Source organism: Chelonia mydas, chromosome 2 (assembly GCF_015237465.2).
Source record: "Chelonia mydas isolate rCheMyd1 chromosome 2, rCheMyd1.pri.v2, whole genome shotgun sequence".
Taxonomy (NCBI): Eukaryota; Metazoa; Chordata; order Testudines; family Cheloniidae; genus Chelonia; species Chelonia mydas.
The window spans coordinates 44,436,991-44,722,490 of record NC_057850.1 but is presented as its reverse complement, the minus strand read 5'-3'; the positions used below and the strand labels follow the sequence as shown (position 1 = coordinate 44,722,490).

The 285,500-nt window shown below is 42.9% G+C and overlaps 3 protein-coding genes across 9 annotated transcripts; all 3 read left to right on the top strand.

The window, feature by feature from the left end:
- Window positions 1-27,747: 27,747 nt before the first annotated feature.
- Window positions 27,748-50,690, top strand: OTUD6B (OTU deubiquitinase 6B). 4 transcript variants are annotated; one of them, XM_037892315.2, is made up of 7 exons: window positions 27,748-27,992; window positions 30,106-30,260; window positions 35,901-35,996; window positions 38,435-38,747; window positions 42,346-42,407; window positions 43,257-43,363; window positions 44,524-47,345. In XM_037892315.2, the coding sequence occupies exons 1-7, from the start codon at window positions 27,920-27,922 to the stop codon at window positions 44,606-44,608; spliced, it is 891 nt and encodes a 296-aa protein (XP_037748243.1). In that variant the 5' UTR covers window positions 27,748-27,919; the 3' UTR covers window positions 44,609-47,345. The 4 variants fall into 4 exon arrangements, with proteins under 4 accessions (XP_037748243.1, XP_037748244.1, XP_037748246.1 ...); XM_037892316.2 differs by lacking the exons at window positions 43,257-43,363; window positions 44,524-47,345 and adding exons at window positions 47,944-48,133; window positions 50,632-50,690 and having other exon boundaries at window positions 27,749-27,992; XM_037892318.2 differs by lacking the exon at window positions 44,524-47,345 and adding an exon at window positions 47,944-48,098 and having other exon boundaries at window positions 27,749-27,992.
- A 5,421-nt stretch (window positions 50,691-56,111) lies between these two features.
- Window positions 56,112-110,351, top strand: LRRC69 (leucine rich repeat containing 69). Of its 3 annotated transcripts, XM_007052949.4 has the most exons (8): window positions 56,112-56,326; window positions 60,283-60,409; window positions 68,120-68,192; window positions 73,292-73,487; window positions 75,890-75,961; window positions 82,274-82,375; window positions 91,052-91,231; window positions 109,982-110,351. In XM_007052949.4, exons 1-8 carry the CDS (start codon window positions 56,144-56,146, stop codon window positions 110,090-110,092), a joined length of 1,044 nt encoding a protein of 347 aa, XP_007053011.3. In that variant the 5' UTR covers window positions 56,112-56,143; the 3' UTR covers window positions 110,093-110,351. The 3 variants fall into 3 exon arrangements, with proteins under 3 accessions (XP_007053011.3, XP_043395297.1, XP_043395298.1); XM_043539362.1 differs by lacking the exon at window positions 75,890-75,961; XM_043539363.1 differs by lacking the exon at window positions 91,052-91,231.
- Window positions 110,352-113,722: 3,371 nt separating this feature from the next.
- Window positions 113,723-255,635, top strand: SLC26A7 (solute carrier family 26 member 7). Of its 2 annotated transcripts, XM_043539357.1 has the most exons (20): window positions 113,723-113,849; window positions 117,272-117,397; window positions 131,760-132,055; window positions 154,312-154,422; window positions 157,657-157,829; window positions 170,489-170,653; window positions 184,007-184,159; window positions 191,350-191,432; window positions 193,239-193,386; window positions 195,864-195,977; window positions 205,160-205,237; window positions 206,737-206,832; window positions 221,785-221,891; window positions 224,672-224,738; window positions 238,293-238,430; window positions 243,071-243,119; window positions 250,865-250,968; window positions 252,029-252,083; window positions 252,171-252,274; window positions 254,851-255,635. In XM_043539357.1, exons 3-20 carry the CDS (start codon window positions 131,863-131,865, stop codon window positions 254,884-254,886), a joined length of 1,974 nt encoding a protein of 657 aa, XP_043395292.1. In that variant the 5' UTR covers window positions 113,723-113,849; window positions 117,272-117,397; window positions 131,760-131,862; the 3' UTR covers window positions 254,887-255,635. The 2 variants fall into 2 exon arrangements, with proteins under 2 accessions (XP_043395292.1, XP_027674046.1); XM_027818245.3 differs by lacking the exons at window positions 113,723-113,849; window positions 117,272-117,397 and having other exon boundaries at window positions 131,446-132,055.
- The last annotated feature ends 29,865 nt before the right edge of the window (window positions 255,636-285,500 follow it).

Sequence of the window (285,500 nt, the reverse complement as noted above, 5' to 3'; positions counted from 1 at the left end):
TAATATGATACGATAGCCAATTATAAATTTAAATGAAACAATTCAAACATAACAAAACATTTCAACCTTATTGAAACATTTTGACATTTCTGAAATGAAGTATTTCAGGATTGTCCTTTCACGAGAAATTTCAACTAATCGTTTTGATTCAGGATGAAAAATAATTTTGAAATGTTGACATTTCCTGAAGAATGGAAATTCTGATTTTTGACCAGCTCTAAATTTGCCATGTGAAGAATAATACCTGACAGGGAACCTGGTGGTTAGGTGCATATTGGCAAGGAACCAGGCTGAAGGCCAAGTACTTCCCTCACCCAGAAAGTGCCCTCTTGTCGTCTCCAACCACTGTGCTCTCTGGAGTGTTCTGTTCCCCTCTGAAAATGCTATAACTGACTTTTCAAGAGGCAAACTTTAAGGCTACATAGTTCTGAACCATGTGATTTTGTTTTTGTCCTTTCATTAAATTAGACTGATCCTGAGAGGTGCTGAGCAACCCAAATTCCCATAGATTTAAATAAGAGCTGATGGTTCTCAGCACTGCTCAGGATCAGGGTAGACCTTAGAGCCTTTTCCTGCAAGGGCCCTTTAAATTCCCATTGGTTAGATGCCTAAATACCTTTGAGCATCTGGGCTAACATGCTGCTTAACCCCAACTCTCGTTGGGGTTCTAAGATGGTGTTAGGCTAATATCAGAATCTCAGTAATAGGTCTTCAGTATTTATAGTTGAAATGTACCTCCAGCCCAGCTTCCTACTGTGGCCCTGCTATCAAGTACCCAGTTTTCAATAAATATATGGATTTCTAATAAAGGAACTGACATTTCCAGCCACACACCTTTACCATTTCTGCTGTACTCTGAAAGATACAATAGCTAGAAAGGATAAATAAAAAGAGGTAGAAGATAGGCAGGTTCACCAATACCCACTGCACTGCAGTTACAGGAAATTGATTGTGTGAGACCCATCCACTGCATTTTTCCATGCCTCAGAGGAAGGCTTAAAAACCCTAATATCACTGCCAATTGCCTAAATGGAAAACTACATTACAATTCAGATCTGTTAATTAGTTGAACTCTGGGCATATGGGCAACAATTATTGTAGCTAAGCATCTCATTATACTGACCTATAGCTGGAGAATGGTTGGTGTCTAAATAATTGCCTATTAAGTAAGTATAAAAGTAACACACAGTCCCAAATCTGAAATTATTCTCATTGGAAACTGTAATCTTGATTGGCAGGAAAACTGCTTACATGATGTACATTTTTTTCTAGTCTAGCTTTGTATTAGTCAGTGTATTACAAACACTGTATTTGATCCCTGATTTCTAGTTACATCTTCGGGGGTCGGGTGGGGGGTGTTCAACACTACATAGTTATTTTGAGCACAGTGAACCCTTCCCTGTTCCCCTGGAAAGTACTAGTTCCTTTCAAAAACATAATTTAATTGCTTCATCTCCACCTAATCACATTACAGGTTCTCAAGATTCCTCTTTTTCTTTGTATCTGAGTTCACCACTCAATAAATATGTATGTATATCCTCTCCTGCTGTAAAAACATTCAATTCATTTAGTAACTTCAATCAAACGTTACTATACTAGCTGTTTCTGAGCAATTTTCTGCTTTCTTCTTTTCTGTTACATCTGTCTAGCTAGATGAATTTCATTTGATCCTTTAGATGTATGTTCTATTTTTTGGCATCATAGATTTTTTTATTTAATCTCTGATTTCTAGTTACAACTCCGGGTTGTTTTTTTTCAACATTACACAGTTATTTTGAGCACAGCAGTTTGGATTTAAGTTACCTGTTTATCATTTAAGCCCTCTTGGTCTTTGATCTAAAAAATGAAATAATGTTAGTTCTTAGATGAGAGATGTTCAAGAAAAACCCAGGGTGATCCAAGGTTGGTTTTGGCACTTCGCTAGGTGGCACTCTTCTCTCTGAGTTGGCTACGCTTGCAGATGTCGAGCGCTTTGAGTTAAACCAGCCTTCTTAGAGCGCAGTAGGGAAAGGGCTGCAGTCTGTCCACACTGACAGCTTCAAGCGTACTGGCATGGCCACATTTGCGGCACTTGCAGCGGCATTGGTCGTGGTGCATTATGGGCAGCTATCCCAGCATGCAAGTGACTGCAACATGCTTTTCAAATGGGGGTGGGTGGACTGGAGTATGACAGGGAGTGTGTTGTGTGTATGTGCGGGGAGAGAGAGTGGGTTTCTGGGGGGCTGAGAACATGTCAGCATGCTGTCTTGTAAGTTCAGGTAGCAGCAGACCCCTCTCCCCCCCAGCCTCTCTCTGTCTCACACACAGCATTTCACACTAATGGTTGCTTTGTCTCGGAGCAGATAAGCATGCCAGCTGTCAGAAACAGAGCTTTCAAAGGTCATATCCGCATTCCTACAGTGATTCAAAAACAATGACAAGAGTGGTCACTTAAGGGGATTATGGGATGTTTCCGAAGTCTGATCAGAGCACAGTAATGCAAAACCTCGTCCACACTGGCGCCGCGGCGCTCCAGCGGGGGCGCAGCGAAGGTTATTCCACTCACTGAGGTGGAGTACCAGCAGCGCTGTAGCTGCGGAGTCAGAGCGCTCTACGTGCCTTGCCAGTGTGGACAGGTAGTGAGCTAGTGCGCCCAGGGCTCCTTTATTGCGCTGTAACTCGCAAGTGTAGCCAAGTCCTAAGGAATGAGCCAATGCACCAGAATGGTGCTATGAGGGGACTGTGAAAAGGAGTGAGTTGACATCATTTTAATGAGAATTAAAACAGAGGTCCTGACAGCTTTTGATCATTAAAGATCCCATGGCACTTATCACAAGCATAGCAGCATCTTGGCCAAATTCCAGTTTGGATAATTATTCTGCCTACTTAAATTTCCTTTGTCATTTCAATTTGAATGACCATCCTTCTTCACTTTCTGTCTGAAACTGCTGTTTAGTGCAATGTGTTCATTAAACAGTTGCCACATTTCACCGGTGGATGAAACAATTCATGTACAGGTACAAATGTTTGTAAAGTTCTCTGGATTCCTGCTGTGTGAAATGCATTACATAAATATAACATTATACTGTTATTTCAACATGCTGCCTTTGCAATTTAATGCAAACACTTTATCCGCTGCATGGGAATTTAGAGGTATTATTGAGCTAAATGATCTAGGAAAACTTAGTAAAAATAAGATCTTCAGAGTTCAAACAAAGCATCCAGTCCTGCAACTGGGGTTCTGCAGGCTGACCCTTGTTCCCACACAAAGCCCCATCGAAGTAAGTGACTCCACAGATCCCATTGCAGGATCAGGCCCTATGGGATACTAATATCCACAGGGATTAGTGTTGTAAAATTAAATGGAAATCAGACAATTTACTGTGGGCTTTGATTCCACACTAAAAAATGTAATGATAGAAACAAATTCCCTGCAATTTAGCTATACATTTCTCTAGAGAGAGACTAATAAAATGATGTTTTATCTTTGATATTGGTTTGATTAAATCTAGCCAACAGCATAAAAAATAACAGGGCCTGTTATTGCATCTCTTTGTGTGCATAACTTCCACAGAAGATCTTGTGCAATTCTCCAGATTCTCTATCCAGTACTGTCCTTTGTAGATATTTCAGTATAGATAGTAGAGGTGCAGTTCTCTTTGGCTTGAATTACTAACAAGAGTCTCAAGGAATGGTGTCACTAGCCTCTGTTTGTCAGAGGGTGGAGATGGATGACAGGAGAGAGATCACTTGATCGTTACCTTTTAGGTTCACTCCCTCTGGGGCACCTGGCATTGGCCACTGTCAGACGACAGGATACTGGGTTGGATGGACCTTTGGTCTGACCCAGTATGGCCATTCTTATATGTCAAATACAAATTGCCAAACATTCATTTAGGTGGCAATCTAGAAAATGCATAATTTTAATATTTGGGGTCTGTAACAGGGCCTCCTTAGTCCTGCTTCTGTCTCGGTCAACAAACTACGCAGAGACCTTTGTGCTGGTCCAACACCTTGTGCAGTTTATTTATAAATGAGTCCCACCCCTTCACAACATACATAGCACCTTTAACAAGCGGGGGAGAGCAAGCAATCTCTCTTTCCCTGTCACTGTCTGCTTTCCACCTTTTTACTTTCTTCCTATGCCTATTTGTGGGCTCTGGCTAATGGCTTAATTAGCCTTATCATAGAATAACAGAGTTGGAAGGGACCTCTGGAGGCCATCTAGTCCAACCCCCTGCCCAGAGCAGGACCAATCCCAACTAAATCATCCCAGCCAGGGCTTTGTCAAGCCTGACCTTAAAAACTTCTAAGGAAGGGGATTCCACCACCTCCCTAGGTAACACATTCCAGTGTTTCACCACCCTCCCAGTGAAAAAGTTTTTCCTAACATCCAACCTAAACCTCCCCCACTGCAACTTGAGACCATTACTCCTTGTCCTGTCATCTGCTATCACTGAGAATAGTCTAGATCCATCCTCTTTGGATCCACCTTTCAGGTAGTTAAAAGCAGCTATCAAATCCCCCCTCATTCTTCTTTTCCATAGACTAAACAATCCCAGTTCCCTCAGCCTCTCCTCATAACTCATGTGTTCCAGTCCCCTAATCATTTCTGTTGCCCTTCGCCTTTCTACCCTGCCCCACCCACAAATTAGGCACAGCTCTTCTTAGCTCCAACCTGCGTTGCCTGATTGGAGCTGCTGTGAACAGAGTTCTGACTCATACTTAGCACTCTGTCACAGGGTCAGATTGTGGGAGGGGGAAGGTGGTGATACTCTCCTACTATGGTTTTGGCTACCATGTATAAAACTCACTTCTGAAGGCCTGGGCCTCTATATCTATTTAGACTCCTAACTTCTAGTGAAATCCATGGGAGTTAGGAGCTTAAATGCCTTTGAGGACCTGGACCCATATGATTAAAAACCAGGCCTCAGATATAAATGCAGCCTATGGTTTAAATAGGAATGGATATGAGACAGGCATTCCCGTGAGAGCAGACCAAGGAGTGAGTGGTCCATCAGCTGGGAGTGTTTTGGAAGAAGAGCTAGACAGAAAGATGAGGAAAATTTAGCCTTTGGGGCAAATAGCCTAGTGGTTTAAGAGTTCCAGGGTTGACAAACATAGTGGATTGGGAGGAGGTCCCCCTATACTGCCACCCTGTGAAAGGGTGCAGCAACACCTGCATACTAGAGGAAGAATAACTGATTAGAGTCAGACTGACAACTGAGCCCAGGAGAAAGGTGGAAGAGGTTAGTCATTCAGAGGAAGGGGCTGTGGTTACTGGAAGAGTCTAGGGTGGAAGACTTAGCTGTGGGTTTATGATGGACTTTGAATTAAATCCTGGAAGAGGTGGACTATTGGCATACTAGGGAGTAAAAAGGTAGTGGTGCTCATCTGTCTTGTTTCTGCCACAATGTATAAAACTCAAATATATAATGACTGTTTTATCTTTGGGTCTCACCCTTGGATTCTTTCATCTGGAGGGAGTTTCTTGTGGTGATCTCACATGGTGAGTTGGCCCTCTAAGGGGATTAACTGGAGGGCTAAGTCACTGAAGTGACCTAACAGCTCTGAAGAATGAATGGGAAACTGAGGCAGAGTCAGAGTCTGATGCTGGGTTTGGAGAGACCTGGCTACAGGTGACCAATGCACAATGCATCATGTGTTTTGCTTTTTTAGTTTAGAATGATATTCAGCTGTATGTGTGTGTACACCTACTTATGCTCCTATCCAATCTTGCCTCATACCTGATTAAGCTGCTGCTTGAAATGAGTGGTAAAATTTCCACTCACTTCAATAGGATCAGTATTGGGCCCTTAAAGCTAAGCCATATTTTAAAGGGCTGGAACTTGTAGCTGAGGTCAGATTTTTTTTTTCCTTTTTTTTTTTTGGTTTGGGGGAAGCTACTGGGTTTGCTTTTGTTTTCACTAATATTACTGCATTTTTAATATATAGCAAGATATCTAGAGCTTTGGGTAGGTGCTTTTTAATGCACTGTATAAATCTAAATAGAGGACCTCGTAAAGCATGTTGGGAGGTACACTGAAAGACATATGGTGCCATATAGTCCATGATTCAGTTTTAAATCCTTTTGAACTGAGGATTTACATTTTCAACTCCACACTTGTAATTTACAGCTTGTTTTGGTTCCTTCAACCTCATATCTGATCTTTTTGTTTGCAGTTTCTGCTGCTCTCCTTGAGGTCTCTTACACATTTTTTAAAGAAAAAAATTGTGCTTATTGTGTAGTAATTTATTGTCTTACCCCATCTCATCACTTACAATCCTCTCTACAATTCTGTTGTAATAATTCCATTTACATGATTTTTAGGGCTGTCAAGCAATTAAAAAATTGTGATTAATTGCACAATTAATTGCACTGTTAAACAATAATAAGATACCATTTATTTAAATATTTTTGGATGTTTTCCACATTTTCAAATATATTGATTTCAAGTACAACATAGAATACAAAGTGTACAGAGCTCACTTTATATTTATTTTTATTACAAATATTTGCACTGAAAAACCAAAAAAAATAGTATTTTTCAATTCACCTAATACATTTACTGTAGTGCAATCTCTTTATCATGAAAGTTGAAATTACAAATGTAGAATTATGTACAGAAAAACCCTGCATTCAAAAATAAAACAATGTAAAACATTACAGCCTACAAGTCCAATCAGTTCTATTTGGATGTCTTCTACATTTTCAAATATATCTATTTCAATTACAACACAGAATACAAAGTGTACAGTGCTCACTTTATATTATTTTTGATTACAAATATTTGCACTGTAAAAATGATAAAAGAAATAGCATTTTTGCATTACACTACTTGTATGAGGTGAATTGAATCTCTTCATCATGAGTGAAACTTACAAATGTAGTTTTTTTGTTACATAAGTGCACTCAAAAACAAAACAATGTAATACTTTAGAGCAGGGGTGGGCAAACTTTTTGGCCCAAGGGCCACATCTGGGTATGGAAATTGTATGGCAGGCCGTGAATGTTCATGAAATTGGGCGTTGGGATGCTGGAGGGGGTGAGGGCTCTGGAGTGGGGCCAGAAATTGAGAGTTCAGGGTGTGGGAAAGGGCTCTGGACTGGGGCAGGGAGTTGGGGTGTGGCGAGGGGGTGAGGGCTCCAGCTGGGGATGCGGGCTCTGGGGTGGGTCTGAGGATGAGGGGTTTGGGGTGCAGGAGGGTGATCTGGGCTGGGACCAAGGGGCTGAGAGGGCAGGACGGGGATCAGGGCTAGGGCAGGGGGTTGGGACTCAGGAGAGGGTCAGGAGTGCAGGCTCCAGGAGGTGCTTACCTCAAGCAGCTCCCGGAAGCAGCGGCATGTCCTCCCTCTGGCTCCTACACGTAGGGGCAGCCAGGGGGCTCCGCATGCTGCCCTGACTGCAGGCTACTAAATTGATTCTCCTTAAGATATCTGACTGGCTGCACCCACTTGATGACAATTTACTGCATAGATAGATGAAATCATCCAGTACTTCCACAATTTTTCTGGCAGCACAGATGTTTTCTATCACAACTTTTGTGCCACACTTGATTTTTGTCCAAGAAATCCTTAGCCCAAGGCAGCAGTCACGTGCTCAAGTTTCTCTAATGTGTCTTTATCCATATAATCATCCATATTATCCATATAATCCAGGTCAGTAAAAGAAGTCGAACCAACAGTTACACCAATATTTGCAGAGACATGTTCAAGGAGCCAATGCTGTGTGTGGCAAAACAGGGCTGGGGCCAGGATACATCCCTTCTTCACGCTGATTCTAGTGAAAAACATGGTGGACCTATGAGTTCCTGTAGTGAGGCAGAGTGGCCTCTCTCTGGACCCGAGAGTGAGGGCTCTTTACCTTCCCCTTGGTGGGTGGAGCTAAGTCCTCCCTGCCCCCTCTCAGGAAGTACAGGAATTATAAAGGGAATTTTGAAGCTCAGTTGGTGCTGGACCAGGGAAGGAAGCAGATGTTGCTGCTAGGAAGCTGAGCCCTCTGTTTGATCTTGGACCAGTAACTGAGCAGACCAGTCCCTAATGACCAAGGCAGCAGAAGGCCCCAGGAGTGACCGGAGGGGACGCTGCCCAACTGTGAAGCGGGAAGATGGAGCCCAGTGCTGAAGGACCAATGCCAGCAGAGTGGGGTAGGAAGTAGCCCAGGGAAACCAGACATTGCTCCAGTTGTGCTGTAGGGACACAAGGCAGCGAGTTTGTGTTTCACCATTTACCCAGTGGTGGGACTGCCCACGACTATTTGGGCCCAGGGCTGAGACCCAGTGGAGTAAAGCAGGCCAGCATCCCCCTGCTGCCGCCCCACAGCTGGAGCTGGCTGCTTACTAAGCCCGAAGGCCTGTGCCAGAATGTTACCACTGGTCCAGCCAGGAGGCTGATAGCTACAGACTGCTTTACTTGCTCTGCCCCGCCCCAAGGCCCAGGACCCAACTCTGCTAACTGCAGTGTAGTGCGGCGGCATGGCTTCCCTCTTGGGTTGCCAACTTTCTAACCCCTGAAAACCGAACACCCCTGCCCAGCCCCGGCCCGACCTGTCCCCTCCTCTGTTGCTAGCTCTCCACCCCCACACTTGTCACTTGCTTCCTCAACCTCCGGGACTCACCTGACACCTGCAGAGCCAGGCTTGGAGCACAGTGGGGTACAGCAGGAGTGGAGTGGGAGCGCTGGAACAAGGGGCCGGGATACAGCGGGGTTGATCCCTGGAGTGAGGGGCTGCAGTGGAGTAATCAGAACACAGTGAGGTGGGGGGTGCAGACAGGTTACCCCTCACCCCCTCCGGATGGTACTGGTACCTACTTTGGAGCCCAGTCCAGGAGACAGCCAGTTCTCTCCATCAGGCTGGGGGGCCAGAAGAACAGCAGCTGCTAAACAGAGCTGCTCCTCTGGGCTACAGCAGCTGCTGCTCTTCCCACCCCCTGCTGGCAGAAGCCAGCTACTGCAGATAACCTGACTTCCAGCGTCCGGGAAGTTGTGCTGACCGGATGCTGCCAGTTTCCCATTTCAATCAGATGTTCTAGTTGAAAAACAGACACCTGGCATCCCTACTCCCTCTGAACCTGAGAGGGAGCCCCTTTACAGTTCTCCATTGCACCCATGCCACTGAGTCATTACGTAGATCTTGGATTAACCTCAGAAAGATGTTATGACCACCAGTGCCTCATAGGGCCTTCCACAGGCAGGGCCGGCTCTAGGATTTTTGCTGCCCCAAACAAAAAAATTTTTGGCCATCCCTACTTTTTTTTGTGCCCCCCCCCACTCCGCCCCTTCCCCAAATCCCTGGCCCCGCCTCCTCCCCCGGGTGTGCCACATTTCCCCCCCCCCATTGTTTCCTGCGGCTCCCCCCAGCAACTCCATGCCCTTGCTCACCTCCGCTCCGCCTGCTCCCCTGAACACGCCGCCGCTCTGCTTCTCCCCCCTCCCTCTCAGGCAAGGGAGAGGCAGCGCGTTCAGGGGAAGCAGGTGGAGCGGAGGTGAGCGAGGGTGGGCGGGGAATGCAGGAAGTAATGGGGGGGGGGGGTAGAGGAACCACTCTCCGCTCCACCACCGCCGCCGAGCACGCTGCCGCTCAGCTTCTCCCTCCCTCCCTCCCAGGCTTGCCACGCGAAACAGCTGTTTGGCACACGGCAAGCCTGGGAGGGAGGGAGGAAGCGGGGAGAAGCGGAGGGGCAGTGGCGCGCTCAGGGGAGCAGGCGGAGGTGGAGCGGAAGCAAGCTGGGGCAGCAGGGGCACATTTCTAGGGGTGGCATGGCCGGTGCCGGAATGCCGCCCCTAGAAATGTGCCGCCCCAAGCACCTGCTTGTTTTGCTGGTATCTAGAGCCAGCCCTGTCCACAGGGCAGCTCTATTGACAGAATCAAAGGCTTCCTTCAAGTCTACGTATGCTGCTGTCAAAGGGCAATTGAATTATCTGATAGATCTCAGGTAAAAAAATGAAGTATAGCATCCATGGCAGATCACCCAGCAGTGAAGCCTGATTTTTCTGGATGGTTTTTCACAAGGAGATGCTGGAGCTGGGCAAGTAGGTCATGTTTAAAAACTCTTCCAAAAACAGAAAACAGAATTATTGCCCTTTAGCTGCTGCTCTCAGTGCATGGAACTTTCCCTTTATAAAGCGGGATGATGATCCCTTCCTTCCACTCTGCTGGTGCCTTCCCAGTAGTCCAAGCCAGACAAAAAGTTGGTGTAATGTTTGCATTATGATCTCTATGGAGCACCTGAGAAGTTCAGGTTTTATATAGTTGGGTCCAGCAGCATGCCCACTTCAGTTTCTTTATGGCAGAGCAGATCTTTTCCATATCTACGCAGGTTACAGGGTCACGGATTGCATCTACTGCAAACATGGGCACGGGTCGCTTCAGGTTGGCTAAGTGCAGTCTGATAATATTTTTTTCCCTCTTTGCAATGTTTTTTCTTGGGTAGAGCATGTTTTACCACACTGTACACTTTACTAAAAATCTCATCTGGATCCTTACCTTCTCCTCTCTGGCCTTCCTAACACACGTGCCCCATTCATATCCATTCAAACACGACTGCTAAGATCACATTGTTGGCCCTTGGTTTGACCATATCACTCATTTTTGAGTCTCTCTACTGTCTCCTCTTCCTCCACCACATCAAACACAAACTTCTGGTCCTTCCATCTAAGGCCCTCCACAACCTACTCCCTCCAAACTTATCTGCTCTTGTATTTTACTATGTCATGTCTCTTCGCCTTCCCCCCTACCCCCGCCAGTGATGTTAGCCTCCATAACGAGCTTGTTCATTCCTTCCACAAGTACTTTAGTATCTTCATCATTGCTGACCCTTATGCATGGAACCCACAAAGAATATTTACCCCCTTCAGGTAATCCTGGCAATTACAGGTCAGTAAGCCTAACTTCAGTACCTGGCAAACTGGTCAAAACTATAGTAAAGACCAGAATTATCAGACATACAGATGAACAGGATTTGTTGGGGAAGAGTCAACATGGTTTTTGTAAAGGGAAATCACGCCTCACCAATCTACTAGAATTCCTTGAGAGGGTCAACAAGCATGTGGACAAGGGTGATCCAGTGGATATAGTGTACTTTGATTTTCAGAGAACCTCTGACAAGGTCCCTCACCAAAGGCTCTTAAGCAAAGTAAGCTGTCATGGGATAAGAGGTCAAGGTCCTCTTACGGATTGGTAACTGGTTAAAAGATAGGAAACAAAGACTAGGAATAAATGGTAAGTTTTCAGAATGGAGAAAGGTAAATAGTGGTGTCCCCCAGGAGCTGTACTGGGACCAGTCCTTTCCAACTTATTCATAAATGATCTGGAAAAAGGGGTAAACAGTGAGGTGGCAAAATTTGCAGATGATACAAAACTACTCAAGATAGCTAAGTCCTAATCAGACTGCGAAGAGTTACAAAGGGATCTCACAGAACTGGATGACTGGGCAACAAAATGGCAGATGAAATTCAATGTTGATAAATGCAAAGCAATGCACATTGGAAAACATAATCCCAACTGTACATATAAAATGATGTGGTCTAAATTAGCCATTACCACTCAAGAAAGAGATCTTGGAGTCATTGTGGATATTTCTCTGAAAACATCCACTCAATGTGCAGCGGCAGTCAAAAAAGTGAACAGAATGTTGGGAATCATTAAGAAAGGAACAGATAATAAGACAGAAAATATCATATTAACTCTATATAAATCTATGATACGCCCACATCTTGAATACTACATGCAGATGTGGTTGCCCCATCTCAAAAAAGATATGTTGGAATTGGAAAAGGTACAGAAAAGAGCAACAAAAATGATTAGGCATATGGAACAGCTTCTATCTGAGGAGAGATTAATAAAACTGGCTTTTCAGTTTGGAAAAGAGACAACTAAGGGTGCATATGATAGAGGCCTATAAAATCATGACTGGAGTGGAGAAAGTAAATAAGGAAGTATTATTTATGCCTTCTCATAACACAAGAACTAGGGGTCACCAATTGAAATTAATATGCAGCAGGTTTAAAACAAACAAAAGGAAGTACTTGTTCACACAAAACATAGTCAACCTGTGGAACTTTTTCCAGAGGATGTTGTGAAGGCCAAGACTACAACAGGGTTCAAAAATGAACTAATAAATTCATGGAGGATAGCTATTGGTGGACCTGTTAGTTAGGATGTGTAGGGATGGTGTCCCTAGCCTCTGTTTGTCAAAAGCTGGGAATGGGCGACAGTGGATGGATCACTTGATGATTACCTGTTCTGTTCATTGTGTGGCATCAAATTGACATCAATATGGTTCATCATGAGCCTTTAGATACCCTGCACAGATCTCTACCTCTAGAGCTAAAGGAGTAACTGATAGTAATAGTAGGTTGTGATCCTCTATGTGGACTAGCATTAGAGGGGGATGAAACACACACTTCGCAGTGGATTTTTCACAGATATTTGGGACTTAGGAATCTTTGGTTCCATTCCAGGTTCTGTAAGGAAATGTGCTCTGGTGGTCACAGACACTTTTGCCTGATACACCAAAGATTGACCCTTTCTCCCCATCCCTCCAAGCTGTCCCAGTCTTGTCTCTCCCTCACCCCTGGCTCCTCGTACCTATCCCATCCTTCCTGCCTACCCAGTCCTAGTCTCTACTCTCCAGGCTTCTCATTTTAGTCCTAATCACCTTGCCCAGCGAGTCCTAGTCTCTCCCGCTCCAGACTCCCCACCTAAGGCCCAGTGTCTCTCCCCACTCCCACTTTCTTAGTGCAGCTAGTCCCAGTTGCCCCCTCCGTTGACCCCTTGTCCCCAGTATCCTTGCCCAGCCAGTCCCAGTTTCCACCTCCCAGCTCTTCATCCAGTTTCTCTGTATGCCCCCAACCCATCATCTCCATTTTCCTGTAATTCCCCCAACCTCCTTGGCTCCTTGCTCTACTCTCCCTTCTCTCCAGCTTCTTGTTCCAGTCTCTTTGCTGAGCTAGCCTCAGTTCTCTCCTTATACCCCAACTCCTTGTGAGATTTGTCTCTCCTCCCACTGCTCCCAGATTCAGTTTTTCCTTTTTCCCCAGTTCCTCATCTGATCTCAACGTTCCCTTCCTCCTGCCAACTGTCTTTCAGTCACTTGCATTTTCCTCACCAGCTCCCAGTATTCTTGACAAATCATTTCAAGCCTCCTCTGCTCAACCCCCCTGACTTCCAATCTCCATCTCCTTGCCCAATCATTCACAGCCTCCTCTTCCGCACTTTGGCTCCCAGTCCTGTTCTCCATGTCCAACCAGTCCCAGTCCAAACAGGTTCCTTGTCCCAATCTTCTCCTGTCTCATTCCCTGGTCTGGTTCTTGTCCCCTCTGCATTTGAGGCAGATGGTTTCTTTCTCCATGCTTCCTTGGTGCCAGCTGGGGTGTTAATGAGAGCACAGGAGAGTCAGGCTCTCTACACTCAGTTCCAGTGCCTGGTGCCACCCTGGTCCAGAGCAGCCAGAGACTGCCATTTCTAGGAAATTCCCACTTGGCTTCTCAACCCAAGGCTGCAACATGCTCAGTCACTCTGAGGATGGTGCATGTGCATTCTGCTCTGTGCTAGGAGCTGTGAGGGGCTGGAGCATAGTCAGTCGCTCTGTACGAAGGGTGCATGCACAGTCCAGTCAGGGGCACTGGAATGGGGGCAGGGGGCCATGGCTCCATCAATTTTTACCCGCCATAAGAGTGAGCAACTGGGTGGGGAGGGGCAAAGAGGAGCGAGTGGGAGGCAAGGTCTTGGGGGAGGGGGGAAGAGGTGGCGCAGGAGTGGGTCCTCGGGGAAGAGGCGGTGCAGTGGCCGGGCCTTGGAGAACGGGGTGGCACAAGGGTAGGGTCTTAGGGAGAATGGGTGGCGTGAGGGCAGGGCCATGGAGGAATGGGTGGCGCGAGGGCAGGGCTCAGGGAGAAGGGGTGGCATGGGGGCAGGGCCTCAGGGGGAAGGGGCGCTGCGGGGGGGAGGGCACCAGTGGCCCCCCACTTTTAGGGAACTCCTGCCGCTCTTGAGAGTCCAGTTACATGCAGGAGCTTTGAGAGGATGGAGCATGCTCAGTCACTCCAAGGATGATGCATGCACAGTCTGGTTAGCACTAGGAGCTATGGTACTACAGCTTGCTTAATGAGGATGAAATCTTCAGGAATTTTAGCACTACATTCGAAGAAGTCTCTACAGATTTTTCCTTGGCTTATAACTTGGCCACATTTTGGTCAATTTTCTCAGGGACTGCACAAGGTACATCCCAGATGCAAAGGCCACCCCTTACTTCCAGCCCCTCACCAAACCTCAAGTCCCTGCTCCCACAGGCGCCGGCTTTCTCCTTGCGCCAGGGGTGCTCAACCTCCGCTCCGTCCGAGGCCTCACCCCCACCCCCCACTTCCTTGCCCTGCCTCTTCCCACCCCTCCTCCTCCCCATCCCTGTTTTTTTTCTGTGGGTGCTCTAGCCCTGGAGTACCCACGGAGTTGGCGCCTATGCCTTCTCCAATGCATAGGGGTGCTAGGGCTGTTCAAAGGAAAGGTTGACAGAATTTTTTTTAACATGGCAAAATGTATTTTTCTCTATCCTCGTTGTAAATGGCTCAACTATTTTGGTGGAAACTTTCCTCAAAAATTTAGCTTGAGGAGACACCTGGCATGGAAAATTTCAGTCCAAATAGTTCAGGTATGGAAAAGTAATAAGCAACTGAAAAAGGTGCTTATAATGGGAAGTATAGGTCAACATTAATAATAGGCAATGCTACCAGCCCTCTCCCCCGCATAATAATGTTTGTGAAATCCTAGCTTGACAAGGATGTATTTTATTATAGAGTGGCGGTGTTCTCCCTCTTTCAAGAGCACTAGATGGACAAAAAATAAATATAATGGGCCATATCCTGGCACTTAGCCCCATCCTCTTTGCATTGCTCCTCCTTACCAGTGGTGGATTAGTCACTGGGCCAACAGGGCCCATGCCCAGGAGCCCAGCCAATCGGGGCACCCTCATGCCCTGACCCACTCCGGTGCTCCTGCCGGGGAGTGGGGTTGAGGTGCAGGGGCTTTCTCCACTCCACTCTTGCTCCAGCCCCTGCACCCTGACCCCATTTCTCTAGCAGGAGCGCTGGGGTGGAGGAGGAAGTACAGGTGGAAGGGGTGAGGAGGGGCCCCCACTTGCTCTGGCCCAGGGCCCCACAAACCCCTAATTCGCCTCTGCTCCTTACCTATACTTCAACTGCCTACAGCCTTAAAGCTGCTGCTCTTTCTTCCCCTTACCACATCCAACACATGGATAAGGTTTCTTTTTTTGTCACTAAGCTGGTACAGTACAAATGACAAACACTTCATATATTGATTGAATTCCTTTTTGTATGGGGAAGCTCCATCAGGAATCTTTTTTATTAAACAAATAATTTTCTGAAAATATGAAAAGATTCCAGTCCTTCCACTATCAAACCTAATATTTTCAACCTCCCACTAACATCTATAGATTTTATTCCTAATATTTTTATTTCCAGAACAACTGGACACATCTACTAGTAAGTGACTTCACAGATTCCTTTCATCTGTGAGTCTTCAAACAGACTAGAGCTTTAGGCTAATAAGAATCTCAGCAACTCAGTATACCTTTGACTCCCCAGTATTTCCTCACCTGACTCTCTTTATCTCAGGGATTCTACTGAGGTGAAAATAACCTTTCTCCATTTTACTGACTTTTTGGAGAAACACCTTCTGATTGTCCTTGAGTAAATCCAGGATAATAGGATTGTAATCATCATTCTGTCCATATCAGAGACTCTCACCTTGAAGCTGTGGATCTAATCCAGCAGTCTCCATTTTATTATGTTACTGATGGTGACACATAGTAAAGAATTAACTTACTTTGAATGAGTTCATACTCTTCAGCTCTCTTCCTGAGCATGGGTACAGAGGTCATTCACAGAATCGGGGCCTTAACAGCTGCACAGTTACTGCTTATCAGGCTTTTTTCCCTGCTATGTGCTGGAAACAACGACAGTCTCATAGGACATTCTACCCTTTTAAATGGAGAGGTCTGCACTCGTGTGTCTGAGGGTACTTGAGCAGCCTTGGGAGATCTGTACTTCTTTGCATATGGTGCTGGCTCTCCCAATCAATAAGCCCGGTTGTAAAGGTTAGCTTACATGCTGTTTTTGTACTCCTAGCTTTTTAAATGTATTGATTTAATTACTAGCATTTCCCCCCCAATGCTAATGGATTTTTAAAGGGAAAATTTCAGCCTCCCCCAAAATGGAAAGAGAATTATCCCCTCTGTTGTGACCTAGAATATGAAATATAACCATCCTTTTACATGTGTCTGATATAAGCTATGTTAAAGTTCCCAATGTTAACATGTTTAGTTATATGTAGGTTTTATGTTAGTGATGGGATCCTTAACTATTGTATATCTGAGTAAAATACAGCTCTCGCAGCTCCAAGTGCTTATCTGTCAGGAGTAATTGCAGAGTGATAATTATTTCTGGACTGGGGACTGCAGTCACTAGCTAATGCTCAAATGGGTTAATTGCAGCATATTTCAGTGGCAGTTTATTGAGTATTTAGGGTTTGCTCCCATTCTCTAACATGCAATCAGAAAAGATTATTAAGTAATGGGAATAGGCGTCTGTCTGCACCAACCTGCTTCTTTATAGCAGAAGAGCTTGCCACTCCCCTAACTCAGGGGGGCAAGCAGAGGAAAATTTAGCCTAGTGAAAGTTATTGCAGCCTCATGGGTCTGGGAGGGGATGGACTGTGGGCCAAATATCTTGCTCAGGGCTGCAACTACAAAATTAAAGGTGACAAATTTTTTACAATATTGCTAATCCCAAAATACAAAAAACATGCTCCAAAAAAGCACAAGACTAGCTTAAAAATCATAGGATTTAGAAAAAAATAATATTTTTTTGTTTGACTTCTGGTTTCTGAGCCTTAAACATAATTTTAAAAATGTAAACAGATGTGCACTGGTCATTAAGGTAGAAAGCTTGTCACTGCTTTCAGGGGTGGCAGGTTTATATAATTTTTAGTAGTGCCCAGAATGGGTCCAAGTCCTCCCCCCAGTCTCTGGGAGGGAGTTTGGGTGTGGGAGGGGTCAGGCTCTGGGACGCAGTTTGGGTGCAGGGTCTAGGCTGGGGGTTGGGGTGTGGGAGGAGGTGCCAGGGTCGGGCTCTGGGAGGGAGTTAGGGTGTTGAGTCTGAGCTGGGCAGGAGGTTGGGGTGTGGGAAAGGGTGAGGGGTGCGGTGCTTACCTTGGGTGGCTCCCAGAAGTGACCTGCACCCCCCTCTGGCAGCAGCTCCTAGGTGGGGAGCCGGAGGGTCTCCACATGCCGCTGCCTGCAGGTACCATCCCCGCAGCTCCCATTGGCCACAGCTCAGGATGGAGGCAGCGTGTGGAGACACCCCCCCCCCAGGGACATGCCGGCTGCTTCCAGAAATGGAGCGGGTGGGCAGGAAGCTGCCTTAGCCCCGTTGCACTGCCGGTGGTAGCGGCGGCCCTCCCGGGCCCTTTTAAATTGTCTAGGGGTGGCAGGCAGGGCTGGGGGGGAACTTTCTGGGGGAGGCGCGTGGGGGTGGCAGGCGGGGCCGGAGGAGAGACCCAGCCCCTAATTTTGGTGGAGCTGGGTCCCCGTGCTCTCATATTGGTGAAGCACGGGCACCACGGGCCCACGCAACTCGCCACCCAGACTGCTTTTTCCTAAAGGGGTTCCTGCTTTTTCCACATGTTCACAGCTTCCTTAGAGCCACCCACAACTGGGCTTTGGGTGCTCTAGAAAAACCATAGGCATTGATTTCAGAAGACTGAGATGAGCTTAGTGTTGCCAGCTTTCACAAATTTACTGTGAGTCTTGCAATAATTGGGGTTCTTAAAGCTCCAGTTTCTGGAGTCAAGTGGTTATGTGAGAATTTTTTTAAGTTTCTGGCCTTTACAATTGAGAAACGTCACCCAAACATGACAAAATGTGACTCAAATGACCCATCAAGGCTCCGAAACCAGAAGGCAAAGAAAAAAAAATCAAACAAAAAATTATTTTTTCCTAAATCGTTGATTTTGTCCAGGAACAATGTCAGTCTAACTGATTCCCTGTTACCCAAGTTATCTCGTTTATCCTTTTAAAATATTGAAACAATATTAGCTTTCTTTCCAGTCCTTACTCAGTATTCCACATTTGTTAAATATCAAGATCAAAGGGCCCAATATTTCTCAAGTTGGGCACTGAAACATTGAGGCACTCAGAATAAATGCAAAAAGAAAAGGAGGACTTGTGGCACCTTAGAGACGAACAAGTTTATTTGAGCATAAGCTACAGATGAAGTGAGCTGTAGCTCACTTCAGCTTATGCTCAAATAAATTTGTTCGTCTCTAAGGTGCCACAAGTCCTCCTTTTCTTTTTGCGGATACAGACTAACACGGCTGCTACTCTGAAACCTCTCAGAATAAATGGTTACTTTTGAAAATATTGGCCTAACAGCTCAATTATAGGTCCTAGACTAATAGCTGTGTTGGAGAAAGAAGCAGTTACCAAATGCTCAACCTTTTTAATGGTATGTTCTCATAACTACAGACTTCTTACATGGACCTACATAGTCACATTGTGCTCTCCTAAGTCATGGGTCATTTAGCCTATCTCATAGTCAATTACCAAGTGGTACAGTCCATAACATCATAATTTTGTACTTTAATATTTGTAGACACTGGGCTACCTTTGCAGCTGTTATAGATTGGCATAGCTCCATTGAAGTTAATGTATCTAGCAGGGCCAGATTTACACCTTACGTGCCCCTGGGCACAGCTAGCTGTTTGCTGCAGACCGGTCAGCTCAGCTCAGGCTGTTCTGGCACCGCAGCGGCCTCTGGTGGGCAAAAGGCGGAACTGTAGCAAATTTTTTGCAGGAAAAAAAATCTGCTTCCCTCCCTCAAGAATTCTGCGCATGCTGCAAACGTCACTTAAGAAGAGGGGGGACAACGTGAGACTAGTTTCAGAGTAGCAGCCGTGTTAGTCTGTATCCGCAAAAAGAAAAGGAGTACTTGTGGCACCTTAGAGACTAATAAATGTATTTGAGCATAAGCTTTTGTGAGCTACAGCTCACTTCATCAGATGAGACTAGAGGCTCGTGAGGCGTCTAGGCAGGGGGCGGGACAGATCAGGAGGCTCTCTTCCTCTGGAGAACTAATCACTGCTGCCATCAGCAGCAAAATAGCCCCAAATACTGTAACAGACAACTGCTAATACCCCCGGCAGCTGGCAGCTAAAAATAGCCCAGTTGGGCTAGAAAATTGCATGCTTAGCAACTTGTTCTCTTAGAACACCAGCAACCCTATGTGCCTACTGTGTCTAATTGGAAATGTGCTGCTGGTACATAGGCATATTTTGCCATGTGAGGATCGGAAGATCTGGACTAATGTTTTTTAAAGGTTTCTGTCATTTTTGTTTGCATTATACATTTTAGCTCACCAGTAAGAAATTTGTTGGTTATAGTACTGCCATGACAGTTAAGTATGAAATAAACTTCTCTACTGTATAACCTTTGCCAAATTTGAAAACATTTTAAAAACAACTGAAACTATCAAAATTCACTGATTGTATTCTGCCCATCTATGGTGATATTCCAAAGAAGAATTTTAGTGATAGCACCAAGGAATTTGTTGGCAAAGTGCACTTATATTCAAATGAATGTCTATAAATGGGTTTCCATTCTCTTCAGGACAGAGACTGAGCAACTAGCATGATAGGGCCTTTATCCTAAGTACTTTGATCACACAATCACATAACTGCTCTGGAGTGACACACAGTGCCATATCCCACCACCTGAGGACTCAAGATACTTGGGTCTTGTCTTCACTAGGAAAAAGGTGTATTCTTAAACTGAGTTAGCAAACTTGAGTTAACTAACTTGAAATAAAATCCTAGAAAAGACAAGGCAGTTTGTAGTTTTCACATGTTTTATCAGGATGAGTTCAGTGCTTGCTTATGATACGTGTGAAAACTACAGGCTACCCTATCTTCACTAGGCTTTTACCTCCAGTCAGTTAAGTCAAGTTAAAGACACATTTTTTTCCCTAGTGAAAATAAACCCATGGACATGAGTGGACTGAGCAAGAAGGTTAACAAATGATGCTGTTGATTTATTCTAGAATAGGGGTTCTTCTTCGAGTGCTGTCCCTGTAGGCGCTCCACTCTAGGGGTATGTCTACACTACGAAATTAGGTCGAATTTATAGAAGTCGGGTTTTTAGAAATCGGTTTTATATATTCGAGTGTGTGTGTGTCCCCACAGAAAATGCTCTAAGTGCATTAACTCGGCAGAGTGCTTCCACAGTACCGAGGCTCGAGTCGACTTCCGGAGCGTTGCACTGTGGGTAGCTATCCCACAGTTCCCGCAGTCTCCGCTGCCCATTGGAATTCTGGGTTGAGATCCCAACGCCTGATGGAGCTAAAACTTTGTCGCGGGTGGTTCTGGGTACATATCGTCAGGCCCCCATTCCCTCCCTCCCTCCGTGAAAGCAAGGGCAGACAATCGTTTTGCGCCTTTTTTCCTGAGTTACCTGTGCAGACGCCATACCACGGCAAGCATGGAGCCCGCTCAGCTCACTGTCACCGTATGTCTCCTGGGTGCTGGCAGACGCGGTACTGCATTGCTACACAGCAGCATCAACCCATTGCCTTGTGGCAGCAGACGGTGCAATAGGACTGGTAGCTGTCATCGTCATGTCCGAGGTGCTCCTGGTCGCCTGTGTGAGGTCGATCAGGAGCGCCTGGGCAGACATGGGCGCAGGGACTAAATTTGGAGTGACTTGATCAAGTCATTCTCTTTAGTCCTGCAGTCAGTCCTATTGAACCATCTTATGGTGAGCAGGCAGGCGATACGGATTGCTAGCAGTCCTATTGCATCATCTTCTGCCGGGCAGGCAAGAGATGAGGATGGCTAGCAGTCCTACTGTCCATCTTCTGCCGAGCAGCCATGAGATGTGGATGGCATGCAGTCCTTCTGCACCGTCTGCTGCCAGCCAAAGATGTAAAAGATAGATGGAGTGTATCAAAACAAGAAATAGACCAGATTTGTTTTGTACTCATTTGCAAACCCCCTCCCTCGCCCCCCGTCTAGGGGTCTCATTCCTCTAGGTCACACTGCAGTCACTCACAGAGAAGGTGCAGCGAGGTAAATCTAGCCATGTATCAATCAGAGGCCAGACTAACCTCCTTGTTCCAATAAGAACAATAACTTAGGTGCACCATTTCTTATTGGAACCCTCCGTGAAGTCCTGCCTGAAATACTCCTTGATGTAAAGCCACCCCCTTTATTGATTTTAGCTCCCTGTAAGCCAACCCTGTAAGCCGTGTCGTCAGTCGCCCCTCCCTGCGTCAGAGCAACGGCAAACAATCGTGCATCTGAGTTGAGAGTGCTATCCAGAGCAGTCACAATGGAGCACTCTGGGATAGCTCCTGGAGGCCAATACCGTCGAATTGTGTCCACAGTACCCCAAATTCGACCCGGCAAAGCCGATTTAAGCGCTAATCCACTTGTCAGGGGTGGAGTAAGGAAATCGATTTTAAGAGCCCTTTAAGTCGAAATAAAGGGCTTCATCGTGTGGACAGGTGCAGGTTTACATCGATTTAAAGCTGCTAAATTCGACCTAAAGTCCTAGTGTAGACCAGGGCTAGGTGATGGTGCATCCCGGCGCCGTTGATTGGAGATCTTCGGTAACAGTGCCTGGTCGGGACGCACGCGCTTAGTTGGTATCTCCCGTCTTCTTGGAATCTTCCTGAGTGCGTGCGTCCTGCACCCTCCTCAGTTCCTTCACAATTGTCCTCGGCTGAAGACGGGACTTGGGGCAGTGCTGATCCTCTTCCCTGGTTTCTGAAGGGAACAATTAGGAAGAACATTGAAATAGTTAGTAACATCCCAGTTGTTTCCTTTCCTTTAGAATAGTTACTTAGTTTAAAAAAAAACCAAACTTTTTTCTTCAAGTTTGTCTCCCTCTGAGACACTCTCCCCTGGCATTACTAGTGGAATAATGCCAGGGGCTTCAGGATTCAAGAAATGTGCTTCCAGTCAGAATTTTATGCCAAGGTCCAATGGACACATGTTGTGTGAAGTGCCTCAGCGAGACACACGTCCTTGCCAAGTGTGTCCACTGCACGAGCCTCAAAACCAGGGCTCGTCGTGACAGGGACTTGTGGCTGAAAATGCTTCTCATGCAGAAATCCCTGCAGCCGCCTCTGGAGACGGGCAATGGCAAACCCTCTCTCTCATGCTCCCCGGCCAGGTCTGAACTGACCGGGAGCCCGGCTTCACCCTCTCTGGAGCAGAGGCAAGAAGCTCTGCAGCTGCCTACGGAGCAGGGCAATAAACCCTCTCCCTCAGGCTCCCCTGCCAGGTCAGAACCCACCGGGAGCCCGGCTTCATTCTCTCAGGTGAAGAGGCAAGAAGCCCTAATGTCTCCTCTCAGAGACACTCAAGAGGGTAAAGGATCTCCCGCAGGGTCTTTACCCTTGGGGCTGTCAGCGCTGAGAGCAGGCAACTCTGACCGCCCCTGCACTTCACAAGCAACTCACACGGGGCTCAAAAGCAGGGACCCGACTTCCCGCAGCGGGAAGCTCTCCTCGGCACCGGTTCTCTCCGCACTGACCAGCGCCGACAAGCATGTCGGCAGCGAGCCTGCCTGCCACCCCCGGAGCAGATTCAGACCCCCTGCGGGGCTCTCACAAACCGCTCTCCGCTCCTGCAAAAGTGAAACTAAAATCACTCCAGGCTCCAGCTCACATTTCATGCTCTGCAGCACACCAGCCTAGGGAACAGCAACAATTCCTGCATCAGCAGGATATCTCTGTGGCCCCTAAGCCTGACTCTCCGCTCCTAGACATGGAGCACTCACTGTTTGAACAGCAGCTCTCACCACCTTACTTGGATACTTTCACTGATAGTGAGAACGGCACACGGCAGCAGGCAGAGTTCTCCCTGCCTGAGTCTTCCCCTCCACTGGAGCCATACATACCCCAAGACATGGGGCATCATAAGAATCAGCCTCAGTTTCCCTACTTTGTGCCCCGTGGCCGGGACCCAACTTTTTCCTACCCGGTGCCCTGGCCTCAGTGATACCCATGGTTGGCTCCTGCCACCACTCCTCCTTGCGCCCCTTCTACCAGACCGCAAGCTCGTACTACGCCTATATCCCCAGCTCTATCAACATCTAGAGCTCCTAAACCCCCTCCTGAAGACATGGGAGATGAACCCTTCCCGGTTTTACCGGCTCCTGCCTCACCATCAGCCGCAGAAGTCGCCCTCATGCCTCCACCTCCACAAAACGTGGACGACTTTAAGCAATTCCAGGAACTTTTTAAGAGAATAGCACTCAGCCAGGACATCCCTTTGAAGGAAGTCCAGGAGACAGAACACAGGCTTCTCAAAATCCTCCAACCCTCTGCACCTTCGAAGATAGCAATACCCATAAAGGAAGCTCTCCTAGAACCAGCTGGTTCTCTCTGGCAGAACCCTGCCTCCATTCCACCAACATGCAAGAAAGCTGAACATAAATACGACATGACCGCAAGGGACGTCAATTTCTTATTTTCCCACCCACAACTCAATTCTATTGTGGTGGATGCAGCGACGCAGAGAACAAAGCAGCCACACTACCAGCCCACTCTGCAGGACAAGGACTCAAACGCCTTGACCTCCTGGACTGCAAGGTTTATACCTCTTCTACTCTACAATTTAGAATTACAAATTATTCCGCCCTCCTTGCAAGCTATGACCATGACAACTACAACAAGCTCTTTGATTTGCCTCCCATATACCGGACAGGAGAGCGGACTTCAAGTTAGTCCTCGTCGAAGGTCAATTGGTGTCTAGGACGGCACTACATGCGTCCATGGACATGGCTGATGCAGCAGCCCGCACCACTGCCGTGGTGATGTGCCGCTCTTCCTGGCTCTCGGCATCCGGTATCCCCAAAGATTTGCAGTCCAAAGTGGAGGATCTCCCCTTTGACAAAGATAAACTCTTTTCAAAAAACAAACAAACAAACAAAATGATGAAGTCCTTCACACTATGAAAGACTCTAGAGCCACTTTGCGCACATTGGGCATATACCTATTCATCCCCAGGAGACCACGATATCAACCTTATCAGAGTCCCAGCGCACAACAATATCACCGACCCCAGTCCAGACTGTATGACACTGGGAAAAACCGCAACAGACCTCCTAGGCACAGGCAAAACCAGGCGAAACCAATTACTTCCCACCATCGGGTAACAAATAATTTTGAAGTGCTGGTCGGGGGTCTGTGCGACCACCCCTTGACTCCGCCGCCTATTTGCCCATTTTGCTACCGCCTCCAAGCTTTCCACCATGTCTGGCAACTGATCACACAGGACTGCTGGGTCCTGGAAATAGCACAATTAGGTTACTCCATCCCTTTCCTATCTTCCCTGCCCACCCTTTCCTCTTCCCCTTCGGGATCCCTCTCATGAGCACCTTCTCTATGTGGAGGTGGCTCATCTTCTCCACCTAAGTACAGTCAAACATGTACCGCTGCAACATCGGGGAAAAGGATTCTACTCCCACTACTTTCTAACCCAAAAGAAAGGCGGGGGGTGGAGATCTATATTGGACCTATGCAGACTGAACAAGTTTGTCCATGTACAAAAATTTAAGATGGTCACATTGGATACAATAATACCCATGCTGGAACAAGGGCACTGGTTCACAGACCTCGTCCTACAAGACGCCTATTTTCATATATCCATTCATCCAACCCAGCAGACATAGTTTCTGCATAACACTGACTCCGCCACCGAACGTATTGGCCTCCCTACATTGGTGGACAAAACCAGAGAACCTATGCATGGGTGTTCCCCGCCATCCACACTCCCCAGTACTCATGCTTAACATGGACGCTTCCCAGATAGATTGCGGCGTGCACTTAGGCGACCACAAGGCTTGGGGCTCCTGGTCCCTATCAGAGACGCGTCTGCACATCAATCTCCTAGAACTCAGAGCTGTCAGGCAGGGAGGCACAATGTCACTCCCTATGCACAGCAGCCATTAAACTATGGAATTGGTGCATACAACATCACATAGAAGTCACCGCTTCCTACCTGCCCGCATGTCACAACACTACAACCGACACACTCAGCAGACACTTCTCGGAGGAACACGAAAGGGAATTACATCCCACGATACTCTGACAGCTCTCCTCCCACTGGGGCACTCTGTTGATAGACCTGTTTGCCACTCCTCAAAACTGCAAGTGCCATCTATTTTACTCCAGAATGGGACTCAGAAATGCATCTCTAGGGGATGCATTCCTCATTCCTTGAAACAACTCCCTCATGTACGCTTTTTCACTGATTCCACTCATACACAGGGTTCTACGCAACATCACAGAGGACAAGGCCCAGGTCATACTTATTGCCCCAGCTTGGCCCAAGCAGACATGATATCCTTACCTGCTACGCATGTCCATCCGTCCTCCCCGGACTCTCCCCAACAGACCAGATCTCTTCTCCCAGAACTCCGGTCAGCTTCTTCATCTGCAGCTCTGGAAACTCCATCTGACGGCGTCGTTCCTTCGTGGTTTCAATCCCACGAATTAGCCTGCTCGGAACAGGTCCAGCACTTTCTCCTGCACAGTGGAAGGGACTCCACTCCTAAGACTTACCCGCAAAAGTGAAAACGCTTCTCCATCTGGTGCTTCCACAGAAGCCTAATATCCCAGACTGCAACCCTCCCTGACATCTTAGACTATCTTTTTGAACTAAACAGGACGGGCTTTCGTTCAGTTCTATCAGAGTACATCTCACAGCCCTTACCACCTTCCATGACATTCTGGACGGCTATTCACTTTCACCCACCCCACCATGAAACGCTTCCTCACAGGCCTGCAGAATCTCTACCCTGAGATTCATTCACCAGTAGCCTCCTGGAATCTCAACCTAGTTCTCTGCGCTATTATGAAACCCCCTTTCAAGCCCTTGGCCACCTCATCCCTGCTCCACATGTCCATGAAAGTGGCTTTCTTGGTTGTCATAACATGAACGAGAAGGGTTGGTGAAATAAGTGCCCTGATGGCCTACCCTCCCTACACCATTTTCTCTAAACACAAGCTTACTATACGAACCCGCTCCAAATTCCTCCCCAAGGTGGCATCTACCTTCCACCATAACCAGTCAATACATTTACCTGTATTCCATCCCAAGCCTCACACAACTCCACAGGAAGCTGCATTACATACCTTCAACGTCCGACAGGCTCTTGCATTCTATCTTGACAGAACTAAACCATTTTGTGAATCCCCTAGGCTATTTGTTTCTACAACTGAGAGATCAAAGGGTGATGCTATCTCTAAGCAAAGACTCTCCAAGTGGATCTCAGTCTGCATCAGATCCTGCTATCAGACTCAGAATGTTCAACCACCAGAGGGTGTTAGGACTCATTTTACTAGAGCAATGTCAACATCCATTGCCTTCCTCCACAACGTACCTGTTACAGACATATGCAAGGTGGTCACGTGGACAACTACACATTTGCCACACATTTGCCAAACGTGCTATCACACGGGATACCACGGCAGACACCATAGTCGGTCATACGGTACTGTCTACTGTTGTCCCTCATACAACTCCAAAATCCCCCCAACCATAGTGGGTACTGCTTCACATTCACCTACAGTGGAGCACCCACAGGGACAGCACTCGAAGAAGAAGAGAAAGTTACTCACCTTGCAATAACTGAGGTTCTTAGAGATGTGTCCCCCTGTGGGTGCTCCACTCCCCGCCCTCCACCCCTCTACTTTGGAGTACTAGTATGATTTCTCCACTGTAGAGAAGGAACTGAGGAGGGTGCAGGACACACGCGCTCAGGAAGATTCCAACGAGATGGGAGATACCAACTCAGTGCATGTGTCCAGACCAGGCACTGCTACGGAAGATCTCCGATCAATGGCGCCAGGATGCACCGTCACCTAGAGTGGAGCACCCACAGGGACACACATCTCAAAGAACCTCAGTTACTGCAAGGTGAGTAACTTTCTCTTCTTAACTGTTTCCTTTTGCAGTCCCCATGCCCCCCAACATGCTATAAAAACTTCAGGGCCCACCTGTGCCACAACAACTTCTGTATAGCCAGTAGATTAAAAGCCAGGGCAGGGGTAGCAAGCAGCGAAATTGCCTGGGGCCTTGTTGCTCCGGCTTCGGTTTCAGGCCCCGGCCATGAGCCTTGGGCTTTCTGGCTGGGGCCCCAACGAGTCTAATGGTGGCCCTAATCTCTGGTTCATTTTGGCGGACCCCCTGAAACGTGATCGCGGTCCCCCCAGAGCCCTGGCTGGGAACCACTGTTCTAGAACTGGCTGAACTGTTACAAACAAAATGAAGGGTCCCCCCCGAGAAAAACGGCCCTTGCTGGCAAACAGAAATTTGGAGGCGGGGGGATCGTGGCTCTGACACTTCCCAGCACTTGCTAGGGGCGTTGATTATAATGCGTTTCTCCCCCGCACCCCCGATATCAGCGGCCAGGGGGCGGAGGGGGGGACGGGACAGACCCAACAAACCCCGAACGAGTCTCACTGGCCTGTCAAACAGAGGCGAGTCGGGTCTCTCCAGCTCTGAGCGACCGACCCCAGGCTCCGCGCCCGGGCAGACCAAGCGGCACGGCCTGGCGCCCGGCGCGGCGGGAGCCCGATCGAGCCGCCCCCAGGCGCAAAGGAACCCCCGCTGCACTGAGCCCCGGCATTCGGCGGCGCTAGGACCGCCTGGGAACGATCCCTGCCCATTGCTCTCCCGGGCGCGCGTCCCACGGGCAGCCTCCGAACGCCTGAGAGGCGCGCCCGGGGAGGAGCGGGCTGCGTGCGCGCTCCCGGCTGGGCGCGAGCGGGGCGGTCTCCCTCTCACGTCGGGTGCGGTGCTGGCGACTGGGGGTGCGGTGTGGCGCTGTGCGGGGCCGCTGCCCGGCTCGAGCTCGGGGTCATGGAGGAGCCGGCGGCGGGCGACTTCGAGGTGCTCGTGAGGAATCAGCGCAGGGAGAAGCGGGAGCTGCAAGGTGAGGAGCGGCCGTGGGGTCCGGGCGGGCGCGGGGCTTGAGGAGAGGGAGGGCCCAAGGGCAGGGGCGCCTGTGCGGGGTGTGGGGGCGCAGCGGGGCAGGGGTGTCTGTGCGGGGCGGGGGACAGGGAGGGCCCAGGGGTCGGGTGGGATGGAGGGGTAAATGCAGGGCGTGGGGTTGCGGGAGTCGTGGAGGGGTGTGTGCGGGGTGTTGGGGCAGGGGCGGTAGAAGGGGTGGAGGGGCAGAGGGGGTGTGTGCCGGACATGGAGTCCGAGAGGGCAGATGAGAGCTCATGGTCTGGCCTGGGAAGGGTGGCGGGCAATGTTCCCTGTAATTTTTGACAGGCCGTGTGTACAAAAAATTTCTTCTGTGCAAATTTTTGACAGGCCATGTGCGCAAAAAATTTCTTCTGTGCAGATTGTTATGGTTCTGTGCAAATTTTTGTGCTCATGGTGTTTTGCTGTGTTTGTGCTCGGCTTAGAGGGCACACGTGCACGGCTTAGAGGGAACAGTGGTGGGGGGCACCACGTCTGTGCTGGGACCCTAGGCTGTGCTGCTGCCAGAGCTAGCTTTCTCTGCAGGTAGCAGTGCAGCATGTATGTCGCACTTCAAAGCAGTTCATGAGTGTTAACTAAACTTTCAGAACCTTCTGGGAGGTAGGAAATAATTCTTTTTACAGACGAAGAAAGGGAAGCAGAGTGGTGAAGTGATTTCCCCACTTGGTGAATCATTTTGAGAGACAGGGTTAGGGCCTAGGAATTTGTCTCCCACTCCATATCTCTGTGTAGCTTTTTTACTGCATTATGGACAACACTTAACTTGAATAAAAAGTACCACTGGTGCAGTTATGAACAATGAAACCCACAAGTATCAGGACCCAGGCAATTTCCCTGCTTGCTACCCCTGCCCTGCACTTCATTTATGTTTTTAATTTTAAAAAAAGAGAAACTGAGGATGTCTGGTCTTCTACGCTATTCTAGGGTAAAGGGAGTTACAAAAAAAAGTTCTAATGTCCACTTGCAAACATGCCAATCTTAAAATCTTATTCCCGCAAAGCTAATCAATTTAAAAAGAGTTATAGGGTACTACATCTGCCAGTGATTTTTACAGTCATATCATATTGTGTGAAAGACCACCCAAACCAAAGAGGAAACTAGCTAGCTGACCGTACACAAAGTACTGTCAAAGGACCAAAGTCAATACTTAAATAAACCCCCAAACAAACCAAAACTGTTCATTTATAGTAATTTATTGTTATAATAGGTAGATTAAAACAAATCACAGATGTGTGATTTTTCTAAGTTGATTTCCATTTAAATATTAATAACAGAGTGGCTCAGATAGTAGGATTCACATCTAGATTTCAAAACTCCAAGTTTTGTTCAAAACCTCAGCCCCGCTCATTATAGTGCTCTGAATCTATCTGCATAATTTTAATTTTGCGCATCCTTGAAGTATGGGGGTAATGGAATGCAGGGTTTTGATTTGAGCCCATCTGTAGACCCCCAATCCTGCAAACATGCACATATTTTAAGTTCTGATTGGATTCAATGGGGCTTCTCATATGTGTGATGTTGAATGATCTGTATTTTCAGAATCAGACCCATAGTTCATTATCTTAAAAATACTGAACTAACTTTCATAAGTCTTGAATATTTATCTTCTTCAATAGAGATTGTAAAACAATCCAAATTCAGAGTTTTTGGTTCCAGACATTTGAGTTATGCAAACAAATTTCAACAGACTTTTCACTAGCTTTTCAAAATAAACAGTTTGCTGAGGCAAAGTATGGAAAATTTTAGCCCCATATAATTTTGAGAAGGCTATGGCTGAATTCCATACAGGTAGCAAATACTTTAATAATGATGTGGCTGGAATATTTTCTTGCTTTCCCTGGGGTTGATAATTGTATCTTTCAGAATGTATAGCTATTTTAAAATGTAGTAATCATGCTAGGCAGTCTCATAACCTAACTGTTATGACATACTAGTATGTCAAAATCTTGATTACCTTATTTATATAGCCCAATTTTAATCACATTTGTACCAATAAATTTAGCATATTTCATTTATTAGAGGTAAACCATTGATCATTCTACTGGGTGTTCCTATAGCGAAAATTCAAGGTATGAAAAATGCTGTTCCTAAGAATGACAAAAAGAGAAGAAAACAGTTGATTGATGATGTTGCCAAACTGGAGGCAGAAATGGAACAGAAGCACAAGGAAGAACTGAAGCAGCTAAAGGAAACTTTACCTGAGCAGAATAAGGTACTAGTCATGTTTAGACTTATTTGTAAGGTTTTGGGAGCAAATATGAACTTCAATCAGCTTTCATTGAAATTGTGTAACAGTATATATATGTAACTGAGGATAGAACTATTAAAGGGTTTAATCATAGATTAATAGATTTCAGGTCTGAACCCAGTCATCGTTGTCGCACCCCCCACTGCCGCTCTATCAGGATTATGGTGATAATAAAGCTTGTGTGGTGTTCAGATACTGGGGGTAATGAGTGCTATAGAAAAAACCATATCAACAAATTATTTTTGAGAGAGTTTTAAGAGCAAAATCATATGTCCAATTAAGAGTGTTAGCAGCTCATTCTTGTCTGTCTTTGCTTTTAAAAAAAAATTAACTTTTAGCTCCCATAGTATGTCTTCATGCTAAATACCTAATCTAGTTGTGTGTCAGTTTATTGATGCTGCTTTTGTGAGAGGTTCAGTGATGTGGTTCTTATATTGTGATTCTTGTCAAGAATTTGTGCCTGAACTCTGAGTACTTCCTATATCGGGGTGGGCAAACTACGGCCTGGGGGCTGCATCCAGCCCTTCAGACATTTTAATCTGTCCCTTGAGATCCCGCCAGGGAGCAGGGTCCAGGGCTTGCCCCACTCTGACTCTCCAGCCAGAGAGCAGGGTTGAGGGCTTACCCCACTTCATGCATGCTGTGGCTCTGCGCGGCTCCTGGAAGCAGCGGCATGTCCTCCCTCCGGCTCCTGCACGTAGCGGCAGCCAGGGGGCTCCGCATGCTGCCCCTGCCCCAAGCGCCACGCCCACAGCTCCAATTGGCCGGGAGCCACGGCCAGTGGGAACTGCAGGGGTAACGCCTGTGGATGGGGCAGCGCACAGAGCCACGGGGCAGCACACACAGCCACCTGGCTGTGCCGCCGCATAAGAGCCAGGTGGGGGACATGCCCTTGCTTCCAGGAGCTGCTTGGGGTAAGCGCCGCCAGGAGCTGCACCCCTCCCGCCCTCCAAACTCCTCGGTCCCAACCAGGAGTACCCTCCTGCACCCCCAACCCCTCATCCCCAGAGCCCACACCCCCAGCCGGAGCTCTCACTCCCCCTCCCCCCAACCCCAACCCGGAGCCCCCTCTCGCACCCTGAACTCCTTGTTTCTGGCCCCATTCCACAGCCCGCACCCCCCAGCCAGAGCCCACACCCCAAACCCCAATTTCATGAGCATTTATGGACCACCATACAATTTCCATACCCAGCTGTGGCCCTTGGGCCAAAAAGTTTGCCCACCCCTGTCCTATATGTTCTGTACCAAAAACATGAAAATTTTGCACGCAATATTTTAAAGTTCTGCAAAATTCTTCATATTTTATCTGTCAAAATAACACAATAATCATGTCTGTTTCAATTATTTTGGTAATTTATTTCAAAATATCTGTCTGCAGGTACATCTGTAACAAAACAAATAACAACAAATAAGATTCAGGAAATGTTTTTAGACCAATAGATTTCTTACTAGGCATATTAGTACTGAACTTTGAGTAATAATTCATTTAAACTGCAATACAGACATGTATTTCTTACACCCCTGAGAAGCAGTGCAAAGGCTCAGGGAGTCAGAGGTAGTGGAGGAGCTGAGGGAGAGGGAAGTAATTCCTGGGAAGGAGGAGTGAACTGGAGGGTTGTTGGGAATGGGTGGGATAAATTTGGGGTGTGTGTGAGGGATTGTTAGGGATTTGGGGGAGCCTCCCCCTCACTGACCCCTAGCCCCTCTCATTCATTCAGATCGACAGACACATCTGCCCCTGCACCCTCATGCGTCCCTGCGCATCCTCATCTGTCCCATCACCCCCTTCCCCACTCCCATTTAGCCCCCGACTCAGTCTGTCCTTACCCACTTGGCCCTATGAAACCCAATCTGTGATCTCCCAGCAGCCCCATGTGCCCCACTCTGTCCATCGCTCCAATATCCCAAGCCTCCTGACCTGGCCCCACGGGCAGGGTGCTGTGAGGAACACAGCTTCTTCTCTGCCCTATCTGTACCAGGCTGCTCCCACGCAGGAGCAGCTGCCCTCTGTTTTGACACTAAAGCAGTCCCTGGTGGGCGAAAGATGTAACTGTAGGACCTCTCTGTGGAGAAAAAAAAATCTGTGTGGGACTTGAATTCTGCGCATGCGCAGTGGTGCAGAATGCCCCCAGGAGTAATCCTATCAATTTTTCCATTTTATGACCTTTATTTGTATCTATTTAAAGACTTCCTTTCTGCTATTAAAACAGTTACATTTGCAGTCACATAATCTTTACAACCTGGTGGTATACTTCTGCTCTTTTCAAAGTAATTATATATTTTTTTGAAAAATGTGGACCTGTAGGGCAATCTTTCTACAATTACAATCCTTTGTGCTCTGTAAATAATTACATAAGTGTGTGACACTTTATAATCAAGTAGAAAAACAAAGTCCCTGCACTGAGGAGCTTACAGTCTCTATGGGTGCTGTGATGCTGGTAATTCAAGTGCCAGCTCTGGCCAAGGCTGTGTGTCATTAGCTAAGAACTGACAAGCTCATAGCTGGAAACCAAAGCAGTATTAGTACAAGTATTAGTCTTATAAGAGTGTATTTAGCGTTTAGACTCAATGAAATGCTAAGTTACTGCGTGCATTAATCTCACTTGTAATGACTGTATTCCATGCTATAAGGAAATATGTAAGTTTTGCTTTATGACTTTGAAAATGTTTGCTCTGAATGTTTCAGAGTAACAGTCGTGTTAGTCTGTATTCGCAAAAAGAAAAGGAGTACTTGTGGCACCTTAGAGACTAACCAATTTATTTGAGCATAAGCTTTCGTGAGCTACACCTCACTTCATCGGATGCATACTGTAGAAAACACAGAAGATGTTTTTATACACACAGACCATGAAAAAAATGGGTGTTTATCACTACAAAAGGTTTTCTCTCCCCCCACCCCACTCTCCTGCTGGTAATAGCTTATCTAAAGTGATCACTCTCCTTACAATATGTATGATAATCAAGGTGGGCCATTTCCAGCACAAATTCAGGTCCCCCTCCCCCCCCCCTCCCCCCCAAAACCCACTCTCCTGTTGGTAATAGCTTCTTTTCCATGGGTCCAGATGATGAAGATGTCATCAATATAGTGCAAGTAGAGTAGGGGCGTTAGGGGACGGAGCTGAGGAAGCGTTGTTCTAAGTCAGCCATAAAAATGCTGGCATACTGTGAGGCCATGCAGGTACCCATAGCAGTGCCGCTGATCTGAAGTGTGAACCCAGGCATGGGAATCATCACCCCCAACCAGAAGGACTATCAAAAATTAAGTGGGCCATTGTAAGATAAAAGTCTTGTTAATTGCCCCATCCACTCATGGATAAGAACCTGCAGAAGGCCTTATCCCATTTTTTGAATGCCAGAAGAGGGAAATAAAAGTAGTGGATGTGAAGGCCTTGTCTACACGACAAAGTTTTATCGTCAAAAGCTGCCTTTTGCTGACAAAACAGGGGTAAAAAGAAAAGGAGTACTTGTGGCACCTTAGAGACTAACCAATTTATTTGAGCATAAGCTTTTGTGAGCTACAGCTCACTTCATCGGATGCATACTGTGGAAAGTGTAGAAGATCTTTTTATACACACAAAGCATGAAAAAATACCCCCCCACCCCACTCTCCTGCTGGTAATAGCTTATCTAAAGTGACCACTCTCCTTACAATGTATAGGTTAGTCTCTAAGGTGCCACAAGTACTCCTTTTCTTTTTGCGAATACAGACTAACACGGCTGTTACTCTGAAAACAGGGGTAGTGTATGCTCTATAAAGCTATTTTTGGCGGCAAAACTATGCTGTTTTGCTGACAAACCAAAACCACCTTAATGAGAGGCATAAAGCTTTTGTGGCAAAATTAAAGCGAAAAAACATCAGTGTAGACACTGCTGTTGGTTTTGTCAACATAACTGGCTTCCACCAGTATCCCACAATGCCTGCCATGACCTCTGGACTCACTGTTTTGATCTCTGCTGCCCTGCAGGCATGCACACCTCCCTTCCTTTCAAAGCTCCTGGAAGTATCTGACAGATGAGCATGCTCCTTTTGGGGAACAAAGAGCAAATCATTAACGTGGAATGCTCCTGTTCTGCCCTTCACTAGGAACACAGGGGCAGGCAGACTGCTGCTGTAGGGAGCGTGTGTGTGTGTGTGTGTGTGTGTGAGAGAGAGAGAGACTGCTGTGCTACTTTGACATTCCTCAGCACTGAGCGCTCACAGAGCTGCTCAGGATGCTGCTCCCAGTAAGTGAGGAGGCTGTGGGAGAATTTGGAGGGAATCGCAGAACCATAGGCAGCCAGAGTGGGCTGCTTCAGGAGAGACTGCTGTGCTGAGCAGAGCGGGATGCACAGTTGCCAGCTTTCACATGGTAAATAAGCCCCCCAACTTTCACAATAAGCAAAAATCAAGCTAAGTCCATTTCAAAACAAGGCCAAAGCAAGCCAATCCCTAAGAACCCCAATTCTCTATGTGACTAGATTCCCCCGCATGCAGTCTGGGACTGTGGTGGGCCCACTGTGCACCCCTGACTCTCTCCCCCCCGCTTGTGCCCCTTGCCCCTGCTTGCCAGGAGCCGATCAAAAAAAAAAAAGGAAAAAAGCAACAAGCTACAAGCCAAAAACTAGCCAACAAGCAACTCGCAAGCCAATTAGCCAAAAACAAGCCCAATTTTTGCGTTTTTTTTGAGAGTTTGTCATGTCTGAGCTGGAGGCTGATGTGGGGCGGGGGGTGTCCTCCTCTCGCACTACCTAAGGATAGGTCAGTCAGCCTGCTGTCTCCCCTGTCGGTTATTGGTCCAATAATACCTCACTCACCTTGTCTCTCTAATATCCTGGGACCAGCATGGCTACCACAACACTGCGTACAATACTGAAAAATTTAGCAATTGTGCAGTAAATGAGGTAGGGCTGTAGAGAGAAGGTAAAGCCTGCACCTTTTAATATATACAGGGAATTAGCTCAGTTCAGAGGACCTTGCAAAGTGTGGCAAAAACATTACAGTTCCATCTGGCCTAATATGTCCTAATGATGAGATTTTATTTAAAAGAGTCTTAAGAGACTATTGGATCGCATGGTTAATTCAGGAAATTTGGATGCATAACTTGTAACCCTATCTTTTTGTGACATTTGGCAGATTTAATTATGTTGACTAACTGTCTCAAATTCTAAAGTTTTATGATATTGGATTTTAAGGTTTGCAGTTCAGGTGATCAGGTAAAGGCTCCATTTATGCCTTAAGACTGAGTCTACTGTTGGAGGTTGTCTTTAGTGTAATTTTCACTACACATTATGCTATATGTTCTCAATCAAAGTGTTCTTAAGTGGATTGGCTTAACATTCCTGATAGTAAAGAATAAAAGGTTGGGGGGGAGGGTGTCTAGGTCAAGGAGTAAATATGGTAAGTTAATAGATAATAGAATAAAGTATTGGCTGCCTTCCTACAAAGGAAAGTAAGCTAAAATGGTTTCTCTTAAAATATTTTAAACGTTGATAATACTGTTCAGTATTTAAAAGTGTAACCTGATATTGATTGAAACGTATTTAAGAGACATTTCCAAGGATCTGTTGTAATTCTCCATTCTCACTCATATTAACTAAAATGTTTAAAATTTTGTTTCCGTCTAGCCAGATTCTGTGGCTGATAGTATTGCAAGTTTTCAGCTTGAGGAAAGAGAGCAACAGATACAGCAACCTCGAATATCAAAAGCACAGAAGAGGCGGGTATGACACTAGTTTCAATGTTTTCTGCAAAGAAGTTCTGGCGTTTTCACACCAGAGTATACATTTACTAACTCGTGTCTAGGCTCAACATCTGCTAGTTCCATTAAGTTTACTTAAATCTCTAAAGAAATGTAGGCATCTTCCCAGTGGGCTCTACCAAGTCTAACACAGCTTTGGTGGTAGAGCTGATTGAAACTTTTGTCAGAAAATTCCCATCAGAAAATGCTAATTCAGGAAACCCATCTTGGATTTGGCAAACTTTAATTGAACCCCAAGTTGGTTTCCTGGCAGGCTGCTGGGGGACCTCAGTATTCTAGGGTTTGTGATTTAAGGGCATCTCTGTCAGGGACCACAGCACATCCAGGGGCAGTGGTTCCAGGGCAGCTATGCCATGCCAGAGCTTCCAGGGTCCCTAGGTTGGAGCCAGGAGTCTGGAAACCCTGAGGACCATCAGGGCTCCCAGTCTTACTACCATGGAGCTAGAAGCCTGGAAGCCCTGGCTCTAGCCAATCTGTACTCTGGTCTGTTGCAGAGAACAAGGAAGCCCTGAGAGCTTCTGCTTGAGCCAGGACTCTCTGGGCTTCTCAGCTTCTGGTTCTGCAGTAGGGAGCCTGGAAGTCCTGGGAAATCCAGCTGATGACTCCTCAGTAGGGTCATGGGAGCCAGTTGGCAGCTGCTGACTGAAATGAACAATTCTTGTCAATTTCAACCTGCCAGAGTCCCAGTGAACAGACTCTATTTCAGAAACACCACATTTTGATGTTTCTGAAATGAAATTTTTCAGAATTTCTGATTTGTGGGAAACTTCAAAAAATTTTGTTTCATTCTGATTTGGAATGAAACTAAATATCAAAATTTCCCACAAACCAGAATTCCTGAGTTTTAGCCAACTCTAATTGGTAGGTTACCTGCATGGTTCTCAAAGCTCAGTAGTTCTGGGAAAAGGAAGTACCCCACAAGAATGAATATGCAGAGGCAACACTTGGGTAGCCAGTATATTATCTCAGCTGGAATTGGCCAGGACACTGAAGTTTATCCATCTTTCTTTTCACACAAAAAATATTTTAAGATTTTTAAGGACTACAGGTATTCAGAGCTCCCATTTTATAACTCCTCCAAAAGATGAGTGACTTAGGAGAGTGCTATCTACTGAATTGCCAGTGCTTCTTTCTGCACTTCTTCTGAAGGTCTTCCATCAAAGTACTAACTTCTGAGCCCACTTAACTTGAGATCAGATGGTAAAATAAAAATCTTGGAAATACAACACACAAAAATAAGTCCTCTAATGAAACAGGCAACGTGTCTCACGGTATTTGCTCTACAAAATTCTTATGTTCCTGCAATTTGGCTTCATGAACTGATCAAAGAATATCAGGGTTGGAAGGGACCTCAGGAGGTCATCTAGTCCAACCCCTTGCTCAAAGCACGACCAATCCCCAACTAAATCATCTCAGCCAGGGCTTTGTGAAGCCTGACCTTAAAAACTTCAAAGGAAGGAGATTCCGCCACCTCCCTAGGTAACGCACTCCAGTGTTTCACCACCCTCCGAGCGAAAAGGTTTTTCCTAATATCCAACCTAAACCTCCCCCACTGCAACTTGAGACCATTACTCCTCGTTCTGTCATCTGCTACCCCTGAGAACAGTCTAGATCCATCCTCTTTGGAACCCCCTTTCAGGTCGTTGAAAGCAGCTATCAAATCCCCCCTCATTCTTCTCTTCCGCAGACTAAACAATCCCAGTTCCCTCAGCCTCTCCTCATAAGTCATATGTTCCAGGCCCCTAATCATTTTTGTTGCCCTCCGCTGGACGTTTTCCAATTTTTCCACATCCTTCTTGTAGTGTGGGGCCCAAAACTGGACACAGTACTCCAGATGAGGCCTCACCAATGTCAAAGAGAGGGGAATGATCACGTCCCTCGATCTGCTGGCAATGCCCCTACGTATACATCCCAAAATGCCATTGGCCTTCTTGGCAACAATGGCACGCTGTTGACTCATATCCATATGATGCTTCAGTATAGCATGGCTTCAAGATAAACTCATAGGCCATAATTTTCAAATGTATGCCTAAAGTTAGGCAGCTATATAAACAAGAGATTAGCTGTTTTTGGATTTAGACACTTAACTTTAGGCACCATCTTGGAAAATGTTAGTCTAATTTGCTAATATACTATACAAAGGTTATTATTTCCTAAAGGGTGAATTTCAGTATATTTATTAACTGGAAAGATACTGACCTTCCTTCGGTGGCACAGTGGTAATGAACGCACAGACCTAAATCTGAGCAACAAAATTCTGAATTTCATAGATCTGAGCAGCAAACCAACAATTGCACAGACACTTGGGACCTCTTGTAAGCTTGAACATTATTTTTCATATAACTTTCATTTGAAATGAGCATCCTCTTGTAGCATTCTTTATTGTGCTTTCCATCCAAGGAAAAGAAAGCTGCATTGGAGAAGGAAAGAGAAGAAAGGATAGCTGAAGCTGAGATAGAAAATTTAACAGGAGCCAGACATCTTGAAAGTCAAAGGCTTGCCCAGATATTGGCAACAAGGCAGTTGGAGATGAAACAGATTCCATCAGATGGCCACTGCATGTACCGAGCTATTGAAGACCAGCTCAAGAATCAGCAAAACTGCTGGACTGTTGCAACCCTGAGAAGTCAAACTGCAGAGTATATGCAAAGTCATGTTGATGATTTCCTGCCGTTTCTAACAAATCCCAGCACGGGAGACATGTATAGCCGAGGTAAAAATTATAGTTTAATAAATGGTTCTTAAAAAGTGTCTTTTTACAAATGTTACCAGTAGTTCTGGAGCTTATCAGTATTAGTTATAGCTGACTTGTGACCAGTTACAGCATGGGTGTCCCCTGATCTGTATGTCATACTTCTGTTTGGTAGTGTAGACAGGATCGTAATGTCCTCTGTAACTAAGCAAATGTCTTGAAGACGTTTGTCTACATGTAGGAAAAGTAACTTCAGCCTGGTTATGTAACACAGTTAATCTCATCTATGATATAAAATGGAACTCTGTTACACCTTGACCAGGTAACAATGGTGCGGTAATCATGTTCCATGAGTGAGCTGAAATTGTAATGTAGATAGGACCTCTAACATAAGGATAATCTTGTTTACGGTTGAAATCCTGCAGGGATCAATGTTACTGTTCTCTCCGTTGAATCTTGTTTTGGAAAAAAATATGCCTTTGATTAAGCTGTCTGGGAGACCTACATTGTAAATTGACTTTGGCATGAAATAATGAAGAAGATTTAGTTGGACAATGGCTTTCAAGTCATCTATGCCTCAAAAGCAAAATAGCTCTTTCTTTAAAGATGCTCAGTGGTACTGTTCATATCCTGTATCTAGAATAGGCATTTAGCAGAAGGGAGCCTTTAAGCATGTTTCAATAGCCCAAAAAATCACTCTTCAAAAAATTTTTCAATTAAAGCTTAAGCTTCCGTGGAACCATGATATAGGAAAGTGTGGTATGTTTTGCTGTTCCTGTTAACGTGGCAGTTAGTGAGTCCAGAGTCAAGTGTAGTTCACATAGTTACCACATGTACCGTAGAGCTGAGTATTAGAACAGCATTGTGAAAGTTAGCTAGTCTTCATGTTCGCCTCTTGTGATGCTAGCATCATCATATTCCCTGCCTCTTCATATTAGCTCCCTGAGAGAGAGACAATGTTACAGGTACTGCTGCAGTGTTATTAGCAGCACGGTAGCACTTCTGGCTGGCTCTATCTTGTCTTGTCTTAGGCTAAACTTCCTTTCTTAAATTTGAATTACCTTTCTATTTTGAGGTCAATGGTAATTGGGACAAAATACAACATGGTTTTACAAAAGGTAGATCATGTCAAACCAACCTGATCTCCTTCTTTGAGAAGGTAACAGATTTTTTAGACAAAGGAAACACAATGGATCTAATTTACCTCTATTTCAGTAAGGCATTTAATACGGTTCCACATGGGGAATTATTAGCTAAATTGGAAAAGATGGGGATCAATATGAAAATTGAAAGGTGGAAAAGAAGCTGGTTAAAGGGGAGACTACAACGGGTCACATTGAAAGGTGAACTGTCAGGCTGGAAGGAGGTTACTAATGGAGTTCCTCAGGGATTGGTTTTGGGACCAATCTTATTTAATCTTTTTATTACTGACCTTGGCACAAAAAGCGGGAATGTGCCAATAAAGTTCGTGGATGACACAAAGCTGGGAGGTATTGCCAATACAGAGAAGGACTGGGATATCATACAGGAAGATCTGGATGACCTTCTAAACTGGAGTAATAGTAATACGATGAAATTTAATAGTGAAAAGTGCAAGGTCATGCATTTAGGGATTAATAACAAGAATTTTTGTTATAAACTGGGGACGAATCATTTGGAAGTAACAGAGGAGGAGAAGGACCTCGGAGTATTGGTTGATCACGGGATGACTGAGCCACCAATGTGATATGGCCGTGAAAAAAGCTAATGCGGTCTTGGGATGCATCAGGCGAGGTATTTCCAGTAGAGATAAGGAGGCATTAGTACCATTATACAAGGCACTGGTGAGACCTCATGTGGAATATTGTGTGCAGTTCTGGTCTCCCATGTTTAAGAAAGATGAATTCAAACTGGAACAGGGTACAGAGAAAGGCTACTAGGATGGTCCGAGGAATGGAAAACCTGTCTTATGAAAGGAGACTCAAAGAGCTTGGCTTGTTTAGTGTAACCAAAAGAAGGCTGAGGGGAGATATGATTGCTCTCTATAAATATATCAGAGGGACAAATACCATGGAGGAAGAAGAATTATTTAAGCTCAGTACCAGTGTGGACAGAAGAACAAATGGATATAAACTGGCCATCAGGAAGTTTAAACTTGAAATTAGACGAAGGTTTCTAACCATCAGAGGAGTGACGTTCTGGAACAGCCTTCCAAGGGAAGCAGTAGGGGCAAAAGACATATCTGGCTTCAAGACTAAGCTTGATAAGTTTATGGAAGGGATGATATGATGGGATAGCCTAATTTGGCAATTAATTCATCTTCAGCTATTAGTGGTAGATATGCCCAATGGCCTGTGATGGATGGGATGTTAGATGGGGTGGGATCTGAGTTACTACAGAGAATTCTTTCCTGGGTGTCTGGCTGGTGAGTCTTGCCTACATGCTCAGGGTTTAGCTGATCACCATATTTGGGGTTGGGAAAGAATTTTCCTCCAGGGCAGATTGGCAGAGGCCCTGGGAGGTTTTTCGCCTTCCTCTGCAGCGTGGGGCATAGGTCACTTGCTGGAGGATTCTCTGCATCTCGAAGTCTTTAAACCGCGATTTGAGGACTTCAATAGCTCAGACATAGGTTAGAGGTTTGTTACAGGAGAGGATGGGTGAGATTCTGTGGCTTGCGTTGTACAGGAGGTCAGACTAGACGATCACAATGGTCCCTTCTGACCTTAAAGTCTATGATTCTGTGATTTTATTGGTAGGTTTATTTCCTGGGTATCAAAATAGATAAACCTTCAGTTTGCCTCATTAAATCTTTAACCATGATAGCCTTCTTGAAATTCAAACTGATTTTCTTTCATTGTTGAGACGGGTGGTTTCTCCAAGAAATGCTTTTTGTCTTGCAGTGTATAATTTTGTTCAGTTTATTCTTCACCCAGAACATATTTATTAGTGTTTTTTATGAAGAGGTCAGCTAATTTTATTCTTTTAATTTATAAGAGCACAGATCTTACTTGCAAGTAAGATTGGGGATTGCCTTAAAACTGTCTTCTGGAGACATGCATAGAAGGGAATGTTCTCTGGATTCTAAATATTTCAGTTTACTGAGAAATAACAGTCAGTCTGGAGAAAAACATAGTAGAACTGCAGCTAGTTACAGGACCTGAAAAATTTATCTGACATCTATATTGCACAAGAGCCAAGCCTACTAATTAGATAGAAAGATACTTCCACTGCATGCTGTGTCCCAAAACTATAACTCCTGCAGTTTAAAGCTATTATGTACCACTTATTGGGTACAGTATTTAATTAGATTATATTGTCCATAAAATGTATTCAAGAAGTACTTAAAATATAACTTGCTGTTTCCTGTATTTTTATTACACTATCTTTCCTGTCTTTGCTCTCCTTTTCCCTCTTTTCTTGTCAACAAGAGAACATACTATACTTCTTCCTTTGTCGTAGGTGTCTGTTGGCTATTTGTTTTCTCTTTCCCTGCACTTACATATTCTTATTCTCCTACATTGTGTTCTACTTTTCCAGGCCAAAATTTATTTTTAATTTATCCCATCAATATCTTCCTCACCCACCCACATCCAGGAAAGAGATTTACTGAGAGGTTTACTCATTTATTTTTTTCCTGCAGGGGAGTTTGAAAAGTATTGTGATGATATAGTCAACACAGCTGCATGGGGTGGTCAGCTGGAAGTAAGTATGGTACTGTTTATTTTTGTTGATGAAACTCTGAAGTGATTGAAAACTAATGGATTTTTAGATGCAAATTCTTAGAAATGCCCTTTCTCCACTTCAAAGAAGGGGATTTTCTGTAATAGAGAAATTTCTGGAGGCCTAATCAAGCATGGTTGTAAAGAAATATAACAATACCTACTCTTATATAGTGTGTTTTATCAGTATATCTCAAAGCACTTTACAAAGAAAGTAAGTAAGTATTATTCCCCTTTTTAACCTCTTGACAAACTTTACATTGTGGACATATATTTTCTCAGAGCATTACCAGTTTTGTCTGTGTCTGTATTGCTTGCAGCAGCTTAAGTCTTTAAAACTTGTAGAACAGGTGTTTCTAATATGATGGTTGACAACATGGAGGGAAAGAATAAAAAATAGAGACAGAAAGTTGGTTTTTATTTTCTTTGTTTAAACAGGGTCAACATACTTCACAGCACAGCAAGCTATTGTACAGCAAAGTGTAGTTAGAGAGTGAGATTTATAATTAATACTCAAATAAAAAGCTTTTTAGCACTTCTGCTCTTTTTGCATTTCATTCCTCTTTAGCATTGAAAATGGACTAGTTGCTCTCTCAAGTTCTTGAGAACTAGCACTGTGCTGCATTGCTTTTATCAACAAAGCAGGAGATGGTTCATAGAAACTTTTCATAGGAATTTAAAAACTAACCACAGGAAGATTTTGTAAAATCTCACTTCTAAAAATACCCCTAAATTTCAGGCTTAAACTGACCTAATGGTATGTGTGTTAGAACTAAGTGTTTTTCATGGTATTTAATTATACTTCTCAGTATATTGTTTTCCTGTCTTAAAGCTAAGGGCTCTATCACACATTTTGCAAAAACCAATTGAAGTAGTGCAAATGGATTCTCCTCCCATTATTGTTGGTGAAGAATATTCAAGCAAACCATTAATACTAGTGTAAGTAGATATTTTTATTCCTATTTTTTAATCATGTTTTTCCCACAGGAGAGTATTTAAGGACTGATAGTAAGTGATTGCAATACTTCATCTAGCTTGTCTGACTAGAGAATGTTACAGAATGAGTTGACTTGAAAATGCAAAATAGCCATCAATAAATCAGGTTAGGAAACTAAAGAAGCTTATTGTCAGTGTTCCCTCTAATTTTTTACATCCATGTGCAGAATGACTGTTATGTGCACCAATATGTAGGTGATGTGTGACACATCACCTTCATATTGGTGCACATAACAAAATTCATGTGATGGGGGTGGGGCTGAGGAGTTCGAGGTGTGGGAGGGGGCTCAGGGCTGGGGTGCGGGGGGGAGGGCTCTGGAGTGGGGCTGGAGAGGAGAGGGTTGGGGTGTGGGAGGGGGCTCAGGGCTGGGGCAGAGGGTTGGGGTGCGGGAGGTGTGGGTTCTGGGGTAGGGCCGGGGATGACAGGTTTGGGGTGCAGGCTGCCTCGGGGTGCAGGCTCCCCCCAGCCCTCTCTCGCCACAGCAGCGAGGCCGAGGGGCCTCCTCTCCCCTGGCTGCAGCAAGTCCAGGGCAGGTCCATGCCGGGGCTGGCGGAGAGGGACACCTCTCCCCCGGCCATGGCAAGTCCATACTGGGGCCGGCGGGGAAGGGTGCCTCTCCCCGCTACTGCAAGTCCATGTTTGGGCTGGTGGGGAGGGGTGCCTCTCCCCACTGCAGCCCTGAGCCTCTGTGCAGGGCTTAATAGGCAGCTGTGTGGCTACGCAGCTTAGAGGGAACTTAGATGTCCGTCACTTTTCTGTCAGTTGACTGATTCATTAGCAGCCTTCAGTTATTCAAGAAAAGCTATTTTAGTCACAATTATAAATGGATTTAACGTATTTTATATAAAAGCTCCATTAATGATGTGTAGGTTTTATCATTATTAGCAAAACTAAAGAAACACTCCTTCCTCATGAAAACATGCAGTCAAACTTCCATGGTTTCCAGGATAATACATTTTTCCATGCTGTCTTTAACTTTAATTGAATGTCTTTAAACTATCTGAGAGTAGAAAGTAGGTATGTGTATACATGTGTATTATGTATGTTTTAATTTTAGTTAAATATTAATTTTTTTTAAATGGCTTTTTTGTTTTGTTTTTAGGTATATGAGACATGCATATGGATTAGGAGAGCATTATAATTCTGTAAAACTGCTAACAGACACTGCTACAGAAAATGGTAGCTAGTATACAAGTCATAAGTCCACATGGATAATGGGTGCCGCTTGACACTTTGGGCTCTTCATCTGTGAACGGTTCCCAAGCAGACTGGAAAACAAAAGTAACGGGAAGGAACTTTTAAGAGAGACAAAAGATTTGGCTACATATTAGAAATAGCAGTTTAAAACAGTACCTAGACTTCGCTGATTTAGATCATGTTTTAGAAAATATTCTATAAAATGTTGGCTGTGTAAGCCAGAGTAACTTGCATAGTTTGAGTATTTTGGTTTACACAGCATACTCTGCCACAGTGAAAAGATCAATAGTATATGTTTCAGGTAGCTTGTGGGGTTTTTTTTTTTTTTTTTATTTCCTGCTTCTGTGCATTTCTACTGAAGAATTGACATGATTTGCAGGCTCTTATAGGTCATTTCAAGTAGATTGTGGTGATCATGGAGATTTTATTAAAGCATTTAAATGACTGTTGAATAATATTCTAGACTGGAATGACCGTAAAGATACTGCTTTAATAGTCCCAACAAGGCATAGCTAAAACATAGTTAAACAATAGTAAGGACCCTCCTAATACTTTAGTTACATAAGAGCCAGAGGCAAAGTCAGTGATGCTGAATATCTTATCCTTATCTGACTCAAAACTTCGCAAACCTAACTTCTGCTTTTATGGATTCTCCTCTTAATTTTTTAATCAGGTTTCGAAAACTGCCTTGTCTTCTGCCACTGGCATTTCTGCTTATGGCAATAGATGACAGAACAGGGGGTGAGAATTGATAATGGGACTGCTGGTCCACTTAGTCCCACCTGTAGAACAGAGGACATTCAACTTTTCGTTCCTTTGTAATTTATTTTTCTTTACAATCGTTGTCATTTCAGATGAAGACTTAGTGAACTAATGCAAACATACTGTTTATAGTACTGCCATTCCATCAGATCTGCAGTTTGGAATGCCGTTAACAATACTCAGGTGTGGTCTGTACTTAAATTTAGGTCAATGTACTTATGGTGCTCAGCAGTGTGAAAAATCCACACTCCTGAGCACCGTAGCCATCCCGACCAGATCCCTGGTGTAGATGTAGCTAGATCGCTGGAAGAATGCTTCCATCAACCTACTTATATTGTTCGGGGAGATGGTGTTCCTACAGCAATGGAAAAAACCCTTCTGTCGTAGGTTACATCTATGTTATGGGGTTATACTGGCAAAACTATGGCGCTGTAGTTACACCACTATAGTCCCTGTAGTGTAGACGCTGCCTTATGTAGCCATTTGCAAACAGTTGTAAAAATTGTGATCATTTAATTCTTGTAAGTAACTTTAAAGATGACCTGCAAAGAAATTTGGGTTTGCATTGTCTGCTTTGCTTCTTTATGACACACAGAGAAGACTGAAATATATAAGGAAAGCCTGCTAATACCAGGAAATTATTTTTTTATATAGACTGTTTAAAACTTTTTTACACTGATTTTTTTTAACTGCCTGCATAAACAGTTTGGGAAAAATGCAGTTGTTAAAGATATAACAGTGCTGCCCCTCAGCTGAGGGCTGAGAGAGTTTATAGTCCACATCCAAGACATCTGAGTTGTACAGTAAAACCAGAAAACAAATTTACATTCCTGGTATTTCTTCATACCTTCTTTATATATCTCAAAAAAGTAAGACACAAACCCAACTATTTTTTCTTCTGTGGGTCATTTAATGAAAGCACTTTGTGGTCTTGTGAAAGAGATGCAAATGAGGACTTTACAAATGCCATATTTATTTATTTTATAGTCAGTCTTCCCACATAAAGAATGTTTGATTATGAATTTCACAGCGTGGAGCCTGCCAGGCAAAACAAGTGTTAACCAGATATAACATCATTTGGCAATCTTTATTCGTTTGGTATTTATTGTAATAACTGGATGAACCCAACTGATGTCTTGATTGTAGGAGTCAGACTTTTTTTGCAATGCCTGTTACTAGAAATGGATGCATTAGTGAGAGAGAGTTAATATAGAAATCATCTTTAATGCCATAAAGATTTTCACCATAATACAATAATATACTGTTTTTAGTGTTACCTAAAATTGATGTATTAGGCAGTGCACTTGCTGATTTATGTAGCTGAATAATGGTCAGTTAATTGAGGCTTCATCAGAATTTATTCTGGGTCACTAATTGAAAGGGGAAAAAGATGATATTGGAATTCTGGAATATGTCTGCATCCAACAATTTGTCCAATTTAAGATGTTTTCAACTTGTATAAAGCAAAAGAATATTTAATTATAGTGAGCAAAGGACCTTTGCTTATGCTGTATGGGCCTTGAATTAAGAAGTTAGAAACTTATTTGTATTTATTGAATTGGATAAGATTTCCACTTATCAGTTTGTCCTGAAATAGATTATCTGTCACAGAATTTCTCTGCAGTACTTCCTGTTCCCTCTGAAACTAGTGAACTTAATGATTTTCACGTTTGTCATGATCCTACAACATCGTCATGTCTTAGTCAACCGCAAGTTCCATTCAAGAAGACAACTCTCTGTTAAAGAAATAGAGATCCAAAAGCTCATTTTTCTCCTGTTTTTAAACCAATGTTCTCTTAGTGTCACCAGTTGTACTTGCCATGGCCTTTTTCAGTAGCATCCACTCCAGCGTATTATAGAATTTTCCCATCTTAAGTGAAATGTGGCCAGCTAGATACTACAAAAGCTCCCTGTTTCACTTTGCGTTTTAACTTTTTGCTGCATATTAAAGCATGGCTTACATAATTTCCATTGACGCTTCTAAAATTATAGACTTCAACGCAGATCTTTCTTGCTATTCAGTTCACATATTTAATGTCTCAATTTTATCCCATTATTATAGTTATGTCCTTTGTGCCACAAAATATTCCTCCACTTGCTGATTGGTGTTTCACCCTTCAAATACTCATAGAAAGTTATATTTAGAACCCTATGCGGATACGCAATTTATAGCCGCATCTGAGCCGCAATTCCCAAAAATGGTCTGCGAATATCCATGGATTTGAAGGGCTCTAATCATGTCCCCTTTTTGCCATGTTTAGCCAAGCTGTAAACATTCGCATAAATCAGTGCTTTTAGCTTATTCCTGTTTTTTCCAGGCAAACATTTTTTTTCTTTTGATAAAGTTACAGAATTAGTGGCTGAAGAGGTTGCCATACATCTGAACTTTAGTGAAGCATTTCAATGAAACATCGTATCAAACTTTCCCAGAATTAATTCAGGCTGACTTGGTTCAGGCTGTGCATTCATATGTGTTGAAAACTGGCTACAGGATTATAAAACTGCAGTGGGGAGAGATGGTCAGTCGGATACTAAACATGGGACATTAATCTCTTTATTACAGGTATTATCACTGAAAAACAGAGTGAACAGAACGTTAATGAAATTCACAGTCAGCTCATCAAACAAGGCATTTCAATGCTATCTGGCTCCAAACCTCCTCATGCTACATTGTTGGCATGTTACCAATGACCTGTGCTTCCTATTACTGTTCATCTTTGTTACTTGATGCAAATAGGGTGACTTGACTATCGGTATGTAAAATGCTCTGGTCATTACAGCCATGTTCTCTCTTTACATCGTATACTTTAAGGGGGCAGATCAAATATAAACTTTGGGTTTGTAATGTTCTTAACCAAGGTGTAGGCCTTGGGTTATGTTTGAGAGCGCTCTGCCGAGATTAGGGTCCCATTGTCTTAGACACTGCACAACCAGGATCTGCCTGAGGAGTTTGTAGTCTGTATAGTGGAGTCACAATGGGTGGGACGGGGAATGTGGGCCTGAGTGGCGGAATGTCTGTGCCTTTTAGCCTTGTGACACGAGCCTGATTCAGTTTACCTGGACTCTTAAACTTGCTGCTGTGGTTTTTTTTCCCCCCATTGTAGACATGCTCTGAGACAGACTGATGCACATGTGTGGCTGTTGATGCCCAAGATTTTAGGTGGTGATAGTTGCCCTCTACTTTGGTTCTGCCAATGGGAGTGTGGGAGAGGCGGGGTCAGCCAAAGGCTCAGCAGCTAATGGCAGGATGGGGGTAGATAGCACAGAGTCTTGCTAGCATGAGATGGAGGCAGGGGGTGTGAGTGGGTGGTGACCTTGACATACCAGCCATGCCCCATTTTCCACAGGCTATGGCTGCAGCAGGGAGCAAGGAACAGCCCCTTTTACCCCAGGACTCTGCAGCAGGGAGGGTTAGTGGAGCAGGCAGTGGGTTCATGCTCCATTCTCCCCCAACCTATGGGTGCAGTGGGAGAGTATTGCAGGGGGGATAATGTGCCCGCTCCTCTCCTCAGACTTGGCCATAAGGGAGATGGTGGGCCTGCATGGTTCTGTTCTGCAAACCACCTGCTGAGAGCAAATGTCTTGTCTCTGCTTCCCCAGGTGGTGTTGCAGCCCTATTTCCACAAATGCAAGCTTATCATAGCCCTGCTGGGTGGGGCCTAACCTCTGCTCTCCTTGCTAAGTGTTCTGTGGAGTACATGGTGTGGAGGGTGGGCAGGGAGACTGAACTGGGTATTAGTGGGGGAAAGGGATGGCAGAAGACATGTTAAACCTGCAAAAAAAAAAAAAAAAAAAAAAAAAAAACCCGCAGAAATTGGGCTTGTTTTTGGCTTAATTGGCTTGTAAAGTGCTTGTTGGCTGGTTTTTGGCTTGTAGCTTGTTTGGCTTGTTGCTTCTTTTTTTGATCGGCTCGTGGCAAGCAGGGACAAGAGGCGGGGGAAGAGAATCAGGGGAGCACAGAGGGCCCACCACAGTCCCAGACTGCACGCCGGGGGGATCTAGTCACATAGAGTGTTGGGGTTCTTAGGGATTTGCTTGTTTTGGCCTTGTTTTGAAATGGAATTAGCTTGATTTTTGGTTTATTGTGAAAGTCGGGGTGCTTATTTACCATGTGAAAGTTAACAACTGTGGATGGCAGTGGAGGTATTGGAGGGCAGTGGGGATGTTATGGGACTGGAGGGGGTGAGGTTTGCATTTGGGAATATTGGGAAAATTACAGTAATTTGAAAACATTGGTCAGTATGGCTTTAAATGTCCAGGGTGGCATGTGCACTTCACTTACTGGCTCAGCAAGTCTCTTCTGCTTAACTTGTCATTAAGGTAACTCCATACAGCACCAGACCACCCTGTCACAGCCACACATCCCTCACCTGCCCCTTAACACTGCAACTCCTTACACTATCTTCAGTAGTAGCCAGCGTGGCTAGTACTGCACATTGTTATGCTGTTCCAGTGTTTGGTTTGCTTAGATGTGGTAGAGGGCACTGACTACTAGGCTCTGCTGCTCCCCCAGATGCACCCTTTTCCTTTGGGAGGTGGGGGCTCCTCCTGAGCCCCCCACTAGTGCTTCCCTGGCCACATCCATAGCATTGCACTGTGGTTGTTCCCATGGTCATGTGAGGGGTCTCCAAGGTCTGGGATGGGGCTGGGTCCTGCCACTGTCTGCACGGTGAGGGGATCCCTGCCCAGCGTAGTTACAAACTGCTATTGGCACAGTTTGCTAGTGGTAGCAGTTACTGACATCTAGGTGTTCTCTTTTACTGGCCTGTCACAACTTGCAGCCTCTCCCTTTCCCATTATCTAGTCCAGGGATAGTAAGTGGTGATGGGTGGGGATCCATCTGTCACAATTTACTATCTCTTATCTTTCCCAATCCTCTGATGCAGGGGTAACAAATTGTGGTGAGATGGCTCCCCATCTGTCACAATTTGCTACCATTGTGAAATATCTCTCTCAGATTTGGACACACAAAACGGTATTTTGGTAATCTAGAAAAACTTTCTACAGAGTTAAACCTCAGGCCTATTGTATGTAAAGCCCTGAATGAAAGTGTTGTTTCTTTTAGTCTCTTTCCATTGTATATTAGGCCATACAGTTTCTATAATAAACATTTAATGCACTCAAGTGAAAATAATGTAAAACTTTAGAGCCTAAAAGTCCACTCAATCTTACTTCTAGTTCAGTCAGTCACACAGACAAACAAGTTTAATTACCTTTTCAGGAGATAATGCTGTCTGCTTCTTGTTTTCAGTGTCCTCTGGAACGGTGGCCAAAGCATGAAGGGGCATATGGATGTTTAGGAGACCTGGCACGTAAATACCTAACAATGCCAGCTACAACAATGCCATGCGAATACCTGTTCTCATTTTCAGGTGACATTGTAAATAAGAAGCGGGCAGTATTATTTCCCGTAAATGTAAACAAACTTGTTTGTTTTAGTGATTGTCTGAACAAGAAGTAGGACTGAGTGGATTTCTTGAGTCTGAAGTTTTACATCATTTTGTTTTTGAATGCAGTTATGTAACAAAATCTACATTTTAAATTGCACTTTCACGATAGAGATTGCACTACAGTACTTGTATGAGGTGAATTGAAAAATACTATTTCTTTTATCATTTTTACAGTGCAAATATTTGTAATAAAAAAATAAAGTGAGCACTATACACTTTGTATTCTGTTGTAAATTAAAATCAAATATTTGAGAATGCAGAAAAACAACCCAAATATTTAATACACTTCAATTGGTATTCTATTGTTTAACAGTGCGATTAAAACTGTGTTTAATCACAATTTTTTTGTGTTAATCACGAGTTAACTGCAATTAATCGACAGCCCTATTTTCAACACTAAATCTGTACTTTGGTGCGCGCGCACACACGTTCATTGCTCTCTGATTTTATTTCAGAAACGTTGTCTCAGATCTTTTCCTGAGTGCTGAAATGCAAGAGTTTCAGCCTCACTGTATTTTTTACCTCAGAATAGTTCTTGCACCTTAGTTATCCCACGGTTTTAAAAAAAAATCACCATTTTAAGCTGTGAGGAAAAGCCCTAAAGGATAGATTCATAAAGAGACTTGGGCATTGTGATACTGAGCATCACAATGCCTTTTAGCTGCCTAGAAAGTCATAGGAACATCACTGTGATCCACAAAGCCTGAATTAGGTGCCTAGGCTCCCTTTACAATGAATATAGAGAGAAAAGTGCTTTAGAATGTGATCCACAAAAGCCTACATCCTCAGTGGGGAATTGCCTCAACTAATTAATGGGAGATGCCAACTAGAGCGGTGTCTTCAAAGTCCTGTCCCTCTTCAGAGTTCAGTGCCTAAATACCCACTGCAGGTAGGTGCCTAGCTCTGCCTAGTGATCCATGAATGGGAACCCCTCCTGGAGTCAAATGGCATAGGTACGTAAGCTGTTTCCTGTGAGAAGGAGCTAGGCAGATGCCTGACTCCAAACAAAACAGCTGGATGAGATGTCCACTTTATAACTTCTAGCCCAGTATTAAAGCATTCACCTGGGATGTGGGAGATCCCTGTTCAAATCCCTTCTTTCTCTCTGCTTGTAGGGAGAATTGAATCTTAGTCTCCAACATGCCAGGCATCTGCTCTAATACTGGTTTGTAAAGTGGTATTTATAAGGTGGATGGTAACACTATCCTCCTCTGGCCAGATTATGAATGGAACCCAATCCAGTCGGTGGCTTCTGAGCATGCCTACCAGATCAGGCCCCGTTTCAAGGTAGGCATTTGTCTGCATATTTTTCCTGGTTCGTGATCACTCTGGGGCTTAGGTGGGAAACAGGCATTCAGGTGGTTAGAGTAAGGCAGCAATACACATGCTCTGAGGCAGAAACTTAAGATGCCTAGGGAGCTTTTACCCTGAAAGCATAGGTGCTGAGTTTAGGTGTCTAAAGTGTTTGGTGGGAGATTTGGAAATCACAGTGGAGACTATATCAGGGATTTAGGCACCTAAACCCAGACTTAGTTGCCTAAGTACCTTTGTGAATTTAGCCCTGAGTCTCTCTAATGTGGCCATAATATGTAGTGTATGTGCCTGGCTTTGTTAGATCTTCATAAGAATGTCAGTGTTCTCCTTTTCAAAACACTTCTATGTATTCTCAGCAAAACCATCCCTCACAGGAGACACATGCCATGCTCTTGCATTGATCGGCCACTGATGTAATATATCTGTCTTAAGCAGATATATGTATAACGTTTTTCCCCTTGAGCTCTGATTGGTTCAGCTACCACACGATGAAATAGGGAACGACCTGCCAGGTCCCTGGCTTATAAGGAAAACCCCCTGTACAGCTTCAGAAACAAATACATAGCATGTGTAGTAAATGCCACATCCTATTCCTGGATGTTTTTGGGCCGGGTGACCAACTTTGCATGTGTGCTGAGACACAACATTACAATGTTTTAAGTCAACTGAAAATGTTTTTGTTGCAACTTATCACACTGTATCCTTGCAGCTTTGTGGACATCAGAGTCATGGACTCAATGATAATGCAAGAAAGAGGTAAGAGACAATGTTGTGTTTGTAAGTTAAATTTTCCTGGAGCATAGTTAGAAAAGACGAGGTTTATATCACTTGTGGTTAGTGACCAGATAGAGGCTGAGTTCAAAGAGGGATCTTTACAGTTAAAGCATCAAAAATGTGGATCAGTTGGTTAATTATAATGGGAGAAGAGTTCCACTATTTTACCTACATTGCTTATCAAGAGGATTGCTATACAGCGAGGCCACCATCCTCTATCTATCTGCACAGCTGGATCTACCATGACAGTCAGATCTTCATTCTCCTGCACACACAGTGTGCATCGGCAGTCAAAAAAAGCAAACGGGATGTTAGGAATCATTAAAACAGTGATAGAGAATAAGATGGAGAAAATCTTATTGCCCTTATATAAATCCATGGTATGCCCACATCTTGAATATTGCATACAGATGTGGTCCCCTCAGCTCAAAAAAGATATACTGGCATTAGAAAAGGTTCGGAAAAGGGCAACTAAAATGATTAGGGGTTTGGAACGGGTCCCATATGAGGAGAGATTAAAGAGGCTTGGACTTTTCAACGTGGAAAAGAGGAGACTAAGGGTAGATATGATAGAGGTATATAAAATCATGAGTGGTGTGGAGAAAGTGAATAAGGAAAAGTTATTTACTTGTTCCCACAATATAAGAACTTGGGGCCACCAAATGAAATTGATGGGTAGCAGGTTTAAAACAAATAAAAGGAAGTTCTTCACTCAGCGCACAGTCAACCTGTGGAACTCCTTGCCTGAGGAGGTTGTAAAGGCTAGGACTATAACAGGATTTAGAAGAGAAAGGGATAAATTCATGGAGGTTAAGCCCATTAATGGCTATTAGCCAGGATGGGTAAGGAATGGTGTCCGTAGCCTGTTTGTCAGAGGGTGGAGATGGATGGCAGGAAAGAGATCACTTGATCATTATCTGTTAGATTCACTCCCTCTGGGGCACCTGGTATTGGCCACTGTTGGTAGACTGGATACTGGGCTGGCTGGACCTTTGGTCTGACCCAGTATGGCTATTCTTATGATCATGAAATATGTCCTGAGTAGTGCAGGGCAGAGAGAGAGAGAGAGCGAGCAAGATCACCTTAAATTTTAGGTCACTAGTGGGATTTTCAAAGCATCTAGCTGCTTTCAACCTTAAAAATCTGGCCTTTAGTTGATATTTGGGAACCAAGTTGTACACACATGTGGTGGTGTGAAAAAACACCAAGGACCTGGATAGAGGCAAAATAAAAGTTCACAAAGGCAATCCCCATTGGTGGATCAAAGGAAGCTGGAGAAGTTTTGGCCTACGTAAAAGAATAAATGGACACAAATCAGATGTCAAGAATTATAACATTCATAAACCAGTCGGAGAACACTTCAATCTCTCTGGTCACGCAATCAGAGACATGAAGGTCGCTATCTTACAACAAAAAAACTTCAAATCCAGAGTCCAGCGAGAAACTGCTGAATTGGAATTCATTTGCAAATTGGATACTATTAATTTAGGCTTAAATAGAGACTGGGAGTGGCTAAGTCATTATGCAAGGTAGCCTATTTCCCCTTGTTTCCCCCCCCCCCCCCCCCCAAGACGTTCTGGTTAAACTTGGATTTATGCTGGAAATGGCCCACCTTGATTATCATGCACATTGTAGGGAGAGTGGTCACTTCGGATGAGCTATTACCAACAGGAGAGTGAGTTTGTGTGTGTATGGGGGTGGGGGAGTGAGAAAACCTGGATTTGTGCTGGAAATGGCCCACTTTGATTTTCATGCAGGTTGTAAGGAGAGTGGTCACTTTGGATAGGCTATTACCAGCAGGAGAGTGAGTTTGTGTGTGTGGTTTTTGGAGGGGGGTGAGGGGGTGAGAGAACCTGGATTTCTGCAGGAAATGGCCCACCTTGATTATCATACACATTGTGAAGACAGTAGTCACTTTGGATGGGCTATTACCAGCAAGAGAGTGAGTTTGTCTGTGGGGGGGCGGAGGGTGAGAAAACCTGGATTTGTGCTGGAAATGGCCCAACTTGATGATCACTTTAGATAAGCTATTACCAGCAGGAGAGTGGGGTGGGAGGAGGTATTGTTTCATGGTGTCTGTGTATATAATGTCTTCTGCAATTTCCACAGTATGCATCCGATGAAGTGAGCTGTAGCTCACGAAAGCTCATGCTTAAATAAATTGGTTAGTCTCTAAGGTGCCACAAGTCCTCCTTTTCTTTTTGCGAATACAGACTAACACGGCTGTTACTCTGAATCCAGGAAATCAGTTAGTCTTGAAGTCCTGTAATTCCAAAAAATAAATTTATACACGAGAAAGGAACAAAAAATTTAGAATTAAAAACTAACAGCCCTATAAACAGGAAGTGTTGGATTAGAAACATTGAGATGTGATTGCTGAAGCTACTCGCAACTATTATTTGCAATGATTGTTATTAAAATGTAACTAGCTCAATGAAAGCCATCTGTACCCTGGTAATGGAGGTTAATGATGGAGTGCTAAGACTCTTGAAAATAACATTTAAAAAAGTGAATAATTTAAAGGCATGAAATTTGGATTACAAGAAAAGGTGTCCCATTCAGGCACTCAGAACAGCAGTCCGTTTGCAAGTTTATGAACTGCTGCGATGCTTCATGCAGACAAATAAATGGAGAAGGGTTTGTTTTTAACACTAAAAAGGTGTCTGAGAATTATAATTTTTGGAGTGGGGGGAAGGGAGGTAGAAATATTTCAGGGACTCAAGTCTCTTGTGGCAGCTCAGTATATCTCATCAGCCAGGGACGCGCTGCCTTGTACTGGGGATGCGGGTCGGGTCGTGCACGATGCCTTCAAGAACACAGCCCGGGGAAGCGGGTGCTGAGAGATGCTGCCCTGCCAGGCGGGAGGACTCACGACTCTGCCCCCCCCCCACCCGCCCGCAATTTGTGCAGCCACTGCAGCCTCGGTCTCACCCTGTTTGGGGTCACTGGCCGCCACTGCCGGGCTGTGTCTCAACCCTGTTCTTAGCCCCGGCTCCTGCTCCCAGCCCGTGACTTCGCCCCTCTCCCTCCGCTGCCGCCAGCGCGCGATCCACCCGCGCACGCGCAGTTTGGCCCCTGCGTGTCCCTCGCCTTCAGCCTGGAGAGCGGGGCCCGGCACGCGGCTTGCGCGCCCGCCAGAGGGCAGCGGCTCGCTGTCCCGGAGCATGCGCGGCAGCGCGCTAGGTAACGGTCAAGCCGCGGTCGCTGCCGCGTAAAGTTGGGGCAATGGTGGAGCGGCTGCTGCTGCGGGCGCGGCGGGGCGGTCCTGGGACCCGCTCGGTGTCGCTCCGCGGGCTCCGGCTGCAGCGCGTACCCCGGGGCCTGGCGAGCTTCCCGGGGCTGCGCGCCCTGAGCCTGCGCGACAACGAGCTGCGCTGTCTGCCCGCGGAGCTGGGCGGCCTGAGCCGGGTGAGGCCCCGCAGGCGGCTGCCACCTGCCCGCCCTGGGCCCCAGCGGACAGCGCTCGTCGGAGTCGCGGCCAGCTCGCTGGATTTACGGAGCGCTCCCGGCAAGGGCGCGCTGAGCCTCCTGCCGCCCTAGCCCAGTGTCTCGGGTGCGGAGGCTCCGCACAGCTCGCTCGGCGTCGCTCCTCACCCACACAGAGACTGCCCCGCTGCCATCCCGGAGGGCTGCAGTCACCCCCACGAGCCCCAGGCGCGGCCTCTCAGCAGCTCCCCTCGCTACTGGCCTGCCCCGTAGTGCCTGTGCGGCTGCCCTTTCTCCCCTCTCCGCCCCACACCTGCCCCTTCTTCGGTGCCGCGTCTCCCCATCGCATTGCTGACGCTGTGGTCCCTTGGCTGCTCCTTACATTGGTGGCTCACGGGTAGAATTTTTGCCATGTGGGAGACCTGGGTTTGATTCTCTGCTCATAGAAAGCTTAGTTTTGAGGGCCATACTAGTTGATGATGTGGGGCCCCGTCCGGTTTTATAATCCATGCCCCTTTTTTTGATCACTAAAAATGTCAAAAGCAGGGATGGGAGTTGTGGCAACTCCAGATGTGGAAAGAAGAGCTTATCTCAGACGTCAGGTGGTGCAGAGATCCTTTGACTGTAGCTGCTTGCTGACATCAAGGCCCCCCTCCATATGTAACTTATAAGAAAGTGCAGGACCTCTGGGGGTCAGTCTTACTGCCATTTGCATCTCATTTTAATAAACTTTTTTCCTAACTTTAGCTGAAATACGTGGTCAGTCCTGACAATATAACAGTAAGGTGCATACAGTTAGAAAAACGCATTGTCTCAAAACCCTAGTTTTTAGTTGGTCATATGTTGTTTTAGGTCCTCCTTGGTCTCTTTTTCCCTGATATTTCATTCAGAATTTTGAGCACCCTGGTTAATGGCAAATATCTATCATTAGTGACTGAATTGCCCAGTAATACCTGTCTAAACTATCCAAAATTAATTGAGATGACATGAGGAGATGACCTGTATCTTTTTGCGGATACAGACTAACACGGCTGCTACTCTGAAACGTGGGAGCTGTATTTGTAATACAAATGATTTGGTTCTTGAGGTTTGATCAGATTAAATAAGGACTAAATTAACCACCTATTGAATCAAGTGGAAGGTGGTAGTGGGAAATAGTCTCATACTGTTCATTACCGTATATGTAGTTAGGGTGTGCCAGCTTTTCCATTCTAAGATTGTGTTTTTAATGGATCATAAACTTGATAGTAAAAAGAACGAGGAGTACTTGTGGCATTTTAGAGACTAACAAATTTATTTGAGCATAAGCTTTCGTGGGCTAAAACCCACTGACTGATGAAGTGGGTTTTAGCCCACGAAAGCTAATGCTAAAATAAATTTGTTAGTCTCTAAAGTGCCACAAGTACTCCTCGTTCTTTTTGCTCATACAGACTAACATGGCTACCACTCTGAAACTTGATAGTGGAAGTTTGAATACAGGCTGAAATTTGGCTTTATCATGGTTCAGTGTGGGATTAATATACATTTCTTTAAACCAATATTTTTTTAACATTCTGGTAAAATTCAAACTACTTTACTTTAAAAATACTCAAAACCTGTAACTGTGGCAAGAAAACAAATGCATATATTTTTCCATTATTTTAAAAAGGATTTTTACTCTATGCTGAGGGGACACAGGAAGTGCTGATCATCCCCCAATGTGATCTGGAGATGTCCTGAGGCAGAGCCTTTGCTATTCAATGTGTGTGATTCTGGAAAAGTCTCTTCATTGTTGCATCCTAGGGTTTATCTATGTCAGCCTCTGGATTTTAGATTTATTTTAGGGCTGTCAGTTAATCACAGTTAACTCACGTGATTAACTCAAAAAAATTAACTGTGATTAAAAAAATTAATCACAATCGCACTGTTAATAGAATACCAATTGAAATGTATTAAATATTTTTGATGTTTTTCTACATTTTCAAATATATTGATTTTTTTATTACAACACAGAATACAAAGTGTACAGTGCTCATTTTATATTATTATTTTGATTACAAATATTTGCACTGTAAAAATGAACAAAAGCAATACTGCTCACCTCATACAAGTACTGTAGTGCAATCTCTATCGTGAAAGTGCAGTTTACAAATGTAGATTTTATTACATAACTGCACTCAAAAACAAAACAATGTAAAACTTTAGAGCCTACAAGTCCACTCAATCCTACTTCTTGTTCAGCCAATTGCTAAGACAGACAAGTTTGTTTAGATTTATGGGAGATACTGCTGACTGCTTCTTATTTACAATGTCACCTGAAAGTGAGAAAAGGTATTTGCATGGCACTTTTGTAGTCGGCATTGCAAGGTATTTACGTGTCAGATATGCTAAACATTCATATGTCCCTTCGTGCTTTGGCAACCATTCCAGAGGACATGCTTCTATGCTGATGATGCTTGTTAAAAAAAAAATTTGTGACTGAACTTTTTGGGGAGAATTATATGTCCCCTGCTCTGTTTTATCCATATTCTGCCATATATTTCATGTTATAGCAGTCTCGAATGATCACCCAGCACACGTTGTTCATTTTAAGAACTCTTTCACTGCAGATTTCACAAAACGCAAAGAAGGTACCAATGTAAGATTTCTAAAGATAGCTATGGCACTCGACCCAAGGTTTAAGAGTCTTCCAAAATCTGAGAGGGATGAGGTGTGGAGCATGCTTTCAGAAGTCTTAAAAGAGAAACACTCCAATGCGGAAACTACAGAACCCGAACCACTGAAAAAGAAAATCAGCCTTCTGATGGTGGCATCTGACTCCTGATGAAAATGAACATGCATCGGTCCACTCCGCTTTGGATCATTATCAAGCAGAACCAGTCATCAGCATGGATGCATGTCTTCTGGAATGATGGTTGAAGCACGAAGGGACATGTGAATATTTAGCGCATCTGGCACGTAAATATCTTGCGATGCCAGCTACAACAGTGCCATGCGAAAACCTGTTCTCACTTTCAGGTGACATTGTAAACAAGCCGTGGGCAGTATTATCTCCTGCAAATTGTAACCAAACTTGTTTGTCTGAGGGATTGGCTGAAGTAGGACTGAGTGAATTTGTAGGTTCTAAAGTTTTACATTGTTTTATTTTTTAATGCATTTTTTTGTACATAATTCTACATATGTAAATTCAACTTTCATTATAAAGAGATTGCACTACAGTACTTATATTAGGTTGTAATAAAAAAGAAATATGAGCACTGTACACTTTGTATGCTGTATTCTAATTGAAATAAATATATTTGAAAATGTAGAAAACATCCAAAATATTTAAATAAATGGTATTCTATTATTGTTTAACAATGCGATTAATCACGATTAATTTTTTTAATCGCTTGACAGCCCTAATTTATTTGTGTAATCTGTGTAAGATGTGTGAATTTTTCTGGGGTGTTAAGATTAGTTTTGAGTGTGCAAATATGTGTGTACTAAATAAACTACACTAATTCCTAGATGTGATTGAGCATTCCTTTACCCTCATCCCTCCAGAAATTATTGAAATTCCAACGTAAAATTGTTTTTAGTTACACCAGTAACTATTGATTTCAACAGAGTTATTCTGCATTTATATTTGTGTTACAGGATCCACCCCTTTTCTTAGTATTGTTGGTTTGTTATATATTTTGCTGGCAGTTTAATTAGTTATTTTATGTTAACTAATTAGAAGAGTTAAATGGAATTTTCCTAAAACTAATCTTATGCTACATGAAATTTGTTTTATTATATGTACTTTGAATATATGCATTAATTTTCTGTAATATAGGGAGAATAGAAGGGAAATTTAATAAAGGTCTTAATTTCCTGGGCACTTGTGTTTAAAATGTGATCAGCTTATGTTTTTCAGTCTTTCTTTGCTAAGGAGGATACAATGTGAAAGAACATTTATAAATATCTCTTTATAGTTGAGGGAACTAAATTTGGGAAACAATATCTTTGAGGAAGTTCCAGAACAGCTGAAATATCTCAGTTCACTGCAAAAGCTTCACTTGTTTGGAAATAAGATTACTACAATATCGCCCACAATATTTGGTAAATCAAAGTCAAATCAAAACAGACAATTAAGTAATTAGTGTTTTTAGACTTAAACTATAATAATACTTTAGCTATTTTATATATTCAGACTGAACAGGATTGTTTGGTAAAGAGTGCAGTTTTTTTCATACCTGTTTTATAAACTTTTTATTGCTCTGTATGGAAAATTGTTATGTTTGGAAGAAAAAGTTACATGTTAATGCAGTATGCAATTTTCTTTATATGCCTTATTAAATTAGTTATGTGACCAGTGGCAAGGGCGTCAGAGGTTTCCCAAAAGTGCGGGGGCTGGGCCCCTGCCCAAGCTGGAAGTCGGAGGGGGGCTAGGAAGCCCCTCCCGGCCACGGTGGGGGTGGGGCCAAACCACTGTCTGTGTCCCGTGCTCCCCACAGCTGCCCATGTGGCTCTCCCTGACCCGACTCTGGCCTGGGAGTGCCTTGGAGCTGCAGCCTGGCCATGATAAGAGCCGCGCGGGCAGCTGTGGGGAGCAACGACAGACCCTCCACCTGCCTGTGGTATGGAGAGTCCATTCTGCGGATCCCCACAGCTGCCAACGCGACCCTTACCACAGCTGGGCTGCGGCTTTGAGGCAGGGTATTCCCTACCCCCACCCCAGCTCCCAGCCCCACTGGAGCTAGGTTGGTGAGAGCCACGCGGGCAGCTGTGGGGAGCTGGTGCAGAGTTGTGGACCCTCCACCTCGATCTTCCGTGAGCCAGGCAGGGAGCCTGGAGAGCGGGAACATGGCCCGGTGGCTGCTTTCAGCCCTGCTGCACCATGGGCAGGTGGAGAGTCTGCGCAGCTCCCACAGCTTGGCCGGGCTGGGCTCCACCGGCTGCTGGCCTGGCCGGGGGTGTGGGGTCTCGGGGGGGAGAGGAGGAGAAGGGGGCAGGGTTTGCCCCAGTGAGTGGGAGGGCCATGGCCCTCTGGGTCCCGCTATTCCTGTGCCACTGAAGTGGTAACAGTAAGCATTAGCAACAATCTGACTAAATTCTCTTTAACAACATTCTCTGTAATACCTACGCACCTAAGCTTTTCCATCTCGGACAGAACTAGTGATGTTATGCCTTCAGTAGTTGCCTATGGTAGATATTTCACAAGGAAGCAGAAATTTCCTAAAATGCAGCTAGCTGGTTGTGCAGTATTGTACAACATGTGGGGGATTACCTCCTGCTTCTGCTTGAGATATTATTTTGGCATTTATAACTAAAAATACAAATGTGTTTATTAATAAATGTTTCCAGCTTCTTTTATTTTAAAAATCTGCCTGGTATTTGACTCCTTAACCAGACGTCTACCAAAAAAAACACATTTTATTTATTTATTATCATATTTATTGCACTAGCGCTCAGAGGCCCTTATCAGGATTGCAACCTTGTTGTGTTGGCTGATACAGAAACATTAACCATAGGAACAATTTACCAAGGACTGTGGTGGATTTCTCCAATATTGGAAATTATTAAATCAAGATTGGCTATCTTTCTAAAATATATACTCTAGTTAAAATGAATTAATGCGGTGAAGTCCTCTGGTCTGTGTTATGCAAGAGGTTAGAGTAGATGATCACAGTGGTCCCTTCTTGGCTTATAACCTATGAAGGCAGAGCTGAACAAGTCAGAATGAAACCACCTATCGTCATGGCAAGATTAAATAACTTCACGGCTCAGAAGTAAAGAAAATGTTCTCAAAAATCTGTGCAAAGCCAAAGTTTTCACACAGATCTACATTATAGCTGAATGAATGAATGACAGCTATTATTAACAACCATTTGCAAAAAAAGCAAGAAAGAAACTAAGTCATAAAAAGAGGTACTTGCCATAAGTATGCTGTCTTTCTATGATGGAATAATTGCACCCCAAAGTCAGTATACTACATCAGTACCAGCATAAGTTATGAATGAGCAATGATTCATTATTCTTATGTGCCTTTCTTCAGAAAGAATATATATAAAAGAGTTAAATATTTATTTGTATCCAGTGTTGTTGTAGCCAAGTTTGTCCCAGGATATGAGAGAGACAAGGGAGGCAAGGTAGTATCTTTTATTGGACCAGCTTCTGTTGGAGAAAGAGACAAGTGTTCGTGCTACACAGAGCTCCTTTTCAGGTCTGTGAAAAGTATGCAGAGTGTCACAGCTAACAACAAGATGGAACAAATAGTTTAGTACACCTCTACCCTGACGTAACACGGTCCTCAGGAGACAAAAAATCTCACCGTGTTATAGGTGAGACTGCATTATATCGAACTTGCTTTCCCCCTCCCAGCCCCCCCTTCCTTGTTCCCTGACTGCCTCCTCCAGAGACCCCCCATCCCTAATCACCCCCAGGACCCCACCCCCTGCTCCCTCTCCCCTGACTGCTCCGACCCCTATCCACACCCCCCGCCCCCTGACAGGCACTCACCGGCAGCGGCAGGAAGCGGAGCAACGTGGCCCCAGCTCACTCCACTCTGCCGCCTCCCAGCTGCGGCGCTCCGCTTCCTGCTGCCGGTGAGTGTGGGGAGGTTGGGGAAAGAACGCCCCCTGCACTCACCTGCGTCGGGAAACGGAGTGCCATGGCTGGGAGCAGGTGGAGTGGAGTGGGCTGGGGCCGGGCTGCTCTGCTTCCACCGCTGCCGGTGAGTGCAGGGGGGATCCCTTCCCCCAAGCCCCGTCCCTCTAGCGACACTGCTGGGGCTGGGATGAGGGAAGCAGAGTGGGCTGCTCCTGGCCCCCAGCTAATCCCCTGTGCCACTCTGGGACTGTGGGGCCCCCAAAAGTGCCCCCCGCAGCTTCTGCCTCCCAGACCTTTGCGGGGGGGAGCCCCTGACCACCCCTGAGATCCTCTGCCCCTTTTCCAACCCCTCATCCCCGGCCCGGCACCCTTAACATGCTGCTCAGAGCTTTGTATGCGTTGTATGCGAACCCGCGTTATATCGGGCTGTGTTATATTGGGGTAGAGGTGTATAAGTAGTTAGTATATATTCTAAGGGACCATTCAGGGTGAAGTGGCCCATTAACAGCTCTGTAGTCATAAAAGGGGGACTGCTGAGTTATGGATTGTTGCAATAGGCCATAAATCCAGTGTCTTTATTAATATCATGGTTTTTCAGGTGTCTAGCAAAGTTATGAATTTAAGCTCCCAGGCTTATTTTTTGAAAGTGTTGTGCAAGTTTCCTTTAAGGATGAGGACTGATAGGTCAGACAAAGTTATCACTTTGTGAGAAGTGTTCGCCCAGACATTGTATGGTGTTTTTGCCTTTAATCATTTTCCGGCGTGAGTTCATTTGAGAGCATAGTGACTGTCCGGTTTCGCCCACGTACTTGTTATTGGAGCATTTAGTACACTGGAAGAGGAACACCACATGTTGTTGTGATAGGTATGTGTAGGACACAGGGATCTTGATAGGTGCATTGTGTGGGGTGTCATAACCATACAGCTAAGGGTAGCCTAGAATTCCTCCTTACCTGTAAGGGGTTAAGAAGCTCAGATAACCTGGTTGGCACCTGACCAAAAGGACCAATGGGGAAAGAAGATACTTTCAAACTTTGGGGTGTGGGGGGAAGGCTTCGTATTGGTGTGTTCTGTTGGGAAGCAGAGAAGCATCAGGTCAGAAAACTCCTTTTCCTATAAACCATCCTCTGCTACCATGTCAGGGTTCCCTCCCCACTCTGAACTCTAGGGTACAGATGGGGGGACCTGCATGAAAAAACCCCTAAGTTTATTTCTACCAGCTTAGGTTAAAACTTCCCCAAGGCACAAATTCTTTGCCCTGGGACGGTATGCTGCCACCACCAAGTGATTTAACAAAGAATCAGGAAAAGGACCACTTGGAGTTCCTATTCCCCCAAAATATCCCCCCAAACCCTTACACCCCCTTTCCTGGGGAGGCTTGAGAATAATATCCTAACCAATTGCACTACTACTGTCGGAGACGTTGGCATGGGGTCCGGTTCCACCACCTCAGTCTGGTCTCTGATAACACAGACTGGGCCCTTGTTGAAGGCTCAGGAACAGAGCTAGGTGTGACAACTCGCTTAGCCTGGCTGCGGGTGACCATTCCCACCCTCTTGGCTAGCTTCACATGGTTGGCCAAGTCTTCCCCCAGCAGCATGGGAATGGGATAATTATCATAGACTGCAAAAGTCCACATTCCTGACCAGCCCTTGTACTGGACAGGCAATTCAGCTGTAGGAACGTTTAAAGATTTTGACATGAAGGGTTGAATCGTCACTTGGGCCTCTGGGTTGATGAATTTGGGGTCCACTAAGGATTGGTGGATAGCTGACACCTATGCTCCAGTGTCCCTTCACGCGATAACCTTCTTCCCGCCCACGCTCACAGTTTCCCTTTGCTCTGGGGGTACCTGGGAGGCATCTGAGTCTGAGGACCTTTGGTGTGACTCTGGTGTAATGAACTGCAGTCTGTTGGGTTTCTTGGGGCAGCTGGCCTTCACATGCCCCAGCTCATTACATTTAAAACATCGCCCAGCTGACTGGTCACTGGGGTGAGGTGGGTTGCTGGAGACTGGTGTGGGGTGACAGGGTGTTTGGGTTTTTCCTTGGGATGTAGGTGGGGCCTTGGGCTGCCCCCAGTGATAGGGTGTGGTCTCGGGTTGCCCCTTCTGATAGCCGCTCCAACTGCTGCTAGTTTTTTTCTTTTCCGCCACCTCAACACATTTGGTTCCAATCTCCCCCGTCCCGATTACTGTTTTGGGCTTCCCATCTAGGATGTACCTTTCTATTTCTTCAGGAACACCCTCTAAGAACTGCTCCATTTGCATTAGGAAAGACAGATCTTCCAGAGATTTAACGCTTGCTCCTGATATCCAGGCATCCCAATTTTTCACAATGTGGTAGGCGTGTCAGGAAAATGCCACGTCCGGTTTCCACTTTAGGGCTTTGAACCGCTGACGGGCATGCTCAGGTGGTAGCCCCATTCTGATTCTGGCCTGTTTTTAAAAAAGTTCATAACTGTTCATGTGTTCCTTAGGCATTTTAGCCGCCACCTCTGTTAAGGGTCCACTGAGCTGCAGCCTCAGCTCCACCATGTACTGGTCTGTAGAGATGCTGTACCCAAGGCAGGCCCTTTCGAAATTTTCTAAGAAGGCCTCTGTATCATCGCCTACCTTGTAGGTGGGGAATTTTCTGGGATGGGAAGTGGTACCTGGAGAAGGATTGCTAGGTTTGTCTGGTATATTCTGCTTAGCCCTTTCCATCTCTAAGCGTTTTGTCTCTAACTCCAGTTCATGCTTCCTCTCTCTTTCCCTCTCCTCCTGAGCATGCTGCTGGGCCTCCATAGCTCTCTCATGGGCAGCTTTTTCTGCCTCCATCCGTCTATCATGTTCTTTTTGTCTCTCATCAGCTTCGAATCTGGCTAATTCTAATTTCTCGTCACCGTCAGTCATCCTAGCCTTTCTGTGTTTAATCTAGCCTACCCGGGAGCTAGAAAGAAAAAAAAACATGTGTGAATTTCCCTGCAGGAGGTTAACTACCCTGTCCTCAGGCAGAGAAAAAAAACTCCAGCTGCTCACAGCTTAAAAATAAAAAAATCCTAAAAAAAAAACCCCTCCCTGCTTTCCAAGCAGCCAAAAGGAAAAAAAAATTGTCCTTTTAAAATCCTACTGTGCTTTTGGTTCAAAATGATCCTACTGCGCTGCCACCACCAAGTGATTTAACAAAGAATCAGGGAAAGGACCACTTGGAGTTCCTATTCCCCCAAAATATCCCCCCAAGCCCTTACACCCCATTTCTTGGGGAGTCTTGAGAATAATATCCTAACCAATTGGTTACAAAGTGACCACAGACCCAAACCCCTGGGTCTTAGGACAATAGAGAAATCAGTCAGGTTCTTTAAAAGAAGGATTTTATTTAAAAAAGTAAAAATCACCTCTATAAAGTCAGGATGGAAAATAACTTTACAGGGTAACAAAAGATTCAAAAACACAACAGAACTTCCTCTAGGCTTAGTTTCAAAGTTACAAAAAACAGGAATAAACCTTCCTCCAGCAAAGGAAAAATTCGTAAGCAAAACAAAAGATAATCTAACACGCCTTGCCTGGCTTTTACTTACAATTTTTGTAATATGAGAGACTTTTAGGGTGGTTTTATAGGAGAAGGAGTTTCCTGAGCTGATGCTTCTCTGCTGCCCAAGAGAACACACCAAAACAAAGCCCTCTCCCCACCCCCAAGATTTGAAAGTATCTTCTTTCCCCATTGGTCCTTTTGGTCAGGTGCCAACCAGGTTATTTGAGCTTCTTAATCCCTTACAGGTAAGGAGGAATTGTAGGCTACCTTTAGCTGTATGGTTATGACAGGGGTTGTTGATCATTATAGCAGTGGAAATATGTTTGCAGGTTTTGCATCTGTTCTCGCAGAGTCTGATGCTGCTTTGAGTTGGTGTGTCCTGGTCAGTGGGGAGCTTGTTTCTGATGATGATCTTGGAGAGATTGAGGCGTTGTTTGAAGGCCAGAAGATGGGGTTCAGGAAAGATTTCAGGATGGGGTCCCCATCGAGTATGGGTTGTAGATGTTTGTTGATACTCAGGATGGCTTCCATTGTGGGGTGGTAGGTGACAGCTAGGGATGTGTGATCAGCAGGGGTTTCATTTCTGTATTGAAAATGTTCTCTTGGGGTATTTGGGTGACCTGTTCCATGAAACTTCTCTGGTGGAGTGTCCTTGTTTGGTGAAGGCAGTTTTGTGTGTGTTAAGATGTATATTCTGGGCTTTCTTCTTAGAGCATATTTTGTGGTATCTGAGTGTCTGGTTGTAGGTAAGGATTTCTTGGGTGTGTTTGGGGTGGTTACTGGATCTATGAAGGTGTGTGAGGTGATCAGTGGCTTTCTTGTACATAGTTGTCTTCAGGGTTCTATTTCTGAAGCTGATTGTAGTATCCAGGTAGTTGATGCTAATGTGAAAGTGTTCCAGAGAGAGTTTAATGGATGGCTGGTGGTTGTTGAAGTTGTGGTGGAAATCTATGAGGGAGTTTAAATCTTTTGTTGAGAGGATGAAAATATTATCAGTGTGTCTCAGGTATATCATTGGTTTCATGGTGCATTTGTCCAAAAATTTTTCTTCAAGGTGGCCCATGAGTGACCACCTTCAATGTGACCTATGGATCACCACTCCTACCTTCGTAGGTCCAGCAGTAACCACAAACACACCAAGAAAACTATTATTTACAGCCAAGCACTCAGATATCACAGAGTATGCTCAAAGGATCTTGTATTTAGCTGTGATACTGTGCATAGCTTTCCCAGACAGACCTGAAGAAGAGCTCTGTGTAGCTCGAAAGCTTGTCTCTCTCACTAATGGAAGTTGGTCCAATAAAAGATATTACCTCACCCACCCTTGTCTTTATAATATTTTTTGTCATTCACACACCATAACAAAATCCTAATAATTGTACAATCCTTCCACATGCAAAGCTCCCATTGACTTCAATATAAATTGTGCCTACTTGAAGTCTGCAGCATCTGTATGTTAATTTAGGGAAGTTAAACTTTACCTGTCAGATGATCTAGTAATTTTACAGGATATTCACCTGTTATAAATGCCTGCCTTTTAAGCACTCTACAAGGCACAGAGGGGAAAGTAAAGTGAGTAGATTGTCAACCTGCCAGAGGGGGGTCATTACGTGTGTGTCTAAGGAGAAAACCAAGAGAGAGTGAGTGTAAAGATGAATAAAAATTGTACATTTTATATGCATTTGGGTAAGAATGTATTTCTTAACAGATGGATTAGAAAAATTGGTACTTCTCAATCTGAACAACAACAAGCTTAAATATCTTCCTCCAGAAATACACAGGTAATTTTGGTTATTATGTGGCTTACTCTGTGTTGGCTATATATTGTACATGTTATACTCATGTACAGTTTTTGTGGACATTAGATGCAGTATTTTTCTATGGTTATCATTTTGACAAACGACTAATTTCAACTGTTGGGAAAGCTTCTGCTACGTTTTCATTTACAGTTGAGCACCAAGAAATGAAAACTGTAGGTGTTTTTTGTTTTTAAAGTGCTCATTTCCCTTGTATACTCACTCTTATACAGTCAAGTTACCTTTTTGATACTTTTCTTGAAAGGGATGCAATATGAACTCCTCCTCATTCTCAGGAATGGAATATAATTGTCTCAAAATACTTTTTTGTAAATCTTTTGAGAGTTGTGGTTCTGACTTGGTTCCTACACACAGGCCTTCCAGCTAGCAATTCTACTAAAGCCAATCTTTTAAATATTCTCTCTGAATAGTTTGGCTTTTGTGTGTTATCTTTTAAAATATGCTGAACTACAAAATTGAAGCTGTGTACTGTTTCTTATTACCATATACATCTCATTTCTTGTGCTTTAGCGAATGAAACTAGGTATAGCTATACTATTTCTTTCTAATTTTTATCCCAGTCTTCTTTTATAGCAAGAACTTTTCAAGAAAGCCTTAACATGTAAAGTTGTTAACATTATTGCAAAAATGTAGCTTGTGAGATTAAAAAGCATAACCTGGGTTATGCTATTATTGCGATTGGGCCACTTAGGCTAGGTACTGCATAGGAGGACATCATGGTTTCTTCCCTGGAGAGTTTGCAGTCTTCACAAAAACAAAAGCCCCCAAACCCAGACTAAGGGTGGAAGTTCAGGAGGGCTGAACTCAAGATGAAGAGTGGCCACAGGAGAAGAGTTGTGCAGGGTCTTAGTGGTAAGGAGGAGAAGCTTGAATTTGATGTGATGTGGAAGGACAAATCAGTGCTTTCGGAAAGCAAAGATATGCTTTAGGAATTATTTTGGGGAAGTTATGTGGCCTGTGATATACAAGGGGTCAAGACCAGACGAACACAGTGGTCCTGTCTGGCCTTAGAATCTATGAATCTTTGAGGTCGAGGGATTCAAGGACAGGGGATGACTTAGATGGGGCAAAGATGATGATCTAACTACTGTGTTTTTTTTATGGGCTTGAAGGATATTATGGATGTCAGAGAAGCTAGAGAGGATGAAGGAGGTCTTTTGTAGACAAAAGGTTAATCTCATAAATACTGTGGAGATGAAGCCCCCTCTGGCCACTAATTAGTCAAGTTTTTCTGACCAAGAAGTTCATCCTGTCTGTTCTGTAATTGGGTGAATATGTTGTGATCTTCCCAGTGTGTGGTATATATTTTCTTCAGTGCATTTTGAACAGAAGTTATTTTACCAAGTGAGCACATCAAAAGTGTCTTAACTGCATAGAAGAAAATGTTCAGTATGTTCAAGCAGAATAACATTAAGTTGGAATGAAAAGTACAAAATCTTTACTAACATTTCAGTTACCCAAGTAATCTTATCCTTTAAAAATATACCCTGTTTCAGACACACAGGACCATGTTTATCCCTGGTTGTAATGCCATTGATTTCAATGTTGAATTTGGCTCAAGATGTTTTCACACTGGAAAATGTTAAGAACCATTTTAGCAGAAAAGCAGCAAATGATTTTAAAATAATCATGATTACATTCTGACATTTTTGTCTGATTTTCCTGTCCTCAGTTTCTTGGTTTGCTTTTTCTGACCCATACATGTAGTTTGTAATGAATGATTTTTGTACCTTCAAATGCAAAATGCTCCATGTTTTGTACTCAGAGTGGGAAGAATCTAGTGATAGAATCTTTTTTTTTTTTTTAAAATAACTGGAAAGAGGAGTAAGAGGAAGAAAATATAAGTTTGGGTTATATAAAGCTCTATGCATCGATAAGATCGTACGGAGTCAGACCAAAGGTCCATCTAGCCCAGTATCCGGTCTTCTGACAGTGCCCAATTCCAGGTGCCCCAGAGGGAATGAACAGAACAGGTAATCATCAAGTGATCCATCCCCTGTCGCCCATTCCTAGCTTCTGGCAAACAGAGGCTATGGACACTATACCTGCCTATTCTGGCTAATAGCCATTGATGGACCTATCCGCCATGAATTTATCTAGTTCCCTTTTGAATTCTGTTATAGGCTTGGCCTTCACAACATCCTCTGGCAAGGAGTTCCACAGGTCGACTGTGCATTGTGTGAAAAAATACTTCCTTTTGTTTGTATGAAACCTGCTGCATATTAATTTCATTTTGTGGCCCCTAGTTCTTGTGTTATGAGAAGGAGTAAATAACACTGCCTTATTTACTTTCTCCACACCAGTCATGATTTTATAGACCTCTATCATATCCCCCCTTAGGCATCTCTTTTGCAAGCCGAAAAGTCCCGGGCTTATTAATCTCTCCTCATACGGCAGCCGTTCCATAAATAAAATAGTAAACGGATGGTTAAACGGTAAGCATTAGTCTCACTGGTTAACTACCCTAGCTGTTAACCCTAGCTGTGCTGGCCAGCTGGCAGGTTGCCGGCCAGCCAGCCAGAGTGACCTCAGTCATGCTGGTAGGCTGGCTGGAGCAACCCCACCCGGCCAGCTGGAGCAGCTCCAGTCCCAGATGTTAGCTGCTGGCTGGCGGGAGCAACCCCAGCTGCCGGCCAGCCGGCGGGAGTCGCTCCGGCTGCGCCGGCCCCCCCAGAGCAACCCCGGCAGGCGGGTGGGTAGGAGCTGCCCCAGCTGCACCGGGCCGGCCGGCGGGAGCTGCCCCAGCCCCAGCTGCACCGGGCTGGCCGGTTGGCGGAAGCAGCCCCAGTCGTGGCCGGCTAGAGTGACCCCAGCCCTAGACGGCAGCCGGTCAGAGCAACCCCAGCTTTAGCTGCTGGCTAGCCAGCGGGAGGAGCCCCAGCCCCAGCAGTTAACCGGTTAAATAATATAATTTTAATAGTTTAAACAGTTAACTTTTTAAAATAATATTTACATCCCAAACTAGATATCTTACTGTGAGTACTTGTACATGAATAGGTCATTGATTACTTCTTAATATAATTTTCTTTTTTTAATTCTTTCATTGTTTGCAGTTGCTTGTAAATGACATTTTCTGTTGCACTTGTGTACTTTTCCATTGAGCATATGTTTTGTGCTACCTTTCAAATAGTGCTGAAGTCAACACGACAATTGACTGTGTGTTTCAGCATCCCATTTAATGTAGATCTGAGAAAATGTTTTTTCCTTTTTAAAAAAATGTTAATTTTGAGAGCGATGCCAGATGGACAGAACCAGAAAATTGAAACCCTTTACTTATGGAATAGATATACACCACAAGCAGCAGCAGTACAAGCTTTCTCTTACTGATTCTGCTGCAAAGTGTGTAAAAGCGTGTTTTAGGAGGATCACAGTTGAGAAAGGTACTTGACCTTCCTGTTGTGGCTGCTGATAAAGGTGCCATTTCACATGGTGCCCACCAAGACCATTAACTCATTTTTCATAGGTCACCAGTTGTTGTTAGGACAATTCCTTGTCAGTACCTCAACAGCCATACCCCATTGCAACCCCAGCTTGCCTCCAACGACTTGTTCATTGACTGCTGCAGGATGAGCATGTGTGTTTCGTGAACACACTAAGCCCTGGTCTACACAACAAATTTATGTTGGTGTAACTACGTCGCTCAGGGTGTGGATACTGACATAACTCCTAGTGTAGACAGCGCTATGTTAACAGGAGGGCTTCGTCCTTCGACATAGCTGCCGCCTCTTGGGGAGTTGGAGTACCTAAGCAGACGGGAGAAGCTCTCCCCTCAGCATAGGTAGTGTCTTCACTAAATGCTACAGCAGTACAGCTGCAGCACTGTAAGTGTAGAAGAGCCCAAAGTAGTTTATTTAATATGTATTAGTAGTAGAAGAGTGGATTTAAAAAATAATAAATGTTTGGAATTCAGACTGCAATTTCTTCTATGCTTTTAACGTCTCTGGCCAATTCCTTTGTTTTTGGAGCCTTTAATAAAAGCAAACAATTTGTGGTTATCACTATATACATATGGATACTTTAAAAACATACTTAAAACATTTTGGGAAAGATGTGTACAAATGGGAGAAAGTCCAGAGAAGAGCAACAAAAATGATGAAAAGTCTAGAAAACATGACCTATGAGGAAAGATTGAAAAAATTGGGTTTGTTTAGTCTGGAGAAGAGAAGACTGTGTGGAGACATAACAGTTTTCAAATACATAAAAGGTTGTTACAAGGAGGAAGGGGGTAAATTGTTCTCCTTAACTTCTGAGGATTAGAAAAGAAACATTGGTCTTAATTTGCAGCAAGGGTGGTTTAGGTTGAACATCAGGAAAAATGTCCTGTCAGGGTAGTTAAGCATTGGAATAAGTCGCCTAGGGAGGTTGTGGAATCTCTGTGTTGGAGATTTTAAAGAGCAGGTTAGACAAACACCTGTCAGGGATGGTCTAGATCAGTGGTTCTCAAAGCCGGTCTGCCGCTTGTTCAGGGAAAGCCCCTGGCGGGCCGGGCTGGTTTGTTTACCTGCCGTGTCTGCAGGTTCGGCCGATCGCAGCTCCCACTGGCCGCGGTTCACCGCTCCAGGCCAATGGGGGCTGCAGGAAGGGCGGCCAGCATGTCCCTCGGCCCCCACCGCTTCCTGCAGCCCCCATTGGCCTGGAGTGGTAGACTGCGGCCAGTGGGAGCCGCGATCAGCCGAACCTGCGAACACGGCAGGTAAACAAACCAGCCCGGCCAGCCAGGGGCTTTTCCTGAACAAGCAGTGGACCAGCTTTGAGAACCACTGGTCTAGATAGTACTTAGTCCTGCCGTAAGTGCAGGACTAGATGACCTCTCGGGGTCTCTTCCAGTCCTATGATTCTGTGATTGTATGAAAACCCTTAACAATTACCCACTAGGGTTAGCTCTTAACAGTTGGCCAGCATAGAGTTCAGTTTATATAAATATGTTACTCAATATAAAAGTATATATAATAAAAAATAGAAGTAATCCATGTACAGCAAATTCTGCAGTAAAAGTTTAAATAAATTGATACATATTGTAGACTACCATGGCTGTACATTGAAATCCTTTATTAATTTTACAGGTTAGAAAATCTTGAAAACATGAATTTAAACAATAACCAGCTGGAAAGTGTTCCCAAAGAGCTATGTTCCTTGCAAAAGCTCTCTGAACTCCATCTATCTCACAATTGTCTCATCACAATACCTGAAGAGATTGGATACATGACGAATCTCAGAATGCTGTGCCTGTCAAGAAACCAAATAGGAGTGCTCCCTGACGTGAGTAATGTTGTGCTTTCAAAGGTAGTATTTTCTCTTTCAGTGAATGTGGATATCTTAAGAAAGCATTTGAATAACACATTTTTAAGGGTGGAATTTTCCAAAGTGGCTTTGTGATTTGGGTGCATATGTCAGACTTTTATGACTAAGGCACATTTGATAATCCCACCCTTAGAGATATGTTGTTAAAATACTGTTTTCTTTAGGAATATGGAGATCTCAAATTTCATAAGGATTAATAGATTGGTTTCGTTATTTCTCAAAATAGGACCAAAACCTCATTAGTTAAATTAGAAAAGTAGGGGTCAAATTTTCAAAGGGCCCCAACTCAGCTTCTCTATCTTTGTGCACCTAGTTTTGGCCTTGCGACTTCTATGAAACTCAAGAACTGAAATATTCATGCCCAGAGCAGGGGAATTAGATGCTTGGCTACTTTATTTAATCACACATGCCATGTGCATGTACCAATTTAGGTTTCATAAGCATGCAGAGTTAGACCATTTTTGAAAATTAGCCTGTTAATTCTAGAAAATCTACAAAGAGGGCTATACTTTGAAACGTACTAACTAGTTGCCTGCTGAACAATGTGTGGTTCCTCCACTAATCTCATTTGAGAATCAAGAAGAGATACAGGTGTTTAGTGCCCTTGAAATCTCAGGGCACATTTCTCTATAGTGGTCCTGGCTGAATTGATAGAAAGGTTTTGAAAGTAATTGTAAAAAAGAGTGAAATAACATCCCTGACTGCAAGGAATCTCATTACATAAAGTCTGAAGCAATAAAGAACCAGAAGCAACTTATAATGCAAATTCATTGTATTCATTGTTTTGAGATATCCTAGGCAAAGACTTAAATAGACAATGTCAGCTAGCTTCATGATTCCTCAAAGTGACGCCTTTAAGAGAATATGTGGTAGCTCTGTCAGAGCTGGAAAGGATTCTACATACACAGGTGGAGTATAAACACCTTCATAGTGTGTGTATTATAAAACAGAAACATAAATGTAAATACTGTTCTGCCTCTTTATGGGTCAAATACATATAACAGCATTTCTCTCAGTCAGAGTTGGAAGGCTGGGTTTGCTTTAGTCAAATCTAAATAAAGGTCTAAAATGCATTAGATATTAAATGTTAAAAGTCTAAACTCTGGCTCATTCTAGTCAGCTTCCACAGAAGAAAAGTAACCTCACATACTGGTTTTCCTCTTAACTCAAGCCCCCCTTTGCAGATGCACAAAGCCCCATTGCCTTTTGAAAATTTGGTCCTAAATGCATATCCATTGAGAAATTTCATTTTGCACTTATTGTACTTGTGCTTAGCTTTCATTTGTCATCCTGTCAAGTTAGAAGAAAAGATAAAGGACATCTGTCAGTTTAAAATAATCAAAATAAATATGTATTTTTTGCCTAGCATTTTAGTTACAAATTGCTATATTATTTATGTTAGTAAGTGAGTGGTCTTCATCTTACGTTCTCAGGAATATTGCATATACTAATCCTGCCTGTGTCTAGTAGATTGTTTCTGATTGGAATTGTAATACTTTTTCTATTACCCCTTGCTCAGCACCAGTGGACAATCAACAGTATGTGCATCAAGGATGAGGAAATAAAATGTGGAACATTTAAAGCTTGTATGTGATGGAATTTGCTTTGTCTTGTTACAAAGAATACTGGAGTATTGGATGTACATTGCACGTTTGTCTTTGATTTCTGTATTCACTTTGTCGTCTGTAAAAGCCAATCAATAAAATGAATTGAAGGTGGCTGCCACAAAAGAAAATGTTAAAAACATTTGTTAATACCATTGTATCTTGGCAGCTGCTTTCAGCTACTGCTTAAGTTGACATTGAAAACACTTAAAAATACCAGCAGAAACTAAAATCCTGTGTATTCACACAGATGCAAGCAATTATCTTAAGAAATGAAAATTGAGTTAGATATTGAGGGCTGGAAACCAATAGTAATTCTGAAAGTGAAGGAGCTCTATTTAAAAGGTTTTTTTTAATTGGAGATAGTCTGAGAAATGTGGATTCACATGCTGCTCAGTGTGGTAAACAGGAAAAGCCTTGATGTAGAGAAGAAGATACCGGCATTATAAATAATTCAGAATGAGGTGCGAGGGAGGATGTGTGGGAGGGGGATAAGAGATACATGGGAATTTTGAATGATAAACGCAGGTGTTATTTTTATAATACCAAAAGAATGGATACCGTCTTCCCTTTTGTAATTCATTTTCAGTTTTCCTCCTGTTTTCTCTTTTATCTGCTAACTCAGTTTCTCTTCGTCAGTACTGTTGCTTCCTGATGCCTGAGACTGCTCTCTCGTCTCATGGGGATTTTAACTTCACGTTCACTGTTGTTGATATTTTTTAATTTTTATTACGTTGTTTCCCCCCTTCGATCTAGGGCCTTTGCAAACTGAGAAAACTAAGAATTCTAGATGTAGCAGGGAACAAAATTCAGATTTTCCCAATAGCAGTAAGTATTATTTTCTATATGTTATTCTCTAATATGAAATTTCTGCTGCAGATCTATTAAATGAATTATATGGGCAGCCTATGTAACTTGTAGCGATTGATAGCATGAGTTTCACAACACATTGAGTGAAAAGAAAAAAATATGTAGAGTAGTTGCATATAAACCAAACAAAATCTAATTGGATCTAGCAAAGTTATGTAAACCACAGTAGCTGTGTCTTAAACAGTCCATATAATAATAGCATTAATATAATTTTAATATTGCTAAATCAAGGAGCCAAAAGTTTCAAATTTAAAAATGTGCTTGGGAATTTCCAGTTGCTAAAGAATTTTTGTTTATGTCAAAATACAATCACACATTTCACCACAATTTGTAATAGTCTGCACAGTATTATGTTAGAAGTTTTACAAAAGGTCATGACTACAGTGTTTTGATTTTAATGTTGAGTGTATTTAGTGTCATATCTGGACCAACTGATCACTTGGAAAGGGGAATAAAGATAAATCTGTAACTAAAAAGATGTAGGAGAGTCCAAACAAAAATCCCACTCCTGTGGTGGGGTTTGTAGGCCACAATTTGTATGTTTTTTTGTGTCCTTTGTCCTCTGAGAATTATATAATTTGATATACCACTAACCAGTACATAAGCTCTTTCTGCTGCATTGCAATCTTTGTTTTTGGCATAGGAATCTTTTGCGTATGTGCGTTCTTTCGTGGCTGTTTTGAGTCATGCTCTTCTTTAATAGTTTGGCTTCCGATTCTTCTGGCACGTATGAGATAGTGGGGGAATGAAATCCTTTGATTTCAACTACTCTAACTTTTCTAGGTTTCTTTACATTTTGTTATTGCTGTGTCTATAAGATACATTATTTGTGAGTGATGACCTTTTTTCCAGAGGGCGTTGGAGAACATCTCCTTCCCGCTAGTAGTCAAATTCTGTGCGTTGTCTACTGAAAGTTACTATGTTATATTGAAATTACTGTAAATAAAGAAATTTTGCAAAAAAACAATACATTTGGTAGAGCTTTATTTTTTCGATTAATGTGTGTAGGTTTGAATGTACACATGCATTAACAGCAATAATCACATAACGGCATGACTAAATTACTTTATTCTGCTCAGGCAACAAAGTAATTTAGGTGTGCCCTCAGGTGATTATTATCAGAGGACTCATTTACAGCCTGGCACAGTTTCGAAACAGCAGGAAAGGTTATAACAAGAAACTGTATGTTTTATACAGGACAAAACAAGATGGTTTGAGTTTATAAATTTGGGGCCTGATCCTGCAAACCCTCACGTGAGTTATTCTGTACTCATGCAGGAAGGCCTACTCATATATTGAATAAGCACTACTTGTTTTGCAGCCAAGGCCAAAAATCATTTCAAAATTTTCCAAAAAAGCAATGCAAAGATGAGGGAGAAAAAGAATGGGGCACTGTAATAAATATGGGCCCTACTGTGGTTGTAGAATACTCCTGTTTCTAAGAGTGTAGCAGATTTAAATAGTAGTGTGCATTCTGTAACTAGGTGGTGCTTTATGTAACTATGTACATGTTCACTCTGGATGCTTACCTCAGGCTGTACATAACTGTAGCTTAAATCTGCATCACTATAGTCTATTTTTACACATTTAATGCATATTTAGTGTTCAGTTGTGCCTCATAGTCACTGGCCCACTTTTTAGGCTAGGGTAGCGCCTACTCCAGAGGAAGTTCCAGGAGGGTGTGTACTTCAAGAAGGCAAAATCAGAGTTTCCTGGCAAACAAGAGGGAGTGCGCCTAGTGCTATGCCCCTTTCAGGGATGCAGCCTATTCCACTCTACATTATCTGCCTAGGTTTCATTGGCCAGTGGTGTCAGGGTAGTTCAATAATCCCAGTTCCTCCTTACCCTTTGGTGTAGCTTGTGCTAGGACGGAACATTCCCTTTGTTTTAGTCAGTTCATGGATTGCAGTTGTGCCTAACTGCTGCACAAGCGGGCAAGGAGGCTTCTCATACCTTTTCCCATATTTTGCTAACCTGCAGAGCAGCTGGGAACAATCTGGCCCTTTATCGCACCTCTTTGGATTGATTTTAATAGCAACTCTTTGGTAATCTGAATTTGTGAACATTTAGCAATCTAGCCTATGATCATGGATTTAGTTCTAGTTTTTGCTCTCTAGCTGATTTCTCTGCTGCAAGAATCGTTTAGATACTTCAGTATATTTTTCCACAACTCTCAGGTAATCTTCAGGGCTGCTGCACATTTTGCAGTTTCTGGAGTCTTGGTTGATCCATCAAAGTTGAAGCTTGGCTAAGGATCTTTGAAAAAACAGGGATGGAGCAAAGAGGGGGAGAATGGAGTAAAAGGTTCAGGGTGGGGTTCTGTATTGTTAATTCAAAATGTAAATGTGATCCTCTTCCGTGAAAAAATATTATTTTAAGGGAAATTATTTACTGACTATTTAAATTTAATTTTAAGAGTCTGAACAGTTTTAGTTTGGGTGACTAGATGCAACCATTTTTTTTATAGGACAGCACTAGGTGCAGGAGGCTCATTTCAGTTAGCATTTTCAGTACAGTATTCACAGACTAAATTACTTCTGCAACAAGGATAGCCCTCCTAGCAACAACAGGTAGCGCTCTTCCTCTATTACACGGATACAATTTATGTAACTGAACAAGGAATTCTGATAAAGCTGTAGCGTAAACATTAGCAGCAAAATTAATCCGGAATATTTCAAGGCCTTTTTGTTTTCTTTTAAACAAAGTAAGTATATATAGGAAGAAATCTTTAGTGTATAAACATTCCTTTTGTGTGGTAATATCCATTTCAAAACTTTATGACAAGGTCTTAGGACTCTTTAGCAAAGTTCTTCAGCCACTGTGGGTATACTTTCATAAAGAAATTGAGAAGAGATGTGTCAGAGGAAACAATAAGCCCATACTAGGAACCCTTAAAAAGAGGAGATGCTCTATAATCAGAGGTTCTCAACCTTTTTCTTTCTGAGCCCCCCCCCCCCCATGCTATAAAAACTGCACGGCCCACCTGTGCCACAGTAACTGGTTTTCTGCATATAAAAGCCAGGGCCGTTGTTAAGGGGTAGCAAGCAGGGCAATTTCCTGGGGCCCCGTGCCACAGGGGCCCCTACAAAGCTACATTGCTCAGGCTTCAGCTTCAACCCCGAGTGATTGGGCTCAGGGTCCTGGACTTCAGCCCCATGTGGTGGGGCTTAGGCTTTCTGCCTTGGGCCCCAGTGAATCTAATGCTGGGTCTGCTTGGAGGCCCCCCTGAAACCTGCTCGAGGCCCCCTTAGGGGCCCTGGACCTCTGGTTGAGAAGTACTACTCTATATAATCTGAATCATGATGGTTTGCTAGGCTCTATGGGACCACACGTGATCAGAGTATGCAGTTTATTTTAACAGATACACAGACGAGCTGTTCTCGTTTTCTCATGCCAAATTGAAATTTGAATGGCTCTACAATCTCCAAGAAAGATAGAGCTGTTTCAGCTGTGCTTGTCAGAGTTCTATCCCTGAATTCAAGAGGGATTCCCATTACGTCACGTGATATGAGATCAGACTTGGTGACATCTGTGTTCTGGTAGTATAATTCTAATGCAGCAAAATAAGATAGAAAAGCTTTATTTATTAATGGAGCAAGTGGGAAAAAGGTAAAATAATAAGTGTCTAATGATTGAAATGTTGATGAATTCCAGCAGTTTTGAGGGAAGTCTTCCCCTTTTCTCATTATCCATGTTCAGTCTATCTCTGTATCTATTTCAAAATGCAACACAAGAGATAGGTCTGTTTTCTGTATAGCAGAACAGAAACCTGACAGCCTTTTGTTTTCTGTGTAAGAAAACAAAGACAAAACTCTAGAAAGTGCCTTTTCCCCCACTGAGAGAAATGTTGAATCTTTTCTCTTCTGTACGTTTATTTGGCTACAAAAACCCATTAAAAGAGTTTTTGCCCAGAAATAGTTTTGGCCAAGAGGGAGATTGTTTAGCTTTCCTCTAGGTTTACTTGGTGAGCCATAATTCTCATGTCAGTGTATACAGTGTTTATTAATGTAGGACATTTGCAACTTTCAGTACTTCAACTTTTCTAATTATCTTTTATATAGCAAGATAGTTCCCAAAGGGTTTATTATCCAAAATCTAAGTATTTTCATAATTTTGTTCATGTTTTCATAATTGTCCGTCTCTGGATTTTTGTTCAGTGGTCACTGGAGTAGAACTCAATTTTTCAGCTTTGTAGGACGTTTCTTCTAAAGTTTCTCTGACAATGATTATTGATTTTAATGAAATACCTAAACCAGCGGTTCTCAAACTTTAGCAACCCGAGGACCCCCATTTTGATTTACATTTTTTCGAGGACCCCCCAAGCCCCACACTCCACCTCAGGCCCTGCCTCCACTCCACCCCTTCTCCCAAGGTCCCACCCCACGTCTTCCTGCTCCTGCTCCATTCCTGCCCCTCCTCTTCCCCACCTCTTTCTGTCTCCTCCCCTGAGCACGCCCCATCCCCACTCCTCCCTGGCCCTCCCAGTGCCTCCTGCACGCCGCTGAACAACTGTTCCGTGGCGTGCAGGAGGCACTGGGAGGGAGGGGAAGGAGTTGAGGGAGGGAGGAGTTGATCAACGGAGCCCGCGGACTCCAGTTTGAAAAATCCTGACCTAAACCATTTCAGCACCGTTTTCGGTGGCTGCGTTTTTAGTAAGCTTCCTTTGTCCTGGGATATCTACAAATTGTCCCAAATTAAGACCCCTTGCAGACAACTTGTTCTTAAATGCCTGTACTTTATATGTAGGCTTGGCAGAATTTGTTTTTTTTTTCTTTAAAAAATTAATGGATAATATTGATTTTTATCAATTTAAATTTTCACAGTTGCAGAAAAATAGGGGGTTCAGACATTTATTTACTGACAATAGACATTGAGATTAAAAAAGTTAAAAGCTTTATAAATTGTTAAAACACAAATTATCAACACCACGTGTCAAAATATACAAAGTAAATATCCTTAAATCAGCAAATCATATCTGTTTTGACTATTCATTTGCTAGATCATTTGTAACAAGTCTTGTTCAAAATAAGGCTTGCCCTGAAATAAGACTTTATATTTTTCTTAAAATAAAGTCATTACTCTTAGAAAAGGAAACAAGAATGAGTACCACTGATCTTATAATAGACTTTCAGATACTCTATTAAATTGTCCTTGAAGCTATTAACTGAGGGAACAGATTGTTATGTGCATTATTCCAGTGTGCCTATTATATGTTCCAACTATGATTCAAGAGAAGTATTTGTGTACCCGCTGTTCTATTTTACTGGACAAAATGAATTAGATAAGAGCAGTACAATTTTTTTAAAAAAATATAAGATTAGCAGATTGTTCCATTTTTGTTGGTGAGGGAGCCAGAAACAGAATCTTTAGTTTTACGTGTTTTCTTTATACACAGTGAGTTAAATTATGTCGTGCTTTTATTGACCTCCATGCATTTTTCCACAGCACTGTATACTTCAGAAATAAGAATTTGTTAGGCATACCGTAAAACAAGTGAACAGTGAACTTAAGTTTCCGTGTTTGATTAAGCCTATTTCACTTAGGCTTTCTTAGAATCCTGGACCACTTCTGAATAGTATATATGGGAATGATTTGTCCAGTCTCATTTCATTTTTTAAATATTTATTTAGAATTTTTTAAAAAAATGAATAAATTCTTGCTATATAAATAAATAGCAGAGACCCAACAATAATCATTACAATAGCAAACTTTTGCTTAGAGAAACTTTATACAGATCTCTCTATTTAATAGGGAGTTACTTTATTATACAATGATCATCTTTACACTATACGTGACCTCAGTCACACTCCAAGCCTTTCACTTCCCTCTTTACCTTGAGAGGGTATTCCACTGGGATTGTAGAGTTGAATACGGGAGCGTCAGAATTAAATGCATGTGGAGAAAATCATTCCTGTTTAACAATAGAGGACAGGTTTTTTAATCATTATTTTAATAGTTTCCACTGTGTTAAATGCAGAGATTTTGATAATCTGTAACTATCATGTGATTTTAAATAATACTCCAGGCACAAGATCTCTCTTGTAGAACAACCAGTCTTGTCTGATTTACATTTTTATATTATTTATTAGCAAGAATAATGGAATATGTATTTCACTTAAATCTTGTATGTTTTTTCCAGCAGATGAGTATATCTCATGCTTTCTTTACATTCATATTTGTTAATTTGTTTTCCTTATTTAAATAAAAATAGCATTTGAGATTTTTGTTATCTTTTCTGACATAATTACACTATTTATTTTATTCAAATAGATGGAGGACCTTATGCTGATGGAACTTTACTGTGAAAATAATCCATTGCTCCAGAAACAGCCTGTTTCTGCCATACAAGAGGAAGAAGTTTGGTCTCTTAAGGTGAGCAATGAGATAATTCAACTAATACCTTCATAATTTTAAAAATTCAACATTTAAAATAAAAATAAAGATTGAATAGTATTCTTGTCAATCTAACAATTCTAAACAGTTTCTGAATCTCTGTTCAGGTTATTCCTTCATGAACTACATGGTTTGGTCAAATTTTCTTTTGTCTATAAGATTGTTTGATCATAGCTGATTATAACCATTGTGCTGAAGAATGTAGGAGAGGTAGAGGTGAAAAGATTGAAGGGAGAACAGATGAGGGCATTGGCATTTACTTAGCAACCTTTCATTTATGTTTTCATATTGCTATAAAACAAAATTCTGCCCTGACCAAGGGTTTTATGACGGCAGCCTGGGAATAGCAGTTTAGGCAGTAACAGTAGATGATCGTAATGGTCACTTCTGGCCTTAAAAATCTGCTTCCAGTTTGCTGTTATATGATCCTTAGTTATTTGACTCAAATGCAGGCAAGATACTGAGCTTTAATCCATAGCAGGTACAACTCACTGTGTGACAGCATCATTCATCTCTTTTTGTCAGCTTATTTTTTTCTTTGGAATTGTAAGGCTGCTGAAGGATGTTAAATGATGATATTGAAGCTGCTAATTCCAGCCATTACCCAGATTCTGTTCACTCCTCTCAGAAGAAAACTTGGCTGTAGTGGTTCATGTGTTAATCATCTCAGATAAAAATTTTTATAAGCAACTTAGGCATCATTCATTTTCATTGAAAATGGGAATTAAGTTCCACTTAGGCACTTATGAACATTTTACCGATCCAGGCGAAAGTACTGTAATTCTTTCTCAGCATGGACATGAGAGTGACAAAAGTTGCGGGTAGTACACAATTTGGTGGCTCTTCTCTGAAGTTTTATGTTACTAGCATTCTTCAGGAAATCATTCTCCATTTTACTACCACTGTTGCAGTTTCACCACTAGTAACTGGTATAAACCATCTGCAGGCATTTTTGTCACTCATTTCTACCTGCTCTGAGGTACACTGGAAGTAGTGCAATGGAATGAGATCTCTTGAAAAATGCTGGTGTAGATGCAGCCAGAGGTCCTATGCTAGTGCTCCATAACCTGTCCTGGCACTCTGTGCACTACTGGGTCTAATTCATTGTTCTAATGTATAAAATCCTCAGTAGGCTACACCCAGGTTAACTCAGACTGCTTCTTGGTCAGGAACCCTACACTATAGCTATCCCTCACCAGTTATCAGAACGTTGATACAGATTTGAGAAAGTAGAAGGCAAAGCCTTCTTAACCTCAGGTCCAGGACTGTAGGACACCCACTTAAAGGAGATCAGAGAATGCCAGCTCCAGGTTACACTGCAAGGCACATCTCTTTGCAATATAACCCCTCTAAAACCAGAACAATAGAAAAGTTTGTGATGTACTCAAAACTAGCAGCTCAAGATCAAGCAGAACAGAGAGATGACATCATGCTCATGGGAGGAGATTTGAGAACATCTAGTTTAAGTTGGAGTACTTATTGCCCAAGGCAGCTCTTAACTGCATTTTTAATACTTTTATGCTGCTTAGATAAGGCAGTGCTAAGCAGCTTATGAATGCTGGTAAATAACCGTGAGCCAGCTTCAGTGTGATGGTACTAAATCTAAGTCAAAGAGATGTTTGCTGTGACAAGTATCTTCTTGTTATAAATGCTATTTGTAAAATCTGTTTAAAATACAAGAACATATTAAAATTTTAATGAATTGTCAGTCTTTTTTGTTCTCAAGGATGGGGGAGGTTCTTACTTGGCATGCACTCCAGCAAACTCCTATTGATATCAGTGAGAGTTTTGCTTTAGTAAAAACTGAATGAAAACAGAGCCAAGACCTTGGGATTTGGCCCCAGTGGTACCTGTTACACAGCCAGGAGTTTGTTTTGGATGAAAGCACAATATGCTCAAGGCTAACACATGTACATGATTTACATCCATACTCTTGTTGTAGGTAAGATCAGATTAATTAGTTTTTACCTCCAACAAGAGCAGGTTCTTTTCAGTGGAACCGGGTAATAGAACTGTAGAGTTCTTTGGCTGTGTCACTGAGCAGTCAATCCTACATATTTGTCGATTTCTTAATTTAATTTCTATCTAATTACAGTATGTAAAAGTTAATAATTTACTGTTTTCTCATGCAGTCAATCCTACATATTTGTCGATTTCTTAATTTAATTTCTATCTAATTACAGTATGTAAAAGTTAATAATTTACTGTTTTCTCATGCAAACTGTGGTGGGCCTGAGGTTTTTATGTAGTAATTAGGGCTGTCGATTAATCGCAGTTAACTCACACGATTAACTCAAAAAAATTAATTGTGATTAATCGCAGTTTTAATCACACTGTTAAACAATAGAATACCAATTCAAATTTATTAACTATTTTGGATGTTTTTGTACATTTTCATATATATTGTATTCTATGTTGTAACTGAAATCAAAGTGTATATTTGTGATTATAAATATTTGCACTGTAAAAATTATAATAGTATTTTTCAGTTTCTCTCATATAAGTAGTGCAGTGCAATCTCTGTCATGAAAATGCAGCTTACAAATGTAGATTATTTTTGTTACATGACTGCACTCAAAAACAAAACAATGTAAAACTTCGGAGCCTACAAGTCCACTCAGTCCTACTTGTTTTTCAGCCAATCACTAAGAGACAAACAAGTTTGTTTACATTTACAGGAGGTAGTGCTGCCCTCTTCTTATTTACAGTGTCACCAGAAAGTGAGAACAGGCATTTGCTTGGCACTTTTGTAGCCAGCATTGCAAGGTATTTATGTGCCAGATATCCTAAATAGAAGTCTTAAAAGAGCAACACTCTGATGCAGAAACTACTGACCCTGAACCACCAAAAAAGAAAAACAACCTTCTGCTGGTGGCATCTGACTCAGATAATGAAAATGAACAAGCATCGATCCGTACTGCTTTGGATTGTTATCAAGAAGAACCCGTCATCAGCATGGACCCATGTCCTCTGGAATGGTGGTTGAAGCATGAAGGGACATATGAATCTTTAGTGCATCTTGTGATGCCTGCTACAACAGTGCCATGCGAACACCTGTTCTCACTTTCAGGTGACATTGTAAACAAGAAGCGGGCAGCACTCTCTCCTGCAAACGTAAACAAACTTGTTTGTCTGAGCGATTGGCTGAACAAGAAGTTGGACTGAGTGGACTTGCAGCCTCTAAAATTTTACATTGTTTTGTTTCTGAGTGCAGTTTTTTTGGTACATAATTCTATATTTGTAAGTTCAAATTTCATGATAAATCAATTGCACTACAGTACTTGTAGTAGGTGAACTGAAAAATACTTTTTCTTTTGTTTTTTTACAATGCAAAAACTTGTAATCAAAAATAAATATAAAGTGAGCACTGTACACTTTGTATTCTGTGTTGTAATTGAAATCAATATATTTGAAAATGTAGAAGACACCCCAAAATATTTAAGTAAATCGTATTCTATTAATGGTTAACAGTGTGATTAATCAAATGATTAATCGTGATTAATTTTTTTAATCGCTTGACAGCCCTAGTAATAATTGTATGATGTACATACAGTAACTGTATGTGAAGTACTTAGTGAGTGAGTCACTATGTAGCTATATTGCGTTATTGAGTTTTCCCATATGAATATATTGGTTTAGTTTAATAGAGGCTGTTGGAAAAATGAGCAGGAAGCACTAGAGAAGTAGCCTCAACAAACACTTGTGGGCTATTACAAGACAATGGTTGAGCTATTAGGACTAAAGATGCTACTTTCTGTCAAAGTCACATGGCTGTTTTGCCAGTGCTGGAGCCTAGAGATCAAAGGAATATTACACATTTAAAAAACCTGGAAAAAGGGAGGGAGTTGTCAGTGAGCGACTCCTGCTGGGAACAGACTGACACAGACAGGTCCTTGCGGGCATGTCTGAAGGCTTGGGGCCTTCCCAAGCTTCCACGGAATGGTAAGCCTTAGGGAGACGCCATGTGTCTAGACTGTTTATTGTTTTAAGATCTTTTTCTCTGAAATGCTTTCGTTATAAATAAACAATACGTTGTTATAAGAAGGCTGTCTGGTCCCTGGGTGCCACTGATCATAGCTCCCAAGGAATAGAACCACAGACGAGCAAGTCAGGCTTCCAGAGGTGGTAATGGTTTCACCACGCAGGGAAGAGAAATGAAGCTTCAGTCATTAGTCTTTTAAGATCCTTTCCTCCGGGCATGTGTTATTGTCCACAAAACAGTATCAACTGAGAAACAATGTGCAGTAATTCCCATAGGCTTTTTCTGCTTTAACCAGCCAGGAGGGGAGAGGACACAACCTTCCAAGTTCCTCTTTGACCCAGTTTCTCCTTCCTTTTATACTCTCCTCCCCACTCCCTGCAGCCATATGCCAGCAGGAAGACCAATAATACCATTGTCATGATGGCCTTTGCTCAATATGATATATTTGCATATTCTTTTTTTTGTACATGAGGTCTCCCTTGGTCTTAATAAGGAAATTTAGGAATATATTTAGTAATACAAATATTAATTGTTATATAAAGAAAGCATTGCAGTGCACCAGCCAAAAAGAGTAATTGTTTATCTCTTGGAAACTTACTAAGATTACTTATGTGAAAATGTTAACTTTAAAAAAAAGTCTAGTGGAGGATATATCAAGAATAAGCTGGGCTTCTGAGGTGCAGCAGATTACTGTTTTTTGTAGCTTTTATAAAATTGCTATTGTAAGCAGGGTCTGAATGAGCTCTCTTCTGACACCTAGTGATGAGCTTGGGGAAAATACTTCAAGAACAGACTGTATTTGCATAAACACAACTACTCTGCCTAGGTGTGCAACAGAGGGAACTGCTCTGCCAAAATGATCAATTGTGGCTGGTGTTGGGTTACAAATCACTTTTAGTACTGAGTGTAGGGGTAATGGAATGTTGTTATCCTGATTGTTTGAGTAAAGGGCAGCAGAACTGTACTTAGCCTGCTCTGATTGAGGGGGTCACTCTCAACTAAACCTCACTAGCTAAGAAGGGGATAGGGATGCCAAATCCCAGTGAAAGGCAGGGAAGTGAGGACAGGTGTTTGTACCTGGTGGTGTGGGCTCTGCCTAAAGAGTTGTAGGCATCATTTGACTGTCCCCCCCCCCTTCACTGTTTAAAGGTGTAGGCCTGTCTTGTCATAAGTAACTTGCCTCATTTCTTAGTAGGCTTGATAGTGAAGGTGAATGGAAGGTTAAGTTGTAAATAGGGGCGAGACAAGCAGTATGCTGGAGTCAAAATGTCTGTTCTAGCTAAGATAAGCAGTAACAACCTGATAGGCATAATGGACAAGATAAACGTGGAATATAAAGAGCAGGAACAGCATATGGACAAAACATGCTATACAGGGATTGGTTCCTGCAAAGTAAGCAATCCAATCCAAAACGATGTGATGTAATGTATAGCAAATGCAATATCGTGTGTAAATGTATATAAAGGAAGAGGTTTTCTGTTTAATTTTGGATGTGTGGTATGGCCTATACCCACCCCTTTATGCTTGAGTCTGATCAACTCAGTGTAGCCTTGCTGTATGCCAAATAAAGGAACCTGAGTAACGAAATCTTGAGTTGAACTGAGAATTTTGGATCCCAGAAACTGGATAAAGTGTTCTCCCAGAACTGGACAATGTGTTCTGGCTAAACCAAGTGGAAAAGGTCTTGGAGGGAATCCCAACAAAAGGTAGAATTGATTAGACTCAATTGAGAGTTTTTGTTTTGTTAAGTGATTAGTAGACCTGAAATCACTGATAATCAGGTCTAGCTGCTGAACCTTAGAGCTGGTGAGGGACAGTGTTGCGGTGAAAGAGACAACCCATCCTGCAGTGAGGTTCACCACTGCCTGCTGAAATCACTGACAGCTGGGTTAACTGGTGGAACCAGTAAAGAGTGGCAGCAGCAGTGACAGAGTGAATGGCGGCAACTGTGAGTCAGTTGCAGAGGCGGCAGCAGCAGCTCAGTCATTGCTTGACACTGGTCCCCTGGGAGGGAGGTGAACTCACTCTCTGAACTCTGGGCCTTTGCTGACCAAAGATAGCAACTGAGAGCGGGGTGCCATGGAGGGAGAGCGCAATGGCAGATTAAAGGAACATTTGTTGGACTTTTACACCACAAGATGAGAAACTGAGGCAAAGGACACTGCCCAATATACTTTGGGGTGGGTGTTTGTTCATGGTCACGTGCTTTTGAATTGTGGTTGTGGTGTTTTCCCAAATTAATGCCAGGTTCCTTTTCCCTTTTTATTAAAAGTTTTCTTTTGTTATACCCAGACTCCGTGTTTGCGAGAGGGGAAGTATTGCCTCTTAGAGGCATCCAGGATGGTGGTAAATTTTCCCAGATTACAGGGTGGGGTCTGGAGCCAGTTCTGTTTTGTATTGTTAAGAGGAACTGCTAGATATTGAACCCAGACCTTGGGACTGCCAACTCCACCTGGCAGAAGAGTTACACTACAAATATATTAGCTTACCCTTTCAGTTTAGTAGCAAAATAATCTTCATCGTCAAGGATTTCAAAGACTAACAGAACATTAACAAAGGCCTATAAATTAAAGTAATTAAGCTGTGATGATTAACTTCAGTAAAAGTTTCAAGGACTTGAACAATCTAGACTATTGAGTAGTGTGCCACCCTTGCCCTGCAACCTTGGCTGCCTTATGATGCTTTGATGAAGGAATTCCCACGTGGGCTGCTCACAAACAGCCTTCCAGCATGCAAGCCACTCCCTAAGTGTTTGCGAGTAACTGCAGCTTGCCAGCCACATTTAAATTACTCTCTGGCTCTCACCAGCCTTCGTTATACTGCAGTTGTCCCCAAACTTTTGAGGGTTGTGCCTCTCCTTACTCCTGTTGGTGCCAGCCAGGGCTGGGGGCAGGGCCGCAGCTCAGGGGGCAAAGAGGCTGAGGCTGGGGCCACAACTGGGGCTGGGAGTGGGGCTGGGGACAGATCCAAGGGTGGGGATGGGAACGGACCCACGCCGAGACTGGGGCGGGCCAGGAGCCGGGGACGTGGCTGAGAGCAAAACCGGAGCAGAGCTGGGGGGGAGAGGGGTTGGGTGGCACTTCCTTCCACCACCCGTGGAGGCTAGCCCAGGCCCCGCTGCGTACCCCCGAAGGTTCCTCTGTGCCCACTAGGGGACCTGTGGTCTAAGGAAGTCTTAAGATAGTTTTAGTCCATTCATAAAATAACCATAATTTTCCAAAATCTAGCTTTCTCAAATACTAAATCTGAAACAGAGGGAGGGAGGCCATGTATTCTCAGAATACATTATCTCTTGATAATGCTCATTTTGCTTGTCGATTATCAGGATTCTAATACATTGAATTGTACTTCCTCTTCATAATGATGGATTGAAATGCTCTTGTGTCCCTAAAACTCATGATTTTATGAGATGGTGCTGAAAAGTCATATATGCCGTCCATTCAGTGGCACTAAGAATATTAATGATGCATGAATAGTTGGGAAATTACAAGTTACATTAAAATCAAGTTGTATAAGAATTTTATAGAAGTCTATTTCTTGGAAAAGAAACAAGTGTACTTTGTCTTAAAGGCACAGCTATAAAGAGAATGATCTTATGAGGACTGGCCAGTTAGACTTTCAGGTCCACATTAATATCTGCACAGGACAAATATGCTGTAGTTTTGGTCAGATTTCTTCTTTGATACACTTGTATATGAGTATCTGGAAAGTCCTTTTAGGCTGAGCATTATATGAACAAAGTAATGATTTAAAGCTTGCTCTAGTACACTTTGCTCCACCAGAATCCCCACTGAAATTCAGTGAGAGTTCTGCCTATGTCCGGATTGCTGCATTAGTCTAAGAATGCAATACTTGAACAAAATTTAGGAAGTATTTTAAGCATATAACATATCCATTACATTTAAGTTGAATATTAGGTGATGAATGTAGACAATAAAAAATATAGTAAGTTAAGTGGTGACTTATACAGTGCCATAGATGTGCATGACCATGTGTGGAACAATAAGACAGTCCTTGTCCAGAAAAATGTGCAATCTAAATTTTAAAATAATCATGATGACAAAGGGATTTGGGGGAAGGGAGGAAGCTAGGAAAACAGAGGACAAGAGCAATGTAAATAAGATGAAACAGTTGCTTGATGGCTCTAGTAGGGGCGTTTTTTGTAGATTTTCTTTGCTGTTTATAAACAATTTTTTAAAATAATCATAGTAATTTTTTAAAAAATTCCTTAATTCCTTTTTGTGCAAAAGTGACTGACTGTGCTAATGGAGGTGGAAGGGTCATGCATGTGAGAACACAGCAGGATGTAAGAGGGATTTGCGGTGTGGGAAAGAAGAAAAAGATGAAAAGGGGAGAGGGAGAAAGTGAGAAATGTGAAGAAAAGTTCAGGTGGCAGCAAATTGACTGAGCAGCACAGAGTTAATGAACTGAATAGCAATGGCAAAGTTGCAGTGGCAATGACATTATGGACAGTGCAATTAATGGCAGCAGCAGTACACGTAGTTCACCATTGTTCTAACTGCTAATTGGTATTTAGGTGCATAACGTGATTTCCAGTGTTGGGATTAGTCATCATTCAGTTTTAGGTGGCAAAATAGTATTTATTTTGACCTAATACCACATATTGTGAAAATATTTCAAGAGTTGTATTCTGTATCTGTTAAATTATCCAGGAAATAGCGGCAAGATTTATTTTCAGTCAGTTAACCAAAGAGGACTCCATTCTACATACTGCAGTAAAGCAGAACCTGGAAGCATGCAATATACTTTCCAAAAAACAAGAGTGTGCTCAGTGTGGGCAAGGATTCCTGAATATGTGGCTGGAATGTGTACGTTTTGTGAATGTAAGACAGGTAAATCACCCTTTTATGAATTTCTCCTAAAATTATAGTTCTTGCTCCTGCCTGAAGATACGTAGTAGCATAAAATAAACTCAGTTGTTTCCTCTTCACTTGAAGATCTCTGAGGTGAAAAATCATGTAAGAATGGGTTCACAAGCACAGGAAATGATTTCTTTACAAAGTTGGTGTAGAGCTGCATATTTGTAGGCAGCACTGAATCCATAGTCTGTCTAACACATGGTTGCAGGAATACATTGCTCCCAAGTGATTTGGTCATTTGAAGATAAGAATCTTTGTGGATACTGTCATAAATATAAAAGGGAAGGGTAACAACCTTTATGTATGCAGTAACGTAAAATCCCTTCTGGCCAGAGGTACAGACTTTTTTTTTTTTTTTTACCTGTAAGGGATTAAGAAAATCAAATAACCTGGTTGGCACCTGATCAAAAGGACCAATAAGGAAAGAAGATACTTTCAAATCTGGGGATGGGGAGAGGTTTTGTTTGTGCTCTCTTTGTTTTGTTCCCTCTCGGGACAAAGAGAGAGACCAAGCAGGTAAACCAGCTCCTAAAAAGATACCTGAAATGGTACATCTAAAATTACAGAAATTGTAAGTAAAGGCAAGGAAATGCATTAGAGTATCTTTTGTTTTAGCTTGTAAATTTTCCCTATGCTAAGAGGTAGTTTTATTCCTATTTTTTGGAACTGTGAAGATGTGTCCAGAGGGCAGTCCTCTGTGTTTTAAATCTTTTATTACCCTGTAAAGTTACCTTCCATCCTGATTTTGCAGGTGTGATTCTTTTACTTTTTTCATTATAATAAAGTTCTTCTTTTAAGAATCTGATTGGTTTTAGTGTCCTAAAGATAAAGGGTCTGGTCTGTACTTTTATTAAAGGCAATTGGTTGGTATATTATTCTCAAGCCTCCTCAGGAAAGGGGGTGAATGGGTTGGGGGCCGTATTTTGGGGAAATAGGGACTCCAAGTGGTCTTTTTCCTGAATCTTTGTCTAAATCACTTGGTGGTGGCAGCAGTCCAAGGACAATGAAGGGATTAGTTCCTTAGAGAAGTTTTTAACCTAAGCTGGTACTTATAAGTTTAGGGGGTCTTTCATGCGGGTCCCCACATCTGTACCCCAGAGTTCAGAGTGGGGAGGAAACCCTGATGTGGTGGCAGCGCGGTGGGATCATTTTGAACCAGAAGCACAGACCTCAGGATTTTAAAAAGGACACATTTTTTTCCTTTTAGCTACTTGAAAACCAGGGAGGTTTTTTTTTTAAAGGACACTTTTTTTTAAAGCTGAGAGCAGCTGGAGGTTTTTTTTTTCTTTGCCTAATGGCAGAGGAGTTAAGGTATAGCAAGAGAATTCACAGGCTGTTTTTTTTTTCTTTTCTAGCTCTCGGGCTAGGCTGCAGTAAGGTCAGGAAGGTTAGCAAACATGACAGAAAGCGAGGTCCAGAAAAAACTGGAATTAGCCAGATTGGAAGCTGAGGAAAGAAAGAAGGAACACGAAAGACAACTGGAATTCAAACAGATGGAAATTGTTGCACAAGTGGCCAGAGAGAAAGTTGCTAAGGAAGAGAGGGAAAAAGAGAGGCAGCATGAACTGGAGGAGAAGGAAAGAGAGAGGCAGCATGCTCAGAAGGAGAGGGAAAGAGAGAGGAAGCATGAACTGGAGGTGATGGAGTGGAAACGACGGAACCCGTCAGCAGCTGGCTCCATTTCCCCAAAAATCCACAAATGGGAGTGACTATGTCCACAGTATAAGGAATCCAGTGATATTGCTGAATATTTCATCATCTTTGAGAGACTGTGCACGCTCCATGCAATTCCTGAAGATCCAGAAATGACCACATTGACTGGGTACAGCAAAATTGATTGGAAGAGCTCTGGACATATTCAACAAGATGCCTATTGAGGATGCTTCTGACTATGGTAAATTTAAGGATTTGGTTTTAAAACAATTTCAAATTACACCTGAAACTTACAGAGTAAAATTTAGAGCCCTTAAGAGAGGGACTTAGTAATGTGGCTTATGTAAACCAGATGAAAGATCTGTTAGATAAATGGGTCAAAGGAAGGGGCGTAACTAGCTTTGAAGGAATATGTGATTTGGTTGTACAGGAGCAGTTCCTGACTATGACCAATGATGATATAAAACAGTGTTTATGAGATAAGAAAATGGACTCAGCAGAAAGTCTTGTGTCTTATGCTGATCAATACGAGCAGTCCCAGACCACCAGAGAGGCGGGGCAAATCGGAACAAAACGGGTGGAGGTAGCAGAGAGGAACAACCCTGGTCGCAGTTTGGGCGGATACCAGAAAGGACACCCCGAGACCATACCATACCGCCAGGGGCAGCCCAAGGCCCCACCTACACCCCAAAGAAAATCCCAGACATCTTATCGTCCCACCACACCATTCTTCAGCAACCCACCTCACCCCAGTGACCAGTCAGCTAGGTGATGTTTTAGATGTAACGAGCTGGGGCATGTAAAGGCCAGCTGCCCCATGAACCCCAGCAAATTGCAGTTCATTGCACCGGGGTCACACCAAAGGTCCTCAGGCTCAGAAGCCTCCCAGGTACCCTCAGAGCGAAGGGAAACTATGAGTGTGGGCGGGAAGAAGGTTATCGCGTGAAGGGATACTGGACCACAGGTGTCAGCTATCTACCAATCCTTAGTGGACCCCAAATTCATCAACCCAGAGGCCCAAGTGACGATTCAATCCTTCAAGTCAAACTCTTTTGACTTGCCTACAGCCAAGTTGCCTGTCCAGTACAAGGGCTGGTCAGGAATGTGGACTTTTGCAGTCTATGATGATTATCCCATTCCTATGCTGGGGGAAGACTTGGCCAGCCATGTGAAACTAGCCAAGAGGGTGGGAATGGTCACCCACAGCCAGGCTAAGCAAGTCTTCACACCTAGCTCTGTTCCTGAGCCTTCTACAAGGGCCCCGTCTGTGTTACCAGAGACCCAGACTGAGGTGGAGGAACTGGACCCCATGCCAATGTCTGTGACAGATGTAGTGGATCCAGTCGCAGAGACTCACCCAGAGCCTGTCCCAAAACCGGAACTGACAGAGCACCAGCACCAGAACCATTGCCAGCACTGAATCCAGCGCTTGCAATCCCAACACCAGAGGACACCACCGAGCCTGCACTGGCAGCAGCAGCTAAACCTGTGCAAGAGGCTCAGCTGGAGCCTAAATTACAACCTAGTGCACCAGCGGAAAGCGGTTTACAGAGAACGGAAACAGCCCCATCCCCTGCATCGCTTCCAGAGGAGCCAAGCCCAGGTCCACAATCCAGTGAGGAACTGATGTCTCCAGCATCAAGGGAACAGTTCCAGGCAGAGCAGGAAGCAGATGAAAGCCTCCAGAGAGCTTGGACGGTGGGCTGGAGCAACCCACCACCTCTCAGCTCTTCTAATCGATCCCGGTTGTTGTAGAAAGAGGACTTTTATACAAGGAAACTCTTTCTGGTGGGCACCAGGAGGACTGGCATCCTCGAAGACAGTTGGTAGTTCCAACTAAGTACCGGGTAAAGCTCTTGAGCTTAGCCCATGATCATCTTAGTGGCCATGCTGGGGTGAGCAGGACCAAAGACTGTTTGGGGAGGTCATTCCACTGGGAGGGAATGGGCAAGGATGTTTCTTCCTATGTCCGCTCTTGTGAGGTGTACCAAAGAGTGGGAAAACCCCAAGACCAGGTCAAAGCCCCTCTCCAGCCACTCCCCATAATGGAGGTTCCATTTCACCGAGTAGCTGTGGATATTCTGGGTCCTTTCCTGAAAAAGACACCCAGAGGAAAGCAGTACTTACTGACTTTCATAGATTTTGCCATGCGATGGCCGAAGCAGTAGCTCTAAGCAACACAGGGCTAAAAGTGCGTGCGAGGCATTAACAGACATTTTTGCTCGGGTAGTTTGGCCCTCCGACATCCTTATGCCAATTTCATGGCAGGGATCATGAAAAGCGTTTGGGAAGCTCATGCGGTGAATCACTTGGTTGCCACCCCTTACTACCATCAAACAAATGACCAGGTGGAAAAGTTTAATGGAACTTTGGGGGCCATGTTACATAAATTCATAAATGAGGACTCCAACGATTGGGACCTAGTGTTTCAGCAGTTGCTCTTTGCCTACAGGGCTGTATCACCATTTGAACTTGTGTATGGCCGCGAGGTTAAGGGCCCATTACAGTTGGTGAAGCAGCAATGGGAGGGGTTTATGCCTTCTCCAGGAACTAACATTCTGGACTTTGTAAACAACCTGCAAAACACCCTCCAAGACTCTTTAGCCCTTGCTAGAGAAAACCTAAAAGATGCTCAGGAAGAACAAAAGGCCTGGTATGTTAAACATGCCAAAGGGCGTTCCTTCAAAGTAGGGGACCAGGTCATGGTCTTGAAGGTGCTCCAGGCCCATAAGATGGAAGCTTCGTGGGAAGGGCCATTCACGGTCCAAGAGCGCCTGGGAGCTGTTCACTATCTCATAGCATCTTCCACCTCAAACCTAAAGCCTAACGTGTACCATGTTAATTCTCTAAAGCCCTTCTATTCCAGAAAGTTAAAGGTTCTTCAGTTTGCAGCCCAGGGAGGAGATGACGCTGAGTGGCCTGAAGGTGTCTACTATGAAGGAAAAAGTGATGGTGACGTGGAAGAGGTGAATCTCTCCATGACCCTCGAACGTATGCAGCGACAGCAGATCAAGGAGCTGTGCACTAGCTTCACACTGATGTTCTCAGCCACCCCAGGACGGACTGAACGGGTATACCACTCCATTGACACAGGTAATGCTCGCACAATTAGAGTCTAACCTTACCGGGTGGCTCCTCAAGCCAAAACTGCTATAGAATGGGAGATCCAGAACATGCTACAGATAGGTGTAATCCACCCCTCTGAAAGTGCATGGGTATCTCCAGTGGTTCTAGTTCCCAAACCAGATGGGAAAATACGCTTTTGTGTGGACTATCGTAAGCTAAATGCTGTAACTCGCCCAGACAACTATCCAATGCCATGCACAGATGAGCTATGACAGGTACCATTTCAACTTGTACATTATGAGTATCATCCTTCAGTGTGCTAAGCGCTGCCAGAAGAAGAAGGGGCTCAGAACCTTGCAGTGTCGGCCCTCTGTGAAATCTCTTTCACTGTAAACTTTTCTGCATTTCCCAATGCCGTAATGAACTCCCCCAACAACTACAGATCATCACAAACCTTGCTACTTTCCACTCCAAATGCAAGCAGCATTTCTTTGACCATGCGCCTTCTGTAATATAAACACAGAACAACTGGTATATTTATATTTAAAAAAAACCAAAAACCCAAACTAAAAAATAAAACCCGACCTACCAAACTAAGAGAATCCACTGCATATGTATCTCCCTCTGGGGAGAGGACGACAGAACAAACAACATGTGACAGATGTGTAATGCGCTATTGGAAGGCACTTGGATCCTACAGTATTAGCATGGTATAAGAACCTGTATAGAATAGAAAATAGATACCAGGAGGAGACACACTTAAGGGAAGACTGTGGTTAAATGAAAAAACCTGTAGATGTTTTAGGACACAACGATAGTATTCTAAGGGATTTGAGATAATGTCTTCATTTTAATTAAAGAAAATCCAGAATTCCAGATTCTCTCATTTGTTCTGATCTGGCAGTTCAAAGTGACCACAAAGCCACCAAATCTGTTGGAGGATTCCCCCAGCTGAAGTAGAATTGCTGTAGCTGGCTGCCATCCTCCCTTCTATTGCAAGTCCTGGTGAAGTGCAGGAGTATGTTCAGGGTTGTTCTCTTATCCTTCAGTCCCTGGCTTCTGGATGGCCTTTGAGTTCCACAGTGACCCAGCAAATATTATAGCAGCCCCAGGGATATTCCCTTTCGTACTATATTCAGTAATACTTAATCAACTCTGTGTTGATTCACTTTGAATGTTTGAAAAGGCTTATGTGTTCTATGCTTAACCTCTCTAATTCATTTCTTAGCCAAGATATAATATTTAGCTCTTTGAATCTTTGCACATAAATCATTCTACTGCAAAACATCTCCACTAGTCTACAGCAGTTAGTTGTCTCGTGTCTGCACTGGACCCAGGGCCTGCTGAAGTTGTTGCATAAGAACCCATCTGGTTGGCTCCAACCCTTTCTTGTGTCATACCTGCCCAGATGTTCTCCTTTGACAGCAATATTACATAGCAGTAGTAATCACTTCCTTCCTAAGGAGCTAATTTTTACCACAACTGGGCAAATGGCAAGCTCTTCCTCCCCCCGCCATCCCTTTTGGCTTTTTCACTTGAATTTCATTTTATTTTTGTTTTTATTTTCTGTCTCTCTGTATTATTTCTCTCTCTTCAGCAGCATTGCACCTCTAGTAGCAATTGCAAATTTCATTAACATGTTATTTTCTTCCTCTTCTAGACTAGTGGGGAGGAGATTAAATAAGACTGGACCTTGTAACACTGACCTTTGCCACATACTGCTAGGCACCTCACTTAGCCAATACGCTGTTTTTTTTAACTCTTTATTTCAACCAGTTTTCAATCTTCATGACAGAACTACCATCCCAACAAATTCGGATTATGTTCTCATGACACATTTTTTAATACAGTATCAAATACTTTACTGAAATGCTTTACCACCCACTTGTAGCTAAACTACAGCCACCAACTCTATTACAGATAAATCCCTGTGGTAGTGTGCCTCAAACCTTCTCTGAAAAGAACTCTGAAATGCATTCTCTGTCCATTCAGTCCTCAGTCTCTGCTTAGACTGCCTGCAAGAGTTCCAACCATATGATTTTTTTAAAAAAATAGACCTTTTCCATTAGGAACAGGACTTGGACCAACAAACAGATTTCACATAGGCCAACACCTTTGGTTGTAGTAACAGCTTTCAGTTATTACTGACTTTGGCTGTCATGAAGCCCCAGTGACTGAGAAGTAAAAGGCTCTGAATTCCATTAGCAATTCCCTGAGCCAGCTAGCCCTCAGGATATGTATATGTTCATATATATATATATGAACATTTCATTTCTTTTTGTTGTTTATCTTAACTTTTCCCTATATCCTCTTAAAGTCATGGAGTTTAGAGAATAAACTACTTTTGTGTTGGATAATGAACTTTCAACCCTGCATTAAATGATGTAATATAATTAAAAACTGCTCTCAAAACCTATCAAAATAAATATGCCTTCCTCCAAATGAGTGTGACTTGGATGATCAGTATTATGGAAGAATAAATGAAATTTTGTAACGCTTTGTAACATTTTGTAAATGTAATTCAGTAACACAGCTGAGCAGCAGGAAAGCATACATCACCTTAATTTATATTGTTAATTCTACTAATGATTTACAGCATAAAAGACTTGCTTAAGAGCTAAAATTACCTGTTTGAGTTATACATAATACAGTCAGCAGTTGAAGTTGACAACTAAATAGACCAAGTCACAAAACTGTTGTAATGTATTTGTATATGTTACAGCTTTGTATTTGTTTATTGCAATATATAATTAAGCACAAAAGGAGGACAAATTATACAGAATTCCTAATTAACCATGATTGTTCTAGTCATGAACATGTGCGTACTGAGAAGTATGACTAAAGTTCACTAATAGTAAATATACAGTATTTTATTTCATCTGCATAGCTGCATTACGACTTGCTCTCTTTTGTTCAAAAACATTGACAACTAAGGGTATGTTTACACTACGAAATTCGGTTGATTTTATAGAAGTTGATTTTTAGAAAGCAATTTTATACAGTCAATTGTGTATGTCCCCACTAAGCACATTAAGTCGGCGGAGTGCGTCCTCAATACCATGATGAGCATCGACTCATGGAGCAGTGCACTGTGGGTAGCTATCCCGTAGTCTCCGCTGCGCATTGGCATTCTGGGTTAAGCTCCCAATGCCTGATAGGGCAAAAACATTGTCACGGGTGGTTTTGGGTACATATCGTCAGTCTCCCCTCCCTCCCTTCCTCCCACCCTTCGTGAAAGTGATGGCAGACAATCGTCTTGCACCTCTTTTCTTGGGTTACACGTGCAAATGCCATAGCACAGCAAGCATGGAGCCACTCAGCTCACTGCTGCTGTTGTGAACATTGTAAACACCTTGTGCATTATCCTGCAGTATGTGCAGAACCTGGCTAGGAGCTGCCAGCATGAGGACGATTGTGAGGAGGATATGGACACAGATGTTCCTGAAAGCACGGGATGTGGCAATTGGCACATCATGGCGGCAGTGGGGCAGGTTGATACAGTGGAAAGCCGATTCTGGGCCCGGAAAACAAGCACAGACTGGTGGGACCGCACAGTGTTGCAGGTATGGGATGATTCACAGTGGCTGCAAAACTTTCGCATACGTAAGGCCACTTTCCTTGAACTTTGTGAGTTGCTTTCCCCTGCCTTTAAACACAGGAATACCAAGATGAGAGCTGCCCTGACAGTTGAGAAGTGAGTGGCGATAGCCCAGTGAAAGCTTGCAACGCCAGACTGCTACCGGTCAGTCAGGAATCAATTTGGAGTGGGCAAATGTACTATGGGGGCTGCTGTGATCCCAGTAGCCAATGCAATCACTGACCTTCTACTAGCAAGGATAGTGACTCGGGGAAATGTGCAGCTCATACTGGATGGCTTTGCTGCAATGGGTTTCCCTAACTGTGGTGGGGCGATAGATGGAACGCATATCCCTATCTTGGCACCGGACCATCTTGCCAACAGTATAGAAACTGCAAGGGATACTTCTCAATGGTGCTTCAAGCACTGGTGGATCACAAGGGACATTTCACCGACATCAGAATGGGATGGCCGGGAAAGGTGCATGACACTCGCATCTTTAGGAACTCAGTGCTGTTCGAGCAGCTGCAAGAAGGGACATACTTCCCAGTCCAGAAAATTACCCTTGGGATGAAGAAATGCCCATAGTTATCCTTGGGGACCCGGCCTACCCCATGCTCCCATGGCTCATGAAGCCGTACACAGGCAGCTTGGACAGTAGTAAGGAGCAGTTTAACTATAGGCTGAGGAAGTGCAGAATGGTGGTAGAATGTGCCTTTGGACGTTTAAAAGCTTGCTGATGCTGTTTACTGACTAGGTTAAACCTCAGCGCAACCAACATTCTCATTGTTATTGCTGCTTGCTGTGTGGTCCATAATATCTGTTAGAGTAAGGAGGAGAAGTTTATGGTGGGGTGGGATGTTGAGGCAAATCGCTTCGTGGCCGATTTTGAGCAGCCAGACGCCAGGGCGATTAGAAGAGCACAGCTAGGCGCGCTGTGCATCAGAAAGGCTTTGAAAACCAGTTTCATGACTGGCCAGGCTTCGGTGTGACAGTTGTATGTGTTTCTCCTTGTTGCAAACCCACCCCCTTTGTTGATTTTAATTCCCTGTAAGCCAGCCACCCTCCCCCCTTCGATCACAGCTGGCAAAGGAAATAAAGTAACTATTGTTTTGAAACCATGCATTCTTTCTTTATTAATTAAAAAAAAAGTGAGATAACTGACAAGGTAGCCCAGTCGGGTGGGGGAGGAGGGAAGGACAAGGCCACATTTTTGATTTGCAGCCACACTAAAAATCAAAACTGTTCGAACGAAAGCCTTCTGTTGCTTGGGCCATCCGCTGGAGTGGCTCGGTGCCCGGAGCTTCCCTCCCCGCCCCCCCGCCATATTGAAGGGCAAATTTATTAGTGCTTTTTTGAGTGTCCCAGATATGGGATTTGGACATCTCATTAGAGCATCCAGATTTGAACAATGGAAAGATGTTTGAAATCAACAAGCACAATCTTCATGCTCATCAAGTTCTCACCAAGGAAGTTCTTTTGAGTGTATAGGACTTCAGGCAAGATTTATTTAATTTTGCATTGAGAATAGTGGATTGTGAGATATTTGCAAAAGTCACAAGTTTCACTGTAGACCTGAGATACTGTCTTCTTGTTTTCCTTGTTCTGGGATAATATTTTTATCTTCTGTACCATGATGCCAAAAAGATATGGTGCAGCCTTTCCGTCTGGATAGCCATGTTTTCAGATGCATATATCCAGATCTGGGAAATTAACTGTAATTCTGAGTAATCTGACCCTAATTTGCATCTTTGGTGACCCTGCATTACTGTCATAGTTGTAGTTTGGAACTGGCACATTCAATAGTAATTCTCAAGCCAGGTTAAGATACAGGAGTTAGCAGCTTTTCTTGTTTGCACCCACGTTCATTATTCTATAGCTGTCTGCGTTTGTGATCTCCCTGCAGTGGTGCCACACGTCGCCAGCTTGGCTGGTGTAGCATACCATGTGATGTATTACGAAGCCCAGTGATAGCCAGAGAGCTCCATTTTAAAAGAAACCCTGGCACATAATGTTATCTTCTGATAATGAGTTAACTAAAGCATGCCACCACAGTATTTATATATTGTATCTGAACCTATTGTTCATTCCTTGTTTGCAGTTCTTTACATTGGAATAGCCATTCTTTCTTGAAAGCCTTACTTTCACCGCCGTGGGGTTCTCCTTCCTTAAAAATAAGGAGGAGCTGGAGTCTCCATTCTTATTTACTTTTCAGTGTGAAGAAGTGCAATACAGTAGTACTATTACCATCTGTTTCCTGCCTTTTGACTACTTTTTGAACCCAATGAATGTACTGTAACAAAGTTGAACCTGAAAAACTAAAATCAGTGAGCAAAATCAAACCACCCTCTACTCTGTTAATAAAATGGTTGGAACTTTTATAATACCTTACATCTGAGGATTTCATGCTTAAGAGGGTCTTATTGAGCTTTATGACACCCTGCTGATGATACCCATTGCACAGATGGGTAAACTGAAACGTGCAGTTTGTCTGAAACCATAAAAAATCAGTGGCAGAGCCAGGAATAGAATCTAGGATTTCTGAGTCCTGGTGACCTGTCCTAACCACTAGACAGCACTGTCTCATTGTTTTCTAGGTAACATAGAAGGAATGAGAAACTATTTTTGGAAACTAAATGGACATAACAGGACAGACTTTAAAAACAAAACACAAAGGGCTGAGTTATACCTACATTGGGCCCCTGAAATATAGGGGTGTGAAAAGCGCTGCTCAGCAGCAGCAGCAGCTCCCTCAGACAGGTGGAATTCCTCCAGGGACGCTGGGGATGTGTGGGTCAAAGTGGCCCCCGCTATAGCATTTCCAGGGTTCACTGTGGACTCTGTTTGTGTGGGCCAGCTCTGTTGAGCAGTGAGGAGGGGATGGGTTATGGCTCTTGTTTTTCCTGAATGCTAAGCACCTAAGGGTATGTCTACATTACAAAATTAGGTTGATTTTTTAGAAGTCGATTTTTAGTAATCGATTTTATACAGTCGATTGTGTATGTCCCCACGAAGCGCATTAAGTCGGCGGAGTATGTCCTCAATACCATGGCTAGCATCGACATACGGAGCGGTGCACTGTGGGTAGCTATCCCACAGTTCCCGCAGTCTCCGCTGCCCATTGGAATTCTGGGTTAAGCTCCCAATGCCTGATGGGGCAAAAACATTGTTGAGGTTGGTTTTGGGGACCTGTCGTGAGTCGACCCTCCCTCCATGAAAGCAATGGTAGACAATCATTTTGCTCCTTTTTTCCTGGGTTACCTGTGCGGACGCCATACCACGGCAAGAATGGAGCCTGCTCAGCTCACCGCTGCTGTTGTGAGCATTGTAAACACCTCGCACATTATCGTGGAGTCTGTGCAGAACCAGGCTAAGAGACACCAGCACGAGGAAGATTGTGATGAGGACATGGACACAGGTGTTCCTGAAAGCACGGACTATGGCAACTTGGATATCATGGTGGCAGTAGGGCTAGTTCATACTGTGGAACGCCAATTCTGGGCCCGGAAAACAAGCACAGACTGGTCGAACCGCATAGTGTTGCACGTATGGGATGATTCACAGTGCCTGCGAAACTTTCGCATACTTAAGGCCACTTTTCTTGAACTTCGTGAGTTGCTTTCCCCTGCCCTGAAGCGCAGGAATACCAAGATGAGAGCTGCCCTGACAGTTGAGAAGCGAGTGGCAATAGCCCTGTGGAAGCTTGCAACACCTGATTGCTACCGGTCAGTTGGGAATCAACTTGGAGTGGGCAAGTCTACTGTGAGGACTGCTGTGATCCAAGTAGCCAATGCAATCACTGACGTTCTGCCATCAAGGGTAGGGACTCCGGGAAATGTGCAGCTCATAGTGGATGGCTTTGCTGCAATGGGGTTTCCTAACTGTGGTGAGACGATAGACGGAACACATATCCCTATCTTGGCGCCGGACCACCTTTCCGACCAGTACGTAAACCGCAAGGGGTACTTCTCAATGGTGCTGCAAGCAGTGGTGGATCACAAGGGACGTTTCACCTACATCAACATAGGATGGCCGGGAAAGGTGCATGACATTCACATCTTTAGGAACTCGGGGGTGTTCTAGCAGTTGCAAGAAGGAACTTACTTCCCAGACCAGAAAATTACCGTTGGGGATGTTGAAATGCCAATAGTTATCCTTGGGGACCCAGCCTACCCCTTGCTCCCATGGCTCATGAAGCTGTATACCGGCAGCCTGGACAGTAGTAAGGAGCAGTTTAACTATAGGCTGAGGAAGTGCAGAATGGTGGTAGAATGTGCCTTTGGACGTTTAAAAGCTCGCTGGTGCTGTTTGCTGACTAGGTTAAACCTCTGCAACAAACATTCCCATTGTTACTGCTGCTTGCTGTATGCTCCATCTGTGAGAGTAAGGAGGAGAAGTTTATGGTGGGGTGGGAGGTTGTGGCAAATCGCCTGGTGGTCGATTTTGAGCAGCCAGACACCAGGGCGATTAGAAGAGCACAGCTAGGCTTGCTGTGCCTCAGAAAGGCTTTGAAAACCAGTTTCATGACTGGCCAGTCTATGGTGTGACAGTTGTGTGTGTTTCTCGTTGCGGCAAACCCGCCCCCTTTGTTGATTTTAATTCCTTGAAGCCAACCACCCTCCCCCCTTCGATCACAGCTGGCAAAGGAAATAAAGTAACTATTGTTTTGAAACCATGCATTCTTTCTTTATTAATTAAAAAAAAAGTGAGATAACTGACAAGGTAGTCCGGGTGGGGTGGGGTGGGGTGCGGGAGGAGGGAAGGAGGAAAGAACAAGGTCACATTGCATATTGTAGCCACACTACAAATCAAAACTGTTTGAATGACAGCCTTCTCTTGCTTTGGGCCGCCCCTCCCATCCCCATGTTCTTGGGCATCTGGGTGAGGAGCATATGGAACTTGGGGAGAAGGGCAAGTTATACAATGGATGCAGTGGGGGTTTGTGCTTTTGTTGGCTTTCCTGCAGCTCCAACATATGCTTCATCATGTCCGTTCTGCCCCATTAGTCTCAGCATCGCCTCCTGCCTCTGCTCTTTGCGCTTACTTAATGCTTTCCTGGCCTCTGCCACTGAATGCCTCCATGCATTAAGCTGTGCCCTGTCAGTGCGGGAGGACTGCGTGAGCTTGGAAAACATGTCATCGCGTGTGCATTTTTTTCGCTTTCTGATCTGCGATAACCTCAGTATTTGGTTTCCATGCAGCCATGGTAAACCTTTTGATACACGGGGTTGGCTTCATACACCTTCGTAACATGTGGGAATGGTTTCAAACTGCAGCGCCATCCTTTCCCATAGCAAGCAATGCTGGTTGGGTTTCACGTTTAAAAGGAGGGGCTACGGTTTTTGGGTGGATGTGCAGCACACACCTCCCCCCACCCCACCGCGTGACTATTCTCTGGGATGATCCCTTCACCCCTCCCCCCGCCGCGTGGCTATTCTCCGGGATGATGCCTTTTAGCCAAGCACGAACAACCCAGCATGAACGTGGTCCTTTTACTGTTCCCTTACAAAAATTCCTCTATTTCAACCAGGTGACCATGAATGATATCACTCTCCTGAGGCTAACACAGAAAGATAAAGACCAAATGTTGCTTGAATGCGACCAAAACCCAGGACCATTTGCTGCCATGCTTTGTGCTGCAATGATTCCAGACTACTTGCTACTGGCTTTGCGCGGTAAAGTGTCCTACCGTGGAGGATGAAATAAGGCAGCCCTCCCCAGAAACCTTCTGCAAAGACTTTCAGAGTACCTCCAGGAGAGCTTGATGGAGATGTCCCTGGAGGATTCCCGCTCCGTCCCCAGACACGTTAACAGACTTTTCCAGTAGTTGTACTGGCCACAAATGCATCCCAATTCTTCAGGGCAAATCAAACATTAAACACAATTGCTTTTAAAGCCTGTAGTGTAGTTCAAATGTGCACTCACCAGAGGTGCCTTCTCTTGCCTCAGGGTCCGGAAACCCGCCTTGGGAGGGTATTGGCTCCAGGGTGATGAAAAGGTCCTGGCTGCTGGGGAGAACGGATTCACCGCTTGCCTGCTGCGCATTCTCCTCCTCCTCCTCCTCATCCACAAAATGCTCCTCTTCTCTTGCAGATGTCCACGGACAGTGGTAGGGTCCCCCCTAGAATGCCATGCAGCTGATCATAGAAGCGGCATGTATGGGGCTCTGACCCGGAGCGACTGTTTGCCTCCTTTGTCTTTTGGTAGGCTTTCCTGAGCTCCTTACTTTGACGTGACACTGCTGTGTGTCCCTGTTGTAGCCTCTCTCCACCATGCCCTGTGTGATTTTGGCAAATATATTAGCATTTCTTCTTTTTGATCAGAATTCGGCCTGCACAGATTCTTCTCCCCATACAGCAGTCAGATCCAGTATCTCTTGTTTTGTCCATTCTGGAGCTCATTTGCGATTCTAGGACTGCATGGTCACCTGTGTTGCTGAGCTCGCCACGCTCAGCAAATGAAATTCAAAATTTCCCGGGGCTTTTCCTGTGTACATCAGAGTTCAAAGTGTTGTCCAGAACGGTCACATTGGAGTACCTTGGGATAGCTCCTGGAGGCCAATACCGTCGAAATTACATCTGTATTACCCCAAATTCAAACCAGCAAGGTCGATTTTATTGCTCCTACCCTCAGTGGGGAGGAGTACAGCAGTAGATTTTAAGAGCCCTTTAGGTAGACGGAATGGGGTTGGTTGTGTAGATGCATTGGTTATAAAATCAACCTAACACAGCTAAAGTCGACCTCACCTCATAGTGTGGACTAGGGCTAAGCCTTATAAGTCTTTGGTAACTTCTCAAATACTCTGCTCTCCTGCTTTACATGTATTGGTCTTTTTAACTCCATTACCATTTTATTTTTCTAGTTTTCCTGGTCAGATGGTAGTATTCATGGACATGTAAGAGATGGGATTCTGCCTGTAGTATGAAAATCAACTTCTGTCACAGTGTACATCTTTATCACAACAAGTATTATTCTAAATTGTCTGCTTACAAGATATTTATTACTTAAGAGGACATTGTCATGTCTTTTAGACCAAAATGAAGTAATTTTATTTCATCAGCAAACAGGAAGGTCCCAGTGTGGTGTTCTCTTGAGTTATGAGTTGCTCTGCAGGATGTGATTTGTGCACTGTTCAGTGCAGAAAATATATGCATGCTTGTTGATAGATTAAACTTCCTAAAGCAGACCCTTGTGAATGAGCAGCTGCATATAAGATGGGAATAGCAACTCAGATCTAAACTTTGGAAAAAAAATCCAGTTGACCTTTTAAAGGGATGTTGGTTGGCATGAATAGTATCCTAATGCAAATTTTCAGAACTCTGTCTCTTAATTACATGAATGCAATCATTTGTGAGTGTGGTAGCATTTGAACCTAGAACTGGTAGTGGAGATAGATGTAAGTATAAAGCCCCTATTTTGATAATTTGACCCTCTGTTTAGAAGCAAGCCTGCCAAGTATCATATGTCGTCATCTTTTTATTCTTTATTTCTGAGTGAGAAATAATGTGTATGCCCATGTTCAAGCCTGATTGTCATAGCATGCTGTAAAAAATCCTTGAGGCTTGTCCACAACAGCAGTTTAGGAATATGGGTACTAATTTTACTAGAGCAGATAAGGCCAGAAGGGTTAAATGACTAGTCTGTAGTCTGATGAGTTGTACTGGAGAAAGAGAATTGGGTTTCAGGAGGAACTAGAAGCTGGGGTGTGAGTGTAAGTCTGTGGGTTGCTCCTGCGTGTGCTATAGATAGAAACAGTAAAATCCTTAGCATGTTTTCTTGGAAACAGCTTTATTAAATATACTGCTTTTCTGACAGCTCTGCCTCCTTGTTGCATCATATATTGCTAATGAACCATTGTCTAAATCAGGGGTGGGAAAACTTTTTGGCCCAATGGCCACATTGGGATTCCGAAACTGTATGGGGGGCTGGGCGTAGTATATTAAATTGATCCCCGTAGGAATGTGCTACTTACCGTGTATTACTTAACGGCTGCCAGTCTTGGTGCTCTGAGCAGCATGGTAAGGGGGTGGGGAGCAGGCGGGTTGGATAAGGGGCAGGGATCGGGGGTGGGATAGGGGTCGGGGCTGACAGGGAGCAGGGGGGTGGGGTTCTGGGGGGGCGGTTAGGGGCGGGAGGTCCTGGCAGGGGGCAGTAAGGGGACAAGGAGTAGGGAGGGTTGGATGGGTCTGGGGTTCTGAGGGTGGCAGTCGGGGTGAGAAGTGGGAAGGGGCGGATAAGGGGTGGCAGCCAGGCTGTTTTGGGAAGCACAGCTTTCCCTACGCGGGTGTAGTGTATTAAATTGCTCCCTGTAGGAATGTGCCACTTATGGTGTACTACTTATGGCTGTCAGTCCTGGTGCTTGGTAGATCGCATGTTCCTATGGGGAGCAATTTAATACACTACACCTGTCAGTTGTCGCAGCTGCACTGCCTGGCAGGAGGTCGCAGCCCCGCAGCCCAGAGCGCTGGTGGCATGGGACACTGAGGCTGCAGGGAAGGGGCTAGGGGCGAGCCTCCCCGGCCGGGAGCTCAAGGGCCAGGCAGGACAGTCCCGTGGTCCATAGTTTGCCCACCTCTGGTCTAAAGTTACACAGCACATCACTGGCAGAAAGTGAGGGATATAGTCAGGTCACCAGATACCCAGTCCCTTGCTCAAAGCCACTAGAGCATGCTGTCTCTGAACTCCTTGGTGGAGTTCAGGCTTGGGATCACATGAATACATATGGATTATTATTATGTAAATGTAACTAAACTGCTGAGCTCTGTTTGTTTGGGTTTTTGAATCCATTAAGCTTCCAATCAAACTGTATGGAGGTAAAACTACAAGGACCGGTTTTTTCAATTCATGCTTGATACAGTACTTGAACCTGCAGACCCCTGCATTTGTATTGGCAAGCTGGTTCATTCATTCTGTTCGTTCCCTCTGGGTGACCTGGCATTGGCCACTGTCGGAAGACAGGATACTGGGCTAGATGGACCTTGGGTCTGTCCCAGTATGGCCATTCTTATGTTCTTATGTTGGTTTACTTCCACACAATTTAGTGTCTGATATGAAAATTTGGCCCTACAGATAAATTCAGACAGCATAAATATATAGCTCTTAAAAAACCCCAACTCCCCACAAAAAACTTAAGATTTTGGAATAGAGAAATAAAACTCATTTAGCTGGAGTGTTCATTATGGGCATTATTAAGGGAGACATCAGGTTGGTTGGCTTCTTGTACAAGTACCCAGGACAGGGTTGTTTAACCAATTTAAGGTACACTCTTTCATCTCATAATTTATTTAACTAATTTTTGTAGGAATGAACATGACTTGAAAAACTACACTAGAATTATTAGAATTTTATTAAGTTGCCAATTCAGAGCTGTCATGGCCATTTTACAAATAACTACACATTTTAGGACCCAACAAGCTATTGAAGTCTATGAATGTGTTAACTATGGTAAAGGGCAGGGGGAAAAAGGTTTAAAATTAAAATGAATATTGCAAATGAAATAACGTTGTAAAATTAATTTAAATTTTTAAAAGAGAAACTCTTGTGCCCTGGATGGTCTTCCAATGGATGGGGCAATGGACTGGGACTCAGGAGGTTCTGCCACTGACCTGCTGTGTGACTTGGATAAGTCACTGTGCCTCAGTTTCCCCTCCTATCCGTTGTCTGTTTAGATTTGTAAGCTGTTCCAAGCGGGGACTATATTTTACTTTGTGTACAGACAGTGCCTGGCACAGTGAGGTCCAATCTCAGTGGGGGCCTCTATGCAATACTGTAATATGACACTTCAAGAAATGGAGTAGTAGTAGATCCCTGTATTTCTCAAGTCGTTGAACTTCCAGAGGTCTGTGGAAACCAGTATAGCTCCATTTCTTAAATGCTTGCTTAATTTAGACAGAGTGGAAGAGGCAAAGCTCTCAATGTCTTTTATCATCTCATTTTCTTGGTGTAGTGTCTTGATTTTCAAATATATTTAAAAAACAAAACCAAAAGATCAGTAAATTTTCCACAGACTCCTCCTGTTGATCCATTTTCACGCTAGATTATACATATTAGACTTGCATAAGCACCCAGTCTTGCTGTTTTTACACTGGCAAAACTCCTGTTCATTTGTTTTTATTAATGTGCTCAGTGCTGCAGCAGGCACAAAAGATGGCCCCAAGGATATCTATTTTAATATTACTCTTCAAGCTAAAACTGTAATGTGATTTTGCCTGTAGAAGGCCTGCAGTATCAGACCTTAGAAGAATTACTTACTTCATTTACAGGGTGTTCAGAAAATTGGGAGTTATTAGTTTCTTATGAGACAACTTTATTGAGAGTAATATCAAACACCAGTGTTACAGCTCTGCCTTAATTGTGTATGTAGTGTAGAAATATTTTCTATTTTTGCAATTTTTACATTGAATTTTATTGTATTGTTTTTTTTAAAGAAAATGAAGATAAGCAGAAACGTGCACCTCTTGCCTGTAAGGACATTGCTGTGCTCTTACAAATGCTTTAACCATCCTGGCCATGGATTCTTTGGAATTGCTGTACCATAGAGCAGGCAAGGAATTCACTCAGTACATCAATCAGATCGCCCTCTTTGGTATTGTTTACCCTTACCCGAGAGCTAGTTCTTAGAGTTCAGTATTGTGTCTGTTCTCAATGTAAAATGTATATTATGGAGAGATAATGAATTACAAAGAAATGATCTCCATGTACATAATTATTCCGTTCAACTGTGTGATGCTGATGTTTTTTGGCAGACTTAACACAGCTTCTAAAAGTGGATGAATTAAACCAATGACATTGTTTAAATATGAGTTTTATAGTGTAAATTGTAAACAGAAATTATATTGTGGCTTCATTGACAGATGTCTTGTTATGTTCTAATGTGAAATTATTTGTTTTTCTGAGAATTTAGGATCAAATTTTAAAGCTTCAAAGAAATATATGGAGACGTGTCAAAGTGATTCCTTATATATTTTTTCATTGCCATTATAAATCCAGTTTTTTAGAAGTTTGTAACTTGGCACACAAATGTCTTAGCACAGCAGCAAATATGTATGAGTGCTTTAAAGATGAAAAAGAAAGATTACCATTTTAAGATTTTTTTTTGCATAAAACAATTTTAATTTTTAAAGAGGCACATATGCGTCATGGAAAACTTTCAGAAAACATTCTATACAGAAACAATTCTTAGATGTTTTGTTTTTTGTGGTTTCTTTTCTTCCCTGCTTTCTGATCCCTTTGGATGTTTTTAGATTGAAACAGGCATTTTTAAATCTTCCTCCGCTAAATTTATAATCCTCTGTTAATGTCATAAACCTGTCCTTTGCAACGAATCATAATGTTACGAACAGGGACCCTTTTTCTGGAAGGTGCTCAAGCATGTGCTTAAATGTAAGCACGAACAGTCCTATTGATTTCAGTGGGACTGTTCATGTGTTGAAAGTTAAGAATGTGGTTAAGTACCTTTCTGCATTGGGTCCAGAATGATTTCAGGTGAGAATAAGCAGGAACAGTCACATATTTAAAGAGCAAAGACTGTTTTTATACAATATGTTTCCTAGGAGTAAAGAACAAGTTAACAAATACCAAAAAACTCAAGCAGAATTTTCTCTGAATAGAATATTTTTGTAATTTTTACATTTCCATGAGGCATCGGTGGAGCACCAAAAAACATTTCTCAAGAACTTTATCTCATAATATGGTGTGCTCACTTCAAGTGAAATTCATTGCAGACAGAGGGCGTGTCATGGAACCAGTACGGTAATGCTGTGCAGATAATAGTGGGCACAGGCTGAGTGAAGGGAGGATTCACCATACCTTTCTGAAAGTACAAACAAGAAGGAGGGCATTGAGGATAGGCTAGGGAACAAACTACCAGTTCTGTGCATATGCAGATTCAGTGACTAGGAACCCCGTACAGGGACATGGAGTAGAAGCTGCGAAAGGTCTCCATCCTCCACAGTTTCCAGGTAGGACAGTCTTATAGAATGTGATCACTCAAGCTGTGAGAGAATCCCACTTTTATTACATTATCAAAAATGAAGAAACAGATGTAGATGGAATTTTGGATGCTGAAATTCTGCTCTTTCACATGGACAGGAGCATCTGCTTTGCATTGCACACACTTGGTATACATACTAAATATGTTCTAAATACACATTTACATCATAGGTCTCGACTGTTCTGTTAAATAACTAATGCCCTGAATGAATAACTGCTGATCAATCTTTCTGTTGTATTTTCTCAGTTAATAGGCACTTCAGAGAGACATTTGGTTAGTTTGGTTTTAAAATAATTTGTTTTTAAAATAATTCAGTTTGACACAAATTGTCTGAAGCAAGAAAAGTTAAATTCAAAGCTGCCTTAGCCTCCTCCTTTTATTGCAGTGGAGTTATTTATACTTGGCTTCTAATACAATATGTGCTGCATTTTTTCCTTTTTGGCTAAGGTCCAGACTAATATTGGTTTAATATCTGTAAACATCCTCTTTTGGGGAACACTACATAAAGTTTCCAACAGGATGGATTCAATGAGCTAATAGATTTGTCCTGTCTTTAATTACGATTATATTGCCAAAGCATAAGAAGATGAGTTAAGCAGTATCAGCCTTAACTTGGAAAAGCCTTGCCTGTATCAGATGTGTCACAACTTCACTGTCACTCATTGCCTTGTGTGTTAATTTCTTTGTGCAACTATCTGTGAAATACATGATAAGATGAACAGAACACTTACACAACCTAGAAATGCCCTCCAGGTACCCAGTGAAACTGTAGCTTCAAGAAACTAAAAATGCTGCATTTTTGGCCTCCCTTCATCTCCAGGGAGGGGAGTGAGACACCAGTGACCTTCATGAAGATCTTGTTTGGGCGTGAATGGGATTGCATAGTCCTTGGGAACACACTTTCCCTTTAGAGACAGAATGACTCCATTGGTGGTGTCCATTTGATTCATTGTGTAATCATGCTGCAGGGCAGAATCACTGACTGCTCCTGAAGAACACTCTCTTCTGCTTAAATCAGCGTGACTAATACATGCTGTGCTTATGCTGATGTCTGTGATGTGCGGAATCATGCTCCAGGCCACCAGATGAAACAGGAGAAGAATACTTTTGTGTATTTTTGTAAAGATTCATCTGAAGATAATAATAGTGACCATGACACAGAATATTCCATGGGGATTAATAGGATTTGGGGCCATCTACAACTCTCAGCTAGTCCTTGACTCCCAAATAGCATTTGTTATTACAATGAATGTCTCCCAGCAATGTTTTTGCCTGGAATATCTGTGGGTGTCACAAATCACAAACATCCTGCACAGTAGTGAACTATCTGTTAAACTCCCATTTAAATCCAGTCAAAACTCCCTTGTATTCAGTGAGAGCAGGTTCTTCATACCCAAGTCGTGAGCCCTGTGGAAATAGTATTTGTTTCCACCTTAACTCAGAAAGAAAAGGAGGACTTGTGGCACCTTAGAGACTAACAAATTTAGAATCTCAAACTACTATAGGTAAGTGAAATCCAGCGGGTCTGATGTAAACTGATGGGGAGTGTGAAAAATGAAGGTTCACCTGCTATTTAAGGTCCAAAGGGTATTTTACTTTCTTTGGTGTTTTTCCCAGATGTCTTTCTGCTATGCAGGCCTCATGTAGCACAGAAGGATTTTCAATAATCTTGCTGCTCCTGCTACTAGGAATTAATAAAAAAGGAATGAACCAATATGGATTACCATTGTTCTTTTCATTGTGCAGTTTATATGGCTAACTAATTATGCTTGTATATCAATGCCAGTGTGATGCTACTTGTGTAACCTCCATGTTACAACAGGCAAAGAAAATAAAAAAGTTGTAAATACCTAAGCACACTGAAGTGTCACCACTGTGATGTCATCATAGGGCCCCTGGACATCGGTCAAAGGGCCTTCATAGTAAGAAATATAGTTTCACATAATAACCAAGGAAAGACAGACTGAAAAGATTTTCAAAGTTAAATTTACATTAATCTATAATTGTGAACAAAATATTTATGCATAAATAAAATATTTGATATATGGATTTTCACAATACTAGCCTGAGTTTCAGCTTGAACACTCCTTAAAAGGCTACTCTGCCTCTGCAAAACTCTTCACATATGATACAGTCCCTGGAAGCTCCAGTGAAGTGAGGCTACAGCTGTGATATAGGCAGATGTTTGAACACTTGGGAAACATGAAGACAGCCTGATAAGGAAGGTTGTGCAGGAGGACGTGAAAACTCTGGGTCTATGGGGACCAAGGAAGGATCCATCCGAAGCAGATAATGGTAGTTGGGTGAGTACAGGATCTGATCTGAGTGAAGAAGCAGTAAATATCCAAGTCAATGAGGAAGAATGCCAGGCTGGTAATAGCTGGGTGGAAGGGAGATTGGTCACCAGGAATAATGGGAGCCAGTGGTAGTAAAAGAACCCCCCAAATATAAATTTGCTTCAATTTAAAATCAATCAATTGAATCTGTCATGCCTGTAGGTTCTCTAATTCAAGTTGTTTGCTGCATCTGGGATAGGTTGAAAAGGGACCCTATGCAAGGGGGATTTCAAGAGAGCAGGCACAGAATGCTATATTGTCTGTGCTCAGACCATGCTGGAACACTGGTGATACTTTAAAAATAATTGATAATGTCTGACGTAACAATTGGTCACTTGAGAATGCCTTTAATGCATTTGAAGGTTTGTACCAATTCTAAGGTTATAGAAATATATTGCACTTGTATAGATTGTGACATATATTGCAGCCTATCTTTGGGACCGTATGGTATTAAGTTCATGTATCACGGTGGGCCAGGGATTGTGTGCAGGTCCAGTGAGGACGGTTCCCACAGTATCAGGAACAAAAAACAGTGGGGGTTGATTAAGGTGAATCAGCTGGGTTGTAAACACCTCCAGAGAGGAACTCTCCCCCGGAGGCTTGCATACACTGGTTCAAACTGGGTTTTCCAGAAACTAACAGACAAAGAAAAGGGCTTTTATTATTTTAAAAAAAGAAAAAAGCTGGGTTTAAATTGACTTGGGGCCGTCTGTCTGACTCAGCAAATGGACAGGACATTCTGTCTCAGGGGTGGGGGTACTAACCCTTGCAGTGGGGTTGGAAAGACATTGGCTTTCTAGGGCCCCATAAGATTAATAGGTGACCTGTGGTAAGTATTTAGCATGAATGGACCCCAGTCAGACCTGCTGGGAAATAGCAGTGAAGTGCAGAGCGACAGCAAACCCAAACCTCTGGTCTGAAGGGAGAGAGATGTGGGTCTCTGCCCCCTAAGAGGTGATAGCTGAGAAGCCTAAACCTTGAGTGGGTACCCTCAAGGAAGAACAGGAGGGGGTCAATTAAACCTGAAACTGTGACATATATAAGCACTTTTAAAACAAGAATATTAAAGCATTTTACAAATAATTAAACCATATAACATATATGTGAGGTAATGATGAATTAACCATTTCATTTGCACTGGGCCAAGACTGAAAATCTTGGCCCCTAGCCCATAAGTCCTCCTAACAGAATTTCAAACTGTATATTCCAACAAAAGTACATGTGATGGGGTAGTGTGCGATGGAGGGCAGTGGCTTCTAGTGGTCAGCCCACCCAGCCACCTGGTGTGGCCCTTTAAGGGCTTGGAAGGGTCCAGTAGATATATAGGGAGACTTTAGAGTCCCAGGAATGGATGATGCTTGAGGAAGGAATCTTGACACTGTATCATCAAGGGCTTGAAGCCTTGCAGAGAGGGCAGGGCAAGGATCCTCTCACCCCATCAGTTGGGGAGGAGTCAGGAGAAGGGGACCAGTATAAAGGCTGCCTCCTCCCTCACAGCAGGGCCATACTGTCCAGAGAAGGCGTCTGACTGACTCCTCCAGAGTGACAGGCTAATTGGAGAGAGTGTTCAGTTGAAGGGCGCTGGATAAAGCCTTGCAGCTGCCTATTCCAAGCAAGAGGCCTAAGACACAAACCCCAGCTCAAAGAAGAGGGCTGAGGGGGAACTCCTGCCTGGAGCGGGGAGATATCGACTGCTGTAACGGTGCGAGACGAGGGACTGCTCACACATAGCCCAGCTGCTTCAGAGGAGGGCTGGGAATGGTCTTGGAGAAAGTGCCTTCATGGCTCAGTAAGGAGAAGCTATGAGGAATTGGCTCTAGGCGGGGATAGTAGAGACCTGGTGAAGACATCGTCAAGCCGCGTGACAGTAGGGGCAGTTCAGGGAAGAAATAGAGGGATCAAAAACACCCACAGTCCTTATCTGCCTAAAACAGGGTCCTTGGGCTGGAACACAGAGGAGAAGGTGGGCCTGCATTCCCCTGCCTCTCCCCCAGACCAGGAAGGGGTGAATGGGTGTTCAAGAGAAAAAGGCCAAGAATGATAAGCTGCAGATAGATGCTGGAAGATGGGCTTGAAGGCCATTAGATTTTTAATTTCCTATTTGGGGGCTTTTTTGTTTATCCCTGGAAGGGAAATGGACTGAGCAGTGGCCTGACAGGAGGGCTAAGCCAAGTATTTCAACAGACCGTTATAGCACAAGAAAAACTAAAGAGGGTGCTAGACTGAGAGAACCCCTGCAATTGCGTACCTGGATGCTAGGAGGCACTCTGGAGGTCAGAGGTGCGATTACATACAGCTATGCCATTTAATAGAGCCGTAATCAGAAAATCAGGAGCATCAAAAGTTTAAAACCGCCCTCCTACACAAACAATTTCCCACCCTTACAATTCTCCATTTTCAAATGTGTGGGGAAAAAGATGAGCTTTTCAGAATGTCATGAAGATCATCAGACTTGAGGTATTTTGGAACAAGGAAATGTGTGAATTCCAAAGCCATGGGGTCCTCACAGAGTATCTGGCTGTCAGCATCTTTGCATTTAGAGCAATGGAACTTCAGCTCAAATGTTTCTGCTGATCTCATCCGTGGCAGCGAGGCACAGAGAGCGTGAGAGAGAGTCTCTCAGGCAGGAAGGTCCTAAGCAGTTACTTACCTAATAAAATGAAAATGTGTCAATGTAAAGCGAATAGATGGACTAATTTAGATACTAAATTGTTTGTGGCAAGCAAGAAATTGATTTAATTTAGCAAGGAACAATGGATTTTTGCAAAAACTGTTCTTCCCAAAAGAGTGTTAGCAAGCGAGGGGTGAAAGAACTTAAGTGCATCTTTAAATATATATACCAGGGAAGAAAGCACTGGGAAGAAGTTTTACTTTGTTAGATGCACAATTACTTGTGCCAAAATGCACACACAATGATTAATTGCACAAATAGATAATTTAGATAATTTGTGCATGCTGTTAGCCTGTTGTGCAATATTTTTTTTGTACAAATTAGGTATGTATTTTGACTGTGCATCTATTTTATGTGTAATCAGGCCATTAATGTTTAATCAAAAGATAATACTTTAGTTTTGAATTATTATACCTACAACATCCTAGAAATATGTAGCTCTTTCCTGATCAATTACGAAGGAAAATTTCAGTCAAATCTATAGGAAGATACTTTAATTATTTATCCTTTGAAAATACTTAAGATCAAGAGGGACGCTCCTATATAATCCATCAGTCTTGTGGTAAACAAAAGGAATGTGAAATAAGGGCTAGTGACAAAACTTAGGCATGTGCAAAAGGCAGAAGATTTTTTTTAATGGGTGTTTTGATCAGAAATGCACAATCTTGTACAGATTTGGTCCTTTAATGAGCCATCTATTTTTTTATTTTTATGACAGACCAAAGATCTAGCACACTGACTGTGTGTTCAGAGTTGCAGTGCACATTGGATTGTTTTAATTCCTGTTGCTGAGAGAGAAACAACTGGTGCAGTAAAAGCAGGATTCCTGACTGCAAAGCACTAGGCAAGTACACCATAAGTTTCTATTTGGTTTGGTTTCTTTCTAGCGCAATGGCAGACTCGGAGGAAATAATTTACAAACAGCTGACTGGTATGACCTACTCTAAAATGTTTTAAACCTGACATAATCATTTCATGAGAGTCTATTTGATAAATAGAGGCTTCAGCCCTTTTGCGTAAGTCATAATTTGAGGTTTATGAGGTAAATAAAGGAGGCGCAGTCCAATTGTGTTAGATATATCCATTTCCTAAGATGATTTTCCTTTTCAGTAGTATGGTTATTTAGAAAATCACTTACTCAAATCTATTTCTGCCCTCCTAGATTTATTTTTGAGAACCAATAAATGCTGTTATAGTTCAGGATACTATTAATAGTAGGTTTCAGAGTAGCAGCCATGTTAGTCTGTATTCGCAAAAAGGAAAGGAGTTGCACCTTAGAGTCTCTAAGGTGCCACAAGTACTCCTTTTCTTTTTATTAACAGTACATTATTCAAACAGGACTTTTTATGTTTTAGTATTACTGATTTCTTAATGTCAGCAATAGCATAGCCTTGTGTATAGTATTTTTGATTTGCATTTTTATATGCTACTAATTAGCAATTCAGCAAAAACATCTTCAGTAAGGAAAATCGCTTGTAAGACTTGCTGAGCTCATGTTACAAAGTTAGCCTTGGATGCTTTATTTAGAGCATACTGTGAATTCTTCATTTTGAAAGATGGGTACGTTTCTGAAGTGTTTACTTTGCTCTACACAGTAGCAGTCTCAGAAATAAAGTTTCATATATTTGTAGTTTACAATGGAAACAGAAAACTAAAATAAATGGTATTGTGTTTTGTTTAAATAACACATTCAGTTTAGACATTTTCAGTGATCCTTCTAATAGTTTATAGGTCTCTAGACTATATCTAGGCATTCTTCTTTGAATGCATTTGGCTGACAGACTGGAACTTAACTGGTTCCAGAAGGTAATCCGGAATCAAGAGTACTGGCTATATTATTACTAACTTAGACCTGTGGCCCCTTACAAATTTTTCTTTTGAGTGGCTTTGTTTTCTGCCACAATTATAAAATAATAATCATATTACAATAGCATCCAGAGGCTCCAGTTCAGATTAGGGCCCCATTATGGTAGCCGCTGTCCAAAGACGTAAGGAAAGATGGCTCCTGTTGTACAGAGCCAACAGTCTAAATAGACAAGACAGATAGTGGGTGGTAGGGGAAGACAGAGGCACAGATGGGAGAAATTCTTTGCCCTATGTCATACAACAGATCAGTGGTAGGGCTGGGAAATAGAACCAGGTTCTCCTGAGTCTTAGTCCAGTGTTTTATCCACGACTAGACCACACTGCTTTTCAGTGTGTCCAAACTATAGAATGTCCTTTCAGCTCTTCCTCTAGAGGAACTGCAATAGTAATAGAAATGAATTGGTTTATAACAGTACTGCACACTGTTGTGTTGGAGAGCCAAAATGTGTATGTGAATGGCAATGGGAGTATAGTGACATCAAATGCTCTAAAACTGAAGAAATCCATAGGCAACACTACACTTGCTTTACTTGCCACTATACTTGCCACTTAAGTTTGACACAATATTCTGTAAAACACCACAGCAGCAATATCCATCAGACATAATCATAGAAAGCTGAGCGGGAATTGCCCAGTACATCAGTCACTCCATGTTTTCACCCCCCCATACTTACAGAATCCTGGGGAGCAATGACTTCGCAAAATATTCGTGGGTGGTGTTGGATAATCAGCTGAACATGAGCTCTTTGTTGGACTCTTTGGCCAAAAGAGCTAATGCCATCCTGGGATACACAAGCAGGGTAAGAGTAGAGAGTCTATTTTGCCTCTATATTTGACACTGGTGCAACTGCTGCTGGAATATTGTGGACCAGTTCTGGTGCCCACAATTCAAGAAGGATGTTGATAAGTTGAACAGGGTTCAGAGAATGATTAAAGGATTATAAAACATGCCTTCTAGTGATAGACTCAAGGAGCTCAATCTGTTTAGTTTAACAAAGAGAAGGTTAAGGGGTGACTTGATCACACTCTATAAGTACCTACATGGGGAACAAATATTTAATAATGGGCTCTTCAGTCTATCAGAGAAAGGTATAGTTGATCTAATGGCTGGAAGTTGAAGTGAGACAAGTTCAGACTGGAAATAAGGCGTAAATTTTTGACAGTGAGAATAATTAAACCATTGGAACAGTTTATCAAGGGGCGTGATAAATTTTTTTTATCATGTCAATTTTAAAATCAAGATTGGATTTTTTTCCTAAAAAGTATGCTCTAGGAATTATTTTGAGGAAGTTCTGTGGCCTGTGTTATACAGGAGGTCGGACTAGGTGATCACAATGGTCCCTTTTGGCCTTGGAATCTATGAATCTGTCAACAGAATTGAAACTGAAACCAACAACAGAGGATCTGAAAACGACTTTCTGAATAGCATATACTCGTTTCACTTAGTGCATACCTTAGGGGAGAAACGATAACCCTACCCCATCGATGTTATGGCCACTGGTTATGCTGGGTAGCTCTCCTTTTGGAGCTCATCAGCACTGCCCCAGGAACCAACGTAAGAGTTACTTTATCATTAACATTCTGTCTACTGTAACAGTTAGAGCACCAGGGTATCCAAGCAGTGAGCGGAATTATGCTGGAAAATGAGAACAATTATGTTTTTCTCTTGAGAGCATTTCTTTAGCTTGTTTCTTTGTTTTGTTTTAATTTTTTTTTGTAATACTCATTCCTGAGAAAGGTGTGTTTTAGGCTTTGGCTTTGTTTGATATTTATCTAGGTATTTATATAGCTGCAATCTAGATATTTATATGAGTGCCAGCAAGAACAGGATTCTGCCAGCGAGAATGCTTAGAGTCTGGGAGTTCAAATTTGGGTCTCTCTATTTATTTTAGGGTATGTGGCCCCCATTATAGACTCATAGACTTTAAGGTCAGAAGGGACCATTATTATCATCTAGTCTGACCTCCTGTACAACGCAGGCCACAGAATCTCACCCACCCACTCCTATAATAAACCCCTAACCTACGTCTGAGCTATTGAAGTCCTCAAATCAGGGTTTAAAGACTTCAAGGTGCAGAGAATCCTCCAGCAAGTGACCCATGCCCCACGCTCCAGAGGAAGGCGAAAAACCCCCAGGGCCTCTGCCAATTTGCCCTGGAGGAAAATTCCTTCCCGACCCCAAATATGGCGATCAGCTAAACCCTGAGCATGTGTGCAAGACTCACCAGCCAGACACCCAGGAAAGAATTCTCTGTAGTATCTCAGATTCCACCGCATCTAACATCCCATTATAGGCCATTGGGCATCTTTACCACTAATAGTCAAAGATCAATTAATTGCTAAAATTAGGCTATCCCATCATAACATTCCCTCCATAAACTTACCAAGTTTAGTCTTGAAGCCAGATATGTCTTTTGCCCCCACTGCTCCCCTTGGAAGGCTGTTCCAGAACTTCACTCCTCTGATGGTTAGAAACCTTTGTCTAATTTCAAGTCTAAACTTCCTGATGGACAGTTTATATTATGATAGTATCTGAGTGCCCGACAATACCACTGTTGCGATAATGAAATGCTATTATCCACATTTGACAGATGGGCAGCTCAGGCAGAGAGAAACTAAATTATTTGGCCAAGGTCACACAGGAAGTCTGTGACAGAACAGGGAATTGAATCCACGACTCCTAAGTCCCAGGCTAGTGCCCCTAATCACTGGACTATCCTTCCTTCACAGCCCTGGGTGCTACAGATGTTTTAGGTCATGGAGGGGGAAGTGGTCTCTGAGGTAGCCATGTCCCAATTTGTTAAGGGTTTTGTATTTTAGGACTGGGATTTGGAAATTTGGTTAAGTGCATGGAAATTCAGTGGAGTTTCCAAAACCTATCTATGATGTGTTGGAGTTGGTCTTTATGTGCTGCTGAACGATGTACTAATTGCAGCCTTTTTGTGCTGGTCACTTTCAATGCTAGGTAAATTGTACTGCAACACTAATTTGGAATTCCTCAAGATTGAATGATCACTGTTGGCTAAAATCTCTTCTGAGAGAAGAGGGTGTGGGAGGTGCGGTTTTCTAGTTAAATGAAAATAGAAGGCATTTCTGGCTACCATGACAGTATTCATGTCCAAAAGCAGAAAAGAATCCAATATGACCCTGAGGCATGGTACAACCATAACAATCTACTCTCTGATTCCGTCTGTCATTGTGGTTAGTGTGTTGGCAAGCTACTTAACATATTAGATTCCTGGGTACAATTGCAGTCTCACAGCTGCAGTAACAGCCATGGACTAGCTCTGCAGCTGAGATTATAGAAGGATTCTTTTACTCCTACAGCTTTTCCTCTCTAGCAACACCCAATGCACAGCACAGAATTTGGATAGAGGGCATTTGAATCTTAAGAATAAATTGATGAAAATGGCAAGTCAGAGCTAAAATAGGAAATGGAAAGGATCTCTTGTTGGGCAGAACAACCTCCGTCAAAGTGAAGACTCTCCCAGAAGTGTTTGTATAACCTCACCAGTAAGTCTTGTGGCCTTGTGTAAGTCTTGAGAAATGTGGTAAGTCTTATCAAGCCCATTGTGGGAGATGTGCCCTCTCTGATAAACAGAATTATTTTGGGGTCCTAACAACTTGACTTCAAGGTAATGAAAATCAGTTGTAGGGACAGATATAGCTGGTGGAAAATATAGTGTTGCTGTTAAGATATTTGTTGTGGCTTGCCCAGGGTAGACATACAAATGAAGTTCTCCGCTCACACCCATTTTGGGGCTGACTAAAAGGATTTGGTGTACAGTTGCCAAGAAGTTAACAATATTCACATCCCTCTTCTTCTATCAGGAGAAACCCTGGGCTTTTACCAAATGTGAACCAGTCCATAGCATTTGTGGAGCCAGTGGACTAAGGTCAATGGAGCAGCTTTTTAGGAGAATCAAGGAAACACTTGAAGGTCTGGACCAGTGGCTTGCAAAGCAGGGTGGTTTTTGATTGAGACAGTCTAGACTAAAGGTTGGATAATTATTTGAGGGTGTGTTTTCCCCTTTATTAGTCCTGTAGCACCTAGGAGCCCTAGTCATGGACCAGAATCCCATTGTGCTTGGCATGAGTAACATCATTATTAAACCACAACAAACAGAGAGCAAAAAATGGTCCCTGTACTGAAGAGTTTACAAACTGAATAAACCAGACAGGGTGGGGGAAGAGACATAACACACAAGCAAAGTGAATGAGATGATAGCGACAAATGTCTGTTGTGCTAGTTCCAGGATTATTTTTGGTGGGTTCAGGTAAGAGGGGATCAGCTAAAGGGAAGGGAGAAGGGACACTGAATGGAAGGAGGCTGAGGGGGGCTAGGGCAGGGGAGAAAAGGGTGAGAGGAGTGAAGCTGAGGTGAAGAGAAAGAGACTGTGAAGGAGGGGGAAGATTGGAGCAAATAGCTAATCAGCACAGGGCAGAGAAAGTCCAGCCAAATCTGTAGAAAGTTCTCTCTGTGTCCGGAGGTGCCTGCTTTGGCTGCTTCTGCCCTTACAGGCTGGCTGGAGTCTCTGGCTGACTCCTTTTTGCAGCTTTCTCCCAAGCCCACATGGCAGGGTGGAAGGGGCCACTCACCTGGATTTGGAAGGTGAGCTTTGGCTGAGGGTGCGGGCTCCGAGTGGGGGGTCCAGGCTCTGGGGTGGGGCTGCAGATGAGGGGTTTGGGGTGTAGGAGGGTGTTCTGGGCTGGGACCAAGGGGTTCAGAGGGCGGGAGGGGGATTAGGGCTGGGGCAAGATGTTGGGGCATGGGACGGGGTTAGGGGTGCAGGATCTGGGTGGTGCTTACCTCTGGAAACTCCCGGAAGCAGTGGCATGTCCCCCCTCTGGCTCCTAGGCGGAGGTGCAGACAGGTGGCTCTGCGTGCTCCCTCGTCCGCAGGTGCCACCCCTGGAACTCCCATTGGCTGTGGTTCTTAGCCAATGGGTGCTGCAGAACTGGCGCTTGGGGCGGAGGCAGTGCACAGAGCCCCTGGCTACCCTCACGCCTGCGAGCTGGAGGTGGGACATCCCGCTGCTTCCGGGAGCTGCGCGGAGCCATGGCAGGCAAGGAGCCTGCCTTAGTGCTGCTGACCAGACTTTTAATGGCCCGGAGCCTTTTGAGGGTCCCTTTTCGACCGGGTGTTCCGATTGAAAACTGGACACCTGGCAACCCTATCCACTTTGGGCTGCGAGCGTTTTCATCTCTGCCTTGCCTCTGATTTATGCTACATGGGAGACGGGAGGGTTCAGCTTTAGTTTACACTAGGGACTGTTTACAGGTGGCTCACTAGTAGACATTTAAGGCAACTACTGCATCATCAGATTTTCTATCTTTCCTGGTGTTTCAACGCCATCTGCTTATGGGCTCTACTGCCTTCTCAAAGGCCTATAAGTAGAGTTGTAGCTGTTTTCCTGCTGTTCATTTTGGTCCAGTGGCAGAGTTCCTGTTACTTTGTGTGAGATACTTAGCAGTGAATGTGACTGATATCTTGCTAGTCTTACAGCAGGTCAGCTCTCTGTAACTATCTTTAATTTCTCTTGACTTGCTCAGCAATGAATGCATTTGCAATATATTAAGTAAGTCTCTTTTAGCAAGTATCAAACTTCAGTTTCTACATACGATGCCGTTTAATTATACAGCTAATATTGCCCAGTTTAGAGAACCTTGTTTATAGAGCCAACCACTGTGGACACTGTCCTTGTGATCCTATTCATACAGCATAATCAACACTAATGTACCTAACAAAACCACTGGATGTCACTGTTGCTTCATGCAGTGTTGTAGCTGTGTTGGTCCCAGGATATTAGAGACAAAGGGGGTGAGGTAATATCTGTTATTGGACCAACTTCTGTTGGGGGCGGGGGTGTGTGTGAGAGAGAGAGAGAGACAGGCTTTCAAGCTTACTCAGAGCTCTTCTTTGGGGCCTGGAGGAGACAACCTGAAGAAGAGTTCTGTGTTAGTTTGAAAGCTTGTCTCTCTGACCAACAGAAGTTGGCCAATAAAAGATATTACCTCACCCATTATTGCTTCACACAGTTATTGAAAAACGCAACATAATTAACCTAGCAATGTGGAAAATCTTGTTTAGAGACAAGCCTAGGGTGACCAGCTAGCAAGTGTGAAAAATCGGGACAGGGGTGAGGGGTAATAGGCACCTCTGTAAGAAAAAGCCCCAAATATCGTGACATCTGTTCACCCTAGACAAGGCTAAGCCATAAAGTCACATCAGGACCTGAACTATTCCACAGTCAGGCTGGTTGGATCTGGGTTTTTGTTGTGGGCCGTTCTCTAGGTTTCATGGCAGATCTTGAAGCATTGTATGGTGAAGGGGCTGTTTTATCTTTCAGTGAAATCTTTTCTTTCAGGGGTTTGGGATTTCATTAATTATATATTGTTAGGGTCAAATTTAATAATATATAATGTTTTGGTTCAGAGGCATTTTTCAGGCTACATGTTATTAAAAACAGGTTTCATTTATTTTCGTAGAATTGTCCAAATAAATAAATTTGGATGTTTTGGAGCTAGTGGATTATGTAGGCTTTCAGTACACAGACATAAATAGAGAAATAAAGACTGCATACAGTTTTTGATAGCAGCTATGAGCATGTGTAAATAGCTGGAACTTCAGTTGTTTAGTTCAATGTTCTATATAGTACATGTGATCTATAACATTTTTTCCCTGCATGGACTTCAAGTTCATTTAGTAAATGTTTAATATTTTTAAAAGTACTAATTTTGTCATGGCTTTTCTGTTGCTCCATTTTTCAGTGTTCTGTTGTAAGCATGCCAGTAGGTTGTGTAGTGCTCTATCATATGCTTCAGCCTGAATGCTGGGGTTGTGCAAACTGTTTGACGTGAACTGGAAAAGTATTTGATCTGCCTTGGCTGAATTCAGCTTTCATTCTCGAAACTGCCTGTGGTTGGTTAAACTTATTTTGTGTCTGCGAACTGTCCTTCAAAGCTTTTTTTAGAATTCTTTACCTTTGTCCATGAATATTGGTGGCTGCTGTTTGGTAAATATAGAGTGCAAATTTTCTTCTTGGGAAGAGTTACAATGGGCAAGTCATGTTAATGTCTAGCAAGTGACTCTTCCTACCTCTGGTGGTAATAAAATCTGTAAACTACATTCAGACCCTTGTGACTGAACATCAGCATGTAACAACCTGTTGAACTTGAACTTGCCTATGAGATTGCACCCACATTCCACCATGGGTGAATCAAGTTAATTCAAACACAAATTGTTTCAAGGGCCTGCAAACCAGTTTTGACACACAAGAGCTTCCTACACATGTTATTCCCATGTAGAGGAGTCACTTATAAGTCACTCTTTTCCTGGGATTCTTTGTTGGGAGTGATGTGTTGGGTTCTCCCATTCCGTAGCAGAGCCAGATTATCACTTCCCCTAAACCCATGTATCCCCCAGCCAAGAGATTTATGCAGATCTTGGGGATCTGCTGGAGGTAAGGGCCATACTCACCGAGATACTCTGTCTCTCCAAGAACTTGTTCTGAACTAAATATGAAGAGTTCCCCAGATCTAGTTATAATGCATTCATTTTTTTCCTCTTTGTGTACAATCTGTGTTCTGTGTTACCTATACTGACACTGTATACAACATTATACATGCTGTGCAATATTAGAATCCATGCTACTGTATGTTATACAGAAAAAGAATTATCTGATCACTTGAAAGAGGGGCTGTACAGTGCATAAAATGACCATAAAAGCTTTTTGAATGTAATACAGTGTTACAAAAGCACATGCAGCTTAACTTAAACCTACAAAAGCAAAGGCACTCAAATATAAGTCTGCCAGTTTGTCCTTCAGTGACCCTAAGAACTGCATCTTATATACCATGGGCTCTCTTGGGAAGGCAGGAACCTTGCAACACTGGTCCTTCTACATTAGGAGGTACAGTATGAAGGAACTGCATGGCTTGAGGCTAAATAATTAATGGCAGCCTTTTAACATGGAATTTCTTTGTTGTTTTTGTTTTCTGGTGTGTATTTAAGTTAGGACATTATTATTTGTCATATTATGATTTTGGAGTGATGTTTTAAAATGCTTTTTATTTATTTGTGATCTAAATACTTTTGTAGTGATTTTTTGCCATTGGGTATACCTAAGTTTTAAGCATAGATTTATTTTCATCTAGACATCCAGACTCCTGGCCTATAGTAGGGCTGGCCAGAAAACTCTCTCTGTTTTGAGGTTGATTTTCATTTTGGATTGCAATGAAACTGAGACCTTTCCAAATACAAGGGAGATCAACAGTGACCCTATGGGATGGGAGAGATCCAGGTTTAAGTCCCTACTCCAAAGCAGACAAATCATGGATTTGAACCTGGGTCTCTCAAATCTCAGGTGAGTGGTCTAATCACCACACTACTGGCTATTCTGGGGTTGGGGGGTCAGGCTCTGTATCTCCCCTCAGAAATGAAATTCCATCCTGGACCTGGGAAACCTTCCTGACAGAATGAAAACTGATATGTTTCCATGAACTATTTTGGTTTCAATGGAAAAAAAAATTAGTTGAAATTTAGCTCTAGTCTGTGGAGAGGGCTCTGGTATGTTGCCGTTCTTAGTGTCATTCTTATTATTGCCTCCAGTGAAAGAGGTACTTTAGTGTGCTCAGGGTGACTAACAAGGACAGTATTGTTAGGATGAATCCTGATATAATCCATCTTCTACTCCTGAAAAGTAAATCCCTGCAGTAAAATCCAGTTTCTATTAAAATTCGACATTTGCCCTGGAACTCAAAATTCTCATGAAAAGAATCTATTTTCTCTCTTCTTGACCCAAGGAGTTCAGTCATCCTCTAGCCAACTATGTTTATTTTCCAGAATTAAATTCAACACTGTAGTTACGTTCCTGAAAAATGCTACTTTAAGTGAAACGATGTTAAGTGAATCCAATTTCCCCATAAGAATTAATGTAAATAGCGGGGGTTAGGTTCCAGGGAAATTTTTTTCGCCAGACAAAAGATTATATTTTATATATATGTATACACACACACATATACACAGTATAAGTTTTAAACAATTTAATACTGTACACAGCAATGATGATTGTGAAGCTTGGTTGAGGTAGTGGAGTCAGAGGTTGGAAGAGGGTGGGGTATTTCCCAGGGAATGCCTTACTGCTAATTGATGAACTAGCACTCGGCTGAGCCCTCAAGGGTTAACACATTGTCCTTAATGTAGCCTCACACTCTACAAGACCGCACAAATGGAGGGAGGGGAGACAGCATGGCAGACAGATTCACACACTTCGTGTGTGTGTGTGAGAGAGAGAGACAGGTGTTACCCCTTTAAGTACGCTGACCCCACTCTAAGTACATTGCCTTTTTAAGTAGATCAGCAAGCTGAGACAGCAACTGCTGCCAGCAAGCTCCCTCTGTCATGAGCCCTGTTGTGTCCTCCCCTGCTCTTGGAGATAGGGTACAGGAACGGGAGGAGGGGGACACCCTGACATTAGCACCTCTCTTCTCCCCTGGCCCTGCACAGCAAGCAGGAGCTCCCAGGAGCAGCTCCAAGGCAGAGGGCAGGAGCAGCACATGGCGGTGGTGGGAGGGACAGCTGAACTGCCCAGCAATTGATAGCCTGCTGGGTGGCTATGCACAGGGAACTATATATACACCTCTACCCCGATATAACACGACCCGATATAACACGAATTTGGATATAACGCGGTAAAGCAGCGCTCTGGGGGGTGGGGCTGCGTGCTCTGGCGGATCAGCGCGTCACTGTGTCTGGCTCCGACACGCTGCTCTGAGGGGCGAATTAAAGGTGCTGGGCCAGGGCAGAGGGGTTGAATAAGGGGCAGAGGGTCTTGGGGGGCGGTCAGGGAGCAGGGGGAGTTGGATGGTTCTGGGGGCGGTTAGGGGACGGGGAATGGGGGCGTTGGATAGGGCGTGAGAGTCCTGGGGGGCCTGTCAGGGGGCGGGTGTGTGGATAGGTGTTGGGGCAGTCAGGGGACGGGGAGTTGTGGGGGTGGGGTCCTGGGGGTGATTAGGGACGGGGGGGGGTCTCTGGAAGGGGCGTCAGGGGACAAGGAGCAGGGGGACTTAGACAGGGGGTGGGGTCTTGGGAGGGGTGGTTAGGGGCGGGGGGTCTCTGGAGGGGGTAGTCAGGGGACAAAGAGCGGAGGGGTTGGATGGGTCAGGGGTTCTGAGGGGTCGGTCAGGGGTTCTGAGGGGTCAGTCAGGGGGCGGGAAGTGACTATTAATAATGGAAATGCTCGAGGCCAAAGCAAGTTCGATATAATGCAGTTTCACCTATAACGTGGTAAGATTTTTTTGGCTCCCGAGGACCACGTTATATTGGGGTAGAGGTGTACATATATATACACACACACATATAGACAAACCCCATTCCATGTTATTGATGATGGACAAAAGTTTGTTATTTTGTTAATGATCCAAAAGATCAGATACATATCAAAACTAGCCAAATCTAATGGCTCTGCAAACATGAGACTGGAAAATCTCAAAAACTGGGTTTCTCAAAATGTTTCAGCACTTTGGTGTCAAAGGGTTAAGGAGTGGGAAGTGTGATTTTGATTTGAATTGGTTCTTCCACTCCCCAGAGCTTGTATGAGTGTTTCAAAATATCCGTGGACACTGTTGAGTTGCAACTATTTCTACATTTAGATTTGCATTCATATTTCTATGTGTATGAATAGATATCTCTCTCTCACACACAGACACACAAATACTAGGGTTTTTTTGCTTAGTAAATGTTACAATTAGACATGCTGAATCTTGCATCAAAATTAAAGAACAATTGGGTGCCTCTAGCTGTGGATTTGAGGATTTCTACCTGCTTTTTACCATGTGAAAATAAGGAAAGGACTAGGTTGTGAATCTCTGACCTGACCTTTTAGATGAGTTAGTGAATGTAAAGACTTCAGTCCCAGAAGTCTTTGTATGGTGTGAACAGGAAGCACAAAGTGGTTGTGCTCCAGTGCAACTGTGAGTAGATGCCATATATGGGTGCACGAACGGTTAATCAGTAAATGTCTACTGCACTGAGCAGAAATAACAGTCATTTCCCATTGCACGATTATTCCCTTCCTCAGAAAGTATATAAAATAAAAAAGGGGCAGGGCAGAGAATGGGCATGTCTGGATTACCTTTAACATTGATTTTTCCATATGAATGAGGAATTAATTAAACACTCTCCTCCCTGAACTCACCCTTTCTCCTGGCAATAACTTTGAGGCTGTCCAGCATTTGAGGCTCATTAGTGTAGGGTTGTGATTCCTTGCTTTCTTTTGTGCTCATTACTTTTTCCCATATGCTTTTAAATGCAAAGTACTCATGTGGAGTGTTGTCAGATGAAGTCCAAAGTTTGACAACCTTTTTTTTTAAAGTTTTGTGTGAAGAATCAACTGTTGTTTGAGCTTTTATATATGTATAATTTTATAGCTGGCCCTTGGATTTCCTAGGCTGACACAGCATTGCTGTAATATTTTGGTCATGGTACATATCGACAGTGTGATTGAAAGAATATCATATAACAAAAAATCCAGTTAGATTGCAGTTCAAATAAAAACATAATATACTACAAAATCTGAATTGTTATAGAATCTGGAAGTTTAGTACAGTGCTTAACAGTGATAAAAATTAAACACACAGACAACAGAAACAGAGTGTGGCAGTGTGGATTAAAGAAACAACTATATTAGTTTTATTTAGAAGATGAATGAGGCCACTTTTGGACCCAGTCGGGCTTAATCTTATGCATGTGAATAATATCATTGACTTTAACATCAAGCTCATGCTTAAATATTGGTAAGATCGGGGCTTTGGATTCCTGTGCACAATTCAGTGTTGAAAGAACATCAAGTGTTCAAAAATCATGAGTCAAGCCCCACAATATCATGAGATTTACTTAAAAATCAGGAGGTTGTACAAGATAGTAAAATCAGAGTTCTGTTTTTTTGCCGTCTGTTTGTTTGCCGTCTGTAGGGATCACTTTTCAAAGATTTCCTCCATAATCGCGAGGCCTAGAAACCTACTTCTGCTTTTTTAAATTAAGGCTGAAATCTTCCCATACTAATATGATTCAAGGAGCTGGCGATTTAAGAAGAACACCAAATAGTGCAAAACTCACAATCAAATCACAAGAGTTGGCAACACTGCAGTGTTGTTCCCCTTAGTTTGCAAGCGCTGTCTAAAAAGAAGTGGAAAATATGTGTGAGAGATCATTTGGAATGTCACAGAGACTCCAGAATGAAGATGGAAAGAACAGGCCTCATTGGTTATACACCTTGTACTCATACTTTGCTACTGAACTATTGCTTAATATATTGTCTCTCTAGTTTGCACTACCTATACATGCAGACTGTATTTTTTTCATAAGAATGCCATTGTTTCCCTGCTCCAGTGGAGCCAGTGTAACGCACAAAACATTTAAATGTCTGGACACTTATATTGCTATCTTCCTCATCACTGTGGTATCTGTGACCTGAAACAAGGGGTATGAATTTATTGTAAGATAAGAAGGTATTTTATGTACTGTCTCAGTAGAGAGAGTATGTGTCAAATAAACTGCCAGGAGCAGCAATAGAAGATAACCGAATGAATAGTTGTAAAAAGGAGCTGGAGACACAAGTATTATTGTCACTGTGCAGCTGGAACTGATAGTTTGCAAATCTTCCACAGTGTAGTATGAATTTTGTTATCCTACCTATTGCTGGTTTAATCTGACCCTTCAGTTTATTTTTAAGAACTGTGTGTTTTTTTTCAGCGCTTTTTTACAGTGACCAGAAGCTTAATGCTTAACTTTCTCTCTCTGAACTATTGCTTTGATTAAGGTATCATATAGCAGCAAACGTAAGAAATGAATACTGCAAAACTTATGCAACATGTTTGGTAACTTAAATGTAGTTAGCGCTTAATGCATGGCGAATACATGCCTCTGAATGCAGAGAGAAGGGTTTTGTGTGCATTTTCCTCACAAGAGAGCATAAAGCTGTTTTCTGTGTGGTTGTCAGGGAGAAGCTTGTCTGGCTGGATGCTTCCTGGTTGTATTAGCATAACCCAGCCCACATTGAACATACGCCCAGTACTACCTCATTTTACCACTGGCCTGAGGCCAAAAGCAAAAGCACTACAGTGAATAGAAGGGGGGAAATTACAGAGAAGAGAATCATAAACTTACCTAAGAGTAGACCAAATTTCCAAAAAGAGAAGAAAATGTTATATTTAATATGAATAGTCTTTCCCTTTCAGATGGCTGTTTACAAGGTTAAAAGGAAACCTACTTATCACGTATATTGAATACAAGAGAACAGCTGCAGAATGTAAGTGCTTCTGTTCATCTCTTTCTATAGCTTTGAAACTGAAAACTCTCAGAAGAAGAACTGAAGACTGGCACTGAACAGGATAATTCTGCAGTGATAATTTGTTAAGAAGAAACTTTGGGGGAGATAAAGCATGGCAGGGGCAAAAAGGAGAAAGAAAAGTGTAGTGTGGAGGAAGATCCATGCTCTTCGCTGTGAAGATATCAAACTGTGGTGTGTAAGAAGGCTGCCTATTTTGAAGTGGGCACCCAATTACAATTTGAAGGAAAACTTGATTCCTGATACAGTCTCTGGGATGATGCTGGCAATTCAACAGGTACCTCAAGGTACAGTAATACATCTGATTTTCACATTTTAAGTAGCTTTAGTCAGACCATTGTCACTTTTCAGTAGAGTTTTTATTTCTTGCTTCTTAGTGTTACAATGAAGCATGGGTTAAAAAAAAAACTAGAAAAAAAGAATTGTACATTTTAATTAGACCCAATGTAATGGGATGTGTAGGAGAGAGTTTTTTACATCCCTCACTTTTTATACATCGTAAACAAACATCTTTTCTTGTTTTTGACCAAGGTCTGTGAACAGGGGATTAATGTTACTATGTACCTATCACTTTGACAGTAACACAAGACATATTGCAGCGTATGAGAGAGCAGTGACACAAGGATGAATGCCGGTGTTATGCAATGTATACCAGTGTAACTGGCCATCACTTCCCACTTTCAAATCAGGAACAAACAAAGAGCTACAAAATAACTTTGTGTCTTGAAATGTTGTTTTGTTTTAGATGTAAGCATCAATATTACACAATTACCTGTAGGAGCCTTGAGAACTGCAGTAAACAAGTCACAAAACATTGCATACATAAAAAAGGGTCTCTGCCAAAGCTATTATCTGCAGACAGGATCCTGTATTCATGGAGAGCTTGTGATTTCAGCGTGTTTGTTGGTCTAATGAGATGTACTGTATCACATTACCTATTGCATCTCCCTTTCCAGCACTAATATAAACTAGGGGTGGAGCTGTAGTCTATTTTGGTAGCCATAGGTAAGTAATGCCAATCTGGATTTATCTGGTGATTTTACGGGTTAAAAGTACAAACTAATGAATGATTCCAGAGAAATAAAGTCTTCTATCTATCTAACATCATTGTGCCCAGCCTTAGGCAACACTTTATACCTGTCTCTGGTAAATGCCATGTTATTTTCTTGCCTGCCCAAAATGGACTCTCTAGCTACTTCTCTGATGCACAGTATAGATGTTATTTCTTTACAGTGTCGCAGAATGGCTAGCCTTAACTATCATTCATGCTGCTCAATTATAAGCACTTCTTTAATTGAATTATTCTGTAGCTGGAACCAACCGGTTTGTGTAAGTATTTGTGCTTTTAGGGTAATTGGGAACATCTGCATTGGCATGATTTAACTTTAAGAACCTTAATACTGTAAAAGAACAGGAGTACTTGTACTATAAGTATATAATTTCACTGGTATAGTCTTATACAATTGTAATGAAAATGCCACTAATATCAATATGTTAAACTCCAAAAAAAATCAAATTAGGGACAATTATACATTACTAGTAGTTTTATCCAGCATTATCTTAATTGAATCTGGTTCCCAAATATGATTTAACTTACAAAATAAAATTTTAAAAAGCTCAGGTGATGCTGGAAAAATGCTGCATTTCCAGATTATTCCATCTTGATTGTTATGTAATCTAGAAAGAATGTGATACAACTTTAAATTAATCCTGTTGCTTAAAACCAACAAACAAAAAACCTCAAACTTCATCCTCCCCATACAAAACAAAACAACTCACAAATAAAATTTGAGAATAAATTGTCTTTCTTTTTTGACATCAAAGGTGTCCATTTTGCTTGAAACTATTTTAAATGTGTGTGTGTGTGAGAGAGAGAGGTAGAGAGAGAGAGAAATATATTTTCAGACTTTTTGCACCCAGTCTTCTCATAGCATTGCATCTCTTGTCTGATACTGGGACTATACTTTAACATTAATCAGAGATTAGGAATAGACAGAAAAAAAGAACCAATCCAGTTTGCTGTATAGCATGAAGAAGAAGAGAGTACAAATCTTGTAAGCCTTATGTGCATGGGGTTCTTTTCTTATAATACAAGAACAAAGAGTTATTTGGTGAAAATGAAAGCAGCAAATTTAAAATGGTTAAAAGCAATTACATTTATAAACAACTGATAATTGACAGATGGAACTCACTGCCACAAGATATTGAGGCTAAAAGCCTAGTGTGATTCAAAAAAGGATGAGCTATTTATATGGATATTGAGATTATCTTGCAGTTATTTTAGATGGGATAAAATATTTTTAAGGGTTAGATGCCCTCAAGTTTCAGGGCATAAATCACTAGCTTGACAGTTGTCCACGATGGGAATTTTTGTGCCTTTCTTCTAAATCATTGGATGTGGCCTTGTTCAGAGACAAGATACTAGAGGGACTAGAGGGAGGACTGTTCTTATCCGGTGTGACTGTTCCTGAGTTCCTATGTCTGAAAAAAATGTCAGGTAACATGGCCATTATCTCTTTGTTAGGGGTAGGAGAATAAGGAGAAAGGAAGTCATTGTCCTTGCATCATGTTTCACAGGTCAAACCACAAAGATAATGCTCAGAGTTAAGGCTATGATTTAGTCATGGGTATTTATAGTATAAGTCATGAACAGGGCATGGGCAGTAAACAAAAATTCATGGCCCTGTCACCTGTCCATGACTTATACTATAAATACCCCTGACTGAATCTCGGGGGGCGGGGTACCGGGGGGAATTGCTGGGGCGGTGTGCAGCACTGCTGGGGGGTGGGGACTGGGGGGCTGCTGCTGGGGGGGGCCCCCGGGACCGGCAGCACTAGCTGCCAGGGGCTGCTGAGCAGTGGCAGCTCTGGCCGCCCAGGAACTGCTGCCCAGGGCCACCTGAGCAGAGGCAATGTGGCTGGCCCTGGAGCTGCTCCAGCAACAGCTGGTGCAGCTGGCTGCAGGGCTGCCCAAGCGGCTGGCTGTAGAGCTGCTCCAGCAAAGGCAGGTGTGGTTGTCCCTGGGGTCATCTGAGCAGCGGGCCCCGGAGCCAGCTGCTTGGGCAGACCTGGGATCAGCCACCACTGGCAGCTGCAGAAGTCCGTGACAGACACGGAGCCCTACTCGTAGTGAGTTATTCTTCCTACAGTATTTTGAAACCATTTGGATAGAGTTGCAATTCAATAGCAATTTTTGCTATTGCTATCTGCTTTATATAAAAGTATAAACTTAGGAGCAAGGAAAGAGAAAGAACGACAATTAACAGGTGCAGATAATGTATTGTGTGTGCTTTGATAGCGGCCATTGTAGAGACAGTAAAATGTCCATCTCTGTGCATTTAATAGAGGACCAGAAGCAAAAAGACATTCCCCCCCTGCCAAAAACAAACAAACAAACAAACCAACAACAAAAAACCCAACTGACCCTTCAATCCACAGAGCAATCATCTTTCATGTCCTCTGTATATTTGTTGCTTTTTACTTTAGGTAGGATTTTAAGAGCTACAATCTAAATTTCAAACTACCCACTGATTTTCGAGTGTCTCATTTTTGGGTGCCCAAATGAACCAGCTTATAGGTGACTGATATTCAGAGGGCAGGTACCCTGCATACTTCCCAAAGATCAGGCTGCATTAAGGTGTGTGAAGCTGGGCACTTGAAAATGAGGCACCAGGACTCATAGATCACTTTGGAAAACTGTAGGCCTAAAATTTTCTCATAGGCCATACCGATTGCACTGTGTGTGTTTGTATTTATATAGGGAGTTGTAGGGGTAACATCCAGAACTTAGAAAGAAATTACTTAGAGAAAGTTTTTTCCCCTTAATATTTGGTTTGGTTTACATTTTCGTGCTTTGTGGAAGAGGTGAGTTTTAGGAGCAACTTAAATTCAGTGGGAGATGGCTTGGCAAATTGGGATAAGGAGAGTGTTCTATACATAGGGGTGGTATCAAAAAAGGCACTAATAAGGCGTCGGAACTCATATCACTGACTTTACATTGCCTGCTCTCTGGCTTCCTCTGGGTGGATGGGATTCATCAAAGGCAGAGCCAGAGCATAATATGTTCTGGCAGTTCTGGCCCAGTGGAATAGTTCCTAAGAGATTGTTCCAGATAGTGTAAGTTCATACAGCCCTGAGGTGGCTTAGAGCCACCTTTGCCTCCCTGCTGCATCTCAGCACAAGTGAGGGTGGAGTTCAAAGTATCTTAAAATTAACCCCCCAAAAATCAAGCTTGTTGTGTGCCCTCACAAACAGCTGTTGAAGTGAACTCAGCAATAGGTCACTAGAAATCCCCCTGCTCAACCCTTACTGTGACAGAGCTGCAACATTTTGAGCTAGCTGTGGCCTTTTTGTTAAGTCACAGTAGAGAACATTGCAAAGTTCTGTCTTCAGTGTCACAAGATGTGGAGCATGAAATCAGTTTGTGAAAGATGTGGCTGGAGTCCCGGGATGATGCTGAAGATGATTTGGACTAGTTTTGATGCTTGATTTTTCTGAAGTCAACTTCTGCTTGAGAAATGTACCCAGAATGTAGACCACACAAGCAGGTGAACACTTCTTATTAAAAGTTTGGAGGCCTAGAGAAAGGGCTCTCTTCTCTCATATCCTGTATTCTTGGTCTTGCTTAGGTTCAGATTCATTCTTAGATTTTCGTGATAGAACTGCTGTCATAAATATAAAGGGAAGGGTAAACACCTTTAAATCCCTCCTGGCCAGAGGAAAAACCCTTTCACTTGTAAAGGGTTAAGAAGCTAGGATAACCTCGCTGGCACCTGACCAAAATGACCAATGAGGAGACAAGATACTTTCAAAGCTGGAGGGGGGGAGAAACAAAGTTTCTCTCTGTCTGTGTGTTGCCTTTGCCGGGACCAGAGCAGGAATGCAAATCAGAACTCCTGTAAAGGGTTAATAAGCAATCTAGTTAGATATGCGTTAGATTCTGTTTTGTTTAAATGGCTGATAAAATAAGTTGTGCTGAATGGAATGTATATTCCTGTTTTTGTGTCTTTTTGTAACTTAAGGTTTTGCCTAGAGGGATTCTCTATGTTTTGAATCTGATTACCCTGTAAGGTATTTACCATCCTGATTTTACAGAGGTGATTCTTTTACTTTTTCTTCAATTAAAATTCTTCTTTTAAGAACCTGATTGCTTTTTCCTTGTTCTTAAGATCCAAGGGTTTGGGTCTGTGTACACCTATGCAAATTGGTGAGGATTTTTATCCAGCCTTCCCCAAGAAAGGGGGTGTAGGGTTTGGGAGGATTTTTTGGGGGAAAGACGTTTCCAAGCGGGCTCTTTCCCTGTTATATATTTGGTAGACGCTTGGTGGTGGCAGCAATAAAGTCCAGGGGCAAAAGGTAAAATAGTTTGTACCTTGGGGAAGTTTTAACCTAAGCTGGTAAAAATAAGCTTAGGGGGTTTTTCATGCAGGTCCCCACATCTGTACCCTAGAGTTCAGAGTGGGGAAGGAACCTACACAAGTGTGAAAACAACAGATATCACCCTTGTTGTCAAAGGAGATTAAGACATATGATTGGATGTCTAATGGTGTTATCTCATCCGTATTCTCTCTCAAAGATCTCCAACAGGCAACATATAGAACTGAAAATCATCATACTCAAGACCTATGCTTAAGGGAATATGTAATCTCTGCAAAGAATTTATCATCTAAGCTTGTTGCTTCAAGTAATGTTGGAATCAGTTCAGAACATTTCCAGTCATGCTCAACAAATCGTCCAGCTGATGAAACAAAATCCATATGATCAGCAACTGTAAATGCCACTGTTAGACCCAATACTGCCAGCAAGGCCAGGTATCCTGTGGCTATTGTGGCGTACATATTGATCATTAGTGGCTGAGGAGGGCCAACTCAGCATATGTAATTTTAAAGACAGAGAGATTTTTATCCTATAGATCAGTGCTAGCCACAGGACAAACTCGGCGATCACTACCACCTTCCCCAGTACTGTGGCCCAAACTGCCAGATCTTAATTCACCACTTGCAGAGAGGTTGAGTGAGAATTTTTAAGAACATAGGCTTCACCTCCACTTTTTTCAGAGCATGGAATCATCTCTGTCTTATTCTGCTATCTCCACTATGGTTCAAAAAAGAGATTGCTTTTAAAATAAACTGTCAGGAAAGGATCTGAATCCCAGGCTGTGGGATAAAGCCCATCACCTTAGCTCTAAGTCTGAATTGGCCTGAAATTCTCTCAGAAAGCCAAGGAACTTGAGACTTCATGATCTGGAAATAGGTCCTTAATTTGGCAATGTTTCTCAAAAATCTGGTACTCAAAATCTAGACAATAGATCATACTTCTCTGCCAATGTCATATCCACTGATTGCTGACAATCCAGGTGGCTAAAACTGTCAACAAAACTAAGGAGGGATGACAGATTATTCTTTGTGAATGTTTATTATAACCTATTAGTCAGCCTGTATTATCTATCCCCTTTAATACCCCCACCCACCACACACTGCGAGCCTCTTACAGCTCTCACCTATAAAGCCCGCCTCTTTAACTAAGGTAATGCTTTCTGTTTCTGACAGTTTGTACCTTCATGTTCATCCTTTTTACAAGATTGTGACAAATTGTGTACGAAGTATACCTTGTGAGGTATCATTTGAAAACTCATAATCTGTTTAACATTTTTGTACTAGTAAAACGTGTGCCCACATTGTATGTAAAGTTATAATATTCTACTGTATGACTTTACTGAGACATGCTCCAAGTTTCGAAAGGCAGGCACAGACCAGTTCCTCAGAGACAAAAGGCAAACTGATGCCTCAGCCAGCTGTCAATAAAATCAAATGGACTATCACCTGGTTAAGCGGCCATTCTTTGGAAGGAAGAGGAGTATGAGCAAGAAATTTACATTTTGGCAATGCAACAGCTGGAGTTTCCTGTGTAAACAGACTGGCTGTCACGTGAACTGCAGCTGGAGGTGATTCGCAAAGCGGAGGAAAAGATATAAAAATGAGGAACAAATCACCTCTCTTCGCTCATCTCTATTCATTTGAAAGACAAAGGACGTACCATTGAACTGGGCGAGAGGTCCTGGCTGAAGGAATCTAGCCAGACTTCTGTGAGCAGGTGGTGAGAAAAATCTTTATGCTCTAAGTTCACTTAGCTTGCTAAGTTAAGTATTAGTTTGCATTTTGTCTTTTATTTTTTGTAACCAGTTCTGACTTGTGCTTTGTTACTTGAAATCACTTAAAATCTATCTTTCTGTAGTTATTACATTTGTTTTATTGTTTTATCTAAAGCAGTGTGTGTTTGGATTGAAGTGCTTGGAAACCTCCATTTAAGATAACAGCGTCTGTGCATATCATTTTCTATTAATGAAATGATGGACTTTCTATGAGATTGTTTTGTCCAAAAGGAAAGAGCTGGGCAGTAGAAAACGCAAATTTCTGGGGACAAGTCTGGCACTGGGAATTTGATGGTGTCACTCTGTAATATAATTCATGAGTGACTGGCTAGAAGCACTCATATAATTCAGTTTGGAGTGATTTTCCATGCTAGAGATTGTTTGTGAACAAGCCAGGAGTAGTTGTTCTTACTGCGAAGCAGTGTAAAAATCACTCCAGGTTGGAGAATTGAGAGGGCACAGCTGTTCAGCAGTCCAGATTGTACTCTGGGGAATGTGACAGTGTTGAAGATTATGTAAATGGGATGCCACTTAATAAGTTAATTTTGAAGAGATAGTGAGAAATATGCTCTATGAGCAATTTTGTCCTGCACATGATGCATCAGTCATCATCAGCACCCTAATTCCTTATCCTCTTATTAAATGCAGAAGAGAGGATCAAAGTCATGGTTCTTTCTTGGCCTTCTGGTGCTACCCCTGCCACACACACAAAAAAATAATAATAAACTTGGGAAGGGTGAGACTGGACTCTCAATAATTGAAATGGCTAGTTTTTTATTTTCTGCTTCTCTTGGGGATATTGGATTACCTCATTAAACATGGTGGTTGTGAGCATAGCTCCAGTATTCATTATCTCAAAACCACATAGGATAAGCAATAATTCCTAGCATGTCTAAATTCAGAAGTTTAAGGTTTAGCAAATGGCTCCTAATATGTATGGCTTACAATAGCATTTTGAATGAGCTCCTGCTTTTGGTAAAGGTCTGATCTAACCAAGGCCTGACCTCTTCCCATTTGCATTCTGATCTTGGATTATGATATGTAGAGGGACCAAATGAGACAATAGAGTCAAATCTTGGATGACATGTAGTCATGCAGCTGAGTTCACCCCCTTTTCCCTCCCCCAAACAAATTAGATCCTGAAGGTATGCCTATGCACTGCAATAAAAAAAAAACCTGTGGCTCCGAATCTCACAGTACTGGTTAGTTGGCTCATGTTGTGGGGCAAAACACTGCAATGTAGATGTTTGGGCTTGGGCTGGAGTCTGGGCTCTGAGACCCACCCTTCTTGTTGGGTTTTAGACTGTGGGCTCCAGCCTGAGCCTGAAAGTCTACACTGCAGTTTTAAGCATCAAAACCTGAACCCCACGAGCCCAAGTCAGCTGACTCGGGTCAGCTGCAACTGTGCCCTGGGTCTTTTATTGCAGTGTAGAGGTACCTAAATATCTCTCTTGAGGTTCTGATAACCGCAATCTCCTGCTAGCACCCCTTATAACTTGAGGCACTTCTGATTGAGCATGCACATGTCAGACTCCTCCTTCCTGCTGCCTACTTAATAATACTTTGCACTTTCCATCTGTGGATGTTGAAGCTCTTTACAAGCATTCGGTCTAACAGTAGAATGGCAAGGTGGTAAAGTATTATCCCCACTTTACAGTTGGGAAACCTGAAACATAGAAAGGTAAAGTGACTTGCATGAGGGTACACAGGTGGTTTTGCAGCAAAACCAAGAATAGAATCTATAGCCTGCCATTCCTAAGAGTTAGCCACATGACTACCCTTCCCCGTCAATACCCTTCCCTACAATAATTGGCAAATTTAGTGATATTTATAACTGTTAAAGAGGGAAAATTACCTCAGAAGATGAGTAGAAAACCAGTGGTATTTTATCTCTGGCTTCAGACTTTGTCTTGCCAAGATCATGACATTTCGTGGGATTCATAAAAAATATCACTTGTTTTGAGAATGGATCTGTCCACATGGTACACTGTTTATATGCATAAGCACTAAGAAGATGAGGAAATCACTTGTATGGCAGCATGTAGGTACAATATTTGGAGGACATTCGTTTACAAATAAATCAAAATTTGGTACTAGGAGAACATTTCCTGTTATGGTGACAGTATAAGGATAGATTTTCATGTGGAATTTACATGCAGCATTATATAGTTGTTGATTCTTCTGTGACCTTCTGTGGCCATGGAAGGTTGCAGATCAGCTTCTTGTGCCCAGTTAAAGCATTCATTATACACTTGTTGACTCTTCTGTGACCTTCTGTGGGCATGGAAGGTTGCAGATCAGCTGCTTGTGCTCAGTTAAAGCATTCATACCAAACTGAAAAAGGCTCCTGACACATAAGTTATCTTCCCTCTTATATGTGTGCCTGCTGAGATGAGCAAAAAATGTAACTGAAGTCTGTTCCTGGTTCATTTTGTTAATTTTTTTAATTAAAGTGAATTTAGTCTAGAGCTGGATTTACTGCTGAACAAATGAAATCACACACACTGACGGAGACTCTGCCGTTAAAAAGGAGCTATACCTGGTTTCATGCATTCCTGAACTCATGCTCCAGGTTTTGGAGGCATGGTGCCAGCATTAGTTTTTTTTCAGACCGCTGATGTAGGACCCCCAGCAGTGTTGTTTCAAAGGGTGATCTGTTGCCTAGGTTTTGCAGGCTCTTTCCTTAAGAGTTGACATAAATGTACGCAGAATGATTCACTTGAGTTAATCGGGTAAAATCATTGTGTTCCAGCATGTAAGAATGGGGTGAGGGGAAGACTTGTCTTGTAGATGCACAACTACAGTATGTGCAGATGAAGATGAATACGCTTCCTTGGAAGCAGAGCTAAAGAGTGTTGTAGCAGCCATGTAATTTACAGCCCAAGTGAGTATATTCCTTATGGAAGAAAAACTCTCACTTCTTACAAAGAGTAATGATCTGAGCCCAGAGTTATGAACGGTAGCACGTTAATATATATCTATCTACTACAGAGATTCACATTCATACAGATTCTCAGTGCATGCCCAGGGATGTAAAGTTCCAGTGGACTAACAAAGTATTCAAAGGCTTCATGTCAGAGGTTGCTTTTGGCATTCAGGCGCCGTCTTGTGGTGACATCGGGTGACATGGCAACTTTGCTTCAGTTTCCTTCCTTCTTTGGTGGACTTGTTGCTGTCTAGTAAGTTTTGTTACGACCACGGCCCTTCAGCTGAGTCATTGGTAGTCTTCTCCCCTCTCAGTGTGCTAAAGAGTACAGTATGTCAGGAGACCAATTGCCCTAGATAAAGGGCTTAGAGTCCCTGGCCTCTTTGAGTGTGGCTCACTTGTTCAAGGTTTAACAAAAAAAAAAAAAACCCTGCTGGGTTTGAAAGGGGAACCCAGGTCCACCAATTCCTCTGGATTCGAGGCTAGGGACTCTGTATGAAGTGGTTGGTACCAATTTCTCCCATCCCCTTCCTGTTTTCCTGTCTTGCTTGCTACCATGCCTCTCTTACAGGCTGTTCTTCAGAGTCTCATCCTGAGGCCCTCTTCTCCTGGAAGTCCAGCTTCCTGGATGGCTTCTCCCCAATCTGCAGCTGAACACTCCCGCTCTCAGAAGCTCTTCAGCCTTTCTGGCAGCCATACCCTGCCCTTTGCCCTGCAGCCTTTTATGAGGCCACCAAACAGCCCAGCTTGAGAAGGCAGTCAATTTCCCTCTGAATGATTTTATGACTGTGACTGGGTGGGGTCTATACGCCCCAGGACCTCCTGCATGCATGACTCTGACTTCTTCAACTTTGACTGTGGGTAACATTGTTAAAAATGTGCACATCCAGAGTGCCTCACATACCAGATATGTCATTCTGAAGCATTGCTCTTTCAACAGAACATCAGGGTGTGGTGGTTCAAGTGATGTGGCTGGTTCATGGAGCAACACTGGAGGTGCATCCAAGGAATACCACCATGTTCAGCAACAGTGAAAAAGTTAATAATCAAGCTGATTGGAAAATTCCATCAAAAATGAAACTGACAAAAAATTGAAATAATTTTTTCAATCTTCCCCCTTCTTCCCCCCGCACCCTTCCCCCCTGTTTTTTGATCAGTTCCATACCAAAAACAAAGGGGGAGGTAATTTTAGATGAAATGGACCATGAGACATAAAGACTCGTGTTATTGCAAGAAGGACACAAATGGGAGAACACACACCAACTACTACAGTGGAGCCTCTTTTACCTTTTTGCTGCTTTTCCTAGTGAAAAGGGCACTCCCTGAAATTCTTGTTTCACTTGATATTGTTTTTTCAAATATTAGTTACAGGGGCACTCAGATAGTGTGGTGTAAAATGTAGGAGTGGGATGAAACAGAAACTTACAAAATCTAATATGAATAGAAACGTTTTCTATTTTTTATTTCAATGAAAATCATTGTATGTTGGGATTCAAACATTTTCTTTTACTGTTTGGAACTCAAACATTAATGTAGGATTATGGTGAGATAGGAGAATAAGGAAATGAAACTGGCTCAACATAAACTTTAAACAAATCCAGCTAACTTTCACTGTCAACAACAAGCACGGCAAAATGCAAAAGCCAAATATCAGTCATCACTGATTCTGATCAATCCATAAATTACATTTTAAATTCTTTGTTTTAAACATCTAAGGTGATATGCATTGATAACTAAATGTTTTTTAAAAAAAATCTGATTTTTAAATGGATATTGTTCGTTTACATTTTGGTTTGGTTTCTGTTCCATTTTATAAATTTTAATCAACTTACATTCACCGCCTTGGAGATGTATGACAAACAATGTATTGCCACAAAGTAGGTCTTGTGACTTAGTTACAATAGAAAATATTACCATTGTTGTCATAACAATCCATGGTCACGTATTATAGAAGCAGAGTCAACAGTTAACTGTGTCATCATCAAGACAAAAATCTACATTTTTGCTTTCAAGTCACAGGCTTGTATGCTCAGTAATATAAAGGAGCAGCTCTGCTGATAAACAAGACAAATGTTGATGGAAAAATGAAGACAAAGTAGAAAACTAGTGCAGATTCTAAATTGCTCCCCAACTTGGCCCAGATCCGCCCAAGCCTAATGATCTTCCCAGGATACTGCAAAAACCATTGACTTGGTAGGGTTCATTTTGGGAAGGATGAAGGTATGATTTGGGTTTGGGAGGATTTTCTGGAGTTTTTCCATTTTTATTTGGGCCATCCGTGGTAAGTTGTTACGTAAAGTTGCTCGCTGGGAGAGTTAATTAATTTGTATGTTAGTCATAATGCTGCTGGGTGGATATTGTAACTCTAATTATTAACAGTGTGCTCAGAGCTTTTCTATATATTATTTTTAATGTTAAATCTAAATAAATGATTTTATGGCTTCATACTCTTAATTTACATTAGAAAGGTAGGTCCAAAATGTAATGATAATCCTTTGTTTCCAGCCTTGCTACAAGAGGAAGGGGTTTTTTTTTAAGTTAAAATCAAGACGCTTGTATTTGGGGTGAAATTCACCTCAGTGCAGAAGAGCCACACTAACCCCTATTCTTCTCTTCAGCTCTGTTTTAAGGGCTTAAGTACAGTTTAAGAGACATAGAGAGCTTTGTATTTGTCCTCTGCACTGGGGTGAATTTCATCCTAATGATGAAATGTTATAGAATCATAGAATATCAGAGTTGGAAGGGACCTCTGGAGGTCATCTAGTCCAACCCCCTGCCCAGAGTAGGACCAATCCCCAACTAAATCATCCCAGCCAGGGCTTTGTCAAGCCTGACCTTAAAAACTTCTAAGGAAGGAGATTCCACCACCTCCCTAGGTAACTCATTCCAGTGTTTCACCACCCTCCTAGTGAAAAAGTTTTTCCTAATATCCAACCTAAACCTCCCCCACTGCAACTTGAGACCATTACTCCTTGTCCTGTCATCTGCTATCACTGAGAATAGTCTAGATCCATCCTCTTTGGATCCACCTTTCAGGTAGTTAAAAGCAGCTATCAAATCTCCCCTCATTCTTCTTTTCCGTAGACTAAACAATCCCAGTTCCCTTAGCCTCTCCTCATAAGTCATGTGTTCCAGACAACTAATCATCTTTGTTGCCCTTCGCTGGACTCTCTCCAATTTTTCCACATCCTTCTTGTAGTGTGGGGCCCAAAACTAGACACAGTACTCCAGATGAGGCCTCACCAATGTCGAATAGAGGGGAACGATCACGTCCCTCGATCTGCTGGCAATGCCCCTACTTATACACCCCAAAATGCCATTGGCCTTCTTGGCAACAAGGGCACACTGTTGACTCATATCCAGCTTCTCGTCCACTGTGACCCCTAGGTCCTTCTCTGCAGAACTGCTGCCTAGCCATTCGGTCCCTAGTCTGTAGCGGTGCATTGGATTCTTCCGTCCTAAGTGCAGGACTCTGCACTTGTCCTTGTTGAACCTCATCAGATTTCTTTTGGCCCAATCCTCCAATTTGTCTAGGCCCCTCTGTATCCTATCCCTACCCTCCAGCGTATCTACCACTCCTCCCAGTTTAGTGTCATCCGCAAACTTGCTGAGGCTGCAATCTACACCACCAGATCATTAATGAAGATATTGAACAAAACGGCCCCAGGTCCGACCCTTGGGGCACTCCGCTAGATACCAGCTGCCAACTAGACAAGGAGCCATTGATCACTACCTGTTGAGTCCGACAATCTAGCCAACTTTCTACCCACCTTGTAGTGCATCTATCCAGCCCATACTTCTTTAACTTGCTGACAAGAATACTGTGGGAGACCGTGTCAAAAGCTTTGCTAAAGTCAAGGAATAACATGTCCACTGCTTTCCCTTCATCCACAGAACCAGTTATCTCATCATAGAAGGCAATTAGATTAGTCAGGCATGACTTGCCCTTGGTGAATCCATGCTGACTGTTCCTGATCACTTTCCTCTCGTCTAAGTGCTTCAGAATTGATTCCTTGAGGACTGCTCCATGATTTTTCCGGGGACTGAGGTGAGGCTGACTGGCCTGTAGTTCCCAGAATCCTCCTCCTTCCCTTTTTTAAAGATGGGCACTACATTAGCCTTTTTCCAGTCTTCCGGGACTTCCCCCGATCGCCATGAGTTTTCAAAGATAATGGCCAATGGCTCCGCAATCACATCCGCCAATTCCTTTAGCACTCTCGGATGCAGCGCATCCGGCCCCATGGACTTGTGTACGTCCAGCTTTTCCAAATAGTCCCAAACCACTTCTTTCTTCACAGAAGGCTGGCCACCTCCTCCCCATGCTGTGCTGCCCAGTGCAGCTGTGTGGGAGCTGACTTTGTTCGTGAAGACAGAGGCAAAAAAAGCATTGAGTACATTAGCTTTTTCCACATCCTCTGTCACTAAGTTGCTTCCCTCATTTGGTAAGGGGCCCACACTTTCCTTGGCTTTCTTCTTGTTGCCAACATACCTAAAGAAACCCTTCTTGTTACTCTTAACATCTCTCGCTAGCTGCAACTCCAGGTGTGATTTGGCCTTCCTGATTTCACTCCTACATGCCCGAGCAATATTTTTATTCTCATCCCTGGTCATTTGTCCAATCTTCCACTTCTTGTAAGCATCTTTTTTGTGTTTAAGATCAGCAAGGATTTCACTGTTAAGCCAAGCTGGTCGCCTGCCATATTTACTATTCTTTCTACACATCGGGATGGTTTGTCCCTGTAACCACAATAAGGATTCTTTAAAATACAGCCAGCTCTCCTGGACTCGTTTCCCCCTCATGTTATTCTCCCAGGGGATCCTGCCCATCAGTTCCCGGAGGGAGTCAAAGTCTGCTTTTCTGAAGTCCAGGGTCCATATTCTGCTGCTTTCCTTTCTTCCTTGTGTCAGAATCATAGGGTTAGAAGGGACAGAAAGGGTCATCTAGTCGAACCCCCTGCCAAGGTGCAGGATTTTTTGTGGTTAAATCATCCGGTATCGATGGCTATCCAGCCTCCTTTTGAAAACCTCCAGTGAAGGAGCTTCCACAACCTCCCTATGCAGTCTACCTTTGTCCTGCTCTCCTTATAGTTAGGAAGTTTTTCCTGGGATTTGATCTAAATCTGCTATGCTGTAGTTTGAACCTACTGCCTCTAGTCCTGCCTTCTGTGGCAAGAGAGAATAACATTTCTTCATCTTTTCTATGGCAGCCTGTCAAGTATTTGAAAACCACTGTCATGTCCCTCCTTAATCTCCTCTTTTCCAAGCTATGTTTGTTTTTGCATTGTATTAGAGAGATGAGTATTTCACGGTGGGGGCCCATTTTCAAATGTGGACACTTAAAGTATGACATTTTGTTGATCAAATCTGTACTTAGGCATTTCACGTGTCTAAGGGCCAAATTCTGTCCTTGGATATGTGTGTGAAGCTCAGGAGGAGTTGTATGTTACCATATTGAAGGGCAAATTTATTAGTGCTTATTTGAGTGTCCCAGATATGGGGTGTGGACATCTCATTTGGGCATCCAGATTTGAACAATGGAAAGATGTTTGAAATCAACAAGCACAATCTTCATGCTCATCAGGTTCCCACCAAGGAAGTTCTTTGAGCATATAGGACTTCAGGCAAGATTTATTTAATTTTGCATTGAGAATAGTGGATTGTGAGATATTTGCAAAAGTCACAAGTTTCACTGTAGACCTGAGATACTGTCTTCTTGTTTTCCTTGTTCTGGGATAATATTTTTATCTTCTGTACCATGATGCCAAAAAGATATGGTGCAGCCTTTCCGTCTGGATAGCCATGTTTTCAGATGCATATATCCAGATCTGGGAAATTAACTGTAATTCTGAGTAATCTGACCCTAATTTGCATCTTTGGTGACCCTGCATTACTGTCATAGTTGTAGTTTGGAACTGGCACATTCAATAGTAATTCTCAAGCCAGGTTAAGATACAGGAGTTAGCAGCTTTTCTTGTTTGCACCCAGGTTCATTATTCTATAGCTATCTGCGTTTGTGATCTCCCTGCAGTGGTGCCACACGTCGCCAGCTTGGCCAGTGTAGCATACCATGTGGTGTGTCACGAAGCCCAGTGATAGCCAGCGAGTCCATTTTAAAAGAAACCCTGGCACATAATGTTATCTTCTGATAATGAGTTAACTAAAGCATGCCACCACAGTATTTATATATTGTATCTGAACCTATTGTTCATTCCTTGTTTGCAGTTCTTTACATTGGAATAGCCATTCCTTCTTGAAAGCCTTACTTTCACCGCCGTGGGGTTCTCCTTCCTTAAAAATAAGGAGGAGCTGGAGTCTCCATTCTTAATTACTTTTCAGTGTGAAGAAGTGCAATACACTAGTACTATTACCATCTGTTTCCTGCCTTTTGACTACTTTTTGAACTTTTATAATACCTTACATCTGAAGATTTCATGCTTAAGAGGGTCTTATTAAGCTTTATGACACCCTTCTGATGATACCCATTGCACAGATGGATAAACTGAAACGTGCAGTTTGTCTGAAACCATAAAAAATCAGTGGCAGAGCCAGGAATAAAATCTAGGATTTCTGAGTCCTGGTGACCTGTCCTAACCACTAGACAGCACTGTCTCATTGTTTTCTAGGTAACATAGAAGGAATGAGAAACTACTTTTGAAAACTAAATGGACATAACAAGACAGAGTTTACAAAGAAAACACAAAGGGCTGAATTATACCTACATTGTGCCCCTGTATATAGGAGTGTGAAAAGTACTGCCCAGCAGCAGTAGCTCCCTGAGATAGGCAGAATTCCTCCAGGGACGCTGGGGATGTGTGGGTCAAAGTGGCCCCTGCTATAGCATTTCCATGCTTCAATGTGGACTCTGTTTGTGTGGGCCAGCTCTGTTGAGCAGTGAGGAGGGGATGGATTATGGCTCTTGTTTTTCCTGAATGCTAAGCACCTAAGGGTATGTCTACATTACAAAATTAGGTTGATTTTTTAGAAGTCGATTTTTAGAAATCGATTTTATACAGTTGATTGTGTATGTCCCCACGAAGCGCATTAAGTCTGTGGAGTATGTCCTCAATACCATGGCTAGCATCGACATACGGAGCGGTGCACTGTGGGTAGCTATCCCACAGTTCCCACAGGGTCCGCTGCCCATTGGAATTCTGGGTTAAGCTCCCAATGCCTGATGGGGCAAAAACATTGTTGAGGGTGGTTTTGGGTACCTGTCATGAGTCGACCCTCCCTCCCTCCGTCCGTGAAAGCAACGGCAGACAATTGTTTTGCTCCTTTTTTCCTGGGTTACCCGTGCGGCAAGAATGGAGCCCACTTGGCTCACCGCTGCTGTTGTGAGCATTATAAACACCTCGCACATTATCGTGGAATATGTGCAGAACCAGGCTAAGAGACGCCAGCACGAGGACAATTGTGATGAGGACATGGACACAGGTGTTCTTGAAAGCATGGACTGTGGCAACGGGGCCATCATGGTGGCAGTGGGGCTGGTTCATACATTGGAACACCGATTCTGGGCCCGGAAAACAAGCACAGACTGGTGGCACCGCATAGTGTTGCAGGTATGGGATGATTCACAGTGCCTGCAAAGCTTTCACATGCGTAAGGCCACTTTCCTTGAACTTCGTGAGTTGCTTTCCCCTGCCCTGAAGCGCAGGAATACCAAGATGAGAGCTGCCCTGACAGTTGAAAAGCGAGTGGCAAAAGCCCTGTGGAAGCTTGCAATGCCTGACTGCTAATGGTCAGTTGGGAATCAACTTGGAGTGGGCAAGTTTTCTGGGGGCACTTCTATGATCCAAGTAGCCAATGCAATCACTGACGTTCTGCCATCAAGGGTAGTGACTCTGGGAAATGTGGATGGCTTTGCTGCAATGGGGTTCCCTAACTGTGGTGGGATGATAGACGGAACACATATCCCTATCTTGGCACTGGACCACCTTTCCGACCAGTACGTAAACTGCAAGGGGTACTTCTTAATGGTGCTGCAAGCACTGGTGGCTCACAAGGGACGTTTCACCTACATCAACATGGGATGGCCAGGAAAGGTGCATGACGTTCACATCTTTAGGAACTCCAGGCTGGTCTAGCGGTTGCAAGAAGGAACTTACTTCCCAGACCAGAAAATTACTGTTGGGGATGTTGAAATGCCAATAGTTATCTTTGGGGACCCAGCCTACCCCTTGCTCCCATGGCTCATGAAGCCGTATACCGGCAGCCTGGACAGTAGTAAGGAGCAGTTCAACTATAGGCTGAGGAAGTGCAGAATGGTGGTAGAATGTGCCTTTGGACGTCTAAAAGCTCGCTGGCGCTGTTTGCTGACTAGGTTAGACCTCAGTGCAACCAACATTCCCATTGTTACTGTTGCTTGCTGTATGCTCCATCTATGAGAGTAAGGGGGAGAAGTTTATGGTCGGGTGGGAGGTTGAGGCAGATCGCCTGGTGGTCGATTTTTGAGCAGCCAGACACCAGGTTGATTAGAAGAGCACAGCTAGGCGTGCTGCTCATCAGAAAGGCTTTGAAAACCAGTTTCATGACTGGCCAGGCTACGGTATGACAGTTGTGTGTGTTTCTCGTTGCTGCAAACCCGCCCCCTTTGTTGATTTTAATTCCCTGTAAGCCAACCACCCTCCCCCCTTTGATCACAGCTGGCAAAGGAAATAAAGTAACTATTGTTTTGAAACCATGCATTCTTTCTTTATTAATTAAAAAAAAAGTGAGATAACTGACAAGGTAGTCCGGGTGGGGTGGGGTGTGGGAGGAGGGAAGGAGGAAAGGACAAGGTCACATTGCTTATTGTAGCCACACTACAAATCAAAACTGTTTGAATGACAGCCTTCTCTTGCTTGAGCCGTTTTCTGGAGTGGAAAGGCTGGGTGCCCAGAGCCTCCCCCGCCCCCACGTTCTTGGGCATCTGGGTGAGGAGGATATGGAACTTGGGGAGGAGGGCAAGTTATACAATGGATGCAGTGGGGATTTGTGCTCTTGTTGGCTTTCCTGCAGCTCCAACATATGTTTCATCATGTCCGTTTCTCCCCCATTAGCCTCAGCATCACCTCCTGCCTTTGCTGTTTGCCCTTACTTAATGCTTTCTTGGCCTCTGCCACTGAATGCCTCCATGCATTAAGCTGTGCCCTGTCAGTGTGGGAGGACTGCATGAGCTTGGAAAACATGTCATCGTGAGTGCGTTTTTTTCGCTTTCTAATCTGCGATAACCTCAGGGATGGAGATGATAGGGGGAGCATAGAAACATTTGCACCTGAGGAAGATAAAAAGGGAGAGTAAAATGTAAGATGATAAATTTCTGAGAACAAAAGGGAGACTCTTTCACAGTGAATCAAGCAATTCACAGCAGACAGCACATGTGCTTTAGGTACAAGGTCGCATTTTGCCTTTTATATTGAGTGCCTACCAGTATGGTGACACATCACAACTAGCTGGGCAACAGTATTTGGTTTCCAGGCAGCCATGGTAAGCCTTTTGGTACACGGGGTTGGCTTCATACACCTTCGTAACATGTGGGAATGGTTTCAGACTGCAGCACCATCTTTTCCCATAGCAAGCAATGCCAGTTGGGTTTCACGTTTGAAAGGAGGGGCTACGGTTTTCGGGTGGATGTGCAGCACACACCTCCCCCCACCCACCGTGTGTCTATTCTCTGGGATGATCCCTTTTAGTCAAGCGCAAACAACCCAGCATGAACGTGGTCCTTTTCCTGTTCCCTTACAAAAATTCCCCTTTTTCAACTAGTTGACCATGAATGATATCACTCTCCTGAAGCTAACACAGAAAGATAAAGACCGAATGTTGCTTGAATGCGACAAAAACCCAGGACCATTCGCTGCCATGCTTTGTGCTGCAATGATTCCAGACCACTTGCTACTGGCTTGGCGTGGTAAAGTATCCTACCGTGGAAGATGAAATAAGGCAGCCCTCCCCAGAAACCTTCTGCAAAGGCTTTCAGAGTACCTCCAGGAGAGCTTGATGAAGATGTCCCTGGAGGATTCCCGCTCCATCCCCAGACATGTTAACAGACTTTTCCAGTAGCTGTACTGGCCGTGAATGCATCCCAATTCTTCAGGGCAAATGAAACATTAAACACTTTTGCTTTTAAGCCTTGTACTGTACTTACAAATGTGCATTCACCAGAGCTGCCTTCTCCGGCTTCAGGGTCGGGGATCCCGTCGTGGGAGGGTATTGGCTCCAGGGTGATGAAAAAGTCCTGGCTGCCAGGGAGAACGGATTCACCGCTTGCCTGCTGCGCATTCTCCTCCTCCTCTTCCTCATCCACAAAATCCTCCTCCCTGTTGCGTGAGACTCCCCCCTTGCAGGTGTCCATGGACAGTGGTGGGGTAGTGGTAGGGTCCCCCCCAGAATGCCATGCAGCTGATCATTGAAGCGGCATGTATGGGGCTCTGACCCGGAGTGACCATTTTCCTCCTTTGTCTTTTGGTAGGCTTGCCTGAGCTCCTTAACTTTCACGTGCACCGCTGTGTGTCCCTGTTGTAACCTCTCTCCACCATGCCCTGTGTGATTTTGGCAAATATATTGGCATTTCTTTTTTTTGATCGGAGTTCGGCCTGCACAGATTCTTCTTCCCATACAGCAATCAGATCCAGTGTCTCCCTTTCGGTCCATGCTGGAGCTGGTTTGCAATTCTGGGGGGACTGCATGGTCACCTGTGCTGCTGAGCTCGCCACGCTCAGAAAATGACATTCAAAATTTCCTGGAGCTTTTCCTGTGTACCTGGCTAGTGCATCGGAGTTCAAAGTGCTGTCCAGAGCGGTCACATTGGAGCACTCTGGGAAGCTCCTGGAGGCCAATAGCATCGAATTGCGTCTGCACTACCCCAATTTGACCCAGCAAGGTCGATTTTAGTGCTCCTCCCCTCACCAGGGAGGAGTACAGAAGCAGATTTTAAGAGCCGTTTAGGTCGACAAAACGGGGTTGGTTGTGTAGACGCATTCATTTTAAAATCCACCTAACGCAGCTAAATTGGACCTAACCCCATAGTGTAGACCTGGGCTTGGACTCCTTGTGCCCTGCACACATCTTGTTCATGTGTGCTCTACGAAACACAGTCTGGCCACAGTAGTCACAAGTCTCAGATTCAAATCATTTTTGGAAACTGAAAAACAAAGTAAATGCTTGCAGAGGTTTGAGAATCTGGTAAATCTGACATTTATCACTAGATGGTGACAGCTTACTTCCCAGTAGCTAAAGCCTCATTTCCCTCATTAGCGCTAAGAGGAAACAAAGTAATACTATATTTAATCCCATATTGATTGGTAGCTGTGAGTAGCAAATATGAAACGTCCTACAGCAGGAAGTTTCTTAACTTAGCTTGAGAGTCATTACAGTACACTCCACTAGCCATTGCAATTCCTCAGTTAATCCCTCTTGAACTGAGTGATTAAAAATCTATTTATTTAAGCATGTGAACACCTATTGAAGGTAAACTGCACAAATTTTGTTTAATCTTAACACTGGTTAAGATCCCAAATCAGTAAGTGACTGTAAGTGCAGAATAAAAACCAATACAAGGACTACCCCCCATCTGACTTTATATATTAAAATGTATATGCGAAAATTTAAATAGCAGGCCATTTTCTGTACTTCCCCTGCAGGAAGGAACTGATAGTATCACAGACACTGAAAACAATACAAGAGAACTAAATTCTGTAGAGCAGTGTCGAGGTTACCAAAGTAGTTCAGAGTGTGCACTCCAAGCACTAAAGTGTTACTATTTTGTTTTTAAATGTAAATGTCCTTATTTGTAATTGTTTAATTTGCACGTGCATACTGTTTTAATGATATTGGATCTTAAACATGCAAAGTTTTGCAGTTCACCTTAGCCAGGATTTATGGACTCATTTCACACACACTGCTTAGAAAATGGACCTCTCTTTTCTGTGGACTTTGGCCTGCGAATTCTGTCCCGCTGTCCCCAAAACGGACATATGAATTGCCATATGAGATTAGTGACCTATATAGTCTAGTATCCTATCTCTGATAGGGACTAATCCCAGATGCCTTAGAGGAAGGTGCTGGATAAGGATTCAGGAGACATGGATTCCATTCCCAGCTGTGCTGCTGGCCTATTTAGTGACCTTGGGCAAGTAAGGTCCCTTCTCTGTGCCTCCATTTCCCTATCTGTAAAATGGGGGTAATGATACTGACCTCCTTTGTAAAGTGCTTTGAGATCTATGGATGAAAAGTGCTATATAAGAACTAGGTATTATTAATAGATAATTATGGAGAAATCCACCCACAACAGAAGATTCCTCCAAAACCCATTGCTTAGTGGTTGGTTTATGCCTTAGCTTTTTATAGATGTAATTATCATTGCAAGTAGTTTTAATCCTAGTGTTAAAGCTGTGGACTTTACCCCCGACCAAAACCAAATGTAAAGTAATTTGATATCTTGGTGCAATGTATTGTTTACTAATTCCCATTATCCTTCTCTATAGGGCTGGCCTTTGCTGTTCTGTCTTCAGTCCATCCAGTGTTTGGTTTATATGGATCTCTCTTTCCTGTCATCCTTTATGCTGTTTTTGGAATGGGACGCCATGTTGCAACAGGTAAGTGTCTGGAAAATTTAGGCTCCCATCGTGCAAGTTGCTGAGTGTGTTCTGTGAAATGAGGCGCTTCCTCAACAACTGGTGAGTTCATTGCAAGTTGAAGGTACTAAGCGTCACAGGATCAGTTGTGGGGGAGAGAAAGAGGGAAGTGTCTTAAAACAGATTAACCTGTTCACATTTCTTTGTGCCTTTTCTTTACAGCTACATCTTTTTCTGCTTAAGAAAAGTATTTTTAAGAAAAAAAAGCCTTGTTAAGGTTATACTGGAGCCATTCCTACCACTATAATTGAATACTGCATCAATACTTCCTTTATAAATACAGTTTATCAGGGGCTTATGCACCTGACTATATAAATTTGCTGGAAGCTAAAACTTTAACGGACAAGAGCTCAGCTAAAGAGAGCCTTTTTAAATATAAACAGGAACAACTAAAAGTTTGACTGTTCCTAAACTATAGAAACACCTCATTATTTCTCACATTGCTAAAACACAACCCCAGTACTTCTCACCAAAAAATACCCTCTCCCTACTCCAAATACTTCAGTAGAATTGGGATTACCCCTGATCAGATGCTGCTGTTGAGCTGAAGGGTGAAGATGCCCCATCACTACCACTGTAGAAGCTAAGGAACCACTAGGACTTCCCTAGCTGCCATGCTCGTGATTATGTGGCCTCCTCACCACTGCTTTGAGCAGAGCTACCCACAGTGGCAAGAAGTGTTTCCGAGCTCCTGCTAGATTGACTGCTTTGTTCCCTAAGGAAACCTGTTATGAACTGAGAAAGGGAATTGTATTCATCAGGTTGGACCACCAAGAAACTCGTCTGTGGGAATGGTGGCCTCCCAGTGACTCTCGAAGACCAGGGGACGTATAGAGACAGGCACTTGGTTCCAGTAGGCGAGTACAATGAGCTTAAATGCAGGGCAGTAGCCCCTGTCCCCAGTCAACCAAAGATAAAATGTGAAAGGGGTATCCTGCACCTTAGGGGAAGGGGAATGGCTGTGGGAGCCTTTTGAGGGGAGGGAAGATGGTTCTTGGAAATTTGGAACCATGTGCAACCACACACAAACCACATGTGCAACCAATTTGGAACCACATGTGCAACCACACCCTGCAGGGCTCACATAGCCCAACTGCATACATCTCCACTCTGGCTAATATGTTTTCTAAGAAGCAAACACTGTCTTTTGAATAACTAGATGGTTTTGAAATCGATACTGTTAACAGCTCCGTAAGAGCTATGTGGTCTACTGGGAAACCAATGTACATTCCAAAGTACATAGAATTTGTCTCCCAACATATGTATGTTATATTGTCAAACCTCCAGATAATTTACGTCAAACAGGACATGAATTCTGTGTCAAGATCCTTGGGTTTTGTTGCTCTGATGTAGCAAACTAGAAATTCTGTAGAAGCTTATTTTTGAAAAAAAAGTTGTTTTAATCAATGAACTATTCACATGAATAACATTGTTACAGTATCCCTTGTATTATGCATTCTAATGTTAAATTCAATTTGTTTAAAGCTGTCCTCCACACAAAAATTGTCAGGGAGGAAGTCTCTGGGGCCTTTGATACCTGGGGAGGCAGTTTGGGATTGTGGGACAAGCACATTAGATGGATGCTTCTGCTAAAATGATCAGTATACTCAGTTCACAGGAGAGCAAGAAACTTTCTTTTAAATGAAAGCTTAGATTTTGGAGAATAATTCTGTGGCAGGAGCTGGGGTAAAGGTAGGTTACTATATAGCCTTATAGTTCCTTTATTTGTCCTTTTCATTAAAAAAGGTAAAAATATGAGGCTATATAAGCAAAACTGTTTCAAAATAGACAATGTTTACAAATTTCTCCACGAGCACTTGATTTTTAAACTAAAGGTCACTAAAGGAAAAAAGTACCTCACTCATCATCTTACATAGCACCCTTAATATCCAGAAAAAATATCTGGTGGTAATAAACTCTTGTTATGTAGCATGAAGGTGGTGAAATGGACAAAGGGCAGGACTTCAGGACTGACACAGTATCCATGGGGTGAAATGGACCAAATGTCATTCAGCCCAGGATTTGTGGAGTATACTCAAAGCCCTGTATCCTACAGTTCAATGGCTTTGGATTTGCTGTAGAATTCACCTTTTGGACTCCAGCCCTTGCTACAGAATTGTGCTTCACAATCTAAGCTGTCATACAGAAATGTTTCTGTCCCTCATGGTTGTGAAGAAAATATTATAAATATGAACACAATGTATTTTCATGATAACCATTTTAGCAGAAGTATGCTGCTATTGCACATATCCCATCATCCCAAAGGCCCTGATTCAGGAAAGCACGTAAGCATGTGCTAAAGATTCATTGTTTAAAGTTAAACATGTGCTTAATTCCGTTCCCAAATAAAGATGCTTTCCTGAATCACAGCTAAACCATGTACTACACCTCCCCATGTGCCAATGCCCCATATATCCTTTACTCAGAGGTGACAATCTCCTTCCCCTGTAATAACTTCTGTGAAGTCAGTGGAACTCTGTTTAAGTAAAGGATGCAGGATTGGGACCTGTTTTAGTCAGACTTTTTGCATGAAAAGTGGAGTTCATCTGTGGCCTGGTCCTGTAAACTTTTGCCTACTTGACTAATTCTTACTCATAAATAGTCCCTGGTACCTTACTTAGTCTAGTCTTGTGGAAAAGATTACTCATCTGAGCAATAAATTGCTAGAATTGAACCTTTATTCTGGCTGCTTTTTCTCCATTTGAACTCAGGAGCCTAATGTATTTGGGATACCGTAATAGAAATTATGATTTCAGGTGGAGCTAATATATGCAAAACATTTTCCAAACAGTATGTTGTTCAAAGCTTTCCATGATGCTTTAATGCCTTTAACATATTGAATTATCCTTCTTTAGCTGAATGTGATTAAAGATTTTAAAAGGGCTTCAACCCTGCCTCTGTTTGTCTGTGTGCACATTATTTGCTTGTGCATTTTTTGAGCACCATTATTTTCAGGCACACAAAAGAGAACTTGCACACAAAAAACCATTTGCACTCAGTTTATCTGCTCATATGGCATATTATACATAGAAATTTGCACCCAACAAGTGCAAGTGCTTTAAAAACACACACCTGAAGTGAGTGTGCAAATTTCACATTCCTGGATAGAGGCTGTACTTTGAAAAATTAATGTTAGTGACTCTAACAAATATTGAGCTACTTATTGGTAACTGATATGTGACTTTTCTTTTACAGGAACTTTTGCTTTAACTTCCTTGATATCTGCCAGTGCAGTTGAGCGTCTTGTTTCTCCAGCAAGCAACAATTTCACTACAAGCAATAATTCGGGAGTCTTAGGTTTATCAGAGTTTGAAATGCAGAGGATTGGAGTTGCTGCAGCGGTTTCATTTTTAGGAGGAATTATTCAAGTAGGTACTCTAAATAGTTAACGAACATTTATTTTAACAGACGTAAGAAGTACACTATAGCTAAGTCTTTGTCTGTCACAGCTATGACTTTGGTGATGAAAAACATAACTTAGTTTTATTTCATAACAAGTCCAGCTCTTTGAACCTTGGCCAGCTGGCTGTTGAGCAGGGTTCTACCATGGTTTTTTACAAATTTGGCTCTATATTTGTCCAGTGCTTTGGAGTCTGCAAATATGATTTGACTTTTGAGTTTCAAATAATTTACTTGCAAAATAAAGGGTGATCTTGCTTAAAATAAAGTTGATCCTGTGACATTTTAAATTTATTTTTGCCAGAATTAAATTACTCCTGCTTTTTTTCGGGTGCCAAAGTCATGTCCTATCCCATTTTATGTCAAGACAAACAATCAGTTCTTAATTATGCTTGTGCTATGGTGGCCATGAAGGGACAAATCCCACTCCCAATAAAGTAAATGGGAGTTTTGCATATGACTTCACTAGAGCCAAGAACAGGGCCTAATGGGTACATCCCCTTCTATTTTTACTTTTATTTGCCTTATGCAGCTAGTCCACAACAACTTTTATTATTATTAATTATAGTAATACTTAGCAGTTACTGACATAGGAATTGCCATGTCTGTCCTGCTTCTGACAGTGGCCAGTACCAGATGCTTCAGTGGAAGGTGTAAGTGCTTGTGTGAGGGCTGCCATTTTGGCAGATACACCAAGGTTTGTACTGGGGACCACCAGAGGTAAAAGCATGAGTTGCTACAGCTTTTACTCATATCCTCTGTGTACTGGGACAGTGGGAGACCTGTTATACACAGGTTTCCAATGGGTTTCATGTGTATAGTGCTTTTCATCATAAAAGCATTTAACAAACCGTATGATAATCTCATTTACCTTTTGTTCAGACAAACCATTCAACCCAAAAGAAAACTAATAGCAGATTAAGTTGTTTGTTGTTGTTGTTATTATTACTGTTATTATTATTAATATTTTTGAGATCAAAATGTTATTTACCTTCTCATATGACCAGTTGATCTTTCTCCCAAATCCACTTTAGTTCTATAATTGTTTCTGTAAGAGATTCAATAAAAAACATATTTGCATATGTTCCTCATTAGCAAGATAAACATGCCTTCTTTCATTCTTTTCAGGATATATGATGAAATACTGAATAAAAATAATTTTTCCAAATACATTCACATTTATAATAGCACCTTTCATCTTCGAATATTAACTTATTAATCTTCGCAGCACCCTCCTTTGTGTGAGGTAGAGATATTTCTGCCCCCATTTCAAAGATGGAAAAATGGAGCTAGAAAGGTTATGACTAGAGCTGATTGGGAATTTTTTGACAAACCATCTTTTTGTTGTCAAAAAAATGCCAGTTTGTCAAAACTGAAACTCTTCATGAAACAGGGTTGATGTTGATGAATTTCCTAACTCAAAAAAGAGTAAAGAAAAAAGGTCTGAAGTTATTGAAACACAGTTTTTCACTTTTTTAGTTTGAAATGACCTGTTGTTTAGAAACTTAAGCTAAGACGCTAAAATGTTTTTTTATTGATTAGTGTTTTTAAGAGAGAAAGCTCACAATCAAAATGAAGTGTTACAGAATTATTTTGACAAAATGTTTTGATTGACTTGTTCCTAAAAAATCTGTTCATTTGGTTTGTCAATATTTTCAAAAGGTAGACTTTTCATCCCAATTCAATATGGGGCAATTTTCAAACTCTTGAAAATATTCACTAAAAAGGAATCCTATTTCCCACCCAACTCTAGTACAGATTTACTTGAAACCATGGAGGGTGTGAAAGCCTAGATTAGAATGCAGGACTCTGGTTCCCACCTGAGTGTTGAGACTCCTAAGCAATAACTCTCTCCTTGTAGAAGTACAATTTTTCCAAATTGAGTTTTCAATTATATTTTTAGTTGAAAAATGATTTAACTGATTAAATGTTTTATTGAAAATTTGATTTTTGACAGAGAAAGGGCCCTGAAAATTTACAACACAGATTTTTGTTAAAAAAAAATTTCATTTTGTCAAAAATTTGAAAAATCAATTAAACATTTTGAAATGTTCCTATGCAGTTTTTTACTACCTTTTCTATCAGTTCTACTCCCTCTATACTTCTCACGTGATTTTTTCTGTGTTGGTTTATATGGGTATATTTCGTAGCCTCTATTATATGCTTGCACTCTGAGATACAAATTTAATTTGGCATTCCTTGTGTAAGAATAAGTAATCTATTATCTGAATAAGCATTTGTTAATGGATCAGATACAGATAAATTGCTTCAAGGTTTGGATTGTGTTTTGTTTTTCTTGAAAAACTCTGCATTTTTACAATGGAAGTATTTTAGTCTTTAAAATCTAATATGGTTGTGGCATTGTTTGAAAATCAGTTCCAATTGATGGGCGCTAACTTCTTTCCTAATATTTCATAACTCTTTGGATTAACATTGTAACAGATGTAACCTAGCTCTCATATTCATAAATCTTGGTATATAAGGTTGTGTATTTAATAATGGCTCTCTATAAGCTGTACTACTCATTTATTAATGCGATCTCAGAAATTTCTGTTGCTATTTCAAAGTTACTGATTGATAACGAATCCTCAGAATAGTGCTAACAGAATGGAATATGGTGTTTTAAACCTTGAATCTAGTAAGAATGGTCACTGGACTACCACAGATCCAATAAAATGTTGCTTCTTCCTACAAAATTTAACTAGTAAATAACTGTTCATTCGCTCAATGCAAAACAGGGAAGGAACTTTAACAATAACACATGTGAGTGTGTAGTAGACAATTGTGTCAGAATACTCAAATTAGTAGTACAGGACTGTACAGAGCCCTAATTTAAGTTTTCTGTCACATCTTTTTCCATCCTGGTAAATGTTTTAACAAAGTTCCTTCCCTGTTTTGCATTGAGTGTACAGAAATTTATGTGCTAGTAAAATGTTGTAGGTAGAAGCAACCATTTGTTGGATCTTAGATGGGAGTTAGGTGGGAGTTTCCAGCTGGTAGGGGCAGAAGCAGCCAAAGCAGGGACTCTTTACCTGTGGGGTGGGGAGAGGTTGGAGGAAGAGAGTGGGGGGAAAATGGGGCCCAGCCAGGGCCAACCCTCTCCCCAGCATTTCACTGGACTCAGAACTGTGCAGGCGAGACACCCTCCTCCCCCATGCTGGGGGCTCTAGGAATGAGACCATGCCTCCCTGCATCTTTCTCGCTCCCTTCCCCTCCCTCTCCACCCACTATGTGGACTTGGGAGTAAGCTGCAGAGAGGAGCCTGCTAGAGTCTCCATCTGGTAATGGCAGAAGCAGGCAAAGCAAGGGCTGTTCATTCTTAGAAAACTTTCTGCAGTTTTGTCTGGAGTTTTTCTTCTTCTTTGAGTGCTTGCTCATGTCGATTCTGTTCTAGGTGTGTGTATTCCCATGTGCACAGTTCATTGGAGATTTTTGCCTTAGTGGTATCTGTAGGGTCGGCTGTGGCGCCCTCTTGAGTGCTGCGCTCATGTGTCGGCATATTAGGCACTGCTGGCCCTACGCCTTCTCAGTTCCTTCTTACCACCCGTGACAGTTGGTTGGAGCACCTTGTCTTGCATTCTTGCGGTTCTTAACAGCCCTTTGTTTACCTTCTTTGTATATCGTTCTCTAGGTACTTATTTAGCCATTAGATTAAGTGTTAGTTGTTAGTTTAGTAGTTAGAGTCCTGGCTGGGACTTTGCCCCACAGTGGGGCATGCCCCGTTCCCTGGGCTTCACACCCTGTTCGTCATGCAACAGGCTGATGCCTGTTAGTGACCCCCCTGCAGCTGTTTAAAGTGCTTGGGGGGAGTCCCATATAAAGGATAAGAGCAGGATTTGCAAGAGCTTTCCCCCTAGAACCCAGAAGGAGCGGGATATCGCTTGCGGGCTTTCCTCATGGAGGCTGCGCGTCATCTGGCATCAGAACCCTCCCAATTGGACTCCCCTTCCAGTACCATGGTGTTGGTGTGGAGCGCACTGCCGCCACCGGGCTCTGCCCGGCAGTTTCCCCTCACCAGTGCTTAAGAAGCAGAAGAAGAAAAAGGGCTCTACGGCACCATCTAAGGAAGGGAAGGGGGGCTTTGGGCAAAGGACCAGTTCAGGCCATGTGCCTGCCCCGGAGCTTCAAGGGGGACCGCTACGGTTGGACCCCCTAGCCCAGCCAGGGAGCCACCTCCGACTCCCAGAAACAGCAGGGGACCCCGGCTTCTCCTAGGGCTTTCGTTGTCCAAAGCGGCCCAGGCAACTAAAGACCTAGTGAGCCTGCCAGCACCGCAGGCGCTGCCGCGCCAAGCGCTGGACTTAGCTAAAGCCCTGCAATCCAAGGGCAAGCCAGCCATAGGACTGTCCCAAAGGGCAGTGGGGCTCCATTGGTCCTGGATCACAGGTGTATATCCCCATCCCCACAGCCTAGGACTCCGGTCCTGCAACCTCTATCTCTGGCCAGAAGACCCAGGTCCCCGGCACCGCGCTCTCCTTCTACGAGGCATGGAATGCTGGAATCAAGACACCAGTCTCAGTATGCTTGGTACCTGTGAGCCTCCCGCTAGAGATTGCCCCAGCACAGGTCACTATCGCCTAGATGATCTCCCAGGCGTTGGTCCCCAACCAACCTGCCCCTCCCTCGGCGATGCACTTGTCATCTTCATCGCCGGACAAAGTGGTGGCAGGGCGCTCCCTGACTGGCAGTCCTCCCAACAACTTTAAAGAGCACCAGGCTCTTAACTTAAACCTGGAAATTGAGGAGTTGGTGGAGCAACTGGATGACCTTTTCAACATCAGATCTTCCACCACCCCGGCCCATATCACGCTGCCTGTCCACCCAGGATCCTTAAGATTGCAAAAATGCTGTGGCAGACCCCCTCTTTCATTCCGCCCACTTTTAAAAAGGAAGAAAAGAAGTATTACGTCCCCTCAAAGGGGTTTAAATACCTCCATATGCACCCACAGTTAACGAGAGGGCCAGGCAGGGCCAGGGGAGCAGCACACCAAAGAATAAAGATGCCAAGAAACTGGACTTATTTGGCAGAAAGATTTATTCGATGGCCAGTCTGAAATTTCGGGTGTCTAACCACCAGGCCCTGATGGGCAGGTACAATTTTAATCTGTAAGACTCCCTTGGTAAATTTAAGCAGGCCTTCCCTCAGGACCGTGCCCAGGAGTTTGCCGCTTTAGTGGAGGGCAAAGCAGTGGCAAAAGTGCCCTCCAGAAGGCCTGGGACGCAACGGACTTGGCGGCCACGGTTATTGCCTCTGCGGTGGTAATGAGGCACAGCTCTTGACTGTAATCCTCGGGATTATCCCAGTAAATGCAGTCCACTCTCCAGTTACCTCCTGTTTGAGGGAGCAGGACTCTTCTCCGAGCTCACGGACACAAGGCTGCATGGCCTTAAAGACTCCTCTGCCGCTCTCCGCTCCCTGCGCCTTCATACCCCTCAGCAGGCTAGGAAGCAGTTCCATTCTCCACCTCCTCTGCCTAGGTCTTGGGGACCTCCCTGGTGGAGCACCTGTAGAAAAAGGACAGAGAGAAGGGGTTTAAACAACAATGCCCCTCGTCCTCCCGTTCGCCTGCTCAGCCCAGCCCTTCGAGTCACTTGGAAAGCCAGAGACAGGCATTTTGAGGGTGCGCTCGAGGACGGCGCTCCCGTCACATCCCAAGATCCACCTTCTTACTCTTTCCTCAACTGCCTGTGGCCCTTCCAGTCGGCCTGGTCTGGCTAACCTGAGCCTGTTGGGTGCTCAACATAATCTGTTTGGGCTACACCCTACAGTTCTTGGCCGCCCATCCCACCTACCCCCCTTCCCCATCCCTCTTCAGGGACTTTTCTCATGAGTAACTCCTCGCCCAGGAGGTCGACAGCCTCTTCAGCATGGGCAGAAACAGATTAATGTGTCGTGGGGCCAGAGCAAGTGGGGGGGGGGGGCCCTCCCCACCCCTTCCGTCTGCAGTCCCGCCCCCATTCTGCCCCTTCCGCCTGCGGCCCTGCCCACAGCCCCACCCCATTCTGTCCCTTCCCCCCACCACTCCGCCTGTTCCACATACAGTTAGCCTCATTCTGCCCCCCTACTGCAGCCCCGCAGCCTTGCTCCTTTCTCCCCCCCTGCACTGCGGCCCCAAGACCGAAGAAGCTCTGTCCCCCTCCTGCCGCATGGCCCGGGCCACAGCAGGGAGAGCTCCCCCAGTCCTGAGGCCGCAGCAGGGAGCTAGAACTTCTCCAGTCCTGGGGCCATAGGTGTAGTTTGACTGCTATATTTGGGGGGACACATGCACACATGCATGCTGAAGCCAGTCCCCTTGGTTCACTGGCTCTCTCCCCCCGCCTACACCGGTACCTGGGCTGCTGGTGCTGGGGTGGATGGGACGACATAATAGGGGAGCCCCAGCTGCTACTGGCAACCACTCCGACACCAGCTGCTGCAGTGATGTCACTGCTCAGGTGCTGCTGCAGTTGCTTCCCTGCTGTGGCTGCTGCTGCCCAGGGAATGCAACATGCTGGGATCCTGCTTCCCCCCACCCATTCCCGAATGCTTTTCTCTTTCCCGTCCCCTCCCCTTCTTTTCTTCTCACCCCATCTCCCTTGCCTGCACCCCGGCCCTGCACTCATGGTGGTAGAGGAAACAGGCAGGCACTAGGATCCAGGAGACGGCTTCCAGCTGCTGAGGCAGGACCCACAGTGCAGGGGAAAACTGCTCCATCCTGCTCTGTCCGCCCCCATGAGCTGAAACGTGTGGGGGAAGGGTGGGTGGAAGACAAGCATGGGAATAACAAAGCCCCTTCCCCGCCCCCCCCCGCCGCCCCCAGGCCGAGCAGAGTCAGGGAGCGGGATCAGGGCACAGGGTGCCCATTTTTCCGGGGCCCCCCAATAGGCTGGGGCCCCTGGCCACAGGCCCTGTCAGCCCAATGGTTAATCCACCATTGAGCATTGGGACAGTAGAGGAGGTCCCTTGGGAAATGAGGGGAAAAGGATTCTACTCCCTTTATTTCTTAATCCCGAAAGCAAAACGGGCCCCAAGAGCCATCTTGAACCTGCGATGCCTCAATGAGCACCTCAAAATGTTGAAATTCTGCATGGTTTCCCTGACCTCCATCATCCCCTCCCTGGATCCAGGAGACTGGAACGCTGCCCTCGACTTGAAGGATGCATATTTCCATATCTTCCAAGGGCACAGATGGTTTCTCCGTTTTGTGTTGGGCCAGTGCCATTTCCAGTTCATGGTGCTACCCTTCGGTCTCTCGTCATCCCCAAGAGTGTTTACAAAGTGCATGGCACCAGTGGCTGCTTACCCGAGGCGTCGGGCTGTTCAAATTTACCTGTACCTCAACAACTTGCTAATCGAGGGCCGGTCCTGGGATCAGGTGCAGTGGCACCTCGATCTGGTTCGCTCCACCTGTCATGATCTAGGGCTGTTGATAAACAAGAAAAAATTGACACACGGCTCCATGTCAGGCCCCTATAGGCATAGCTGGCGTCGGTCTACGGCCCCAGCAGACACAATGTTAACCATGTAGTCAGGGTACCGGACCCCTTACTGTCATCACTCACATGGTGGAGGAATCCCATATTGGTGGTGGAGGGAGTTTCCTTTGCGGCCCCATCCCCGTCAGTTATCCTAGTCTCCAATGTCTCGGATCTGGGGTGGGGAGCCCACCTGGGTGATCTCAGCACACAAAGTCGTTGGTCGAGGTCACAAGGTCACAATTGCTCCCTACACATAAACGTCAGAGAGCTCAGAGCGGTACGCTTGGACAATACCACCACAATGTTCTATATCAATAGGCAAGGCAGAGCCCGATTATCAGCCCTTTGCCAAGAAGCTCTAAGGCTCTGGAACTTCTGTGGTCAGCATGCCAAGTATTCCCTGCACACTTCCCCGGGAACGCTTTGGCAGATCACGTCAGCAGGACCTTCTCATCTCACCACGAGTGGTCACTCCATCCAGAGGTGGTCAGCATCATCTTCCTGAGGTGGTGGACCCCCTGGGTGGATCTGTTTTCATCCAGGCAGAACAGAAAGTGCCACATTTTCTGCTCAATTCAGGGGATTGACAGAGGCTCCCCGTTGGACGCTTTTCTGCTCCCGTGGTCGGGGACCCTCATGTATGCTTTCTCTCCAGTGTCATTAATTCACAGAGTCCTCATGGTGATCAAGCGGGACAGGGCAAAGATGATCCTCATAGAGCTGGCTTGGCGCCAGCATTGGTTCGGTATGCTGCTGGACCTCTTGGTGTCTGCCCATTCCCGACAGTTGACAAGAAGGTGTGAGTATCAGCAAAGGGAAAATTACTTTTTGTAGTGACCAGCCACTCCCAGTCTTTATTCAGGCCTAATTTGATGGTGTCCAGTTTTCAAATTAATTCAAGTTCTGCAGTTTCTCGTTGAAGTCTGTTTTTAGAGCTTTTTTGTTGAAGAATTACTCACATGTTCTTGTCAAATGTTACACTACAGATTATAAACTGAGTTGTTTATAAAACATATCATAAAATTCTGTGACAGTATGTTTAATACACCTGTCCTTTTCTAATCACTTCAGATTCTGTATTTTAAACAGTTGCAGGAGAACAACAAGAGGCTTCTAGGTTATGGGCTCAGTCAAACAGAAATGTGTGTCTCTGGCTATTGGCCCTCAGAACTCCCATGATCTCTGCAGCCTCCTATTCTGTGATACCAGTTGCAGAATGCTAAATTAGACATTCACAGTATATGCTGCTTCCTTTCCAGAAGCGTTCTCTGTGGTTTTGACCTAGCTTGATTGGCATATGTGGCAGATGATCTCTAGGGAGAGTCACCAAATATACTTTGTTGGTCCCTTGAGGTTCTAACATAGCAGCACCCTCCAATGACTGGAAGAGTGCTGTCCAAGGGCTTTTAAGATTCGTTCTCCCATACTCATATCCATCACTATGCAGCAGAGTTACAATGGCCTCAGAGCTCATGACTCCCACCTGCTCTGTGCCTGTGGATAGAGAGTTTGAGGGGTGTGGCAAGTACCTGGCTGGCTGAAAAGGCTGATTGGCTATACAAGGGTAGTTGGATTGTCAAAGCGATTAACCAGGGCACCTGCCATAAGGGTGCATGTGATATTTTGGGAGTGGCCAAGAGTACAGTTTTGGTAGGGTTGGGTTGATGTACATACAGTAGAAGGTTTCTGCAGCTTGGAGTCACCTCTCCCTTTCCTCAGCCAAGCAATCACTCACTCTCCTCTCCCCTTTGTCAGAATAAACTTGTGAAGGGTAGCTGGGAGAAAGCAGCATTTACCCCTCTGCCTCCTCTTTATCATTTCTCCCATTCCCAACCACTGTCTGTATTTTCTACTCTTTATCTGCAGGCTCAGCACCTCTTTAAATCACCTGTCAGAGTCCTACATAATTATTAGTGTAATATAAATAATAAATAAATCATTAATAACTGACTATATTCTCCAGCAGAATTACACTGTGATTGGTTGCCAGTGTCATATCCCTCAGCCTCCCCAATAGTGTTCAGTAAGGGTAGGTTCCCAACGAACTGCTTGACTTTTGAATTTCACTGAGATGGTGCTGAGTTTTTAGGTATTTATTCTTTACTGGGGGAGTTTTCACAGCAAAAGTTTATCAGTTTAAAGGTTATTTCATAGGGATTTATTTTATTCATTCTCTATACTTCTGGTTCTTGTTTTGTGACTGCAGCCCTCTTCCTAGGGGATGTGGAGTGATGACCTTTGATATGCCCAATGGCCCCATCTGAAGGCTCTGTAATAAGCTCTTTGGGTCAGGAACCATCTTTGTATGCTGTGTCTGTGCAGCTCGTAGCACAATCAGGTCTTAGTCTCTGACTAGGGCTTCTAGGCACTATAGTAATACAAATTAATAATAATAATACTCACCATAAGTACATCAGCAATTGTCCTTAGTAGGATCCAGTATTGGGTAGCAGTGCTCTCAGTTCTTATGGCACTGAGCAATTTGCCAGCTATTTAAGGGAAGTATAGAGAAATAATTTCATATGAGGTTCCTTACTCTCAGATGGAGTAGGAAGAGTGCTCACTAGAACTTTAGAGAGGAAGGTGGGTGAGGTAATATCTTTCGTTGGACCAACTTCTGTTGGTGAGAGAGACAAGCTTTTGAGCTTACACAGAGCTTTTCTTCACAGACCTGAAGAAGAGCTCTGTCTGAGCTCAAAAGCTTGTCTCTCACCAACAAAAGTTGGTCTAATAAAAGATATTACCTCATCCACCTTATCTCTCTAATATCCTGGGACCAGCACGGTTACAACACTGCATACACTAGAGATTTGTCAGGTAAATGAAAAGCCAGCCACTCGGAGTTTCAATACAGATGCACCGATACAGTGACTACTCATTGTGAAATGCAGGTGAAAAATTAAATGATACTTGTGTGCAAAGAGCAATAATATATGCAAGTAATTGCTTTAGATTAGTCAGTACTAAGGAGCCTGTAAGGAACTCCAGAAGGATGAAATTCAACATGCATAAGCACAAGTTAATCCTCACAGAAATTATCAATTTTACCTACTCATACATAACAGATTGGAGAGTTTTCAAGGAGAGGATCAAGGTGTCACTGTATACCCTTCAGTTAGGACGTCTGCTGTATCTGCCGGAATGGGGAAACATGCTAATAAGGGGTTAGGGTGTATTTACAGAGGGACAGAGTGTACTAAAAAAAATATTAAAGTGTCAGTTGTATTATACTGGTATAACTTACTTTGAATACTGCACTCAGCTTTGGGCAGTCCCTCACACAATTTCCATCCTGTAGTAGAAACAGTCCAAAGAAAGGCAGTGAAAGTTATTAGAGGCATGGTGGGGTTTCTATACTATGATAATTTTAAAAGATGAGCATTAATTAGATGAAAAGGAAGAAGTGATAAAGGCATCATAACAAATTTTAGAGAGGTGGTCAGCTGGTCATCTCTTTTTTAATCTGTGCAGTAATTCAAAAACACATGGACATACACAATATAAAGGGGAAAAAAATAAAACAGATAAAAGGGGATGCATTTTTTACCTAACGTACAATGTGTGGAACCCACTGTTTGTAGCAGGATATAATTAAGGCAGAGGGTTCAGTCTGATTCAGAAAAGTGTTAGATATTACAAGATTAATAATAGCATCCATAGTTACACTCACTGCTAGAAGAAAATTACTCGGGCTATCAAACTGATCACATTATAGTATTATAGGATTCTGTACATTTGGAGGTGATGGTGGTTTATTCCTCTGAAGCATCTGGTGTGACAGCAACTGATGTGAACAGGATTTTGGATTAGCTAGGTCATTGTTCTGTCTCAATATGTCAATTGCTGTGTTTCTATACAAGTTTCTAAAAATGTGAAATGGCTCTATTTATTGTGAGAATAAAACTACACAGATCTGGCTCTTAGTCATTTGTGATTTCAGATACTTTAATCAAATATTGAATGTGAATTCTCTGACTTCATGCTGCCCTGATGAGTAGATGATTTTTACATTGTTCACTGGGTTCATATATTTGAACAGGGGAGAATAACAAGTAGAGCCAATATTTAGAGAAGTCATTGTGTGAACATACTTTGACTGACCCAGCAGTTGTAACTAATCTCATTTTAGAGCCTGGTAAACTAGTGATGTTAGTGAGATAGTATAAAATAAACTGTGACAAAGTTCCTCCTCTGCCTTGGTGGGTCCTGTGCTTATTGGCGGATTTGCTCGCCTCAGAGGTTCACGGCAGCCCTCAGTTTGGCCACTTTCGTGGCTCAAATCTGCCATTCACTCAGTTAGCCTCATCACTGGCCAGCATGGGGAAAAGGAAGAACAATCCCCGCAGTCTCTGCTGATCCACCTAGTGGATCGGGGAACAGGCCAGAGACCTTTCCCTCTGGTGGAACCCACAGTCCAGGTCAACTCCTCCGGTTTCAAGTAGGGAGCTGGGGGAATGGAGGGATGGGGGGAACCCAGGCCCACCCTCTATTTCGGGTTCCAGCCCAGGGCCCCCTGGATTGCAGCTGTCTACAGTGGCTCCTGTAACAGCTGCGTGACAGCTACAACTCTCTGGGCTACTTCCCCATGGCCTCCTCCCAATACCTTCTTTATTCTCACCACAGGACCTTCCTCCTGATGTCTGATAATGCTTGTACTTCTCAGTCCTCAGCCTTCTCACTCTCAGCTTCTTGCACCTCTTCCTCCCAGCTCCTCGTACACACACCACAAACTGAAATGAGCTCCTTTTTAAAACCCAGGTGCCCTGATTCGCCTGCCATAATTGATTCTGGCAACTTCTTGATTGACTGCAGGTGTTCTAATCAGCCTGTCTGCCTTAATTGTTTTCAGAAAGTTCCTGATTGTTCTGGAACCTTCCCTGTTACCTTACCCAGGGAAAAGGGACCTACTTAACCTGGGGCTAATATGTCTGCCTTCTCTCACTCTCCTGTAGCCATCTGGCCTGACCCTGTCACAAAACTTACAAAAAGATTTAATGTGTTTCACTTTAAGCTATATTCATGTTTCACAGCATGCATCTGAAACTTCTCCTTTTGATTTGCTAACACAGCCATTTGTCTCCTGGTTTATTAAAAGGGTATCTCTCATTGCATTAACACTGGGAAACCTGAATTTTAATGTAATCACTGATATATATCTTTGGTTTCTTAGGTAGCAATGTTTGTGCTGCACTTGGGCAGCGCCACATTCTTGTTGACGGAACCGGTGATAAGCGCAATGACAACAGGAGCAGCTACGCATGTTGTGACTTCACAAGTCAAGTATCTGCTGGGAATGAAAATGCCATATATATCTGGGCCCCTGGGATTCTTTTATGTGAGTTCACGAGCAGAGATATCATATTGGTTTGCTAACATTCTGTTTAACATCTATAGTTTTTGGAAAGGGAGATGTAGAGGTAAGGACATGATTGTGTGAACCCTCATGTTATCTGACCCATTCAAATCAGTAGCATTTGTTAATATGGATTATTTGAGTGAGTAAGAATTTGCAGGATTAGGCCCCAGATTGATCCTTTGTGTTTTCTGGTTTAAAAATAAGTGGTCAAGTTTTGCAGCTTTGTCAATCGTTCTAATTATTAGATGTAAAAATTTGAAATATTTCATAATTTTTCATTCAGCCGAGGCTAAACAATACCCAGTTTACAGGGTGATACAGGGAGTGTTAACCTTTGTTGAATATCTGGTCTGAGGGAATACCACAGCATTTCAGATTTCATTCCAGACATGTTTCATGTCACATTTTCTTGAATATTAGTGAGGTGAAAGAAATATGATACATGACTTGTGGATGTCCTGTGCAAGAGTTACCTTGGATATGCTACTGCTGTTTTATGATATGGCACATTCTTATCACAAACACACGTCAAGTTTATCACTTTATGTTAATCACCGTATCATGCGTGCAGCATGCCTCATAAAGCTGCAGTCCTTTGGGAATTTAAACTCTGAAGGTAAACATGATTGCACGGAGCCTTCCATGGCAAAGTTACATGGCCTTACATGAGAAACACAATTCTGAGAACACATTCTCTAGGATAATCCACGGTAGAAAAAAGCTTCCCTTGTAGGCATTTGACCTTGTTCTTCCAGCACAGTATAAATAATAGCATTGCCCCTTGTTAGGGTGATAGTTTGCGTACACTCAGCTGATGGGCAACTAAAGAATGAGCGTCTGTGTACAAATAGCAGAATTTTTTATTTGTTGGCAATGCCACAAAATTGAAAAAAATTGAAAAAATGTTTGTTTCAGATGGACTTAAAAACAATATTTTTTACATTTTTTGCAAATAGAAAAGTTGAGGAAAACAATTCATTTTGAATCTAAATGTTTTATTCAACCCGAAACAAAACATTTTATTCAATTTTGAGTAGTTTTTAACATTCAAATTTTTTTAAAAATAAAAGAAAATTTCTGTACTAAAAGTTGTTTTGAATTGAAAAATCAAAACCTTTCATTTAGAAAATGTTGAAATAAAGGATTTCTATACCTTCTGAATTTTGAGGGAGGTAATTGAAACAATTTGTGGTAATTGACATTAATTCAAGAAATGTTTCAGTGCCTCTGAATCTGCATTTCTTGCTGAAAAAAAATTTTGCTCAAAAATTCGCACCCATTTCTACTTAGAACATATGCAGTTTGTCTAGACCCTAAAGTAGAACTAGTTATTTCATTAACATTGACCAGATTTCCTTGTGTCACTGTTGCTCCTCAATCACCATTTGATTCAATGCCCATATTTGAGTCAGGCAAGGGGAAGATTTAAGATGAGTTCTCTGTGAAAATCTCCACGCAGTGGGGAGATTGGTCTAATGATCGCCCTGATTGGGGGGATTTTGCTTTTTAGAAAGGTTCTTTTGGTCATACTTTTATATTAAGGGTACATTTATAAGTAGTTGATAAAGGGCTAATAAATTGTTAATGTTTGTTATTAGGCATGTAACAAACATGAATAATACGAGTTCCAGATGGTTATAGACACATAAGTGCAAGGTGTCATAAGCAACCTATTGGACTATAACAAATGATTTACCATTTATTAACCCTTTATATCAAATGTACCTTTGATGTAAAGTATGGCTCTTCTAGAGCTGCTATGCCAGTTACATGGAGAGCGTATCTACATAAAGGAATATTGTCATCTGGTGGAGATGACTAACATTAAGTACAGCAGCCAAGAGACAATTAGATAATACAATATAAGAAATAATAATGTGAAGGCCAAGACACTAACAGGATTCAAAAGAGAATTATATGAATTAATGGAGGATAGGTCTACCAATAGCTATTAGCGAGAATGGGCAGGGATGATGTCCCTAGTCTCTGTTTGCCAGAAGCTGGGAATGGCTGACAGGAGATGGATCACTTGATGATTCCCTATTCTGTTCATTCCTTCTGAAGCACCTGGGATTGGCCACTGTCAGAAGACAGGATATTGGGCGACATGGACCTTTGGTTTGACCCAGCACGGCCGTTCTTATGTTATGTTTTTCGAGAACAGCAGTAATACAAGGAAATAATTCTATCTTAGAATGCCAGTGATATTATAAATGAGGTCACTAAAAACCTTTGAGGAAATTTTCTTCCTTATCCTTTGTGTTTTTGTTTTTCTCTGACATATCCTAGCTGTCTTTGCCACACTTCTTTACTTCTGCTGATATCAAACCCTTTCCTCCTTTGTTCAGTTTGCAAAAAAAAAGATATTTTCTTGTGCAGAAGTTTTTGGAAAAAGTTTCTTTAAAATGATCATAGAATCAAAGAAGATTAGGGTTCGAAGAGACCTCAGGAGGTCATTTAGTCCAACCCCCTGCTCAAAGCAGGACCAACACCAGCTAAATCATCCCAGCCAGGGCGTTGTCAAGCTGGGCCTTAAAAACCTCTAAGGATGGAGATTCCACCACCTCCCAAGGTAACCCATTCCAGTGCTTCACCACCCTACTAGTGAAATAGTTTTTCCTAATATCCAACCTAGACCTCCCCCACTGCAACTTGAGACCGTTGCTCCTTGTTCTGTCATCTGTCACCACTGAGAACAGCCAAGCTCCATTCTCTTTGGAACTCCCCTTCAGGTAGTTGAAGGCTGCTATCAAATCCCCCCTCTTCTCCTCTGCAGCCTAAATAAACCCTGTTCCCTCAGCCTCTCCTCATAAATCATGTGCCCCAGCCCCCTAATCATTTTCGTTGCCCTCCACTGGACTCTCTCCAATTTGTCCACACCGTTTCTGTAGTGGGGGGCCCAAAACTGGATGCAATATTCCAGATGTGGCCTTACCAGTCCCGAATAAAGGGGAATAATCACTTCCCTCGATCTGCTGGCAATGCTCCTACTAATGCAGCCCAATATGCCGTTAGCCTCCTTGGCAACAAGGGCACACTGTTGACTCATATCCAGCTTCTCATCCACTGTAATCCACAGGTCTATTTCTGCAGAACTGGTGCTTAGTCATTAAGTTCCCAGCCTGTATCAGTGCATGGGATTCTTCTGTCCTATCCTTGTTGAACCTCATCCAATTTCTATTTGTCTAGGTCACTCTGGACCCTATCCTTACCCTCCAGCATACATACCTTCCCCCCAGCTTAGTGTAATCCGCGAACTTGCTGAGGGTGCAATCCATCCCATCATCCAGATCATTAATGAAGATGTTGAACAAAACCAGCCCCAGGACTGACCCCGGGGCACTCTGCTTGATTCCGGCTGCCAACTAGACATGGAGCCATTGATCACTACCCATTGAGCCCGACAATCTAGCCAGCTTTCTATCCACCTTATAGTCCATTCATCCAGTCCATACTTCTTTAACTTGCTGGCAAGAATACTGTGGGGGACCGTATCAAAAACTTTGCTAAAGACAAGGTATATCACATCCACCGTTTTCCCCATATCCACAGAGCCAGTTATCTCATCATAGAAGCCAGTCAGGTTGGTCAGGAATGACTTGCCCTTGGTGAATCCATGTTGACTGTTCCTGGTCACCGTCCTTTCCTCCAAGTGCTTCAAAATGGATTCCTTGAGGACCTGCTCCATGATTTTTCCGGGGACTGAGGTGAGGCTGACTGGCCTGTAGTTCCCCGGATCCTCCTCCTTCCCTTTTTTAAAGATGGGCCTTTTTGCCTTTTTGCAATCATCTGGGACCTCCCCTGATCGCCACGAGTTTTCAAAGAAAATGGCCAATGGCTCTGCAATCACATCAGCCAACTCCCTCAGGACCATTGGATGCATTGCACCCGGCCCCTTGGACTTGTGCATGTCCAGCTTTTCTAAATAGTCCTTTACCTGTTCTTTCACCACTGATGGCTGCTCACCTCCTCCCTATACTGTGCTGCCCACTGCAGCAGTCTGGGAGCTGATTTTGTCTGTGAAAATCGAGGGGAAAAAAGCATTGAGTACTTCAGCTTTTTCTACATCATCTGTCACTAGGTTGCCTCCCCCATTCAGTAAGGGTCCCACACTTTCCCTGACCTTCTTGTTGCTAACATACCTGTAGAAACCCTTCTTGTTACCCTTCACATCCCTTGCTAGCTTCAACTCCAATTGTGCTTTGGCCTTCCTGATTACACCTCTTCATGCTCGAACAATATTTTTATACTCCCCCCAGTCATCTTTCCAAGTTTCCACTTCTTGTCAACTTCCTTTTTGTGTTTAAGCTCACCGAAGATTTCTCTGCTAAACCAAGCTGGTTGCCTGCCATATTTGCTATTCTTTCTGCACATCGGGGTGGTTTGCTTCTGCGCCCTCAATAAGGCTTCTTTAAAATACAGCCAGGTCTCCTGGACTCCTTTCCCCCTCATATTAGTCTCCCAGGGGATCCTGCCCATCAGTTCCCTGAGGGAGTCAAAGTCTGCTTTTCTGAAGTCCAGGGTCCATATTCTGCTGCTCTCCTTTCTTCCTTTTGTCAGGATCCTGAACTCGACCATCTCATGGTCACTGCTGCCCACCAACTTCTACTTCCCCTATCAATTCTTCCCTGTTTGTGAGCAGCAGGTCAAGAGGAGCACGGCCCCTAGTTGGTTCCTCCAGCACTTGCACCCGGAAGTTGTCCCCAGCACTCTCCAAAAACTTCCTGGATTGTCTGTGCACTGCTGTATTGGTCTCCCAGCAGATGTCAGGGTGATTGAAGTCCCCCAATAGAACCAGGGTCTGTGATCTGGAAACTTCTGTTAGTTGTCCGAAGAAAGCCTCATCTACCTTATCCTCCTGATCTGGTGGTCTATAGCAGACACCCACCACAACATCCCTCTTGTTGCTCTTGCCTCTAAACTTAACCCAAAAACTCTCAACTGGCTTTTCTCCAGTTTCATACTGGAGCTCTGAGCAATCATACTGCTCTCTTACATACAGTGCAACTCCTCCACCTTTTCTCCCCTGCCTGTCCTTCCTGAACAGTTTATACCCATCCATGACAGCGCTCCAGTCATGCAAGTTACCCCACCAAGTCTCTGTTATTCCAATCACATCATAATTCCTTGACTGTGCCAGGATGTCCAATTCTTCATGCTTGTTTCCTAGGCTTCTTTTGTTCGTGTACAGGCACCTAAGATAACTAGCCGATTGCCCTGCTTTCTCAGTATGAATCAGGAGGCCTCCCCTGTTGCACCACTGTGAAACAAAGAAATGTCTGTTTATTAGAAGGCATGGTTTTGCTTTAAAGGCACTATAAAAACTAGAAAAATTCCTTGGGCATGTTAGCACATATGGTTTGAGAAGGCACCAGTATCTCAGTCAGAAGCACCATGCAATAAAATTGGCAACATTAGTTGCCATGATATTAGTTTTATATGAGAACTATACTAAATAATTATGTACAATTGTGCATGTGACCAGAGAGTAAAAGGCGAGTTTGCCAACTACTCTTTTTGAACATTTTCTTGTATTTTCTCTAAAACTCACATAATCTGAATACTGCTGCATAGCCTCTTTTTTCCTTCATTCCACTCAAACCTCCCTCCCACCTACTTTAGGAAGTTTTCTGACTCAGATACCCCTCAGGGCTGTAAAGCAGGAATCAAGAATGTTAATGAAGTGGGATAGGAAAGTCAAAAGGCAAAGAAGGCAATGAAACATTTTCTTTTAATGAGAATGAGGTCACAATTAAATATGTACAAATGAGATTTATATGTGGAGAACAAATCTACTTTGAAGACCAGGGGCCTATGGGATTTCTAACTAAAGAACACACTTTTGTGATTTTTTAAAATCTTATTTTCTTGTGTACACTCTCACATTGGCCTTCTAACTTTTAACATGTTCCCTAACTAAATTGTTCAGATTTTAGACTTAAATCATCTACAGCAGCTGCCAGTAGATTTATTTTCAATGTGGGTTGCATTTGCTGACCAAACAATGGAAAGAAACACTTAAAAAAAATTTAATGGGTTCTTTTTGCCTGTTAAGTTGTATTGATTGGAGACCAGATGCCACTCTTTTGACTAATTTGTTGTTTTTATTCTCTTATTTTATTTGTTTTAACATCTGCACCCGTTTTTGGAGCTAATCTTCATGGTTTTAATTTAACCTCTTTAAAATAGGCAGAGGAACTCACTAATGTTTCAGAGTACACAGTCTTTCTATACTATGCACAGTTAAGGTTGGTGACTTTCTACTCGCACAAAACCAAACACTCTTGCCCGGCTCCTCCTCTAATGCCCTGCCCCTTCTCTGAGGCCCTTCCTCACTCACTCGCTCATTTTCACGGGGCTGGCTCAGTGGGTTGGGGTGTGGGAGGGGTTGAGGACACCACCTGGGGATGTGGGCTCTGGGGTGGGGCTGGGGATGAAGGACTTGGGGTGCAGGAGGGGGCTCCAGGCTGAGGGGTGGAGCTGAGGGGTTTGGAGTATGGGAGGGGGCTCTGGGCTGAGGCAGGGGGTTGGGGGGGGTATGGGCTCTGGGCAGGGGTTTAGGTTCCGGGGTGGGGCCAGAAATATGGGGTTTAGGGTGTGGGAGGGGGCTCCAGGCTGGGGCAGAGGGTTGGGGTGCGGGGGGGGGCGGTGAGGCTCTGGCTCAGGGTGTGGGGTCTGGTGTGGGGCCGAGGACGAGGGATTTGGGGTGCAGGAGGGGGCTCTGAGCTGGGGCTGAGGGGTTTGGAGTGAAGGAGGGGGATCAGGGCTGGGGCAGGGGGCTGGGGCATGGGGTGGGTGTGAGGGCTCCGGCTGGGGGTGCAGGCTTTGGGATGGGGCTGCAGGGTTTGGGCTGCAGGAGCGTGTTCCAGGCTGGGATTGAGGGTTGCGAAGGGTGGGAGAAGATCAGGATTGCGGGTTGGGGAACAGGAGGAGGTCAGGGTGCAGGCTGCACTTACCTCAGACAGCTAGCAGAAGCAGCGGCATGTCCCCTCTCTGACTACTATGTGGAGGCAGAGCCAGGAGGTTCTGCGCACTGCCCCATCCACAGGTGCCACCACTGCAGCTCCCATTGGCCGCAGTTCCCAGCCAGTGGGTACTGCAGAACTGGCACTCGGGGTGGGGGAAGCGCGCAGAGCCCCGTGACTGGTCCTAAACCTAGGAGCCAGAGGGGGAACATGCTGCTGCTTCTGGAGCCGCGCAGAGCCATGGCAGGCAGGGAGTCTGCCTTAGCCCTGCTGTGACTCCAACCAGACTTTTAATGGCTCGTTCTGGTTGAAAAATGGACACCAGGCAACCCTATGCACATTTGCCTTATATACAGTGTGCATATAGTTAAGGTCACCTAAAAGTGTTATTACTCTGCAAGGCCAGTGAATAATTTTTAAAGAAATTCAGTGGCACTCAAGGTAATTCTCCTTGCAGGCCAGTAATTTTCCAACAGAGTGATTTTCACTCTATATGTTTACTTGTGTGTGAAGGTCGCCTGAAGTTTTACTTACTGCTCTGCTGGGAAATTACTGGACTTCAAGGGGAATTACCTTGAATTTCACTGAATTCCTGCAAAAATATGCATGGCTCCTTATAAGACATTAAGATTTTGGGTACGATCTTGACTAAATTTACACTGTGTATATAGTAAAATTATGCAGAAAGTTACATCAACCTAATTTTAACTTTCATGGATCCTCAGATTTATTTTTGGGAGGCGGGATGAACTCGTAAATTCCAAAATACTTTTTTTAAAATTTGGAAGGAGGTAAGACTCCTGAAATAATTAATGTAATCCACAATATTACTATGCCTCTTTCTAGTAAAAAAAAAAAAATCTGACATGCAAAAAAGAAGAAGATAGGAAACAACTAGTTATGATAATTACCATAAATATCTGATTACCCTTATAGTTTGTATATTCTGTTAATGATAATATTGTAATAACATCCTTAACTATGGTACACTGAGTACATATTTATGAGCTCTTTCAGTATATACATCACCAATATATGTATATATTTAAATATGTAATTCATGATGTGTTTGTTGAAAATGTTTATATATATATATATATATATGTTTTATGGGTCAGACATCAGTGTTATCACAGACCTGTAATATAAAAATGCTCAGTGTTAACTCTATAAAACATTTTGAGCTTACTGATGGAGTGTACCGTATAGTGTAATATGTGGTTAAATACTTTAATACTAAGAGGTATATTATATATTTTGCAAAGGGCATGCACATAGTTTCATAAAAAATAAGATGTTGATTCTGCTATTCTGCTATCATTCCAATGAAATGGATAAACCCAGGCTTTCCAAGGCATGGCTTCATATGTGTGCACTTATTAATGGAAGCACTTTAATATGACCCATCTCTGCCACCTTTGTTTCAGTGTACGGCAGATTAAACCTACAAAAAGGTTGGGACCTTTTTGAACAGTGACTGTCCATAATATTGAACTGAGCGGTAGTTTTGTGATGTGGGTAATGAAGTATATTTTAACTTATTATCTGATCTAAGGCCCGGATCCTGCAAACACTTTATTCACTTGCTTAACTTTTAAGTGTGTGAAAAGTACAGTTGCAATCAGTAGGTCTAGAGGTGAAAAAACTAATGTACTATGCTGCCTTGACCTTGGTAAGTAAATAAATCTCTGGATAAACCTACACTAGCTTGCATTTTAAGTTCTTAAAAAGGCAATGTTTCCTCTCTAAGCAGCTGTGTTCTTCAGTAACACGTATCTTTTAACATTTAGTTATTTATAAAGCTTAATTGGAAGTTTTCAAATATCCAGGTTAAGATCTTAAGCTAAAAAGTAAAGTGCAGCACTGGTGAGTTGTTTGAAAAGTTGCAGTTAGTAGGGTAATTTTTTAAAAAAGGCAGCTTGTACTCATATTTCATGGGAATTAAATCGGTCAGGAAGTACAGCATTCTGTGGTCATCACAACCATGAAGGAGGACCATTTTTAGCTGGCTGAATTTGAGATTAAGGGTAGATCCCATTGTGTACAGAGTAAATACATGATGGTGTGGGGTAGTATGGCATAAAGGTGTCATCAGTCTAAATTTGGTTTGATCACATTACTAATTAATGGTAAAGCCGAAGTAAGTAATCCAGGTTCTCTCAAATGCAGAGCTGGCACATTATCCTTTACATGTACTGTAAATTGCCTGGTACATTTTTGGGTGATGTAAAAAAATAATAACAATAATTTTCTGTATATGTCACATTTTTTAGAGAAAAATTAGTTAAAAAAATATTATTAATATAATTCCTTCCTATCAAAAGCCAGGATCTCTCTTTCAATGATTCCCACTGTACATGCCTCAAAACCTTGAAAAACTACCTAAAATAACTTTTCTATATATAATGTCACTATTTGAATGTTTTGAGATGTTGGACCAACCGGGGCCAGAAGCAAAGCTTTTATCCCATGGAATACTGGGAATTCTTCATTTGCAATGGTATTAAGCTGTATTTTTGGCCCATGAGCCTTCCCCTGTATGGTGTAATTGCAAGGGGGAGGTTTTGGAATTCCAGATTTAAAGGGGAAAGGTGAACCATTAGTTTGGAAAGTTAGGGATTTTTTAAAATGGCATTTATTTGAAGCTGCTCAAGGGGCTGGAATGCTAGATATAGCTAGAGATCAATAAAGTGATGTGATTGAAGGTGCACAATAAATGCAGTTCATTACATAGCTCTGCAGTTGATCCCATAGACCTTGTATAGGCTAAGGTGTAAAGGTGTGATGTGAGATCCAGTAGCTAGCTCAATCTAATAACGCCTTCTAGTCAACTCTAGAACCTCTAGCCAAGAGACAACAATGGTACTTACCGTGTTCTAAGGTATAGTTGCTTTGTCTTGATTAGAGCTTTATAAGATGTTAATTAAATGAAGCTAGCTAACTCTATCTAACATTGTCTTTAAATCCTAGTCTAGACAGAGTCTCCACCATGCATGTGCGGAATTTATGTGTGTGTGTATGTGTGCGTGCATGTGTACAACACTGTGTAATGTATGTGTATGTATGTATTTATGCATGTAGATGAATATACAAAGAGATTAAAGTTTTATGGTTCTTGGAAATACTATGGACACAGATTATTATTGTCATAGAATTTAATAAAAATTTCCTGCAGAAATGTTTGTTATGGATATGGATCTATAACTGCCACGGACGTCTGGGAGCCTTGGCTGTAACTTCAGTTGAAGTATTTTAAAGATTAAATGGCAGACACGTATTCTCTATATTCACGTAGCCTCTATCTTCTTCATAGAAGGAACACTACAGGGGATGTCCAAGTGTAAGAATATTCCATGTTCTGATTTGTACATTAGATTGTGACTCTCCTGCGTACTTATAAACCTTCTATTTGATGGAGATCCTTGATTAAACATTACAGTGATTCCCTCAAGTTCATGGAAATGAATTTTTTATTTGCTTTTAAAAATTTCTACTACAGAGGAAAGACATAAAAATTATCTTTGGACAGTGTAGATAGACATCTCTGATTTGCCTAAATTAAATACATCCAGGAGGTCTCAGTTCATCTAGTAAATACTTAAATTCATTGTTGCTACACATGGATCATCAAATGCTGACACTTCAGCAGAAACTGGTCATTTGAAATAAGCTTGCAGCTCTTTAATTTCTGAGAACGGGAATCAGTCTAGCTCTTCTTTTTCCTTATCAACTTTACTTTAGATATGGATATGTACTTTCATAGTTTCTGAGCCAAGGATGACTTTGTAGACACTTTGACACAGCTTTCCAAATTTTTTCTTATGTCCTAATTGATCCCAGCTTCTTGTGGGGCACAGAGGCAAAGTCCCATGCTGTCTGTAATGTACATTTTTGGGCAGTGATGATATATTAATAGCCAAGTCTCAAACCATTCAATATAACATTCTCCTTGATGCATTACACAAGGACACCGTGTGGTTAGATTGTGGTTTTTTTACTCATCGTTCACCTATTGCGTATTGCTCTTATAAAATAATGTTATTTACAAAGGTTAGACAGTGACTGAATAAGATGACTTTAAAATTTGAGAGTTTTTTCCAGGCTCTGAGAAACATTCCCACTGAAATATGCTTGTTGTTATTCTGACCTGGGTTCCAGTATTTTTTCCCCTTGTGAACTATCAACAGGTTTCTTTTCTTTCCCATTGTCATATTTTTCTTGTGATTGTTTTCCATAATGGAAAACTGAAATATTCATAAAATCTAACAAACATTGGAGCTTTTTAACTTGCTCATTTAAAAAAAAGTATCATAGTCCTATCCAAGAATGACAGAATCATAGAAATTAGAATAGAAAAGTCCTCTATGGTGGTTTAGTCAACTCCCCTGCCAAGGTAGAATTGTTCCTTGAGATAAGTCTTGTAGTGCTTTGTCCAGTCCAGTTTTAAATGTCTTTGTTTAATCCTCGAACTGTCAAGAAGTTCTCTTACCATCATAAGTACATTTGAAAATGCATTCATTAATCACCTTTCTAACAAAGTGGAGGTTTCTGTCTTCATTTATTTTAGGGATATTTTTAGTTCCCCTTAGAACAGACACCCTGACTTTTCATATCTGAGCTTCAATTCTCTTTATTTTATTGTCTTGCATTTTATAGCATATAAATAAGAGATTATTTATGTTGCAGCCTAGATCTGTAGAGTTTCCTGGATTTCTTCTTCTATACAGGCTTTCTGGATTCCTTTTGGAGACTTTTCTTTCAAAGAAACAGAAAATACTTTAGCTTTGTCAGTCATCTAAATCTCTGTTACCTATTGTTATCTTTTTCCTATTTTCTCATAGTGGACTAATGAATTTTCTGGATTTTTGAATGGCTTTCTTCCAGACATGTTTGTCATTCATCCTATAATACAGATATATTTGGGATAAGTGTGACATTAAATGGAAATTTTTAAGACAACTTGGTTGGGTGTCCAACCTATATTTCTTCCAAATTCTCTCCTTTCATTTCTTTCTCCCTGCCACAAGATGTATGTGTCAAAGAAGAATGGGGGCTTCTTGTTAGATATACATTCAGAGTCATTAGCCTTAGACAAATGGTCTTTTCCATACAAACTATCCAGGACTCTTGACTCCCTTCAGAGCAGTGAAACACATCCCTCCTCTCAACTACCTTTCTATATTCAGTTTACAGTTCAGCCTGCATGGCTGTTGGGAAAAATCAGAATTCAGGTGGAGGCCTAACTTGTTCTCCTTAAGGCTTCAGAAAGGATGTGTACTATATATGCTCCTATCACTTTTGTTCCTCTAGCAAATAGCTTGTTACACATCAGAGGCATGAAAAATTTGACTGCAGATTTTCTTTCTTTCTCTATTTTTCTGGACAGGATCCTGTAGAAGTTATCTCTATCTTTCCTCAGATCTTCTAACCTCTTCAATGGATTTGGAAATTTCTTCATCAACTTTAATCGCAGAGATGTATCTCTTCTGGATCCTCAAATTTGGAACAGGTTAGGGCTGTATACCTCTTCAGCTTATCCTGTTATTCTCAGGATGCAATTAGAGATATTCTAAACCAGGGGTAATCAGTGATTTCAGAGTTAGTGAATCAGAGATCTGGTTCTATCCATTTCAGAGTAGCTTAAATACAGTATTTATGGCAGATAATCACACATTCACTTCTGTGAGTGGATGGATGCTTTCATGGTACCAGTGAGCCATTCCGAATACAGGATAGGCAACATGAAATTATTTGATATGGTAATTGTATTTTTCCTTTAAATATCATTAAAATGGATTAATCACATTTATTGGTTGTGCCAGAATTAAGGAAAATTTTCATTCTTGTGAAGCATATTACATACATATGTTTACTGATACGATTGAAATATTTAATTAATGATCCTGGAGTCAAATATGAAGGCGTTACTCAGTTTTTACACAGTCATTCTCTGACTGAATTCAGTGGGAGTTTTGAATGAATAAGGACTGAATAAAATCTCAATAAGGACATCAAGATTTGCTCTATCATACTTCCAGGATAATTTTGCTTTATTAAGTGTGTTTTTGTTAGTGGAAATGTATAGTATTGTTTGTATTAAAAAGTTATTGTAAAGCTATTCACATCTTTCAGAACTGTTTCAAGCAGAAGTCCTTTTGTAATAGTAGATCCATGATTTTTTTCCCTCCAAAATATTGAGTGAATACCACTATGTCAGATTGCTTAACTCCTATAGCATTGGTTCAGCTTTTAAGAATAGTTCTGTACATCTGAGAATGTATTAGGTTGCATCCTAGCATGTGGTATTTTGTCACATATACAATTCTGTTGTCATCTCAGTTTTGTTTTTTGTTTTTTATCACTGTAGATTTATGCCTACATATTTGAAAACATCAAATCAGTTCAATTAGAAGCATTGCTTCTGTCCTTGGTAAGCCTGGTGGTGCTCGTTCTGGTTAAAGAACTGAATGAAAAATTTAAAAGAAAAATTAAAATAGTTCTTCCCATTGATTTAATTCTGGTAAGTATGAAATCAAGTATCAGACTTATTGCCTTTCAAAGCTTGCAGTTGTTTAACTAAACTGCTAAAGCTTACTGTGTTGTCGATTGCTACCCAGGGCCACACCTGCCACTTATTAAATATAGAGCTAATTTGCATGGCTGTATGTTAATGTATGAACAGGAAACAGTTTGGATAAATAATTAAAAATAGAAATGACATATGTTTTCAATTTATAAAACATTTTTCATACGTTTACTGTTTCTTACATATATACAAGAACATGAGGCCTAAAATGTTAATATGAGCAATTTTAAGTATAAAAACAAAAATGTAATTGGTATGTTTTTGCTCTGAAGCTGTAAGAGACGAATGCTGGTTAGCTGTAGTCAAACACTGTTTTTTACATTTATTTATGACAAAATCAATACCTGAACTGTGATCTTCTATAACTTCCAGTTTTCTTTTCATGTAGTGTAGGTTAAATAGAAATTAGCTACAATGCTGTGAGTGCTCTACATTCAGACATCAAGTGGTAATTCAGACATTTCCCTGCACCCAGAGCTGGGATTCTGTTTTCCTCAGAACCTCTTACAGAAAGCAAACAGATTTTGAGAGAGGAATTCTGAAGTCCCTGTGCTCTTCACAGTGTACCAACCTTGTACTTTTGCTTTCTTTGGACTCTCTTATACAAAAGGAGACATTTTCTAAGGAAGCAAAATGCTGAAGCACAATCAACTGATGTTGCATAGGTCATTATAACAAACTATATTGGGCATTTTTTCATAAAGAACTGGGATTTGGAATCACATTGAATTAATTACTAACTATTCTGTATGCTGCTGACTGGATTTTTTGCAAGCTATCTCTGGAATGACATGGCATCTAGAAAACTGTAGAATAATTGTGCTTCTATTTATGCACAAAACTGTCTGATTTCAAACTATGCCAGACATGACCTATTTGGTTTACTGTTTGTTCCCAGTTACTTGGTAGTATGTACTTCTCTGTATGTCTGATGATTATGGAACCACCCAATTTCATTTGCTTAGTCTCAAAAATACAAAGGATATAGAATCATAGAAATGTAGGGCTGGGAAGAACCTTGAAAGGTCATCCGTTCCCTGCACTGAGGCAAGACCATGTATCCCTAGACCAACTGTGACTTTAACCTGTTCTTAAAAACCTCCAATAATGGGGACTCCACCACCTTGTTTGGTAACCTATTCCAGTACTTAACTATCCTTATATTAGAAAACTTATCCTACTAACTAATCTAAATCTCCCTTGCTGCAGATTAAGCCAATTAATTCTTGTCCTGCCTTCTGTGGACATGAAGAACAATTGATCACTGTCCTCTTAATAACATCCCTTAACATATTTGATGACTTTTACCAGGTCCCCCCCTCAGTCTTCTTTCCTCAAGACTACACATGCCCAATTTCTTTAACCTTTCCTCCTGAGTAAGGTTTACTAAACCTTTTATATATATATATATATTTGTTGCCCTCCTCTGAACTCTTTCCAGTTTGTCTCCATCTTTCTTAAACTGTGGTACCCAAAACTGGACACAGTACTACCGCTGAGTCCTTACCAGGGTTGAGCAGAGCAGGACAATTACCTCTTGTGTCTTAGGGCCTGTCTTCACTATCGTGTCACATCGGTGCAGCTGCATTGATGCATCTGCGCCAATGTAATGTGTCTGGTGAAGACTTACTATGTCGACAGAAGAGCACTCTCCCATTGACATAATTATTCCACCTCAATGACAGGTGGAAGCTATGTTGGTGGGAAAGTGTCTCCCAACGACATAGTGTCGTGTAGACACCACTTTAAGTTGATGTAACTTATGTTGCTCAGAGGGTGGCTTTTTCACACCCCTGAGCGACGTAAGTTACATTGACTTAAGTGGTAGTGTAGACAAGCCCTTAGATGCAACGTTCCTGTTAATACACCCCAGAACGATTTTAACCTTTTACACAACTGCATCACACTGGGTGACGTGTATTCAATTTGTTATCCACTGTAACTCCTAGATCTTTTTTAGCAGTACTACTGCCTAGCCATTTATTCTCCATTTTTATTTGTGTATTTGTACTTTGTTTTGCACTTGTCTTTACTGAATTTCATCTTAATGATTTTAGAACTATTCTGCAATATATCAAGGTCAATTTTGAATTCTAATCCTGTCCTTCAAAGTGCTAGCAACCCCTCCGAGCGTGGTGCCATGTTCAGATTTTATAAACATGGTCTTCAGTCCATTATTCAAGTCATTAATGAAAATATTGAATAGTACTGAACCCTGTGGTGCTCCACTAGATACGTCCTGCTAGTTTGACAATGAATCATTGTTAACTTCTCTTTGTATATGATTTTTTAACAAGTTGTGTGCCACCTTTAAAGTAGTTTTATTTACACCAGTGATTCTCAACCAGGGGTACGCGTACACAGAGGTTTTCCAGGGGCTACATCAACTCATCTAGATATTTGCCTAGTTTTACAACTGGCCACATAAAAAGCACTAGCAAAGTCAGTACAAACTAAAATTTCATACAGACAATGGCTTGTGTATGCTGCTTTATATACTGTACACTGAAATGTAAGTATAATACTTAAATTCCAATTGATTTATAATTATATAGTAAAAATGAGAAAGTAAGCAATTTTTAATTAATAGTGTGCGGTGACACTTTTGTGTTATGTCTCATTTTGTATGCAAGTTGTTTTTAAGTGAGGTAAAATGTGGGGTATGCAAGAAAAGTCAGACTCCTGAAAGGGGTATAATAATCTGGAAAGATTTAGACAACATTTCCCTAGTTTGCTTATGAGAATGTCATGTGGGAATGTGTCAAAAGCTTTGACTATAATCAAGATAATTCATGTCTATTGCTTCCCTCTTGTCCACTATGTCTGTAACCCTGTCAAAGAAGGAAATTAGGCTGTTTTGTCATTACTTGTTTTTGACAAATCCATGCTGGCTATTCCTTATAACCCTGTTATCCTCCCGGTGCTTACAAATTGATTGTTTAATAATTTGTTCCAGTAACTTCCTAGGTATCAAAATTAGGCTGACTGGTCTATAATTCCCTGAGTCCTCTTTCTCCTCTTTTTAAAGATAGATATTACGTTTGCCCTTCGCCAATCTCCTGGAACCTCCCCTGTCTTCCAGGAGTTCTCAACAGTAATCACTAATGGTTCTGAGATTGCTTCAGCAAGTTCCTCAAGTACCCTAGAGTGAATTTAATCAGGCCCCACTGACTTGAATACACCTAACTTATCTAAGTATTCTTTAATTTGCTCTCTCCCTATTCTGGCTTGTGTTCCTTTCCCCTTGTTAATATTAACTGTGTTTAGTATCTGGTCACAATTTTTTAGTAAAGACTGACACAAAATAGTCATTAAACACCTCAGCATTTTTGATGTCTTTTATTAGCTCTCCTTCCCCACTACACCTACATTTTCCTTTGGCTTTCTCTTCCTCTTAATATATTTCTAGAACCTCTTCTTATCGGTGTTTGTGTCCTTTGCTAGGTGTTATGTTCATCAGGCAGATGGAGCTGCGGTACTTAGAGCTGGATGAAACTTTTTTTTTTTTTTTGCCAAACAATGCATGTTTGGGTGAACCAAAACACTTTGTGAATTTGTGTCAATTTTGCCAAAATGTCAGTTGGATAAAAACCCTCTAAAACAATTCTGAAAAAAATCAAATAATTTCATTTCAACAATTTCAAAATAAAACATTTCAATGTTTCATTTAAAAATGATTTTTCATTTTGAAATGTATTATTTATTAACAAAATTAAAAATGTTTTTAAGAAGTTTGAAAACAAAACTGTTTCATTCAATCTGAAATAAAATTTCTGTTCAGGCCCAAACGATTTTTTTTTGACTCTTTGGTTTGCCAAAACATTTGAAACATTTTCATTTTGGGTTGATCTGAAATGAATTTTTGTTCTGATTTTTCAGAAAGGCCAGCGGACAGAAAAGTCAGTTATTCTCACAGCTGTGCCCAATAGTTGTGTAGAGTAACTATTTAAGCCACAGTCCTTGAGACAAATGTAGACTGTATGTTCACTTTGCTTTCATAATTTTAAAATATTGTTTCTAGAAAGAAGTGACACTTTTTTTCTCCATATGGATATGTGGCTTCTTGTAAGATCCTATTGAAGTTTGGAAGTGCTTTTCAAAATTAATATGAAAATGGACTCTGTCCCTTTGAATTTTCTGCTATAGTTGACTGGAGAGATAATTAGAATACTGTATCCATGGGTGGTGGGTTTCCCTAGGGGAGGCTAGCTCCCTGTCCCGCCTCTTCCGTCCTTGGCCCTGACCAGACTCCACCCCCACCTTGCCTCTACTTGGCTCCCTCCCCACTCAGCCCCCCGATGCCAAGATCCTCCTTACCCTGTCCCTGCCCGCTGCATCCTTCCTCACTACTCCCGCGCTGCAAGACCCCCTTGCCTGCTGCTGTCCTCACTGCCCCGTCTGCTGCTCGCCTCCTCACTCCCCCACCAGAGCCTCCCCGCCCGCCATAAGACTGCCACATGCCTTCTGCTTGCCTGTTCACCCCTGCACCTGCCTGCCACTCATCTCCTCACCCCCTGCCAGTCCTCCCCTGCCTGCTGTGAGACCCCCCCAGTCCACTGCTCGCCTCCTCAACCCCCTGCCTGCCCACCACTCACCTCCTCACCCCCTTGCCCACAGCAAGACCCCTGCTGCTGGCCTCCTCACTCCCCTGCCCATCCACCCGCTGCTGGCCTCCTCACTCCCTGCCTGCCGCTGGCTTGCCACATCCCTCCTTACTCCCGCAGGGAAGGGAAGTGAGGAGGGATGCTGCAAGTGGCTGGGACTTCCAGAGAGGGGGGTGGAGTGGAGGATAGGAGGAAGACTTACCAGGCATGCAGCTGGTGGGGTCCTTGGGGAAGGGGCGCAGGGAGGGAAAGAGGCGGGGCCACCACTGCCCAGGTGTCTGGCGGTGGGTCAGCGGCGGCTGCGCCAGGGAAGGCTTAGTTTTCCTTGGCTTATTATACCGACCGCCCATGACTGTATCTCTTAGCTGTGTGCTTAAGAATGCAGATTGGATAGAATTTAATATTTTTGTTTCTTAGCCGCATATGTAAACCCTCTGAGAGGCGCAAACTTAGTTTAGAAGTTTGATCTAGAAACGTAGCAGCTTGTAAGACCAGAGACTTTTGGTGTTAGAATACTTGAGACTCTAGCATGGTTTAGAAATATTGTTACAACATAGCTTGGCCCCATGTACACTGAAAGACCTAACTATTTGTTGAGGGATTACTATGTTGTGGCACATGCCCCCAAAATGGCAGGAAGTAGACAATAGACAAGGCCTAAGGTAGAAGCAATTTCATGTCTGAGCAAGAAAGGATGAGTTATTATTCAGTCAGAAAAGTGTTTGTATAGCATGTCCCAGGAACCATGAGAGACCTAGTCAGATACTTATGAAAATACTGTGAGGAAGGGAGTCAGACAGAGGGGAAGTCAGGGGGAAGTTGTGGAAATGCACAGGCAATATTAACCCATAGACCTAATCCACCGCAGCCTAAGGGAGATGCTATTGTTCAAGGTAAGATACACAGCTACGTGTCAGGTTACAGTTTTCAGAGTAACAGCCGTGTTAGTCTGTATTCGCAAAAAGAAAAGGAGTACTTGTGGCACCTTAGAGACTAACCAATTTATTTGAGCATAAGGCTCACGAAAGCTTATGCTCAAATAAATTGGTTAGTCTCTAAGGTGCCACAAGTACTCCTTTTCTTTCAGGTTACAGTGGAATTCTTCAGCCACTTTGCAACTGATTAAAAAAAACAAACCTGAAAAGGACATGAATGGGCTGAAAAACCCACAGAAAAATGTATGTGGGGGAGTGAAAACTCTGAAGATCCCCTTGCTGAGTTTCTCCTAGCATCACTGTGCAGAGACCCACCAAATCGTGTAGATCCCATGCCCAAAGAACAACATGTGCTGGTCCTGAGAGGGTGGGAATTATGGTGCTGCTCCGCTACTAGTAGCCACATGCATGGATTGTCCCCTTGGTGTGCAGATTTGAAAGGGGACAGTCACATTTGGATAAGAAAACTTATAGAGAATAGCGTATACTTAGTACAAATAATAGTTCGCACATGTGTTTTCCAGTTCTCTGAAACACAAAACATGAGGTGGAGCCCAGAGGAAAGCAACCTAAACAGCACTGTGCAGGAGGTCAACTAGATGATCATGATGGTCCTTTCTGACCTGAAAGTCTATGAGCATGTTGCTATTTCAAAACACTAGAATTTGTTAAAAAAGACTTCAGCATTGACAGGCTGCATATTAACATGCACTTGGAAGGATACAGTTTTGTGCTGCATTTTGTTAGTGGGTCGGTGGACACAAATTGAACATCTATAACTGGTGTGGGTGTGGGGGCAGCAGTTCATGTTTGGCAGATGTGTACTTAAATAAGCACAATCTCCTTTAATCTCCAATACCATAAACGTTCATGTTCCCATACAAAAATACTGTAATATTCTACAGTAATTGCTCAACACATTGCAGATGTACTCTTTTGGACCAGTTCTGCAAAACTTTTTAATATTTGTTGGATTTTAGTGAAGTATGAGATTTTCCTCAACATAATCCCTACAGATTCTGGTTCTATGCATTGATTTTCTTAGCTGTGCCCTCAGTGGGTTGCAGCAACATGTTTTGGCTCTATATACTATGGCTTCTTGTAGTGAAACTTACAAGATATATATTTTTTGGCATAGTTTTCCATGAATATGGCTGTCATCCTTTCTAAACAGAATATTGTACTTAATGCTTAAATAAAGGTATTTTTATTAACTAGTATGCAAATTTCAAGACATTAGAGTGGCATCTTTAGGAAGGAATATTTAGAGAGGCATCTTTCAGGACTCTAGTAGGCAACTTTAGGAAGGAAGAATGGTCCAGTGGCTGGGTGTTAGCTTGGGACTTCAGAGATCTGGTTTCAATTCTCTGCTCTGCCACAGACTTCCTGTGTGATCTTGGGCAAGTCACTAGACCGCTCTGTGTCTCGGTTCTATTTCTGTACAATGAGGATAATAGCATGTCCCTACCCCACATGGATATTGTGAAGATAAATACATTAAATACTGTGAAGCACTCAGATATTGCAGCAATATGAGTACCTAATAAATGGAACATTAACAGCATTTCTGTACTGAATTAAATAGATCATTGCTACATCCATTGGCTGCTACTGTGCTGATATGGAGTACACCTATGGCCTAGCAGTTGTGGGACATATTCCAGAAGGGTAATGTGTTCTTTATTTGCTTATTGTTTTTAAATGTATGTATGTTTAGAGAACAGTCCATGAAAAGATCAAATAAAATGAAAATGGAGAGTACTGCAATACTTCAAATACTCAAGTTTCAGCCCTCAAATATAGCCCCTCACCAGAGAAGTTTGTTGATACCATCCTGAGCAATGAGGAAGTTCAGATGCCTATGGGGACTGTTTCATTATTTTATAGGACAAATGGTGCCCTAAGATGTCCAGTGGATATAAGAAAGGTTGGGTGGTAAAACACTCTCCCCTACTACAACACAAACTGCCAGGCCTCCTTCTCCAGTACACCTACCAAAATAATTCTCTCTGTGCTGCCACAGACCAGGTGTTATGGAGGAGCTTGCCATGGGCAGAGGGTGGGTAGTTAGCACCCTTCTTCTGCAGCAGTGTTTCTACACCTTTTCACTTTATTTATTTTTTCTTTTTATTTCTAAACTGGGATATTGAGCCATTCTCCCCCCACTTTCCCAAGTAATCTATTGGTGTCTAATAGGACATTTCCTAAGAAATCATTTTTTTACGGGAATATGTTACCAGAGGGTGTATTTTTGAATAGTATTTTAACAAATATAGAAGCACCATAGTTACTATGGTGATGAACATATTATAGATAGAGAGCACCTACTTCATTGGGGTCCATGATCCCAGAATACCGCCTGCTTCTCATGATCATTATCAGTTGATAAGGTTTAAAAATGGGGCTTAGCAAGTTCACCTGTTAGTTTTCCAACCACTTCTAGGGTTTCCCCATGTGACATAGGCCCAGTGCATTCTGGGAAGCCCAGGAGACCATGTGTGTATTGGGAATTTGCAGCAATAGGAGGAAGATACTGGGATCTGTTGAGAGAGCCAATTATATAAGCTGTTTGGGGCAAATTAGGCATCACATACCTAAACTCAGGGTTTGGATAAGGCTAAATGCGTCTCTTTAATATGTATTATGAAGAGTTACGATTTATTTGTGCAGCTTTAATTAAAAGAAGCTTATTGTGTGCTACATAACACATAAAGAATTGCTAGAGAAAGTGTTGAAGAATGCAAATGCAGCCTGTAACCTCCAAAAACCAGTAAATGCTTTGAGAGGCTTAAATTAAATTGTTGTATGTTACAAAATCAGGAAACAAGATTTCAGGGGCTGAGCTGATTTATGTGGACCCATTAGCAGTTCACTAGTTCATTGTTTTACATATGGCAGATTCCATTTGAGATAGTTTCATTCAGGCTGCAGATTCAAATGGATATGGTATTCTTCCTCTCCTAAATTGTTGTGAAGTATTACTTTATTATTATTATTATTAGTCATCCCATTCTCCTATCTCCCACATATTAAGTCAGCAAAATACATATTTTGGGGCATAAATTTCTTATTTAACACTGATATATCTTTCAGATAGGGGACACTGTGGCTACCACCCACTGTCAACAGAAGGAGCACTAATGTTGTCAAGGTGACAGGCTACCATTGGCATTTTAAGCACTGTGTACTTTAAAGGAGGTCTACTCAACATGGTTCTCAAAATGCTAGTGGCTGCCAGCATCCTTTTTACACTAGTGCTCCTGCTGTTGTTACCACTGTTTGATGCAACTGAAAAAGTGGTAACAATGATGTGACATTTAGGGCAAAAAGCCTCAGTGTCTACAAGCCCTGTGTCTCTGTGAGCTTGTATGCATTCCAATTAAATATAACTTTGGTTCAGGATTTATCACACATGTATCACACAAGTCCAATATCACACAAGTCCAATAAAAAGGATTGTATTTACCTTTACAGGATACCAGCACCAAAAGCCCCATCCATGAACATCCTCTCTGAAGTAGTTACTGAAGCTTTTGGAGTAGCATTAGTTGGTTATGTAGCATCACTAGCCCTGGCTCAAGGCTCTGCTAAACAGTTCAAATACTCTGTGGATGATAACCAGGTAAAGCATTTTCTTTTCAGTGCCAGCAGATCATAAAATGACTGTGATGTTTTGGGAACACGCAGTAGTCAGGAGCTTAGCAGGTGACTGAGGCATTTCATATGTTATCATGAGGACTTTAGATGATAGTAGTAAACACCCAGTGCAGTCCAAATGAGCTCTGCAAAGCTTCCTAGTCTGTGAAGGATGCTACTAATTCTAAGGGGACACAAGCCTCAGTAGCAGCCATGGAATGCTGCATTAGGCACCAACAGTGGCCAGCTTGGGTTTCAGTGTGTTCTTCAGTGACGTAACATGAGGCAGCTTCTTCCAAGGCAACTCAGTGAGAGAAGAATTTTACATGGGCCACAGACTGAAGAAACAGAGCAGTAACTGGAGTGAGCCAGGAACTTACAGGCCCATATGCTCACCTGATCTTCTTAGAAAATGGGGTTTGTGCAAAGTATGAGTTCCATTTCAAGTAAAGGATGATTCTTTATAAGAAGTAGAAGCAGTGCTGAAGACACTATAAAGGATGTTCTTCATAAGAAGTAGAAGACAACGCTGCCAAACCCTCAGCTGCAGAGGCTGCCAGTCCTGAGGGTTCCAATCCTCAAGGGACAGGCTGAAGTGTCAGTGGACTGTTTACTGCTTATGCCACTCTGCTCATGGATGTGGCGTAGGAGCTACGTCAGGTTGGCTGAGTGCTCTGGGAAGATAATAACTTAAGCAGTTGGTGGGAAATACATGTACTTAAGGACAAGTTCTCTATTGGATATGGTCCCATAGGTAGAGCTGATGGGGAATTTTTCAGCTAATCCTTTTTCGTCAAAAAAGTCCATTACTCAAAACCAAAATTGTTCATGAAACACAAAGTCAGTTTAGCTGAATCTCCCAACTCCAAAAAATGTTGAAAAAACATTTTAAAATTGTCTAAATATTCCATTTTGACCTTTTCAAAACAAAAACGTTCAGTTTTCCAGTTCTCACTGACTTTTTGTTTTGAAATGTAAGCTAAATAGACTGAAAAAAGGTTAAACAAAAGAAAAAAGGTCAGAATCAAAACAAAACATTTTGAACTTATCAAAAGAAAATGTTTTGATTGACCCAAAGTGGGGAAAAAATGTTCAGCTTGCTAACTATTTTGAGATTTTGGCTTTTCATCATGAGTCAAGATTGTAAAAATGTTTGAACTCTCTACAATACTAACAGGATGGGAAAACTGTTCCCTTCCCAGTTCTGTCTGCCTGTGGGACTGAAATGCCACCCCTGCCTTCCTGCCCCATTGTGGAGTAATTTGAGGGGGATGAGCCATGGCTGAACAGTGAATGATTGGCCTTGTAGATGGAGACTTATTTGAATGTCTTTGCAGGACACCCCAGTTTTGCTTGGACCAGCCCATGTCTTTTGCAAACTCTGACATCAGTACATCATTGAGACATGGATGTGTGAATGTCTTCTTTGCTCATGTTTTAAAAAATATTTCTGCGCACAATCTTCCATTAGTTCTGACTTATGTCACAAAGCCATGTTTGGTGGGGAAGGGAGAAAGAAGATGGATGGCCTGAGTGATGGCAGGCATTATAGCTGCAAATGGCAGGAATAAGATAATGCCTCCGGGGGACTTAGTCTGCAGCCCTTGCTGTGTCTTTAGTAAATGTGTAGCATACACATGCAAAGCTGAGCCCTCCAGCAGCTTGCTGGTCTGCAGGTGGGAGGATACGTGGTCATGCAGGTGGCTGGATATGCCACCTATGGGGCAGTAAGTACTGCCAGCGCCATTAGTGGTCTCAGTGTTTGGGGAAGAGGAAAAAGGTCTCCCTAGGCTCTCTCCCTGACTCAGTGCACTGATGCTGAAGAACCCATAATCAGACACTGTATTAGAACACAATGTTCACCTCAGTATGCAGCTTGCAAGATCTTGGATGGCTTCCTCGCCCCAACTAGGCTTTTCATGTCTAAGTCTTTGCTCAGAGGTAGCTGCATTTCAGTCCTGGGTGAGGTATAAAGCACATTAGTCATGAAAGATACCATATAAATGCAAGTTACCATTTCTACTACTCCATTAAAACTTGCTCTCAAAGAAGGTAATTAACCATTCTTTTTCAACATTTCTTATTGAAAGTGGAGATTGGCCTGAGCATACTTCAGAGCTAAACACCCCCAAACTTTGGGCTGTTCAAAATGGATCTGGATGTAAATGTTGTGGTTGGAGCCAATCTCTAACAACTAGGAATGCCATTTATTCTCCAAACACAATATAACTCCCTGATCTACCTTCGAATCTAGCTAAGCATTTGGATCATTCAGGTTATAACAGAGTCATGAGAAAGCATACAGTGCTGGAAGATCTATTACACTGTATGTTACAGTTTTTCCCTAAAAGTTTGTTCTTTATAATTGCTAATATTTACATAGAGAATTCCTGTGTTGGCAAGAAATGTTGAAATGACAGAACAATAGAATAAAACAATATATTCTTTTTAAAAACTTTGCAGGAGCTTTTGGCTCATGGCCTCAGCAATGTGATTCCTTCATTTTTCTTTTGCATACCAAGCGCTGCAGCGATGGGACGTACTGCACTTTTATATAGCACCGGAGCAAAAACACAGGTAACTCATTTGATTTAAATTGGTAAGAAAGCTGAGATTATTGTGCTGCTTATCATGTACTATACTGATTGTACCCACTATATTTTCTTGTTCTCCATTTACCTGTAATGTGGAGGTCTCAGGAACCAACTTCTGAAGCCATTATCAATACCATTCCTTCAAACTTCAGATTAAATCAGTTGGTGACAGGAGGATGACCCTCATTCCTCCCAGCAACCAAGCATGTCTCACCAATACACAATTTTAGTTTAATAACTCAGGTGGGGAGAGGCATGAATCTGCTCTTTAGCTTTAATAATCTGTGTGGCATCACAGTTATGTGCTACAGCCATGCTAAAAAAGCAAATGGGTTGATTTATTAATTAATCTACTTAGATTTTAATTCATTATGAGCTTTCAAGTCTGGTAAACAGAACTCCAGACCTTGTATTTCTCCCCTGCTTGGATACACTGAAGAAACTACACTTACGCTCTTGCATTTTTATTTGCATTTTTCACCATCATGACTAAAGGGCCCTGTAGTGGTGTGTGAGGGATTTCACTTTATATGTTGAGCTGGTTTTTAGTTTTAGTTTGATTGGATTTAAATAAATAAATCAGATTGTGACTAAAATTAATTAAATCCAACTTTTCCAGTTGTTTTATTTTCTCTTTATTTTGAAAATCAACCTTGAAAGCCACTCCTAAAAAGTCGTAATCTGCCCACTGAAAGTTTGTGTTGCTGTGTGCTTGTATTGTGTCACAATGTGCTTATATTGTCCTGTACATATCAAGCCTGTGGAGATGACATGTTCAGCTTTTCCAGGGCAGATATTAGCTGTTTCAGTTTTTGACAAAGCAATTCAGATAACAGGAACTAAACCTGAGATTGATCAGAACTACAGTTCTAAAAGTATAACTTTTCTAATTGTGCTCATCATGTTAACTCAACCATATGAACACCATTTGGGGCAAAGCTATGCTTGTCCCCAATGGCAGTTCATGACCTAAATGAGGGTAGATTATTACCCATGGTGTACGCTTGTAGATTATGCAGAACCCTTCAGCTCATATCATGTTTGTTTTGTACAAGTTGCCATAATACCTAGAAGTTATTTAGGTCTTTATATTTCCAAAACACTGTTCAGGTATTTATTGATAACCCATACAGTACCCTGTGAGCTAGGTAAATTATACTGAATAATTTAAACAATAAACATCTTTAAAAAGCATTAATATTCAAAGAAAGTTCTAACGCTGTTTATTGAATGTTTCATGTAATGGAGTCTGACAACATATAGTGCTTCACCATCCTTGTGCAGCATCATTTTCCATTATCCACCCAGATCCATTGTATCCATGCTTCAGACCCACAGTTCACTGTAGAATTCATTTTAGTTCCTGCATATAAGAACTTAAGAACGGCCATTCTGGGTCAGACCAATGGTGCATCTAGCCCAGTATCTTGTCTTCCCACATTGGCCAATGCCAGGTGCTTCAGAGGGAATGAACAGAACAGGTAATCATCAAGTGATCCATCCCCTGTCGCCCATTCCCAGCTTCTGGTCACCATCCCTGCCCATCCTGGCTAATAGTCATTGATGGACCTATCCTCCATGAATGTATGTAGTTTTTTTTAACCTTGTTATAGTCTTGACCTTCACAACATCCTCTGGCAAGGAGTTCCACAGACTGACTGTGTGTTGTGTGAAAAAAATGCTTCCTTTGTGTGTTTTAAACCTGCTACCTATTAATTTCATTTGGTGACCCCTAGTTTTTGTGTTATGAGAAGGAGTTATGATTTTATAGACCTCGATCATATCCTCCCTTAGTCGTCTCTTTTCCAAGCTGAAAAGTCCCAGTCTTATTAATCTCTCCTCATACAGAAGCCGTTCCATACCCCTAATCCTTTTTGTTGCCCTTTTCTGAACCTTTTCCAATTCCAATATATCTTTTTTGGGATGGGGCGACCACATCTGCACACAGTATTCAAGATGTGGGTGTACCATGGATTTATATAGAAGTCAATATGATATTTTCTGTCCTATTATCGATCCCTTTCTTAATGATTCCCAACATTCTGTTTGCTTTTTTGACTGCTGCTGCACATTGAGTGGATGTTTTCAGAGAACTCTCCACAATGACTCCGAGATCTCTTTCTTGAGTGGTAACAACTGATTTAGACCCCATCATTTTATATGTATAGTTGGGATTATGTTTTCCAATGTGCATTTATCAGCATTGAATTTCATCTGCCATTTTGTTGCCCAGTCACCCAGTTTTGTGAGATCCCTTTGTAACTCTTTGCAGTCTGCTACACTATCTTGTGTAGTTTTGTATCATCTGCAAATTTTGCCACTTCATTGTTTACCCCTTTTCACAGATCATTTATGAATGTTGACTAGTACTGGTCCCAGTACAGCCCTTAGGGGACCCCACTATTTACCTCTCTCCATTCTGAAAAATGACCATTTATTTCAATCCTCTGTTTCCTATTCTTTAATCAGTTACTGATACATGTGAGGACCTTCCCTCTTATCCAGCCATCTTCTAGGAAGTTGTAGAGGCCTGTATGGTTGAAGGGAAGTATAAAGAGAATGAAATCATGTTTCCCATGGACTTGATTGGTTACGACTCCTTTGTGTTTGTCTGGTGGCATAACGATGCCAAAATCCATCTGTAAGTCACCTGCAGAGAGTTCCCTGGCATAGGGGAACTACCTGCTGGCACACCTCTGCCCTGGCAAGCCCTACTCCTCCCGCACAGGGTAGGAACAGCGAACTGGAGCTTTGCTTCGCTCTGTCAGTGGCATAACTTAAAAGTACCAAGGAGCCAGAGGCGCCGACTTTTCAAAGTGCTGGAGTGCTCGACCCCTGGCTCTGACCCAGGCCCCGCCCCCACTCCACCCCTTCTCCGAGGCTCTGCCCCCTCTTTGCCTCGTCCCACCCAGTTCTGCTCCCTCCCCTGAGCATGCCGTGTCCTCACTCCTCCTACTTCTCTCCCAGCCTCCTGCACATCGCAAAACACCTGTTCGCGGCGGGTGGGAGGCATGAGGAGAAAGGCAGAGATGCTGATCCATGAGGCCCGCCAGCAGGTGGGAGGCGCTGGGGGTGGGTGGGCAGTGAGCTAATAGGGGGGCTGCAGGTGGGTGGTCCACACCCACCATTTTTTCCCCATGGGTGCTCCATTCCAAGCAGATGTGTGTGCGCCGTGTGAACGTCAGCTGAAAGATTTTTCCCCTAGCAGCGTCCTTAGGGTCAGCCTGGGTGCCCCCTGGAGTGGTGCCTTCAGGGCGCCCAATATCGGGCCCCGCTGACCCCTCCTCAGTTCCTTCTTACCGCCTGTGATGGCTAGCTGGAACTTTGCTCACTCTTACAGCAAGCGCCTTAGTAGTGTCTTTCTTCTTACTGTACATAGTTCAATAGTTATTCTCTAGAGTTATACTTTTTCATATAGTTAGTAGTGATTTGTTAGATAGTTCGTTTCTCCTTCAGTGGTATGCCCGGGTCTCCGGGATTTAAACTCTGTGAGTCCTGTGGAAAGTTTATGCCCAAGAGTGATCCTCACTCGTCTTGCCGGGGGTGCCTTGGTGAGACTCACCAAAAGGACAAGTGCCCCATTTGCAAGGGTTTCCGCACAAGAACCCATAAGGACAGAGAGCAGAGACCAAAACTCCTGCTCATGGAGGCGGCTCTGAGACCGCAATCCGACTTGGGACCCAACGACCCAGCACCGAGCACGTCCTCTTCAGTGTGCAGCGCTCCGGTGCCAACGGCGTGCAAAATGGGCCCGGATAAAGACTCTAAAGCCCACCGGCATCGCCACTACTCGGGCCATAGGGCGTCGGCCTCAGTTTGGCACCATTCTCCATCTCCGGTGCCGGTAAAGAAGAAGAGTCCGGTGAGGGACCGATCACCGCCCTTGAAACCTAAGGGGCCAGCGCTGTCCGCGAGTGGCTCGGGACAGACCACCTCCACCTCGCTTCCGCCCAGGGTTTCGTCGACTCCTGCCCCGGCCGGGGTCCAGTCGAGTCCGGAAGGTCTATTCGACAGGAGGTCTGCAACTTCGTATAGCCAACCAGCAGTCCATAGTAAGCTGCTATGGGCATAACACCTGCTCATCTATGGCTAAGTTTACAGAACTTCTGCCCGAAGAAGCTCAGGGGGACTTCTCTGCGCTCGTGGAGGAGGGGAAACTGGTCTCCCAAGCGTCTTTGCAAGCGGCCTTGGATGCAGTGGATGCGGCCTCCCACACTTTGGCCACAGGGGTAGTTATGAGGAGAGGCTCCTGGCTACAGGTCTCTGGTCTTCTCCACAAGGTCCAGCAGACCATTCAAGACCTTCCCTTCGAGGGTGTAGCTCTCTTCTCCAAGAAGATGGATAAGAGACTTCACAGCTTGAAGGACTCGAGGGCTACCCTTCTTTCGCTGGGGCTTCACACGCCTGCTACACAGGGCAGATATTTTAGGCCTCAACCTGCCCCTCGTCCTTACCAACCCCAAAACTCCCAGGACGACCACGTAGGCAGAACAGGAGCACTCGGAGGAGGCAATGCCCTCCCTCTGGACAAAGCTCGGGCCAGCCCAGAGCCCCACCGGGCTCTAGACCACCCTTTTGAGGGTACGGTCGAGGACAGCTTGCCAGTACGACCTTTGGATCCTTCTCCTCTTACTTTCTCATCCCGTCTATCCCCTTTCTACCGTGCCTGGTCTCGAATTACTTCAGATGGATGGGTGCTCTGCACGGTAGGGAGGGGATAGTCCATCCAGTTCTGTACCCTCCCACCCCCCCCCCCCAATCCCCTTCCCCATCCCTCTTCAGGACCCCTCTCATGAGCAACTTCTAATTCAAGAGGTGCAGTTCCTCCTCTCGGTAGGGGCAGTGGAGGAAGTTCCTCAGGAGCTAAGGGGCAAGGGTTTCTACTCCCGGTATTTCCTCATGCTGAAGGCCAAAGGGGGCCTCAGACCCATACTGGACCTGCGACAGCTCAACAAATACGTAAAGAAACTCAAGTTTCGCATGGTCTCACTAACCTCCATTATCCCCTCATTGGATCCAGGAGACTGGTACGCCACCCTCAACTTGAAGGACGCGTATTTTCATATCGCAATAGTCCCACATCACAGACGCTACCTTAGGTTCGTGGTGAACAGAGGCCACTACCAGTTTGCCGTCCTCCCATTCGGACTGTTGACTGCCCCCTGAGTATTCACAAAATGCATGGCAGTCATCGCGGCATTCCTGCGCAAGCGCCAAATACAGGTCTTACCATACCTTGATGACTGGCTGATCAAAGGTCGCTCGAAAGCCCAGGTGGAGGCTCAGGTCAAGTTTATAAGGAGGATCTTCCTCGACTTAGGTCTTCTCTTGAATGAGGAGAAATCTACTCTGTCCCTAGTGCAGAGGACAGGGTTCATAGGCGTGGTCCTGGACTCTACCCAAGCCAGGGTGTACCTCCCAAAGGCCAGGTTTCACTCACTTCAGGACATCATACAGAGCCTCAGATGGTTCCCCATGATGTTGGCAAGAAACTGTCTAAAGCTGCTGGGACACATGGCCTCCTGCACATACGTGATGCAGCATGCCAGGCTCAGGCTGCGCCCACTCCAGTCTTGACTGGCATCGGTGTACCGACCAGTCAGAGATGCGTTGGACAGGATCGTAACCCTGTCCCGCCATGTACTGGACTCCCTCCTATGGTGGCTAGATCCTCAAATGGTTTGCGCAGGGGTGCCTTTTGCCAGCCCTCACTCACCTTGGTGTCAGATGCCTCAGATCTGGGTTGGGGGGCTCACCTAGGGGACTTCAAGACCCAAGGCCTCTGGTCTCCAGTGGACCTCGCTCTTCACATCAATGTCAAAGAGCTGAGGGCAGTGTGTCTGGCATGCTACACTTTCAAAACGCACATAATGGGCAGATGTGTTTCAATCCTCATGGACAACACCTCGGCAATGTTTTATATCAACAAACGGGGGTGCACACTCCTCTCCCCTGTGCCGAGAAGCCCTTGCACGTTGGGACTTCTGCATAGAGCACTTGATCCACCTGCAGGCTTCATACCTCCCAGGGGTGCAAAATACGCTGGTGGACAGCCTCAGCCGGACCTTCAATGGCCATGAGTGGTCCCTTCGGCCAGACGCAGTGAGCTCAATCTTCCGGTTCTGGGGCTATCCCCAGGTAGACCTGTTCGCCACTCCGGGCAACAGGAAATGTCAGACATTTTGTTCCCTCGGGAGCCACGCCTCGGGGTCCATCAGGGACACCTTCCTTCTCTCATGGAAGGGCTGCCTGCTATATGCTTTCCCACCCATCCCCCTAGTCCACAGGGTGCTCCTCAAGATCCGCAGGGACTGGGCCCAAGTCATACTAATAGCGCCGGCGTGGCCGCATCAGCACTGGTTCACCTCGCTCCTGGAAATGTCTATAGTGGCCCAACTCACCTTACTGCTGGTCCCCGACCTGATCACACAGGACCAGGGCCGACTCCGGCACCCGAATCCGGAGTCGCTCCACCTTACGGCCTGGATGCTCCATGGCTAAGTGCCGCAGAGCTGTCTTGTTCGGACCAGGTCAGACAAGTCCTCCTGGGTAGTAGAAAGCCCTCCACCAGGGCTACTTACCTGGCCAAGTGAAAAAGGTTTTCCATCTGGGCGGAGCAGCGTAGTCAGTCGCCACTCCTCACCTCCATACCGTTTATACTGGACTATGTCCTTCACCTAAAGCATCAAGACTTATCCTGGTCATCAATAAGGGTCCACTTGGCCGCTATCTCTGCCTTCCATCCGGGCTCAGATGGTCTCCTGGTCTTTGCAAACCCTATGGCCAGTTGTTTTCTCAAGGGTTTGGACAGGCTCTTCCCACACACGAGTCAGCCTGTCCCTCCCTGGGACCTCAATTTAGTCCTCTCCAGGCTTACAGGCGTGCCATTTGTACCCCTGGCCACCTGCTCCCTGTTATATCTCTCATTCAAGGTTGTGTTCCTCGTGGCAATTACCTTGGCTCGATGGGTTTCGGCGCTCAGGGCCCTCATGTCTGAGCCCCCTTACACAGTTTTCATAAGGATAAGGCCCAGCTCAGGCCTCATCCGGCTTTTCTCCCGAAGGTCATCTCCGATTTTCACATGACCCAGGACATCTTCCGCCTAGTGTTTTATCCCAAGCCACACTCCTCCGATAGGGAGCGCAGGCTGCACTCACTGGACGTGCGTAGGGCCTTAGCCTTCTACATAGAGAGAACTAAGTCGCGGACAGAATGAAGGGCCTTCCGGTATCCTCTCAACGCATAATGTCATGGATAACGTCCTGCATTAGGGAGTGCTATACCCTGGCAAAGGAGCCCGCTCCGCAGATAACCACTCACTCTGCCAGGGCCCAGACCTCCTCTGCAGCATTCCTGGCACAAGTCCCTGTTCAGGAAATTTGCAGGGCAGCCACGTGGTCCTCGATACATACATTTACGTCGCACTATGCAATTACACAACAGTCCAGGGATGATGCGGCTTTTGGGCGAGCCGTGCTCTTTTCTGTGGATAACTCCGACCCCACCTCCTGAGCTCTAGTTTGTGAATCACCTGCTTGGAATAGACATGAACAATCACTCGAAGAAGAAAAGACGGTTACTCACTTTCTCGTAACAGTTGTTCTTCGAGATGTGTTGTTCATTCCATTCCAATACCCACTCTCCTACCCCTCTGTCGGAATAGTCAGCAAGAAGGAACTGAGGGGGTGGAGGGGTCGGCGGGGCCCGACATTGGGTGCCGTGAAGGCGCCACTCCAGGGGGCGCCCAGGCCGACCCTACAGACACTGCTAGGGGGAAAATCTTCCGGCTGGCGTTCATGCGGCGCACACACACCTGCTTAGAATGGACATGAACAACACATCTCGAAGAACAACAGTTACAAGAAAGTGAGTAACTGTTTTTTTCTTGGTCCATATAGGTGGAGTGGAAAGCACAGGCTTGTCACAAACAACTGTTGATGACAACAAGCAGAGCAGAGGCAGGGGGTGTTCTGAATGCATAGAAGTCAGTGGACTTGGTCGTATGTCATGAGAGAGATACAAGGAGCCCCACAAGGACTAGTACCAGCCCTATTTGAATCTATAGTGGACTTCATGTTTTCCAAGAACCTCTACTTGGACTTAGTAGGATCCTGAGCATTTTCCTCTTCATGATACCTTAATCTAGCAACTGCAGGAAGTGAGACCTGGATCCCAGGCTTCATAAATATTCCCTCAAGTGATACTGGCATCTGTCTTTTACCTCTCTTTTCCCTGACATTTTATTTTTGGTGAAATCATCTCTTAAAGTGTACCCTGATAACTCTATTAAAAACACACACTATCAGTATCATAATAAAGCAAGCAGGCATATATTTATCACCAAAACCTGGAGAGGATTTGATTGAGATCTAGAGTACATTTTGAGGTTTTATTCCTACTGTTAAAATATTCCTACTGTTAAAACAGGATTATTTTGTTTTGTAATTTTCCACCAGATTAACACTATGTGATAATGCATGCATTTATCTAGATTCATGTTTCCTGCAAAAACTATTAACTTTCTGATATTGGGGATTATGATTTACTGATGCATCAACCAAAGGTAAAATACTTCAATGATAATACAGGAATCTTTGTTGATACCTGATCGTACAAGGGAAATGTTTTCTCCTAATAAAAGAAGAAAAGAGCTCCTCCTATTCAAAAAACAACTAACAGATCTAGACTTCTTCAAATATCACTGTTGCATTGTTCAATGTAGGGATAAACTTTTGTGAAACGACACAATATGAAGGGCATGTTACTATAAATACAAGTACAGAATGGGCATACATTACTGCAGATCTTGTGAAATTACTGCACACACATGCACCATTTCAGTAGCTGATTTTACAGGTCATGTAGTGGTTTGTGCCTATGTATCTGACATCAAGACCAAGCCCATTGTTGATATCTGATCCAGATATTCGTGCATTTAGTGGCTAGAGGAAATCCACTAGAGGTGAAAATTTAAATTATCCACACATGGTTCCAATCCACAGATTTGATAGCCAAAATCTCTAGCCTGTCTCCTTTATCTTTTGTGTTTATAATGTTCTGTTATTTTGACCATTTCTGACAAACCCAGCATATTCAACTGACTTTCAATTGGCTATAAATATTGAATAACATTATTGTGCTTTCCCTGTGTTTGTTTGTTTTTAGGTGGCTTGCCTTATATCTTGTATTTTGATACTTGTGGTGATCTATGCAATAGGACCAATGCTATACTGGCTGCCCATGGTACAGTACTTGTTTTTATTTTTTAGAAGTTTCATTGCACATTTCCAAACAACATATACATGTCTTTCATAGAAGATGTTTCTCCTTTTGAAATGAATACATAGCTCCCATAAACACTAGTGTTAATGGCACAATAGAAAGAGGAGAATACACCTCTGAAAGTCTTAAAATACCTAGATTACCCCCAAATTCCTTTGTGTTGGGAAATATTTTCTTTTAACTTAATTTTGATCTGTCATCGGTCTAAATATATGGGGCCAGATTCTAGCTCACGTAAATTGGCATAGCTCCACTGAAGTCAAAGTAGTTGCACAAGTTTACTGCAGCACAGAATGTTCGTGATTTTGCTTTACAAATAAATTTGTCCCACACTGAAGCTAGTAGCGAGTGATCTAACCTTTATTACAGAAAGTTATGAACTGTTCTTGTTTTGCTGTACAAGGAATTATGGATAAATAACTCAGTCTCTTCTGCACTGAGAGGTGGATAGTCCAAATAGAGTTTACCATGTAAAATATCTAGCCATAAACATTGTAAGTTAACACCAAATCATTACTAGAGAAAGGCCAAAGCCACTAAAATTCACATCCAAACTTCTCCAAAGTTTGAGGGTGTTCATATTGGGTATTTGGGGTCAGCCATGTCTTACTTTTACTGTGTTTTATTGTTGATATAGTGCCATAGGTGTGCAAGGTGCTTTCCACATATGGGGTCCAGACCTGAAATAGATTACAGTCTAATTACATAATTTGCATTCTGAGCCACTGGATAAGGGATACACCATGTGGCTTTGTTTTAATCCTTTCCTGGTTTCCTTTATGTGTGTGTAGCTTATATTTTAACCTTTGCCTGTTTTCCTGTTTGTGGTGGTTTTCTTTTAGCATTTTGCTATTTTCCTTTTTTATTTAACTCTATCCTATTACCCTTATTTTGAATCTTTCTTATTCCCCCTTTCCTACCTCCATATTTTGAGTCTATCCCTTCCTATTCCTGTTTTGATTCAGTCCTCCTCCTTCCTGCTCTGAGGCCCATAAATTAAAAAGACTAATGCAGCGTTGGCCTGGTATCTGTACTCTGCCTGCTAAGTCTCTGGATTCTCCACTCCAGGACCCTTCTGCAGAAGGTGGTGAGGAGTGAGATTGCTGCTTAATAGGGCAGGAATCATATCAGTGCCTGGAAGTTACTAGCTCCTTTGCTCCGGAGACCCTCCCCAGACAGCAATAGAATGTGGGCCTGCTGCTACTAAGGCAGATGGGCCTGGTATTTCTCTTCAGAAGTTCCTGTCTTCTTCAGTCCAGGGCCTCTCCTATATGGTCTGTTAAGGTGAGGAGAGTGGGTCTGGTGCCTGTGCCCTTGATATCTGTACTCATTACATTTTTGAAACATTTTCCTTGGTATTTCTAGGATTAAGTTATAATATCAGGTACTAATTTGGGAAAAAAGCCAGTGTTGCTACCTAGCAATTCCCTAATAGCCTTTTCCCTTTTCTTCTTTTTCAGTGTGTTCTAGCAAGTATCATTGTTGTAGGCCTAAAGGGAATGCTAATGCAGTTCCGTGATTTAAAAAAATATTGGAATGTGGATAAAATAGATTGGGTAAGTGAAATGTAACCTAAGGATGTTTTCCAGACGGAGGCTTAAACACATGCTTGCTAAACAAAACCTTAATACTGCTTTAGGCTGAGAACAGATATGCCAGTGCAAGCCAGTTTTTTATATACTGCCAGCTTATTTTCTCAATCACAAAATAGCAGCATTTGACATTTTAATTGCCTTTATAAGAAACAGGAATGGAATTTTGGCAAATTATTAAGGATAAAGCATAATTTAAGATGAAAAAAGTGTATGCAGTCAGACCTGGTTAATCAGAATGGATTTAGAATGTCCAATTTTGTATGTATACAAATCCCTAGGTTAGCTAGTCAGCACAGTTTTGCTGGTATGGAAGTGTAAAAAATTCTGGTATTCCACCCTGGTACGTGGAATGAAAACTATACAGGACATATAGAAATAAAAGTACAAAAGATGTGGAAATAGATATTGTGTGCTTCTAATGATGTTGCATAGATCTTAATCCAGATGAAAATAGTATTAGATATGGTAGATGCTTTCCCGTTTGCAGAGTAAAACAGATTTTGTTTGGTTAAAATAAAAGACTCCATAGAAAGGAATGTGAAATGGAGCTAGGGTGACCAGATGTCCCTATTTTATAGGGACAGATATTTGGGGCTTTTTCTTATATAGGTGCCTATTACTCCCCACTCTGTCTCGATTTTTCACACTTGCTGTATGGTCACCCTAAATGGAGCAGATTGGTGAAACAAAAAGTAATGCAGAGTCATACTCTAATAGAAATCAGAACAGGACACTAGTATTCACAGCAAAGAATCCCTATAAAATATTCAGAGCAAATATGGCTGACATCCAATCAACTGGTGGTGGTGGTGGTGATTTGTCGAGTGTTGGTCTGATTATCACATGTTTCAGGAGGGCCAGTAGATTTCCCTTTCTGAGGGAGACATTGTATATCTTTGCCCGGCAGTGGAACTGCAGTTCCTTACAAGGCTCTATGTTATAGCTATTGGTTTGGATATCTCTTGAAACGTTTCAAAAGTCTGTTTGTGATCACTGTATGTAATTCTGTTAAAGAGTGTTAATGGTTGCATCCTTCTGTTCTGTTTATGGGAGGCCATCTTAGATTCTTCTGGTCTCTTCGGGGAAATAGGATCTCAGGTGGCAGGAGCTGTTCACAGGAGTTGCATTAAAAGTCTGGACTGATAACTTTTAGTGGCAGTTCAGCTGGGTGATAATTTTCAGACTAACGGAGAAGGAGGATCGCTGGGTCTCATCCACAGGGGTGGCTTAGTCTTTTATGAATTCCGTGTGCTGCAAGTGGTAAACTTCTGGGCCTGTGTTGCGCGACCTACATTCTAGTCTTGTTGCGGTTCAATGAAAAGACATCACAAAGCTTTAAGCAAGCAAGCAAGCTGGTCTGCCAACGGGCTTCTGCCTGTCAGCTTTCCACCTTCCCCTTTATTCTTTCTCTCCCCCCGCGCATTACATTCTCCAACAGATAAAAGGAATACACTGGCTTTAACATTCTTATTTACCAATTTCTATCTACCGCATTCCTTGCTCTTGGGCCTTGAGCCCAGTCCTGGGAGGCTTCCCACGGTTCATGTCATCTGAGCGAGATTCCAAGGTTCATGCCCTTGAGAGGAGCTGTGTGTGCACAGCTCCTACACTACACTCTGGGTGTGCCCTGAATGTTGCCAAGCGCATGAACCCTGTATGAATCCTACATAGTCTGTCCTTTATATACTTGATACTGGTTGCCAGATATCCCAAGTGATCTGTGTGGATGATGTGGAGAGAGGTTGTATTTCTGGACAAGTAAATTGATGTCAATCGGCAGGAGACTATATAACTATTCCATCAGCACGTTATTCTAATGACTAGATGGTGTTTTCGACCAGGATATTCTGGAAGCTCACCTGTCTCATAATCTTTCAGAGGCAGATTAGCCTGGTTGATTCTTTTTCCCTTGTGGCAAGGTTAGAAATCTTTGATATCCGTTGAGATGAAAGAAGAAAAGGAGGACTTGTGGCACCTTAGAGACTAACAAATTTATTTGAGCATAAGTTTTCGTGAGCTACAGCTCACTTAAAGCTTATGCTCAAATAAATTTGTTAGTCTCTAAGGTGCCACAAGTCCTCCTTTTCTTTTTGCAGATACAGACTAACACGGCTGCTACTCTGAAACCTGTTTAGATGAAGTGAAGGTCAGACAAGGCTACGAGCATGGTTATTACATCCAGGTTATCTATCACTAATGTTAAGATAAAATCAAGAGTGTATTCAGCTGTTAATATGCCTGGAATGTGTCTTGGAGAATCTCAAGCTTACCATTGTGGACATGAGGTCCTGAGCCATTGGGATGTGGGTGTTGTCAGCACACGTGTTGAAGTCTCCTAGGAGAATAATTTAGGTTATTCCAGTGCCAGGACTTGTCAGTAGTTCTGTTAGCTCCTAAAGGAACCAAGAAGGCTTGTGTATGGAACAGTATCATTTCCATGCTGATTCCATCTCTGGATTCTTGTTTGTTGAATATATTAGAACAATAATTCATCTTTGGCTAGCTGTATCATCACCTCTGTTCAGTCTTTAAAATGAAATGGTAAAGAATATTGCTCTAGATAGCATAATTCAAATTGAAAGATTGTCTTCTTTTGTAAATGGAAGTGCTGAGCTTATATAATAGAATTGTTTGAGGAGACCCACCAAGACCAAGTAATATTAGTGACTACAGTTAGTGCTGATTTTGGAATGTATTGGATCCCAGAAGCAATTGACAGTATATTGGAAATGAAAACAGTCTATTGCCTAGGTTTTTAAGTGTTTTGAAGATAGGAACTATACTAAAAACATTTAGAAATAATTAGCAACTGTCCTTTTGGAACGGATGTGAATAAAGAGCATTTAAAAGGGTGTGTTTCATGTAACATAGAAGTCAAGATTGTTATGCTCATTGGTTTGGCAAATGCAGTATCTGGAAATAGAATATTAGATATTATGTCAAATTATTATCTTTCTTTTTCATAAAAAGGGGAACAAATCGGACCCTGGGGAATTATAGACAGGTCAGACTAACTTTGTTACCTGGAAAGATACTAGAATAAATGACTAAACAATCAGTTTGTAAGTACCTAGAAGATAATAGGTTTATAAGAGATAGCCAGCATGGATTTGTCAAAAACAAATCATGCCAAACCAACCTTATTTTCTTCTTTGACAGTGTTACTGGGATAGTGGATAAGGGGAAAGCAGTAGACATGATCTATCTTGATTTTAGTAAGGCTTTTGATACTGTCCCACGTGACATTCTCATAAGTAAACTAGGGAAATGTGGTCTAGATGAAGTTACTGTAACATAGGTGCACACCTGGTTGAAAGACTGTACTCAAAGAGTAGCTATCAATGGTTCACTGTCAAACTAGGAGGATGTATCTAGTGGGAACCCACAGGAGTCAGTCCTGGGTCCAGTACTATTCAATATTTTCATTAATGACTTGGATAATGGGGTGAAGCATATGCTTATAACATTTGCAAATAACACCAAGCTGGGAGAGGTTGCAGGCACTTCAGAGGACACGATTATAATTCAAAACAACCTTGATAAATTCGATGATTAGTCTGAAATCAACAAGATGAAATTCAATAAAGACAAGTGCAAAGTATTTCGCTGATGAAGGAAAAACAAATGCACAACTGAAAAATGGGGAATAACTGGCTAGGTGTAGAACCACTGAAAAGGACTTGGGGAAGTGGATCACAAATTGGATATGAATCAACAATGTCATGCAGTTGTGAAAAAGGCTAATATCATTCTGGGGTGTATTAATAAGAGTGTTGTGTGTAAAACACGAGAGGTAATTGACCCCCCTCTACTTAGCACTGGTGAGGCCTCAGTAGGCATACTATGTCAAGTTCTGGGCTCCACACTTCAGGAAAGATGGGAACAAAGTGGAGAGAGTCCAGAGGAAAGCAACAAAGATGACAGAAGGTTTAGAAAACCTGACTAATGAGGAAAGGTGAAAAAAACTGGGCATGCTTAGACTTGAGAAAAGAAGGCTGAGGGGGGTTCTTGAAACAAATTAAGGGCTCTTGAGGATCAATTGTTCTTCCTGTCCACTGAAGGTAGGAGAAGTAGTAATGGCTTTATAATCTGTAGCAGCCCACCAGTCACAGGGAGGAAAGGAAAGGGGGATTCCCTCTTCTGGCCTTCAAACATCCCCCCACAACCTCTCCAAGCTCATCATCAGAAGCAAGCTTCCTCCCCGTAGACCAGGACCGACCAACCAACTCAAAGTGGCACCAGACCCTGCCAGACCAATAGATGCAAAACCTGCCGACATATTTCCACTGCTATAATGATCAGCACCTCTCACAACACACCTTTCGAGATCCATGCGTCCTGTACATGTCTATCACAATACATGGTTTACTTCAAAATAGCACTAAATGCCCCAATAGCAACTATGTGGGTGAAACCAGATAATCACTATGATAATCGCTATGCGCTCGAATGAACTCACACAGGAAAATGGTAAAAGACAAAAACCTCTGGGTGAACACTTTTCACAAGGAGTCATACATCTGATCTGTCAGTCCCAATCCTCAAAAGAAACCTGCACAACATTTTCAAAAGATTAGCCTGGGAGCTTAAATTCATAACTTAGCTAGATACTAAAAATCAAGGATTGAACAGAAACACTGTATTTATGGCTTATTACAACAATTTGCTGCAACCCACTAATAATGCCCCCTTCCCCACCAGCTACTTCCCCTCTGCCCTTCCTTTCCTCCTTATGACTGGATGGGTGTTAAGGTAAACAATCTGTTCCACCTTGTATTTAGCAGTGACACTGAGTTAGTTTCCCAGACCTGCAGAAGAGTTCCATGTAAGCTCAAAAGCTTCTCTCTCTCTCACCAGCAGAAGTTGGTCCAATAAAAGATATTACCTCACTATTGGCAACGCATATGGGGGACATGAGGGTCCAGTGCCCCCCATCCCAGATTTCTGCTCAGCCTGCAGTGGGAGGGAGAGGGCTCTGTCCTTCTCCTGCCACGCCTGCCCCCCCACAGCACATTTGGCCCTGTCCCTGGCAGCTGAGCCTGGGTAGGGAGCAGAAGGTGTGGGACCAGCCGCTTCTCATACCAGCTGAGGATGGCCACTGCTGTGTGCAATGTGGCGACTACCTGTGAGAACCTGGCTGGTGAGGCGGCAGCAGCCCACCCCCTCCATTCCCCGCCCAGGCCTGGCTGCTGGGGACAGGCCGAGCAAGACAAAGCCACGCCCTGGCATGTTTCTGGCTTGCTTGACCCCTGTCCCTGGCAGCCAGGCCTGGGCAGGGAGTGGAGAGGGCAGGCCGCCACCGTCTCCCCTGCTGGGCTGTCTCTCAGACAGCTGCCATGCTGTGCAGAGTCAGCGACCCGGAGTGGCCAGCTTCAGCCGGCATGAGAAGTGGCTCCATCCTGCTCCCCGCCAGGGCCCAGCTGCCACGGAGAGCAGTCAAGCAAGCTGGGGTGAAGGGAATGCACAGTGGGAGAAGGACAGAGCCCCCTACAGGTACCTCTGGTGGGGTGGGGAGAGTGCTGAGGTCCCAGGCTGGGAGTAGGGTTGGGGTTGCTGGGAAAGGCACCTGGAGCAGGTTCCCTAGCCTCTGCTCAGCCAGAAGTAAGGGCATTGTCTGCACCCTGTACCTCCCCTACTGAGGTGTCCGCAATCTCTGGGGGGAGCTATGAGTCTCCCCAGGCTGGGGCTGGGCCCAGAGGCACGTGCTTCCCGCTTCTATGGCCCCAGCCCCCAAGGAGCCGGCGGACTGGCTGCCCTGGCCCAGGGAGGTGGGGCTTGAAGTTCCTCCCAGAGACAGCACATGAGGGGGTCACATGTCCTCCCCCTTTTTTTGTGCCCCCCAGTATCAGGAGGCACAAGACTGCTTGTCTCTCTAATATCCTGGGATCAACATGGCTACAACAACACTGCATAAAACAATGGAAGATATCAAATTCTGCCATCTGAAATGAAAACTCCACAACATGAAGAAAAAGGAAGCAAAACTTAACAGTGACATCTACTTCCTGAGCAAATGCAAGAAACAAAGCATTATTCCCAGACGTCTCACCATCTGTAACCCTCTGACCACTACATACAACTCCAAATATGCTGAACAGCTCTCCAGATGAACTTCAGAAAAACTGAGGAACCACTTACTGCACCTCACATACTCTGGAAGGAACCACCTTGAACAAGAAATCATGACATGCTCCCACACACTGGAAGAAAAAAAATCAGGAAAGTTACCTGGAAGTCATACAAGAAATCCAAAACAACTATATATTAAAAAATCCCTGATGAGAGCCATCCAACACAAAAACAAAAAATTGAACCAACTACAACTACTCCACAACCCACAGAACACCAACTCCAGGAGAAACTATGGCACCAGTACCCATCATGTGGACATTACACGAAACCTAAACCTCATCAGTTTATCAATACTACCCCTAATTGGAGGTGAATTATCTGTACTCTCTAAGGGACTGAACATCTGCCCCACCACAGAACCTGATTCCATACTAGTATGTGGAAAACTAGAAGAATTCTTCCCCTGGCTCCACCTGAAAGAATTCTTGCACAACAGTGACGATACTACTCACAATTACCACGTCCCATCAACAATCATAAGAAAAAAGAATCATACATAGGCACCAACTTACTCAGCTCCTGGGGGGTGCTCAACCCCCACTCTGCCCCAGGCTCTGCCCCCATTTCACCCCATCCCCCAAGCCCTCCCCCTGCCTCTTCTCGCCCCCTCCCCCCACTCCTGAACAGCTGATCACGGTGGGAGGGGGAGGCACTGATCCATGGGCTGCCGATGGGAGCTGAGCACCCACTTTTTTTTCCCACGGGTGCTCCAGGGCTAGAGCACCCACAGAGTTGGTGCCTATGGAATCATATTATTGGACAACAAATAGTGGATGAAACCATGCTCTTGATCATTATATTGATTGCTTCAGGAAGAAAATTCACTGAAATTCTTAACAAACAACATGTCCACCACAATCTCTCCACCACCACTGAGAGGACAGCTATACAGTCCCTGAAATCCAACTACCAGATAGTGATCCAACCAGCACCCAAAAGGGGTGCCATCGTAATCCTCAGCTGTGATGATTACATTTACGAGACCAACTGACAACACTCTGACACCACCACCTACTGTAAAGAACTCAAAGAAGACCCTTCAGCACAATTTACCCAGGAATTTAAGGATATCATCAAATCAGTTCCCAAACAACTCCAAGAGAAACTCTACAAACTCATCCCCCAGGAACACACTCCAGGGACCTTTTACATGCTTCCCAAGATACACAAACAAGGGAACCCAGGCAGACCCATCATATCTGGCCGTGGCACTCTTACTGAAACAATATCAGGACTCATAGAAACCATCTTCAAACCACAAACCACACAAAGGGCCAGATTCCTTCAGGACACAACTGACTTCCTCCACAAACCTCGCAACATTAACAGCCTCCCTCAGAACACCATCCTCAACACCATGGATGTCACCTTCCTTTACACCAAAATCGCTCACAAAGTCGACATAGCTGCTTGCCTCAAATATTTACAAGACAATAGACAACCCGCAGATATCCGCCCCAAACACATCACCAAACTCATTCATTTAATCCTCACCCATAACAATTTTACATTTCCCAATGAATACTTTGTCCAAACCATGGGAACAGACATGGGTAGTTGGATGGCTTCTCAATACGCCAACCTCTTCATGGGCCACCTTGAAGAAGAATGTCTGGACAAATGTACCACTATACCAACAATATACCTGAGATACATCGATGATATTTTGATCCCCTGGACAGATGACTTAAACGCTCTCATAGATTTCCACCTCAATGTCAGCAACCACTATCCATCCATTTAAACTCTCACTGGAACACTCCCACACCAGTGTCAACTTCATGAACACCATGATTAGCTTCAACAGTGGAACCCTACAGACAACTATATACAAGAAATGCATGGATCACCACATCTACTTTCATAGATCCAGTAACCACCCCAAACACACCAAGAAATCTGTTATCTACAGCCAGGCACAGAATACGCTCTGAGGAGAAAGTCTGAGATTTACACCTTAACACACTCAAACCCATGTTCACCAAACAAGGACACTCCACCAGAGAAGTAGATCACAACATGAAACAGGCAGCCCAAATACCCCAAGAGAACCTGCATCAATACAGAAGTAAAACCCTCTCCAACCGCACCCTTCTAGATGTCACCTACCACTCCACACTGGAACCCATACAGGGTGTCATCAAACAACTACAGTGTATATTTAATGGGGACTCAAAAGCTTGTCTCTCTGATCAGCAGAAGTTGGTCCAATAAAAGATATTACCTCACCCACTTTCCCTCTCTAATATCCTGGGAGCAACACGGCTACAACGACACTGCATACGTGGAATGTATTACTGTTAAGGTTTGAAGAATGCTGTAGTTAAATTATAAGCCTCTGCTATCTCTCTCAAAGTGGCTTGCCAAAGAAATCTTTGAGGTTTCTATGTTTTCTTTTTTGACCCTTGCAACAATCCATAAATTAGAATGTCCAGCAGATTATCAACAAAATTGCTTTTCTAAGAGTCTGAGTGCTACTCAGACTAACAAAGTACTGACTCATGGCCAACATAAACCTTGGAAAGGGTGATTGACATGTGAGAGGATGATTGCTTTGGCTCATCCACTCCAGCTTTCTGTGTCTCTTGTTACAACTAAGATGAAGAATGGAAGTCTGTCAAAGGAGGGTTCTAAGTGCACTCACCAGCTTTCCTAAAATCAAATACTCCTTTTGTTCCTTCCACTGTCTTTTAGATTGCTCTATCTCTAACATCCTCAGTAGCAGGAGGCTTTGGTGTCAGTTTATGTATTGACTTCCTATCAAATAGAGGGTCTAGCAAAAAGATTCAGAGAATACATTGACATCACTAGTGGAGAAAGACATTTAAAGTATCTTAATTATTTATTACCTAGTATTACCTTAGTGCCCGGAAGCCCCAGTCAGGATTGGACCCCACTGCATTTGGTTCTGTACTAAGAGAGAAATACATATTGGTCCCTTTCCTGAAGACCTGGGGATTACAGAGGATGAGAAGCTGGATATGAGTCAGCAGTGTGCCCTTGTTGCCACGTAGGCAACAGTGATACTGCCAAAATTACCTTGAGCGGATCACTGCAGACTACGTGGCTCTGGGCAGAAGGATAAAAGAGTTTGAGGCACAAATGATGTTCTCGTCCATCCTCCCCGTGGAAGGAAAAGGCCTGGGTAGAGAACGTCGAATCGTGGAAGTCAACGAATGGCTATGCAGGTGGTGTCAGAGAGAAGGCTTTGGATTCTTTGACCATGGGATGGTGTTCCAAGAAGGAGGAGTGCTAGGCAGAGATGGGCTCCACCTAATGAAGAGAGGGAAGAGCATCTTTGCATGCAGGCTGGCTAACCTAGTGAGGAGGGCTTTAAACTAGGTTCACCGGGGAAGGAGACCAAAGCCCTGAGGTAAGTGGGGAAGTGGGATACCGGGAGGAAGCACGAGCAGGAGAGTGCGAAAGGGGAGGGCTCCTTCCTCATACTGAGAAAGAGGGACGATCAGCGAGTTCTCTTAAGTGCCTATACACAAATGCAAGAAGCCTGGGAAACAAGCAGGAAGAACTGGAAATCCTGGCACAGTCAAGGAATTATGATGTGATTGGAACAACAGAGACTTGGTGGGATAACTCACATGACTGGAGTACTGTCATGGATGGATATAAACTGTTCAGGAAGGACAGGCAGGGCAGAAAAGGTCGGGGAGTTGCATTGTATGTAGGAGAGCAGTATGACTACTCAGAGCTCCAGTATGGAACTGCAGAAAAACCTGAAAGTCTCTGGATTAAGTTTAGAAGTGTGAGCAACAAGGGTGATGTCGTGGTGGAAGTCTGCTATAGACCACCGGACCAGAGGGATGAGGTGGACGAGGCTTTCTTCCGGCAACTTGCAGAAGCTACTAGATCGCACGCCCTGGTTCTCATGGGAGACTTCAATCACCCTGATATCTGCTGGGAGAGCAATACAGCAGTGCACAGACAATCCAGGAAGTTTTTGGAAAGTGTAGGAGACAATTTTCTGGTGCAAGTGCTGGAGGAACCAACTAGGGGCAGAGCTCTTCTTGACCTGCTGCTCACAAACCAGGAAGAATTAGTAGGGGAAGCAAAAGTGGATGGGAATCTGGGAGGCAGTGACCATGAGATGCTCGAGTTCAGGATCCTAACACAAGGAAGAAAGGAGAACAGCAGAATACGGACCCTGGACTTCAGAAAACCAGACTGACTCCCTCAGAGAACTGATGGGCAGGATCCCCTGGGAGAATAACATGAGGGGGAAAGGAGTCCAGGAGAGCTGGCTTTATTTTAAAGAATCCTTATTGAGGTTACAGGGCCAAACCATCCAGATGTGTAGAAAGAATAGTAAATATGGCAAGTGACCAGCTTGGCGTAACAGTGAAATCCTTGCTGATCTTAAACACAAAAAAAGAAGCTTACAAGAAGTGGAAGATTGGACAAATGACCAGGGATGAGTATAAAAATATTGCTCAGGCATGCAGTAGTGAAATCAGGAAGGCCAAATCACACTTGGAGTTGCAGCTAACAAGAGATGTTCAGAGTAACAAGAAGGGTTTCTTCAGGTGTGTTAGCAACAAGAAGAAAGTCAAGGAAAGTGTGGGCCCCTGACTGAATGAGGGAGGCAACTTAGTGACAGAGGATGTGGAAAAAGCGAATGTACTCAATGCTTTTTTTGCCTCGGTCTTCACAGACAAGGTCAGCTCCCACACTGCTGTCCTGGGCAACACAGTATGGGGAGGAGGTGAGCAGCCCTCAGTGGTGAAAGAAGTGGTTAGGGACTATTTAGAAAAGCTGGATGAGCACAAGTCCATGGGGCCGGATGCGCTGCATCCGAGAGTGCTAAAGGAGTTGGCAGATATGATTGCAGAGCCATTGTCCATTATCTTTGAAAACTCATGGCGATTGGGAGAGGTCCTGGACGACTGGAAAAAGGGTAATGTAGTGCCCATCTTTAAAAAAAGGGAAGAAGGAGCATCCGGGGAACTACAGGCCAGTCAGCCTCACCTCAGTCTCTGGAAAAATCATGGAGCAGGTCCTCAAGGAATCAATTCTGAAGCACCTAGAGGAGAGTAAAGTGATCAGGAACAGTCAGTATGGATTCACCAAGGGCAAGTCATGCCTGACTAATTGCCTTCTTTGACAAGATAACTGGCTCCGTAGATGAGGGGAAAGCAGTGGACGTGTTATTCCTTGACTTTAGCAAAGCTTTTGACACTGTCTCCCACAGTATTATTGCCAGCAAGTTAAAAGAAGTATGGGCTGGATGAATGAACTATAAGGTGGATAGAAAGCTGGCTAGATTGTCGGGCTCAACGGGTAGTGATCCATGGCTCCATGGCTAGTTGGCAGCCGGTATCAAGTGGAGTGCTCCAAGGGTCAGTCCTGGGGCCAGTTTTGTTTAATATCTTCCTTAATGATCTGGAGGATGGTGTGGAGTTTTAGGTTGGATATTAGGAAAAACTATTTCACTAGGAGGGTGGTGAAGCACTGGAATGGGTTACCTAGGGAGGTGGTGGAATCTCCTTCCTTTGAGGTTTTTAAGGTCAGGCTTGACAGAGCCCTGGCTGGGATGATTTAGTTGGGGATTGGTCCTGCTTTGAGCAGGGGGTTGGACTAGATGACCTCCTGAGGTCCCTTCCAACCCTGATTTTCTATGACTCCATCAGTCCCTCAATAAGAAGCTTGGGCTTCCTTAATTCCCAACCCTCCACCTTCAGTTGCCTGGGGAACTCTCCTTTCCTCCTGGCTTGGGTGCTGTTGACTAGGGGCTTATACAGTTTCTCCTATGGGGTCAGTCTTTTCTCTTATGAACACAGAATGTGTCCATGGGGATAGTTGCTTCAGAAATCATACAGTGAGGCTTCGCCAGCTCCCTCTGGACAAGGGAGCAAGCTAAGGCTGTATCCACAAGGCCACGCTGGAGTTTCCTCCTAGTCCCAGCCCAGCCACAAAACTCAGCAAAACCACAGTCCATATACAGGCAGTCCCTTTTTGTGTGTCTCTGTCACCCACACTAATAGCATGTAACGGGTTGAACCCCAGCCAGAACTCCTTGGGGTTCTTCTTTCTTGCTCTCTACACCCCTTCCTGCTGTGTGTTCTCCAATATTCCTCCCAAGCTCTAGACCCTTATACGGTTGTCCCTCTTTCCCAGAAAAGTCTGGCTCTGTGTATTCCTCAGTCAATTTCACAGCTGCATCCACTTTACCTGGTCAATGCCGTCTAACCCACGCTCACAGGTTCTTGGGGAGGACTTGAAGGAACTGTTCTAGCCCTAGAGCATCCATTATTTCCCCCATTGCTTGGGTGTCTGGTCTCAACCAGCAGGTGGCCAGTCCATAAAGCCTTGGGTGAATGCCTGGGCCTGTAAACGCCCAGTCCACCTTGTGGATTAGAACTTCTGGTGGTACTTCTCAGTGGACAGACTCACCTGATCCAAGATGGTTGCCCTCATCACCTCATAATTCCTGGCCTGCTCCTCACTCATAGCCATATAGGCCGCTTGGGCTTCCTTTGCCAGATAGGGAGCCAGCCGCAGAGCCCAGGTTGCCCTGTCCCAACCTGCACCCATAGCAATCCTCTCCAAAGTGCCCAGGAATGCATCAGGGTCATCTGCAGGGCCAATCTTATGTAGTCCTAGGCCCTGTATCCAGGCATCATCCCCCACCATGGGACTCACCACCTTCTGTAGGAGCTGCTGCTGCACATTAGTTTGTTCCCTTATGAAATCTTGCAAGCTATTCTGTTGCTCTGCCTGCCAGGTAAGCAAAGCTTGCTTTTCCATGTTGGTGGGATTGTTCAAATCTTTGCAGGGTCTTCTGCATTTCTTCTTACTGTTTTACCAGCCATTGCAGGGTCTCCTCCATCATCCAGGCCACAAAAAACCTTGTGCTGGCAAAGATCCCAGACAAGCCCCCACATGTCGCAGGCTCACTTGCTCCTGCCCCTGCTCAAGTCCACAAACCTCTCAGAGACCTTCAGGCTGATAAAACACCCAGTGCAGTTTATTTACAATGTTGATTCCCACCACCCTTGTACACCATTCAGCCTTATTCCCACAGACGTTGGGAGCCTTCAGCCCCAGAGGTAAGCGGGGAAGATCAATCTCTCTCTCCCTACTTCCTTTTTTTGCCTAATGGCTTAATTAGCCTCCCAGCTCTCCTCCACCCCCTTTCTTCCCCCCCTCCCCCATTAGGTAGGTACAGTTCTTCTTAACAAGGTCTGTTCTGCAGTGTTTAAGTGAAGCTCAGTGACCAGAAAGCTGGCTCAGCTGTTATTGCCCAGGATTCTCTCCCACCCTCCTCCCTGAGGGCCTATCCTTTCTTTAAAATTTTGTTTATTTCATCCCAATCCCAAACTGGGCACAGTTCTTCCTTGCTGCGGGTCTGTCTTCCTGCTCTCTTGGCACTTCTTCCCTGGAGTTTGGCCTCCTCCACAGGCTTCCTTTCTGATGCTTGTTAACTCTTGGCCCTGAAAGAACCTTCTTATTCCCTGCAGTGTCTGCAGGTATCGGCCTAGCCCACCTACAGCTGTCCTCCCCTTTATAAGTTCCCGCTGCCTTTCCTTGAGCCCAGTTGCGCAGCAGATAACCAGTCCAGATGCCCTTTGACTCTGCTCCCTTTATTGAAGGACCCAGTTACATGTGGCAACAGTTTTGCATACCAGTGAAATATACTTTTAAAAAAGATGTTAACAATCTCTGATCACTCCTGGCTCGATCCATGCTCCAGCAAACTTCTATAGTAATTGTGACATGAGCAGCATAATACGTTCTGGGGTTTCATAACAGAGCAGAGCTGTTGGACCTACATTAAGAATGAAAACAAAGTCAGTTCCGACGTGCAAATCTTCAGCCTGGGCCTCTACTTCTGAGGGTGTAAAATTCCTTGTTGACATTATTGTGCCTCTGTAAATATGTATATGCGCTCTTGAACAATGTTTCACTTGCATGCACACGAATGAATGAATGAATGCTGTTGCAAATTCTAACACTTGGGTACTGTCTAGTGTGCATGTGTAACTGACAGGACAGTCTGACTCCTTTTAAGAGTACCAATGTAGGAGTTTTTAAAGTGTGTTTGTACCTGTGAATCTGTGTTTGCATGTGCTCACTTGGAAGTTACTGAGAGGCCTGGCTGAAAAATGTGGCCTATAAAACGTAATGCGCTGAATCACTCACTTAGCCTGGCTAAGTTTCCAACATATATTGCAATAGATGAGCATAAGTTTTGTCAAAAGTTTTACAAATGACCTTTAATTATTAGGAGCAATCATGTTTACACATTCTGCTGATCGTTAAACCAGTTATAGAGTAGAATAAGTGTTAATTTATAATTCCTTTCCTACTTCACTGTGAAAAAGAACCCCTAATTCATACTGCATGTGGCATTGTGTAAAAGGAGGCAGGATTTTTAAAATGTGTGCAGTGAACAAGTTGTCATTAACTTGCCAACCTGGAAAATGAAATGTATAGAGCCTTGGCAAAAACCAAGTTGTGTTCAGCCTGAATAACATTGCTACTGTAGCAATATATGTCATTACAAGAGCTTCAGAAATGGACTTCTATGACCCTAAACTTGTTAGAGTGTCAGATCACTTGTGTTCTCAGAGGGCGAGGTAAAATTTTAATGGATAATTCAGTTTTCCTCGTTTGCCAGTTCAGAGATGTCTGGCTGCAATCTCTCGTTATAGTTCTAATTTAAGCCTCTTGCTGGTAACTTTAAACATATTTATTCCCAATTAAAAATAATTATACAGTTTTATGGAGAGCTTAAACTAACTGTGTCTTTTGTTTCCTTTGTTGAAGAGCATATGGGTTAGTACCTATGTATTTACAGTTTGCTTTGCTGCTAACGTGGGACTATTGTATGGAGTTGTCTGCACTATAGTTATAGTGATTTTCCGCTTCCAAAGGTGAGACATCATTTGTTCTTGAAATGTTCTAGAAGCAAATCATTGTGACATATATTGCTCCACTCTCAGTATAGATGTACAATACACTGGGTTAAATAATGAAACCTCATTTTTTGTAACTAACAGAAAGTTGTAGATATAGGGACACTAAAAATGAGTGATTATTTTTATAATGCCCTAACTACAATAATGGCCTTGAAATGCACTGTGTGGAGTGTCTTAATGCTCTTATAAAAAGGAATTTACACTTACAAATAAAAAGAAAACCAGTCAGACCTTTACATTTCCAGGACATTAAAGAATTCTAAAACAGTTTCATAACGTGAAATTATTTTATGATTTTTTAAAATAATTACAAATCTCTATGACACATAAACCAAAGCTAGGGTAAGATCAATAATAAGATCAATACAAATTTCCTTCCATTAGAGCCTTTTTTTGCTCACTGAAAAGTGCAGGGTATCTGGCAAGCCTTAGTTACTGAGTGTTATTATCAACCTCTAGCTACTGTGCTGAAGGAGATGCCAGCTGACATTCTACACATTTTAAAATGTTGTAATAAAAGCCAATAGGAAAACCATTCCAGTGTCTAAAGAAAAAAAAACCACACACTGAAAATTCTGTGTATAAGTTCCAAAAAATAAACAATGGGAAAAAAACTACAAATAGCACATATTAATATGTATTATTTTCACAGTGCAACTAAATAACTATGCTTAGGTTTTGAATAAAGGAAAATATTCTTTGAGGTCAGTGATCCTCCCAGTGCTGGTAAACCAATGAACTTATAAGTTACCAACCCCATGCGACGGGTTGCCAGCATGCATGCAGAACTTCATTGAAGTTAAGTACAGTATAGAGAGCCTGATTCAATGCACGTTGAACTAATGGGGCTCCTGCTGGGTATAGGGTCTGTCCTTCCAGAATGATTTGCATGATGCAGGATTAGGGTGAAAATAGGATAAAAATGCTCAGTGATTATAATTACAGTAGATGACTTCTGATTGAATTCATCAGTGCAGTTTTGGCAGCCTCCTGTTTGAGATCCACTGATGACCAGCACTGCATAAGAGCTAGAAATTACTTATTAATGAACAAAATGTACATGTTTGGAAAGTCCTGTTAGTAAGGAAAAGGCCAAATTCTGATTTCAGTTACACCTTGTGACTGGGTGTTTGGTTTTCCACAGGGGGGAATTTGGCCCAAAGTTTGAACCAACACCAACTGAAGTCAATGGGAGTCTTTTGAATCAGGTCCCATGTGATCATCATTGTAATAAGGATGATGAAAGGCATAAGGTCCCCGAGCCCTGAGGGACGACTGCTGCCTCCCATGCTGGCCGGGGCATGATCTAAAGGGGAGGTCATGTGTCCCCCCACCTGCCAACCTCGCCCTGGGGCCACCACTCTCTCCCACCCCACATTACCTGCAGGAGGAACACTCTGTCCTCCCACTGCACCTAGCCCCCCTCCCCCCCCAGCAGGCAGGAGCCCAGGGGGGAGCAGGAGGGAGCCGCTTCTAATGCTGGCTCCTCCTGGTCGCTGCTCTGCAGCCCGGCAGCTGCCTGAGAGAGCCTGGTTGGGGAGGCAGCTTCTGCTCCCTGCCTGGGCTCGGCTGCCGGGAACCACTGCTGAGTGAGCCAGAAACGTGCTGTGGGGAGGGAGTCTCTAGCTCGCTCACCCCCCAGGCACCTGAAGCTGGGCGGTGTGTGGAAGCCACTTCCCCAGCCAGGCCCTCTCAGGCAGCCCCAGCCCGCCACACTGCACAGCAGTCTCCGAGTGGCCGGAAAGAGCTGGTCCTGTCCCTTTCACTCCTGGCTCCCCGCCCCTTCCACTCCCTGGCATCTGGGGCACTTGCCCTGGGCCCCCCACCCCGCCTCTTCCTGTCCCTGCTCCACCCCCACCCCTCTGCTTCCCACCCTGTTCGGCCTCCCCCCCCTTCTTACTGCCTCCTGTCCTCCCCCTCCAGCACCTCGTGCACATCGCTGAACAGCTGTTCTGCAGCAGGCAGGCTGGAGACACTGTGGGGGAGGGGACGCGCTGATCGGCAGGGCCCGCTGCTGGCAGGAGGCGGAGCAGTGGCTTAGCCAGGTGGAAAAAACAGGGGGAGCGGAGATTAAAGAAAAAAAAAGGCACCTCCCCCTGGTACTCAGCCGGCGGTGCTCTGGGTCTTCAGCAGCACTTTCGCGTGGGGTCCTTCACTGGCTCCTTCACACTGTAAAAGGCGCCAAAGAATTAAAAAGGTGCCACTTGGGCTCGGTGAGGGCCTAGCTATGCTACTGGGAAGGAGGGCACCACCAGTGGGTGCTGAGCACCCACTATTTTTTTTCTTGGGGTGCTCCAGCCCCAAAGCACCCCTGGAGTCAGTGCCTATTAATATAGTATCAGAGGCATAACAGGAGTAACATTTACATAATTGGAGATTATTATTTTTCAAAAAAGTCCCATTTTTCTTATTTTAAAATTTCTGTACTTTTACTTTTCAATTTAAAGTAATATACTATAACAACTTTTCAGAATTTAAAGAGGCTACAGAACCAACCTAAGCCTATCTAGCATTTGTACACTTGAAGGATATTTTTCCTAGTAACTGGCTGTCATGATTTTTATAGAGTGATTACAATATGAAATGTACTTTAAACATGCAAAAATATATATAGCAATTCTATTGTTAGAACACTGTAGCTCTCTATGTTATATTTTAGGCCTGTATCTCTACCTACCTATATTCAAGATTACTGATGATCTGCTTTACAACTTTTCTCCCTGTATTGATTACAGAGCAAAGACACTGAGTTTGAAAAATATGAAAGAAGTGGAATGTGAATTCAAAACAGAAGCTGATTGTGTAAGTGTACTCTTCCTCGATTCTTCTATCCCTTATTAATCTATATCTTTTTTATCTCCCATAGTTTGTTGCAAAGGTTATAAGAGTAAGTGCACTCAAAAAATTACAATTACATGGCCATTTCTAAAACCAGTGGAAATATATGCCATGGAGATCTTGTGCTTTGGGTCTATTTATGGGTTTCTATTATGTATGAAGAATATAAAGTTTATGTAAAAAATTAAGGGTTCTAGTCAATGGTTATCTTTGGTTCCATGGATATGAAATTCTGTGAATTTCAATTTATGGAAGTTCATCTTCTGTTGGAGTTTGTCTCTCATGGGAAAAGCTGCCTGAGTCCCACAGGTTTTGGGGGATCTACTAGTGACCAGTGGTTTCCAAACAGTTACTACTTCTTTCCTTCTGTTTGATTTCCTATTTCTCTGCAACCCTTTGGCACTCTGTATGTGCATGAGCCCCTTCCCAGCCATGATTCAGTCCCATCTGCTCATCCTGAACCTGATTTTTCACAGTGCACCCACATGTGGTGGGAAAAGGGAGGTAGGTTGCATGGAGCTGGCACAGACCACTTTAAACACCTCTCAGCCAAGATCACCTTGGTCAGGATGCACTTAAGAAGTAGATGGAATGATCCTACCTCAAGAGACTGTTTTCTGAACTTGTATTCTCACCCGTCTTTTATCCTCCCTATCACAGATTGCAGATTTTTTGCTTATTTTCCATTATAGTTATGATTACTTTGTATTACAATAGTACCTGTGGGTTCCAGGTGAGATCAGGGCTCCATTGTGCCAGGTACTCTACACATACAAAATCAGAAACACCCTGCTCAAATAGACAGACAGACCAAAAGTTAGATGGGAAACAGAGGTGCAGTCAGGGGTTCTATAACAGTTTTTATAGTGTCAGTGCTTCGAGCCATTGATCCAAACTGTAAAGCCTGTATATAATGGAAACCACTTCAAGCCAGAGGATGTGGCAGCACTCCCCTCCCCCTCGCTTCTCCAGTTCGAGCACCTATGGGTGCAGTGGCTTGCCCAAATCAAACAGCACGTCAGTGGCTGTGCTAGAAACAGAGCCAACCTCTCCAGATTCCTAGTCCAATGCCATATCTAATAAACCATTCTGCCTCTCAGTTTCTGCTGTGTCCACATGACTTTTCAAGTATGCATCCATCCAGTCTTCTTAATAGTTCAGTTAGCAACATGACTGACAGTTATTACCTCATTAGTTTCAGAGTAGCAGCCATGTTAGTCTGTATCTGCAAAAAGAAAAGGAGGGCTTATAGCACCTTAGAGACTAACCAATTTATTTGAGCATGAGCTTTCGTGAGCTACAGCTCACTTCATCGGATGCATTCAGTGGAAAATATTTTGGGGGGAAAGACGTTTCCAAGTGGGCTCTTTCCCTGTTCTTTGTGTAACACTGGTGGTGGCAGCGTAAGGTCCAAGGACAAAAGGTAAAAGTTTGTACCTTGGGGAAGTTTTAACCTAAGCTGGTAAAAATAAGCTTAGGGGGTCTTTCATGCAGGTCCCCACATCCGTACCTGAATGCATCTGATAAAATGAGCTGTAGCTCACGAAAGCTTATGCTCAAATAAATTGGTTAGTCTCTAAGGTGCCACAAGTCCTCCTTTTCTTTTTACCTCATTAGTGAGACTCTCCCATTCAAATCATTCATTTTTTGATATCTGAATTACGTCTTGAATCTGGGTTATCTTGGACTCAAAAGTTGAGAGTTTGCCCAAGAGGATTTACTATTTGGCACGCTGAAACATTTTGAGTGACAAGGCTGAAAACAATGGTAAGCGAGAGAGAGGAGGATTCTAAAACACTAATTAAAAACAATGGTGTGACACCTGTCCCAGTTGTTGATTATTAGATCAAATTTCAGTATTAAGAAAAAAAAGTTAAAGGAACTTTGTTAGAGTTACATGACCCAAAATTTGATCTATATTTCTTTCTCTTGAAAAATATTTTTAAAAATTCCTTATATCTCTTTTCTCCAAGTCTCTGCGTTAGCTCTCTTTTTTCCTAAATCACCAAGAAAGATCAATGCCTGAGAACATACAACAACAAACTAGCATACATACAGTGGAGGGAATAAAGTTTTAGTAAGGAAGCAGATTTCTCAAGAGTTTATTACAAAAAACAAAGAGGAAAAACATTTTCAAGATTAAGAAATCTGCCTTGGCACATGGCTTTTAACTTAATTTAGAACTGCTGGGTTGCAGTTGTTTACAGTGAGTTTTTAAATGTGTGAATGCTGGAGTTGTTGAGGCTCCCCTTGAAAATGACAACTTAGAGATAAACAGGATACTTAAACATGAAAATATGCAAATTTAATCAGCTGTCATACTATCAAGGTACTGTGGATTTATAGGGGTTATTCCATCAATAAGCAAACAGAAACTTCAATATGGAAAAAAGATTGAGAGAATGCTTCTCAAAAAACATATGTGAAACATGTCACATCACAGACACTGTTAAGATCAAACTCTTGCCAAAATGTATCTGGTGCTGAGTAATGGATGCAGCAGCTGTGGATGTCCTTAGGAAACTAGTGAATAGGCTGCTTCAAACAGTTTTCTTTCCTCGGGAAGGATACATTGTAAAGGATCTCAGTTTTTCTCAGAATGATAGAGATCAAATTTTGAAATGCATCCAGAATGCAGATAGAACTAAACCAGATCTGAATTTGTCACAGTTCCCCTCAACCATGTCCTGAGGAAAAGTTTGATTTTGACAGGGTCTCCTGGTTGGTATTCTTGGACTGGGAGGGTTTTGGCTGTAATGAAATGCTAAAATGTATTATACTGTTCAGCCACTAGGTAGTGCTGTGTGTAACATATCTTATTTAAACTAACCTCAGCCATTCTTGGGTTTCAGAGTAGAAGCCGTGTTAGTCTGTATCCGCAAAAAGAACAGGAGTACTTGTGGCACCTTAGAGACTAACAAATTTATTAGAGCATAGGCTTTCGTGGGCTACAGCCCACTTCATTGGATGCGTAGAATGGAACATATAGTAAGAAGATATATGTATATATACATACAGAGAAGGTGGAAATTGCCATACAAACTGTAAGAGTCTAATTAATTAAGATGAGCTATTATCAGGAGGAGAAAAAAAACTTTTGTAGTGATAATCAACACGGCCCATTTAGACAGTTGACAAGAAGGTGTGAGTATACTTAACATGGGGAAATAGATTCAATATGTGTAATGACCCAGCCACTCCCAGTCTCTATCAAACCCAAGTTAATAGTATCTAGTTTACATATTAATTCAAGCTCAGCAGTTTTTCGTTGGAGTCTGTTTTTGAAGCTTTTCTGTTGCAAAATTGCCACCCTTAAGTCTTTTACTGAGTGGCCAGAGAGGTTGAAGTGTTCTCCTACCGGTTTATGATTCCTGATGTCAGATTTGTGTCCATTTATTCTTTTGCGTAGAGACTGTCTGGTTTGGCCAATGTACGTGGCAGAGGGGCATTGCTGGCACATGATGGCATATATCACATTGGTAGATGTGCAGGTGAACGAGCCCCTGATGGTGTGGATAATGTGATTAGGTCCTATGATGGTGTCACTTGAATAAATGTGTGGACAGAGTTGGCATTGGGCTTTGTTGTAAGGATAGGTTCATGGGTTAATGTTTTTGTTGTGTGGTGTGTGGTTGCTGGTGAGTATTTGCTTCAGGTTGGGGGCCTGTCTGTAAGCGAGGACTTGTCTGTCTCCCAATATGTGAGAGTGAGAGATCATTAAGGAAATTATCTCAACCTTATCTGATTCTCAAGTATTATGATGTGAACAAACCCACAGTGGCCAAGGTTGATGCAAGCAGCTATGGCCTAGGTGGTGTATTGTTGCAACAACATGTATCTGGGTGGAAGCCAGTTAAAAGTTGCTCACACACACTAAACAGAAGCAGAAAAACTATGTGCACAGATTGAAAAGGAGTGCCTAGCAAACGTATGGGCATATGAGAACTTTCACAGATATCTGTGCAGATTGGATTAATTTACACTTATAACAGATCATAAACCACTGATCAGCAGAAAAGAACCGGATTAAGTGCTGTTGAGATGCCACCATATATTGAAAAGGTCAATTCAGTTTAACACAATTGCTAAATACGTTTCTGGGAGAAATCTGATAGTAGCAGACACTCTCTCATGGAGCTTAGTATTGTACTCAATTACTCATGATCTCAAAAATTATGTAAAGGATGTGGATGCTATGGACTCATGCAGACCAGTGTCAGAAAAGTACACCTGCTACAATAAGTGACCTTGACTGACACACAACTTCAAGAAGTTCTAAGTGATCACTTAAGATGAGCTATTACCAGCAGGAGAGCGGGCCGGGGGGGGCGGTCCAGATGATGAAGATGTCATCAATATAGCGCAAGTAGAGTAGGGGCATTAGGGGATGAGAGCTGAGGAAGCGTTGTTCTAAGTCAGCCATAAAAATGTTGGCATACTGTGGGGCCATGCGGGTACCCATAGCAGTGCCGCTGATTTGAAGGAATACATTGTCCCCAAATGTGAAATAGTTATGGGTGAGGACAAAGTCACAAAGTTCAGCCACCAGGTTTGTCGTGACATTATCGGGGATACTGTTCCTCATGGCTTGTAGTCCATCTTTGTGTGGAATGTTGGTTTAGAGGGCTTCTACATCCATAGTGGCCAGGATGGTGTTTCAGGAAGATCACCGATGGATTCTCCTGCTGGTAATAGCTCATCTTAAGGGATCACTCTCCTTACAGCATGTATGATAACACCCATTTTTTCATGTTGTGTGTGTATATAAATCTCCTCACTGTATTTTCCACTGAAAGCATCTGATGAAGTGAGCTGTAGCTCACGAAAGCTTAAGCTCAAATAAATTGGTTAGTCTCTAAGGTGCCACAAGTACTCCTTTTCTTTTTAAAGAACTTATGTATACTTTTACAACAGGCCTCACTCAGTTTGAGAACTGCTGGATCCAGAATCTGGTGACTGTGTTTGTGTCAAATTGGATGGAGAAAAAGGATAGATAACTCCAGCTGTAGTAAAGAAAAAGAATTCATTGCCAATATCCTATGCTATTGAGAACAACAGACTTGGAGAGTTCAGTAGAAACCTTCAACATCTGTGGTGTGTCCCTCAAAAAGAACAATCAACAGAGCAAACTCTATAGATGGTGGATGTGGAACAAGAAGAGAACGACTTAGAGATTCCATACCAACAGCAGCCAGTCAGTGCAACTAATGGACAGTTAGATGATCAAGCTGTGATGCGTTTGGGTCATGTAACTAGATAAGCAGTATGATTCAGAGACTAACAGACTGATCCATATTGAACTTCAAAGACAGCATGATAGTGTAAATTTTATAAATGGTAGGAATGTAGAACTTAAAGGGACAGATGTAATGGAATACTAAGCTGTACCATACTGTTCAGTCTCTAAGTGGTGCTGTGTATAACATACCTTCTTCTTCAAGTATATATCCCTGTGTGCTCTCAAACAGAGATTGCAAAGTAGTATTTGCAGGCCTGCTCCTGCACAAAGCAGTGCCTGCTCTGAACGAGGGAATATAGGAAGGCACGAGCCCATCACCACTCTGTTCTCAACTGCCTGTAGCATGACATGGAGAGTTCTACTGCCTGCTGTATTCAGCATCCCACCTTAACTTGTGAATTGTTGTTTTACTTATTTGTTTTAGTAATTTTGTTCTTTTAATTAATTTCATTATACCTTTATTTCCCTTTATTTTGTGTTGGTCAAGGGGGGGCTCCTTCCTCTTCTCCGATTTTTTGTGTTGGAGCATAATTGTGCCCAACACCTCAGGGTTTAAGACCGATAAGAGTTGCCACAGGTCCTTTCTCTGTCCGTGTTTGAGGGGTCTATCTGTGTTTGAAGGGTAGAGCCAAGAAGGCAGGTAGGATAGACTTAAGCTTATATTAATGGAGCATGCCTTAACTCCTGGAGGCCCTCTTACCCCGTACATTGACATCTATGTCAAAGACAGCCCAGGTCACTGTTGCTGCTTCATCTGCAGCTCTGGACAATAAGACTTCAGAAGAGAGGAAATATACCTCTCCCAACTTGGAAATAAAGAATGGGGCAGATCATCGCACATGACCCACTCTCGGGAGACCTCTCTTCCCCGTAAGGGTACAGTAGAGGCTCTGAATGAGTTTGGTACTGAGGTGTTGGTACTGAGAAAGAAGCTCCACTTGAATGTGCCTACCACAAGAGCAGCTAGTGCAGCGGCACCATCTGCTCCCTGGCAGCATAGTGAGACACGCAGGGCTACCATTCATGCCAGTATTGGTATTTTGCAGTACCTCTGAAAGAGACAGGACACTATAATAATCTTGTACTGCAGAAGCCTCTATCTCACCACCTCATACTGACTCTAACTTTGGGTGAAGACATCAGAGCTCTCAACATCTTTCCAGGTTTCTTTCTTCAGAGGATCTCATTGCTGATGAACCTGAATCACCAATTATGGGGGGATCTGCCAGTACCATCTCCATGCTACTGCTACAAAAGCAGCACGTTGGGACAGATTTAAACCTCCAGCCTTCAGTACCAATAGGGACATTGGAGCTCCCCCCCCCGCCCTCTTTAGTTCAGGGAAAGACTGCTCAGACTCAGATTTCTGTACATGGATTCCACTACCCCTGTGAGCCCTTTGCATGAAGATAAGCCTGGGGAACCTACCAGATATCATAGGCCCAGAGATTATGATTGTCATGGGGTTCTATCCGTTATCCCCTTCAGTTACTGGACCCGTGAGGCCACTATGGCAACCAGCTTCATCAGATATCTAAGAGAAAGCACCAGTACCCACCAGTACTGTACCAGCTACCGGCTTCTACAAATCATCCTATAGTACAGCACACATTAGCACTGAGGAGCTTAGTACCCAACACTTCTCCAGTACTGGAAGATATACAAGAGGAACTGGAGTCTGACAGAGGAGATTTCATCTTCTGGAAGGTCCTCTTCATTTCCAGATGAAGTGGTAATACCACCACTGCCCTCCTATGCAAAAGATTTCAAGACCTTCCAGGAGAGCATTCTGGTTCCAATCCTCAGGACTTCCAAGAGAAGGTCATAACATGGCAGAACATCTCCTATTTGAATGACCTAAGGTCTTTAGCGAGCATATAGACTCCTCTGTCCACACAGTCAAGGATTCCAGGGCAATGCTGCTATTACTGGGAATTTATGTGCCTGCAATGAGAAGACAGTTTAGGAGATCCCAAACCGCTCAAATATCGAGACCATTCTGCTACCATCAGTACACTTTTCCTAAGACTCAGAACCCCTTCAGGAGTTCATCGGAAGAGGGTTCTATTCCAATTACTTCCTGGTTCCCCAGAAAGAAGAATGGTGGAAATCAATCCTTGATCTCAGGAACCAGCACAACTGCGTCCTAGTACAACACTTCAGAATGGTGACACTAGCCATCATAATTCCATCCTTAGATCCAGGAGACTGGTTCAATACCCTCAATCTGCAGGATACCTCTTCCATGTAGCCATCCACCTGTCACACAAGCATTTCCTAAGATTTGTGGTAGGGGAAGATCACTATCTATATCAAGTTTCAGAGTAGCAGCCATGTTAGTCTGTATTCGCAAAAAGAAAAGGAGTACTTGTGGCACCTTAGAGACTAACAAATTTATTTGAGCATAAGCAGTAGCTCACGAAAGCTTATGCTCAAATAAATTTGTTAGTCTCTAAGGTCTCACAAGTCCTCCTTTTCTTTTATCTATATCAGGTTCTTCCTTTCGGCCTCTCCATTTCCTCAAGAATGTTCACAATGAGTCTCTCAGCAGCCCATCTATGTCAGTAGGGAATATAGATTTTTCCCATATCTGGTGACTGGCTTCTCAGGGACCTGTGTCATGGATCCACAAGATTGGTGCTACACCCCTAGCTTTGGGGCAGTTTCTTGGAGGAACCACTTCAGTTGCCAGACCTCAGGTGATCTCATTCTTTCTCCAGGTTAAGCCACATGGCCTCGCTACTTTCTGAGACTGAACTTCTGGGGCTTCAGCACTCCTGCTTAACATGGTGAACTCTGTTCAGTGAGTCCAACCGAGATAGATTCCTGGTAGAGACTTATGCAGTCTTCAGGGATTAATGCAGCTCACCAAGCATTTGCAGTGTCACAAACAGCATCGTCAAAATGGCAGGGTTTAATAGTCAGCTGGAACACATCATAGGAAGTCCTTAGGTTAGCAAATGAATATTAAAGCATAGACCAATTTGGTTAGCCCAGAGCCAAACCAAGCTGTAGTGAACCCCATTGTTCAAGCTGTGTCTGTCTCTCAATCTGACCTTCTTGGACAGATCCCAGGTGAGAGTCCCCAACACCTTCCAGCAGCAAACGCTTATCCCCCAACCAAGACCTTCCCAGGCCTTTGTTTTCAAGCTGGAAAATACAGCTCAGTTTTCCTGCTGTGGGGTAGAGAAACCTCTCTCCCTGTGATTCGTTGGTTGCTAGGTGTCAGTGTCCTGGTGTTTGGGTTTTCTGTTGTTTTCTCGGACTCTCCATTGATATGGGGTCAACGTCGGCTGTTTCTTTTTAATGACCCGTCCCAGCTCAGACAGCTAAATGACATTCATACCTATCTCTCTTCGCTTGCGCTGAGAACAAACAGTCCTTTTCCACTCACTGGGTAATAAAGCAGCATATAGGGAAAATTGAGGAACACACAGGTGTCATAAAAATATTACGTAAAATTTCCACTTTGTCATAGTCTGTCATCCAAGAGGCCCAGAAGGCAACATCCAGAGCATTAATTTTATTCCAGTTTCTGGGCCTCCTTATCAACCACAAAGAAACCCCATACCATCATCAGTTCAGAGAATAGACTTTACAGGAGCTACTCTAGACTCCACAACAGCAAGAACCTGCCTACCCTAGGAGAGGTTCTTCACCCTATCCACCCTAATCTCAAATTTACAGTGCAGTCTGCAAACAACAGTGAGGACTTGCCTAATATTTTGGGCCACATGTTGGCCTCTATGTATATGACTCTCCATGCGAAGATGCCTCTTAGATGCCTCCAGACATGAGTAAGAACAGCATATACTTCAAACAAACAGCCTATCCAAACATATCACTGTGCAATCTCATATGCTTGCCAACACTTCCTTTGTGCTATACAAGGTCTCTTAGTCAGAGTAATCCTAGACAACAGGACAGCAATGTATTATATCAGCTGACAAGACAGAGCAAGTCCCCAGGCCTTACGTGCAGAGTTGCTGAGGCTGTGGCTTTGGTGCATCGCTCATCAGATAGAAATGTCAGCAGTCTACCAGGCTTCCAGAATACAAGTGCAGAGTCCCTGAGCAGACACTTTTGGCAGGATCACAAATGGGATCTCAAGGACTCTGTCTTCTGCAGCATCTGCCAGAGTATACTGGAGTAGAGCTCTTTGACATCCTGAACAATGCAAAATGTTACCTGTTCTGCTCTAAGGGAGGTCACGGCCATGGTTCTCTAGAGGGATGCCCTGGTAACACCATGGCCCATTATCCTTCTTTATGCATACCCACCTATACCATTAATGCTCAAGAGCCTTCTCAAGCGGCATCGAGAAGGAGCGAGAGTTATTATCGTAGCACCTGCTTGGCTGAGGCAAGTGTGGTACTCAAACCACATCCACTACTCAGAGGTAATACCCCTCAGAATTCCTATCACAAAGGATTTGTTGATACAGAGTTCAGGGTTACTTGTTCATCCCAACTCCTCCTCAGTGAATCTGAGAGCATGGCTCGTCAGTAGCTCTCAAGCATGGAATTGACCTTTTTCCCCATATCCAGTATAACGCCCAGTACTCCCAAGACTGACCTACAAAAATGGAAGTTCTTCCAGTCCTGGTGGTCTTTCCCATCTTCTCAAGCATCAGAAGTTCCGCTTTCCAAGATCCTGATCTACCTGTTAATTATTTGGGGTCAGGAAGGAATTTTCCCCTGGCTCAGACTGTCAGAGACCCAGGGTTTGGGTTTTTTTCTTTCTTTCTCCTGCAGCATGGGGTATGGATCACTTTCAGGTTTAAATTACTGTAAATGGTGAATTCTCTGTAACCTGAAGTCTTTAACCATGATTTGAGGACTTCAGTAACTCAGTCAAGGGTAAGGGTCTATTAGAGGAGTGGGTGGGTGAGGTTTTGTGGCCTGCAGTGTGATTATGACTAGACTAGATGATTATGATAATCCTTTCTGGCATTAAAGACTATGAGTCTTTGAGTTAAATACAGGGTCTCTCAATGAGCTCTATCAGAGTACATCTGGCTGCCACCAGAGCCTTTCACTCATCCAGCCAGGGCTGCTCAGTCTTTGCCCATTCTACAGTAGCCAAATTTCTTAAGGGCCTGTGCAACTTATTTCTTCCTGTTCAACAACTAGTTCCCCAATGGTACCTCAACCTGGTTTTGAATGCCCTGAGGAACCTATAGTGAACCATCCTCCATCTCTCCTTCAAAATTTCTTTTCTAATTGCCAACACCCCAGTGAAGTGAATGAGGGAGCTGGGAGTGCTTATGGTGGACCTACCATACACCACCTTATACAAAAACAAGATTATATTACATCTCCATCCTCATTTTCTCCCAAAGGGCTCCTCAGAACATAACCTGAACCAGGAAATTCACCTATCAGTTTTCTACCCAAAACCTCATGCCTCCAGAGAAGAATCAAGCCTTCATTTTTGGATGTCAGGAAGGTCCTTGCCTTGTACCTGGACAGGACTAAACTATTCCATGCCTCTCTTAGACTGTTTGTGATGATTGTGGATAGGATGAACAGCCAACTGATTTCCACACAAAGACTGTCTGAGCGGGTTTCAGGTTGCATCAGGACCTGTTATGAGAATGCATGGGTACAGCCCTCTCATGAGTGACAGTAAATTCTAGAGCTCAGACTCCATCTATAGCTCTACTGAAAGACATTCCCATAGCAGAGATTTGTTAGTCTTCTGTCCATACCTTTGCCAAACACTATGCCCTCTTACCTGCTTCCAGAGATGATACTGGCTTTGGTAATGCAGTCCTTCGAACTGACTTGGACTTACTTCCTCAGCACCCTCTTCCTCATTGAGTTACTGCTTGGGGGTCTCCTATGGTGGAGCCTCCTTAGGGACATATACTCAGAGAAGGAGAGGCTACTTACATTACAGAAACTTTAGTTCTTCAAGATGTTTTATCCCTATGGGTGCTTTACCTTCTGCCCTCCTTCCCTTCTTCTGAATTGTTAGACTTTGCAATTGAGAAGGAACTGACTGGCAGCATGCCCGGGCCTCCCTATGTGCCCTGGTTGCAGTCTCTGGTCAAGAGTGCATGGACGTGTGGACCTTCTATGGTGGAGCACCCATAGGGACAAAACACCTTGAAGAACTCAAGTAACCTCTCCTTATTTAAGCTAACCTCAGCCATCTTGGGAGAGCATTAAAGGATCTTATGGAAGACATATCTCTGGTGTGTGTGTCTCTCTCTCTCTCTGAGAAAGAAGCTCTGTAGTTGGCATATCTGATACAGAAGCCTGACCTGCTAGTAGCAGCACTGCAACCTACTGTGTACAAGAAGTACATGACATTAGCTTCTCAGTCAGAGTAGGTTTTGGCCTTTGCAGGTCTCTTTTCCTCTTTGTATGTTACACCATCCACTGCTGCCAGTTATAGTAATGCTGGGATGATAGGGACCAGGGTACATGTTCGTCTGAACATCAAGCATTGTACTGGGCTGCTGTTAAAGCCTCCTGTGGGAGTGTTTCTCCATTCAAGAATCCCTTGCCCTATATTTTTTTTCCTTTCTTCAGCTTTCTTTAATGCCGTGTTAGTATTTTTAACTGCCTTTTCAGGTTTTTCTGTTCAGTTGGCTGTGATATGGTGATGAAGTGAAATGATATAACTGAATTCCCATTCCTGGGTAAATTGCACAAATACTCTGCAAGTAAACTAGACTAGTTGTCTGAAACTACACAATTTGGGATACTGTGCCTGTTGAAATGTGAAACGCTTCATGGCTTTGTCTATGATGATGGTCGCTGCAGTACTGTCTGACAATTTGACTAGTTCCCAGAGGTCTGAAAAGTAGTCTACAGTAACTAGGTAGTTTGTGTGGTTTGCAGTGAAAAGGTCCATTGCCATTTTGTTCCAGGGTCTATTGGGAATGTGCTGTGTATTTTCATTGTACACAGTAGGTTTCATTCATGCTTTCCCTGTGCTACTTGGTGAATTATCTTTGTGTTTGCTCCACTTATTCTCTGCAATTTACCGGAAGTTTGTTCACTAGCTTTTCACACCTATGATTCTTGCTAGAGTTAGAGTGGGCTCTCTGAGCATTCTCATTCCAGTTCCTGCATCTATTGTCCCAATTACTAACCTAGTACAAATTAGATCTTTCAAGATTTAGTAATTTCATGAGTCAGCTATTTCATACAGTCTGGCAATATACTGATCTTTTGTTTCTCCAGATTCTTGATGACACTTGTTGAAAAGATGCCTTTTGTATGTGACTTTTTTTGTGGGTTGAAAACATTTTTGAAGCACTTCTAGGTTGTTTCCAGGGTCCTCCTGCTGTGCTGTTAACATGTCCAGAGGCTGTTGAAGCATGAGGCAGTCTTTCCTAATTACAGCTAATAGTGTGGTTGCTCTTACTTTGTTTTCCTTTTTATCCAGCTCTATTGACATTTTTTCATAGCTTTCCCCCTGTGATTTAAAAAATATACAGTTGCTAAACACATTCTATTTCATGTCCATCTGCTCAGGGACAGGAATTTGGTATGTTGCCATGATTACGGTTTTCTCTTGGTTTGGTTTGTAATAGTCTTAAATTCTGATTTCACCTATCTGTAGGAGATGACTCACTTCTGACACAAGGTTCTATGTGCAAGCATAAAGAGAGAGAGAGAGAACTGAGACAGTGCGACATGCAGGCTATACTCCTTGCTCCACATCTCCAGTGTTCTCGCATCAATTGCTTCCTGAAAGTAGAATTCTCTCAGGTCCTAGACACGATCATACAATAACACCCCAATAGGAAGCTGTTTATCATACCATTAGGGATGTGTCTGGAAGGCACAATTAAGCTCATATTACTTTGGGACACTTGGAGTTGGCTCTAACTTGTGTTATTCTGGCTAGTTGAGAGTGGTTCTAGCTTTATGCCTGTAGTTGAGGATAATATTGGGAAGATCAGAAATGGCTTCTGCAGTTCACAGATGATTCAACCTTGCTTCAGAGTAGCTCAGCCTACTTCTTCATCTGTTAGAGCTTTAGATGCACAAAAAGCTCAGTAATTTTATCTACTGGGTAGAAATTCTTCAGGTGACACTCAGTAAATACCTTTAAATACTCTTTTAATTTTACTTATATTTCCTCCTCAATTTAAGATAGAATCATGTGTGAAGACTGATCAAATTAGTAATCTGTTAAAGCACCATGGTAACTCAGAATTTTGTCACAGGATTGTTGTTTGGTATTATCTAGGGTTTTTAAAGAAATTTCCCCTTTTTAAATCTTAAGGAACTAAGTCTTTTGTTTATTTCATCCCAAAGGAATCTTTACAACAGGTAAAGATAGTTTCAGTGAACAACCCGCTAGTATTTCTGAATGCCAAGAAGTTCCATCGTGACCTAATAAGGATAATCCAGAAGGACAGTGCAAGCACCCAGCCACATGATGATCTAAACAAGGTAGATTATACTGCATGCGTTAGTAATGATGAGTCTTACTTGCATTTCTCTTGTGCATTCCATCAGAAGATTTCATAGCATTTAATTAGATAATGCAGTAGAAAAATCAGATTATACTATAAATTAGTTGTTTACCATGGAATAAAATTCAAGTTTAAACTTCAGGAGATTAAATATATTTAGTTTTTTCTATTATTTTGAAAGAATATCTCTAATATATTTCAGAGTAACAGCCGTGTTAGTCTGTATTCGCAAAAAGAAAAGGAGTACTTGTGGCACCTTAGAGACTAACCAATTTATTTGAGCATAAGCTTTTGTGAGCTACAGCTCACTTCATCGGATGCATACTGTGGAAAGTGTAGAAGATCTTTTTATACACACAAAGCATGAAAAAATACCTCCTCCCACCCCATTCTCCTGCTGGTAATAGCTTATCTAAAGTGATCACTCTCCTTACAATGTGTATGATAATCAAGGTGGGCCATTTCCAGCACAAATCCAGGGTTTAACAAGAACGTCTGAGGCGGGGGGGGGGGGTAGGAAAAAACAAGGGGAAATAGGTTACCTTGCATATGACTTAGCCACTCCCAGTCTCTATTCAAGCCTAAGTTAATTGTATCCAATTTGCAAATGAATTCCAATTCGACAGTTTCTCGCTGGAGTCTGGATTTGAAGTTTTTTTGTTGTAATATAGCAACTTTCATGTCTGTAATCGCGTGACCAGAGAGATTGAAGTGTTCTCCGACTGGTTTATGAATGTTATAATTAAACTTTCTAAACTACTACATGCCACAAGGGGCCACAGCAATGGTTCCCTCAACCCACCCAGCAATATTGTTAACCTATCCAACTATACTCTCAGCCCAGCAGAAGCAGCTGTCCTATCTCGGGGCCTCTCCTTCTGCCCCTCCACCCCCACGAACATGATACAGTTCTGTGGTGACCTAGAATCCTATTTTTGACGTCTCCAACTCAAGGAATATTTCCAACATACCTCTGAACAACATACTAATCCACAGAGACCTCCCTACCAACACTACAAAAAGAAGGATTCTAGGTGGACTCCTCCTGAAGGTCGAAACAGCAGACTGGACTTCTACATAGAGTGCTTCCGCCGACATGCACGGGCTGAAATTGTGGAAAAGCAGCATCACTTGCCCCATAACCTCAGCTGTGCGGAACACAATGCCATCCACAGCCTCAGAAACAACTCTGACATCATAATCAAAAAGGCTGACAAAGGAGGTGCTGTTGTCATCATGAATAGGTGGGAATATGAACAAGAGGCTGCTCGGCAGCTCTCCAACACCACTTTCTACAAGCCATTACGCTCTGATCCCACTGAGAGTTACCAAAAGAAACTACAGCATTTGCTAAAGAAACTCCCTGAAAAAGCACAAGATCAAATCCACACAGACACACCCCTGGAACCCTGACCTGGGATATTCTGTCTACTACCCAAGATCCATAAACCTGGAAACCCTGGGCGCCCCATCATCTCAGGCATTGGCACCCTGATAGCAGAATGTCTGGCTATTTAGACTCCCTCCTGAGGCCCTATGCTACCAGCACTCCCAGCTACCTTCGAGACACCACTGACTTCCTGAGGAAACTACAGTCCATCGGTGATCTTCCTGATAACATCATCCTGGCCACTATGGATGTAGAAGCCCTCTACACCAACATTCCACACAAAGATGGACTACAAGCCGTCAAGAACACTATCCCCGATAATGTCACGGCTAACCTGGTGGCTGAACTTTGTGACTTTGTCCTTACCCATAACTATTTTACATTTGGGGACAATGTATACCTTCAGATCAGCGGCACTGCTATGGGTACCCGCATGGCCCCACAGTATGCCAACATTTTTATGGCTGACTTAGAACAACGCTTTCTCAGCTCTCATCCCCTAACGCCCCTACTCTACTCGCGCTATATTGATGACATCTTCATCATCTGGACCCATGGAAAAGAAGCCCTTGAGGAATTCCACCATGATTTCAACAATTTCCATCCTACCATCAACCTCAGCCTGGTCCAGTCCACACAAGAGATCCACTTCCTGGACACTACAGTGCTAATAAACGATGGTCACATAAACACCACCCTGTATCGGAAACCTACTGACTGCTATTCCTACCTACATGCCTCCAGCTTTCACCCTGACCACACCACACGATCCATCGTCTACAGCCAAGCTCTGCGATACAACCGCATTTGCTCCAACCCCTCAGACAGAGACAAACACCTACAAGACCTCTATCAAGCATTCTTACAACTACAATACCCACCTGCTGAAGTGAAGAAACAGATTGATAGAGCCAGAAGAGTTCCCAGAAGTCACCTACTACGGACAGGCCTAACAAAGAAAATAACAGAACGCCACTAGCCGTCACCTTCAGCCCCCAACTAAAACCCCTCCAACGCATTATTAAGGATCTACAACCTATCCTGAAGGATGACCCAACACTCTCACAAATCTTGGGAGAAAGGCCAGTCCTTGCCTACAGACAGCCCCCCAACCTGAAGCAAATACTCACCAGCAACCACATACCACACAACAGAACAACTAACCCAGGAGCCTATCCTTGCAACAAAGCCCGTTGCCAACTGTGCCCACATATCTATTCAGGGGACACCATCACAGGGCCTGATAACATCAGCCACACTATCAGAGGCTCGTTCACCTGCACATCCACCAATGTGATATATGCCATCATGTGCCAGCAATGCCCCTCTGCCATGTACATTGGTCAAACTGGACAGTCTCTGTGTAAAAGAATAAATGGACACAAATCAGATGTCAAGAATTATAACATTCATAAACCAGTCGGAGAACACTTCAATCTCTCTGGTCACGCGATTACAGGCATGAAAGTTGCTATATTACAACAAAATAACTTCAAATCCAGACTCCAGCGAGAAACTGTTGAATTGGAATTCATTTGCAAATTGGATACAATTAACTTAGGCTTGAATAGAGACTGGGAGTGGCTAAGTCATTATGCAAGGTAACCTATTTCCCCTTATTTTTTCCTACCCCCCCCCCCCCCGCCTCAGACGTTCTTGTTAAACCCTGGATTTGTGCTGGAAATGGCCCACCTTGATTATCATACACATTGTAAGGAGAGTGATCACTTTAGATAAGCTATTACCAGCAGGAGAATGGGGTGGGAGGAGGTATTTTTTCATGCTTTGTGTGTATATAAAAAGATCTTCTACACTTTCCACAGTATGCATCCGATGAAGTGAGCTGTAGCTCACAAAAGCTTATGCTCAGATAAATTGGTTAGTCTCTAAGGTGCCACAAGTATTCCTTTTCTAATATATTTGTTTATGTGATTCAGTGAAAGATGCTAATGCGCTGATCCAAAGTCCATGGGATGCCTTACATTAACTTTAGTGAACTTTGGATCAGGATTTAAAGGCCTGATTTTCAAAAGAAATGATTACCTACTGTTCAGGTGTAGTCAATGGCTACTGCAGGTGCTCAACATCTCTGGAAATTGAACTCTCAGTTTCCAGTTCTCCTCCCATGCTACTGTAAATCAGGAGCAACTCATTTGGAACCAGTAGGGAGTTAGGTTGGTAAAACTGTTGAGAATTAGGCCCTAAAGTAATAACTCTGCTTAATTTTCTGCACTGCTAATATTTTTGGGGAAAATAAATAGAATATTTGAAAAAAATGCATATGACTGTGGTTCTAGGGAGTGTTACCAAAGGCATCCTGCTATTCCAATTTACTCACTCATACCTATTCCAGTTTTAGGGGAGTGAGAGAGTTTTACTGTTGCTGATGCTTTTTCTTTTAATAGTGGGAAGGTACTGCAAAACTGTAGTGAGAGGAGCCATATAAATACCTAAATAGAGAGAAATGCATTTGATTTGTGTCTGAAATTAGTTTAGAGGTTCCTTGGTGCAGGGATTTAGTCTGTTCTCTGTACTAAAAAGAGCTTAACACTGGAACTGGGTGAAATTTTTTGCACAGTTTTTTGTAGAAAATTGGCCTTTTTTCAAAAGATAAAACTTTTCGCAAAAAATTATCAGCATTGATTTTTTTCCATTTTTGTGAAATTTTCTGTAATATTTTTGCTGCAATATTTATCATAAATGTTATATATCAAAAGTATTAACAGTTTTGTTGATCTAAAACTCTTTTTAGTAAATTGTATTTTTGGTAAATGAAGAATTTAGAAAATGGTTTCAGTAGAATTGAATTTAAAATATTGCAGACAATTTTACAGAAAATGGGTCCATTTTGAATCCTGTGAAATGGAAACAACTTTGAAATACTGAAATTTTTCAAAAAATTATTTTCCTGTCTTTTGACCAGTCCTGTTTAGCATCCTTTGAAGAGTCATTAAAATAATACATCTGCTGAACCCAGATTCAGGTTTGTGGTTGGCTCAGAAGGTGAAAGTCAGCTGCAATAGTAAACAGGTTGAGATAACTGGGAAATGCTTGCTTCCTTTATTCCACAGATACAATGGATCCACAACATTGAGTTACAGAAAGACAATTTTGATATTTTTTCTGGACTCTTAATTCTGTTTCTCAGTAAGGAAATCAACAAAGGAGGCATGAGACCTGATTACCGTCTCCCCCAGTACTTATATTGTTGATTGCTTTTGTTTCAGTGTGAACAGAACACGTTGCTCAATCCAGTATCCAATGGAAATTGTCATGGTGAGTTTACCATGTAAGATACAAGTTGAAAGTAAGAGGGGGTTTCAAGTGCATCAGCTGGTTCCAAATTTTTCCATTTATTTGTAAATGAATTTTCATTCCATAGACACACACCAAGTAAAGCATAGAATCATGTAGGGCTGTAGGAGACCTTAAGAGATCATAAAATCCAGCCCCCTGCACTGTGGCAGGACCAAGTAAATCTAAACCAGGTGTTTGTCCAACTTGTTTTTAAGAGCTTCCAATGATAGGGACTCCACAACCACCCTTGGAAGACTATTTCAGAGCTTAACTACCTTTATAGTTAGAAAGATTTTTCCTAATATCCAACCTAAATCTCCCTTGCTGCGGATTAAGCCCACTACTTCTTGTCTTCCCTGCAGTGGGTATGGAGGACAATCGATCACCATCCTCTTCATAACAGCCCTTAACATATTGGAAGACTTATCAGGTCCCCTCAGTCTTCTTTTCTCAAGAATAAACATGGTTGGGTTTTTTAACCTTTCCTCATAGGACAGGTTTTCTAAATCTTTTTATAATTTTTGTTGCTCTCCTCTGGACTCTTTCCAGTTTGTCCACATCTTTCCTAAATTGTGGTGCTCAGAACTGGACACAGTGCTCAAGCTGGGGCCTCACCAGAGCCAAGCAGAATCATAGAATCATAGAATATCAGGGTTGGAAGGGACCTCAGGAGGTCATCTAGTCCAACCCCCTGCTCAAAGCAGGACCGATCCCCAATTAAATCACCCCAGCCAGGGCTTTGTCAAGCCTGACCTTAAAAACTTCTAAGGAAGGAGATTCCACCACCTCCCTAGGTAACGCATTCCAGTGTTTCACCACCCTCCTAGTGAAAAAGTTTTTCCTGATATCCAACCTAAACCTCCCCCACTGCAAGTTGAGACCATTACTCCTTGTCCTGTCATCCGCTACCACTGAGAATAGTCTAGATCCATCCTCTTTGGAATCACGTTTCAGGTAGTTGAAAGCAGCTATCAAATCCCCTCTCATTCTTCTCTTCTGTAGACTAAACAATCCCAGTTCCCTCAGCCTCTCCTCATAAGTCATGTGTTCCAGCCCCCTAATCATTTTTGTTGCCCTCCGCTGGACTCTCTCCAATTTTTCCACATCCTTCTTGTAGTGTGGGGCCCAAAACTGGACACAGTACTCCAGATGAGGCCTCACCAATGTCGAATAGAGGGAAACGATCACGTCCCTCGATCTGCTGGTAATGCCCCTACTTATACATCCCAAAATGCCATTGGCCTTCTTGGCAACAATGGCACACTGTTGACTCATATCCAGCTTCTTGTCCACTGTAACCCCTAGGTCCTTTTCTGCAGAGCTGCTGCCGAGCCATTCAGTCCCTAGTCTGTAGCGGTGCATGGGATTCTTCCGTCCTAAGTGCAGGACTCTGCACTTGTCCTTGTTGAACCTCATCAGATTTCTTTTGGCCCAATCCTCTAATTTGTCTAGGGCCCTCTGTATCCTATCCTTGCCCTCCAGTGTATCTACCTCTCCTCCCAGTTTAGTGTCATCTGCAAACTTGCTGAGGGTGCAATCCATACCATCCTCCAGATCATTTATGTAGATATTGAACAAAACCGGCCCGAGGACCAACCCTTGGGGCACTCCACTTGATACCGGTTGCCAACTAGACACGGAGCCATTGATCACTACCCGTTGAGCCCGACGATCTAGCCAGCTTTCTATCCACCTTATAGTCCATTCATCCATCCCATACTTCTTTAACTTGCTGGCAAGAATACTGTGGGAGACCGTGTCAAAAGCTTTGCTAAAGTCAAGGAACAACACGTCCACTGCTTTCCCTTCATCCACAGAACCAGTTATCTCATCATAGAAGGCAATTAGATTAGTCAAGCATGACTTGCCCTTGGTGAATCCATGCTGACTGTTGCTGATCGCTTTCCTCTCCTCTAAGTGCTTCAGAATTGATTCCTTGAGGACCTGCTGCATGATTTTTCCGGGGACTGAGGTGAGGCTGACTGGCCTGTAGTTCTTAGGATCCTCCTTCTTCCCTTTTTTAAAGATGGGCACTACATTAGCCTTTTTCCAGTCGTCCGGGACTTCCCCGGATCGCCATGAGTTTTCAGAGATAATGGCCAATGGCTCCGCAATCATATCTGCCAACTCCTTTAGCACTCTCGGATGCAACGCATCCGGCCCCATGGACTTGTGCATGTCCAGCTTTTCTAAATAGTCCCGAACCACTTCTTTCTCCACAGAGGGCTGGTCACCTCCTCCCCAGTGCAGTAGTCTGGGAGCTGACCTTGTTCGTGAAGACAGAGGCAAAAAAAGTATTGAGTACATTAGCTTTTTCCACATCCTCTGTCACTAGGTTGCCTCCCTCATTCAGTAAGGGGCCCACACTTTCCTTGACTTTCTTCTTGTTGCCAACATACCTGAAGAAACCCTTCTTGTTACTCTTAACATCTCTTGCTAGCTGCAACTCCAGATGTGATTTGGCCTTCCGGATTTCACTCCTGCATGCCCGAGCAATATTTTTATACTCATCCCTGGTCATTTGTCCAATCTTCTACTTCTTGTAAGCTGCTTTTTTGTGTTTAAGATCATCAAGGATTTCACTCTTAAGCCAAGCTGGTCACTTGCCATATTTACTATTCTTTCTACACATCGGGATGGTTTGTCCCTATAACTTCAATAAGGATTCTTTAAAATAAAGCCAGCTCTCCTGGACTCATTTCCCCCTCATGTTATTCTCCCAGGGGATCTTGCCCATCAGTTTCCTGAGGGAGTCAAAGTCTGCTTTTCTGAAGTCCAGGGTCCGTATTCTGCTGCTTTCCTTTCCTCCTTGTGTCAGGATCCTGAACTTGACCATCTCATGGTCACTGCCTCCCAGGTTCCCATCCACTTTTGCTTCCCCTACTAATTCTTCCCGGTTTGTGAGCAGTAGGTCAAGAAAAGCTCTGCCCCTAGTTGGTTCCTCCAGCACTTGCACCAGGAAATTGTCCCCTACATTTTCCAAAAACTTCCTGGATTGTCTGTGCACCGCTGTATTGCTCTCCCAGCAGATATCAGGGTGATTGAAGTCTCCCATGAGAACCAGGGCATGCGATCTAGTAGCTTCTGCGAGTTGCCGGAAGAAAGCCTCGTCCACCTCATCCCCCTGGTCCGGTGGTCTATAGCAGACTCCCACCACGACATCACCCTTGTTGCTCACACTTCTAAACTTAATCCAGAGACTCAGGTTTTTCTGCAGTTTCATACTGGAGCTCTGAGCAGTCATACTGCTCTCTTACATACAGTGCAACTCCCCCACCTTTTCTGCCCTGCCTGTCCTTCCTGAACAGCTTATATCCGTCCATGACAGTACTCCAGTCATGTGAGTTATCCCACCAAGTCTCTGTTATTCCAATCACATCATAATTCCTTGACTTTGCCAGGACTTCCAGTTCTCCCTGTTTGTTTCCCAGGCTTCTTGCATTTGTGTATAGGCACTTGAGATAACCTGCTGATCGCCCCTCTTTCTCAATATGAGGCAGGAGCCCTCCCCTCTCACACGCTCCTGCTCATGCTTCCTCCCGGTATCCCACTTCCCCACTTACCTCAGGGCTTTGGTCTCTTTCCCCCGGTGAACCTAGTTTAAAGCCCTCCTCATTAGGTTAGCTAGCCTGCTTGCGAAGATGCTCTTCCCTCTCTTCGTTAGGTGGAGCCCGTCTCTGCGTAGCACTCCTCCTTCTTGGAACACCATCACATGGTCAAAGAATCCAAAGCCTTCTCGCCGACACCACCTGCATAGCCATTCGTTGACTTCCACGATTCGACGTTCTCTACCCAGGCCCTTTCCTTCCACAGGGCGGATGGACGAGGACATCATTGGGCCTCCAACTCCTTTATCCTTCTTCCCAGAGCCACGTAGTCTGCAGTGATCCGCTCAAGGTCATTCTTGGCAGTATCATTGGTGCCCACGTGGAGAAGCAGGAAGGGGTAGTGATCCCAGGGCTTGATGAGTCTCGGCAGTCTCTCCGTCACATCGTGAATCTTCGCTCCTGGCAAGCAGCAGACTTCTCGGTTTTCCTGGTTGGGGCGGCAGATAGATGACTCAGTCCCCCTGAGGAGAGAGTCCCCGACCACCACCACCCGCCTCCTTCTCTTGGGAGCGGTGGTCGTGGAACCCCCAACTCTACGACAGTGCATCTCATGCCTTCCAACTGCCGGAGTCTCCTTCTGCTCCCTTCCCTCAGACGTATCATCTGGTCCACTCTCCACATTGGTACCTATGGAGAGAACATGAAAATGGTTACTTATCTGCATCTGCGTTGCTGGTACATGGACGTTCCCCTTTCTTCTTCTGGAGGTCACATGATGCCAAATTTCTTCACCGGCCTCCTGTCCCCGCTGTGCAGCCTGCTCTGAATCTTCAGAACCTTGTGCCCGCAGAAGCATATCCTGACGTCTGTCCAGGAAATCTTCAGTTTCTCTTATGCAACGCAGGGTCGATACCTATTGCTCCAGACCTTGAACCTTCTCTTCCAATATGGAGACCAGTTTGCACTTTGTACAGACAAAGTTGCTTCTGTCCTGTGGAAGAAAGACAAACATAGCACATCCAGTGCAGGTCACAACAGCTGAACACCCCCCATCCATATTACCTTCCTTCTACGAGCTTCCTTAGGAGATGCAGTAACTACTCAGAGAAGCTGGCAAGATGTAAGCCTCAGTGGGCTCTCCCCAGGCGAACTCCCAGGCAAACTCCTGCTGTTAGCTGCTCTGCTGGTTCCCCACCGCTCAGCTGGTTCGCTGCCGACTGGCTTTTTGTACGGTCAGGGTCACCTGGAACAAAGCACTCCCAATTCCCGTCCTTTTCAAGCAAACAAACAAACACACGGTCAAAATGTCCTCACAACAAACACTCAGATACAACACTCAGATCCTCACAACAAACACACACTCAGTTACTCACCAACACAGATCCCAGGCAAACTCCTGCTGTTAGCTGCTCTGCTGTTTGCCGCTGCTCAGCTGGTTCCCCGCCGCTCTTCTTGGACAAATGACCAGGGATGAGCATAAAAATATTGCTCGGGCATGCAGGAAGCCTGTTCTCTCAACACAAAAATCAAATGTACAGCGTTTGCTGGTAAAATGAGGAAATAACACAGTTGCATGCCCTGATCATGCAACAACATCTGCATCAGGTGGGCCCCCTGTGCCTATTCAGAGTTCACTGCAGGATCGGAGCCTTAGTTAGTACAAGACTGAAAAATACAAAAGGATTAAAACCATGTTAAAACTTTATGGCTTTTAAAGCCATTTACAGTAAAAGCAAAGAAAATGGAGATTGAAATTAACAGTGGTACCTTACCTCAGCATATGGAACAAACTAAAGGTTTGTTTTTATTTAAGACTTAAATGCATAAACCCCTCTCATACTACACCTCATAAAATGTCAGAACATAGTGCATACATTCATACAGGCTAAGCAAAATTGCAGGCTCTTCTTTATATGGATGATCTCAAGCATGGAAGGAGTTCAGCTGTTACGTCTATTGAAAAAGCTTGTTAGCATTCAGGCTATGGAGGAAAACTTGAATTTGGGCTATTATCTGACTGTTATTAATTATTAACCTTTATTAACTATGTTTATGATGTTTATATTGCATTAGATTTTTTTATTTGAGGCAACTGAGTGCATGGCTATAGCTGTAAAGCACAGCAACTTGTAAGAACTTCTAGTAAAGACTATAAAGTACTGTACCAGCATTTCCCCAAAAGCTCAGAAATGTCAACCAGTGTGGAGTGCAGATTTCATTTGGATGAATGATTCTACACAGTGTGTAAAATTTGTGTCCATGCTGAAAGCTAGCATAAGACCTGTACTACTTAGATCACACTTAAGCCCTATTGTGAGGATTTAAGTGGTGCTCAATCTCTGCAGAGCAGTGAATTTCATTTGGGTTCATTTAGTAGTAGAGTTTCTAGCAGCATGAGAATAAGCACCAACAAATAGTCCTGAAGTTCTTCAAAAGAGAGATATGTCTGGAATATAGTTGTGGATGTTTGTGGTTATACCAGTAACCTATGGACTACATTTTGATTTTAGACTCTGAGCATCACTCCAAGAGTAGTCCTGGAAGGAAGACACATTGTCACTGTCTCAGTTTTTCCCCTGATCCCTTTTTGCTCTAGGGGAATAGTAAATTACCATTGGCCTATACCAACAGCAAATTGAGACATCACTGTGCCTACTTAGTTGTGCTAGCTAGTGAACAGGGGAAGAAAATGAAACCAAGGATCAAGCCTTACCTCTCCCCACCCATGGCATCCTCACTTACTCTGAAAGGGACTAAGTATGTGCTGTATGCCCAGAGCCAAAATCTGGGTGGCCCATACCAGGGTGGAAGGCTGAGGAATTCTTACTTATTCTTCCTCCTTCACTCCCTTGTGTAGGCACGGAGCCTAAGTACCACTGTAGTGCTATATCAACATACATTTATGTCTGGCATGGGATTGGTTTAATCAATAAAAAATAAACATTAATTTTGTTCCACACTACACACCCTGAGCTAAATTCAGCTCTGGCGTAAGCAGCTGTAGTGGATGCTGCCATAGCAATAAGGCATTCTTGGCTTTGATTACCTGTGTGTGTGTCTTAGACTACTCACAGGATGGAATTTGTGCCAATATAATTCCACACCATTCTGGAACTCTTAATCCCTTCAAGAATTTTAAATCTCTTTATCTATTCTGACACAAATATTTAACTTAACCCATCTTTATATTCAAGCTCCCATCTTTTCTGGAGTGCTTTGTATGTTGTGGTAATTATCTTTAAAGTTAACATTTATTCACAGTATGGCATCAATAAATATATTTTGTTTCCTACTTTTCTCCATTACGAAAGCCCTAAAATACTTAGTCCAATCCAACAAAGCAGTTAAATATGTCCTTAGGTCTAAATATGTGTGTCATCCATTTGATTCCAATGGGATCCTAAGGGATGTCTACACAGGGCTAAAAGCCCTGCAGAAGAGCCATGGCTGGCCCAGGTCAGCTGACTCAGGCTCATGGTTCTTGGGCTCTGAAGCCCTGCAAGCCTGGAAGGCCCAGAGCTCAGGTTCTAGTCCAAGCTCAAATGTCTACACAGCAATTTTTAGCCCCACAGCCTGAGCCCCATGAGCCCGAGTCAGTTGGGCCAGCCATGCCTTTTTTATCCCTGTGTATCCATACTTAATAGGCTTAAACTCAGGCATTTGTTAAAAGGCTTTGCTGGACTGGGGCCTTAATCACAGACTGATTAATGTTTATTTGCTGCATTGAATATGTACAGTGCTATGTAAATGCTAATCATTCTTATTACAGTGGACAAGAACTATTAAATGATCCAGTCCATCTCCTTGCCACTATAGGCTCATTCCCTACATCTGCTAGAATATTGACCAGGCTAGTTTTGAAATTCATGACCAAAGAGGCTTCCCCCATTTCCCTAGGGAGACTATTCTACTGTCTAATATTTCTGACTGGCAAGACATTCCCTGATATCCAAGCTAATTTCCCCCTTTCTTAATTTCATCCCATTATCCCACTGATACTGCTTCACACCAATTTTTCTACTGTGCACCTGAACTGAGCCATTCCCATGCTTCTCACTATACAACAGAAAGTTTTGTAACATGGTATTTTCCATTTATTTTCAGAAAAATGTTCATATTCCTATGGAGATTCCAGTAGGCATTTCACACTTAACAATATTTCTGTCAAATCTATAGGTGAGCTGTCATTACAGCCATGCCCCAACGAGAGATGTGCTTTAATATTAGACTGCAGTGGACTGACTTTCTTTGACTATACCGGAATCTCTGTGCTTCTTCAGGTATTTATATACATTTTATATATACAAAACTGGAGCCAAAGCCATGTTCTCCTCACTCATGCAAGTAGATCCAATAGGATTCCTTGTGTGAGAGAGGTGATTGTAGATTTCGTCTTTAAACTGAAATGTGTTTACATTGAAAATTAATGTTTAATTGTTTGGGGCCAGATCTTCTGCAATCACTCCCCCCAAACCCCTTCCTTTTTTCATCTAAAACAGATTTAGGGCCAATATCAGACCTGGTGCAGTTGCATTGACTTTAGTGGAGTGGCATATACTTACAAGAAGCCTAAACTTGGCCCTTAGGCTTTTGGCTTTTATTTATGTGAAAATATTGCTTTCTAGCTAATCCATTGGAGTTAGGTTTTAGTGATCACCACATTTTGTTCACATCTGTGTTAGTACAGTGCTTAGAATGGTGGAGTTCTGGCCCAGGAACGGGGCCCCTTTGTGCTACTACAGTACAAAAAATAAATCTAATGATAATAGTGATCATTCAGCTATATACAGTAGTTCAGAAATTACTTTCCAAAAGTTAATTCCTGTTGGTGCTATTGGGATTGAATTTAGCAGAAGATGTTTACTGGGCAATGACTAAATTAGGATGGCACAAGCTGGCCCTAAATAACTTTTGCTCTTCAGTCTGACCTGCCAATCCTTGATCCGTCAAGTTCTGGTTGTAGCTTTTGAGCTGCCCAATTGTAATGTAGAATGGATATGAGTGGCTGTAGAACAGATCCAATTTCATGGAAATTTCCAAATGAGAATAAAGCTGCTGAACATATAAATGAATAGCTGGATTAATCCTAAAAGGGAATGAAGGACTGTTCTTCTGTTGTATTGAACAGTGTCATGCCATACTGGGGAAATTACTGTACCAATAGCTTTGTACTGTTAATATTATAGAATGGCTCCCTCTGGTGTCAGTTTTTGATAAAACTTGAATCCATTACAGCATGTTCCTTGTTTTGTTTTGAATATCTAAATTATTTTGAGTATTTTATTCATAGTCGATGCTTCAAACAATTTTGTAAAATCTTTATTGTTGTCACTCCTTTAGATTTACATGGATTTTAAAAACAGAAGTATCGACGTGTTACTAGCACATTGTAAAGGCAAGTATCAGGCCACAGACAAATTTTTAACAGTAGTTTAAATGCTTACATTATCTTTTTAATGTTCATGTATGTGTCTTATTACAGCTTCCTTGGTAAAAGCAATGCAGTACAGTGGAAATCTAGGATCTGAAAATCCTATCTTCTTTGAATCCGTTTCTTCTGCAATTGGTGCCATTCATGTAAACAGGGTGAGTTTTAAAGCAGTGATAGGTGACATCCAAAAGGTTCAAAGGCTTGGTTTGGGTGCTTATAAAAATTTATTGCAGTGTAGAAGTCCCATACCCCCAGTGAATCCTTTGGACACAAACCTACCTTTCTACCCACCCTCTCCCACCAAACAACTCACTTCCATTGTTAATGATTCTCTCCTCACACCAGTCCCTCCCCTTGCTTTGGTGATGACTTATGGATCTTGGCAATTTTTGGGGCTATGCTTTGGTGTATAATACTGTCTAGGTTACACCAAAACAGAATTACACAGGTGCTACTGAGTTCCCCAGCTTGAATTTAAAAGGGCGTAGGAAAGGATGAAAGGGGGAACCTTAGGGAAGGAAGGCATTTTGGTGAGAGTCCGCAGATGAGAGAACAGACTATTCTTGAAAGACAGCAGAGAGAGCTATGTGTGTGCAGAGGGAGGCTTGGTTCAGGAAACAAGGGTTGAAGTTTGAACCAGTTTTTATTTGGTAAAAACCGGTTCTTGTATTCCTTGTTAAAAGAACTATAAAAGCTGCTCTGTGCTCATAATATAAACTGCTTTTGGCAGTCAGAGCCTTTGACAAGGTCCCTTAGCAAAGGTTCTTAAGCAGAGTAAGCAGTCATGGGATAAGAGGGAAGGTCCTCCCGTTGATCAGGACTGGTTAAAAGATAGGAAACAAAGGGTATGAATAAAAGGTCCGTTTTCACAGTTGGGTCCACCAAGGATCTGTATTGGACCAGTGTTGTTCAACATATTCATAAATGATCTGAAAAAAGCGGTAAACAGTGAGGTGGCAGAGTTTGCAGATGATATAAAATTACTGAAGATGGTTAAGTCCAAAGCTGGCTAAGAGTTACAAAGGGCTGATTGGGCAACAAAATGGCAGATGAAATTTACTGTTGAAAAATGCAAAGTAATGTACGTTGGAAAACATAATCACAATTGACTTGTTCAAAGCCACAGAGGCAGTTGGTGGCAACCTGTGAATAGAATCCTGATGTCCAGTGCCACCTTCCTCTAGTGATGCTGCAAAATGCAAACATTTCAGAGGTGCCTTAAAAAGCTTGTATGGGCCCCCCAAAAGATGGATCCTGGACCAAGTTCCCAGTCTGAACCAGGAACTGATTTTTGTTATCTACCTCCACCACTATATCTGGGCTGCTGCTGACCACTCATTTTTCCTCCCTATAATAGGGATTATCTTCCTAAAGCGACTGATAAAATTTGCCCAGATGTTCACCTTCTAGCTCTTCCCTTCTCCTGATCTCCTACTTATTCTTTATTTGTTAGAATCCCACAGACCCTAGTGCTATCTGCTCCAACCAACCACTTCCTTCTCTATCTTGAGCCAGTTGCACTGTGGCCATTAGAGCTACTGTTAAAAACTCAGTTTGCCAGATAGATCCTATGTAGTTACTACAGAGTTATTTCCTGTTTTGTGTCGGGGAAAACTGGTAGCTACTGGTAACTGTTAGCAGACTCAGACTTTTTAATGGCAACTATTGCATTTTGTATATTTCCCACTTTTAAATGTACTTCATGGTACATTGCATGCCTAGGAGCTACCCCGAGGTATGCAAGATCACAGTGCAGCATAGTGGTATTCATCACAGTCAGGTATTCATCACGGCAGGAGGAAGGAAATAGGATGGAATACTTGAGGAAAGGGAGACAGGGGTGTAGAGCAACAGGAAGGACACATACTAGGCAGTTAGAAATGTTGAAAGGTATTAGATTAGCTTGTCCCTTATGCCTTAGTCAAGGAGTCTTCACCTTCCTTCCTCCACCCATCTTCCTGAGCAAGGAACAGGGCCAATTAAAAATTACCCAAACGAGCCAAGGAATTCTCAAAGGGCTCAGAAAAGGATCAACCCTCTTGAGGCACAATCTGTCCCCAAGATCTTCCAGAGTGTTGCAGCTCCACATACACACATCCCCAATCCAGGCCACTAGCTAAATGCTTCGGTTGGCCCGTTATACTTAACTTGTGTGAAGGAATTGCAAACCTCAACAGAGAGCATTCAATTTACTGGAATTAGGTGTCTTGATATGTTCCTTGTTCTCACTACTCCTGGGGATTGGAGAAGGGCAGAGAAGCAGTATGGGGGAAGGGGAGATGAGGAAGACACCACTGGAAATGGAGTAGAAGGAGCTCCTACTGATAGAAAGTGTCTGTGGTGTTCTATTTTACGCTTGACCCTCTGCAGGAGAGAATAGTCTTGCATTGGTAGGGAGGTGGACAGGCTGGCATAATGGTTACCTCCCACATCAAACTCTGTCATACCGAAATATCAAGGCTCTTCCACATATATCTGGTTTCCAGCGGTAACGTCATACTGTCTGAATTTCATTAATCATGCCAAGAGGCTTGTGGCTCATCTGTTGTTTTGTTTATAATGAGGAGGAACTGTATAGCCTTTGGATTTATCTCTCTTTGCAGTGCTTGATGTAGATTTTTAAATTAGGTACTTGCTTTCCTACTGTTTCATGTGCTGTGCACTCACAATGTGGATGATAATTTGGTAATACATGATAATAAGGCGAAACTTTCTGTTTCTTCAATTTTAGAATTTCCGCAACCTCAGTGATCACGATGAAGTGTGAAGTCGACATGACACAGGGTGGCTATTTTGATCTGCTAACATACAGAATGAACTACGCCATTGCTTTTCCTTACATCTTTTTTTGTGAGATCATGTAGGTAGTATTTTGTATGCCAAATATGTTTAATAGACAATCAGTGCTACCAAAGATTTCTCCTCAGCTACCGCTGCTGAGAGAGTGTTCATACAATGGATTGTTCTATTGTGGATATATATATTAGTATTTTTGTACACTTTTAGATACAAAATATTAGAAAGCAGACATGGGATAGCAACCTTTTAAAGTGATTTATATTGTTTTAGCTCATTCTATAGTAACTTAATTTGTAATGCACAACTATAGTTTTGTGCATGGAAGAATAAGACATTATGAACTTTTGCAAATGATCTGTAGTGACTGGTGCGGTATATGCAGCGCACCATATACAAAACCCAGTTTTGTTTCAAATGTCTGCTTTAATCCTTTTCTTCTTAAAACCAAACACATGCAATAGCAACATCATATTGTATAACCCTGTGCACCTAACCCAGTCCTGCATTTCTTGTACACTTAATCCTTCTTTACTATTTAATGCCCAATGGGAGGTCAGTGGGCATTTTGAGTGTGCAAAGAATATACTGGCTTAGTATATGTTATCATGTCTCCCTCCAGAGACCAGTGCCAGTGACTATTACAGCTTGCTATTTTGTTAAACCAAAGGAGTTCTTTAGTTCAAGTGGAAGAAGAGGCTTTTACTTTTGGTTCTAAAGGTCCCAGGTTTGATCCTCACTGATGCATGTGGAGTCTGCATATGTATGTGACTCTGGCTCAATACACAGTCTCAGGCCCAAGAATACTATGGGCCACATTCTCAATTGGTATAAATCCACATAGCTCCATTGACTTTAATAGAACTGCACAAATTTACACCACTTGAGAATCTAGCCAAAACATCATATCATGGAACAGATTTTCAAAAGTGCACCTAAAATTGCACATGCAGGACATACATTTTAGTGGGAAAAATGAGCAATTGCCCACTACGCAGGTGGGATAATGGTGTTCCGCTGCGCAGCTGCACATGTAAATGTGGATCTTGTACATAGAAGCAGATGCATGAACATTTTCAGGGCAGCAATTTGAAAGTTTGGCCTTGTAAATTCTGGGCCAGATTTACCAGAGTAAATCAGTGTGTGCTGGAGTGGGGCAGTGTACAGCTTAATCTGTCCCTCTGTAAAATTGAGAAATTGGCCTAATTTATAATTAACCTTATGATTAAAAAATGAAGTGATTACTAGAGTACACTGATAGCTGCTTGTTATCTAGTTCCTTCTTTCTAAAGGTAAATGTTAGTGTAGTTAAATTAATCCCCCAAAGCATTGCAAAATAAGGGAAGATGACTTTTTGTAGCTAGTCTGAGGTACCTTCAATGCTTTATTTAAACTTTACTGATTTGCTATTTAGTCAGAAGTACTGAAGTCTGTCTCTCCCAAGAGATTATGGGTTCCATATCACAGAGATGGCACCCACTATTTAATTTTCAGGTAGTTCATTTATATTGTAATATGCTGGATAGTGTGTATGTATATGATTGTTCCTTTACTGGATGCAATCACAGCTGCTCCATTGTTTGTTATTGGTGCTAACCTGTTAACAGTTAAAGGAAATTCTCTTTTAGTTCAAGTGCTACTGCTTGTTAGGAATCTGTCCTTCTGGAGCAGAATCATCTAGTTCTCTCTCTGTGTTCCAAGTGGCCATGATATGCAGCATAGTGACAACCAGGAGAAGGGAAGAAGAGGGCAACAGGTATGGATGGTTACAGGACCTCAAGGGGTAGGCATCTCATGTCGAGGGAAAGGCAGCCCCACTGGGGAACTAGTCACTCAAACCTCAGAAGAGGCACACCAAAAGGTTTATGAATCTGTCAGAGAACTAGGTTTGAGATTTGTACTGGCTTTGAGTTTCATCACGAAAGGTTTGAGATTTTAACATAATTTTTCATCAAATTTTTAAAATTTGCTAGGAAGAATTTGGCAACATTTTTGCCAGAATGGTTTCTTGTTTCAACCAGCCCAAAGTTGCCCTATTAGTTTGAGGTCTGACTTGATTTTCATTAACATTTTCAAGGTGTTATAGATTGTTGTAAGCTGTTGTGACAGTCAAGACCATAACACACAAGTCACATTACAACTGAAAACAATGTGCAATACAGAGTAAGATTATTCCAAAAACATCTACAACATACCATGCTGCTATGTATTTGTGTATGTGTGATATACACAAAATGCAAGAGAAATGCGCTTACGTTAAAGGGTTCAAGAAACCCACAGTTCATCTTGAAATATGTTGGATAATGTTGTTTATGGTTATAGGTATTGTGTGGTATTTGTTGATCTGTAAAACAACTGCAGTAAAAAGGGAGGGTCAAGTAAGTTGTATAGCCCAGCTTACTTAAAAAAGAGAAAGCAAGAGGAAACAGGGGGCCACTACCACTCTCCCAGCCTCACTCTGAGCTGTGGATTCCTTCCCCCACCGACTTAAAGAGGTAGGGAGGGTGAAAGGAAAATGAGCAGGACACATTACTTCTAAGAGTTATTTTGGCAACACAGAGAGAATGGTAGTGTCAGGCTGCCCTGTTCAGATGGAAGGAAACAGGCAAGATCAAAGTCCAGGCAGCCAGTTCCTGGCAGCAGAGTCTAGCTAGACTTTCCCTGCTACACCAACCCCAACCAGTTATCTCCAGCAGATGTGTGTATTGCAGGACCCTAGGGAGTATCACTGCTTCCCAACCCTCTGCATGTCTATGCCAAGGATGGCTTTTCCCTCATGTTTGTTCTGTCCCCTTTGCCTGATTAATAAAGATTTTGGGGAATGGAGGTGTATAATTCTGTATTTCGCAGGATGTAGGGGAATCCTGGAGTTGTTTCCCGCACTGCCTTGCAGATGGTCAGAAGTTTGTTAGTCAGACTTCATTGAGGTTGCATTTATAAATGTTTTGTAAAGGGTTGATTAATAAATGTTAAAAGCATGTTACAGGCATGAATAGTATGTTCTACAGGTAGTTGTAAGTACATCAGTACACCTGTTGCCTTGTTGAACTTTAACAGTCTGTAACAATTGATTAATCATTTACTAAAACAGCTATTAATTTATTAACCCTTTGTAAGCTATTATTAAATGTACCCTTAACTGTGGAAGCACCACTTGTAGTTCTGTAGTTAAGTTTTGCATATAAATGATCCCCTTCTTTATCTATGAAAGATGCAGCATCTCCTCCCCAAAACTACAGCATTTGCTCTTTGAGTAAGGGGATGTATTTTCTGAGAACTTTAAAATAAATTGATTAATGAGTTTAACTTAGAAGATAATTTAAAAAGAGGGTTATTTAAGAAATTCAGCACTCAGGATCAGACCATTTTTTATCTTGAAGTACCTTAATAATGGAACAACAAACGTGCTTCAAACTTCACTTACTGTTAAAACTCACTGAAATCTTCTGCATAAGCTTCATTTGAAAACATTTAGTAGGATTAATGTTCATTTCTCCTTGTTATTCTTCATAACTAAAAGATCCTCTTACAACAGATGCCAACAAATAATATCCTACTACAGAGAATTCAACACAGAACTACCGTCTTTCCAAATAGTTTCCATTTCATTTATTTTCAGTGAGAATGAGATAATGCCTTGCTGTGTGCAGCATTGTTGTAGCTGTGTTGGTCCCAGGATATTAGACAGACAAGGTGGGTGAGGTAATATCCTTTATTAGACCAACTTCTGTTGGTGAGAGAGACAAGCTTTTGAGCTACACAGAGCTCTTCTTCAAGTCTGGGAAAGGGTTCAGAGTAGCAGCCGTGTTAGTCTGTATCCGCAAAAAGAAAAGGAGTCCTCCTTTTCTTTTTGAAGTCTGGGGAAGATACCCAGAGGGTATGTCACTGTAGTTAGACACCAGCAGCTGGCCCATACCAGATGGCACGGGCTCGTGGGTCTCAGGCTAAGGGGCTGTTTAATTGCAGTGTAGACATTTGGGCTCGCGCTGCAGCCCAGGCTCTGGGACCCTTAACCCAAGCCTCACAACCCTGAGTCAGCTGGCACGGGCCAGCCGCAGGGTTTTAATTGCTGTGTAGACATGTCCAGAGCATCACAGCTAAATACAAGATTGAACAGATAGCTTAACGTAAGTAATTTGCACATATTTTAAGGGACCATTCAAGGTGAAGTGACCCATTAGCACCCCTGTAGTCATAGGATATAAAGGGGATTAGTGGGTTAGACGTTGTAATAAGCCATAAATCCTGTGTCTTTATTAAGACCATGAATTTAAGCTCCCAGACTTGTCTTTTGAAATTGTTGTGCAGGTTTCCTTTGAGGATGGGGACTGATAGGTCATATATTGGGTGATCGCTTTGTGGAAAGTGTTCACCCATAGGTGAATAGGGTGTTTTTGTCTTTTGTCATTTGTCTTTTAACAACTATGACCCACATTTGATGGGGACCTCATCCTGAAGAAAATCTTTCTTGAATCCCCCCCCTCTTCTGGACTGCAAACAACCCCCCTAACCTCTCCAAGCTCATCAGAAGTAAGCTGCCCACAGACCAGGACACATCAACTCAAAGTGATGCCAGATCCTGCCAGAACAACAGATGCAAAACCTGCAAACATATCTCCACTGCTACAATGATCAACACGCCTTTTAGGATTCAGGGGTTCTACACGTGGATATCACAACATGTGTACCTCAACCAGTGCACTAAAAATCCCAACAACAACTATGTGGGTGAAATCAGACAATCACTACTCTCTTGAATGAACACAGGAAAATGATAAAAGACAAAAACCCCATATCACATGTAGGTGAACACTTTTCACAAAGCAATCACTCTGTCTGAAATATCAGTCCTTATCCTCACAGGAAACCTGCACAACACTTTCACTTTATTATAGATTATCAGCTGTCTTCCCCAAGGCCAGTTGGCAGGATGCAGCAGAACTGAGACATACGTGCTCATAAGCTTCAGTAAAAGACTGCAAACTAGCTTCCCCAAAGTTATTCAGCTGACTCAGCAGGGTATAGTGGGTGAAATTCACCCCTATTCAGAGGGTCAGTACAAAATCTATGCACTATTTACTAACTTTTCCTGGTTTATTGGCCTTGTGCTGGCCCACTGCACATGGGTGAATTTCATCCAGTAGAATGTAGGAACTTCGTTATTGTACCTATTGAGCCAGACAGTTGCCTTTCCGTATTCTAGCCTTATCTGAACACCCCTGAAACACCTGGAGACCTGCCACTGTATTAGGTAATAGGGTTTTTAGATAAGTGAGGTTTGGATAAATGAGTTTGTCCTGAAGTCTTGGTGAATTCCCTCAACTCCCATTCAAGGGCATTTCAAAGGGAGCTGGGGTCAACACGCTAGAGGAAGCTTCATGTTTACTATTAAACAAGTAAAGGAGGCATATAATAATGAAGTAAATGGGGGCTCTGGGTGCTAAGCGCCTTTAAAAATAAGGTCACTTATTTAGGTGTCTAAATACTAATGTAGATGCCCAACTTTGCACTCCCAAGTCTCAAAGCAGTAAACTTAGACTTCATGTAGCTTATGAAAATCAGTAGTACAGTATTTGGAGTTTTGGTATGTGGCACTTTATAGGAGGGCATTGACTTGTATTTGTTTTCAAGAGGAGGTTAGTATTTTCAGAGCTCTTATATTTGACATTTTGGTGTTTCCTTTTTTAGGCATTAATCCCAAATCCCCATAATCTGAATTATGATTTTCCCCTCTTAGAATGTGTCTTTCGACAGTTATTTAAAACACGGCTATCAGCTTCTACTTCTTAAAGCATTAGCATTTCACTCATTCCAAAACAAAGCAAGTGAAGATTAAAAAAAATAGAATTCAAAACCAGTGTTAAGAAACAAACATGGTGACAATTATAAATTAGGCATAAAATATGTAGTAAGGGGAAGACTGTTAACATTATATTTATGCAAATTAAATGTCCTTAATTTTCATCATATATCTTTCATTGTAAAGGTTATTTGCCCTGATTCTATGATTCAGGTGTCACAAGGTCTCGCTTTAGCTGCTTTGCCGTAATTTATTTGACAGCACTATATACTATAAATATATAATGTAATGAGGAAAGGTATCTTCATTGTTTAATGAAAACCTTAATGTGTCAATAGTGTGTATGGATATTGTTTGACATTTACTGGTTACGAAAATAAATTAATGAATTGGTGAACATACCGTGTCCCTCGAAAATAATGCACTCCTATGCAGGGAAGCATACTTCCCTCTCTCTACAGAAAGTGCTCTCTCATAAATAAATGAATGAGTACCGTTCCAGTCTGGATGTTAAATGGTGCTTTCATCATTAAGATGGATTTTTAGTAAAGATCGCATAATCTGCACATTCCCATATGTTGTACAATACATTTAACTTGGATTTTTTTTGTTTGTAATTTTTTGTATTAGCCTATGCAACAATACATTTATATGGAAATAAATTGAAACATGGAAATTTACAAGTGGAAGGTGAAAAATGTCCTCATTATTTCAATACTTAACAGGTTTTACACTGAGTACTAAACACTATGTAATGATGTATGATGCCTTCTCTAGCCTCATAATGTATTAAATCTTATTAAGGATATAGAAAAGTTGCACTATATCCAGAAGATCTGCTTCCTCGTGGGTTGCAAGGAAACTCGCTTGATAGATATTTCTTTCTACCTCCATGTAACCAAACACAGAAATCTTGGGCTGGGCTTTCAGAATGTGGCCTGTTTATTCATGCACACAGTTGGCACATAGTCATTTGTATGTGCCGTTTTCTTTGCACTATTGCTTCTGTCTGCAAATGCTACAGACTGTATATGAAATAAAGAATAGGCCACTTGTACTTTGATTGAATTGGCCTCGTTAGCACTGACCCCCCACTTGGTAAGGCAACTCCCATCTTTTCATGTTCTGTAATATGTATACTGCTTACTGTATTTTTCACTCCATGCATCTGATGAAGTGGGTTTTAGCCCACGAAAGCTTATGCCCAAATACATTTGTTAGTTTCTAAGGTGCCACAAGGACTCCTCGTTGTTTTTTCTGATATAGACTAACCCGGCTACCCCTCTGAAACCTACATGCAGTTTGTATATGTTAAGGGAGGTTGCATAAATATATTCTCTCATTTGCATAAGTAAGGAAAAATATACCAAACATAAATGGAGGCAAGGTTCCAACTGGATCTAGACTGTTCTTAGTGGTAGCAGATGACAGAATGAGAAGTAATAGTGTCAAGTTGCAGTGGGGGAGGTTTAGGTTGGATATTAGGAAAAACTTTTTCACTAGGAGGGTGGTGAAACACTGAAATGCGTTACCTAGGGAGGTGGTGGAATCTCCTTCCTTAGAAGTTTTTAAGGTCAGGCTTGACAAAGCCCTGGCTGGGATGATTTAGTTGGGGATTGGTCCTGCTTTGAGCAGGGGATTGGACTAGATGACCTCCTGAGGTCCCTTCCAACCCTGATATTCTATGATTCTAAAGTTAAGATCCCTTTGAAAATTTGGCCACTTCAGGCTAACAGACTAATTTTCCCATGCCTTTCAATTTATGAAGGCATTTACTTCGAGGCAAAGTGAGTGCAACACACTGCCATGCTGAGCTGGTAGTATTTTACACTCACTTTTACACACCAAGGGTAAATTACTTCAATGGTGTAAATCAGTATTGAATTAAATGGGAAGTATTTTGGCCTCTGTTTTTCTTCCTGTTACTAAAGTCTATTTTTCTGAGCTATGCTACACTAGTAGACTCTGTTCAGCAAAATATAGGGGAGGTATGGAGCCTAACCCGATTCAAGAACTCAAATCATACATTCTGTTGTGGTCCCAGAATCCATCATCTTAACTTAGGCTGTACTTAGAGACTACTCTTGAAGTAAAATACAAGTGTTAGAATGGTACCACAGCCTAGCCCCAATTATTGAGAAGGAATCGCAGCACCCAACTGTGTGCATGAATAAAAAGTTGTCAAGAGCACAGCCATGAAGCTGAATCCTAGACTCAGATCCCATCACCTGCCAAATAGAGTGCTGCCAGTCAATCATCTTTCCACAGTTATCCATTATGGCCTGGTAAAAGTTCTTGTATGATTGATAAATTGGGGGGAGGGTGAATGAGTTATTCATTAAACGTTCAGAAAACAGATTTATGAAGGCTTGAGGCCTGATTCTGCTCTCTCGGTGGTTTGTGCTATTTTGACTTTCGACTGATATCTGAGTTAGTGAGATCAGAATAGGCCTACTACCTTGAATGATAGAAGGAGTGCAGTCTCCAGGCCAGTTTAGTACTAGGCCTTTGTTGAGATTACCAGTTAATGTTGTCAGTTGTGGATGGTCTTTTGAGATGGCTCCTGAACATCTATCAAATAGTAATAACTGTGCTTCCAACCTTTGCTGAACTTGCACCAGCAACCAGAGGAGTGCACCTGCACTAAATTCACAGTCCAATACGCCAGTCAGCCAACGCTTACTCAGACACACACCATCAGCCAGCCAGCAGGCCCCTACTTACTTTCTTTAATATGTGATGCTCACACACACGAAGAAAAACACATGCCTTTAATCTGAATGGTTTATTTTAGATTAATGAAAAAAAAAAAAAAACCAAGCAAGAAAGAGTAAAAGTAAAAGCACCATGAGAGAACACAATGTGTGTGCTTGACAGTTTTGGCAAATCTTGCAATTTTACCATGAGTCTCACAATATCTGATGTTTTTCTTAAAGCCTCAGCTTCTGGTATCCTGTGATTAGGTGAGAATCTCAGCTTTCCTTTGGGAAAAAAAATGTTTCAGTCCCTCACAATTGCAGAGAAAAGCGAGAAGAGTTGCCATAAGTGGACCTTAAAGTCTAAAAGACCAGTAGGTACATAAAAAGAATCTAATGTTTAGTTTAAAAAAACCCTTATGATTTTTAATTCACGATTGTTTGAGGCTTGACTTGTGATTTGTGACTAGAGGGGGTTGGGAATACTGCCCCTCTGCATAGGTTCCAATAGCTTTGAGAACAACATGGCTGTTGAAATCTACAAATGGGAAGAGTTTTTAGAAATGTAAAGGTGCAGCACACAGAAAACAAAAGACCTCACAATTCCACCTAGCCATCGGCCATCACTTTCCTTTCTGTCACTGTCTATCTTTCCTCCTCACATATACACACACCAGCCAGCATCCAATCACTCTGGAGACTACTTCCTCTGGGTTACGGATAGGATCAGAATCTTCCTTCTTTTTCTCCCCCAGGAGCTGGGAGGCACTTACCCTGTGTTCACTGGTTCAGCCTTGGGAATAAAACCCTGGGCAAATAGTCATTGCTTTTTGTCTTGCTTGCCTTCAGTGATAGACTCATAGAGTCTAAGGCCAGAAGGGACAATTAGATCATCTAATCTGACCTCCTGAATAACACAGGCCATTACATTTCACCAGTGAAGAGGAATGTGTAGTGTTTCTCAGACCATTAGCCTTGGAAGGCACTAAGGACAAGTCACGGGGAGTCAGATGCCCAAATACTTTTTGAGGATCTGGGCCAAAGTCCCCCATTCTCCACTACATCTCAGTGAAGTGGCAGCCATGGATCAGGGAGCAGCAACCAACTTTGCAAGGCTGGCACTGCATTCAGATGTAGTGGAGAATAGGGGACTTTGGCCCAGAGCATCTAAAGGTATTTAGACACCGAACTGGCACCAGTGGAAATTAGAGCAGCAGGGTCTTTACCCTAATCTCTGCCACTGGTCCATTTACTTTACACTGCAATGGACCAGAGAATTCATCTGTTAGTATTTGTTAGCTATGTTTACATCATTGTTAGCAGACCATTGTTATAATAAAAGAAACTAAAAATAACATTGTGACATTCCCTATCCAACAGTTTATTGGTCACTTTATTGAAATCTTCTCTAGTATAAACTAACTGTAACAGACAGCCTCAGCTTTCTTTGTTCTAAAGTTAATTTCCCCCATGATCATAGAATCATAGAATATCAGGATTGGAAGGGACCTCAGGAGGTCATCTAGTCCAACCCCCTGCTCAAAGCAGGACCGATCCCCAATTAAATCATCCCAGCCAGGGCTTTGTCAAGCCTGACCTTAAAAACCTCAAAATCAGTCTCTCACTTTGCTTAAATTCCTGATACTTCCTTTTATCTCACTATTTTCACCTGTTCTCTATATGCAGTATACCCTTGATTAAATATGTCCTTAGACTACCTCTAAAAAGAGGGTCATTTGGGAAATAAATCAACTGCGAACAGTGCTGACAAGAAAAAGAAACATTTTCTTGCTCTGAAAAGGTTCTTGGGATATTACATTTGTTATCCCAAATTCAAGATCATTTTCATGTTATTTTCTGTAGTGGAATCCACACTTAGATCTGATGATAATTGTTCATGCTCATTGTATGATAATCATGTTAGTGAAATCCAAATGAGAAAATAAACTGTATGGCCAGATTTTGAATGCATCCTTGTTATCAGCTGGATTGTAAAATATTTTGCCGCTGTGCTTGCATGCATGAATCCAGTAGCTATGTGACAATGGGAGCAAAGGGTGGGGGGAAAAGGGAACACTATGCATCACATCTTACCCATAATTTTATCAATCTAATATATCTTTTAAAGAAAAAGATTTTTGAGAAAAAGAAAGGTGAGCAGAATGAGAAAACCTGAGTACCAAAGAGAAATGCAGGACAACTATCAAAGCTACGTGTTCATAAGATCTCTCTACATACCATTTTCACTGGCATATCATCCAGCCCCATGCTAGTGAATGTATTCCTATTAAAGGAGTACATTTAAATGGCATCAAGCATTGGCTTCTAAAGAGGCTTCTACTTTGCATGACATGTTATATAATAAAGACGTATATATAATATATGACATGTGCCTGCTAAAATAGGTTGCCATTGATAATCCCTTACAAGGCATGTGGGTTATTTTTTTTTTTATATATCTATAATCTGACTGGTATGAGCAAAATTCCCTGACACATCCATTGATCCTAACCATATGCTCTTAAACAGCTTATAAAGTGCTTCATTGCAATAAAAAAGGAGATAGGTTTTTCTGGACCTGGTTACTTTTTTTAGACAAATGACATGTTCATAAGATCTTTCATCAACAGAAGCATGAAACAGGTGTTTAACTAAACTCACGGCCTCCTCATTTCAGTCACACGGTACCTTCTATGCTGTATCTTCAGAGGCAGCAGGAATAGTGCATCCTTCAAGCTGCCACCCACTTCTTACTGACACCCATTACAAGCATCATCTAAAGAAGTAGGCTATGACCATCATTCAACCCATAGACCAGAGCCATTTCTCTTTCAATATTACCTTTCAAATGCTATCTGGACAACAGCAGGGAATAATGACTAAACCATTCATGGCATGCACCCAGGAAGCGGAGGGCAGTGTACAAGGCATAGAAAAAGTCTGATAAAAAGTAGGTGAGAGTAGGGCTTGTGGGAGATATAAAGCCAATCCAGAAAAACAGATAGGCACCAGTTAATCAGAGCTAGAATCATGTGAGAGATCAGTAGGGTTTTACCTGTCAAAGTCATTAATTTGGGGAGTGTTGTTATTTATCAGTTATATAACTCTGTTGGTGTTCCTTAACTGGGTGATTTATGGGCCCAGTCCCTTAAAGGCCGTCAATCCCCACTGACATCAGTAAGAAGTGTTACATAGAAACCCAGTCTGGCAATCCCTTATCTATGTGAATGCTTGTCCTGACACCCAGGCTGGTGACTTCCCCATTGGCTGTATACTGGATATGTTTTGTAGATATCAAAATAAATTAATTAGGTGGCATAAAGCACTGCAGGTGAAAATGAACAGACACTATTTAGCACCAACTAGTCCAGAAAAGACTACAGCATTGGTGATAGTAATACCATTTGTTGTTGCTATCCAGTTCTGTGAGCAGCATTGCCCAGATCTTCCATTAGAAGCTTTGGCTTAGCATTGAGATCTATATCAATGCCAAACTCTCTCTGTTAGCTGGAATCCCTAGGAGACACAGCAGGCTTCATATTTTCAGTGACAGCAATGCTATTAATGCCAATTAGCCACATTTAGAATAAAAACAAGCATTCAGTGTAGGCTGATTCTCTAGCCATATTTTGTTTTAAGCAATGGGGGCTCTGAAGCGTACGAATACAGTATTTGTTTAGAATGTATACGGGACCCCTAGCTGTATCACTTACACAAAATGAGACAATTGATCATAAAAATTGTTTTTTTCCCCTGTCGTTTGTTACCATTGCTCAGTTCATTGTGTCTCAAATTTGCTTGTATACTTCTCAGGATAGAAACAGTGTCATCGCATATGGGCTCTTTGGTGCCTACCATGCTTTTGGGAGACATACATAGTAAATAAATAATAACAGCCTGGCAGCAGCTGTGAGCATTATATGCTATGGTGGCCATTAACATTTAGATACTGTTCCTGTCCTGTCCCCTAATAAAGGGAGGGAGGAAGATATACACACACAGGAGAACAATGTTGGAATATTGTAAAAGGATCGAGATTTAATAGGTCTTTTCCATCTCTAACTGCTATGATTCTGGACAATTTATCTTAAACTACCAGTGTTCAGGAAATTCAGAACTAAGGCTGAAATGGCACCTGTCACTCATTTTTGGAAATGATTGCCTGTTTACCCTTTTAAAAAAGTGAGGTTGCTCATGGATGTGTTGCATTATACTGCTCTTTGCCAAGGTACTATAGCTGACATTAGGGTATGCTTTCTGCGTGTTGCCTGGGGGTTTAGATACACAACTACCATTAGCACTAATAGGATTTGTGTGACTATGTCCCAACACAAAACAGTCATTATTTATTCCACAATACGTAACATCACCCAGTACTAGATATTTCCGCAACACTTAGGAAGTATCAGGTAAGTTTAGGGCAAAGTCAAGTTCGGTCCTTTAGCCTGAATTCCTTGGCTCTTGTATATTTAAGACAGTCCCTTATTATTTTAACATAGATTTTTTTTGTGTGAATTAACAACTAAATCCATTATGGAAACCAATTTGCCAAAGGGCTGACACCAGACAAAGCCTGAGGCAGCTAGGGAACTCTGGGATACAACATCTGTTCCATAAAATTTAATTCAGACATTCCAAATCTTTGCCTGTTCATCGCTGCTTTACAGGTTCTCAAACAGCTACTTTTCTCCTCAGGACATGCAAGTTCTGACACAGACCCATGAAGGCCAAATCTCTCCTTTAATTCTCCCAGGCTAAGCCAGTTAAAGGGAGGCTGTGAGGCTACATGGTGCTTTGACATATTTAAAGGGGGAGAAAAAAACCCCACTTACCACATTGATTTGTTTCTTAAGGTTTATTTTCATTGTTTTGTTTATTCAGTGTTGAATTTCACATCTATTTAAAGTACTGCATCTACCTTATGAGTCAAGCTGCTTTATATTTTATGGACCCAGCTTAATAATTTAGCTGATGTGTAAATGCTCTCAATTACTAATTGGTGATGCTTCCTATGACATAACACAAACTGACTCAGAAAGTAGCAAATGCTGCTATTACCCATAATAGATCCACCTCATCTCAAAGATTTGAGGCCAAAATTATCATTTGGCATTGCTGCAGATTCAAATATACCTTCTGCCCTGTGTTGAAATTAGAAGAATTTTGTCTATGTGATATATATTGAATTGAAGACCCTGTTTTCAATATTTCTGTGGAAGTTTTTACCTTCAGTATTTACATTACAGTGACTATTTACTGGGAGAGGTCAAGGTGGTAAAAGATTTCTTCGTGGGGACTGGTCCAGTTTTGATGTTTTAAAATAGTTATTACTTGGCTCAAACATTACTGTTTGGAGGAACAGCTACTGCCTCTGAGCCTGATTCTGTAAACCCTCTTCACACAATACTCCCATTGATGTCAGTGGCATTTTTGGGCATGTGGAGATGGAAGGATTAGCCCCTGTGTTTGGTGTTATTACTATGAAAAGTGTTAGAGTACATTTTAATACAGTATCTGACCCCTTTTTCAGGATCTGTTATTTTGGCCGTTTCAAGCTGGTAAGATGTTGCATGCAGGCCGCTGCCTTCCCAACTTACATTGTTTCCCAATGCCGTGGCCGCTGGACACCTGGTTGCAGGATTTGGTGGGGGAAGTTTTTGTTTTATTATGCCCCATGCAGGTTCCAGGGCAGCTGAGGAGATAGTATGTGCTGTTCAGCTTCCTGGGTTCATCAGTAATCTCCCTGGACTCCAAGACGCTTTTCCTTGTGACAGCTTGGTGTCTGGGGAGGCGCAATGTGGCTGGCTCAGGACTCCTCTGGGTGTGTGTGGGGGGCTTGGGGCACTTCCGGGCAGGTGGGGAGGTGCTCAGGCCTCCCGCCTACATGGGGCTTCTCTGGCTCGGGGGGGCACCAGGCAGAAGGGGTGGAGCTGGAGGCTAGCCTCCCCAAAGAGGGGCTCCACTGCCCACCCATGTCTGTAACGTTCTATTACACCATCCATTTTTTAAAAAGTGTTATTTTATTTTACTCATTTGTAGTTTCTCCTCGTAATCTTTCAAAATGGTTATTCCCTTCCGATTATGCTGTCCGTTTCCATTTATTTTCCCCTCCCCCTGCTCCCACTCCTGGGATGTTTTCAACAAAGTTGAAACTAGCATGACTCTTTTCTGTCATGTTTTGATAATTTCCATGTTTACACAAAAGCATAATGATGTCAATAGATCTCTTGGGATAGGGTTTGTTAGTAGAATCTCACCCACCCACTCCTGTAACAAGCCTCTAACCTATGTCTGAGCTATTGAAGTTCTCAGATCGTGGTTTAAAGACTTTGAGGTGCAGAGAATCCTCCAGCAAGTGACCCGTGCTTCTAGACATTCCTCACTATATAACAACTTCAAAATTTGGGATCAGGCTACTTAACAGTTGTTCTATTCAAAGTGAGTTGGAACCATGCTGCTGTTACAATCAAAGATGGATCTGAACCTAACTATGTTGATTAGAAGAATCCCAAACTTTGGGAAGGTGTTTAGAATCCAGACACAGATCTGTATCTGAATATCACACTTAGTCCCATATTTAGGCTTACAGAACAAAAAAATAAATGCTCACCACCACCTAAGTATAATACTGAATCAATCTCTCCTTTGGAGAAAGATACTGTATTAAAAGAGGGAGAATGGAAAAAATAAAAAAGTATATAAAATAAGAAATACTGTCAAAGCATTTGCTTTAGTTACAAGGATCTAAGTAATGTTTAGATTTTGTGTTTACAAAACTATAGAGGTGTAGTGCTCACTTAAAACACATCAGCACACGAAGAGTTAATGAAGTCAAAGTATAGAAAATGTGGGAAATGAGAACTTGAGGAAACATCCCAAGGCATAACATGCAAAACCAGTTTTGCTAATCAAAGTAGTATTGTGAACTTGGCTAACAGTCACTTTAATGAAAGACCTTCATTGTTATCCAGCTCCTTAACAAAGTTCAAAAGTATATACTGTGTATATAAATTCCAAAATATCGACTATTTAGTATTGAAGGCTTGGACCCCCTTTGTCACAAGAGAAACCAAAGGATTATGACCTATTGAATTCCCATGCTTTGGACCTGTCCAGATGAGATAGTTAATTTCTTGGTATTTGCATTCATAGAATTGTAGACCTAACTTGATTAATCAAGAATAAAAGAGAATTAATTTTGTTTTATGATGAATTAAGCAGAATAAACTTCCTTTGCACAAAGCCACTGAACCAGAATAATCAAGCTAACTCTCTGTATATATTTAATTTACATCTAATTGCCCAGCATTTCCTAAATACTGTGACAAAGCTCTGTCCTTGCCCCCATGGGTCCCACGTTTCCTGGTGGATTTCCCTAGCCTCAGAGGCTCACTGTGACCCTCCACATAACCCTTCTCTCTCTAGAGACAAGGGTCACAGTCTACTGAGCCATTTTCATCATAAGCCAGCAAGGGAGGTAAGGAGAAGTTATCCTTCCTTGCACAGCCTCTGTTGTCTACCAGTCTCAGTGATTAATCAGGGGGCAAATGTGTGTGTGGGGGAGGTGCCCAGGCCCACCCTCTACTCCAGGCTCCAGCCCAGGAACCCTAATAGTATCAGCTATGGTAGCTGACCTTTAGAAACATGACATGTACAATTCCCTGGGCTACTTCCCCCACAGCAGCCCTCACTTCCTCAAGCTCCACTTCACCCTTACCTCAGGGCCTCCTTCCTTGTGCCTGATATGGTGTGTACTACTCAGCCTCTCCAACAGCGCAACTTCCTCCCACAGCTCCGGACATGCACACCCACCTGACTAACTGGGAGGCTTTTAACTAGTTTCAGCCAGCCTCTGGTTGGCTTCAGGTGTCCCAATCAACCTAGCCTTCTCCCTGCCTTCTGGAAAGTTCTTAATTGGCCCCAGGTGTCTTAATTGACCTGGAGCAGCTGCCATTTCACTTATCCTCGTACCAGGGATTTGTTTAGCCTGGAGCTAATATATCTATCTTCCACTACTTTTCTATAGCCATCTGGCCTTGCCCTGTCACAATACATAGATATTCCCTCCCTCCGCATTTCAGAAGAGCCTACACTTTTTGAAAGCTTTCCATAATGCCCGTTAATACTCACCTTTACTCACCCAGGAGGAAGGCTGCCACATGTAGCCAATAGAGCTAGCTTAGTCTTAACACAAGGGATCTACAGGCCTGTATCCTGTAAGACGCTGGCTTAAGCAAGTTAGTATAGATAAAATGGCCTGACAGTTACCCTGATCTGGGGGAACTGGGAAGGTACATAACGATACCAGGTAACTGCAGGAATATTCAACTGATACTAAGCTTGGATATTTTAGGATAAAATTGTTGGCAGATGTTTAACCCACAACCTTGCTTTAGCAACAGTTCATGTATATGGTAGTGAGCTAAAAGGCACCAATACGTTAACCTATAGGATACAGGTACCCCAATATTATGAGGGTGAGGAACTTAGATGTGGACATGGTAGGCAGGGCAGCTGCATGAATATTCATGATAGTGTTCAGGTCCTATAAAAGGCCAAGCCACCATGTAGCTGGGTGGCGAGCTTTCCATCACTGACCCTTCAGCTCTTAATTGTCATAATCTGCCACCAACCTTTTGGCATGAGGTCTCGATCACTGGACTCATTTTTGCATGCCAGAAACAGGGTTGGTTCTTTGTGTCTTACCACCAGATCCCCATGGAAGGATGTGAGTATATGAGCATGTACAAAGGATGGTACTAAAGATATCTCCAATACTATATTACTACTATTTGTTTATGAGGTATGGGCTTTCTTGTTTTTACTGATTGTATTAATAAAAGTGGCTAAGGCTTTGCTTGCCCTCAGTGAGGGCTGTTGCCATACACCCCAGGGTTCCCTGAAGATATTGAGCTTGTTAATTTTAATTCTGTTGTGTCTGATTCTGGGACTAGAATCCTGTTACACCCAGTTTATTAAATTAGTAGCAGCTGGCAACCAATAAAGAATCAGGCTACACACTCTATCGAGCAGACAAGGTCTCAATGATCATTTCAGGACCAGAAAAATTGGATTATATGAGGGATTAAATATTGAAAATTAATCTATTAATTAACCCCCCATCATGTCGAGTCTTTAGAAAGTTGACCCATAATTTAACCCAAAATGCAGGTTGTAAAAGATGGAAATTGGAGAAGAGCATTCATTATCCTAGCTAACAATAACTGTGGTTTTGAAGTATTTGAGTGTTTTGAAATGTCTGCATAGAGCTAAACCTGCAACTACCACAGTGTCATGAGATGGGCTATTTCTAGCCATCGCCAGGCTGGGGTTTCTTGGGAACAAATCTACTAGTAAGGGAAGAGGCCAGCATGCTGTCCTACCCCAGAATGGTTTGTTAAGGGAGAGGAGTGGGACCAACGTAGGCCATCAAAAGAAGTGAATTCTCCAGATTGCGCCATGAAGAGGGAGGAATTAGAGTCCCTTTGACCTTCCTGTTCCTGGCCGAGAAGTCAATGTCATAATTCTGATCTTACAGACACTGTAATAAATTAGAGTTGGTTGGAAAAAGATAAGTATATATCATTAAAAAAATTCAAATTCATACATTTTCATAACATTTGCTTTTTTTGTGGGAGGGGTACTTTTACAAAAAGTTTCTTCATTGGGGGAAAAACACTTTATTTTTTTCCACTTTAAAAAGGGGGTTGAAAATAAAAATTTACGAAAAAGTTGTGCATTTTCCTGCACCAAAATGAAACACTTTCTGAAAATTTTCAGCGTTTTTCATTTTGAAATTTTACACACACACACGCACACACATGTAAAAAGTCAACCAAGTTCCTGCTCATTTAGTCATCCCAAATGACAATGGTTAACACAGATTCTGAGGTGCTGCCACCATCCAATATAAAATGCTTGTCTCAGTTAAATAGATGCAATCTGACTCAAATCTTGTTTCAGACTTCATCAATGATGAACAGCAAAATGTTGTCATAAAACTTTTTATATATCTGCTTCAGGAACTTTCAGTATTCACCTACAGTTTTAAATGTGTTTCATTGTGCTTTTGCTCTTTTGTAATCACTTTCCACCAATATTTTTGTGGTTGAGTTTTGCAGACACTAGTTACTCCTGGGGGCATTCTGCACCAAAAAATTAAAAATTCTGGGCTCAATATTTTAAAATTCTGCAAAATTCTGCAAATTTTATTTGTCAAAATAACACTACATAATCACACCAGTTTAAATTATTTTGGTAATTTATTTCAAAATACCTGCCAGCAAGTATGTCTGTAACAATACAGACACACACAAAAATCTGCGCAGGAGTAGAGAGTTAAAGAAACCTCTATGACAACCCAGTTCCTGTTTCTCTGCCCCCTTCCCCACCTGAGCCCAGCTGGGGGGCCACACACCCACAACCCCTTTCCCCCAGAGCCCATCTGAGGGGGCCCCCAAGCCAATACACCAGAACCCTTCCTTCCCAAAGCCCAACCACAGGGCCCTCCCAGCCCAGATACCCACACCACCTTCTCCCTTCCAGAGCACAGTGGCCTCCCCCAGCCCAGACACCTGTCCCCCTCCGCCGCAGAGCCCAGGGATCCAGAGGGAGAAACAGCCTGATGTTCGATCCCAAATTTGCACAGTTTCCTTCACACCGCCCTCTCCTTCCTTCAGGTCATGCTGGCAATTGGAGCTGCCAGGAACCTTCTAGCTCCCTCTCCATCCCCCCAGCAGTGTCTTCTATGAGCAAACTGGGCTCTGCCCAGTCCAGTGGCCCCTAGTGGCAGATAGCAACACTGCAGCCAATTTCTGTGGGGGAAAGAAAAGGAGTACTTGTGGCACCTTAGCGACTAACCAATTTATTTGAGCATAAGCTTTCGTGAGCTAAGCTCACTTCATCGGATGCATACTGTGGAAGGTACAGAAGACGTTTTTATACACACAAACCATGAAAAAATGGGTGATTGTCACTACAAAATGTTTTCTCTCCCCCCACCCCACTCTCCTGCTGGTAATAGCTTATGTAAAGTGATCACTCTCCTTACAATGTGTATGATAATCAAGGTGGGCCATTTCCAGCACAAATCCAGGGTTTAACAAGAACGTCTGAGGAAGGGGGGGTGCGGACATTCTTGTTAAACCCTGGATTTGTGCTGGAAATGGCCCACCTTGATTATCATACACATTGTAAGGAGAGTCATCACTTTAGATAAGCTATTACCAACAGGAGAGTGGGTTTGTGTGTGTGTTGGCGGGGGGGTGGGGAGAAAACCTGGATTTGTGCTGGAAATGGCCCACCTCGATTATCATACACATTGTAAGGAGAGTCATCACTTTAGATAAGCTATTACCAACAGGAGAGTGGGTTTTTTTGGGGGGGGGGTATTGAGGGTGGGGAGAAAACCTGGATTTGTGCTGGAAATGGCCCACCTTGATTATCATACACATTGTAAGGAGAGTGATCACTTTACATAAGCTATTACCAGCAGGAGAGTGGGGTGAGGGGAGAGAAAACCTTTTGTAGTGATAATCACCCATTTTTTCATGGTTTGTGTGTATAAAAACGTCTTCTGTACCTTCCACAGTATGCATCCAATGAAGTGAGCTGTAGCTCACGAAAGCTTATGCTCAAATAAATTGGTTAGTCTCTAAGGTGCCACAAGTACTCCTTTTTTTTTTGCAAATACAGACTAACACGGCTGTTACTCTGAAACCTGTCATTATGTGGAGGAAAGGAAATTGTGCATGCACAATGTTAATTTCTGCAACATTTTGCATTGTGCAGTGGTACAGAAATCCCCCAGGAGTATCATAGAATCATAGAATCATAGAATATCAGGGTTGGAAGGGACCCCAGAAGGTCATCTAGTCCAACCCCCTGCTCGAAGCAGGACCAATTCCCAGTTAAATCATCCCAGCCAGGGCTTTGTCAAGCCTGACCTTAAAAACCTCTAAGGAAGGAGATTCTACCACCTCCCTAGGTAACGCATTCCAGTGTTTCACCACCCTCTTAGTGAAAAAGTTTTTCCTAATATCCAATCTAAACCTCCCCCATTGCAACTTGAGACCATTACTCCTCATTCTGTCATCTGCTACCATTGAGAACAGTCTAGAGCCATCCTCTTTGGAACCCCCTTTCAGGTAGTTGAAAGCAGCTATCAAATCCCCCCTCATTCTTCTCTTCCGCAGACTAAACAATCCCAGCTCCCTCAGCCTCTCCTCATAAGTCATGTGCTCTAGACCCCTAATCATTTTTGTTGCCCTTCGCTGGACTCTCTCCAATTTATCCACATCCTTCTTGTAGTGTGGGGCCCAAAACTGGACACAGTACTCCAGATGAGGCCTCACCAGTGTCGAATAGAGGGGAACGATCACGTCCCTCGATCTGCTCGCTATGCCCCTACTTATACATCCCAAAATGCCATTGGCCTTCTTGGCAACAAGGGCACACTGTTGACTCATATCCAGCTTCTCGTCCACGGTCACCCCTAGGTCCTTTTCCGCAGAACTGCTGCCTAGCCATTCGGTCCCTAGTCTGTAGCGGTGCATTGGATTCTTCCATCCTAAGTGCAGGACCCTGCACTTATCCTTATTGAACCTCATCAGATTTCTTTTGGCCCAATCCTCCAATTTGTCTAGGTCCTTCTGTATCCTATCCCTCCCCTCCAGCGTATCTACCACCCCTCCCAGTTTAGTATCATCCGCAAATTTGCTGAGAGTGCAATCCACACCATCCTCCAGATCATTTATGAAGATATTGAACAAAACCGGCCCCAGGACCGACCCCTGGGGCACTCCACTTGACACCGGCTGCCAACTAGACATGGAGCCATTGATCACTACCCGTTGAGCCCGACAATCTAGCCAGCTTTCTACCCACCTTATAGTGCATTCATCCAGCCCATACTTCCTTAACTTGCTGACAAGAATACTGTGGGAGACCGTGTCAAAAGCTTTGCTAAAGTCAAGAAACAATACATCCACTGCTTTCCCTTCATCCACAGAACCAGTAATCTCATCATAAAAGGCGATTAGATTAGTCAGGCATGACCTTCCCTTGGTGAATCCATGCTGACTGTTCCTGATCACTTTCCTCTCATGTAAGTGCTTCAGGATTGATTCTTTGAGGACCTGCTCCATGATTTTTCCAGGGACTGAGGTGAGGCTGACTGGCCTGTAGTTCCCAGGATCCTCCTTCTTCCCTTTTTTAAAGATTGGCACTACATTAGCCTTTTTCCAGTCATCCGGGACTTCCCCCGTTCGCCACGAGTTTTCAAAGATAATGGCCAAGGGCTCTGCAATCACAGCCGCCAATTCCTTCAGCACTCTCGGATGCAACTCGTCCGGCCCCATGGACTTGTGCACGTCCAGCTTTTCTAAATAGTCCCTAACCACCTCTATCTCCACAGAGGGCTGGCCATCTCTTCCGCATTTTGTGATGCCCAGCGCAGCAGTCTGGGAGCTGACCTTGTTAGTGAAAACAGAGGCAAAAAAAGCATTGAGTACATTAGCTTTTTCCACATCCTCTGTCACTAGGTTGCCTCCCTCATTCAGTAAGGGGCCCACACTTTCCTTGGCTTTCTTCTTGTTGCCAACATACCTGAAGAAACCCTTCTTGTTACTCTTGACATCTCTTGCTAGCTGCAGCTCCAGGTGCGATTTGGCCCTCCTGATATCTTTCCTACATGCCCGAGCAATATTTTTATACTCTTCCCTGGTAACTGGTGTATGTGGACAATGGGTTTCAAAATCGCGTGCACAAGTGTTCTTGGAATCTGAATTTTAAACGTACATAGGTGAATATTCATGCAAAAAGTGTCTGTGCATTAAGCCAATCTAAGAACAAGGAATGATACCATGTGACGTCTCCGACCAATCACACTAACCAATCAGTTTCAACAGCAAACAATGAATACACCAAACACTTGCTGAGAACTGTTTGCAATTAATCTATAATTTAAAAATGCACAGGAAATTGGAATATTCTATATCATAAATTGAGGAAGCTGTGATATGCTCACAGATATTTGATGAGCAGAAAGAGATTAAATTAATTGGATTCATTATTAACTCAGCTCTATCTATATCCAAAATTGTGTAGCTGGTTGAAAATTTTTCAACGGAATGCTTACTTGTTTGTTGAAAAATGTGATTTCATCAAAATGGACGTGTTTTGCAGGAACATGTTGATTCAACAAAATTTTTGATGGGAAAAAGTCAAAGTTCATTGTTTAGATCTTCTTGTTCTGATAATGTTGAAATATTCCATTTTGATAAGCTAAAATGTTGATTTGACTATTATTTTGACTCATCTTGTTTACACTTTAATATATTAACACACTAGCTTTACTGTTATATTTATGCATTATAATTTAATATACAATATGTCTGAATACTCTACACACACTTACTCTGTGGTAGAGTATCTCCTTATCCTTTAGTGTGTATTTACCCTCTTTATGAGGACATATGAATTATGCCCTCTCTTTACATGATCAGACTCAGTGAAGCAAAGATCCCACCATCAATTTCAAACAGTTTATGCAAAGTATCTTTTCACTGACAATATCTTACTGAAAAATAAGACATTCCAGCAAAATAACCTAACAGACCCCATATAAAAAGTCTATTGTGTACTTTTAGTGTACTTTGTATAATTTTTGTCTATTTTCAGTGTACTTCATGTATTTTCTGTGTGATGACATTATTTAAATTTTAAGTATAATGAACTCTGTATAAAACTATGGGGAAACCAAAAGAGGAAAACAATCAATTCAACCCCTATTTTCAGTTGTGCTCCATCACTACTATACGCCCTCCAGTTTCTTCTGAGGTTTGTAGCCAAGCGCTGATCCATGACCATCTGTTTTTAATCTGTTTCTCAAGATGATAGTCTGTGGATCAATGAACTCTGGCCATATTCTATAGAGAAACTGCAAAAAAATTTGGAGAATTTCCAGCAAATAATAATGTTCATCAGAGACTTCTTTTTTCTCTTCCTTATCTCAAACTCCAGTTTTTCATAAAGGAACAGTATCTGAGCTGACTCTTCCAACAGCTGGTCCTGACATGATGCATTAGTGCCATCTAGCTAAACAAGTGAAGTCATAAATCTTTGAATTCTTAATTATGCTACCACTGCCCAAAGGAGTTTTGTGAGCTAACGACACTCAAGTGAGTGAGAGCACGATGACACTGACAACATTTCATTCTCAAAAAGATCATTTTTGCACTTTCTGCAGGAAGAACCTACCTGATATAAAAATTCTTTGAGAAAAATTTTGAGAAGAAACAGAGATGGAGTCCTTTGCTTCAGTTAATTGCACAATGGATGTAAAACATATGGAAACACAAAAGAGAAGTAATAGGCAGTTGCTCTGTATGGGCCAAACTCATTTCTGACATAAAGTGAGTGTTGCTCCACTGAATACAGGTTATCTTAAAAAGAAGGTGTAAACAGGAAATAAATACTACCACTTGCTGCTTTTGTTACCCATTGAGTTGGCATCTGTTAACAATCAAATAAAACACACACACATGTATATAAATGTTACTCACCATAGGTAACAAAACAATTCCCACCATTAACAATCCATACCCACTGACAAGTGCATCCCCCAGAGCTGCCTTGCTAACAGTAAAGGAAATACCTGGTTGAATAACTATATCCCATACACTATGAAGGCTGCCAAAGCAGGGCTCTCATGGACTATAAGAGGAAGTGAATTCCAGAGCCAGCAGACTTTCCACAGAGAACATCTGGCCACCAGCTCCATAATTTCAACCAAAATGGTTTTTAAATGAAATTCACTTATATGCAGGCCATAACAAGAAAGTCTACTATACTGTTCTAGCCAGTGATAGTATTTGTATGGTCACCCTTAACCACTGACTCTCCCAGTACTATTCATAGAATCTTCTGGGAGGCTAGCTACTGTGAACCGCAATTATCTCTAACCTTACATTCTTACATGAAATTAAGGTCGGTCTCCTGAAGTGAACCATCTACAAAATATAAAAATTCCCAATTTATTCAAATACTTTGCAAATTCATAAAGAATCCCAATTATTCAAATACTTTGCAATTACCCATTCAAAATGAATAATCAATCTGTAGCATCTCCTGACAAAAGCACTGTATGGTTGACTATTCTGTTCACCAGGTTTTTTAACAATATGTAGGCATGTTAAGATGCTGCATTTTAAAGCCGTAGAGCTAAATTCTTCCCTCAGATACATGAATGCAATTCCCAATGAAATCAATTAAAGCTGTTTTGAAATCATTTGGAAGTCCATAAACTTGTTTCTCTACTCAGCGATATCAGTTTAACATCACGGAAAGCAACGGAGATAAGCACTGTGTAAAACTGGTGTAGTGGAGGGAAGAATCACATGAATGTCTGAGAGCAGATTTTATATTCTTGATTCAAAGCTTCTCAGTTACTGCAAACTCCCAAGGATACAACATTTCAGCACATCCCTGTTAACTTAGGTTATTTACATTTCATGATGCTTCCTGCTGGCTTTCCTGCCATGGAAAAAAGAATTGTGGGAGAAAATTCTGTGTGTATTTTCTTTTGTAAAATTTTATCCCGCATACCTAGCTAATCTATCTCATCTATCTATCCAGCATAATTCTATTAATTCTAAATATTCAAGACTTTGTCCTGATGTAAAAAATGGGTATGATTTTGAGCCATGAAGTGCTCTCTGGGATTAGGACACAGGATGGCAAATCCGGATCCCTGGGGTAAAATCCTGGTCCCACTGAAGTCAATGGTAGTTTTGCCATTGATTTTTGACCTTTATTCCCATCTTTGCCATTGCTTTCTTTTAGCACCTAGCGGAAGTCAGAGGATGATAATCTCTTTAGTCTAAAGAGACTAATGGCAGGCTGGATCCAAAGCCTATTGAAGCTCACGAAAAGACTCCCCTTATTTTAAAAAGGGAGCCTTTTCATGGACTTCAGTAGGTTTGGGATCAGGCCATTTGAACCTTAGTTTATCTCTCCATAAAATGGGAATAATAACATTTATCTAACTTACAGGTGTGCTAAGATTAAAGCTAGTTGAAAATTTTGTATTGAAACAGTTTTCTGTTGCAAAATGCCATTTTGATAAAACTGAAATTTTTCACAAAATTTTATTCATTTTGAAAACATTTTGTTTTGGGGAAAAATGGAAAACAGTTTAGAAGATGTTGAAACATCCTATTTCAAATATTTTTTGAATGAAAGATGTTGATTTTTTTTTTGCTTTGAAAGAAATTTTCATTGAGAAATTTACTTTATTTTATAGGAATTTTTATAGGAATTTTTAAAAAGGAACTGAATTCAAATGAAAAGTTTCAAATTTATTTAAATGAAACATTTCAACTGATCTGAAACAATTTAAAAAATCCATTTCATGAAACATTTCAAAGTTTTGGCTTTTTTCCCAATTTGGGATGAAAAAAAATTCAAAATTTTGATGGGATGGAAAATCTATTTCCTGGACACCTCTAGTGGAAAGGCTTATCTAAATGGTCAGGAAGTGCTTTTAGATAGAGTGATATTTAAGTATAAAGAATTATTATTCAAAATGGAAATTTGCTGAAACTGAGAGATTCTGTTGGCTCTGAAATGAGCCTTTCCACCATCCACAGGAACCAGAGAAAAGAAGCTAAATTGTCCATAGTCCTCCAATTCCTACCATAAGGCTGGTTAGCTGTAGCTTTTTGGAAGAGATTATTGTCCTGACCGTTCTCTTAATAGAATACCCATAAACTTTAATTAAGAGAGCATCGGACTGGAATAGAACATTTTCACAGGGCAGTAGTTTCCCTGTTTTCTTATAGCCAAGGCATTTATTGAAATGAGATTTATTTTTAAAGCAGGAGATATTGATCTTGAGCTATTACAATAACCCTATTTTTCTTTTACCAGATGACTGATGGTAATGTAGTCATTTTGTCTGATGGATGTCAATACACAAGAGATACATTGTTTCACATGCTGTTATTGAAAAGCAGTATTCTGAATGGTTGAGGTCAGACTAGATAATCTTAATGGTCCCTTCTGGCATTAAAATTATGAATTTATGAACAGTTTAGAAAATATTGTATGCTTCATTCAGAGAACAGTTAGTTCAGTAGGATCAGGATACTTTTTGAATTAAGTTCATGTTGTGACAGACAGGGTAAGTTCCTACAGTATCTTTGGGAGATCTCGCTGTATTACGTTTATATGCAATTGTGGGCCAGGGACTGTATGTAATACCATGGGGGAGGATGACCACAGTCCTCTAGGAGCTAAGAACAATGGGGAGTGATTAGGCAAATTCACTCATGGTGTGACATCCTTGACAAAGCCCTGGCTGGGATGATTTAGTTGAGGATTGGTCCTGCTTTGAGTAGGGGTTGGACTAGATCACCTCCTGAGGTCCCTTCCAACCCTGATATTCTATGATTCTATGACATCTCCAGAGAGGTAGCATTATCTGGAGAGGCTCACAAATACTGGTTCCAACTGGATTCTCAGAGACCAACATAGCAAGGACTTTGGGATCAATAGCCTGAGTTTGGATCAGTGGGCTCAGGGCCTTCTTTCTGATCCAGGACCTTCTGTCCAAGGGGGAACCCCATTGGGCAGGGAGGACTTTGGCCTACTAAGTTCCCATAGTGCTAATGGGTGACCTCTGGTAAGCTTTTAGCATGTGTATAGCTATTCATAGCCTTTGAAGAGCAAGCAAAGTGCAGACTCTGGCCTGTTCAGGCAGTCTGGTTTGCTGGCAATAGCACAGTGTAGGAAGGGAACCATGCAGCCTGGAAAACCCCTGGTCAGGAGAGAGAGACATGCAGGTCTCCACCCAAGACAGGTGATGACTGGGAGCTGGAAGCCTAAAGGTGGGTGCCGTTGTTGGAGTCCCTGCTCCAATCACTCTTTAATGATTTATATAGAGTGGGACATCTTCAATAGGAGAGATTGAAAGAGTAATGCCTCAGAATACGGCAGTTTCTGGGGCACTCTCCTGCAATATAGAAGACACAAGGTCAAATCCCTACTCCTCCTCAGGCAGAAGGATGCATTGAAGTTGAGTCTCTCACATCATAACATTTCAGGTCAAACATGTTTCATTCAACCCAAAATGGATTTTTTGATTCCTCGACATTTTTTGCAATTTTTGGATTCTGTTCAACATGAACCAAATTTTGTTGCAATTTTTTGGAACTGCCAGCAAACTGAAAAATTAGCTCTAATAGTATCCCCCTAATGCTAAAGGAAAACAAATGGGTGTAACTATTCAAAACACACAAGACTCCAGCTTTGAAAGGACGTCTTCCACTCAGACACCTCAACTCAGAAAGGAGGCAAACCAAACCCTTCCCTATTCCTGTGATCACTACACCCCCCCACCCAAAAAAAATTCAGTGTCAGTTCACCTTTTCCCAGCATGCTTTTCTGGTAGCTGTCCTTTTAAATGTGGGAGATAAAAGCAGCAGCAAGCCTAAAGTGGCCATTTTGATCTGAAAGCTGTAGGGTGTATCTCCTTTCCTTCTATCTGGTAAGTACTGTTAGCTCCTTTTATGTTCTCACCCGATTTTCCTGTCTTGTTCCTGAGGAGATGGCACATACTCACAAAATCTTTGGCAGACCTGCCCCAGATTTCTGGTTTTGTAACAAAAGTTTCACAGAGTTCTGACCTCTCTGAACTGAACAATATAACAGGGCAGTTTGGAGTGAGGTTATTCAAATCACTTTAGTGTTATCTACATTTTTTCAATGTATTTGTTGCTGGTTTTATCAATGTTGGAAGAACATTTGTTTCCTGCAGCCCTTTAGATTATTAGGGTGTGTATGAAGCCAGTGGTTGGACAGGTGCCTTGTGGACAGGATGAGAATACATTGCCCCCAAGAGTTCACAGCATTTTACCTGGCTGGCTCTATATCTTCCACATTCCAAGCCAAGGTGCAATATAGTTATGTGATCTTTCTCATTAAGGCTGGGCTTTGGGAGATCAAAACCTGAGGTATGGTTTTTGCTTTTTAGGGCAAATAAGTGTGGGGAAGGGACTCATGAAAATTCTAATTTATCAAGGGTACTGATAGACCAAGGCTGACAGCTGATTTTCTGATAACATTGTTCTAGCTCTCCTTAAGTCTAATCTGCCCCATGGCATGTAGCCCACGGCCATGCCAATTTAGATTCCTGGAGCTGGTTCTTTGCACACTTCTTGATCTCCATATCTATCTGACCCAGTGTGTTCAGTGTCATGGTTACATGATTACAGGTATGCTGGAGGAGGGTGTGTGTGTAATGGGAAGTGGAGGATAATGCTGGGATGAGTGCAGAAGTCATGTTTTAGCTACACTCATTTCTCTTATGTAAGTGAATACGGACTTGACAGCTCCAAATATAAGGGAACTACCTATGTATTTAGGTACTCCCTTTGCCCATCTCATAAGCACTGCTTTTCTTTCTGTTTTAGTAAGTGTACTGTTGGCCTGGGTTGTGTATTTGGCCAGAGGTGTGGCCCCGAAATCAGACAGCAATCAATCTAGGGCAGCATTTCTCAAATGCAGCCACCGTGGCTGCATGTGGCCACCAGGGTTTTTTCCTGCAGCGCCCAGGGGCTTTGGGGGCAGGCTTCAGCCCTCTCTATCCAACTTTAGCCAGGGGACTCCAGGAGTGGGCTTCAGCGCCCTCCTCCCCCACTTCAGCTGGAGGCTCCAGCTGTTGGGCTTTGGGCTTCAGGCCCTCAGGGTGGTGGGGCTCTGGGTTTCAGCCTCCCCACCCAAGCCAGGACTTTAAAAAGCAGTGAGCAAGCGACCAGGGAGCTTTGCGACCAGGGGCCGCTTAACAGGGAGTTTCAGAGGGAGTTGGAAAGGGGCAAGGTACGCTTGCCAGTCTTTAAAACCTTTACACTAAACTATAATCAAAACTTCTTGATTTAAACAAAAACCCTATAATTAACCTAGGTAACTGTAGGACAAAATGCAGGCAGAAGCCCAGCAGCAGAGTGGGGGCTATCCTGTTTATTGCACTCAGTGTAGCATGTATGATTACCTGCCCTGTGGGTGGGTGGCGTATGTCTGCATTCGGTGCAAGGAGCTCCTGGCCCTCAGAGACCGTGTACGGGCTTTGGAGGCCAGGATGGTGGAATTGGAGGAGCTAAGGGAGGCAGAAAGGTATGTTGATGAGGCTTTCTGGGACACTGTAGATTTGTCCCACCTCCGGTCAGACAGCCCCTGCCCTGTTAAGGAGGATGAAAGGCCTGGAGAAGGAGAGCAGTCAACGGGAACAGAGGGAAACCTTCTCATAGTCGGCACCCTCCTTCCAGATGATCTTGGGGTATGCTCTTGCACTGAGGTTACCTCTCCGGGGGAGGGAACTCCAGTCATTAGGAAAAGGCAGGTGTTACTAATGGGAGATTCGATCATTAGAAACATAGATAGTTGGGTTTGCGATGACTGGGAGAACCGTATGGTGACTTGCCTGCCTGGTGAGAAGGTTGCGGATCTCTTGAGGCATCTAGATAGACTTATGTGTAGTGCTGGGGAGGAGCCGGTGGTCGTGGTACATGTAGGTACCAATGACATAGGGAAGGATAGGAGAGACGTCATGGAGGCCAAATTTAGGCTGCTAGGGAAGAGACTGAAATCCAGGACCTCTATGGTGGCATTCTCAGAAATGCTTCCAGTTCCACGTGCAGGGCCAGGTAGGCAGGCAGAGCTTCAGAGTCTCAATGCGTGGATGAGACGATGGTGTAGAGAGGAGGGGTTTAGATTTATTAGGAACTGGGGAAACTTTGGGGATAGGGGGAGCCTATACAGGAAGGATGGGCTCCACCTAAACCAAAGTGGATCCAGACTGCTGGCACTTAACGTTAAAAAAGTTGCAGAGCAGTTTTTAAACAAAGAGATGGGGGAAAGCCGATTGCTGCAGAGGCGCACGTGGATTGGACAGAGACTTCTCTTAGAGGAAAGTCTATTGATAGAGATTCTCTAGGGTTTAGTCAGGAGGAGAGGATGGAAGAGGATAAAGTATCCGATGAGAAACATTCACATAAAGAATCTGATACATCAGAAAAGGGAAGACAAATAAAC

What these genes read in the sequence shown, in the direction of transcription:
- OTUD6B (XM_037892315.2), top strand. Translation starts at nt 27,920, where the DNA reads ATGGAGGAGCCGGCGGCGGGCGACTTCGAGGTGCTCGTGAGGAATCAG. An exon ending in GGAGAAGCGGGAGCTGCAAG is followed by an intron (nt 27,993 to 30,105) that starts GTGAGGAGCGGC and finishes GTGTTCCTATAG; the next exon opens with CGAAAATTCAAGGTATGAAA. An exon ending in CAAAAGCACAGAAGAGGCGG is followed by an intron (nt 35,997 to 38,434) that starts GTATGACACTAG and finishes TTTCCATCCAAG; the next exon opens with GAAAAGAAAGCTGCATTGGA.
- LRRC69 (XM_007052949.4), top strand. Translation starts at nt 56,144, where the DNA reads ATGGTGGAGCGGCTGCTGCTGCGGGCGCGGCGGGGCGGTCCTGGGACC. An exon ending in AATATCGCCCACAATATTTG is followed by an intron (nt 60,410 to 68,119) that starts GTAAATCAAAGT and finishes ATTTCTTAACAG; the next exon opens with ATGGATTAGAAAAATTGGTA. An exon ending in TTCAGATTTTCCCAATAGCA is followed by an intron (nt 75,962 to 82,273) that starts GTAAGTATTATT and finishes TTATTCAAATAG; the next exon opens with ATGGAGGACCTTATGCTGAT.
- SLC26A7 (XM_043539357.1), top strand. Translation starts at nt 131,863, where the DNA reads ATGGCAGGGGCAAAAAGGAGAAAGAAAAGTGTAGTGTGGAGGAAGATC. An exon ending in ACTCTGTGGATGATAACCAG is followed by an intron (nt 193,387 to 195,863) that starts GTAAAGCATTTT and finishes AAAACTTTGCAG; the next exon opens with GAGCTTTTGGCTCATGGCCT. An exon ending in ATGTGGATAAAATAGATTGG is followed by an intron (nt 206,833 to 221,784) that starts GTAAGTGAAATG and finishes CCTTTGTTGAAG; the next exon opens with AGCATATGGGTTAGTACCTA.